Raw genomic sequence first — 287,119 nt, forward strand, 5'->3', positions numbered from 1 at the left:
TTTAATCCAGCGACTCAAATCTGGGGCCTGCAGGTCTCCGGAGAGCCACCAGAGGGAGCAGTGACGCAGTATGTAAACACCACACTATTCGAAGACACAGCACGCACGTATAGCAACATAAAATCTTTAAATGTTTACTGAAATAAAGCATTTTATTATATAACGCAATCTTATCATACAACGTGCTGAGAAACAAATCCAATATAAATTAACATTAGATTTCCAAAAAGTATTTGAAGACTGGCACCGTACTGAATTAGACCTGGGCATTAATTCTTGTGTAATATAGCTATTAGTCTAAAGCTAGATTTCATCAAATGTTTGTTTCATTTACTGTTCACCAAAAATATGGCTGTTTACACCCAGAGTTAATTTCTTTATACATCAAAATATATGGATTTTTTGTACTAGAAATATATTTTCACTCCATCTCTATATTTGGTCACGCAAGAAAGAGTAGGACCGAGTGGAACTTATCAGTTAATGATCATTATAGAGGACACACAGACACACACACACAGACACACAGACACACAGACACAGACACAGACACACACACACACACACACACACTCACCCACACCATGTCACATCATATACTGCATTATGATAGTAGACTTAAAGTTAATACTGTGCCATTACACTTCATAGTTAAACAATACAAAAATGTTTGTATATAATAAATGCACAAATGGTTTAAAACAACCATTTAAGACTCCGCACAGGAAAGTCACATGACCAAAACGACATTCTGCATTGTTGCCTCAGGATATGTGGACATATTGTAAAACTTACCAAGAGAAAAATTAACAGCAACAAATCACAGAACAATATATACTCAACGTCACCATGACAACCGTTATGATGATAGTGTTACTAGTTTAAAGTGCTGTAAAAGCAGACCTCCGTGGAAACTTACACCTGATTTACAACAAGCTAAAATCTATCTTCCTTTAGTTCAGGACTTTTTTAAGGACTCATAGCATTTTTGCTCATTAAAGTGATAAAAGCTTTATTTTTCTATTTTTATGTATCTTTTATTTTTTTCCTAAAGTGCATGAGAAATGAGAGAACTCTGTTTTCAAGTTTTTTGCCAGCCAGGGAACTCAGAGGGGAGTGAATGTCTGCAGAATCTCATTCAGGCTCTTGAGGACATTGGAAGGTTGTGAAGCAGCTTGATTTAGAAGCATCGGGCCCATGTGAGCATGCAGCGCTCGGCACAGGTTGGTGGTGACTCCTCTCATGGTGCCGCTCCTGCCGTGGATCGTTCCGCTTTTACGCGACGTGCCCAGGAGGTGCCAAAGCAGAGGGAGGGCTTTCTGTTCAACCAGCTGTGGCTTGCGGGGGTACAGTTCTCTGACCAGCTCTGAGGAACAGACAAATGAGTGTGCACAAAAATATGCTAGTAGACTTATAGAACATAGACAAGGGGAAAAAAAAACAAATAGCTGAATAAACAAATAAATGTCTGAATAGCTAAACTAAGCTTTTTGGAAAAGATCTCTGAAAGCATTACAGATAACTATAATTAACAGCAATGTTCCGCAAAGTATTTCTTTCCCAGGAAAACATACTGAATAGTGACGTCAGGATAAGAAGATTTCTGTCCGAACGTGACTGTGGTGTTAGTTGGCAAACATCGCAATTGACACAAACCTGGAGAACATACGGATTCTTGTCTTTATGAGACAAGAGATAGTATGAGCACCGTGTACATACCTGCAACCCTATCAACAAGGTCCAATTTAGCCTTCCCGCTGAGAAACTGTGCCTTTGTGCAAAATGGCTGAAGAAGCAGTGCGTTGTCTGAAAAATAAGACCATTCAGTTAATTGATACACACATCAACAATCACGTGAATCATGCACATCAGCCAGACGTAAAAAGCTCCACTATCTCGCTGTGCAAACCGCGACTCATACAGCAAGTCAAAAGAAAGCATTAAATAGAAACAGTAAATTCTTGAATCTAACTGACCTGGAGATGTTGATTACTTTCCCATAGCACCAGCTTTGACATTATTTTTGATCGCTATTAAAATAAATTTTAAAATTGTTCAAGACGTATCGTGTGATGTCATCACAACTGACATTCGGCCGAATTATGAGTAGAGCCAACATATAAAGTCATTACATACAGTGTGTCTCCTTACTGGTAGAATCCTGTGCTTGCAGGTTCACCAGTTCAAGTACATTTAATCCAACAATGAAAAGTTTGTAAATGGTGAAATTTCCCAAAAAGGCGACATCTATTTATCATGTGATAGAGGACGTAGTAGTGTGCATCATCGTTTTATGAAAGGCAATACGTTTCAGGAACAGAGGACTTTGTGTGTTCTGTTTCTCTATACTGCAACAAAGCTGCTTTTTTTTCTTATTCACTTGAAGAGAAAGTAAAACTAGAGGCTGGTTAGGGAACAAATATTTCTGCTGTAAGTTATAACATGATCTATGTTTTCTGGCACATGTTCCTTCACATTAAATGGAACAATAAACTGTTTAAATGATAACATTATGTGGTATTATGTTTATCATGCATTTCTGTAGCCCTCACAGGTAAGGAGAGAAAGGAACCCACCAAGGTTATCGATCAGCGCGTGTATGGCACCTGTCGCAGCCGTGTAGATGCTGTTATTCTTCGAGTTGAGGTGGTTGTCCACAATAGCTGGGACAAGGATATAAACCACTTGGGCCAAGTTGTCCTTAAGTAATATGATTATCTTCTGTAAGGCCTCTAATGCGTGGAGGTTCACTTTGCTGTTTGACTCCTGCAGCCTTTCTTTAAAGGCATCAAACACCTTGATGCAAGACAGAAATAATTTTAAATTTCTACAGTCTTTATGATATAAAAAGCATTAATTAACCAAAAAAAACAAAAAACAAACTTGAGCTGTCACTATCACATAAGTCTTCTGTTTGGAAAATCTAGAGCTTATGAACTATTTTATTATCCCAATTGATTCCCTCTTATATAGATCACTTCTTAACGCACACACAGACACACAAATACAAACACACACACAAAAAAGAAAAGAAAAAAAGATGCCTGAATAAATTACCAGGAACATGCTGCTCGTGACCATATATGGGTTTTCCTCGCAGTCAGACACCAACTGATCTATGCCCTTGATCCGTTCTCGGAAGTCTTTTGAAGCCAGCAGGGCTTTGAGTTGCTTGACATATTCAGTCTTGTCTGCAATGCTGTGGAACTGAGCTTTGCTACCGTATTTGCTGAAATACACACAATACAATTGCAATTACAGCTGTAAACATCGGCAAATAGTCATGCTCTCTCTACCACCGAACTGCATTCATATATACATTGTCATATTCTTCCTTTCCCACCTGTAAAGTAAATTGAACTTTGTCTTTTTTTTTTTTTTTTTTTGTAAATACTATTGGTAGTATATTATGGGAAATATAGGACAAACCTTAAAAACAATCATTATACTGATGGGCCTGAAAAACAAAAAGTCAAAACTAATGAAAACCAAAGATTTTCTAATCCCCAAGATTTAGAAATTTACCTGCTGCAAGACTGAGGTTCACGAGTGAGAGACGAGGCACGCACCATTCCACTGCCAGAAGCTGTACTCCTACCTCGAGCTGAAGGAGTGTCCTGAGGCATTTCACCCAGTCCCTAAACATCACAATTATTAACCAATCTCCCACTGCTGTAATATTAAGCAAGCTTAAATAGCAACCAAATAAATGAGAGCTGTGATCTTAATAGACGGACGGATCTACTGTGGACAAACATGCACTTAAACAGATGCTGCAAATTGACACCTTGGTTTTCAGAGTGGCGACTGTGTCCCTGATGGTTGCCAGGTCTTTGGCAGGGATGTACTTTTCCACCATTTTATCAAAGTCACGGTGAGACGCCAAGCACAGCAGCATTTGCCGGCCAAAGTATCTGAAAGAAATAACATGCCACAAAATCTAGGGCTGTTCTTTAAGATTATAGATTGATCAGTAGTCAGAGGATGAGCTGGGTGACTAACCTGGGTCCTTTTGAAGAGTCTTGCGCAAGCTTGGAAACAGCAGGTAAGATTCGGTCAGTGAGATCTTTAGTTCCAGACAATAAGCGCGCAGCGCTCATCTTCTCAACCAAAGTACTCAAGTGCTGAGCAGTACATTTCCTTACAACTGCGTTTAAGTGACTGTTGGTAGCAGAACCCAAAAAAAAACAACAGAAATTTAACAGATTCACCAGAGAATATGAATCTTTTAATATATAGTGAATATAGATTTATTTAAGGCAAATTTCTTAATTAATGCAGGCGGATTTTTCCATCATTTTGAATTGGGGTGATTATTCATAAATCTTGCAAGAACCTATATCTCATTAACTGTCAGGTGACTTGTTTTCTAGGTAATAAAAAATATTAGAGTATAAATAGTGTTATAAAGTGAATGCATAATTTAATTGTATGGGACACCAGAGTAACACCATGCCTAGATCAGAACAGAACCTCAGAGACAGTTTCCTGAAATATACCAGAGTCCTCCAGTGAGTAGGGCGTTCATGGTGCGTGTAGGTGTGCAGTTCTGCACCATGCTGTCCAGTGCTGCATCCACATCCTGCCTAATGAAAGCATTGGTCTCTCCAGCTTTGTGTAGCAGAACTTTGGCTGTGGCATCCAGCTCTTGGTCCATTCCTTTCTGCAGGCTAGAGTACAACTCTCCTAAGGTCACCACAGCAATGCGGGACACTCCAGAGCGCAGGTTCCGAACCTGCAGACAGGAAGTGTTTAGAAAACCAAATAACAGGACAGAGCCTTTACCGTGGATGGATCATTTGATTAACAGAACTCAAATACCCGTGAACACCTGTAGTACAATGTGGGAAGAAAAGGAGGGGCTTACCTCTTGAATGAGTGCAAGGCAGACATCATGAAGCCTACTATTAAGCACATCAGAGTGATACCGTGCCAGACAGCGCAGGAACGTGAGCCCCTCGATTTTTTTCTCCCTGTAGGAAGAGGTAATTATATTACTACACTGCAAGTTATAGAAACTGAACTCTCTTTAGTTATGAAAGGTGGAGTGAGAAAGAAAAACAATTAACGATCACTAGAGAATAGGTGTACATTTACTGTATATTTGCGGCATTACACAATCGAACAATAGCCTTGCTCGGGGCTCATTGTAACTCACGACTTTCCGATAAGACAACTTACCCACTGAGCTACCAGTTCCCGACAAATATGATGTGGCTTTTTCATTTTAAAGCTCCACCTCATGTACGAATGTCCTGGCATTTCAACACTTTCAACAACTGTCACCCAGTCCATCGGTCAAGTGTTTGCGAGACAGCAGTACAGGGTTTCCTGCAGCACTTTGCAGTTCGGGTGGCCCGACTATGCTGGGAAACCCTACCGCCTTAACTAGGTCGTCCGAAAAAAAATAATTCCGCTGCACAAAAGGCAATCAAGTGCATGTCGGAGAATAGCGCGGACTTGCTTTACACCGCGAGCAAGCACGTGTGCCACACGACCAAAATGAGAGAAAGATGTGGTCACTGTCTGGAGGATAACTAGTCAGTTGATAAAACGCATGTCCGCAAAATTTTGAATGTTGTTTTGCACTTTCTAATTTATTATTATATGTTATTTGAATGTTATATTTAGTGTTAAATAAATAATTGTTAAATGTAGTACAGAGTCTGTGGTCTATCTCACAATAAAGCGCCGCCGCCCCTAGCCCCGCCACCCACCGAAAACTACTGCCTTAACTAACAAATTTTCTGCAGGAAACCCTGGCAGTACAATGCTGAACTGAAGCCTTCCAGACTGGAGTTAAGCAAACCAGATTTTAAGAAAAAGACATTTCCTGAATGAGACGTAAACTAGTTTAACACAGTCCATAGGTTTTGGACTCACCAGTCGTCTGAGCTAAGCAGTGCGAAACTCTGAGTGAGGGCAAGCTCTGGTCTGGAGAATGGCCTCAACTCCACCTGTTTATTGGATTGCTTCTTTGGGGTAATAGGCATGATTTCTTCTAAACAGAGAACACAAATGTAAGATATTCTGATATATGGACTTGTTTCTGTTCATAAAAATACTCTGAATATTTTATAACACTAGATATCATTTTATTACTGTTAGACCTCAAATATTTTTAACCTGTAATTATACATTACAAAAATATTTTAAAACACCAAAGATCTTTTAAATATACTGACACTTTACCAGAGTTGTTGGAGAGAGATGGCTGTGCTCTGGTCAGACTAGGAGCTCTTCTCCGCAGTGGCAGTGTGTGTCTGCTAGGGAGGCCTGTAGGGGGGCTCGGCTGATGGGGACTGTGACATTTTTGGGGGTTCTGGGATCCTTGTGCACTTGTATTGCTGGTAGGTATTTCCCTTGTGAGGGTTTCGGGCTTAGTGGAGTGCAAAATGCTACTGTTTAGCTGCAGCTCTGTAAACAGGCAAGAAGTTATAGTGATTCCAGAACTCAATACAAGCATGATGAGGAGCTTTCAGAGAGTCAAACTCTTACCTTTTAGAGATGCTCCATCATCTGAGGCCACTTTAGCTGTTACACGTCTAAGGCTGTGCCTCATTTGTGATGTAGGCTGGGCTTCTTGCAGTTCTAACCAATGTTGGTGCATCTTATCCCTGGCAAACTTGGACAGCTTCACCCTCTCCTGTAATTGCAAGTATGAAATGCATAGCAGTAGTAATAATTTGCTGATTTGTTAATGTATCTTGTTAGTGCACGTTGTTCACGTGTGAGGAAATACACAATTTGATAAATGATTAAAGGTACGGTCTCCGATTTTTGAAAGCCAACGTCCACATTTGAAATCAACAAAACAAACACGTCCCTAACCCAAATGGGTCCCACCCCTTTATTGATAGCTCCGCCCACATATACATACGTAATCCAGGCAACTAATGGAAAGAAATGTGTCTATCATAGCTGAAGGGAAGAACAAAACGATTGCAGATAAACAAACAAGCATGATACACAAAATGACAAACAAGCATGATCATGCAAAGGACGGCATATATTAGTTGAGTGAAACAAAGCAAAACCAACGCTACTCACCTATCGAGAAGGAAAAAGAAACCTCGGCATCTTAAGTAAAGTCGGCCGCATATTCACAGATTGGAGTTTCCCGAGTCAATAACTCCTGAGCTAAACACTGTTACTACACAAAACGCGGTTGTAGCTGCCTCTCTACATTACTACGATAGAAAAGAGGTGTTATTTGTGTAGTAACAGCGTTTAGCTCAGGAGTTATTGACTCGGGAAACTCCAACCTGTGAATATGTGGCCAACTTCCCGCTCCTTCAGTTCTCTCCAGCGCTGGAAAGCTGATCCTATATTAACACTTCTTGCCTTATCGTAAGACTTTCTTCGCTTTCTTTCTTTGTTTTTATCCTCCATGTCAATGTTAAAACCGCTTTCTGCTAATGTCACACATGCGCACTGAACACTCTCTCCACCTCATATCGAAAAGCCACGCCCCTTTCTGCTCATTGGCTACACGTTTGTTTTGATTTTTGTTCATTATTCGGCCCAACTTTCTGAAGCATTTCTCAAAAATCGGAGACCCTGCCTTTAAATGATAAAAGATAAGCAGGAAACTGTGGGATTCTATGCAGTACCTAATGTTAAATTCAATTAAAGAAGTACTGAGAAAAAAAATGTGTATATAAGACATGTAGTAAATATGTGAACGAAACTTTGTAAATCAAAGTCTAAAAAATTACAGCCGGTACCATAAAGGGCTTTAATCAAGCAAAATTGCATTTTAAGCAAAATTTTCTCATCAGTAAATTAGTAAATGTAGAATTTTTTGTACAATTTGACCAATCTCACCGTTGCCTCATCAGCTTCTGGGCTGTCTTCAGAATCCCTGTGACTTCCAGAGAAAGCATGGCCATATACCCCAGCTGGTAGCTCCCATGAGGCTTTGTTTATCGACTCATCCTGCTCAGGATATGTAGTCACTTCAGGGCGGCTCGGAAGAACCATGGAGCCGAAAACGCCTGAATCAGGGAGATGTCCATTTTGAAGGCCAAAAGCAAATGCATCTTTAGAAAATGTACAATAAATCCTTTACATTTATGGGATTTCTTTTATAATAGCAGAAAAAGTCACTGACCTCTGCCAACTACTCCCTCAGACATGTCGGTAACAGAGGAGGCCTTGCTGCTGTGTACCTGAGATTCTGAAAGACAAAGACGTAGTGAGTCTACCACTGATTACATTTCCACAACTATGATGAACACAGAGTGTAAGAACAACAATAAAGAGAAAGAGACATGGCTGGCTCTAGAGCTCCTTATTGGTGCATCTGAAAAGTGTTTGCCTTATGAACAGATGTATGAATCCTAGTGATGTCACAGCGTTCCTTGGGCAGGAGCCCAGAGATTAAATTTGTTTGAGCTGAGTGGGTGGGAGGAATGGCACTACTCTCTCCTGAGAGAGACTCTAAGCAGTTGAGTGTCTGTTAATGCTGCCATAATGCTGCTCTATGATGTTGCACAAGCAACAGTTTGAAACAGTAGGATTGAAGTGTCTCAGAGGAAGCACATGTTACTCTGTACCCTCCCTGCTCAATAGCTGTTCTTTTAACATGTGAGAGTGGGAATTCTCAAATGACAAAACTGATAGAGAAAACATACATATACGCTATTCCTACAAACACAGTTTTGTAATTTACACAGTGCATCTATAACATCGAGAATAATTCACCTTTGGCAGGCCTTAAAGCTCTGAGCGGCTCACGACCTGCAGGCCTAACATGGGGAGGTGAAGCCGCTTCTCTGTGCTTATCTTCTGCTGCTTCTCCATTAGAGTAAGATAATCTCTGACCAATAACACTGACGCTCACATCTGAAAGAAGCTTTTCCTGCTGTAGGACACCTGAGATACATTTCACACACAGATCTGAAATGGGTACACACTTAACACATTCTACTTGGTGAAAATGTAGAGTGTCTTTGGTGGGCTGTAGTATCTAAATATACCTTGAGAACTTGCTTCCATGGAGGAAGGAGCTTTCTTTTTCCCTGAGGGCACTCTAGTGATCTTGTCTTGATTTGTCTTTGCTGCCGAGTTCCCAGAGCTGCAGTGTGACAATGAGGTGACTTTTTATTTGCTGTACCATTTATGCAGTATTGATGTTGTATGCTGTTTATGACTGCATTTAGATGTAATATCTTTTTGGAAGAAGTATTTGTATATGTCTGGACAAAGTTTCTGCAAAAACTTATCTATAACAAACAAATAAGTAAAATAAAAAATATAATAAATATGAGTACCTGCTCTTGGTGGCATTGATGGTGGGAGTGGTAGGAGAATAGAGGCTGGACAGGCTGCTCTCACTCATTGGGCTTGTCACAGATGGAGAGGTGTGAGAGGACGAGTCCAGGTTTGGCTCAAGTTTAACTGCCGAATCCGGACTGTCTGGATCCGGCTCAGAGCCACTCATGCTTGCCTTCGCCCGCTTCTTGGCAGCACTGTTACGCAAGGAGCGCAGGGAGTTCATCATCTGCAAAAACACACATTGAGCCTAATACATCCAGTCCAAATACACCTATACTATTTGATGTGGTGCATGAGGCATAAGGCAATAATACTTTAAAACTATCAATTTCATAATACTTCTATAAACATAATGTTATAACTGTGTTATCAGCATTTGGAGGTTGATTTCAGAACTGTTTCTTAGAGTGTAGAGGAAATTTGTTGGCCCTTGTAGGAGCTTGGTCCTGCCATAAACATTCCACGTGCTAAAAGGCTGGGAACTTTAGAGGAGTGTGTGTGCATATGCTTGATAAGATAAGGTAAGATGAGGTAATAACTCACAAGGGGTAACTCAAAGGGGTAATTCAACAGTGACCTGGGAGGTCAAAAGCACAGATGCACACACACATACCAGGCTACACACTCACACCTGGGGTACAAAAGAGAGTAGACTTGTGTAGACTTGACACTCTACACTGTATGGAAGATGCCTTTTGCAGCAGCAAAATAAATTTATTTATTTCTTTGCTTTTACCACCACCTCTGGGTCTAAGTGTGTTTTTTTACATGTAGATCAAAACATCCACCACATTTTTGGAGGTTCCACTGAGATTCCATCGTCTGTGTGCCAGTCTCGAGATTGATCCCAGATCCGTCTGGTCCGGACCAACCCGAAGACGGTTACTTCATCGAACCACACAATTGACTACTATTAAGGAGAGATCTGGACAATCACGAGACTGTCCCAGTGATGAAATTTCCGAGCGGTACGATTGTGATACGATTGTATCACAAGTGGTACGATTTCGATTTATTTAGCTTTTCAAGGATAGGCAGAATTTAAGTTTGGATTTAAGCCAAGTTAGTAAAGTTGAGAGAAGAGTTGCGACAGCATGAGGCTGCAAAGAAAGGTTGCATATAATATGTGGGCAACTGAGGCTCAAACCAGAGCAAACACACAAACTAATCTTCCTCGTTTCAGTGTTTTAAATCTCATGTACACCCAGACATAGATGGCTGCCCGCCCTGACTGCCTGCCATCTCATCTAACTCATTTATGCAATGCAAGGAAGAAAAGCTTAAGCTAACTGTTCCATTTGCACCTGTTACTAATTCAATGTCTAGCAAAGAATAGCAAAGAGTTTGCTATGACACTTGTGAATTAAACCTATGCTAAATACAATGAGAGCAGGTTTAAAGAAATGCTTGTGATTACTTGTCGAACAAATACAGACACAGTTTCTGGTTGATTCTGTGATATGATTGTGTGACATTCTCATCAAGGTGCGAAACCGTAACTATACAAAAATAATTTCAATTGTCTTTTTTGATCCCTGAGTATTGCCCAATAAATCTGTTGGATCGAGATTTGATGTGCTGATTAGATTTAAATTTAGTTTGCACATCACTAGGCCTTTAGATAGAATGGGGAGATGACTCCTGCTGGGTAAAACATGATCCCAGACTTCTGCTCTATGTGCAGATGGAAACTGTGTGATTTTTCTTTTACTAATATCACATGCTCTCTTGTGGGAAGAGCAAAAACTCTCACCTCTCCTTCTCACACAGACTACATAAAACCAGAAGCTTTGCATTGCACTGCAAACATACACAGACACAAACCGGATGAGAGCTATGAGAAAGAATGGTACAGAAATAAGATAAGCCAGATGTACTGATATTGAAGTGTTTGATATAGAGTGAGCACAGAACCAGCTTTCAACTCAAGCTGGTTATCCACACCCATTCCAAATGAACCATGCATCTCTCTTTAGCCAAATCTGCTCAAATCTGAGGTTACAGGTCGCTCGGACTCATGATTGAATGCATATAGCACACCCTTAATTTGGATGGCTAGAGAGAAAAGAGATGTGGAGATCCGTCCGGATGATGGATCAGATCCCGACCCAAGGTGTAAACCATGGTGAAGTCCCTGCCTAAATTAGAATCTTCAGACATGCAATTACAAAAGCTGCCCAAAGAGTTATGGGCGGATGGAAAATATGAAATAGGCCTGATTAAAAATTGCCCTCCAGTGACCATTACTACAAAATCCAATTACAGGACAAAAAAATTCTCAAACAGTTAATGTCTTTTTTGGCATGTGTTCATACTGTAGGATGTTCATAACCGATTATGCTGTTTTAGAGGCACTGCTGAGTGCTATTGCTCATAGACAAGGCCTACCAGCACACAGCAAAGCGACATGGACTGAGACTGCAAATGCTGCGTATGAACGATTACAGACGACACCCACACTAGGCATTCCTGTAGGCTACAGGGAATTAACTCAGTTGGTAAAAAAAAAAAACGCAGTGTGTCAACGGCTTTTGGAACAAAAAAAAGGCGGCTGCACAATGGATAAGATACAACACTTTGCTTTTAGAAATGCCGAATGTCACAGTTAAACCATGTACAACTCTTAACCCTGCCACTCTTCTTCCCACAGGGCAGGAAGGGGGGCCACATGATGGTGTGAGTGTGGTTAATGAAGTTTGTAGCCAAAGACCTGATTTGCAGGAGACATCGATGACAAACCCTGATCTAGAACCATTTGTGGACGGATCAGCAACCAGGAACTCAAAAAACACTTCAAACCTGTGTGTTGTTTGCAGTAGTCTCCCTGAACAAAATTTTACTTTCAGGTAAGCTCCCATCTCATTACACAGCACAGGCGGCAGAACTTACCGCCCTTATATAAGCCTGTAAATTAGCAGAGGGTAAGACTGTGACTGTGTATACTGATATACAGGTATGCCTTCGGTGTTAAACATAACTCTGGCACATTGTGGAAACATTGGGGTTTTTGACCTCCTTGGGCCAAACCCATCAGGCACCATGGTCTGATAGCTTACCTCCTGGATGCAATCCTACTTCCAAAAAGCAATTACAGTATGTAAATGTGAAGTACATACGCGTAACAATGATCCTATTTCCATAGGTAACGCCAAAGCTGATGCAGTGGCAAAAGCAGCAGCAAAACAACCTGACCAGAAACAAAGCACAAACATCATGACTAAACTGACTTCTATGCTAGATCTCACTGAATTATGAGGTATGAGTGATCGTGAGGAGAAGCAACACTGGAGAAAGCTGGGATGTGTCCAAAAACAGGGTGTTTGGTATCGTCTCTCAGGGAAAGTGTTTGCCAAAAAAATTGTTTCCTTTTTATGCTAAATTGACACATGGTAAAGACCACTTGCCAAAAGGAGGGATGGTAACAGAAATAAGGAAACATAGGCATGTTATAGGCTTTACTGATTACTCCCAAAAATTTTGTGAACGCCGTGTCATATGTGCAACAAACAACGTTGGGAGAGGCATCCCGGGTACTCAGAGCACACGTCTGCCACCACAAAGGCCATTTGCACACTTACAGATGGACTTTATTGAGCTAACACCTAGCGAAGGTAAGAAGTACAGCCTGGTCATTGTAGATATGTTCCCTAAATAGTTAGAAGCTTTCCCTACATCTAAACAAGATGCCAGTGAAGTAGCAAAAGCACTTCTTACTAAAATTATTCCACAATGGGGAATTCCTGAGAGAATTAGGGAGCATCATTAGAAGGCATGGAATTAGTTTCCATCATTATGCTGAAGATAGCCAGTTATATATCCCATCAAAACCAGATGAAATAGCTAAATTGTCTAAATTAACTGAGTTAAAGAGATAAAAGATTGGATCAGCTGTAATTTTCTGTTGTTAAACTCTGATACGACAGAAATGCTACTTATCGGTCCAAAAACCAGTACACAGAAGCTCTCACACTTCAGCTTCCATTTAGAGAGATGTACTGTTACTAGTAGCTCAACGGTGAAGGACCTGCGTGTTATGATTTTTAAAAGACAAGTTGCTGTCTATCACCAATATTACAAAAACAGCCTTCTTCCACCTTAGAAATATTGCCAAGCTGAGAAACATCCTGTCTGTACCCGATGCTGAGAAGCTAGTTCATGCATTCATGACCTCTAGACTGGACTATTGTAATGCATTACTAGGTGATTGTCCTGCATCTTTAATAAACAGGCTACAGTTAGTCTAAAATGCAGCTGCCAGAGTTCTTTCCAGGACAAGAAAATATGATCATATGACCCCAATTTTATCACCTTTAAACTGGCTACATGTTAACTTTAGAATTTATTACAAACTGCTATTACTTATGTACAAGGCTCAGACACACTTTCTTAGTTTAAATGTAGATTAAAAACATATCTCTTTAGTCAGGTGTACACATAGTACATCCCATAAACTTGTGTTCTAATACATCTGACCAAATGCACATTATCATATAGTGCTCGCTAATATTATGAACAGCAGCTACGTTAATTCCTCTCCACTGATTCTCCTTTTATACCCATCCTGAGGCATCCAGAAATTGTACCAGCTCCGACTGTCTTTTGTGCCATGAAGATTTTGGACCTTCACTGAGATGAGGCTTACCACTTGAGGATCCAGAGGGATCTAGAGATTTACAAGCTCCAGTTGGACTCATGAAATATTGGGATATACTATGAGGAGATGCCCACTACATGTGGTCTTTGAGGACAACAACCTCCTCATCAATACAACATTTGTCAGGGTGTTCTTCCGACCATCCAAGGGAGTTTTTCCTTGCCACAGTCACCCGAGTCACCTCAGACTTGCTCATTGGGGATAAATACAAACAAATTTAAATATATCTGATATTAATCTTGAATTTTTGTATTATATTAATCTTTATATTAACCTTTTGTTTTATGTTTATGTTCTGCAAAGCTGCTTTGAGACAATGTCAATTGTTGAAAGCTCTATACAAATAAATTTTAATTTTAATTTAGAATTGGCAGTGATAATGGCACCCCGTTCATAAATCCAAAAAGCCAGTGAATACTTAGGGTTCTAAAACAACACTGAGCCTACCATCCAGCTAGTGGTGGCTTTGCTTTTACCACCACCTGAGTCCAAGTGTGTTTTTACATGTAGATCAAAACTGCCACCACAAGTGTTCATTCACAAATTTTGCACACCCACCTCTTCCTTATCCACTTGCTCCTCATCTGGTGCCTGCAGACCCATTTCAGTCAGGTCAAGGTGGAGATTCCTGCTACGCTGATCTCTCTGGTTCCCTGCATCCTGTGCAAAGCTAGTCCGAGAAGCGTGCATCGGAGAACACCTGGTGGAGCCAGCCTCACCTGTTTCAGGGATTAAAGGTTCTTCTTTCACAATATACAAGGATGTGTGAATCTACCTCTTATCTCAAAGACATTCTGCTCTACTGAATCACATTCATGAAATGATCAATCATGAGAAAATAAAACATCAGGGAGGAAACCCATTTCCTTACTAAAGTGAACACAGCGATTAACATTTAAAAGACCATCAGTTACTTGTTGTATCCAATCGTCAAATTATAAATAGAGTTTATCAGTCTAAAACCTTAGTGACAACACTGAGTGGCCAGTTCACCATTAGAAAGACATGAAAAAGTATTAAGATAAAATCCATTATAAAGTTAGAAATATGTGTGAATATTGTGGTACCTAAGTGATATTACCTAAAAATCACCCAAAAATCTATTCCATATATTTTTTTAATGGTATTTTAGACATGTTTTGTTTAATGTCTATGTTTGTCCTCACCAGAATTATTCCTCCACAAACAGGGTTCCGTGTGTCGTGGGCTCAGCTCTCGATTGTTGGGCCATGTGTTGGACATGGAGAGAGTGGAGTCAGCATGGCATCTGCGGGACAGTGTGGGAGTTAACTGAACCCCTGGCAGAGAGGCCAGAGGGTAGGAGGGTAGCAGGAAGGAGCCAGGAGGAGTAGAATTGGACGGAAGAGAAAAAGTACGCTCCACATTGGGATTTCCAAACCCTTGCAGCCGACACGTCTTGGGAACACCTGCAATGAAGTGAGCACACAATGGTATGAATCGTGCTATAAATTGTGTCTGAAAAAACATTTTTTCCAGTGGATAATCACTAACATGACTGTATTACAATACTATCTTTGACCGCCATATAATTTTACATTATAGTGTCAAGGAGTCACCTCTCTCAGAATCGCTCATGCCGACTGCTTTGAAAATATCTGGGTTCGAGTCAAGGCTGCCACTTCGGCGAAGTCTGACTGCAATTTCTCTTTTCCGACCTGAAGAGTTGGACTGAAGTGGTTCTCCTGATCCTAAATACCATAAGAGAATCTGTTACCATTACCAACATTCTGTATCTAACTAAAGTCTAAACAATGTGTTGCAATTAAGGATCTGCAGTGTAGGTAAACTTTAGTATCCTACTTAACAAACAAGTTTGTTTTCTCCACTACGCAACAGATTTTCCATTTGGGCTTCTGGTTTATTTAAAGAACTCTGGGATCATTTGATCACTGGGGTCTTACAAACATCTGCATCAGGGTGCATGAGTGGCTTGACTAATGCAATGCTGAGCCACAAAGATCCCTTCATAAAGTTCCCCCACTACCCCGTGGACGAGTGGTGTGTAAAAGATGCCTTATGACTGAAACTATTCATGACAATCAAACCAAATATATTTGCTAACCAAGCAGATGGTTTATTTTTAAATTTGCCTACTTCTTTGTATAATATTAAATTACTCGACCCATGTTTTTTTTTAATTACCTTTAATTTTAATTAAAATTTTAATTTTAAGTTTCTAGGTGTTTGTTAGAAAAAAAACATTTATAAGCATTTAAATAAACTTCTACTCAAGAAAAAAAAAAACGCTTAGTCAAGTTTTAACGAGTCACCATTTTTCTAAAGCACTTTGCATTATTAATTATGAAACATACTACACAAGACATAGACAAAGAAACAGTAGGACCAAAAAGATAAAAAGTAATACAGAGACCTAGTGACATGGACTTACCTGAGTGGGTGATACAAGTTTCCTGATTGAGCCTCATGGAGGTAGTGAGATCTTCACGGCTTGACTAACACAAAAGAAAAAAAATGTAGTTATCCATCTTTTCAAGGCTAGACACAGGAGATATGTTTTTTATGGTACATCTGTGTGCACTACTAATGTGTAAAAGCTTAGGGACACCTGACCATCACACCTATACATGTTCATTCTCTGAACAGTTGACCGATATCGTTGAATGAGACGTCATGACATGGCCCTGTACACATGTAAGGTCAAAAATGTCCAAGGTAAGTGTGGAAGAACTGGAGCATCCTGCACTGATCCCAGTCCTCACCCCACTGAACCCTTTTGGGATGAACTGGAATGGTGACCGAGCCCCATGCCTCCTTAGCCATCAGTACCTGACCTCATTAATGCTCTTGCAGCTGAATGGACACAAATTCCCAAAGCTATGATCCAAAGTTTAGTGAAAAGCCTTCCCAGAAGAGTGGCTGTTACTAACAGCAAAGACAGAATACATCTGGGATGAGTTCCATTTCCAAAACCCAGCCATGACAGACATGGTTGTTAGCTACATTTCTGTGCCAAGCCACTAGAGATAGAGAGGGAGGGAGAGAAGAGAGAGAGAGAGAGAGGAAAGTTTCACCACTCCGCCCAGCAATGAGAATGTAGAGCTGCTATGGCATTGCCAAGAAACTAAAAGTTATATAAACAAATCCTCTATGAAGACAGGAGAAATAAAATAAAACTGGATGCATTTAACTGATAAATTAAAAAGTTCATGGGCCATGCAGCTGTTCCTATTATAGAGAAACTAACAAACAAATCGAGTGTAATTCAAATGTCCACATTTTTATACTTTATACTATAAAATCTCCAACAGCAGGAAAATATTTTTTTTGTATTATACAAATATAAACTCCAGAATTATTGGCACATTTAAGAGAATGGTATGAAATAACGGTTACATTTTCATACTTATTATTTCCCTTTTCTCTTTTTAAGATTTTTCTCTCAAAAACCTGTTGACATTAAATGCAAACAAACTGCCGTGTCTTGACAACATCCAGCTATCATTAATTGCTCTGTCGCTGGGAATTCTTTCTCTGAGATTTGAGGAAAAGCACTTGGTGGAAAGGAAGAAACATTTCCCCAGCGGCTCAGTGGCTTAATTAGACACGACTTCAGTCGCCATCGCAGGGAGCTTGGAGATTCTCAAACAACACGGGTGCCTTGAGAGCAAGAAGAAAAGCTATTCTTCTCTTCAACAACCTGTCACCATTTTGATCGATTCAATTATGAACAATAATACAATTTTGTTGTTAAAGATTTTTTTTAAAAACGTAGTTATAATACAATAGTATGTACGTCTGTATATAATTATGTTGCTGAGTGATTTAGTTATTAAGAAGTGGCAACAATATACACCAGGGCTAATCGAATAGTTTGTCATGGGTACCAGTTCCGGAAAAGTATCCTAAATAAGGGGCCAGAGACATCTGTCTTGCAATATAAGAGATGACACAACAACGGAGCCCATATGTTGTATTTTTGCACCATAAGACACCCACACTTTTTCTTTACATTTATACATGCTCGTTGTATTTTGAAAACGCATTACAACAACATCAGTGCACTTTTTTGTGGGGGTTAAAAAAAACTGATTGAAGAAATGAACAGATGAAAAGTTCTCATCTGTCATCATCATGATCTGTTATCTACTTGAAGGGCCAGAACAAATTCCCACCCGTTGAGTAGCCCGGATTTACACTATAAGAATTAGTCAAATAGCTCAAAATGAGTTCTAGTGAATTAAATGTTGTTATGGATTAATTCAGTTCAATTCACTTGAATTATTCAGCGCATTTAACGATTCATATTGTCTCAAAGTAGCTTTACAGAAGTACAGAAACAGAAAAAAAATCATGTTTAAAATTATAATTAAATAAAAATCTTTTAATAAACTTCCCTCTATAAAGTTCACTGAAAACCTAACAATTTGTTTCAAGAGCAGGCTAAATGAAACGCCATACTGATCGAGAATCAGTATCTAAGATAAATACAATCAGTCATGTTCACTGATTCGCCTGCTTATATACAAAGAACTAAGGATTATATCTGCTTAAGTGAATATGAAGGTGAATTATTTCTTCCCAATAAAATAATCACTTTGAGAATGATCCATGTTGTGGCCCTTGCCAAAGCCCTTAGCGCTTGGCTCAGGTGTCATGAAGCACAGCGAGGTGAACAAAATATGTAGGAGCCATTTAGCGGCATTGTGGGAGACTGTAACCGGATCACTGCACTGTCTCTATTTTCTCTCTCTTTTTCTCTGTGTGACAGATGAGCCTTTCCGAGCAATCTTTTCACGGTCTCAGCAGCTGTTAACAATCTTCTCAACATGGCAACTAGATTCCATGAGTCAGCGCACTGAAGGGTCAAGAGCATTCGGATGGGGTAGGTTGAGAAGGCAGGTATAAAAAGAAAAACACTTAGAAATGGAGAACCATGGGTGGAATTGTATAAACTGCTGAAACCATTGAGTGAACTGAAAGGAACAAGTCACTGGTTAAGAACTGAACTAATAGCACAGGTTTTTAATATTTTACTAGTTTGTAGGGTTTTTGGAACGTAGGCTGGCAATTTTTTTCAGGTTTTGTAGTACATCTAAACGTAACAAAGAACCTGCTCTTTACGTAGTCCTGATCTTTGAGTGAGTTGAAAGTTTATTTTACTGAAATACCAATGAAGGCTTTAACCAATACTATAGATTATTCCAAAATTTACACAATGATATTTTGCTCATTTTAAGATGATTCTTATCTTATCTTAGATTAAAGGAAATGAAAGAAGGCTAAATTCTCAACATCTCCAAATTTGGTAGAAACACCCTGCAGAATCACATGACTCCCACCGTTTGGTTTGTCACCTCCAGCTGATGTAACACACTCACACACACGCGCACACACACACACACCTTTGATTAGGCCACTAGCCGAATTAGAAAATATGCTGAGCATTCACATTGAGTTCAAATTTAAAAATCACCTAATGAGGGTAAAGCCTGTACTACATACTGAACTATGTGCCCATAAAAACAAACTCAGATAGTTATTTGCTAATTTAGACATTCATTTTGATCATTTTACAGATAAACCTCTAGACAGGAGAGACAGGACTAGACATGACTCATGAACTGGCAGACACTGTCCAACCCTGATATTTAATTTGCACACATCCAGATCCTAGATAGAAACTTGTACAGCTGAAATACCACATATCTGCTAACATATGCTCACCTTAAACCCTTGATGAATCAGCATGCAAACTATGCCTTTATATTGCATCAACATATTTCTTGTACAATGAAACAAAAACAGTTTGCCAGAATATTTTTGTTTAAAGAGTATTTCCCGCTTTTCGGTTCTGATTGCATGAGAGAGCAAAATATATGAAACAACATTACATTTTCTGCAACTCACAACTTAATGATCCACCAACTGACAGCTTAAGAGGGGCCACTGTGATCACTGATCAGGTTTCTGTGGACAAATATACAGTTCAAACATTAAAGGCATGAGCTAATACCTTATCAGTCAATCTTCCATTCATTGCACTGCAGGGCTCCTGATTTCCTGCAGATGGAAGGCTTGACCTCTCCCAGGGTAGCTTGTTTTTGCCCTTGCCGGCACTAATTATCCTCTTCTGTAATGGCATATTCTCAGTCACAGAGCCGAGACTGCTGTAGGCATTCGGCCCTTCCGAGTCCACGTCCGTCCGCTGACTCCTCGCACTGTTCGATCTTCCCCCATTAAGGATCCAGTCCAGATCGGCTCCGGAGCCGAACTGAGGCGTGCGTCGCTGGCCAGGTTTGGGGATAACCAAAGCGTATTCCACTGTACCGTCTGCAGATAGCCGAGGAAGGATGTGCCTGGCCCTTCGTGCCTGTACGGCAGCCATAAGGCCCTCGGCATCACCGGTGAGCTCCACCCTGTCTATAGCCTTCATGATCGGCTGCTTCTTGCCCGTATCAAGGCAATAGTCGAAAACAGCAAAGAGCTCCAGGGCTGCATGTCGTACCCTCTTCTTGCTGTCTGCCAGATAAGGAGCAACCAGAAAACACAGATGTGGGATGTTGAAGTCTTTCCTGGGATGAGCGAGCATGGCAGCTGTAATGATGTGGAGGACATCCTCTCTGACTCTTGAGTTTTTGTGCTTCAGGTGCCCAGTTACAAGATCCAGAACTTTCTGTGGCCCCACTATCCTCATGAGCTGCCGAAAAATGTTCATGTATTCATTCCGTGGAAAAGCGTGTGTCCCCCCCAGGGTTTTGAGAGCCACGTGCGCAATCTGTTTGTAATATTGGTCCACATCATAATCCAGCTTTTGAACGAGGAGGTTCAGGACCTGTAAAGTGCCATACAAAACTTTAAAGTTGGGATCGTCCAGAAGTTTGTGCAAAAAGTAGATGAATTCCACAATACTGTCAAAGGAAACAGTTTTCGGATCCAGCTCAGACAGGATGCTTTTCAGCTCTTCTACCCCATTTGTTCGATTTTGGTAGTTCCTGTGATCAAGAAGTTGTTCGTGTAACTCCAGAGGTATTAATCCATAAATCATCATTGCCTGAGCTCTCCAGTCTGTTCAAGGCCAAGCTTACTGAGCGAATGCAGGTGATTTGTAAGAGCCTATAGACTTGCTGAGATTTTATCAAGCTCACCTGACAGTAGGTTGTGTGAGCACAGATTTGTAAAAGTGGTCACCAAGAAAGCAGTCTAATGTGAGAGCGTGTGGAAATTCCACACACGAAAAAAACTCAAATCTAGCTGCTGAAAAAAGACAATTTTTTCAAAAGCAACAACACCGAGTGGTGATAAAAAATAAGTAAACATGTCTAAACAACCTGTAGCTTTGCTGATATGACTGTATGTATCAAGCTAGACCCGAACTGCAGTTAAGGCACTGCGGTATTCTGGTTACCCTTAGAACAAACTCAACCTACTAGTTATTGTAACCAGGCTAGCTAGCTAGCTAGCTAAGCTGTTACATCTTTAGGACGTAAAACTGACAGGAACAGCTTCAACGCTTCTTTACGGCAAGAGTTTGGGCTAGCTAGGTTGCCATGCCTACGATGCTCATCACGACAACGCATTCAAAACGTGAAATAGAACCTCTTTGTACGGAACAAACAGCTAGTTATGTTTAGCGGCATGTTTTCTTCCTAGTCACCAATTCAGCGTGCTGCGAGCTTAACTTGTGCAAACACTCCGCCATACAGTACACAGGCGTCCCATTCCTACGTTGCGATGAATTAGCCTCGTCACAAAAGAACTCGGTCTCAGACTAGAAACAGCTCACGATGAGTTTATCTTCTTTTAACATCAGACTCGTGGTGCTCAAGCCTGTTTGCAGTTTTATTCGCGGAACGGTTGACGTTCGCGTCGCTTCTAGAACGGGAATCAAAATGGCGCAGCATGATGACAAACCGCTTCCATGGTGACGCCGTCTGGGAAGCACGAGCCCGCAACTCCTGCAAAGACCGATGGGATTTGTATGAAGCTGCAAGATTCAGAAATGCACGTGGGCTCGACGTGTCAAAATAACGCTGACGTCTTGCCTTGAAATGTACATTCAAATCATATTTTATATATATATATATATATATATATATATATATATATATATATATATATATATATATATATATATATATAATCATTTCATTACATATGAGATATTTGTAACTGAGTACACAAAACAATGTAGAGTTTCATATACAATGCTTAGAATTCAAAAGCACCTCACAGCTTCAATGGTTACTGCGTAGAGTTCAGTGTTGTATAAAGTACTAGAAAGCAATACTTGAGTAAAAGTACAAGTGTCGTACTAGAAAAAGACTTTGGTAGAAGTGAAAGTCACCTTTTAGAATATTACTCAAGTAAAAGTCTTAAAGTATCTGATATATACTGTACTCCAGTATCAAAAGTCATTTTCTGATATTTAATGTACTTAAGTATTTGAAGTAAAAGTAAAAAGTAAAATTTCAGTGATTTTCGGTAGGCATAAGAGCAGGGGCGGTTCTAGGATCTCATCTTTAGGGGTTTAGCCCTCAGTGAGAATTTAAAACAAGTTTAGTTTTATATTATATATTATATGACTACATAGTAAGCCAAAAGTTATGGTATTATTAAATGGCAAAAGTGGACACCAAAATTTTATGCATGATGTAATGATGCCAGTCTTGAAACAAATCAGTTCATGTATGTGTGCATTCTCTACAAACAGTGTGTCCAATGAATGCAGTCATTAATAAACTAATATTCACAAGACAAAGACCAAATAAATGTTATTTTTATTTAGTATTTATATTGCATTAATATTTCGTTTGTACTATCAACTCTGGTAATAAGAATAGTGACATTTCACTGCTTTTGGTTGCCGCCGTTATAGATAAACGCCCCCAGCTCTGATTGCGCGTGCACGCGGCGCGTGCCTGTGCTTCTCCGTAGGGCGTGCGGACGTGCGTGATGCAATCTAGGAGCAGTGATTCGCCAAACCACCCTTATTGCAGTCACACACATTTCTGATTTTATTTTGTAGTAACGAGCAACGAAGACGCTTATTTGAAATATAACGGAGTAAAAGTATACATTTTATCTCGGAAATGTAGTGGAGTAAAAGTGAAATTTGACCTAAATATAAATAGCAAAGTAAAGTACAGATACGTGACATTTCTACTTAAGTACGGTAACGACGTATTTTTACTTCGTTACATTACAACACTGGTAGAGTTGTACACAGATACACTGGTTACTGCATAGAGTTGTGCTCCTTGTGTTCACAGAGGTTTCCTTTGGGTACACCGGTTTTCTCCCAAAAACATGCAGGTAGTTGGATTATTGGCTTTGCTACGTTAACTCTAGCTGTGTGCATGCTGCCCTGAGTATAGCGCTTTTTTTTATAATCGACAATGTCTCAAAGCAGCTTTACAGAACATAAAACGTAAAACAAAAGGTTAATATAAAGAGTAATATAAAGATTATTAGTATTCACCCCCAATCAGGAAGTCTGAGGTGACTCAGGCGGCAGTGGCATGGAAAAAACTCCCTTGAACGGTAAAGGATGAAACCTTGAAAGGAACCAGACTCAAAGGGGAACCCATCCTCATTTGGGGTACATTGGAATGTGTGATTATAAATAAACAGTCTGATAAATGTTGTATTGATGAGGAGATTGTTGTCCTCAAAGACCACACCTCTTTAGTATAGCAGAGTCCAACTGGAGCTGGTAGATCTCTAGATGCCTCAGGATCCTCACAGTCAGCCTCATCTTGATGGAGGTCCAAAATCCTCATGGTACAAAAGACAGTCGGAACTGGTACAATATCTGGATGCCTCAGGATGGGTAGAAAGAGAGAAGCACTGGAGAGGAATTAACGTAGCTGCTATTCATAATATTAGCGAGCACAAGATGATAATGTGCATTTGGTCAGATGTATTAGAGCACAAGATTATGGGAAGTATTAAGTGTACACCTGACTAAAGAGATATGTTTTTAATCTACATTTAAACTTGGAAAGTGTGTCTGAGCCCTGAACACTATCAGGAAGACTATTCCAAAGTTTGGGAGCTAAATACGAAAACGCTCTACCACCTTTAGTAGACTAATATTTTGAGAACCAACAGAAGTCCTGAGTTTTGTGATCTCAGAGGGCGTCAAGGATTGTAACGTGTCAGAAAACTAGTTAGATACATGGGAGCTAAACCGTTACTAGTCTTGCACATAAGTAGCAGCAGTTTGTAATCAATTCTAAACTTAACAGGTAGCCAGTGTGAAGATGATAGAATTGGGGTTATATGATCATATTTTATTTACCTGGTAAGAACTCTGGCAGCTGCATTTTGGAATAACTGTAACCTATTTATTAAAGATTCAGGACAACCACCTAGTAATGCATTTCAATAGTCCAGTCTAGAGGTCATCTCTCTAAATGGAAGTTGAGGTTTGAGAGCTGTGTACTGGTTTTTTGACTGATCAGTAGTATTTCTGTCTTATCAGCATTTAACAATAGAAAATTACAGGTCATCCAATCTTTTATCTCTTTAACGCACTCAGTTAATTTAGACAATTTAGCTATTTCATCTGGTTTTGATGAGATAAATAACTGGGTATCATCAGCATAAACGTGGAAACTAATCCCATATCTTTTAATGATGTTCCCTAAGGGAAGCATGTATATCAAAAAAAAGCAGAGGTCTTAGAACTGATCCTTGAGGGACAACATAATTAACTGGCAATAAACTGGAGTATTCACCATTTAAATCTACAAAATGGTATGGATCAGACAGGTAAAATCTAAACCAACTTAAAGCCTGTCCCTGAATACCTGTGTAATTTTGTAAGCGATCTAGGAGAATTTTGTGATTTACAGTATAGTGTCGAATACAGCACTAAAGTCAAGTAGAACTAATAGTGACATGCAGTCTTGTTTCAAAGCTAAGTACAAGTCATTTGTAACTTTAACAAGTGCAGTTTCTGTGCTATGATGGGGCCTGAAAGTTGACTGAAACTCTTCAAAGATATTGCTCTCCTGTAAGAAGGAGCACAGTTGAACAGACACAACCTTTTCTAATATTTTAGACATAAACAAAAGGTGTGAAATAGGTCTGTAATTTAATAGTTCATTAGGATCTAAATTAGGTTTCTTAATGAGGGGCCTAATAACTGCCAACTTGAAAGATTTAGGGATGTGACCTATAGATAACGAGGAGTTAATAATATTAAGAGGAGGCTCGCCAGCTGTATGTAACACTTCTTTCAGTAATTTAGTTGGGATGGGATCTAGTAAACAAGTTGTTGATTTATCTGTAGTAATAAGTTTATCTAGCTCTTCCTGTCCTGTACTTGTTAAGCACAGTAGTTGTGAGTGTAGAGTTTGTCACGACGAACTTTACAAATCTAGTTTGTAATGAGTTTAGTAGGTCCATAAATGTGAGTCCCAAAGCATCGTTTGTATCATCAACGTGGATGTTAAAATCTCCTACAATTATACGCAATATAATTAAGCGACGAAAGAGAAAGTAAACATTTTGTCATACATGAGGGAAAAAGTGTGGTAGTACAAAGGTGTGAAGTGACGAAAGTATCAGTGGAAAAGAAAAAGTACACAGATAAACAGTTAGTGACAGTTAGTAATTTACATACAGATAATAATTTATTTTTTTATTTACTTTTACAGTTTGTCTAGCTGTATAGCAAAAAACTTTTTGTGGTCATAGAAGTGCTTTCGTGCCCTGAAAGCCAACAAGGAGAGAAGGGGAGAAGTTTCTTCCCACAGGCCATTCAGTCAGTCAATACGCACTTTTATAAAATCAGGAGGTTCTTGGCTGTTCTCTGCATGTAGACCATTTTGGTGACTTCTTACACAGTTTACATTCAAACTTACATTATCTGAGAAATTGAGGATTAAGGGCCTTGCGTTGGACACTTGGTGGACCTTGGAGTCAAACTCACAACCTTTAGATCAGTAGCCCAACACCTTCACCACTAAACTACCAAATCCCTAAGAACTGAACAACTTCAAAATCACTCCTGACATGTCATACCCTGCATGCCATCTGACCACTGCAACCACTAATCCAGAATATAGTTTACAGTTTGCTTTCAAACTTTATGAATTCTCCACATCAAGTCTACCCAATTCCCTCAACTGGCTTCCTGTGCCTTTCCACATCGATTTAAAACACTGATAATTGGCTAACAAAAACAGACTAGTTCACATGTGCCCACTATCCCAGATACAAGGAAGTCTCGCATCAAGGGTCTTCTCTGTACTGGAACTCAGGTGCTGGAATGAACTGATCCATTTACACTAATGCACAACCGACTGAAATACCACCGTCATGTCAATGTCACTTCTGTGCGGGAAATTGTCCACCAGTCAGATAATATCTGGTAAGCAGTGGTCATATAGTGTTCACTTCACACCAATTGAGAAAAGGGCTGCATTCGGTAACTCTATACTTGGTAGTAAAAATATATCATTTGAAATATTAATAACTTTAGATACTTTAAAACTGATTCATACACCGTGTTCATATACTTGATACTACCCTTGCTCCCCTGTTTTGTGAATTAATGATAGTGTAGTGAAACGGTTGAATGGTGAAATGGTGAAACGGTGTAAGAAATACATGAGTAATTGTGTTATTCATACCATACTACCACCCTAACAGGTTATTAGGTTTGTTTTTAAACAGATAGTGCTTTTAGTAGCTGACATAGTGAACCAGTATCAGGATTTATTTATTGATAGTGATTTCAAATGATTTCTGTGAGTTGCTGTGGATAAAGGTGGCTGTTTAATGCCATGCATGTAGACATTATTATTGTGATTATGATTATGATGATGATTATTATTATTGTTGTTGTTGTGGAGTAGAAAACATCTAGAAATCATTAAAGTGACAATTGAAAGCGTTTAGATTACCTGTGCTGCAAACATTTAAACATTTAATATAAGTAATAAACACATGGTATGATGGGTCTCATGTTTTCGTCAGATGCCTGAGGTTTTTTTTTTTTTTTAAGGTTCCGTAGTCCCGGAAGTGACGCAGAGCGAACCACCTTTTTGTGTTTGTTTTGCAGATAGACGCTGGAGGCTTCTTCCACTGGTGCCGTGTAAGCCCTCCACTATCGCAATACACCTCGCTCACTCACGCGTCCGAGAGCAGCCCTGGATACAGGTACTTATCAGCATATTGTTTCAACTTTTAATATTTAAAACGCCACCGTGGACAAGAACAGTTCTCGACTAGCTTTGTTGCTAAGGCTAGTGGATGTAGCCTAGCAATGTTTATTTTTAGCAACAGTTGTATCCAGCCAACGGTAGTCACTAACAGCTAGCATGTTAGCAAGCTAATTTTAGCCGCCTAGCTAAAGTTAACTTGGTTGTCATACTCCGAATTCAGGCAGGTGATTTGGTGTCCTTCGTAGATAGCGACTGTTAATGTTCTTTTTATTTTGAAGTGAGAATAACTGAACTGTTAGCTAATAAATGGTATATTTTGGAGTCTTGTACCGTTTTGCATCATACTGGTGATTCAAAATGCTATTTTTGACCTAGCTTTACTTACGTTTCCTAAGTTCTTGGTAACGTCAAAACAGTTACCTGTAAATTTACATTTACAGCATTTGGCAGACGTGCTTAAATCTCTAACACTGAATACTTTAATGCTGGTTCACTAGGTTACATACTTAAAATATCATGAGTTTAAAACATTGTTCAAAGTTACAATGAAAAAGTGTCAAAGGTTGTGTTTTTTTTTTGTTTTTTTTATAAATGCAAAAGATAGGGAAAGAAGTGCTAGTTGAAGTGTATTAAGGATGTACAGTACATGCAACTCTAATAAGATGCAATAAACATAATGTTTCTATCCATATAATACAAATAACGAGATAAAACTTATTTAGAATAAATAGTTCAAGCCATTGTCTCAGAACAATTAATGAGTGATTTAGGTTTGAAAACATCATCTTGTTAGGAATCTTTGTATGTATTTGGATTGTCTTCTTGACAGTCATTTCACAGACACGCCCACAACATGAATTCTCATGCTCACCAATCATAAGGAGAAGTTTCATGTTTACTGGGTTGTAAGTTCACTTTCAAGCAGTTGAATGTCAATTTGTGGATTTGCAATTTTTGGTATAGATATGATATGATATGAACAAACCTTCTGGAGTTTTCTGGAGAACAACTTTGTGTCTTATCACAAAGTCTGTTATAGAATCTTGTCAAGATTTTATTTGGATCATTTTGCACAGTGTCTACATTAATAATGATAATAATTACTCTCAGTAATCTTAATCGCCCAGTGTAAAACTTCATCCTTAGTGACATCCAAATTAAAAAAAAAAAGCCTCAGAGGTGTAGCATTTGATTAGTGTTTATCTTTATTATCTTAAAAAAAATGATTCAATATTACTTATGTGAATTTCATTTGTCACCATTTTTGGGTAACAGTTTACTTATCTTTGAATAATTTACTATTTGTTGCAATAGAAAATTTAGGCGTATTACAGCTTTTTAAAAAACTTTCATTTTGTCTATTTTTATATGACCTTTTTTGCAAAGATTTTATTCCTACTGCACTGTATTTGTTGTTGACGCAGGGCTGGGTAAAGGAGGAGGATGCACAAACAATGCTGTCCTTTTATGTCCTCTGCTGTTAGAACCTATTGTGATTACAGAAAAAAAATGATGTAAAACCTAAATTCCGCCTCCTTTCATACAATTACTGTGATGACCCAAGATAAAGGTACAGAGTGTGCTTTATGTTGTGTACATGTGTTCAGGCTAGTTCACGATATAAAATATTCGCCTCGATTTCCCTGTCACCAGCTGTTTCTCATGTAGACTATACAGTTACCAATCTGATTTTTTCAATGCTCCAATATTCTGTTTGCTTCGTGTGAATGAACCCCTCTGAGGTTAGTAGCAAGAACAGCACTGAGAAAAAGCCAATGAAATTCCGAATTCCACTGCTGTAATGCTCAAAAGATCCCTGAACCCAGTTCACCATCATTTGTATATGGAATGACCAGGGCAAAATGTAAACACAATAATATTGGCATTATTTCTATAAGCATTTATTTGCTTTGTGAAATACAAATGGAGTTTGGAACAGCAAAAAATGAAAACAAATGTTGCATGATAGCAACTTTTTTGCACAATACCTCCGGCCATTCTTCTTTCTGCACAAAAAGGGGGGAAATCATAGTCAAACACTTTGACTGTTTTATATAAACTAGGAGGGAGCTTGTAGGAAGGCTCATTTTCTACAAGAATAACAGTGTTGGGTCAGTACTGCAGGCTCTTGGGTCATCTCTTTGGTTATCTCTAGAAACTGGAAAAGGGGAAGATATCAATTAAGTCCACACACTGACATGTGCTCTGTCAGCCTTAGAAACACCTCACGTGCACTAATTGTTCAGCTTTTAATGACGGAAATGATTCGACTTCTGTGGTTGAAGAAGTCACTGAGAAGCTGACATGATAAATTCTGCTGTGCATATGTTTTTCTTAACAGATGGACCAGCAGGCCCAGTCCTATATGCTTGCCAGTCTGACACGGCCTCACTCAGAGCAGCTGCTGCAAGGCCTACAGCTGTTACGGCAAGATCACGAACTGTGTGACATAGTGCTACGTGTTGGTGAAGCCAAGATCCACGCGCACAAAGTGGTGCTGGCCAGCATCAGCCCGTACTTCAAGGCCATGTTTACAGGCAATCTTTCTGAGAAGGAGACCTCAGAGGTTGAGTTTCAGTGCATTGATGAAGCTGCACTACAGGTAACAAACAGGTTCACAGCAATTCATCTAAACAAAGTTTTAAGGTTGACAGAGTATGTGGCACACAACAGCTGGAATAAATGATTTTTTTTTAGAAGCAGCAAAATTTCTTGATTATAAAGTGTGCAGTTTTAAACATTGCTGTTATGATTTTTTTAGGCCATCGTGGAATATGCATACACAGGAACAGTTTTCATCTCACAGGAAACAGTGGAGTCCCTCCTTCCAGCTGCTAATCTCCTACAGGTGAAACTTGTGCTAAACGAGTGCTGCAGCTTCCTGGAGAGCCAGCTGGATGCCGCAAATTGCATCGGCATCTCACGCTTTGCAGAGACTTATGGCTGTCATGACCTCTGTCTGGCAGCCACCAAGTTTATCTGTGAGAACTTTGAGGAGGTCTGCCGGACAGAGGAGTTCTTTGAGCTAACCAGGGAGGAGTTGGACGAGATTGTGTCCAGTGATTGCCTCAAAGTGCTCACAGAGGAGACAGTCTTTTATGCGCTTGAGTCTTGGATCAAGTATGATCTGAGTGAGAGGCAACAGTACCTAGCCCAGTTACTGCACAGCGTGCGGCTGCCTTTGCTCAGTGTTAAGTTTCTGACGCGCCTCTATGAAGCCAATCACCTCGTCCGGGACGACCACACATGCAAACATCTTCTCAACGAGGCGCTTAAGTACCATTTCATGCCAGAGCACAGGCTTTCCTACCAGACGGTGCTGTCCACCAGACCACGCTGTGCACCAAAGGTTCTTGTTGCAGTAGGAGGCAAGGCAGGACTTTTTGCCACTTTGGAAAGGTGAGAAGAGTAAACATACATTTCTAAATGTGTGTATAAAAAATTCAGCTCCAAGTACTGTTGTTATCAGGTTTAAGGTTCAGAATGGATTCTGAAGTTTATCACTCTAATTTCCCTGTATGTTTTATTGCTCAATCTTTGTCAGCATGGAGATGTACTTCCCTCAGACAGACTCGTGGATTGGCCTGGCCCCTTTAAGCATGCCCCGCTGTGAGTTCGGGGTTGCTGTTCTGGACCAGAAGGTGTATGTGGTGGGTGGTATTGCAACACACATGCGCCAGGGCATCAGCTACAGGCGGCATGAGAGCACTGTGGAGAGATGGGATCCGGACAGCAACACCTGGTCTTCAGTGGAGCACATGGCTGAGTGCAGGAGCACGCTAGGGGTTGTGGTGTTAGCAGGGGAGCTTTATGCACTTGGAGGCTATGACGGTCAGTACTACCTCCAGTCAGTGGAAAAATATGTCCCCAAAGTGAAAGAGTGGCAGCCTGTGGCACCCATGACCAAATCACGCAGTTGCTTTGCCACTGCAGTGCTGAATGGTATGATTTATGCTATCGGAGGCTACGGACCTGCTCATATGAACAGGTAATATATGGTTAATAGATCTGATATGATTCATTTTATGTAATGATGGCTAAATATTTATTATTATCAATGTGAAAGGTCAAGTTTTTCCCCCACAACTGTATTTCCTGTTCTGCATTATGTACAGTATTGTTAATATTTGATTGCCATAAAGTAACCATTTAAATAACGAGCATGAATATTGAATATGCACTTTATTTAGGAACTAATCATTCATGCATTATCTAATCAGCCAATCATGTCACAGCAGTGTATTGCATAAATTCATGCAGTTACTGGCCATAAGCTTCAGGTAAATGGTGGGAAAATGTAATCTCAGTGATTTTGAGCATAGTATGATTGTTGGTGCCAATTATGTGCACTTTTGTGCCCAAATCTCAGTGAAATGTTTCTAACATCATGTGGAACCCATGGTTTTAAGAATTGTAGCTGTTTTGAGTGCAAAGGGAGGCCCTGTTGGTATACCAGTGTTAGAAGTTGTGTTCCTTCCCTAAAGTGAAAGAGATTCATTATGATAGTGGAATAATTTCATAATTTAAAAAGTCTTACAATTAGAAACATCATTGGATGTGTAAAATGAGTAGATGTGATTAAAAGGTGGCTGATAAATCATGAAACAAAGAATATAACCAGGTTTTTTTTGCCTGATTTTGCCTGATCGGTAGCCAAAGTGAGTGCTTTCAGTGCTTGTAGGTGTACACAAGAGTTCTCTTGATCATATGAGGGACATTTTTTAAAGATTAATTTAGGAGTGCCTTTCAAGGTGAAAAAAAACATACAGGAAAAACAGGTGCAGCATAATATATAGGATTATGTCAAGGAGATTGTTGCTAAAAAAGCTGTTATTTCCAGAGTTTAGATCACTAAAGACAAATCCACCAGAGGCAAATCCCTTCTTATAAACACGAGAACATGCGAGGTAAGAAGCAGAACACGTTGTATTGTTCTGTTACTGAAATAACTTGAGACTATCCCAGTTAAGAGCTGTGACCCTTACGAGAGATCTTTTGTTGTGCTGTTTCCTTGACCAAGATTTCCCTCATGAGATAGTGTTGAGATGTATGGCACACACTTTCTGCAGGCTGGGACTTGCTTCTATTTACACCTTTTCTATGTTGACGTGTTGTAATGATGGTGTGACTCTGATTCTGAATAGGTTAGATTATAAAATGTTTGTTTTCTTGGACTCTAAATAATCTGGGAGAACAGAAAATGGATCAAGTTTATAGATAAACTCATTTGTTATAACCATTTAATGTTTTTTTTTTTTTTTTTTTTTGTGCAGTGTGGAACGTTATGACCCCAGCAAGGATTCCTGGGAAATGGTAGCACCCATGGCTAACAAGAGAATAAACTTTGGAGTGGGAGTCATGCTAGGGTTTATATTTGTTGTTGGCGGACATAATGGTGTGTCACATTTGTCCAGTATTGAAAGATATGACCCTCACCAGAACCAGTGGACAGCATGTCGACCCATGAATGAACCCCGCACAGGTGAGAAATAGTCTCCTGTCTATATAGCAAAAGGTTTGTGTACACCAGACCATCACACCCGTACGTGTTCCTTCCTCAAACTTTTAACACCATACGTTGTAAGCGATCTCGTTAATTCTCTTGTGGCTGAGTGGGCAAATCTCCAGAGACACACTCAGAAGTCTAGTGGAAAGTCTTCCCAGAAGAACAGAGGTTATTATAACAGCAAAGGCGGGACTAAATCTAGAACAGGATGTTCAAAAGGCGCATGGTTGTGATGTTCAGGTTTCCATAAACTGTTGGTCTTGTATGTTTTAAAGGGAAAGATCTCCACCCAGTGGATTTTACGGTGGAAAGCAACATTGTATTTGTCATTATGATGTCAAAAAAATTATCTAAATCTTTTTAAACTGTACAGCAATCCAGGTTAGCCTACAGAGTATAAGAGGATCGTTAAATGGCATACAGCACACCCTATAAGTAGGGTGTGCACACTAGAACTCTGTGAGATTTAACTTAACCTACACACTATGAAGACTTACAATCAAACACTGCTAGGCCACAAAACAACCACCTCAATACTTCTTACAATGGCATTTATTAAAGATAGACCTGCTATTACCAGTGCACAGAATTATGACTTGTTAGTTCACATGTCGCTTTTCACATATTTATGAACACAAGGCCCATTTTGCACCGAAATATTTGTAAATATTATAAAGGGAATTGTATTTGCCGTGTTGTTTATGTCTGCAAACCGGGGCAAAGTAGAAAAATTCCTATCGTGGAATTAGAAATTTCTTGCCAAATTCTTTGAACTTTTTATATGTACACCAGATGGCAGCATGTTTAGTAAGCAGCCCTTTAATTACATTGTACATCTCTTACACAGGGGTCGGCTCAGCCATCGTGGACAACTGCCTCTATGTGGTGGGGGGTCATTCAGGGTCATCTTACCTGAACACAGTGCAGCGCTATGACCCCATCTCGGACAGCTGGCTGGACTCCAGCGGTATGATGTACTGTCGCTGTAACTTTGGCCTTACTGCTCTTTGACCCCTGGGGTAGTCGTAGGGTACTTTATTTTTCAAGAAAGACAAAAAAATGTTGCATTTCTTTTATTAACTCCCCATTCATCTTTGGAACCACTTTCCTCAGAAGGTCGCTGCAGCTGTGTGGTCCAGGGAAGAAAAGAGAGCACCATTCTTTGCTAGATTCCAGTGTTCAAGGAAGTAGAGGCAATGGATCCGAAATACATGTGAGCAAAAAGACTTCTCCAAAGCTGTATGGGTTCTGCGAGGGACTAGAAGGTTCTGAACAGCAGGAGACATCAGTCACTTTGGTGGTTCTTGGATGGCATTGTGGCATTTGTCTGTTTGTAATGCCATTTATTGAGCACTCTTTTTAACTTAGCCACTGGTGCAGCTTAGCACCTTTAATTTCAGTTTGTCTACAGGTCTGTGCCTGTAGATGATGTGTATGCATGTCATGGAAGGAATTGTGTGTGTGTGTGTGTGTGTGTGTGTGTGTGTGTGTGTGTGTGTGCGCGAGCACGCACGCAGGACAAGCGTTCAGACTCGGGGTTAAATCACCGGCTGGGCTCATAGCATCTGCATCAAAAGTAGTGCTTCACAAAAAAGTGGAAAAAAACTTTATTCACACTTAAAAAGGGCTGCCTTTCTTCACCTTGTATATAGTTTGACTAAAGAATATATATTCTATCCTCCAGTGCATTGCCTGTAAATGTTATCTGCACTGGTGTGTGTGTGTGTGTGTGTGTGTGTGTGTGTGTGTGTGTGTGTGTGTGTGTGTGTGTGTGTGTGTGTGTGTGTGTGTGGACTGAATATATCCATGTTTCACTGCAGTCTCTTATGAATTCTTCCAAGATCTACACACCTCTTCCTAGGTAGCTGTAGAACATTTTTGTTGTTGTTTTTTGTGTTGTAAACACATTCTTTTGCCAGGCCATGTCTTTTATTCTTCATCGTTTCTTTTTCAAGTGTTGAATGTGATTTTTTTTTTTTTTTTTTAAACCATTGCAGAGGTGTGGGAGTTAAAAGAAAAATTCTTCTGGTGCTACTTAATAATTCAGGATTTATTTCTTATTTCTGTCTTTTCACAAATGCGTATTTGATATTAGTATTTTTTTTTATTATTATTATTATTATTTGCACGTGTTCTGTTATTGTTACATGTACAGATGCTCCGTCAAGCCCTGTGCAATAAGATCACTCTGATTAATTATCCGGCATTTTTACTCAGCATCTGGAATTATGGCGAATTGTGGTTATAATGACCAACTTCAGTATCAGTTCTAACATTTCATATCGTGAAAACAAAGAAGTTCATTTCCGTACTGTATGTTTAATTCCGTACAACAAATCTGACCAAAAATCAGATTACATGTAGTTTACACATTTACATAAACGAAAAATAGTGTACATTAGATTCAAGCAAGCTCTATAATTAATCATCATACATTTCATTCTTTACATTTCAGAGCCTTCAGCAAATAATCTATTCCACTGTTGACTTTCTAACATATCTGTGTCTTTATGTGAAGTGATTAAAAGCGTGACCTGACTGAAGCCCATATGATTTTCACACATGGACTTTGCCATGGTCATAAATAAATCACTAGGAAAATCCATCAATAAAACATTTATTTAAAGGTTTAAAGATCAAACTTTTTACTATAGTAGTAGTTTATAATATAGTATTGTTTCAGAACAATGTCTAGCTAAAGAATGCTAGATATCTGCTATCTAAGTTGAGAAGGGTTGTTTAAAGATTTTGCTTGGCCTCCTGTCAGTCATTTAATAGACACATTTCCCCAACAATGATCAACAATATAATCCTCAGATTGGACAATATTAGAACATATTTCCCAGAGCGATCTTTGCACATGGCTGTGCTTACAAACGGAGGTCTGCATTGCACTTATTAAACACTTTAATACTTTGTGTGATATGTATGTAAAACTTTTTAAGTTGAAGGCATTTAAATGATGCAATAAGACCATTTCATATATGTGTGTGTGTGTGTGTGTGTGTGTGTGTGTATGTGTGTGTGTGTGTGTATGTTATAATTTTTTTTTTTTTTTTGGTGGTGGTGGTGGTGAAAGCAAAATGCTGTTAGTGTCTTTTTCCTTTTCTTTTTTTAATTTCTTTTTATTTTTTCTCCTCCACCACATTTCCTATTGAGAATCAGATTTTGCCTTTATTCCTGCTTCTCGGTACTGTCATATGGAGCGTTTAAACCTTTTCCCCACTCAAGTATCCATTTTTATTTCTAAACTGTAATTATAACCACAACATTAGGGTTTGGACTACCAAAGCAAAAAGGCATAAAATTAATTTAAAAGTGGTTCGTTTTGTGAATGGGGGGAAAGGGGGGAAAAAAGAGAAAGGAATAAAAAGCCTTTATAAATTTTTTTTCCTCCTGCAACAGATGCTGCCTGAAGACAGAATTAACATCAACTGCTTCTTATTTATGAGGAAGTCAAGATGAAGGTAAAAAAAAGAAAGTTAAGCATCATGAAGATCGGCACGGTCTTGCATCAGCAATAAATCTATGGATCATTCACGAGTAATACTGACTTCGGTTCCCTGAACAAATCCATCTAACTACCATTTGAAAGGAAAAATTCAGGGTGGATTTTCACGGTTTGCTGATCGATAGACATAAAAGGCAGTTTGAGAGCGTTTAGAGAAACCGGTTGTGTGAAACGAACCACATACTATTTGCTAATAATAAATGTACTATTGATGTCATAATAACGTCATCTCATTATCGTTGTTTGTGCATTAAATGAAAGAAAGAAAAGGGAAAAAAATCACGCTGGCGTGATCTTGCATTTGTCATGTGTTTATGAATCGTCTCGTCTTGTTCTTTGCATGCAGTAATGACTCTAAACCTTTCTAACGATGCTTCATTCTTTACTATGGTTTGTCCGATTTATTGCGGCTTCAGAGCAGGAGCACCGGCGGCCATATATGCATCTCATGTAATCTGAACACGTGAAACTGCAAAATGAAGGGATATTTGTGATGTTTTGTTGTTATCGTTCTGAACTCCTGTCTTGTCACCACTCTCACCAAAGTGCTTGTTTTATGAGGGAGCTGGATAAAATCAGAGGAGTGTGTGTGTGTTTGGATGTGTTTTAGACTTGATTCCAATGTCTAAAGAGCATTGTGTGAAACTGATGTCAATGTTAAACACCTGGATTGTTTTTGTTTTGTTTTTTCCCATAGGTGTGTGGTTGTTGTCTGAAGTGATTTGATTATCTTGATTCTTTTTTTTTTATGTACCTGTGGATTGTTACTGGATAGATAAACCTTAATCAATAGATGCAGTATTTATTTTTCAGTTTAGCAAGCATCGAGAGAGAGCGAGAGAGAGATGGAGCGCATTTCTGCCAGTTTCTTTAGCTGTGTGGTGCAGTTGTACCCAGTAAAATAATAAATGCCAGCCTCACAAGGCTATCTGCTGTGTATTATTATTATTATTATTATTATTATTATTATTATTATTGTAAGCAACACATCACTAAAAAAAGCTCCACAAAGCTTCTTAAAAATCCATAATTAATGAGCAATGTATCAATTTTTAAAGGAAACTCCCAAGCCATTAAGCATGCTGAAATATATTAAAATATTTGTTAGTGACTGATATCACCTAATATACGTTGCTAGCACAGTTACGGTGTTGTTTTACTTCTCAAATATAATCAGTCCCTGTTTTGGTGTTAACTCACTGTGCTAGAGTGACATTTATATTATGTCACACTGAGAAATCCCAGTAAAGTAACTGGTGCAAGTGTTGGTCCAGACATTTACATTTTATGGCATTTGACAGATGCCCTTATCCAGAGAGACTTAACTGAGTTTCTCTTAACTGAGAGAAACTTAATCTAATTTTTTATACAATTGAGCAATTAAGGCTTAAGTGCCTTGCTATGGGGGCCCAGCAGTGGCAGCCTGATGGATCTGGGATTCAAACTTCTTATCAGTAGTCCAACACCTTAACCACTAAGTGACCACATCCCCCAGTGTCAAAGATGGCGATCTCTGTGTTGGAATCTAGAAATCTTAATCTAGAAACACAGAGGGTTTGAAAGCCGGTGGCACACAATCAGTCCGAACACCACTGTAGATAATGTATGAAACTAGACCAACTCTAACATCTATATGACTGAAAGGATGTGGGTGCTCTTGTATCTACCCGTGCCAAAACCAAGGGCTTTAACCCAGATTTATCCCTCATTTGCTTTTAGAAACGTCACACTTCTAGAAAGGCTTTCCACTAGATTGGGCTGTGGCTGTGGGGATTTGTGTTCATTCAGCCACAAGAGCATGAAAAAACTCGGGCACATGGTCAGTGCAGTTCATCATGTTCAGTGGGGTTGAGGTCATGGTTCTGTGCAGGACGCTTGAGTTCTTCAACAACCTGGAACAGATTTGGGTCTCTTAGTTCCAGTGAAGGGAAATTATAACACTACAACATACAAAGACATTAGACAATTGTGTGCTTCCAGTTTGAGGAAGAACCACATAAGGACGTGCTGGTCAGGTCAGGTGTGGGTGCATCACTTACCTGACGAAGACCTTGCACCAGGATGTAGTATGTGAAGAAATTAATGTGCCTCTAATGTTCTATTAAAAAGCCATTTATTGCATACAGGACGAAGAACCATATGATCCCATATCACTCACAGCTTAATGTGATTTCTTGTTTGATTAACCATCCTTAAAACAAACCCAAGGAGCCAAAGGTTTTTTTATGTTTTAATTATATGTAAGTGCAAAATGATTTAGGTAATAATTACAAATATTGTAAACCAAATTGTGTACTTAAAGAGGCCCGTATTCATGAAAATTCTTAGTGCAAAAAGTTGCTCTTTGGTTTCAGCAGTAAGATCAAGAAACCTTACTTCTAAATTAAAAGTTTTAGAAATGTGGGCATTTCCCATCAAAATTAAACAGAAGATCCTTATAAGGATAAAAGTTATTCACAAAGCACCTTGACCCTTAAAAGAGCTCAAAGGTTTTAAGACTAAAATGTTAGGAGTAGCTAGGAGGACTTTTAAGAGGCTTAATAATTTAGCAGAGGAGAAAATGGCCGAACGGTGAAGAGGGGGAAGAAATTTATTGATTTATTGCTTACAATATTTAATAATGATAGAGAGTTAATAAAACACTACAGATTAGATAATGTAGGGATTATTTTTGTGAACAATCATAGAGTTATCATCTCAGACACAGCATGTATGTATGTATATATATTCTGCCACTATGGCAACTCCGAAACAGATGAAATAAATGCTTTACATTTACATTACTTTTATTATATTAGTAGCATACAGATGTTAGCACATCTCTAATATGATCGGTCACGAACGTAATCCCAAGTGAAGGCTTATAATAGACCACAATTTAAACTTAAACTTGTTTTTTAAACTAGACAACCAATCCCAGGTTAGGCCCCGCCTCCTTTCTAAGATAAAAGTTTTTGGATTTTTCTTACTTAGTGTTGCTCTGAGAATGGTCCTGAATCTATGAATCTCTAGAACTATGATCTATGATTCCTAGTTAGAAATTTTTAAGCTAATTTAGGAGCTCTCGAGATCATTTTTAGCATCATTATGAATACGGGCCCTGATCACACGTGTATTATAAATCCTGAGTAATATATGAGAAAGAACGATTTAAAAAAATTATTCAAAGCAAATTTAATCCCATGCCTTAATCAGTGATGCCAACAAATAAACCAAACAAAACAAAGTCAGAGTCACACCAGAATTCAGGGCTAGTATGTGGTGAGAGGAAAGTAAAATTCTTACAGAAATGGAACAAATATACATCTAAACAAGACTGTTATATCATGGTGAGGGGGGGGGGGGGGGAATCGCCTTGCTTGCTTCCTGAGGAGTCCTTCCTGCAGAAATTGGTGTTGCACTTTCTGCAACACCAATTATATAAAACTGTACAAATTAACAGCTCTTTCAGGTGTTGATTAGTCTCTTGCTGTAGTCCATCACACTTCTGCTTTTCCAGAGTAACATCCTTAAATAAATATTGCTGCCATATGCGTGGATCAGGATTCTATCGGGAAGCTTTTAAATCAATCAATTTCAGATTTCAGAAATGTCCTCTGATTTCCTGGATTTTTGTGTTCGCTGCGATTTTTAAAAAAATAATTTGTTGTTACTGATGTATTTATGTTGTATTTATTAAGTACGTTTAATTTCTGCATTAAAGTTATTACAATATCAGAGACGTATACAAGAACTATTACAGTCCATTTACAATTTCTTGGATTCCAAGCACAACCTAAAAAAGTAAAGCTGTTTAACTCGGCTTTGCCGAATTGTAGCATTTGTTACGAAAGTAGAAAGCTTTTTTTTAGAGTTAAAAAGCTACGATTTTAAGTAATCTGTATTATTACAGAAAAGCAAGAATAATTATTCAAATATTGCAAAATTCTATATTTGCAGTTGTTAAGAGAGAATGTTTGTTATAAGAGTGCTGGTGAGTTAACTGACTGATTAATAGACAACAAGGACAACCAAGAGGACATTAAGAAGGTAAATGAGGAGAATTCAAAGACTTTGTGATGATGCTTTTAGCCTTTCTGGTTATCTGTCATCTTCTGTCTTCATCTCTGTGGTACTGCTGTAAGTTTCCATTCCAGAAAAATCAACACTCACTTGAGACAAACCGAATAAACAAAGTGTGTCTTCTATTTGAGCTGGAATGAAATCGCTGAAAAGATACTCCGATTCTGCTCTAAAGAGTGTGTGGGTCATTTTTCATGAGAACGCACATACACCAGCGAGGACAGAAGCAACAGCTCTGGTGGTTTGTTCAATAAGATTAAGTTGTCGCTCCGAAGCCCATCGTAGTGCATCCAGTACCCATCGATCTGGAAGGCTGCAGAGTAGTGATGCTCCTCCCTATTGAAGAGAGTGGCGCCTTCAAGAGAGTACCTGTGGGGGAAAAACAGCACATCGTCATTACAAGTTTTCCAAGACATTTTTTGTTGTCCTTCGGCTGTGCCATATATAGCGTGTGTGTGTGTATATATGTATATATACACACACACACACACACACCGTATCTCACAGAAGTGAATACACCCCTCACATTTTTGTAAATATTTTATATCTTTTCATGTGACAACACTGAAGAAATAACACTGTGCTACAATGTAAAGTAGTGAGTGTACAGCTTGTGTAACAGTGTACATTTGCTGTCCCCTCAAAATAACTCAACACACAGCCATTAATGTCTAAACCGCTGGCCACAAAAGTGAGTACTTAGTTAATTAGTGAAAAGGTCCAAATTAGGACCCAATTAGTTACAAGGTCTCAGGTGTGAAAGTGGAGCAGGTGTGTTATATTTGGTGTTATTGCTCTCACTCTCTCATACTGGTCACTGGAAGTTCAACATGGCACCTCATGGCAAAGAACTCTCTGAGGATCTGTAAAAAGGAATTGTTGGTTAGCTATAAAGATGCATAGGCTATAAGACGATTGCCAAGACCCTGAAACTGAGCTACAGCACAGTGGCCAAAACCATACAGCGGTTTAACAGGACAGGTTCCACTCAGAACAGGCCTGTCCATGGTTGACCAAAGAAGTTGAGTGCACGTGGTCAGCGTCATATCCAGAGGTTGTGTTTGGGAAATAGACGTATGAATGCTGCCAGCATTGTTGCAGAGGTTGAAGGGGTGGGAGATCAGCCTGTCAGTGCTCAGACCACACGTCATACACTGCATCAACTTGGTCTGCATGGCTGTCCTCCCAGAAAGAAGCACCTTCTAAAGATGATGCTCAAGAAAGCCTGCAAACAGTTTGCTGAATACAAGCAGACTAAGGACATGGATTACTGGAACCATGTCCTGTGGTCTGATGAGACCAAGATAAACTTATTTGCTTCAGATGGTGTCAAGGGTGTGTGGCAGCAACCAGGTGAGAAGTATAAAGACAAATGTGTCTTGCCTACAGTCAAGCATGGTCTGTGGAAGTGTCATGGTCTGGGGCTGCATGAGTGCTGCTGTCACTGGGGTGCAACAGTTCATTGAGGGAACCATGAATGCCAACATGTACTGTGGCATACCGAAGCAGAGCATGATCCCCTCCCTTCAGTGACTGGGCAGTATTCCAACATGATAACGACCCCAAACACCTCCAAGATCACCAAGATCACCTCCAAGAAGCTGAGGGTAAAGGTTATGGACTGGCCAAGCATGTCTCCAGACCTAAACCCTATTGAGCATCTGTGGGACATCCTCAAATGGAAGGTGGAGGAGTGCAAGGTCTCTAACATCTACCAGCTCCATGATATCATCAGGGAGGAGTGGAAGAGGACTCCAGTGGCAATCTGTGACGCTCTGGTGAACTACATGCCCAAGAGGGTTAAGGCAGTGCTGTAGAATAATGATGGCCACATAGAATATTGACACTGTGCACCCAATTTGGACATTTTCACTAAGGGGTGTACTCACTTTTGTGGCCAGCAGTTTAGACATTAATGCCTGTGTGTTGAGTTATTTTGAGGGGACAGCAAATGTACACTGTTATACAAGCTGTACACTCACTACCTCACGTAGCAAAGTGTCATTTCTTCAGTGTTGTCACATGAAAAAATATAATAAAATATTTACAAAAAATGTGAGGGGTGTACTCACTTCGGTGAGATGATGTGTATATATACACACATACAAACATATTTCCAGACACTGGGGCCTAGGAATCAACATCACATTGTGTTGCATTCTGGGATTTAATCTGCCACATTCTCTATGCAGCCTTCTGCTTCACATTATCCATATTCAGGACATTACCTACTAATAAACCACACAAGCATACACATTATACCCAGTAATCAAAATGACCCTGTGCAGCTGATAAAGAGCTCATTCAGACTCAATTAATCAAACACGCTTATATACACTATATAGATTTTTTAAAGTACGGTTTCTTGATCTTACTGCTGAAACCAAAGGCATCACCACAGAGAAATGATTGCTGCCTTCTTTTCTTTTGTCCAAATAAATCCAAATGAAATACCTGAAACTAAAATATGGCACATTTTAATATGATTATGTTAATAGCTATTGCACAAAACCCAATTAGGCAGAAAATGAGATTATTTATATCTGTCTCTAGACTGCTAGTTGCATGCTTTCATGCTTCCAAAGTATTATACTTTTATTTTTATTTCTTAGCATTTTAATATTTGATTTTTTACTTATTTTAGGCTGTTGTTCCTTCAAACAATGCTTAATGTTACGGTACATTTTTTGAAATGTAATGAGGATCCTGTAAAACCTAAAAATAATAATAAATAATAAATTATATGGCAGAAATAAAAGGTAGGGAAAATCAGGATGAACACCTGTGATCAGACAAAGCCAAATGGTACGGAACGTACGAAAGGTCCTCTGATTTCCACATCTGCATGTTAAGGATGATGAAGGGAGGAGCTCCGTGGCAGAACTCTCTCTGGGAGAACTCTCTAAGCCCTGTACACCTACAAAACAGTGAACTGAAATCACTATGTAATGTTTGCAGATGAGTATCAGAGGTAAAAGGAAAAAATACATACAAAACATTAAAGGATTCCTTGATTTATGATGATGTTTTCTACTTGGTTGGTGTGTTTTACATAAAAAAACTCAGAGATTTTATGAAGACCACCAGGGGCGGTTCTAGGATTTCATCTTTAGGGGGGCTTAGCCCTCAGAGAGAATTTAAAACAAGAAGAGTTTTATATTATATATTAAATGACTACATAGTAAGCCAAAAGGCACACTCTGCCTCCCACAGTGTCTTTATCACTTTCACCACCTTTCTTTCCTCCCTGTTCTTCAGCATTTACGTTTTTAAAAAAAAAGTTGTATATCCATCTATAAAAACAAGCATGTCTTTGAATGTCATTTGACTGATTTGTGTGTGCTATACTAAATTTGTAAGTGTGAGCACTAGTCAGAATTTTCCAAATGTAAACATTACAATCTTGAGTTAGAAATGTTTCATTTGTGACAGTCGATACTCAATTGCTTCAGGTTGCAAAGAATAAGCAATCTAGCGAATCAAATTATGAACTACTCTATATGATTAACTACAATTAATTTTGGTAGCACTGAATAACACTGAAAGCACTGCTGCAGGGCAGGCTAACAAGGTAAAAACATTTATAAAAGACCTTCTATAACCGTCTTTGCATCTTTCCGCTGATTAACGTTATAGATAAACGCATCCAGCTCTGACTGACTCTGTGCTTCTCCGGTTAAATAAAGCAGACAGCTAATGGCGCACTTTGAAAGATTACAACGCATGTGCGTAAAAGCAAAGTAAAAAAATTCACTCTTGGATCAAACTGATGTTAAATAATGTTCGTTCCCATCGACGACATGTCCTGCATTTTAACGTAATTTTTATTTTTTAAAGTAAAAATTATACTTATAGTTGTAGGGTGGCTGAGATCACAGACAGGGGGGCTGGAGCCACCCTAAAAAAGGTCTAGAACCTCCCCTGAAGACCACTAACAATGCTTCACCTATATTCTTGGCAGAAGACTGTCTTCGGACAGAAAAACTCATCCACTGCAGACTGAATAGGATCTCCATCAGGAAGCTCATTTGGAGGGCTATAGAGAGAGAAAGATAGCATAAAGTTAGTCTATAGACACACTGAAAATCTGATCATATCCCACTTGATCCTGCTGAAGGTAAAAAAAAATGACATATAAGAAATTACATACGTTATCATATACTGGGTTTATAGGAAAGTTTAAGCACTTCCCAAAGCTGCTGACATTTACACTCAGACACCAAATGAAAGGAAGGTAGAGCAACATTACCACTGAACACAGGAAAAGGAGCTAAAGCAGACCATTAGAAGATCTTTTTGTATCAGCACTAGACATCTGAGGCTTATTTTCATCACACAGGATATCAAGGGAAGAAATGAAAACCACAGCAAAGATGAAACACAGACCATTAGAGAAGTAAGGCTGTGTTATTAGTAAAGAGCTTATTTTTGGAAAGAAGCCATGGTAGGTTTCAGTCAAGTCTTGTTCTACTGTAGAACAATGACTTCTTTGAGAACTTTGGAGCCAAGTTCAAGACATTCTGCTAGTGGCTAAGGAAACAGTGTAGTGTACTGTATTTCTGTAGACCAGAGGTCTTAACAGTGCAAATGGTGTTAGGAGGTAGAAATGTGCAAAGAATTGTGCAAAATATCAGGAGGCAGAATAGAGAACACTGTTAACCTGTGTATAACGTTTATAGTTTCAATTAATCTAATCTTAATCTTTAATCTTAATTATATCCAGTGACCCGGCTAATAGCTATAATGTAAATGTGTTTGTTTAGATCTCCAATGTAACTTCAACTACAAAAACTAAGCCTTGCGGTACTCACTATATGCTTGGACTGAAATCTGTTTCACTATTCATTCCCTTTGGATTAAATATTCTGTATTGCCTATAAACAAGTAAGTTTCAACACATTATGGGCATTATGCTGTAAACAAACCAAAAGAATCTACTTAAAAAGTGAAGTAACAATTTGCACTTAATTTGATTGGGTGGATTTTATCCCATGTATTTTTTAATTTATGTCACAGTTATTACTGTTAATGCTAGTATGCTAATGCTACTGTGAGTGGAATTTACCCGTATTACACATTTCTCTTGCTGAATAATATATTTTAAATGATTTGCATGGGTTGTGTTTACCACCCTCCAAAATCTGACTGTCTAAGCTTGAAATAGAAAAAAGAATATATCCATCATACACTGATCAGGGTTTACAATCCCATACTCACTTGATATTTATGGTGTTCTGAAGGAGCTCCTGGAAACGAGACGGACAGCACCAGTTGGTGCAATAACTCTCCTGAATGGTAGACATCAGGTTCTCCAGATTCTTGGTAAAGTTATCATGCTCATTGCCAAAAAGGTCAATCTCAAGAGCGGCCTGGTGGATCTCTGAGTGGTACTGACGCTTAGACATCCTGTCCCAGATCCACAAAATCTTGACCATGGTATAATCGTAGGAGTCCATCAGATAGAGAAAGTGCTCCACAAAACTCTTCCCCAAGAACAAACCCACTTCCCGGCGGATGATCTGATTATCCCGCAGGATGATGTACAAGAGCATGAGAAAGCCATCAATAGTGCAGGTGTTTTTCAGATTGATTTTAACATACAGGGGTATGCAAGAGATGGCATTCTGACCAGCTTGTATTGTGTATACACCACCCCAGGGGAGCACAGGCCTCCAGAAGGAGCAATACTCCTGCTCATTGCTCTTGATCAAAGCACGAATCTCTTCAATCAGCGTTTTGCTCCTGTAGAAATGTAAAATTATAAAAAGCATGAATTAGCATATTTACACCAAAGTAACAAACAATTCTAGGGCTAACAACAAATTTAAGTAATGCTGAAGATAAAAAAGGGAGGTTATTGTGACCAAAGTTAAAGCTTGTAAAGATGATTAAGTTTACAATATAATTACTGAGAGTATTAGATCATGATTAGGCAAAACTTCTCTGACTCATGAATCACTTATCATCAGATGAATCACAAAACAAAACTGAAATATTTCATCTTTCTTTTGTCTGATTAATTCAATGACCCATTGACGATGAAATCACACTCTAAGGGCCTTTTCCAATCAAACTTTGCAAAGTTAATTAAGTATAAGGTCTCATTTCCTCACCAACATTTTATAGGTTATACAAGTTTTGAATGTTTTTTACTCACCGAACCTCCCCCATTTCCATCATGTACACAAAGCTCCGCCTCTAAACCTTTACAATTTAAAGTTCAACTAGATCTACTATGAAGCCTGAAAAGATGTCAATCAAAATATAAACAGTTTTGATTGGAACAATTCAGGACAGGAAGACAAGGTACAAAGCTGTTTTTTTTTCACGTCTACATTATTGGTAATAGTAAGAAATGTAAAATATTGACTATTACTGTACGATTAAGCTGCATATAGAGATCCTTCACCCAATAATATAAACAGGCAAAGCTGATGCAGTGTGGAAGCTGAGTCACTTTAGATTCGTAGAATCAGAATCAGAATCAGGTTTATTGTCCAAGTGTGTTGACACACACAAGGAATTTGGATCCAGCTGATTGTTCACATTAACTGGATCCAGCTGTTCAAAAAGTAGCATGTGAGTGTTAATGCAACCTGTCGATGCTGGTTGTTGTATCTAGTAAATATGTTCGACTTATAAAATGATACGTGTGTGATACGTGTGTTATGTGTGTTAGTTAGCATAGCCACTTAGCTGGAGTCTGAAACGTCACTATGTTTGTGCGTTACCTCTCAATCTGCACACTGCGACCAGAGTCTGACGTTACGTCCTCTGTGTCTTTTAAACAGCACACATCACTCTCCATACTTTTCTGGTTTTCATGTCTTGAAAATGGCCAAAAGCCCCCAAAGTCAGGTTGAACAAAACTAAGCTCAAAACATGGCATCTATGTTTTCACAGTGTCGAGTGGACACGCCCACCAAGCCACAGCGTATTCTAGTGACTAGCTGAGTGGGCGTGGCTTGGTGCGCCAAGCCACAGCGCATTCCAATGACTAGCTGAGTGGGCGTGGCTTGGGGCACGCTACTAATGCTTACACGAAAGAACCGGAAGTTGCTCGAATCTCGAAACGCATTTTGCATTCTGCATCACGGACCTAGGAATAATGTATATACAGTGTATACGTCTTTTAACGTGCACACACCAGGAGTTATAAGAGGTTAAATTGGGTGAAAATGCGTGTGAGACCGAAACTCTCTTCAGGGATTCATGTGACATCATTTGACTCCTTGACTCCATATAAAGAGCCGATTCTTCAAGATTGCAATAGCTTTAAAAATCTTTCAAATGTATACTTAAAAACAAGCATTTACATTTTTAATATGGAATCATTATCAATAATGCTTTGTGGACGTGTCCCTGTGGGTTTCTTGCTGGCAGATAAGTTAGTTATTCTAAATTGTCACAGGATATTTTGCAATATTTTGGATTTTCATTTGTAGTAAACGTGCATAATAAATACATCAATAAATTTAGTTTGGTTTAAAAAACTAACTAAATATATATATATATATATATATATATATATATATATATATATATATATATATATATATATATATATATATATATAAACAGCTCAAACCTGAGTACACGTCTGCGTGTAATAATATAATTTGTACATTTGGGTTTAATGCCTAAGGTTTTATCGCCCTCTATTGGTCGCAGATGTGTACTCAGGTTTGAGCAGTTCCAACGTATTATTATTATACGTTATAGTATTATAATAATAATAATAATAATAATAATAATAATAATAATAATAATAATAATAATAATAATAATAATAATATTTCACATTCAATTTGTCTTGATCTCAAGAGACTTGGGGCACAAGGCAAGGTACAGCCTGGAGAGGATTCCAACTAATCCCAGAGCTGAATCATGCACATACGCGCACCTACAGTATTCTCACACTACAGACAATTTAGAGATGCCATTCAGCTCACAAAACATGTGTTTGGGCTGGGGAAGAAAACCACTGATTTATTTATATAATTATCAACTGCCATAATATTAACACTCACATAATGTATTTTCACCATTTTAGAAAGGAAATTATCAAGCCACCTTAAATATGTGATTTAATATAAATACGCGATGTAATTTAATAATTCACAATAATCTTTGTGTATTCTGCACTCTTCCTACTTTCTAATTCTCTAAATAAATTTAAACTGTATATTTGTATATAGTATGTGTGTTTCTTTTTTTCTTTTTTTTAATATGATGTGGTTAAAACATTTTGTCTGAAGGTAAAATGTCCTTTTGGTGCTGTATGAACAATATTTTATTTGTTGCAGAATTTGGTGCTATTTTAAGTACTTGTATAGATCTCTATTGAAATTACAATACCATGATTTTACTCACGTCAACCTAGGCTATAACGATTTAGAATATCCTATAATCCAAGCAATTGATTTTTCACTGATGATCTCTTTAGTGCTGGAGTTGAAAATGGCTCACAATCATCACAAATAGTCAGAAGAAGAATACCCAAAGCCTCCATGGGTCTTAGAATGTTCTTGCCTTTTACAATATCTGTTTAAGTGCAATGCATCTATTAACAATAGAGCACTTTTCTAAGCAGTAAAATCATGAATTTATTAAAAAAGAAAAGGGATTAGGTAAGTGTTTGGAGATTTAGCTATTTTTATACAACTGGTTCAATCAAATTAAAATGTTGCTTTTTGTCAATTTCATCTATTTTACTCTGCTACTGGTATTTGCAACTAATTGAAAGAAAAGAGGAAGTATGCAGCACAAAAATGAGGCTGACATCAGGTTATGACAACTTTACTTTTGTATGTATAAAGTAGACAGTTTTTGATATAGTAAGTGATATCCAACAGCCAGAGAGCCAGCAAGCTCAACGAAAAACCGCTTCAGAACCATGGAGAGCGATCGGTTACTGAGCGTCCGAACAAAGCCAAGTTCAAGTTCAAGTCTAATTCTTTTTTTTAATATTGTCTTTTAATGTATGGTTACGTGGTTTCATGGCAGTACACTATTAACTTTATTCAATTCATTGTATTATAATAATATAATAATTATTCATTGTCCTTGTATAGAGATTTTCTGAATAGACAGCTTTAAAGAAACCCCTAGTGTAGACTGGAGGGCCAATTAGTGTTAAGTCTGAGATGTGTTGAGATGTGGAAGAAACCTTGAGTTGATCTTCTTTTGATGGCGACATGGGAAACTGAGAATGTAAATCATTACTCTTATAAAAATGTGTACTATGAAGTCAAACAACAGTAAGTGTATTGAAAGAATCTATCTATCTATCTATCTATCTATCTATCTATCTATCTATCTATCTATCTATCTATCTATCTATCTATCTATCTATCTATCTATTTATTTATTTATGATAAATTTATAACAAAAACAACAATGTTTTTCTTGTTGTTGTTGTTGTTGTTGTTGTTGTTGTTGTTCAGCATAAATGTTTTCCTGATTTGCAATCTATACACATGGGTAATTTGCTATGTAGGGCCAGGGTCATTTGCGTACACGTGTATTTTTCCCCCTCTAAATATAACTGATTGCCCTGATTGAGGTTTGTTTAAATGAGCAGACATTCAGGTAACGCTGCGTGGCTGCTGGTGCGCGCGCTCTACGTTCAAGAGTGACGCAGCGGAAGCACCGGCGCGTGCGGCGGACCATAACAGGCGCAAAGGAAGGAAAAAACCGCGCACGCTTTATAGAAATATCAGCAGCACTGAACACTGGATTTATTTTTATTTTTTTTTTATCATACGCAGGACCTCCGTTGATGGGCACATTTGTAACGGTAAGATGGCAGGAAATGCTTATTTCTGTGTTAGTGCTGAGATATTATTCGACGTGTTGACTGTATCACGGTGGCTGCACGCGGAGAGGAGAATTTTCCCATCATTTTCTTCAGAATAGGCCTCGCGACGTGTTTACTGTGTAAACACAAGCATAGCTGGGATAAATGTTTAGCATTTAATCCTGCATTTTCTCTACATTTTGGTGGTCCATGTGTTTATACTGGTTCATTCATATTCTCTCTCTCTCTCTCTCTCTCTCTCTCTCTCTCTCTCTCTCTCTCTCTCTCTCTCTCTCACACACACACACACACACACACACACACACACACACACACACACACACACACACACACACACACCTGGATTAGTATCCTTGTGAGGACCACTGGCATAATTGCTTACCTTATAATGCTGTTCTATTTCACACTCAATCCTTAACCTCCACAACCAAAAGCCTTTCACTATGGGGACCAGCTAAATATCCCTACAGTTTCAAAACTGTCATTTTTTTATGGTTGTTGTGATACTTACCCACACTGCAGTGTACAGTAGAGTGCAACAAATAGCCTAGTAAATACTCATTTTGGTTACTGAGTTTCTACAAGGTGTTTTCAGTACTGCGTATCAGTTCTGCACAGACACTTGTCCAACTCTGAGTTCTTGTTCATATCATGACTTTGTGGTAAAAATAAATGAACCCAAGACAAATAATGTCAGATTTTCTTCCATCTTTAATATGATATAGCAACCAATACAATTCAAGTGAAATACAAATAAATAAAAAGGATTAAGGGGAAAAATACCTATGGTACAATAACCAGGATGTATATGTGTGTACACATCTTATAGCTAATACCTTGTTTAAGCAGCACTCAGCACTCATCTTTTTAGGTAAGCATCTACCAATTTAGCACATCTTGATTTGAAATTTTTAATGTGCTCTTCATTGCAAAAATGCTCCAGAACTATCAGGAAATATTTTGTGCATGATAAGACTTAGATCTAATTGGGCCATTCTTAATCATTGATCTTCTTTTTCATTGTCTTCTTCTTTTGACTTTATTTTGTTGTTTATTTGGATTTGTGCTTTGGGTCATTGTCATGCTGGAATGTGAAAATTTCCTTCCAGGTTGCTATATTATGTTAAAAGTGGGAATTATTTTTTTTCCACATCCTTTGTAACAGGTGTGTGTAGACTTTTCTATATCCATACATTAATATTCTGTATGTGTGTGTTCATTGGTTTAGTGTGAATAAGCATTTAAATTTGTGTTTTTTTTATTCGAGGGTTGTGAAAGTATAACAAATGCTTTCATAAAAGTATTAAAATAATTAATGCATTAAACCCCATTTCATAGCACTAGATAAAGTGCTGTGGATGTAATGTTGTCATTATTCATAGCCATGAAAAAAAATCCTTTATATCTTGAATGTCACTCTATTTAAATTTAGTAGATTTTCAGCAATAACTCAAAACATTTTTTTTATTAATCTTAAATATCTCTATATACCACTTTTGGAGGTTAGTGAAAATTAGCAAAATGATTATACCTTTGCAATTTTATGTCATACAACCAGATGTGCCAGGTGTGAAAACTGAAAGCAGAGGTTTTTATTTTTTATATATTATATATATATTTTTAAAGAATGAATATAAAGCACAAAAGCATTTGTCTTCAGTTTTGTGCTGTCAGTGGGGCAATAGTGCACACTGCAGTAAGATAATAATAGTGATGTGTTTGTATAGCTGCTGATGTTGACAAGGACACACAACACATCAGGGTGTGGCGTTGACATTAATAATCATTAGCTCAGTATAGGCAGATTCATGCAGCCAAATGCGAAGTAATTGGACATTTCTTATTAGTCTAAATAATAAAGAAATGTTAAAAAAGAAATTGTCTAAGCCATTATTTCACAAGTGTATTAAGATGCAGTGCTGCCGCTCTACTCTTTTTTTCCCCCTATCGTGGACTATGGAAGCTTATGTGTTCAGCCTTTTAAGTGAAAGGATGAGAGATTAATTATGCAACTTTTTGATCAGAACCTGCTCAGGGTGAATGCAAAATCTGCAAATGCAACATCTATAAATTATAAGGAGGATCAATTGCCTGTTTATCCTGATTGCCTTGATCCATATGGCCGAAATCAATAGACAGTCTTTACAAGACATGCCATTACAAGGCCTAGACTGGTGAAACATTGATCCGATGCTGAGCATATGAGACTGATGTTAACCTGAACCACTTCGGATATTTAATGTATTGGAGTGAAGAGGAGTTTTAATATGAAAAAACCTCACACATGGTTTAGTATTCACATAATCATTCAGTAAGGAATTATTACGAGGAAATCTGAAGTGCGGTATGGTTTAGTGAGTGAGTTTATACAAGATGAAGTGCGGTATGGTTTAGTGAGTGAGTTTATACAGGATGAAGTGCGGTATGGTTTAGTGAGTGAGTTTATACAGGATGAAGTGCGGTATGGTTTAGTGAGTGAGTTTATACAGGATGAAGTGCGGTATGGTTTAGTGAGTGAGTTTATACAGGATGAAGTGCGGTATGGTTTAGTGAGTGAGTTTATACAGGATGGGATAGCAAACCTGTACATACACTCAAGTCCATAACAGTTTGGTTCCTGATAGAGGTATTGTTATTTTGGTTCTTAGCAGCATTAAATAATGAATATGTATATTTTGCATCCAAATTAAGCAAAGTGTTTAGTGTACGGCACATTTATATGTTGTCCTCCGTTTTTAAGAGACGATAAATAATTGGAAAATGCTCAATTGTTTCATGGACAGGTGTGTATTATTCTCTCATTAATTCACTTATAAGTAAGTAGATAAAAGAGTTGATTTAAAGTGTGAAAGCTAAGTATTTGGAATGTGTAGTGCAAAGAGGCTAAGAAATTGCAGCAGAACTGTCAGAGAGAGAGCAAAAACATAATGTGTGCCATTTCTAAAATGGAACAATGCACTGATGAAAGAATTCTTTACCCTGATCGAAAAAAAACATGTTGTCCAGAGATTGTGATGGGTTTGAATCCTGATGATGACGCATTTACGGCTAGGAGTTTAAGAGGGCAAAATCGGTACACTCTCTCCTATAAAACTACAAATTGGTGGGTGGAAGAAAACAGGAAATAGTATATGTGTCAAAGTCAACAATTAAGAGATAGACAGTTTACAGATCAAGGTATAAACAGATCAAAAGACCAGATTACAGATTGTCTAAAAAATGTTTGTTTCTGTGCATGTGTGTTTCTTTAACAGCCATAAACATGCTAATTACTTTATTTCCATGCTGCTTTTCGATGAACGAATCTCAGGCTGGTTAACCAGGGATACTATATAATAGCAGGAATACAAGGATTATTCATATACTGTTAGTGTTGTTTTTGCATGTGAAGTACAATATTTAATTAGACTCATATGGTATACTTAGCCTTGACTCACAGGTTGTCTCATATAATCTAATTTTGCTTGACCAGGTTAGGAACTTAACAGGATTTTAACTTGTAAATTGTTAAAATCCGGGCACATACACAATCCTGTTCAAATTTCACACACTATTAGAAGTCTATGTTAAAAACATTAGCCTGTATACAATCTGTAATATTAAGTGTATTAGGCTCAAATTTCTCTTATGTTTCATTTAGATGCTGTCAAGCAGTAATAAAAGCAGTGATCCTGTCTTCTTGTCCACTCTCTCTTCATGTCTTTATGTTTTTATGTTTACAGTGGCCAGGACGATGTCTTATATTATTCTGAAGTAAACTATGAAAGACGAAAAGTGACTGGAAAGCTATGAAGCTCTAAAGAATCAAAGCGAGCAGCTGGTTTAGACTACATCTGTAAGTATACTTTGTGTTGATTTGCGTCCATATGAGTGCAAAAGATGTTTTTGGAATCTACATGTGGTCTGGATTATTTCATTAGGTAGGTCACATTTATAATATGCCTAATCTGACTACAGGCTATGATAATCAGCTTAAAACAAGTGCGATGAGATCAGCTTATGGCAGAATTTGCTTCTGAATAACTGTTTATTTGAAAAATTAAATGCATAAAATACCAAAACTGCCTAAAATACAAGGCAATATGATCTCACAGTTTCAACAGTTTTACTTCAGAAATCTTCCACTGCATAGCTCTGGTTGTTTTACTTTCCTATTCTGCATGTGCTGTTACTACATTGTTTTTCTGAAGGTTGCACTGTGTTAACTGGTAACACTTAGCATTACCAATAAAAAGTGTACATTTCTATCAGGGTTGCCAGATCATGTCTCACAAGTGATCTCAGTATAAACTGCATTGTTCCAGTACTGTGTAATGTTTAGTTTACAGTTTCTGGCATTTGGCAAACAGCCTTATCAGGAAAGGCTTACGTGTATCTCTTTTATACAACTGAGTGGTTGAGGTTTGGTGGCCCTGGGATTTAAACCATTTAGCAGTTCAACATCTTAACTACAATTGAGCTACCAAGACAGATTTAGAACAGATTTAATCATCATTGTTACAAAGAAGACTGCATCGCATCCTAATTCATTCTCTGAATGAGACTCAGGTGCAAGTTACCTGCAATCACTTATCACTTTTGAGAAGTGTGTCATGACTGAATAGCACTTGTTTGCAAAATTTAAACTTAGCAACGGTGCATATATATATATATATATATATATATATATATATATATATATATATATATATATATATATATAATTATTAGATATATATTTAAAAAATATTTAGATACATACCGTAGCCTGTGATAATGGAGGGAGGGGTTTATTATATCCAACAGCGGTTCTATTGATGCTGGTAGTATTTTTTTTAAGAAAATACATAGGTGATGACTAATACACAAGTCATGAGGTAAGTCATGATTATTATTCTAATAGTTGTGAAAATGTAAAAAAAAATAAATTGTGATGTATAAATGAAATTGAGATAAATCATGGCTGAACTTTTTCCACCTTTAGTGAGGTATAGCAACCAAATGAAAGTGAAAAACAAATCGAAATAAAAACTAATTATTTTTACTAGAGATTTATACTACAATTGATTATATAGGAAAAAGTAAGGACACCCACACATTTATTTCTACATAAAATAATTAAAATTACCTACACGTATATCACATCAGGCACAAATTATTAGAACACTGTTACAGAGCATTTTGAAGAAGTCTTGTCTTTTTTAAACCTCAGATAGCTCTTCATTGTTGAAGTGAGAGGCATCACCATGGTGAGATCCAAAGAGCTCCCTGAGGTATTCAAAAAAAAGATTGTTGATGCTTATGAGAAAAACATGAACTTTGTGAAAGAACACAGAGACAAAGGCCAATGTGCTTTGTAGATGAGCCTAGCAAGAAATCTCCCAAACATCACACAGCTGACAGAATTGTGCATTGAAGAGTGGGGGAAACTTTTTTCCAGTTGATGTCAGAAACTGGTAGATGGCTACAAGAAACGTCTCATTGTATACAGTGCCATACATAAATACATACATACATACATACATACATACATACATACATACATACATACATACATACATACATACATACAGTACATACAGTTGTATGCAAAAGTTTAGGAACCCCTGACAATTTCCAATTGATTTTCATTTATAAATATTTGGGTGTTTGGATCAGCAATTTCATTTTGATCTATCAAATAAATGTAATGGCAATGGCAATAAAACTAATATCCAGCATGCTAGAGCGAATTGCAAATGTTATGAAGAACATGGTTCAACACTGTAAATACTGGCGGTTTGCATATATTAAATGTTTTTGCCAATAAAAGCCTTTAAAACTTATGAAAGGCTTATCACTGTTGTCCAGTATACCATAGAAACATGTAGAAAAATAATTTTCAAATACCGAATCAGCAAACTTGCAAAACACAAAATTTATATCACTGCCAAAAGTCACTGCATAGATAATACATGACTATTGCATTCCTTTCAATTTTAACTGCTGGCTTTAACTAGGTTCAACACAGCTGCACATGTTTGGCCTGCATGGCTTGTGCAGCCTGGAATGACACACGTTATAGCGATTGCACAACAACAAAACGATGTGCACTTGATTTCAATCATCCTTTACTTGTACAGAGTGGTAGGTTCTGACCCAGTTTTCCTAGCTCCAGTTTAGAACATAACATCATACTGTAGCTACTACTTATAACACAGGAATATGTGATAGGTCTCAGGAGACATATCTAGAGTCTAGGAATAGCTCAATCAATTAAAGGTTAATTTTGGAAAATTGAATTAATGTAATCTCTTTGTATAAATTTTTTTATTAGTTACTACCTTGTCTAATGAACGGCACCGTTTCTCAGATTCAATACAGTGTCTGCTCTTCTGTTCTTCCAGTCATGATGGTCCTGTTTCTGGTGGCAACGCATCTTTTATCAAACAGTTCCTCACATGCAAACTGGACCGCAGGTAGGTTCAGTCCATGCTCTTCAGTTTTACTCAAAGCTGGCTGAGTTGTGTTAATCATGCCTGTGTTAAACATGTGACATGTTAAACATGTTGGTGTTTTTTTTTCTTCTCCTCAGAGCCTCCTGCTCCACAGGCATCCCACATCCTACCCGCTGCTCTCGTCATTTCTCTTCTTCTCATCATCTTCATCCTCTTGACAGTCTACCTGCTCAGGTAAAGCACATGCACACATCCAATGAAACATTTCTTGATTTACTGTATAAAAAGTAATGTTAATGAGTTTCAAACAAAAACATATTGATAATATACATACAAACATTCTGAGAGCACAACATCAACAAAAACTAGATTTGTAAAGTTCGTCGCAACAAACTTTGATGTTGGCTTTGACGAGGCAAGAATTCGCAAAGGCTGGTGCTTTTTGGAGGCAAGTGGACATACGGGTCAGTGTTACTTTTGGAGGCAAATGGACATAAAACTTGTGAAATCTAGTCGAGCGCTAGGGTGCCAAAATATTTGGAGTATAGTGAAGACGAGCATGTAACGTCATCCAAAAACCTGTGACACAATTCCCCTCTTTGGGCTGAGTGTTTTGATATGTCACATGCCCATGTTGTGCAAATGTATTATTTTCATGTGGCATCATGTGACGTCATCAGAATACCCGTGAGGAAGTTCCCCTCATTGTTCTGAGTGTTTTGATATGTCACATGTCCATGTTGTAAAATGTTTTTTGATTTTGCATAAATTGGGGCGGGGCTGCGGCACAGCCGAAAGGCCAGTAGGTACACCAATTTAAAACTTTGTTCAGAGTATCACCCTAAAGGAGCTGGCCGAGTTTGGTGTAGATAGTTCAAAAGCTTTTAAACCTCCAAAGGTTATAATGGGAGTCTATGGGAAAAAAGGCCAGTTTGAGACCCGGTACCGGAAGTACCAGTACTCGGATTGCTTAGAATAGCAACAAACTTCAGATCAGTGTCTACAACATATCCGAATTTGGTTCATGTGGCTCGAAAGCCCTAGGAGGAGTTACTCTTGATACATTTTTGTCTAAGCTTAAATAGGAAAACAGAATGTTGGCTTCTACAAAGCCAACATAATAATGACATTAAGATTTCATTAAGATGAATAATAATGACATTAAGATGTGACAGCTGTCATGAGGACCAGGATGTGCAGCATGGTACCAAATCCAAGACTACCTATAGGAAGTGGTATATGTTTGTTTGGACTGGAACTGTGCAGAGATTCCAGTGAATGTGAACACAACTTGTACTTGGGTCTGTGCTTGTTCAGGAAGTAAAGTAACCTGCTTGTGTTTGAGTCAATGATGGCATCATTAGTTTCCGTAACACATGTTTAGCATTAGTGGTAAGGGGACACAGAAGAGTTAAGATACCTGACTGTACAAAATAGGCCTAAAATAATAATAATAAAAATTCTGGTGAGTCATTGTTTGTGCCTCCATGTGCGTTTGTGACAGATAAAAACAAATGCATTGGGATTCAATAGAATCTGAAACCAGACCTGAAGTAGGGGGAACTGGGATCAATCGCAGTCAGATTTAGACTGCAGCAAATTAAATGTGTAAACCAACTAAAGTTGAGTTTTGATTGATTTAACCAGAACTGAAATCGCAAACCCCAACATTTATACTGCGTTACTTTAACTGGCACTTGAATGAACATTCATCTGTGTAGAGCGTGTGTGTGTGTGGCCTTACTCAGCCAGTCTAACAGCTGCCTGTGCAATAAATGTAAAAGCAGTTGTTCTAGCTGGTCCTAGAGTCTTTAGCCTTCAGCTGCTGTGTTGAATCAGAACTCTGTCTCCCATGAGAAAGAACAGCTTTAAATGGTGTGGTTTTTTAGCCATTGTTTTCAGTTACCCAAATATTTTTTATATGATCTGCATGTGCATGTAATATTCATTTTGGCTTTTTAATGGTTTATTAGGTTCAGACATCAAAGGAAGGATCTTGTCACTTCAGTTGACAAAAAGCTACCCAATGGATTTCTGGAGGACCAAGGTAAGATCAAATCTGAGTTTGTTTTTTTTCTTTGCTGTGTTATTTTTAACAGCAGCGTTATCCATCGAGGCCAGGTGTATGTACATGAGGAGGAGTAGTTTAGAACAAGCAATCGTAATATGTGACATATCAGAAAAAACTGAGTGCCTGGAAGCAAAGGCACAGATTGAGGTTTAATAAATAAAATAAAAAGCCAGTGTAATATGGTGGAATTGGTCAGTAAGTTCTAAGTAAGAGATAAATGTATTAAGTTCTTATCAAATGAAAGCCCCAATGTAAAGTAAATGAAGTGACTGCTTTTTATTTGATCCCATCTCTATCTCTTTGTCTCTCAGAACAAACCATGGTGCTCCTCCCCAGATCTCCCTCTCCATCTAAGCACTACTTTCCTATACCGTTGGACTCCCTGGAGGAAGAGTACCGCCTGCGCATGGCAGATGATGGCAAGCTGTTCAGAGAGGAATTTAATGTACAAACACACTCTTCAGCTTGCCCTCTTTCTTCTTTTACTTTCTCTGACTCTCTTTTATCTTTGCAGTACTTTCATTAATTCATATTTATTCACAGTCTTTGCCTTGCGGGTACGGCCGTGGCACATTCGAGGAAGCGAGCAGAGAAGAAAACCGAGAAAAGAACAGATATCCAAACATTCTTCCCTGTGAGTAATAAGCGCCACACAAAGGAATCCAAGCACGCAACAGCATTCGATTCTATAATAAATAAAAAATCTGTGTATTCTCCTGAACAGACGACCACTCCAGAGTGTTGCTTTCACACACAGACGCCCGTTTGTGTTCAGACTACATTAATGCCTCGTACATAGATGTGAGTAAATAGTTATTTTTTGTTACTACAGATGATTAATTTAAGTAGTTGGACAGACTGAATAATTATTTTTATGCACATGTCTTTGTTTAGGGCTACAAAGAAAAGAACAAATTCATTGCCACTCAAGGTAAGTGAAGCTGTTCTTTATGCTATATTTTTTGTGTGTATGCTAAACCTCTGTATGTACTGTATACAGAAAATTCTGTCAAATTACAGTACTGGAGCAAACTTGCATAGAAGCTAAAAATGGGATCTGTGCCCCTGACATAACCCCCGATTGTAAGAAGCAGGTGATGGTTACAGCAAATTATCCCCAGGTCATAGGAGCAGGAAACCTTTACAGCAAATTAACCCCAGGTCATAAGAAGCAGGTGAATGTAGTATTTTTTTTTTTTTTGAGGATCACCTCATAAACCTGGCTTGTAACTCTCTCTGCTGTTATGTCTGAGATCTTAATATTAATCTGCAGATATTTGGTATTACATCCTCAGTCAAGCTGAACCATGTGGGTAAATGTGATTCGAATTTCATTTAGATTCTATTAATTCCAGTTCCAGGAAGTATTAATGCTTTATAAAATCAACATGAATTAATTACAATCTCGTTCCTCAGGAAAATGAAGAACGGATTGACATGCACAAAGCTGCAACTGCTGCATTAATGTATTAATGATTCGTAGCTGGAATTATGTTTCTGGCAATTATTGAAGAAAGCCTAGTGTGAGAGTGCCCAGAATCTCCAGCTGGCAACCAAACCCTCCTATTATCCACACCCCTCACAGCCAAACACGGAAATACTGTTTTGGCAAACTGACTGGATGTAAAGTGGACAAATGAAGCCAAGATCTCTGATTGTTGAGTCATGTTTGCTTTCATGCTCTCTTTATTATTAAGCCCAATTTGTCTGTACTGATCTGCCAGTATATTGTATAGCATATATATTTACTGTATATATGCCCAGCATGTACAAGTCAAGTGGATTTTTATGTAGCTTAGTAGCATAAATAAAAAAATAATGGAATTGATTAAGGCTTTATTGGATGCATCTGGATTATAACTGGTCTTTAGTATTAAATCTTTGATATTGTTGAAATTCTTGCCAAGTCTTTAGCGAAGTACATCTAGAGAGTACTAACAGACTAACAGAGCTTCTGTTATATATCGTGACAATTCCTTTGAGGTTTCTATGCAGATATGCTTGTAACACCAGCCCTCAACCTGTTTTTAAAGAACGTATTTATTATCTCTGTATCACACAAGGTGATGTTTCTTTTAAGTACCAACTTGACACTGGTTCTCAGACACTCGCTCAGATAAAAGTCTAATATTCATCACTTGTTCACTGAATGGCTCTGCTTTGTTGTCATGCACAGCGCACAAGGTGAATGAAACATATTCCCTTTTAGAACTTGAAAGGATACTTAATAATAAGAAACCTACTGGATCATTCAAAGCACTTGCGATTTTGATATAAAGCCAGTTAACCCAGTTAATGATTTTATTGTAGCAGTTGTATACAGTGCTTTACCATCAAAAATGTTTGAGGTGTGTTGAATGTTTTATCTCTGTAACAGTGTTACTGCGGGTAATTGTGATTTATTTACCCTACAGGGGGATAAACCCCACCCATTTCTTAACACGGAGTCAAAACAGCTAAACACAGAGTCAAAATACTTTACAGCCAAAAGTGTCCTGACTGATTTTCTATAAAATATGTGGCAAGAAAAGAATTAATTTGTTTATATTAATTGGAAATGTTTGATAAGTTCTTAGATAAGAAAAGTGAATTTAGAGTATTTCATGACTTTCTGTTGCAGGTCCGAAACCAGAGACAGTGGCTGATTTCTGGAGAATGGTTTGGGAGCACAAATCTGCCACCATAGTCATGTTGACTAACGTACGGGAGAGAAAAGAGGTAAAACCCAAATATATATAGCATTATATTCTGTTCCTTTTGAGCATCAGTTTGCTGTGGCAATGCTTAGGGATAAAGGGTTGTGCATCATCATGTATTTCTAGGAAAAATGCTTTCAGTATTGGCCAGAGCAGGGCTGCTGGCTGTACGGATGTGCGAGGGTGTCTGTGGAGGATGTAACAGTGCTGGTAGACTACACAATCAGAAAGTTCTGTGTGCAATATGTAAGTCTGAAATAAACAAATGAACAGCTAAAAATGCAGAATAACACAGACAGTATCTCACAGAAGTGAGTACAAACCTCCCATTTTTGTAAATATTTTATTATATCTTTTCATGTGACAACACTGAAGAAATGACACTGTGCTACAATGTAAAGTAGTGAGTGTACAGCTTGTATAACAGTGTACATTTGCTGTCGCCTCAAAACATTGTAGCAAAGTATCATTTCTTCAGTGTTGTCACATGAAAAGATATAATATTTACAAAAATGAGAGGGGTGTATTCACTTCTGTGAGATACTGTATATGTATTTTTTATATAGAAATGATGTGCACATGTTATGATGTATATGAATTCTAGCAATGTCCAGAAGGCTGCAGGTCACCGAGGTTGGTCACTCAGCTCCACTTCACTAGCTGGCCTGATTTTGGTGTGCCACTCTCCCCAATCGGTATGCTCAAGTTTCTTAAGAAAGTCAAGAGTGTTAACCCAGCACATGCCGGACCCATCATAGTTCACTGCAGGTAACTGTGACCATCAATCCGAACATTCTTTATCTGAATGTAAGCATAAATATGCTGTGGCATTTCACACTGACGCTGTGGATCAAATGTACCAAATGTACTATGGACCAAGTCTTCTTGCAGACAAGGCAGCAGCATCACCAGAATTGCCAGCATACAGAGCAGGAAGTTTGCAAGTGGAACTTAACTGCCTTGGAGCATGCTTAGTAACGCTAATAAGAAGCAAGCATTATGGCACGTGTCAAACACAAGGCCTGAAATAATTGTGTGGCTTGAAAACCATACACTTGGCAACACTCACAAACATTCACTCAGAAGCGTCATCTGACATCTGTTAAAATCTAACAATTTGGGCACTAATCCTTCTCACAACGAAACTGTCAGGGATGTGGGGATAAAACAGACCCAAATGCAGGATAGTGTAAAAGAAAACAGGATTTATTAAGTAAAAAACACAGGATGCAACAAGAGACAACATTAGATGACAAAAACAGAGGATTCCGTGCTGCTTAAGGCAAGGCGGCTCGACTAAATACTAATCACAATTAGACTCATGAGGAATAGGTGTGCTGAGGCAGGGAGGACGAGACAAGGGCGGGGCAGACACATGAACACAGAACATCAACAAAAGCATGTGGCCAAAGTCCAGGCTGAGTCCTAGGTTTTGCCTGGTTTTTTATAGGGTGTGCACTCTGCTGGGTATTGATCTGCATGGACAGCTAGTGAGCATGTAAAGTCTTCGACAGGAAGGAATTAGTGTTGGGTCTCTGGTGAACTCTGAATTTGTGGTGACCTATTTATTCATCAGGAGCGCTTGGTTGTTTCGACTCAAACTGTTGTAGAAAGGACATTTTTATTTTGTTTCTCTGCTTCTGTAAAGTTTCTTTTAAACAATATGAATTGTTAAAAGCACAATGAATTGAATAAATAGAATTGAATTGAAAATTGCATTGGATATAAGCTTTACATAATACTGCCATCCTGTAGTGAGATAGAGATCTACAGTATATCAGTGTTTATAAGTTAGGTCTCGTGATTATTTTCAGCTGGAGGTTGTAGAAAGAAACAAGGCCTGTCACTGCAGTACTGCTTCACAGGTTGTAGACATTTCAGAATTAGAACTTCAAGAGGCTTTAATTTTTTTTTACATGTTTTTAAACACTGGAATTTCCCTTCAGGATGAATGTAAATTACAGAATTGACATACAGAATTTGGCTGATTATCTGTGTGCTTTGCTGTTTGAAGAGGAAGAAGGCCATAATCATTCAATTCAATTTAATTTAATTCAATTAATTGTACAGAAGTATAGAAACAGAAAAAAATAAATAATACATGATTTATATAAATAAGTACATAAATAAATATATCAATTTAAAGTTTAAAATTAAGTTACTATATTGCTCCATCTATCCCTAATGAGAAAACTAGAAGCAACAGTGGCAAGGAAAAACTCCATAAGATGTTATGAGGAAGAAACCTTGAGAGGAACCAGACTCAGAAGGGAACCCATACTCATTTGGGTGAAACTGGACAGTAAATAATGTAAATGTAAATAATGTCCTTTCTACAACAGTTTATAATAGTGCAACCGAGAGCTCCTGAGGAACTAATGGGTCAGCGCAAATTCTGATTTCACCAAGGACCCAATACTAATTCCTTTCTGCCAAAGTATTCTAAGATTGCTAATAAAGACCAGACCAAACAGCTGACTGATGCATTAATGGTTCAAAGTAGGCATGACAGATCATCTCTTCTTACAGAACTACTTCATCAATTCTGACGTTCTACTACAACAAGGCGTAGAACGTCAGAATTGATGAAGTAGGTCTGTATCAGGTGATGAGCAATGTGCAAAGTGCAGACAGGACAAGACTAGCTACAGTATGACAGCATAACTAACAGGCTAGAGCCAAAAGGTGACACAGACATGAGAGCTTCCTGGGATATAAAGCGTCTCACCACTCCAGAGTCTGCAAACCTGGGCCACTTTCGAGGGTGGTAAGGAGACAGCATCCAAACATTCCAGTTTACCAAACACTCTATGGTCATGAACCCTCAAGATCTGCTCCTTTACCTACGGCATAAATTAAACTATTCATAAAAAAAGCTAGACTAAACAAAAGTTTTTTCAGCCTGGACTTAAAAACTGAGACTGTGTCTGAACACTAATTGGAAGGTTGTTCCATAACTGTGGGGATCTGTAAGAAAAAGCTCACCCCCTGCTGTAGCCTTTTGTACTTGAGGTACTACAAAATAGCCTGCACCTTTTGATCGAAGTAGGCATGACGGATCATAAAAAAACAAAGATCGCTCAGATACTGTGGCGTGTGACCAATCAGTGCTTTATAGGTTAGCAATTGTGTTTTATAATCAATGCAACATTTGACTGGGAGCCAATGCAATGAGGACAAAATAGATGTGACGTGTTCATATCTTATCTGCTGCTTCTGGACTAACTGGAGCTTTTTTGTGCCCCTACTTTCTTATCTTAGCAATATTTCTGAGATATTTCTGTGATATTATTTATGTGAACATCAAATGAGAGACCAGTGTCAGTAATCTTTTAACAGTCTTTTACTGCTGCACATAATGAAATAGAAAGATCATCCAGTGTTACTCTGCAATCAGAAAGATTACATCTGGCTGCCTGTGGCCCTAGTGAAAGCACTTCTGTCTTGTCAGAGTTAAGTAGAAGGAAGTAAATAAGCATCCATCATCCATCCATCCATCCATCCATCATATTAAGCTGGTGACGCACATCTGACTTAGCTGAAAGATATAGCTGAGTGTGATCGGCATAAAAGTAAAATCTAAGACCATGTTTATGAATAATTGCACTATGGGGCAGCATATATAGGGAGAAAAGAAATGGGCCTCAAACAGAACCTTGCGGAACACAGAGCATTACCTTAGTTTGTTTAGAGTAGTCACCATTTAGATCTATGAACTGATAGTGATCAGTCAAATTAAACCTGAACCAGGAGAGGGCTGTCCCGAAAAAACCAACAACATGTTCTAGAATATCAAGTAAAAGAGCATGGTGAATGGTATTAAAAACTGCATTAAGATCAAGCAACACCAGAAACCCCAATCAGAGGCCAGTAACAGGTCATTTATAACTTTAACCATTGCTGTCTCTATGCTATGATGAGTCCTAAATTTGGACTGATATATATCATGAATATTATTCCTATGTAGGCAACATAACTGCTGTGCTACAACCTTTTTTTATTATCTTAGGGATTAAGGGGAGGTTTGATATTAGCCTATAGTTGGACAGCTTGATTGGGTTGAGGTCAGGTTTTTAATAAAATGTTTGATAACCACTAGCTTAAATGATTTCTGCACATAGCCAGTACTTCTGAAGAAGAAATCAGTGAAATTAACTCTTGAAGTGGAGAAAAACTGATCAAAAACAGAAATATTATCTACGGCATTATTTAGCAAATTATTTGGTATTAAATGAATGGTGCTAGCTGTCTATTCACTATGATCTAATTTTATGCTACTAAGGTTACTAAGACAAATTTTGTCAGTGTTTATAGATTCTTGTTTAGCTCGTACACTCTCTATGTCCGGCACCCTGGTTGGCCATGTTTGCCATAATTAATGATTACGTCCCTTTGACTTAAAGAGATCTGAATATTAAAAAGATCAGAAGATTGTTTTCTCCGGGAGCTGTTTGAAGGCAGGAAACAAAAAAGGGAAAATAAAAAAGAGTATAATTTAAACACTAAGACAGGCACGAAACTTGCAGCAAACGATACAAACACCTACATCATACAGAGGTGGCATCAGAAATAAGACAGTACAGTGTGTCATTTATATGTTATTCTTTTACAAACATTACTGCACACACAGTTTAAAGCTTTGGACCCTGTGTTTTCTGTAATGCCTTATTTTCATTTCATTTCCTTTTTTTTTTTGTGACTGAAGTTTTTATACTGTATCTGTGTACTTACCCCCACTGTTACCCACTGTTTCTTTAATTTTCTCCCAACTCTCTAGTGCTGGGGTTGGAAGAACTGGGACATTCATTGTGATTGACGCCATGATGAACATGATGCATTCCGAAGGCAGAGTGGATGTCTTTAACTTTGTATCCCGAATACGAAACCAGCGCTGCCAGCTTGTACAGACGGACGTAAGCCTCGCTTATTTCTTAAGATTTTAAACAGCCCCCAATCATACATGAGTCTCTGAGAACTCCTTCTCTCATACAGATGCAGTACTCCTTTATATATCAAGCTTTGCTAGAGCATTATCTGTATGGTGACACCGAGTTGGATGTTTCCTCACTGGAGGGACACCTGCACAGACTCCACAGTACTCACATTCACATGGACAGAGTCGGGCTTGAAGAGGAATTCAGAGTAAATAGATAAATCTGTTGTTTTTTCAATGACTTTGATACATCTTTAAAGTGCATTTATCTTTCTTGATGGAAGGCACAGCATGTTATGTTGTCTTATTATTTTTTGCAGAAACTGACCAATGTTCGTATCATGAAGGAAAACATGAGGACTGGTAATCTTTCGGCCAACATGAGGAAGAACAGAGTACTTCAGATTATTCCTTGTAAGGAAATGATTTTACATTACTGCCGCTGTATTAACATCATATACTGTGTTGTTTATCTCAATATGATCTTATCATGTTGTTTCCTCCTGTCAAATTTCTTTGCCTTATATGTATCTTAATATGAGCTCATTTGAAAAATTGAACATTGATTCTGTTAACATTTGATCTGATTTGGAGATTGTTGCATGTTTTCTAGATGATTTCAACAGGGTCATATTATCTGTGAAAAGAGGTCAAGAATTCACAGATTACATCAATGCATCTTTTATAGATGTAAGTATCTTCCTTGATAGATACAACTTGATTGTCATTGCATAGTACAGGTACATAGCAATGCAATGCCATTTAGCATTTACCAGAAGTGCAAATAGTGTGCAAAGGAACAAGTGCAGATAAATATGTAAGTATATGTACAACAATAAATAAAGCTATGGCCGGTAGAAAGTGCATAATAATAGAACGTGCATAGGAATGTTCCAGGTGTTTAGACAGTACAATATGTCTAGAAATATATATAATAGTATATGCTGTGCAAATGTGTGCGTTATGTACATGTACAACATTAACCAAGAAATATACAGTGTATGTACAGATAATATACATGATAATGTGGTGGTGGTTAGATTATGAATCCAGGATTAACCTGAGTTTATTGGGATATATATTATTAAGCCATTTATCATAATATAATTTATTCATTTATTCATTCATTCACCTCATTCTATTTGCTTTATTTTTATTGATGGTGTGTCACTGTATCATAGTGTCATTTACACAATAATGAAAGTGAAGATACTGAAGACTTGTGTATTGTCTGTAGGGTTACAGGCAAAAGGATTACTTCATAGCTACCCAGGGCCCGTTAGGACACACTGTGCAGGACTTCTGGCGCATGGTGTGGGAATGGAAATGTCATTCTATCGTCATGCTTACCGAGCTAAAGGAGAGAGAACAGGTACACAGCATAACATTCTCTCAAACAAATGACAAATCGATTAATTTAACCCATCTTTTTGTGATTGCAGGAGAAATGTGTGCGTTATTGGCCTGCAGACTGCAACATTTCATTCGGGGATTACAACGTGGAGCTGAAAAGGGAAACCCTTTACGAGACGTTTAGCCTCAGAGATTTGCTGCTGACATTTGCACAGGTGAGTCATATGTACCTGGTACTTTTTTGTTACACCCTTCCTTGGATTCTGGGTCATTTTGAAATTATGGGAGAAGCAGGAATACATGCTGCATGTATGTCTTCAAGAACTTTTAAAGAAACTAATACCAGTCCCAAATTAGACTCACTATTTTTAATCCATGAGAAAGCAATTATAAACTGCAGTAATGTGAGATCATTTTCTATCGGGTCAATGTATATCTACAGTACATCGTTCAAAGTTTTATTATATATATACTGCATTACAATGTCACTGGTGGATGACCGGGAAAAACAGGAATTAAAATATATATATATATATATATTCACAACAATATTTTCAGTGTGATTTGGCAAATCTCTGGCTCTGTCCTGCAACATTACATGTCCTACATCATTTTTCCCTGATTTTAGTTTTGATGATGGTGGTAGCGTGTGCTATCCAAAACATCAGAATCCCCAATAGACACTGAGAAGGCCAGCGCATATGATTTACATCATTTTTATACTCATTAAACCATGCCTCATTCCCTTTGGATATGGACATTGTCATGCTGTAAGAGAGCAGGCCCATCAGAATAAAGTGTTTTATTAAAGACATACATATACTGTACAAACACACACACATAACTTACAGGAAATAAAACATGTTTTTAGGAGAAGCAGCCTCGTCTGGTCAGACATTTTCACTTCCATGGCTGGCCAGAGATTGGAATCCCATCAGACGGAAAAGGAATGATCGATTTGATTGCTGCTGTGCAGAAACAACAACAGCAATCTGGCAACCACCCCATAGTGGTGCACTGCAGGTACACATACACGTCCACTCACTCACACAAGCTGCAAACAGATAATGACTAAAGCTCAGAATAAAAGTGAATAATAACCCTTGCTGGCTTGGCATAGGACTGCTTCAGGAAACAATCCCGCTATTTTCAACACCATTATTCTCTCAATGTATAGTCACACTTTCACTCTGTGATCTTGCTGTATATTGCTGTTTTACACATAGCAGTTACAACGTGTATTTTGGTTTAAATCAGTGCTGGTGCAGGACGGACTGGAACATTCATTGCCCTCAGTAACATTTTGGAACGGGTGAAAGCTGAGGGCTTACTGGATGTGTTCCAGACTGTGAAGAGTTTACGCACTCAGAGACCACACATGGTCCAAACTGTGGTAAGAATCATTTATACACATGTACCTGATTTGTGGAGAAATAACAAGCTCCTGTCACTGTTAAATACTTCTTATGAATAAGCAATAATCTATATTATTATGTAAACAATTCTACTTTCTTTCAGGAACAGTACGACTTCTGCTACAAAGTGGTACAAGATTTTGTAGATATCTTCTCAGACTATGCTAATTTCAAATAATGACCTTTCCTTTCATCACTTATGAAAAAAAAAGCATTCATGTTTGTTCTGTTTTTAGTTAGAAGAAACTCTTGCTATTTGTTCTTAATACTCTATGCACTTGATCTTTAACTTTCTCTTGTTAAACACTGAAATAATTGCAGTTATTATGTATTTTTTTGTACATAAGCAAGTCCTCGATTGATTAACCACTATTTAGATTTTGATAACCATTATTTGTTAAATAATGAAATTGTTTGATTTATATATTTTGGGTACAGGGCTGAATGAGGACATTTTTAGATAATCAAGATATATGTTATGTTTGTACATTGCCTGCTACTGTTTTTATATTATTGTTGATATTATTATTATTATTATTATTATTATTATTATTATTATTATTATTATTATTATTATTATTATTTAAAAGGGAGCAGGTGTTGTGTATTTTATAAAAATCTGTTTTACACTGGTATTCAGTAAGATGAAGTCCGTTTAACAATTATTCACTATTCACAACTACTAAGTTAACAGTTCAGTTTTAGCTGAAAGCCTAGAAGACAAGTTACTTTTAGATATTCTTGTTAAATTGCCAATCATCGGTCATCTGTACTTTCTGCTTTCAAATGTGGAGCCATTTCAACCAATCTGACTATACTGTATTTAAATTTGATTTGGGGATATATTTGCTGTGACCAAATGGCCTTGTTAAAGCCATTTGACTGTGATTACTGCAGGTGAAGTGTAGAAATTTAAATAGAAAAGGTTATTAGACTTTTTATAATTACAGCAACACTGTGGTACGAGGGTGGGATGGTTCCTCAAGACCTCAGACCTGCTGTAATGGAAATTTACCTGACAGAGTTAATCTGGGAGCCTTTTAGTTCATTTTGTATAAGAAATACAGAAAGGGAAACAGAAGACTTATAACTCTTTGTAGATACAAAATGCATTTGGGAATTACTTTTATTATACTTTTAGATGCCTGAGGCGAATTCTAAAGAATCGGATCAGCTAATTGTTTAAATATAGATAGAGTTCTAGATGGATTTATTGGTCTGGTTATGGATGTGTTTTGAGAAATCTGAGCAAATGGGTTCATTATTTCACCCACTCAGTATTCTGTTTTAATTTAAATAAGCAGTAATTGCTGGCTGAAGTAAGCAGTAATTGCTGGCTGAAGAGAATTAACTACATTATACATAGCTACTTATTTAATTACTTTAGCATGTGAAAGAATAGAGAAGAAGGTTACAAGAAAATGGCATGGACTTGTGGAAGGCAAATGACAGAAGAATTGAGCAGCAGCCTTTTATAATACACTGTCACCTGAGGGTATTTAAACTGTCAATTTCAAAATCATTTTTCTGTTGTTTTAGACCTGCAAAAACAGTAAATAAAGAACGAAGCAAAAGTAAAGAATGTCACCTTTTATTTCTTTGTGGTTATTGGTCAGACGTGTACTGTTGAAATTTGTCTAACACTTATACACGGATAAATCTAGCTTCATTTGAGGGTCTCCTTTATGCAGTCTGTAGCCCTAAGATGAGATAAGAGAATAAGAGAAAGTGTACATAATTGTCTATGAAAAGAGAACAAATTATTCTAGCTAACAGCTATGGTAAAATTATTCTTTATTCAAAAAGACAGAAAATTAAGGAAAATTAATTGAGGACAGAGAAATGATCAGTGTTAGTGTGAACAGTGTTAAGAGATCTCTAGGATCCTGAAAGTTTAATATATATATATATATATATATATATATATATATATATATATATATATATATATATATATGTGTGTGTGTGTGTGTGTGTGTGTGTGTGTGTGTGTGTGTGTGTGTGTGTGTGTGTGTGTGTGTGTGTGTGTGTGTGACAGTTTCACAAACATAATAACACATAATTGTTGTCACTGGTTTTATTTATTCAAAGTTTGGACTGCGATGTACAATGAAGTCTCCTTCTTAGCCTTACATGCAAACTAATCAATCTGCACAGATTGTAGAGTATTACACAGATAATAAATATTACACAAATTACACAGTAGAGGTGTATCTAAAGGGCAGGCCAGGAAGGGCAGCTCCACTATCAGCTAAATCTGGGAAAATCAATGTCAAACATTTAAAAACACCAAATCATGTGTAAAATATATATATTTGAATAAATATATATTTTTGCTGAAAAATGAGGGAATGTGTAAGAAGGGGAGAGAGAGAGCACATTTAATTAACATGGCTGTAGAGAATACAGCAGAGGATGCGAACAGAAAGAGACTTGCACTGACTTTTATTTACCTCTGACTCAAAAATCATGATCAGTAGACTGTCCCTTTCTCTGATGAGGATACCTCATGTAAAAGGGGTCTTGAACAGCTTGGCACGAAGTAAGGGAGGTTTCAAAGCCTTATCCTATTATTTACATTACTATGATTGTCTCATATTTTTCATTTATACCAAACCCTAGTCACTGTATTCAGCTAGGAGCTTCTTTTAAGAACTGTTGTTAAATTTGAGTTCCGGTTTTGTGTAACAACCAACTTGAAAAAACAGCCTATTGTTAAATAAATAAATTAAGTTAAATAATGAATATTGATAAATACATTTTATAACCCTCCCAGATTCAACCTGAAGAGAACAATTTAAAGTGAACACAATTAATCACTGCAATTAGCAAAAGTTTTGTGATGCCACAATGAATAATCCCTTACCTGTATGCCAGTGAAACAGTCCTCTATGGTGGTATGCTAAGGGAATCCCTGCAAATGACAAATAGCTGAAACTCAAGATCTATTTCACAAAGGATCGTATCTAAAAATCAACAAGGTCAGTTCTCTTCATTAGAGTACTTAGGTCTGCGATTACCATGTGATTGATGGATTGTGTCTTTGTGGTTGTAATCCAGCAGAAACGACTCTCTGGGCCCCTTATCATCCACAAGAGGTATGTCCTGATGTTTACTGACTAGAAATAGAGAAACAAAACCAAACATTAGAACTTGTAAAGAAGAGTGTTTGTGTGTTTGTATCATAGCTGCTACATTGTAGAATTATGGGGTCAGAATTGTTTCGTTATTCTGAATAAATACACTATGATCCACAAATAAATATAAAGAGTTTCACAAATATTTTTACAAATTTCACAAAAAGAAATGAAATTCACAAATAAATAAAATGGGATTTTCAAAAAAATTTTTTTTTATAAATTGTATTTATTTGCGAATTGCTTCCTGCTCATTTGTGAATCGCGTTCTGTGCATTTGTGGATTTGAAACATTTCTAACGTCAAGACGTGCACAAGAATCCACAAATAGGTGGACTCCGCCCACCGTCTACTCCAGCCAATCACGTTCTGATTTACTCGCTCTTCACACCACTGGACCCATTGATGATGCTGAAATCGTCCAAAGAAAGCAGAATTGAACTAGCCCTTAGTGCTGCTACAATCCATACAGGGTTACCAGATTGGGCTTGAATCTGCGACAAATGTTTTTTATTTGTTTTTTTTAATCGTATTTTGCAGTACATATTACACTGTGATAGTGCGAGTAAATCAGAACGTGATTGGTTTGAGGTAGACCGTGCCACGATTGGTCAGCGCCACGAGACCGTTGTCCGATTGGCTGGAGTAGACGGTGGGCGGAGTCCACCTATTTGTGGATTCTTGTGCACGTCTTGACGTTAGAAATGTTTCAAATCCACAAATGCACAGAACGCTATTCACAAATGAGCAGGAAGCAATTCGCAAATAAATACAATTTATAAATATTTTTTTATTTGCAAATCCCATTTTATTTATTTGTGAATTTCATTTCTTTTTGTGAAATTTGTAAAAATATTTGTGAAACTCTTTATATTTATTTGTGGATCATAGTGTATTTATTCAGAATAACGAAACAATTCTGATCCCATAATATGGAGCCAATTTAAATATAAATAAACAATTATACAACAACAAACACGCAGATGACGTCAAAGATGGACAGGCACCTGAAGCTCGCGAGCCCACGTGGTATTGGCTGAGCTGCGGAATTGAGTCACGACGAGGATGATGCTGCTGCTGCTGCTGCTGAATAATAATAATAATAATAATAATAATAATAATAATAATAATAATAATAATAATAATAATAATAATAATAATATGTTTGCATTTGTAAAACATACACTTATATATTAATATATACCTAATATATTAATAATACCCTTACTTAATTAGTTAATATCCTTTATTATCAGTTATTCTATTGGTTTATTTATTTTATTAAAACTTTAAATAAATATATTTTTATAATAATAAAGAACATTTGCTTGCTTTGTTTTTTAGTTATATTGATTAGTTTTTAAAAGCGTATGAAAACGTGAAAAATGTTCTGTAGATACGTTTAGTTTTGTTGAATGGTGAGTTTAAATGATATAAGAATTCATGAAGTTTGAAAGCTGAGGTTATTTAATGCTTTTGCATAATGAAAGGCAACGAAAGGTGCTTCAGTCCACATAGACCGTTGTTGTGCCAACTGTGTTAAGAGGTTTGTAAATGTGAACACAGTACTCATAAATGCAGGTCACTGACTGTTCATTAAATACATACCTGGCCCAAAAAACGTGGTGGCAGATGCTCTAAGTCATCAACCCTTTGTCCCTAACCAGATCAGCGAGAGATTGCTGAGAGAACCTTACAGTTCATTGCTCAAGGAAGCAAAACAGTTCAGGAAAGATATTGTGCAGGAAGCATTTAGGCTGAGTACTGGTCTTCAGGGTGCTAATGACCCCCCTGGTGTAACATCAAGCCAAGGTTTACTTTCCTGTGCTGAGGTGTCTGCGGTGTTAGAGGGTCATAGTGACTGGGAGGCAGGAGTGGAATCCAGGGCAGTCTCATTGATCGCTCAAGACATCCAAAATTTGTCAGCCCCTGGGCAATGCCCTTTATCAGTTTTCTCATTGGATGAACTTTGAGGTGCACAACAAAATGATCCTTGCCTGTCCCAAGTCCTGTTTTACATCAATAGAGGCAAAAGAGCCTCGTGCCGTGAGCGTGCTAGAGAAATGCATAAAGTTCTCAGGCTTTTGAAGCAGTGGGATAAATTAAAGATGGTTGATGGTGTTCTGTATCGTGTAAGGAAAGACAACCTGGCGGGAAAGAAATGGTTACAGTAAGTTATTCCATCATCCTTAGTTGCGCAGGTGATGACGGGCATCCACAATGAAGCAGGGCACCAGGGCCAAAGTAGAACTATGCACCTGCAAGGCAAAGGTTCTTTTGGGTCAGGTTGAAACATGATGTTTGCAGGTACGTCAAATGTTGGGGACGGGGACGGGGGACACGCAAACGAGAACACATTACACCTATATTGGCTTCCCTTCATTGGTTGCCCGTTCATTTTAGAATTGATTTCAAGATTTTACTTTTAGTTTTTAAATCATTAAATAAGATTGGTCCTAAGTATCTTTCAGACTTATTAAAGCCATATGCTCCATCCAGAGCACTTAGGTCTGCTGGGCAACTGCTCTTAGTATCCCCCAACGCTCTTAGTATCCCCCAACGCTCTTAGTATCCCCCAACTGCTCTTAGTATCCCCCAACGCTCTTAGTATCCCCCAACTGCTCTTAGTATCCCCCAACGCTCTTAGTATCCCCCAACTGCTCTTAGTATCCCCCAACGCTCTTAGTATCCCCCAACGCTCTTAGTATCCCCCAACGCTCTTAGTATCCCCCAACTGCTCTTAGTATCCCCCAACTGCTCTTAGTATCCCCCAACGCTCTTAGTATCCCCCAACTGCTCTTAGTATCCCCCAAAGCAAGATTAAAGAGCAGAGGCGACCGTGCCTTTGCAGTAGCGGCCCCCAAACTCTGGAATAATTTGCCTTTGTACATTAGGCGGCTCCTTCACTTGCTGTTTTTAAATCACATTTAAAAACATATTTGTATGGTGCAGCATACAACGCAGTATGAGAGTTACCTGTTAGGAGTTTTTTTTTAGTGTGTGTTACTAATTATTATTGTATTTTTATTACTTTTATTTAGTTTATTTTATTTATTATTATTATTTTATGCTTTTTAGTTCTATTGTTTATTTTATATTGTTTGTACAGCACTTTGGAGAACACCTGCTGTTTTAAAAAGGTGCTCTATAAATAAACTTTGATTTGATCTTTATTTCAATGCAGTATGCATAATTGTAGTGTTTTTGTGAGCATATTGTTTAGTATATAAAAAATGAAATCAGGAAATCTATATGCTGTAACAAATTATTTCTTTATCCTCAACCTCACTGCACGAGGCTAGTGGACACATGCAGTCTGCGGTCCTCCCTATAGACAATTCTGTGTGTGTCAGAGTGGGAGGAGCTGCTAACTAGTGGTGGCCAGTTCGTGAACGAATCGTTCTTTTGAACCGGTTCTTTTTAGTGAACTGGATGAACCTGTTCATCAAATCGGACTGATTCGTTCTAAACAGTTCGCGTCTTGAGTCAGCGCTGATCCACAAGTTACTAAAGTTACTCACTTTCGGTCATGCCTGACAGCCCCTCCGACTCTAAATAAACTAATATCCCGGAGTATATGTAACTCCTGTACACTGAACTGAGATATGTTGTGCTGAGAGAACTGTGAGCTTGTGCTGTTGATACTGCTCATGCGTGAAACACTGAACCGATACAGCGAATCATCAGTACAGAACTGAGAACTGGTTCTTTCGTACACGTCCGAGAACCAATGAGCTGTTGATACAGTGCATGCTTGAATAACTGAACTGATACAGTGAATTATCAGTACACTGAACTGAGAATTGTTTCGTTCGGACGCGTCCGAGAACCAATGAGCTGTTGATACAACGCATGCTTGAAAAACTGAACTGATACAGCGAATCATCAGTACACTGAAATGAGAACTGGTTCTTTCGGACGCGACCGACATGCTGAGAACCGATGAGCTGTCGTTACTGCGCATGCGTAATTCACTGAACTAATACAGCGACAAATGGAAATGGTTATGATTTAATGTCTTTTCAACATATGCGTGTTTAACTTCGTTGCATTAGTTTTTGAAACAACTAATGGATTGAAAGAAACATTTCAAAATTATGCTTTTATTTTGTACGTTTTTGTAAGTTGATGAATATTAGTTTATTAACTTTATATCTTTAAGACACGTAAAACATCCACGTTTGCACATTGATGGCTGTACTGGGTGTTTTAGTTACAAAACTTAAATGTAAGAAACTTATTCAACTAAAGTTATGATTACAAAGAACTTTTCGTATGTGTTAAATTGATTGTATTAATATCTGCCGGCAGCGGCGGGATGAAGGAATTTACGTCATGACGTCATTGTGAATTACATCATTGTCAGGACGTAAAAGAACTGGTGAACTGGATTATTAAACCGGTTCATGAAAACAAACTGTCTGAGAGAAACGGTTCGCGGAAAAGAACCGGACTTCCCATTACTACTGCTAACCCGTTCGATCTGATGATTTCTCTCTATTAACAGATTAAAAGTGCCAAATTTCATCGCTGAGTGGTTGTGTGGGAAGTTCTTGTGGGGGAAGGTGTCCATCCCAGACGTGCACGTGTGGAGTCTATAAACGGCGTGGCCGCGGTACCTGACAGACACACAGCGATTGAGAGGTGAGGCCTTTATTTCATAACAAATTATATGAACATATTTTGTACATAAGTTGTAAATTCATACAATAAACTCATAATAAACTGTTAAACGGATATGAATACTGTTATGAACATAATGACAGTCTAATTACAAAGTTTAACAGCAGTTCTGACAGGATTAGCATCCTTAGAGCTCACTGAGGTACTTCTGAGGTGACTTTAGAAATTATATCAGTGGCATTGAGAGAGCTTAATAAGCCAAAGAAAGATACATCTGCAAAAGGTAAACGATAACATAACTTTGACATTTATCAGTGGCGGTAATTGAACTTGCAATCTCTTGCTGGATGGCCGATATCGTAACCACAGTGCTATCACTCCGAAGACGGAATGACATGTAGCCTATTAGTGAATAACAGATGCTTAGCGGATGTTGCTTTCCTCAGAGGAATTTTTTGCGGCAATGTAGTGCATCCTCACAGCATTAGCGCTCTCGGGTTTCTGATGTATTTTTTACTTCACTTGGTATCAGTGACGTTAAAATATTTAAAACTCCATAGTAAAATAATTCGTTAAGATTTTGCAAATATTAAAAAAGTATGTACATATCAGCTGAACAGAATCTGACAGGATTGAGCTTTTTTTGAGGAACTTTTCTGTACAGCACCGCTTTTCGGTGCCACAGATGAATCCACAGCAAATAATAAAATAAATAAATATATTTGAGTGTTCAGCTGACATTAATGCTACATGGTAGTGGTTTATAGTAGTATTTTTTCTCTGATCACATAGACAGCTCGTCTTAAGTGCGCTCCCCTCGGTGTGTTTACAGCGCAACAGGTGAATCGGATTCTTTAACAATTGACTCAGGAACCGGCTCTTTAATGAATCGCTTAAAAATTTCACGAATCAAGAGTTATGTGTTCAAAAGATTCAAATGAATTGGCAATCTGACCTGGAAACCCCCGCCTTGTGACCCCCTTAGGATAGGATGTGAACCTATTTAGTTCAGAATATGGAAAGTTTTTAATTGTTTTACATATTAGATCAACAAGAAAAAGTATTTTTGTGTTTTATTTCTTACCTTCAGAATGGCCATGCCGCTCCATCAACAGTACACCGCTGTGATGCAAATCTGTGGAAACACGCACCACCCAAAAAGGCTCCACTTTTATTTTCAAAGAAAAGGAAGTGAAAATAGGCACCTACAATACCAACACGCAATGCATGTTGAGCGACGGCAAGCAACTATATATGGTGTCAAAATTTGGCCATGACACCAATTTTATGGCTGATCATTCCTATGTCATTAAAAACTTTGTTTTAAATGCTAGAAATGGGCGACAGAATTTGGACCAAAAACATTGACATTTAGAACAGCTCCCCTGGACCTATCAGAGAAAGCAGAGAGAGCAACGAGGGCGGCCCTTTATCCACCTTCACAACAAGTGACTGTGAAGAAAAGGACCTTTTTTTCAAGACCCGGATTTTTTACTCTCCAGGGCAAAATTAAAACTGTAAGTGAATTTGATGTTAGGATTGATTTTAATCTCTAGCACAATCATTCTAGTACACTGGATGTGTTCTGTTGATTTAAGATGTTTCAGATGAGAACAACGTTACAACAAAACTGGATAATTGATAATTATATAATATCAAATACACACACACACGTAAAAAAAAATGTAACAGGTCTATAATGTTCCAGGTGTGTAGGGTGAGAATGACAAGGTCGCAGGTTCCCACCCGGGATTTATCCATAATACCAACACATTTTAGATGTGTCCTTGTGGAGGGACGAGGCTGTGACAAAATTCAACGAAGGGGATGAGGTGGAGCTTGCCCACCTTCACACCAGCATCCAGGCGAATGGGAGGGGAAAATTTAATTCCTCTGTCAAGGTACAAAATAGAATTCTAAAACACAGTAGTTGCCTCTCTAGACAAGTCTTATGCACCTCCTGATAGTCTCAGTGACAATAGAAAGATATATTTAACTGTTATACTAAAATGTGTCACTGTAAAACATTTGGCTGTACATTCATAGCAAGATACTGGCAGCTGGTTTTCCAGCCACTTACTGTATTTTGAAGGAATATTTTTACATTATATCCTGTAATTATTAAATTCAGTATCCAAATATCAGTATAAGAACTAACTGAATCTTACCATCACATCATTTTACAGTATTCCTGTTTTACATACTGTACTTATAGATTGTGATACTGGCTTAAGTTATTAATAGTATTATTAAGAAGCCATTTATTTTATTATAAAATTTAAAAAGCAACAAAAAGCCTTTTTAAGTAAAAATGTGAAAAAATTAACATTCAAGGGTCAAGCTATTTCTGTTAAACAAAGTAGAAACATGCACGAAAATATTTCACAAACCTGGGACCTGAAGTAATTTCTAAATGAATTAAAAAGTCATTAGAGCCATTTTCTGCCTGGTTTATGAAAATTCATTAAAATACTGTTAAAAATGACCTGTAAATTTAAAGAAGAGTGTTACAATGGAGTGCCACGATGAGTGTGAATAACATTTATTTTATTAAAATACAGGTCACCGAGGGACAAAGAGTGGTGCAAGAGCTGGAGGTTGTTGGGGTACTCGAAAACGACTACGCCTTTTATCCTGCTTGAGCTCGTCTGAAAAGTACATCTTGCCTGTTGAGATTTACTCTGGCAGCCTTGAAAATCTAAGAGGCTGCCGTTAAAAGTATGTGTAGAGAGCATGAACTAAAAAGTTCTCAAATTAAATGTGGTAGAGGCAAGTGGGTAAATAGACCTACATTTATTTAGGATGGTTTGTATGACGGTTTTGTTTTAATAGTTTGTTAATTTGTTCTTTTTAGGGTTTAATTATCATTTAGTTTTGTCAAACTATCCTGTAACGTTATGTGCAATTCTGTTTCTATTTTATAAATGTTCTGCTTAATTCTAGTAACTAAGCCTGATGATTTTTCCCCACACGTACCAAAATAAACACAAACCCTTAAAATAATTTAAGAATTTAAGCAGACCATTCATAAAAACGTTACCTTTTATTTCTTTGTGGTTATTAATCAGATGTGTACTGTTACTGTATCTAACAGACACCTATACAGGGATAAAGCTAGCTTCATTTGAGCAGTCTGTAGCCCTAAGATGAGATAAGAGAAAGTGTACATAATTGTCTATGAAAAAGAACAAGTTATTCAAGCTAACAAGCTATGGTAAAATAAATTCAAGTTCAAGTTTATTTGTGTGCTTTTACCAATTGAAATGGGCTCAAATCAGCATCACAGAACATAAACATAAAACAAAATTTTAATATAAAGACGACTATTACTCAAAAATTCAAGATTAATTTTAGATATATTTGAATGTGTTGTATCCACAATGAGCAGGTCTGAGGTGACTGAAGCGACTGTGGCAAAGGAAAAAAACCCTTGGATGGTAAAGGAAGAAACCTTGAGAGAAAACGCTCTATGCCTTTAGTGGATTTTGATATTCTGATAACTACCAGAAGTCCTGAGTTTTGTGATCTCAGAGACCGTGAAGGATTGTAACCTGTTAAAAGACTAGTTAGATACATGGGAGCTAAACCATTTAGAGCATTGTAAGTAAGTAGCAGCAGTTTGTAATTAATTCTAAACTTAACAAGTAGCCAGTGTAGAGATGATAAAATTGGGGTTATATGATCATACAGTATGATTTTCAAAAGACAAGTTGCTGTCTAATATAACACCCAGGTCTTTCCCTGTCGAGATAGTAGTTACAGTACATCCCTCTAAATGGAAGTTGAATTGTGAGAGCTTCTGTGTACTGGTTTTTAGGCCAATAAGTAGTATTTCTGTCTTACCAGTATTTAACAATAGAAAATTACAGGTCATCCAGTCTTTTATCTCTTTAATGGATTCAGTTGATTTAGACAATTTAATTTGAAAAGATATATAACTGGGTACCATCAGTATATCAATGGAAACTAATCTTATAAAATACTGGTGCATTACTCAAAAGGACAGAAAATTAAGGACATGTATGAATAAAAAAAAAAATGGATTAAAGCAGCCTGCAAGGACAGAGTCATCATTCAAGAGATCTCTAGGATCCTGGAAGTTTAGAAAAACTTTATAACTTAGATTATATTCATAATAATATAATATTTACCTATGAAGATTACAAATATTTTTGCTTTATGATCTGAGTAACAGTTTCACAAACTGTTAACACATAATAACACATAATACGCAAGTGATTGTTGTCTCTGGATGTATTTATTCAGGGTTTGTACTGCAATGTACAATGAAGACTCCTCCTTATTACACAGATAAAGTATTGAGAAATTTCCCCATTGTGGGAGGAATAAAGGTATATCTTATTACTCAAATTACACAATAGAAGTGTATCTAAAGAGCAGGCCAGGAAGATGGGGTGTCAGGAAGTTGGGGTGTCAGGCAACAGGGGCAGCTCCACTATCAACTAAATCTGTGAAAATCAATGTCAAACAATTAAAAACAGGAAATTATCTGTAAAATATATTTTTCTGCTTAAAAACGAGAGAGAGAGAGAGAGAGAGAGAGAGAGAGAGAGAGAGCACATTTAATTACCATGGCTGTAGAGAATACAGCAGAGGATGCGAACAGAGAAAGACTTCCTCTGACACTGACTTGTGTTTACCGCTGACACAAAGATCATGATCAGTAGACTGTGGGGAACAGCTTGACACTAAGAGAGGTGGGTTTCAAAGCCTTATCCTATTATTTACATTACTATGATTGTAATATTTTTTCATTTATATTACACCCTAGGCACTGTATTCTGTATTGTAAGGCTTTCAGCTTTTCAGCTAAGAGCTTGTAAGAACTGCTGTTAAACTTGAGTTCTGGCTTTGTATAACAACCAACTTGATAAAAAACAGCCTATTGTTAATACCCTGTGTTAAATATAGGCTAATACAATATATGCATAAAAATCGTTTACAATTATGCAATTCTTTAAACGTTAAATATTGTTCCACAGTTTGGGGCCATCACACAAATGAACCAAGAATATAAATATCTGAATTTTGTTATTTGTCATTTCTCACATTATAGTAAACCATTTAAAGGTTCTGAATTTGTTTTTAAAAAGGATCTTTAGATGGATTAAACATTTGCTTTGTTTTGTTGTGCTTTTAAAAGGAGAATGATATAGGTAAAAAATGTTTGTGATGAATAAAAAGAATCAGAATTAGACTGTAATAGAAACAAATATAAACATTTATTAAATAACATAAGCACTATATAACTAAGTTTATTTACAAACAATTCTATTAACCTATTTAGTATTTATAGGAATAGGGGAGTGGGATAGGAATAGAGGGATAGATTAATATGGGATGATTATTAAGAGATAATGGATCCTAGGGTTAAGGATGACTGTACACACCTACAGTATAGGAAAGAAAAGTGAGTTTTATAATCTTAATCAAAAATAGAAATAAAATTAATTCATACTTACCCATGGAGAGCTTGAGCAATGTAGGGAAAAGAAGTGAGGAAAAAGAATGAACATAAAATGAATCAGAAGAATTAAAAATAAAGCAATAATAAAAAAAAGACATTGCTCAGAGCTTCTCCAAAATGTCCATCATCTGCTGGACGTGCTTCTTGAGAAGATGCTGAACCATGGTGGCTAAGGCTGCTGGGTCGCTGTAGCGCTCCAGAGGCTGAGAGAACAGTACTTCAGCAAGCTGTGTTAGTTCAAGTTCAGTTCAAATCCTTATTTGTCCCCCAATGGGGCAATTCATTGTGCAACAGATAGTGAACAAATCACACACAATCACACACACAACAACAATACAAAAGATTGTCTATTATGCAGGCATAGTTAAAATTATAAAATAATAAGAACAATAAACAAACAGTAAATAATAAAGTTATCTATAGTTCTTTGCAGAATTGAGAAGCAGAATGGCTGCAGGGACAAAAGAGTGTTTATATCTGTTGGTTCTGGATTTTTGGGAGTTTAAAGCGTAATCCCGATGGCAACATCTGAAATTCAGCCCGTAAGGGATGAGAATTATCTGACAACATAGACTCAACCCTCCTTAACATCTGCTTCTGACAAAGTTACTCCAGACCTTTCTTCCTAGAACCTGTGATGCTGCTGCTCACCTTAATTAACCTCGAAAGGGAGTTTTTTTTGTTTTACAGTGATGGACCCATACCAGCAGATTAAGGAGAAGGTAACAACTGACTCAACAAAAGACCTGTAGAAAAGAGTCAACAGGGTCTTATCCACATTAAACTTTGACAGCTTCCTCAAGCAATGCAAAGCAAACTGGTATTTGAATCAAAACACAGCTTATCATCAATAATGGATCCTAAGTACTTATACTCTGTAACAACCTCTATATCCTGACCATTTATACTAGTTTTCTCGGTGTTAGTGACATTACGCCTAAAATCAATACACATGTCCTTGGTCTTAGAGGCATTCAGTTCAAGAAAATCATACTTACACCATGTAACAAAGTGATTGATGACCAGACCGTGTGAAGTTTCCTCATTGTTCAATAGGCTGACAATAACCTTATCATCAGCAAACTTCACAAAGTATTGGTTATCAATCACAGAGCGACAGTCGTTAGTGTACAGAATATAGAGAAGGGGGAAAGAACACATTCCTGCGTTCAGCCAGTTGATGTAAGGGCCTAGTCAGAGAGATGGCCATTTACCCTCACTCGCTGTGATCTATTTGTGAGGAAATCTAATATCCAACCCACAAGCTTGGCCTCCAGTTTAAACTGATGTAAGAGCTTCTCAACCAGCAAGTGGGGCTGAATGGTGTTAAAAGCTGACGAGAAATCCACAAACAGTAGTCTGGCATGATTTCTATTGCCCTCCAGGTGGTTAAGAATGAGGTTAAGTACTGTTACAGTTGCATCCTGGACCCCTCTATTTACTCTATATGCAAACTGTAGTGGGTCAAGGAGGCAATTTGTCATAGATGATAGTTTTCTTTTGTTCAGCTTTTCAAAACACTTCATCACAACTGACGTAAGGGCTATGGGTATGTAGTCATTTAAAGTCTTAGGGTAGCTACTCTTTGCAACAGGAACTATGATTGACTGTTTCCATACGTCAGGGACATTCTGTTGACACATAGATTGATTAAAAATGTAAGAGAAAATAGGGCCTAGCTGTTCCACACAACAAGAAAGAACATGGCTGCCAATATTATCTGGGCCACCTTATATACTGTAGGCACATTTAATGGAACCATAACACTGAACAAGTATCTTCCCGTTTCTGGTTGGGCAAGACACATATTTATTAAAACATTTTAAGATTTTGTCCAATGAACAATGATTAAAATCGCCTAAAATGAGATTTGGGGCATCGGGGGGCACTGCCTGTAGTTTCTGGACAGTATTATAGATTAGGTATTATAGATTATCGGGTGGATATAAACAACAGTTACGAAGATCTGCGAGAATTCCCTGGGTAGATAGAAGGGGCGCAGTAAGACTGAGAATAGTTTGATATCTTTTGTACACAACTTTTCTCTCACTAACGTTGTTTTGCACCAGCGCTCTTTTATATGCAAGCACACACCCCGCCCCCTCGCGACTTGCCAGTGTTCACTGACACCAGATCCATACGAAAAGGAGCACCAAAAGCATCCAATGTAATGCCAGCGTCTGAGTCCGCTTTTCTCAGCCATGTTTCTGTCAGGGCCAGGATATATGCTTCTTTAAATTCATGATAATATCGGACATGGGCTTGCACTTCATCAGATTTGTTTCGAAGGGACCGCATGTTAGCAAGAATGATAGAGGGCAGAGGAACACGCGACAGAGGCCGCCTTGCTCGATCGTGTAATCCACCTCTCCTACCCCGCATTTGACAAGATGCGTTGTAGAGCTCTCGCACCTACCATACTGCCATTTAATATCGGCGATATCCGGGAAATTGTTAGGTGATCCTGTTGACAAATTATACACACACACATCCAACACAGTGTCACTGAGTTTAAGCTACAATACAAAAAGTTACAAAAAGAAATTAGCATTACATATTAGAGTCCTGTTTACTATATTATACAAATCTACTGTATTTAAACATGTCACTTCACACAGGCAATTATTAGCTTACACAGGAGGAGCTCTCTGCTTCAATCGAATCCTGATAAGGAGGCGTCCTCAGGAATTGAATCAAGGCCTCGGAGGCCAACTTCACCCCAACTACATCCTGTTAAAACAAACAAAACATGTCTGTGACTCACTGGCTATGGTTTTCAATTAGCTCAGTAAGTATTTTCGTCACTAAAATGAATCGCTTTTTCATCATCCTTAAGTCACCTGGATGTTAGCCGCTGCCAGACGCATGACGATCTTCTTTCCAACCAGGAAAAAGAAGTTCTGGTTGTGGATGCTGGTAAGCAGAGTCTGAACATGAGACAGCACACAATATAAATTAAAGCCGAGTGGACTTTACCTGCACAATAACAGCAGCCGAAAAAAGGATTTACTCACAGCGAATGCCTCACGGAGAGCGGGCAGCTTCAGGCCGACATCAGTAACCCCTCTGTCTGAAAGATGGCAGCTAAGAAACAGGACATGTAAATGCTTAGTGTATGTTAAACATACAATACGACATTACACCATTAAACAGTGAAGAGTTTCATGCCAAATAAAGGGCACCTGCATCTCCTCTGGGTTAAGGCTCTCGTCACTCTCCTGCAAGCCAAATCAACGAATCGTTAAAACTTGCACAGTAGATTTTACAGCCTCCCGTTCAGGTGAATAGCACCAAATGTAGATACACATCAGATGTGGAACATGGAATTACCACATATGGAACAGGAACCTCTTCCTTGTCCCAAGTGGAGGTGTCCATTTGCCCATCTTTACCCACAAACAGGTATTGTGCAGTTTTGTGATGCCACAATGAATAATCCCTTACCTGTATGCCAGTGAAACAGTCCTCTATGGTGGTATGATAAGGGAATCCCTGCACATGACAAATAGCTGAAACTCAAGATCTATTTCACAAAGGATCGTATCTAAAAATCAACAAGGTCAGTTCTCTTCATTAGAGTACTTAGGTCTGCGATTACCATGTGATTGATGGATTGTGTCTTTGTGGTTGTATACCAGCAAAAACGACTCTCTGGGCCCCTTATCATCCACAAGAGGTATGTCCTGATGTTTACTGACTAGAAATAGAGAAACAAAACCAAACATTAGAACTTGTAAAGAAGATTGTTTGTGTGTTTGTATCATAGCTGCTACACTGTAGAATACCTTAGACTGGGAGATGGAGGTGTCTGTGAAAAGGAACTGAATGTTTTGGCAAGCGCTGATCAGCTCACCAGCATCGAGTGGCTGTGAAAATTAGAGCAGGAAGATCATAAGTGCTTCTGATCACAGCAGTTTTATACTGATATACTCTTCAGTAAAAAGTTCCTTGTAAAATCCAGTGATCAGGTTTAGTAAATAAACGAAAGCTTTGGTTACCAGAAGAACAGGTGATGGGTCTTCTTGTTTGGGCAGCAAATGAAAATGTGGCTCAAGAACCTTAAAACACACAAACTCAATTTAGTCCCTGCAATTAATAACATTTAATGCCACAATAAACAATCACTTAGCTGAATGCCTGTGAAACTCTCCTCGTATCTGGTATAATATGGGAATCCCTGGGTGTTTGTGTGTTTGTATCTCAGCTGCAGCACTGTAGAATAACCTCAGACTGGGAGGATGAGGAATCTGCAGACACAAAATGAACATCCCAGCAAGCGCTGTTCAGTTCACCAGCATCGAGCGGAGATCATAATAGCTGCTCATCATAACAGATTCATACTGACATTCTTTACAGTAAAAACAACCTCGTAAAATCCAGTGATCGGCTTTAGCAAATAAAGGAAAGATTTGTTTACCAGAATGACGGCTTGTGGTTCGTCTTGAGGTTTGGTGGGCAGCAGCTGCAGAATTGGCTTAACGACCTTAACGCGCGCACACACACACACACACACACACACACACACACACACACACACACACACACACACACACACACACACACACACACACACACTTAGACAAAAGTGGCCTACACATTTCAAACAAAGTGAAAATATTACTATTGACCTGATACATACCTGGAGTACAGAAGGAGTATCAGATGATTCCCTCAGCACGTCCACAGGCACTGCAATGAGTTTTATATGAATCAGAATTACAAATTAACTACACAATGTCAAAGTTTCCTATTTATGCTTAAATGTTAAACTTACTTTACATTGACTTGACATTAAACTGTTTACAAAAAGTCTTATCTAAAAAACTATTTACCTCTTCCACGGTGTACAGGGTTTTATCCGCTTGAGAAGCTCTCACAGACATACAGTAACTTCAGGAACGTCACACAACGCCTCCTCCTGTTGCATCCCTTTATCAACTTCCTTAAGACTTTTGACTGAAGGTATAAGCTTTAAGCATTTATATAATTCTCTTCTAAATCTCTAGTGCTGTGGTTGGGAGGACCGGGACGTTTATTGTAATTGACACCAAAGATGAACATGATGCATCCCGAAAGCAGAATGGATTTCTTCAACTTTGTATACTGAAGACGAAACCAGCACTGCCAGCTTGTACAGACAGACTTAAAACTTGCTTCTTTCTGAAGATTTCCGAGGGCTTGCTGGACGTGTTCCAGACTGTGAGGTGTTTATACACTCAGAGACCACACATGGGCCAAACTGTGGTAAGAATCATTTACTCACAAGCACCTGAGTTGTGGAGAAATAACAAGCTCCTGTCTTTGTTAAATACTTCTTATCAATAAGCAATAATCTATATTATTATGTAAAAAAATATGTTTTTTCTTTCTTTCAGGAACAGTACAACTTCTGCTTCAAAGTGGTACAAGATTTTGTAGATATCTTCTCAGACTATGCTAATTTCAATGACCTTTCCTTTCATCACATGAAAAAAAAGCATTCATGTTTGTTCTGTTTTTAGTTAGAAGAAACTCTTGCTATTTGTTCTTAATACTCTCTTGTTAAACACTGAAATAATTGCAGTTTGAAATAAATGTGTGTTTTTTTTGTACTTAAGCAAGTCCTCGATTGATTATCCACATGAAGAAAATTCGAATAATTTGCGTTTAGACTTTTTGATTTATATATTTTGGGTTCAGGACTGAATGAGGGCATTTTTAGATAGTCAAGATTTTATGTTTGTACATTGCCTGCTTCTGTTTTTATATTATTATTATTATTATTATTATTATTATTATTATTATTATTATTATTATTATTATTATTATTATTATTATTATCATTTAAAAGGGAGCAGATTTTGGGTATTTTGTAAAAATCTGTTTTAAAGTATTCAGTAAGATGATGTCGGTTTACCAAACAAACAAATGGCCAATCATCATTTTCACTTTCTTCTGAAAAGTGAAGCCATTTCCACCAAGCAGACTCCAATGTATTTCAGTTGGATTTGGGGATATATTTGCTGTGACCAACTGCCCTTGTTAAAGTTATGTGACTGATTACTGCAGGTAAAGTGTAGACAATGTAATAGAACATGTTATTGGACTTTTTATAATTACAGCAACACTGTGGTACGAGGGTGGGATGGTTCCTCAAGATCTCAGACCTGCTGTAATGGAAATTTACCTGACAGAGTTAATCTGGGAGCCTTTGAGTTCATTTTGTACAGAAAGGGAAACAGAAGACTTATAACTCTTTGTAGATACAAAATGCATTTAGGAATTACTTTTATTATACTTTTAGATGCTTGAGGCAAATTCTAAAGAATAGAATGGCTACCTGTTTAAATATAGATAGAGTTTTAGATGGAATTATTGGTCTGGTTATAGATGTGATTTAAGAAATCTGAGCAAATGGGTTCATTATTTCACCCACTCAGTATTTTAATTTAATTTGAATAAGCAGTAATTGCTGGCTAAAGAGAATTAACTACATTATACATAGCTACTTATTTAATTACTTGAGCAGCAGCCTTTTATAATACAACGTCCACTGAAGGTATTTTAACTGTCAATTTCAAAATCATTTTTCTGTTGTTTTATCAAGCAGCTTAGACCTGCAAAAACAGTAAATAAAACCTTAAATAACCTTTTAACCTAAAAATAACCTTTTATTTCTTTGTGGTTATTGGTCAGTAACAGACACCTATACAGGGATAAATTTAGCTTCATTTGGGGGTCTCTTTATGCAGTCTGTAGGCTTATGAGATGAGAGAGAGTACATAATTGTCTATGAAAAGAGAACAAGTTATTCAAGCTAACAATCTATGGTAAAATAAAATACTAGTCCATTATTCAAAAGGACAAACAAATAAGTACATGGATTAATTAAAAAATATGGAATAAAGCAGCTTGGAATGACAGAGAAATATTCAATGTTATTACATTCTTGAATAATCATCCAAAGGATCTCTAGGATCATTAAAGTTTTAAAAAACATATTTATATGTTTATATTAGATTATATTCATAATAATATATATCTATGAATAATATCTTTTCCAAGATGTCACAAACATTTTTTTCTTCTCGATCTGAATAACAGTTTCACAAACTGTTAACACATAATAACATAATACGCAAGCGCTTGTTGTCCCTGGTTTTATTTATCCAAAGTTTGGAATTGCAATGTACAATGAAGTCTCCTCCTTAACCTTACATGCAAACTAATCGATCTGCACACATTACAGAGTATTACACAGATAATAAAGTATTACACAAATTACACAGTGGAGGTGTATCTAAAGGGCAGGCCAGGAAGTTGAGAGCGAGAGCGAGAGAGAGAGAGAGAGAGAGAGAGAGAGAGAGAGAGAGAGAGAGAGAGAGAGAGAGAGAGAGAGAGAGAGAGAGAGAATGAATTTAATTTACATGCCTGTAGAGAACACAGCAGAAGATGTGAACAGAAAGAGACTTCCTGACACTGGCTTGTGAAGTGATTTTGGCCCATTCTTCCACAGTCAAATCTTGAAGATTCAGTGAACACTGATCTGTTTTGTTTTCTTTGTACGTATGGATTACTTGGGTTGGTACCGACATCTGGTGAAAATTTTATGAATTTAGAAATATTTACTGAGAAATATGGTGACGTGTTCAGTACTTATTTTGCCCACTGTATGTGTGTATGTATATAGCATCATATGCTAAAAAGAAACGAAAAAAGCAATTAAAACAGAGAAAATGTCTTCAATGTTCAAATATTCAATATATTTTCTTTTAATCGTGTGGATGTTACCCACACAATATACTGTAACTGTCTAAATTGTATCACATTGCCTGCATTGTCTTGTATAGTATGTTATTTATGTCTGTACTTTTAAGAGTCACAAATAGCTGGAACTAAATTCCTTGTTTGTGTCAACACACTTTTACCAATAAACCTGTTCTGATACTGATTCTGATACAATATAACACATGTTGATCAAATATATTGGCCATGAATGAACGTAAATGGGGCCATGTTTTTAGTCAAGCTCAAACCATAGACAGTTCTGGAAAGACAGGCCAGCAGATGTAGTATGGTCAGTAATAATAACCTCACTACCATCCTCAGGGTTTTTCTCCCTAAGGATGGTAGGAGTCTGAAAACTAATATCTGTTTTGCTTTGTTTGGAAGAATCAGCATTATCCTCTTGCTCATTCAGTGGCACTAGGGAGGAACTTAGTTTGCTAGAGCTATTTGGATCTTCAGACAATGCTCCTGTCTCTTTAAGTCTGCACAAACTATCTATGGTGTCTAATGGAGAATTCATTTGGTTTGGTCCATCACTGATGATAATTGACTCCACCTCAGATGTTCCTAATACACAAGTGGATGGGTTGGCAGAACTATTTTGTACATTGTGTAATGTTTCTTCTAAATGTGATGCAGTCTGTTTCATTTGTGATTCCACTTCAGAAACCTTCTCCTGTAAAACAAAATCAATGTAAGCGTATGTCAATGTATATGACAGGGACATCCAATCCTCATTAACAAAAGTCTGGTGTGGCGGCAGGTTTTTATTCCAATCAAATAAGCCTCTACTCTTAATTGGATGAAAAGCTGTAGCCACACCTGTCCTATGTAGGCAAGACTTTACATTCCCAGTATAGGATCAATTGGAAAAAGTTGCATGCTCTAAACATAACTTTCTACCTCATCAATGGAGAAATGCTCATTTCCTTCCTCTTCTTGCACAGGGCTGTTTTCTTGAGGGTGTGCTTCACAACTTGCATCCTTTATGTCCAGTTCTGCTTCATGTACCACTTCATCTGCTTTATCTGCAGTCCCCATCACAACACAATTGTCACTTTCAGGTTGATTCTCCTCAACATGAGCCATATCATAGTCCTTAGCTGGTTGTACGGTTAGAGTTACGGTAAGCTGTTTCTTAGCCTTGTCAAATTTGGCATCTCCTTTATCGGCATCGACAGGGTAGGATAACTGTAGTTCCAGTTTGTAATCTGGCTTTTGAGATTCTAAAGCCAGTTTTCTGTCAGTCACGTTAAGGTCAACATTTGCTGCTGATTTGAGAAGTGGTAAATCTATAGTAATGACAATCTCTTTTGGACGTGTTCTTGGAGCCGAATCTCTGGAGCATCTACAGTCTTGCAGATCCACAAAAGATCTATATTTGATGGTGTAATGTGGTTGTATAGGCACTAAAGGACTATCGGCAAAAGACGACAAATAAGGTTTAGGATTTTTGACTGGCAGAGTGTCTGGGTAAAGTATATTGAAAGCTTTGTCATGAGGAGAAGATTCTTCCTTCTTGAACTGACCAGAGATTTTGTTACGTAGTACAGCTGGCTGAGGCACACCTTTGTATTGAATTTTTTGCAATAATGTATTGGTTTTGTCCAGTGTGACTTGAAAGGCATTCTCCACGCCTTGTATAGCAGTACTGTTTACAAGTTTCATAAACCTTTGGTTCTTGCCTGCCATGTAGAGAGTTTGTGGATGAAAAACAACATCATATATCATGTATTTCTTGCCCTTGCTGTCTCTGTCAGGCCTACCAGGAGTTAGACTGTATGGCAGTGACCAGCATTGCCCAAGCTGGCCATTTTCAGCCCTTCCGGCTTTACATGTGGGCTCGTTGATTAGGTTATTGGAGCAGATATTTATAAAACACTTCTCTTTCCCATTCATACTGCTCTTCAGCACATGGTGGGGATTTGGATGTATAAATTCTACCTTTATGCCCCTCTCTTGCTCCAGCTGTGTGATTTCCTCCTCATACTTCTTCTTGTTTTCTGGGTTTGATAGTTCCTGGGCATATTCGTGGAGCAACTCACGGAACTTCTCGTCCTTCATGGCTTTACTGAAAGTGTTTATTTCATCTGTCGTCATATTAAGTTCTTCTAGTTTGTTGCCAAACTCCATGATAAGTGTCTCGCACAGAAATAGCGAGCTGATAGCAACAAGTGTATACAACACAGCTGAAAGAACGGTTTAAATATAGCCGGTATCCTGTGTTATGAGGAAAATTCGGAGAGTACAGCTCCAACTTTTAACTCGCTTTAAAGTTCATGGGCTAAATTTACGAAATTAAGAAAAGAAATAAATAAATTCCGTGTTCGGGCTTAACTCGGCAACTGAGTGTTTTCGTTGCTATGGAAACTTGCTAAGGAGACGGAAGCTTCGAGAAGCTTCGTGAGCAGCCCGCGTTTGCCTGATAGGAAATAAATCCCCCTTTCTGGGCAATACTTGTATAAACTAATAGTAAAACGTGTGGATTTTAAAGAAGAAAAAAAAAAACCAACCCTCAAAACGTGCACATTTTTTAAAATGTATTTCAAATACGTTCTTAAACGCCCAAATCCCTCAAAACCGTGACAAAATCTTCCACTCTTCCTCAGAGACGGTATTTACAACATTCTGTCTCCTTTACAACTGTGAACTTTAACATTGTGTAAATGTAAAAATGCTCCAAGGAACAATGTTTTATTTGTTGTGTCAGACAGCTGTATGGTTTGGTCTTTATCACCAATCAGGTCTGTGCTGAACTCAGAGTTTATGATGACCCATTAGTTCCTCAGGAGCTCTCAGTTGCACTATTATAGTTGTAGAACTATTGTAGAAAGAACATTATTACATTTACACTATTTACTGTAGAGTGTCACCCAAATGAGGATGGGTTCCCTTCTGAGCCTCTTTCCTCTCAAGGTTTCTTCCTCATGTCCTCTCAGGGAGTTTTTCCTTGCCGCTGTCACGTCCGGCTTGCTCATTAGGGATAGGGATAGATATATAGTATCATAAATTTTAAGTTAATTGTATATATTAATTTATTGAGTTTTATCCTTATTTTTCTTCTTCTTATTATTATTATTATTATATTTACTTATTTTTCTCTATCTTCTGTTTTTATACTTCGGTAAAGTTGCTTTGAGACAATGGGAAATTGTAAAAAGCACTATACAAATAAATTGAATCGAATATTTTGTGAAAAATAAAAAAGGACGAGTTCATTGGTGTGTATTAGGTGAAAGAGAACAGCTGAACCTCTGCTTGTGAACAGAATATACAGGGAAGTATTACTTTAAATAGATTTTAAATGCAAAATGTTTTAGAGTCAATAAGAGGAATACCTCTTTAAGAGTCTTATTTTAACTATCAGTGCTGTTTAGGTAACTTTGTGTAACTGGTTAGTTTTTTTCACATTGTTTTATAGTACAGCCTGGACAAAGGTTTTGAGAACAAAACAAATATTAATTTTCACAAAGTTTGCTGCCACAGCTTTTTTTGATGGCAATTTGCATATACTCCAAAATGTTATGAAGAGTGATCAGATGAATTGCAATTGATTGGAAAGTCACTCTTGCTATGAAAACCAAACAACAACAACAACAACAACAACAAAAACACACACACATCTGCACTGTATTGCCACAAAAGGACCAGCTGACATCATGTCAGTGATTCCATCATTAACACAGGTGAGAGTTTGATGAGGACAAGGCTGGAGATCACTCTGTCATGCTGATTAAGTTAGAATAACTGGCTGAGAGCTTTAAAAGGAGGTCCTTTTTCTGGCGTTTGAAATCATTGTTCTTTCTCTGTTACTCATCATTAGTCATCATTGCTTTGCACAAAAAGGGATTCACAGGAAAGGATATTGCTGCTAGTCAGATTGCACTTAAACCAAGCATTTATCAGATTATTAAGAACTTCGAGACGAGAGGTTCAGTTGTTGTGAAGAAGGCTTCAGGGCCCTCAAGAAAGTCCAGGGAAAGTGCACCTGGGGCACCTGTTTTTTGGATTTGTTATCTGTTTTATGCTCTTGTTTTTGGTTTTGTTGGATTTTGTTTATTTTGTAGTTTAACTTTTTTTTCTTTCCTCATGTTTCCCTGTGTTTGGTCGATCTAGTTTCTTTTAATAAACCCTTGTTACCTGCCATCTATGCATTTGGGTCTGATTTTCCACTCAGTGGAGGCACCTGTTTGACAGTGAACTGTGCTGAAAATGATCACTATGCATAAATATTGCATGACATCACTGTAGTCTTAATTTGTTCTTGAATCATAATGGTGTTTTCAGAATATTTTAAATATACTGATTTGTTTGGCACTGGCCTTTAACCTATAGGTCATATTATACATGATCAGTGTTAATAATGCTAACTGGGTGTGTTTGATTGTTATTTGATGTTTAAGGAGCTGTTTGGTCCTCTGCAAGGGAAAAAGGTTTTGTGGTACCATTGTGGCCCACCATTTACGATGCTCCCCCCATATGTCATGCCAGATAACACTATATAGTTCTCACTATTGTTTCCCACATTCAAACATGCTGCATTTCTAGAAAACATTTAGCCTAGCTATGCAGTGGTTAGCTATGTGTAATTCTCCTTGTGTACTGTTAAGTGCCAAACGTGTTGTAACAATACACATGCTTGTGTTTCTGTTAACAGAGTCAATGTAGTGTTCATGCAATCTTAAATGATGTGCTTGAGTAATGAAATGAAAATAATGGCAAACATTTAGTAAAATACATAAACACATTTGAAGCTCATGTAGATAATATCACTAAGGTAGCCTTTCATTTCAGAAATATTCAAACAGTAAAGGTTGCAGCGGGGGCAGTGCTTTTTTCTTTCGGAGTTCCTTGTCTGATTGCCTACATAGATACTTCATCATTCCTGACAATCTACCCCTGTTTGGAGTTCTTTACTTATGCAAAGCTTATTTGAGACAGCAGGTCTGTGTATAATTCAAAAATATAAGGTTGATATAAAATTTTTTTAGTTAGTTGTAAATGGCATAATTTCTGTAGTAACAGTAAATTTAAAGAGGCTTGCATAGAGATCATCAAAATAAATAGATTAAAAAACATTATTTAAAAAAGAATATCATCATGTTTATACGGTAAAACGTTCTGTAATTAAACTTTTACATACTCCCGTGTAAGAGGCAAAAAGTCTTTTGTTTTGCAGCTTTATAAAAAGATCAGTCAGATGGGCGTTAAAACAAAACATCTGAAAATTATTCAATTAAACTGAATATCAAGAAAACAACAAAAAACCCTTCAATAATAAAAAAAGGTCAATAATGTTGATATTTTTATACTTATGTTTTATATAGGCAAACAATGATTTTTAACTGATAAGTGATGTGCTGTAGACTGCAAAAAATTGCATATTTCATGTCGATGAATTGCGGAACTAAGGATGCGGTCATACAGATCCAGATTGAGGTTGGAAAAGACTATAAAATCTAAACATTACACCAACCTTAATTGGGACCTATCTTGATCCTTTGTATACATAATGTACATAGTATTCTTATAAAAAGTGAGGTTGGTTTTTGTTTTGCATTTGTGTTCTGGCTTCTAGAATAAACCAAGGACCTTTGTCAGATAACGGAATTCCCAGTTTGGCATTAGAGTAACAGACAACTTAATATTCTCACTGTTACCAAAATACAGGGACAGAGAGAATCACAAAGACATTCATGCCCTCAGGGTAAGAAAAACTGATGTAACGTATAACGTATTTCATCATCACAGTGCCGTTGTGCACAGTGTGAGTGCACAGAGCCCTGTACTGAACCCCACCAATTATTTTTTACACATTAATAATTTAAATAACAAGTAAGTAATCAAAACCTTCTTAATTTGCAATATATATATTCTCTAATATCATGTAAATTCACACAAAATAAGAATATATTTTTATTTCAGAAAGTTTATTCCCCTCTCTCCTTGTGAATAATCAACAGAGTGCAATGAAGTAGAGCTCTATATGTTAAACTTCCTCAAAAGAAGTTAACATTATTTACTAGACCTTACCCGAATTTACACATTCTCTACATATTCATCATAGAGATATACATCATAGACATGTTCTATACATCATCTCATCTTTCCAGACAAAATTACTCCAGTGGTTTGACATTCTGTGATTTTTTTGTGGATCTGAAAAAGGCTATCCTCTTCTGCATACTGTACATTAATTTATGTGGTAAACCTGCAAGCTGGGTCTGAAACATTTTGGCATTGCTTGCAATGAAGTCCTCACATAACCTGTAATAATATAACAAAACATAATATTACATGTGTTTAGTTACGTGACACACAACATTTAAAAATAAAGCAACAATTACATTACATTTATTATTCATTAAAGTTCTAAGAATCATTTGAGAGCTCCTAATTTAGCTTAAAATGTCTACATAGGAATCTTAGTTTAATAGTGATTCGGGACCAATTTCACTGCAACTCTGAGCAAGGAAACACAAAAACTTTTGGGATGAGGTGAGGCTGACTCCATTACTAGATGATACATTCTTAAAATGGACATGGTAGCTTAAGATGAGGACCACTGATTGGATGATTGTGAGTTTGAATCCCAGGTTGACCATGTATCTGCTGCTGAACCCTTCAGCAAGGCCCTTGAGCAAAGACCTTAACCACTAGTTATATAAAAATGAGATAAAATGTAATTTTCTCTGTTTAATGGTGTAAATATAAGAGAACTTTTAAATATGTTCTATTATGTGTTCACTTAATTTGACCTATTTAACCCATTCCTAAAAATTCTCTTAGAATTTCATAGCAACTACTTGCACTAAGAATTTATATGACTATGGCCCAGGCCTGGATTTTGCCTTATGCAGTTTTCTAAGACTTCTAAGACTTTTTTTCTACAAATTTTCATTTTGGTTATGCAGCATCAATAAGGCCTTCTATATGTGAATTATGGTAAAAAAATTAAATTAAAGCCTTGCTCATACTTGATAATTAGCTTGTAAATTACTTATAGTATTAAAGCAGTGGGTTAGCAGTGAAAATGTCAGTTTTCTGTCCCTTCAGCATTGGCAGGACACAAATTTATGATTCTTACCGTATTAGTGAGTAAGGCTGGGTTTGGAACACAAGAATGTCATTGCAATGACCCTATAAAGAATGTTCAAAAGCATTACATTTCTTCACTAGTCAAATCTAACAGCAAATATGATGCCGATTTAGCTTTTTAACATTTATGATCATGAATATTAAATAATGCTGAAATAAATGCTATCTCAAGTGATGCAGTGCATTAGACTTACAGAGTCCACTAAAAGGATATAATCATGACTTCCTCCAAAGACAATAACATCTGAGTTCCCTCCCACACAAGCTGTGTGCCATAGCCTGGATACAAAAAAAAAAACAACCAAGAAAAAAAGAGAGAAACAAAAGAATTATTGGAACACAGATAAAACAACAGACATTCTTTTACGGAAAATGTCTGTCCCAGCATTAATAGTGTACCTGTATTTTTAACTATTAAATATCCAGTAACTGCAGCAAAGTGAATAAAAAACATTATGTGGGTTAGATAGTTTGGAGGGTTTTTCCTACCGTGGTTTATCCATGTTTGAGTGCTTAATTTCTGCCCATTGATTTGTCTTCAGATCAAAAATCCAACCATCACCTAAAAAGAAGTGTAACTGGTGTGAAGACAATTATTTTTTGCAAACACAAATAATTCTTGGCTAATTATCCATAACATTTCTCTAAAATTCTGAGCTGTAAACAAATATTACTATTAAATACTTTTACAAATAATACCTAAAATGACATTTGTTAAAAAAAAATTAAATAAGGTAGATATTTGGCTTGGTTTACTATAGATTAGTATGGATTATCTCAGAGGTACTGGCAAAATATAATTATTCTGTATATATTTATGGACCTTTTCTTTAACAAGCAGTGTTTTTACTTATTTTGAGGTACTTTTTAGTTATAAGTTTATTACACTATCTCTGCTAATTGGCTCTAAATGCAATGATCTGCATCCTAAACCCAAGACAGGGGAACAACTATGGGCAATTGTGGAAGGGCTGCACTATTATTCAGACTGTGTGGATATTGTATGTCAAGCTAGGAAGCAGTGGCAGGTTAAAATTAAGAACATTATAATTTTGGGGGGTTGTGGGAGATTTGGGTTCCCCAGTCATAAGAACTACTGTTTCCATGGGTTGCTGTCCATTGCAGGGTACTTTGAGGGTAGGCTGTGATCACTGGGTTTTTATGTTTTCCCATTGCTTTCCTCCTCCATTCTATCAGAAGGCAGGTGAACATAACTGTTCCTCGACTATACAGTAGGTAGTACTGTTAATGAACAAGGTTTCAGGTGGTTTACTGAAACTGACCATAGTTGTACCCCTATTAGGTTTATTACTTGGAACATTAAAGGTTTGGGTAGCCTAGTAAAAAACTATCTAAGGTATTTATTCATCTAAAACATCTCTGTCTAAGGTGTTCATGAGAAGGGGAAGTTTCTCATTCTGATTTTATTTCTAAATCCAGAGGGGTGGCAGTTTTAATTAATAGACAAATGTTTAATTCTCACATTTTGATTACTCCGATTTCATGAATAAATTATTCTAAAGGCTTCCCTTCTTAGGCAGTCATAAGTAAATATTTGGTTTACATTTAAACTGTGTTATCAATATTTATTGATGTTTCAAATCTGTAAACTCTGACATTTATCTGATTCTATTATCCTCATTCTAAGGAATTCTCTTTATTTGCACCCCTTGGTTTAGATATGTTAAACTAGCAGTCCAAGCTATTGTCCATCACCATGGAGATTTCCTATAGTTCTCTTCTGTTATCTGATGACAAATTATTAATTACAGTACGTATTAATAATTTAATCTCAAACACTGATAATAAAAGCATTCCTATTCAGCATTTGTGAGTAAAAGGCATAAAACATGAGTCACCAAGTATTTTAAAGACAACAGATCATCTCCACAAATGTTAGAGCGGCGACAGGATCTACAAACTTTGAGTTCCTTACCACTACTGAAGCTGAAAACCTTCTCTCTGCAAATGTTGTCCCTTGATCAAATTAAATTAGATTTCATTTAATGTAGAAATTTACCTTGTAACTGATTAGAAGAATTAATTAGTAATTAGTAAAAAATAATATTCTACCTAGATTTTTGTCTTTTTGTTTCAGTGCCTTCATTTGTTTCTATCCACAAGTCTTTGTAGGTAATTGAATCAGACAATCTCTCCTTTTTTATGGAACAGAATGATGACTAGCATTGCCAGATTGTTACTTCAAAAACAAATATTAGATAGTGTCCTTTCACTGCAAAATTTTCAGTTATATTATTGGGCTGCTATTATACATAACATACTGCTCTAATCAACCAGAAATTAAATGTGAGAATTGCAGTTTGGTTGCTCAATCTTGTATTCAGTCAAATTTTTATTGCATTACTATCCTCTTCCCTACCTATCAAACCATCTGGCTTTACAGCTACTCCAGTGACACTGCCTTCTATTAGAATGTGGTACCAATTTAGAGATCAGCTTTATTTTTAATCCAATAGATTTACCCATTTTTTCCCCATCGTACATGGATCCTACTTCTAAATATATTGCGGATAGATTTTGAAAAAAAGTGATCACTGGGGCAGTCATATACAAGGATATTTACAACTCATGTACCTAATAAGTGCATTTCATTTATTTTATTATATGTAAGACACTCATGCTCGGAATTTGACAACAATTGCATGATTACATTATTATATTCTGTATTATATTATCTAACATGAACATTACAGTTGAAGGTCAGATATTACTGCATTACCTACTTGCATTAAATGATCATTCTAACTGATTATTGTTAGGTTTCAAAAGGTGCTTTTTGCTCTTGACATATAAAACAATTATGTGTATTGACATAAATCTGACTCAAGTGTGCAAACTGGTAACAACAGTGAAATAGGATAGAACTGAATTAAATAAATATAAATGCAAGTGATGATATATTGGTCCTTAGAGGACCAACTCACTCATGGGTCTGCAATCCACACTAAGTCCACCAAAGAGAAAGAGTGTTGTCTCTGAAACTGCATTTAGTGTATGCCATGATCGGCCCAAAGGAAGTGTGCTGGTTACAACACTAAAACAATGGGAAAAACATAAAGTAGAGTATATGCCCAAAACAAGATGGAACATCACACCTACTGTATACTGTATGTGCTTCCCAAGATGACATTTTTGCATGCTGTAGCACAGTGCACTAAGGGAGGTCCATAAAGGCATAGTTTGCCAAGGTGGCAGGGTACAAAGCCCTGACTTCGATCCAACTAAACACCTTTGGGATAAATTGGAACTCTGATTGCATGCCAGGCCTTTTTATAGTTTAGTTTAATTATCCCAGAAGAGTGGAAGCTTTTATAGTAGAAACGAAATAGCTGGAATGGGACACTCAACAACACATATTGGTGTGATGGTCAGGTTTCCACCTACTTTTAGATATATCTAAATATATATAAAGTGTATATCGTTTGTAATAGCTGGACAAAAAAGGAACATAGATAGGAATCACAGCTACAGTATATAAGTGAGTGAATATATTAAATAAAATCCATATAGATTGTATGGTTTCTTACATTTCATACCACATCCATGTATTTAAATCCAGACAATGAAGGTCACATATTCTTGTCTCCTGTCAAGATTCAATTCATAACAACATCTGTAAAATTAATATGTTTTAATTAAGTGTTAATTAATGTAAGCATTTTTTCATTTTTTGAAACACTCATATTTAGACAGAAAACAGGCCTAATAAATGCAGGAAATAAATACTGAATATAAAATATAGAGGGACAAGTCTCAATTACATTTATGAAAAGAATAATTAAATATTATAAAGAGAAGTTTACTGCAAAATGTGATATAAAATTGTGATAGAATGCAAAATGTGATATATATATATATATATATATATATATATATATATATATATATATATATATATATATATATAAATCATAAAGGCATTCAGCAGCAGAAAGTATTAATAATAAGATTGTATCTAAGGGGACCTACCATTATTCGTCCTCCACAGACATACCCTTTATTACCTATGGTGGCACTGGCATGGGCAGCCCTCGGGGCAGGGACATGCCCCTACAACAAGTAAGAATAATTTTTAAAGTGAAAAATCAAGTTTAAAGTGACTGCCAGTGTATTGATAAGTTAAAGAAAATCACTGATTACTCCCTATTTGATATAATGGTAAATAAAGTAATGAAAGTAATAAAATTAAACAAATGTCTATAAATTGCATAAATTATCAATGTTTAGAAGTATACAAATTTCTTACAAAAGTCTGTGGTTCTGTCCAACATCTTGAATCTGAGTCAAACACATGAACTTCACTGTTCCAGCCCCATAAGATGTCTTCAGCCTTGAAGAAAGAAAATGCAATGCTAACAACAAAATTTTTATTTGCCTTAAATAAATGTGCTGATAAATTACCCAAGAAGTTTCATCCACAACAAAAGTGCCATTGTTGGTGATTTCACTGCGAAGCTTATGACCATATCCACCAAAGTAAATAATCCTGAAACAGACACAACGGATGACACTGATACACTGGAAACAGGGCTTACAGTATGTGGAATATCTAACTAGGCATGTCATATCATTCTATTATGATTTTCATGAAACTTTCCTGTACATATTACGTGTGACATCAGATATAGTAGTTGATATTTTTGTAGTGTGGGCATGGTTGTCGTGCTGTGGATGTAGAGGATGGGGGTTGGTATATAACGCATGAGATTCTCTTGCGACTCATAACCACCAGTGTACTGTGTCTTTGGTCTTTGTGGCAGAATTCTGTGAACTAAGCTCTAAGGTAGATTTTAATGATTCAGCTCTCAAGGATATATTCCGCTATGAAAGATCACAGCTAATGCCATCACATACTCCATACTGGGCATTAGAACTGTAGGTAGAATTTGCGTTGCAGTTGAGTGGGTCTATTTTTACTGTTGGTATTACAGAGGAAGAAAGGGGTGCTAATGTTAAGCCTGCTCACACCATGCCTGCCACGCCAAAGCCTGTCCACGTCATGCCTGCCACGCCAAAGCCTGCTCACGTCATGCCTCTGCCAAGATGGCTGCCACGCCAGAGCCCTGTAACACATGTAACATATGTTTTGTGTATTGTTCTGTTTTTCTATGTTTTTTATTTTAATACCTGTTAATAATAATTTATTTTTAATCATTGTTAATTAGTAATTTTATTAATTACAGTACTATTTAATAATTACTACATAATAATTAGTATATAACTATTAATTTTAATATATGTTAATATCTATTTCTTGCGTTTGGCTTCCCTTGCCCCATGTCCTCCTGCCAGTTTTATGTGTCATGTCATTGGTTGTTCCTAGTCATGTGTTCTTGCAGGGTTTTTCCTACATTTTTTCCCCAGCCACCAAAACAATTTTTTGTCCCATCAAAGCCTCTGGCAGCAACATTCTTGTTATCTTGCATACTTATTATTCTTCCAAACAAAACTTGTGTGCATAACTTGTTCCGCAGCTTTTGTCCTAGACCCATGAATGAGGTGTCAAATCGATAGGCTCATTGAGGAGAGGTGTGCTATGACTTTTATAAGCGATCCAACCAACAATGTTCGCACAGTGGATGAAAAAGTGGCCAAAAAAACAGTCCCATTGAACTGGAAATTCCTGTAATTCCTTTAAGCTCTCACACACGCAGCATGCACAGAGCTCAGGCACGGCTTCTCTTCTGTGTTCTCCTATAGTCACTGTAGATGTAAAGGAGACTCTCAATACATGTAACTATCAACTCCACCCTATCAATTCAATGATTCAAAAAGTATTGGCCCCCACACATCCATCTATCCATCTATCTATCTATCGATCAATCATTCAACATTACAACGTGACGTCACGTGTAGCCCCGCCCCCAAAATAAGCTAAATCAAAAAGTTAGCACAACATGGAAATGTCATATATCAAAACACTCAGCCCGATGAGGGGAACTGCCTCACGTGTATTCTGGTCACGTCACGTGATGTCACATGTAAATAAAAATTTAGCACAACATGGACATGTGACATATCACAACACTCAACACAATGAGGGGAACTGCCTCACGTGTATTCTGCTCATGTCACGTGATGTCACGTGCAGCCCCGCCCCCAAAATTAGCAAAATCAAAAAAATTCCACAACATTGGCATGTCATATATCAAAACACTCAGGACAATCACGGGTATTCGGATCATGTCACATGCTCATGTCTGCTCGCCTCCAAAAGTATTGACACCCTCGCTTGCAATCATGCAGAATGACCCAAAACACCCTAGCAACCGACTGCCGAGATTTGCCACGTGCAAGCACCATTCACATTTTCTAGTAATTACATTCTAGTTTGATCTGTAAATGGGTTTTGTGAGTGAAGCAGGCTACTGATGGAGTGACAGTTCTGTCTTTGCTCTCTCCCTCGCATCAAAATCAACTGATACTAAAGGTCGGAAGACCGAATCCATGTTTCACGTGGTGCATTCGGAGAATATTTTTGCTGAATTACTGCTGGGTGCGAATTGCAGTCAAAAAAAAAAGCGTGAAGTTGGCCCCCCACCCAATGCAAAACGTCAGCAAAATAGTCTCGTTCGTTTGTGCTCCAAAATTTTTTTGTTTGTGCTGCTTTGGTTTTTTTTACCAAAGTTAAAAAAATTAGATATTAAAAGAATAATTATAGTCAATAGTAAATAGTAATAGCAATAGTAAATCTAGGTCACTCAGCCCCCCCCACCTGCTCCAATTTTACCCAAAATAGTCTTGTTCGTTTGTGCCTCGTTTGTGCTGGTTTGTGCTGCTAAAAGTTTCGTTTGTGCTGTTTTTGTTTTTTATAATATTAAACACTGAATTATTGGCCGATGACGTCATCAGCCCCCCGCACATGTTCCAATTTTAGCCAAAATAGTCTCGTTCGTTTGTACCTTGTTTGTGCTGGTTTGTGCCGGTGAAACTTTCGTTTGTGCTGTTTTTGTTTTTATAATATTAAACACTGAATTACTGGTTGATGATGTCATCAGCCCCCCCACATGCTCCAAATTTACCCAAAATAGTTAAATCGAAATCAAACCCGAAACAGCACAAACGAAAGTTTCACCGGCACAAACCAGCACAAATGAAGCACAAACGAACGAGACCGTTTTTGTTGCATTTGGAGCAGGTGGGGGGCTGAGTGACCTTAGAATGACCACCTAATGAAATTAATATTTAATAAACCGAAACAGCACAAACGAAGCACAAATGAAAGAGACTATTTTGGGTAAATTTGGAGCAGGTGGGGAGCATTAAATTCAGTGTTTAATATTATAAAAACAAAACCAGCACAAACGAAACTTTTTGCAGCACAAACCAGCACAAACCAACGAGACTATTTTGCTGACGTTTTGCGTTGGTGGGGGGCCAACTTCACGCTGCTAAAAAAAAGTATCTTCTCTTACAACTTGTGACAAGCATTGCACATGCAGATGACATAACTTTATATAAACGCAAAAAAAAAATCTATCCAGTTATGAAGTGTTTTTTGTGTGTTTTTGTGTGTGTTTTGACAAATCTTTCGCGGTGTCCTAACAGCTAGGATTCCCACACAACACGTACGATAAAGTCCGATTTGCGACCTAATGACTCCTTTGCGCCGATTCATTATTATGAATGGTTAAAGCAATTGGTCTGCCTGTCAGTGTCTGAATCGGTGTATAACAAATCATTACTTCTTAGAAAAACATACTTCTACAACATAATTCTCAGCCACAGTCTGGAAGAAAATGGGCCAAAAAAAAAAAAAAAGGAAAAGAATGAACAACCAAATATTAACAATGAGGAACAAAAGAAACAAACATCAAGGTAGGAGATCATACATAATATGAAATATCATGAAAGGCTTTGATTGTGATATTTGTAAATACATAAATTGTGATACCTTTGACATTTCTAATATACTTTGGTATTGATGATGTTCACATGTAAAATAAGTATAAACGCTTTCTTTTACTATCTAGCCTGACAGTGATCGGTCAGCCACCACCGAAGACCAATTTTGACCCAGGAAAAACCCTGTCTTGTTCTTGTTTGTCATTGGTTCCCCACATGTATTAAACCCTGTTTGTTTGCCATGTTCTTTGTTGTCCGTTCATGGCTTTTGTGTGCGATTGTGTTTCTTGTCTCGTCTCATCTTTATCCTGCATTTGGATCCTCTGCCTCTTTGTTCTACGCATGTGATAGTCATCTTCCACCAAACTATGTATTACATAGCCTGTGCATGATCAGCAATGGGTCTTTAAAGCCTTCATGCAGGAACAGTGGGCACTCCAGAGACTGCTGCGGTCAACCACAACTCCAGCTGTGTCAGCAGGCTCACTAAAACTGGAACACTAAAGAATGTAAAAAAAATAACCTTGTCTAATGAATCTTTCTACTAAGGTACACATAGTAGGGTTATATGGTCATAATTTGGCAAGAACAGCATAGATCCATAAACTCCATGTTCCATGATCCATGTGACTCGCTCATGTCGGTTTCTTCTCTACGACATTAGAAGGATTCGGCCATTTTTGTCCACACAGGCTGCTCAGGTACTTGTTCAGTCTCTTGTCATTTCTAGACTGGATTACTGCAATGCACTGCTGGCAGGTCTACCTATGAACGCAATCAGTCCTCTGCAAATGATCCAAAATGCAGCTGCCAGGCTTGTTTTCAACCTGCCAAAGTTCTCGCATACCACCCCGCTGCTGCGATCCCTCCACTGGCTTCTGGTAGCTGCACGCATCCGATTCAAAACACTGATGCTGGCCTACAAAGCCAAAAATGGCCCAGCTCCCTCTTACCTCAAAGCCCTCATCATTCCTCGCACTGCACCCCGCAACCTCTGATCTACCAGCACTGCTCGACTGGTTCCACCATCTCTCAGGGTAAGAGGCAAGTATACTACAAGACTCTTCTCTGTTCTGGCACCAAGGTGGTGGAATGAACTTCCCCTAGAGGTCCGGACAGCTGAGTCACTGGCTATTTTCAAGTGGCGGTTGAAGACCTACTTATTCAGGAAACACTTCAACTAGCACTTCTTTCCTTATCTTTTGCATTTAAAAAAAAAAAAAAAAAAAAAAAAACACCTTTGACACTTTTTCATTGTAACTTTGAACAAATGTTTTAAACTCATGGTATCTTAAGTATGTAACCTAGTGAACCAGCATTAATGTATTCAGTGTTAGAGATTTAGGCACTTATGTACGTCGCTCTGGATAAGGGCGTCTGCCAAATGCTGTAAATGTAAATGTAACTCAAACTCCATTGTGTCAATGGTCCAGGCTGGTGGTGTATTGATGTGAGGAGTGTTTAACTGACACACTTGGAGCCTGTTAATACTAATTATTCATTATTTACCATTACCATTACTACACTACTAATGGTTACTTCCAGCATAAAACACACTGTCACAATGCAGTTGTCTCAAACTTGTTTCAGGAACATTACAATGAGTTTAATGTTCTTCAGTGGCCTTCACATTAACATGATTAAATTATTCATTAATTAATATCATTATGTTTTTGATGTGGTAGAATGGAAAATTTGCAGCATGAATGTACAACTGCAAAAATCTGCATTACTTGTGTGTGATGCAATCATGTTAATGTGGAACACAATGTTAAAGGGGAATTCTCGTGGAATCGATGTCATGGCGAGTGTATATTTTGACATATAACCTAGTCCTATTAACTATGTGCTCCTACCTTCCTTTGTGAACCCAACAGGAAAGCTTGTCACGGGGTGTCGGCAGTAACCCTGCACAATGTCCCAACTTCTTCCATGCATAATTCCCATTGTGGAGATTGACAGAATAATGCTAGAACAAAAACACACATCATTTAGAAGGCAAGTACACTATTTGGCCAAGGGTTTCTGGACACCCGATCATCACACCCACATGTGCTTTTTAAATATCCCATTCCAAATCCAAGGCCATTAATATGGTTCCCCTTTTGCAGCTTCAACAGCCAGACTTTTTATGCTGGAAGTGGTCTCTTAATTTGAGTGAAGGGATATCAAACTGTATGACAGCTGCATGCCTCCAACACTGTAACAACAGTTTGTGGAAGGTCAATATATGGGTGTGATTGTGAGCTGTCCACATAGTGTATATAGTTTAATCCTAAAGTATGATTGACACTAAGATTACCTCATTGGTCTGACCATCATCACTGCAACCACCAAATATATACATGATTCCATTTAGATTGCAACCACAGGTACCTGACATGGGTGGAGGAACTTCACCACTCATGTCACACCTATTCCTGGAACAAAAAAAAATGCATTCAAATATATTTGCATTAGACCATTTTAATGCATGTTTATCCTATAAATGTTTGGCATCAGTTGTTCTCTGTGCGTATTTTAATAACAGTGATCTTAAAAGTATTATACTCATTACTGCATATAAATACAGTATGCACACATGAAAACCCTCAATGTATAATAGTATAACATAGTATTATAAATAATATTATAAATAATACCATAACCCAGTGTCCAGGTCATACAACCAGATCTCATCGTTTGGGAGGAAAACTTCAAGATCAGCTGCTGACTTAAAAATACAGAAAAATGGGAACAAATTTATGTTACACTTTTCCTCATTCAACAATGATACACAGAATGAGAAAAAAATATATAAATTGTATATGTTTCGACAAATAAAAGTCTTATAGCACATAGCTAGAGTGATGTTATAGTTAATATAGGCCTTTGTCCCAACTTAATTTTTATATTGTTTAATGAGGAAAATACCCAGCACCGTTATAAAGATGTTTATGTCTGTGTTCAGTACCACAATAAATCAATATTTTGTGCTATATCCTTTCAGGTAGAGAACATGAATGAACATGTATATTGTATCTTGAATGCTAGAGAAAGGTTGATTTGTTTCCACAATTTGTAAAATGTCGTTTTTAAATGTAGTGAATTTCCTTAATGAGGCAGCAACAAAGTGTTTGTAATCATGAGTGTTTGTAATCTGGGTATTTATTTGCACTGGACTTCTAGGCAGCTCTGACCACATATATATTATATATTAAAAGCTCTTACCACATAATATATTATATATTAAAAGCTCTTACCACATAATATATTATATATTAAAAGCTCTTACCACATAATATATTATATATTAAAAGCTCTTACCACATAATATATTATATATTAAAAGCTCTTACCACATAACCTCCCCACACAAATAAAGTGTTTTCTGAGACCACGGCCGTGTGTCCACTTCTTTCTCGCGGCACAAGTTCGGCATTTGACGCTGCCATTGTTTTTAGAGAATATTTATATTTATTTAAACAAACAAACAAACAAACAAACTTCTTCTAAATGTTTGGTAATAATTAAAGTGCATCTGACGAAACCAGCAGAAAGGCGTGGAAAGTACAAGATAGCAATAATAATAAGAGATATTTACTCTGTTCTATGGTAAACATAATAATTATTTATTATTTATATCTATAAATAAAATAAAATAAAAATATCTCTACATTGAATATTCTAACGGCAACGTTTTACAGTATTTTAAATAAAACAAACTTGTTTTTGTGCTGTATTTTGGCCTTTATTTTGAAGTATTTTATATAGGATTTTTTTTTATTACAGGAAGTTGACGACCACAGAAGCGGAAGTGGAAATTTAGCGCCAAGCGATGAAAAATGGACGCACGGAGACTAAAAACAAAAGTTACAGCCGCTTTCAAGATGCGAGGCTTAATGTTGCGACCGTATGTTTCCATTTTAATTGATGTACTTTATAAACAAGGTCAAGCTGTTAATAACTTAGGCTAATTTACATGGAGCTAAATGACTGTAAACATTGTACTGATGATCTGATGTTGTTCACAGTGACATTAGTCATTAAATGGATGATCTGATGTTGTTCACAGTGACATTAGTCATTAAATGGATGATCTGATGTTGTTCACAGTGACATTAGTCATTAAATGGATGATCTGATGTTGTTCACAGTGAAGCCAGCAGATATCTGGTGGAGGTGTTGGAGGCTGTTAGTGAAGTGGATCTCGAGGATGTCATTGAGCGGATTCTGGATGGAGTCGAAAAACAACCCTGTAATAAAATAATTCACAAGTAACAACTGCATTTATGAATGAACAAACTAATAATAACCCCGTTCTTTATCCATTTAACAGTGTCCTCGAGCATGATTGAGCTCTCTGTAGCTGAGACTGCTGTGCAGGACTGCAGTCAGTCATGTGATGAAACTATGTAAGAATTAACATGTTACATTTTTACCTCAAACACTGAGTCCATCAACCAAAACAGTTTGTCTTTTGTTTCTAGAGACAACGTTTTTAACATCATTGGAGCTTTTGATGTGCCTAGATTTATATACAGCACAGAAAGGAAGAAATTTGTCCCGTAAGCAACTACTTACAGTATTTTTTCTACTGATTTTCTTTTAAACTATTTATTATTTTGTTATTGTTTAGTAATTACTCAATGTATTATTAATATCTAATAATATATAGAATTAATTAATATAGAATCTGTTTTTACCACAATGAGAAGTTAATTGTGGTAAAGTATGCATCATAGTGGCTGATTTGTTTTTCCTCTCTCTCACAGTATTAACATGACCAGCCATTCAATTCCTAGTGTGTGCAGCCAAGCTAGAGATAAGGCTGAGCTCTTTAGGGAACGCTATACCATCCTGCATCAGGTACGTTTTTTTTCCTCGGGTGAGTGTGTCTGCAACTGCACCTGAAATCGGTGCTTTATTTACACAGATCGCAATAACAAATTAAGCTTTATTATTTTAAATTTTGGGTCAAGTGAGAAAATTACATTTATAAATTTCATTCCATTTCACTCAAAATCAACATTTTCAATTCAAGTTTATTTGTATAGCGATTTTTTAGAATGGGCTTTGTCTCAAAGCAGCTTTACAGAACATAAACATAGAACAGAAGGTAAACATAAAGAGAAATATAGAGAATTAATATAGTAAAGATTCAAGATATACAGTATATAGTTCAGTGTGTATGTATGTATGTATGTATGTATGTATATGTATTTTTCCCCAATGAGCAAGTCTGAGGTGACTCAGGCAGCAGTGGCAAGGAAAAACTCCCTTAAATTGGTAAGGAAGAAACCTTGAGAGGAACCAGACTCAAAGGGGAACCCATCCTCATATGGTTGACACTGGAGGGTGTGATTACAGTCAAACAAATGTTGAATTGGTGTAAAGGTCACATGGAGTTCAGATCTCTTCTTGGTATCATAGAGTCCAACTGGAGCTGGTAGATCTGTAGATGTCTCAGGATTCTCATAGAGTCAGCCTCATCTCAGTGGAGGTCCAAAATCTTCATCGCACGGAAGATGATCGGAGCTGGTACAATGTCTGGATGCCTCGTGATGGGTGTGAAAGAGAAAAGCAGTGTAGAGGGTTAACATATCTGCTGTTCATAAAAATGTGCAAGTCTGATGTAATGGTGCATAATTTTATGGGATGTATTATGTGTACGCCTGACTAAAGAGATGAGTTTTTAATCTGCTTTTTAACTGGGAAAGTGTGTCTGAGCCCCGAACACTATCAGGAAGACTATTCCAAAGTTTGAGAGCTAAATAAGAAAACACTCTACCATCTTTAATAGACTTAGATATTCTGGGAACTGCCAGAAGTCCTGAGTTTTGTGATCTCAGAGAGCGTGAAGGATTGTAACGTGTTAGAACGCTAGTTACTGTAGATACATGGGAGCTAAACCATTAAGAGCCTTGTACGTAAGTAGCAGCAGTTTGTAATCAATTCTAAACTTAACAGGTAGCCAGTGTAAAGATGATAAATTTGGGGTTATATGAGCATATTTTCTTGTCCTAGTGAGAACTCTGGCAGCTGCATTTTGGACTAACTGTATAGTTACTCTATAAAACTCTATTTATTAGAGATGCAGGACAACCACCTAGTAATGCATTACAATAGACCAGTCTAGAAGTCATGAATGCATGAACTAGCTTCTCAGCATCAGATACAGACAGGATGTTTCTCAGCTTGGCAATATTTCTAAGGTGGAAGAAGGCAGTTTTTGTAGTATTGGCGATTGCTGTCTTATATAACACCCAGGTCTTTCACTGTTGAGCTATTAGTAACAGTACATCCCTCTAAATGGAAGTTTTTAAATGGAAATTGTGAGAGTTTCTGTGCACTGGTTTTTGGACCTATAAGTAGTATTTCTGTCTTGTCAGAGTTTAACAACAGAAAGTTGCAGCTCATCCAGTCTTTTATCTTTCTAAGGCATTGAGTTAATTTGGACACTTTGGCTATTTCATCTGGTTTTGATGAGATATATAACTGTGTATCGTCAGCATAACAGTGGAAACTAATCCCATGTCTTGTAATGTTGTTCCCTAATGGAAGCATGTATATCGAGAAAAGCAGAGGTCCTAGAGCTGATCCTAGAACCGTCAAATTTCGAGATAGCTAACGAGGATTTATTGCATTTGTTAAACTAAACCTTATATGATGTAATTTATCACACAGCATCATATTTGTGTGTACAAGGCTTGTGCAGTATAACACTTCACTATAGTCCCTTCACAATATTATTTTGCATATATACATTCGGTGAAATGTGTTGGTGAATATGTTACCAGATCTGCCATCCAGCATGCATGTTACACAGGAGCTTTGCTAAAACCTTGGAGTGTTCTTACATGATTAATCAAAAATTAATCAAAATGCAGCAAAGTAACAGTTTTTCTTCCCAATAAAATTAGAGCTATGAATTTGGAATGAACTGAACAGGTGTTTTAAACTCCTGCGTTCTCATCTCTCACCTGGCACAGAGATGCTCATAGACTGATCCAACGTTCAATATACACTAGAGGGAAATTTAAATATTACAACAGCTCAGAGAGTTCAAATACAGTACAAGTGTCATGTGGTAGTGCAGTGGAGTTCAAACATTGTAGATATAAGAAGCAGACTAGAGGGAAATTAAAGTGACAGTGCAATGCAAACATTGCCAACAGCGAAAATGTCTGCCATGCGTAGGTTATGCAACTGATTTTAAAAGGATTAGCTGATGATTGTATGCCCTCTTGTATGAAAATCGTGATAAAGGAAAAAATCAATATTGCACAAACCTAGTTGGATTTTCAATCAAATTAATTTATTTTTATTATTATTAATTTTTTTAACATTTCTGACCAAGTCCTCTTTTTCTGTTTCTAATGTCTAGCGGATACATAGACATGAACTTTTTACACCACCTGTGATTGGTGTGGCTGCAGATGAAAGGAGAAATAAATTCCAGGTAAAGTAACATCATTGACTGTTTCATATTTGGTAACCTTCACTACAATGAGTTTTCTATTCATATTATGCACTTTTTATTCACTACAATATAAATGGTTTCCTAGTTAAAGACTGTGGAGGCTCTTTTAGGAAGCACTACAAAACTGGGTGAAGTTATTGTCCTGGGTATGATCACACAGCTTAAAGAGGTATGTGTTCTCCTTTATATGATGGTGTCTCTAGAAACAAAAATTGCATGATTTCAAATCTTTAGATCTAAAATACTTAGTAGATTATAGTATGAATAATCATATTGTATACAGCAGAGATTAATTCTGTTCTTTCTTTCAGGGCAAGTTTTTTCTTGAAGATCTAACTGGCTCAGTGCAGTTGGACCTTTCCATGGCAATATCCTTTTACTGCTATTCATGGTTTAGGTCATTAAACTTAATTGGTGTAGCAGTAGTCATAGTGACAGTACTGACCAATTCCATGAAAATATCTGTGTATAGGTTTTACCTATATGATCTGCAAAGTTTTGAAGGAGGAAGGCCATCATTACTGAGCATCTTCTGATAAACATTGATGTTTTCTATGTGATTGGGTATTTCAGAGCTAGCCACCTCCTTGCTTACATGACTAGCTGGTTGACCAGCACCGACATGCTCTCCTTGTCCAAAACTATCTTAAAGTTGTCTTAGCTGCCTCAGCTGTGATCCTGACTCCTTTCTTCCTCTTCTCACCTTTGATGCCACAGGTTTGATGAACGTAACCTTTGCCACCAGCATTGTTTGGAACAGTCAAAGTCACATACTGTTCCTCAAATGAAATTGTCAGTTTCAGGCGATAATTCTTTATCGACTTAAAGACCAGCACTGTTTCAGATAGTAGATTTAAAAAAATAGTACTGATGAAACACATGAGTTGAATCAGGCTCACTCAAATGAAGATGCCTTGCAAATACTAAAAGCAATTGACCAGTTTTGACATTAACTGCAAATACATTTAAGGGGGATCTGGTATCTCAGGGGTTAATGTGTTTGACTACAGATTGAAAGGTTGTGAGTTTGAACCTTAGCTCCACCAATCTGTCACCACTGGGCCTCTGAGAAAGGCCCTTATCGCTCTGGATAATACCATAAATGTGTCTGCAAAATAAAATAAATGTAAATATGTAAACGTAACTGGAACCGAAAACTTCTTAATGTTGTTCATCACCAGTTCCACAGTGGGCTGTACACCGAGTCTTGCTTTGTCTTGGCTGAAGGTAACAACTGTCTTGTAAACACAGACACAGTCAACAAACTGTGATTGAGCCATATTTAGCTAGATCTAGAGTTATACTATAAAACTATTTAGTTTAAAGTTCTCAAGTTTACATGTATCTAAACAATAAGGAAATGTTTGAATGTTAAGGGAATGTTTACTCTTTAAGTCATGTTATGGTTTCTACAGGGTGGTATGAAGACTCAGTCTTCCATGTCAGTGCCTTTGGGTTTCCACCAATTGAGCCTTCCTCCACTACGAGGTGAACAAACAACCATCAGCATATTGTCTTGTACATGCAAACTAGGGCTGCAGTAATTGGTTAGAATAATCCGAAATGTAAGTGGGCAAATAATTGTTTAGGAGAGTATTAAAAAAGCAAAACCTAATCATTGATAGTTATTGTACATGCCAAAAAAGAAATTATACATTTAAGCAAGTTAATATACTTTGTCAATGTATTAAATAAAATATAAATAATTTAAATAAAAATTATTTGTTTTTTCTTTTCTGATCCAAACACTTATACTAACAAAGACTCTATTCCTTAGATAATAGAAACCTTTCTATTTCAGGGCATATTATGGTAATATGAATTTCTTCGGGGGTCCATCTACAATTGCCGTGAAAGCCTCCACCAAGCTGAAGCAGCTTGAAGAGGAAAATGTGGATGCCATGTTTGTTATTATTTCTGACTTGTGGCTAGACAGTGTGGAGGTCCTGGAGAAAATACAGACCATGTTTTCAGGTTTAATGCATTTTTGTAATGTTTCTAAAACTTTTTTTCTGAAAGCGTTTTGTAAATTAATGTTTCTAGATCAGAAGAATCTGTTGTTTTCATTTAATATTAACATAAAGATCTTTTGAGCCTGTTATAGGCTATTCAGCAATGCCTCCCACGTGCTTCATTTTCTGTGGGAACTTCTCCTCTGCCCCATATGGCAAAAGTCAGATCAAGTCCCTTAAAGGTGAGACGTTTTGAGGCATAGGAACTCACCTTTTCTCACTCCGTTCACTAGATTTACTTATTTATATTTGCTTGATGTCATTAATGTAGACTTTTTGTTTCAGAGTCTTTAAAAGCACTGGCTGATTTAATTTGTGAGCATCCCAACATTCACCACAGGTAAGATACACTTTGGTCACTCATCACCTGCCATCTACAGTACCTTCTGAGTCATTTTTTTGTTATTACTCTGTTAGATTTTATGTGCAAGAGGAAATGCACTGAACTGTGGAATAGAGGCAATTAGGAGACTTTACTCTACTCTACTCTAAAGACTCTACACTAAAGACTTACCTACCAGATTTACTATCCTCATTAAAGTATTTACTAGAAAAGATAAATACAAAATGTCTTCTTAAATAAACAAGCATTACTATCTGCTTTTACTGAATTCTGTGGAGCACAAAGCAATACAGAAATCATATTTCACATTCAAAATTGATACTAATACCATTCCCTATAACAACACATTTTTATTCTGGTGTTTTCTTCCATTATCCATGCAATTATTTTCTTCAAATGTGCCAAATTACATTGAGAATATTGGTGGACAGCAGTTTTCAGCTTATGCCACAAATTTTTAAATGGGTTAAAGTCTGAACTTTGGCCATTCGAAAACACAAACCTATATTTAATGCCAATTGTTTCCTTTTTGCCCTGTTACCTTTGTTCACTGTCCTGCTGGAACATATTTTGTTTTGCACTAAATTACCGTCTGACAACATATTTGGCTCCATCCATGTTGCCTTTGTTCGCAACAGGCTTTCCAGTTCCTCAAGCAAACCAAAGCATTATGCTACAAACATTAGCATTGATCACAGTCATGAGCCAAACATTATGCTTTAAATTTAATGTTTGTTCAGGTTCTCTGATTTCAACCATTGAACTCTTTAACCTCTTCACTGTTTTGGTTGGACACTTCACTAACATTTACCCTACTTACCTGAGTATTCAGTATTTTGGTATTGTCTTGGTTGTGGCACGTTTTACTGTATATGCACAGTATCATTATTACTTTACCAGTGTGGCACCCAAATGGTCCCCTGGGGTGAAAAATGAGTATTTTTATGTCTGTGTAATCCATTATCCTCCACTTTGACACTTATGTGCTTATTCTTTAGAAAGCTTTTAGAAACTATATAATTGGGCACATTGTATGTGATGCTTGTTTTTCTGACACTACAGCAGTCGCTTTGTGTTTGTTCCTGGCCCTGAGGACCCTGGACCCAGCACCATTTTGCCCAGGCAAGTGTTTTCACGTTGTTATTAGAAATTCCGTAGGCAACCTCAAGTGTAGCTCCAAAAAAAAAATAAAAAAAAAATTAATGAGCTCGGTGTGTTTGTGTCCTGTATTTTCATTTCAAGGCCTCCCTTAGCTGAACATATCACTGAAGAATTTAGACAGCAAATCCCTTTCTCTGTCTTCACCACAAACCCATGCAGGTATTTTTCATGTTAGGATAGAATGTTTATCATTATGTTCAGGAATGCTAAGTGCTAGGTTCTTTTCCTATTCCAGGATACAGTACTGCAGTCAAGAGATAGTGGTAATCCGAGAAGACCTGGTCAACAAGATGTGTAGGAACTGCTTGCGACTCCCCAGCCAGAACCTCGACATCCCAAACCATGTGAGTCTGTTCTGCTATGTATGTCAGAATCTATATCAACAAAACTTTTACTTCCCCTAGATAAAATGAAATTCATCATAGCACAAAAGCAACTAAAAAAAAAATAAAAATAAATTGTGATTGTTGAATTTCAGTTGTGTGGAGGAATACGTCATAATCCTATTTTTGGAAGGAAGCATACTTTATATATTTTACAAAATGAAATCATTTACTTTTTCAGTTAACCTTTTGTTAGCTAGTATCATTTACGAAAATAAATCAGCCAGGCGAATATACTTCATGACTAATCTACTGACAACTTTAATCTATGTGCTTATATTACATGTAATTACATATATTCGTTTATTGCTGTATATTAAATTTTTACAGTATTTTAAAGCATTTTTACAAGAACAAAACAGAATGAATCAGTACATATATTCTATTCAGATCTGTACTCTTATTGCCCAATTTTCCTGCAGTTTGTGAAGACTATCTTGTCTCAGGGACACCTGACTCCACTTCCTCTGTTTGTCAGTCCAGTGTACTGGGCATATGACTATGCCTTACGTGTCTATCCTGTTCCTGATGTTGTTATCTTTGCTGATAAATATGATCCCTTCAATATCTCCAACTCAGATTGCCTCTGCATCAACCCGGTATTGTCTTTATGATTTTCAGAATTTTTTAAAATCTAATGTAATGTTGTAGCAAGAATTATTCTTAATCATTTCTTAATCATGAATAAAAGTTAAGATAATGATGATAAATATTTACCATCCTCCATTTTTGCAGGGCTCTTTTCCAAAAAGTGAATTTTCATTCAAGGTGTATTATCCATCAAACAGAACAGTGGAGGACAGGTATTTAACTTTAATTATTCTTTAATAATACTTATCATTATTACAATTATTAAATTCTTTGGAACACAAGGCTTAATATATATTTTTTCATATTTCTTTTTCTTATGCAGCAAATTGCAAGGAATTTGAAACTGAACCACATGGTGATTGCTGCCTGTAAGACTGTTTTATATAGAATGTAAAATAAACATAATGTTTTGTTATAGTATATTTGCTTTAAGTGTAACTAGAAAACTAATACATGTACATTTTTAAAATATCTCCCATCTCATTTTTTGATATCTCATATCAAAAAATTAAAAGCTTGAAAGCTTAGTAGATATTGTGTGGTCTGGTTTGAAGCAGAAAGTAACTGGCCAGTGTGAATAGATGTAACATACAATTAAATAAAACATGTTAGCATTCACTGTTAAACCACTGTTATTACAACATAATTGCAAATTATTTTATTATGCCACAAAGTATGCAATAAAATTCACATGCAAACCACTTGGTTGAATAAATGTATTGTCTGTTGTTAAGAGTGTGTGTATGACTTTCTATAGTGCTGTAATCGATCATTTAATAATAAAAATACAATTTCTATTTTCATGAACCTATTACAAAGTATTTATAAAAGTCTGAGCGAACTTTTATTTAAAAATAACATGTATAACTTATTGTATTTATTCCAAATTTTTTGTAATGAAACATTTTACACTACAATGGCACCTGTCAATGGTTGTGTATACGAAGGCAAGACAAAGTATGTTTCATCCGTCTACAAAACCTTTTTGCCATTAGTGTTGTCAAGTGTTAAGGTGGTCATTGACAAACATGAGGCATGCAGAAATGTCATTGACACCATGCATGATTAATGAGTTCTGTATAGACTCATGAACAGAGATTTTAACCAGTTCCACTGATTTATCTGTCACACTAAGATGAATAGCTAAAGCTCATTTCTTGTGAGGCTATTCCTGTGAATAGCAAACTCAAAATGTTTAAGTGCTTTTAGATTAGCTTTTAGGTTATTTTAATTTATAAAAGCACTTAAACATTTTGAGTTAAAACACACACCTTAAAACATGTTTATCAATTAGATGCTATGTTTGCTAATTCCTAATTAGCATTTGATGAAGTCATTTCCCTAAGGTTTGCAACCTATAGTATGGATATTTGAATAATATATTCATTATCTACCAGAAGAATTAAAAATTGTCGATTTCTATAAAATGGATAACAGATACATTCATTCATAAATGCAGGTAATTCCAAAATGTTTACATACTTGTTCCTGAACTGTATGAGGCAGCAAGTGAAAGTTGAAAACAGCAGTAATGTAAGAATCTGAGTGACTAAGGGCCAAACTATGATGGCTAGATGACTGGGTTAGATCAGATTATTTTAAAGAAGAAATTAGTAAAAAAAAATAAGGGGGGGGGGGGGTGTATTCTTATTCTTATATATATCCAGCCCAGGATGACTGCCCTACATCCTCTTCCTCTGCATTGCTTGCTTGCTGGTGTGTTTGGTGTCACTGTGTTGTTGAAACACCCATTTCAAGGGCATTTCCTCTTCGGCATAAAACATGACATCTTTAAGTATTTTGATGTCCTCAAACTGAACAACAATCCCTGGTATACAATAAATAGGTCCAACACCACAGTATGAGAAACATCCTTATATTATGATGCTTACGTCAACATGCTTCACAGTGTAGTGCAGCTTGAATTTGGTGTTTGGAGTCATCTAACAAACTGTGGCCCCTAGACCCAAAAAAAAAACTATTTTACTTTCAGAATTCAAAAAAAGTTGGGCCATATCTCTTTAGGCCAATCAGTGTGTTCTTTGGCAAATTGTTACCTCTTCAGCACGGTTTTTTTTTTTTTCAACAATGGGAGTTTGCGGGGGCTTCTTGCTGATAGCGTAGCTTAGTATACGAAGACACAAACACCCTTCTTTATAAGTTCTAATGTCTATTATGTTTTTCTATTTCTGACTAGTGGACAGCAGAGCATACCTTTTGTGGAAGATAATAGGCCCAGAGAGTCGTTGACCTTGATGATTTTTAGATACGATCCTTTGTGAAATAGATCTTGAGTTTCAGCTATTTGTCATTTGCAGGGATTCCCTTATCATACCACCATAGAGGACTGTTTCACTGGCATACAGGTAAGGGATTATTCCTTGTGGCATCACAAAACTTTTGTTAATCCAGTGATTAATTGTGTTCACTTTAAAAATTGTTCTCTTCAGGTTGAATCTGGGAGGGATACAGAATTTATTTCCTGTAACCGAGTGGAGCCCGACATCATCGTGCCAGGTTTTTATTATGTGGTAAGTTTATTGCACTTTCATAAAATGTGTATTGTTGTTAGCAACTTTTTGAATTTGTCTGTAGTGTCAATATTTTCTTATTTAACAGCAAACCATTAAACAGGTGACCTGCACATAACTTTGTGGGTAAAGATGGGCAAATGGACACCTCCACTTGGGAGAAGGAAGTGGTTCGCATTCCATATGTGGTAATTCCATGCTTCACATCTGATGTGTATCTACATTTGGTGCTATTCACCTGAATGGGAGGCTGTAAAATCTACTGTGCAAGTTTTAACGATTCATGATTTGCCTTGCAGGAGAGTGAGGAGAGCCTTAACCCAGAGGAGATGGAGGTGCCCTTTATTTGGTATGAAACTCTTCACTGTTTAATGGTGTAACGTTGTATTGTGCGTTTACATGTCCTGTTTCTTAGCTGCCTTTGAGGCGCTGATTCTCTGAAGGACGCCTTCTAATCGACCGAAGCAGAGATCTCCTCCTGTGTAAGCTAACAAATGACTGTATGAAATGACAGATGTTTAAATATAAATGATTTTGATAATATAGAAAACAGGACTCTTCTCTGCAGGTCCCCCACTACAACTTCCTGGATGTTTTTTTTGAGCTGCTTCTGTTTCGCCATTTCAGAAGTGGCTCAACACTTGAGACAGTAAGTGACTGATCAGGAGATTTATAAGCGATGTTGAATGTAAATTCATAAGATGAAACCTTTAACCCTTATAGGACATGGCATTAATGAAGCTTGTTGTTTTCCTTTTCTAAATGTTAATGGAGGATTCTTGGAGCGCCTGCTTGAGCTCGTCAGCTTGTGGACGTGTGGGAGCCTGCAGCAGAGCTGTACTTCACAGTGCTTATTGTAAGTGTTTGAATATCTTCAGATGCCACAATACACAAATTCTCAGGATTGTGTCTTAAACTCAGTGACACTGTGGTGTGTGTGTGTGTGTGTGTGTGTGTGTGTGTGTGTGTGTGTGTGTGTGTGTGTGTGCTTGTGTGCTTGTGTGTGCTTGTGTGCTTGTGTGCTTCAGCTCTACAGCGACCCAGCAGCCTTAGCCAGCACGGTTCAGCAACTTCTCAAGAAGCACGTCCAGCAGATGATGGACATTTTGGAGAAGCTTTGAGCAATGTCCTTCATTTACCACTTTATTTTTACCTCTTCTGTTTCATTTCATGGTTGTTCTTTTCCCTCACTTATTTTCCCTACATTGCTCAAGCTCTCCACACTTAAGTATAATTTAATTTTATTTCTGTTTTTGATTAACTTAATATTTAAAGATCTATTTCTTTCCTACAGGTCTTTAACATGAAGGCCAGAATTGGAGATGGGCTTAACCCAGTGTCTTAAGATCCCTCATCCCTTAATAATTATCACTCAGTAATCTATCCCTCTATTTCTATCCCACTTCCCTATTCCCATCAGTTGCCTATTGTCTGTTTTACGCATACTGTGTATATACTATAGTCTGTTTTTTCAGTAATTTGGTTGTTACACAAATCTGGAACTCAAGATTAAACAGCAGTTACAAAGTATATGCTCTCTATAGAAAATAAAATAACACAATTCCAGAAAAAAATGGAGCTCCACACTGAAGTGATAAAACAAGAGAAAGCTCTTCAATACACTTCAATACAGTTACTGGGGCATGGTGTATATATAAAAACTGAGGTAATTATCATTAATTCATAATCATAGTAATGTAAATAATGGGACAAAGCTTTCAACCCTCCCTCTGCTTAGTGCCAAGCTGTTCCCCACCCCTTCCTCATGATTTATCATGCTAAACAGAGAAAGATGAACACAAGCCTTCCACCTAATTCCTCAATGTCAAAACAGAAACATGCATTTTACAAACTATATTTTTAAGAGCATCTCGAGCAGCTGCAACACTTTCTGGTTTGGGAATTGCACCATCTTCGATCGCAAGACCCTTCAGCGGATTGTGAGTACAGCTGAGGAGATCATAGCAGTCTCTCTCCCCTCTATCATGAACATTTACACCACACACTGCATCCACAAGGCCAACAGCATTGTGAATGACCCCACACATTCCTCACACACACTCTTCACCCTCTTGCCATCTGGAAGAAGGTACCGAAGCATTCGGCCACTCATGACCATACTGTCCAAAATTATTTTCCCCCAAGCCATCAGACTGCTCAACAACTAGAACTGAACTGTACTGTACTGTACTGCACACTCACACACACACACACACACACACACACACACACACACACACACACACACACACACACACACACACACACAACTGTGTGAACTGCAAATTTAAAATCAATTTCACTCAATTATTGTTTTGCACACCACATCTAACCACAACAACATTATCTAACTGCAGCTATTATATAAGCAGGGCTTTCAAGTGTCAAGCACTGCGTGTGACAGTCACTCATTTTGGTCTTTTGTCACACTCTCCCACCACACATTGTATTTCTAACACAGAAAAACGTACTATTTATCATATATTTAATATGCTGCAGCACCCAAAACGTATCTGTCCATACCGCTGTCTCTATGGAACTGGGCAGGAATCAAGCGCATCTCCTCTGGAGTTCTTAGTCGAGCCTGACATTTATTATCAAAAAAGAGGCTACACAATAGCCAATCAGAAAATATCACTATTGTATCTAGGTAAGATTTAACGCAACCAATGAAAAAAAAAAAGCAAATCCTGGAATTGTTCAGCATCATACTCATTCACCAACAGAGAAAACCACTGGACCTGCGAGCGTCACTTTGAGCACAGAATAATTCATGAGCTCCTGTTTTAACGTTACAACAAATTGTTTGACACAGTGACATTTTGACTGCTGTTAGAGATGTTTCCCAGATAATCAGCATCAGTTTTTCATGAGTGTCTGTAACTTAGCCAACAGTTTCACTGACAACACCTGCTCAGAACAAGTGGTTCTCAAACTGGGGGCCCTGAGATGGTGACAGGGGGCCCCGGTCCACTGACAACACCTGCTCAGAACAAACAGCCTTGGTTTTAGTCCTTCTAATTTCTAATACTGAAGCCGAAAGGGTATTTTCAATGGTCGATTTGCACAAAACCTCAACACGAAACAGCTTGTCTCTGGACAGGACATTGTCCTCAATCATGACACTAAAAATGGCTGGGCTTGAGCTGAACTGTTTTAAATGGGAGCCAACATTACAAATGATAAAGGAGTCCAAAAAGGCAACAAACACTTACAATAAACGACACCAGTCATAATATCTCTCTCTCTCTCTCTCTCTCTCTCTCTCTCTCTCTCTCTCTCTCTCTCTCTCTCTCTCTCACACACACACACACACACACATTGGAGATGTCACTCTTGCCTGTCTTCAAAACTTGAGAGCCCTGTATAAGTGTGTGTGTGTGTGTGTGTGTGTGTGTGTGTGTGTGTGTGTGTGTGTGTGTGTGTGTGTGTGTGTGTGTGTATTTATATAAATATAAATATGTTATATATATATGTTGGCCTATAGTTGGATAGCTGGCTTGGGTCAAGGTTTGTTTTTTTAATCAGAGGTTGATAACTGCTAGCTTAAAAGATCAAAAGTCAAGAATCAAGAAGCTTTGAAATTAGACAACGTTTCTACAGGACGCAGGTGCTACATAAAAACAAAGACAAAGTGCATCTGTGCAAACTGGTGCAAACAGTGCAAGACAAAAGGACATTAAAAAAGACATTACACAAATGACAATATACAAAAGCAGCGCTGACCAGTGTACATACTGTATGTTCTATATTGCATGTGCAGAAATACTGGAATGAACACATGAATATTATAGTAGCAGTGAATGAAACGTGAAAGACAGCATGTGCAAAGAGCAAAAACAATGTGAAAAAACAGCATGTAAACAGTTTGATATGGGTGGTGCTGTGTACATGGATGTATATCAGAAGAGTGTATATTTGGTGTAGGTCAGTGCCATCCATACAGTTAAAGGGCGAAGAGTGTGTGTGGGTGTGGGTTCATCCACAATGCAGTTGGCTTTGCGGATGCAGCGTGTCATGTAAATATCCATGATAAAGGGAAGAGAGACTTCAATAATTTTCTCAGCTGTCCTCACTAACCACTGCAGGGTCTTGCGATCCGAGATGATGCCGTTTCCAAAACAGACAGTGATGTAGCTGCTCAGGGGATGCTCTCAATGGTAACTCTATAAAACATAGTCTGGATGGGGAGGGAAATGGCTTCGCTGTGGAGAGAGTTTTTTGAACTGTTCTGCACAGAATGTTGTCTGGTTCAACAGCTTTCCATGGGTTAACTCTGCATAAAGACCTCCTCATGTCGGCCGTGGATAGACAGTAATAGACAGTACCTGATCATTGGGGATGGTCAGAGATGGTCGCTACGTTGTTCTGCACCTCAAATCAAGCGTAAATGTCGGATTGTCTGGGCATATGCGTGCTTTGCTTCTCTGATGGCTTGGGACAGTTTGGCCCTTGCTGTTCTCAGGGCCTCCCTGTCCCCTGCTCCTAACTCTAGACTTCAGCAGTGCACACACTTTACCAGTCATCCTCGGCTTCTGATTGGAGCGTGTGGTGATGGTCTTGGAGACAGTCACATCATCAATGCACTTGCTGATGTAGTTGTCCACTGATGCCGTGTACTCCTCCAAGTTGATGGAATCACTAATCCTTGCAGCCACTCTGAAGATGTTCCAGTCAGTGCGCTCAAAGCAGTCCTAAAGAGCAAAGGTGGTTCCTGATGGCCAGGTTTTCACCTGCTTCAGACCTGGTTTAAAGTGTCTGCCGAGTGGTATGTATGCTGGAATTAGCGTGACAGAGATGTGGTCTGAGGTGGGGGAGGGCCCCGAACAGTATGTGCCGGGAATGTTTATGTAAACAAGATCCACTGTGTTTTCCCCTCTCGTTGCAAAGTCCACATACTAATGGAATTTAGCGAGCACCGAATTGAGATTTGCATGATTGAAATCTCCGGTGATGATAAACAGTTTGTCGGGGTGAACATTCTGCAGATCGCTAATAGCTTCATTGAGTTCACATAGAGTCTCTTTAGCTGGGGTGAATGTACACTCCTAGAATGAAAATCGTGTGAAAATTGTTGTGGTAAATAAAAGGGCCTGCATTTAACAGGCACAAACTCCACTAATTGTGAACAGTAGCTAGAAACAAGCACACAGTTCTTGTTTGGTATTAAATAAATTGTCTGAATTTTCTGTTTGATATTATACACATTTCCACTGAAATAATTCATTAAGTCATTACTGCTACAAATAAATACTCTGCGTTGTGGCCGCAGCAACCCGGTTCGCAGCATTGGATTTTCACATACCAGTGCTTCGACTTGAGCAGGGCTGGCCTTTACCACCAACTGGAGTCCCATTAGTTAGACAGACCCGGTATGGGAATGTGGCTCTTTTAGGTCGCTGGCAGAAGTAGCGAGAAGTTCACCACATCCATTAGTTACTAACGATCGGGAGACCCGTGAGCTTAAACGGAATGCGCAAACGTTCACTCGTTGCAGTCAGCAATAGTCTGGGCTTCTTTTTTATTCATTTGTCAAAGCATTATGTAAGGAAATCTAATTTCACAATGCATTCATTGTGAGCTTAAACGGAATGCGCAAACGTTCACTCGTTGCAGTCAGCAATAGTCTGGGCTTCTTTTTTATTCATTTGTCAAAGCATTATGTAAGGAAATCTAATTTCACAATGCATTCATTAATCTAAATCATACTTAAGCATGTTGATTAACTGAGATGAACTCTCTGTGGTTTTTGTTCTCTCTCTGTGTGTTTGTGAATGTCAGTTCCAATGTCACTATGAGCAAACATGCAGTGTGTATGGTTTACAGAATCTTCCTTTTCTAAGCACAGTAGGCCTAGATTGCATGTGAATTTTTTCGTCTCCCAACAGAGCATTAAAAACAGCTACCGCTAATGCAATTTTTTAAGCAAAATGCCAATTCTCTCTATACTCCAAGCCAATAGGGGCCAGTACTTAAAGCCCTAGGTATAATAGCCACCCCCTTCCTAAGGCCAGGGGCGTGGTGTGCCGTGATCGTATAGTGGTTAGTACTCTGCGTTGTGGTCGCAGCAACCCCGGTTCGAATCCGGGTCACGGCATTGCATTTTCACATACCATTGCTTCGACTTGAGCAGGGCTGCTGTCAATTGACCCCTTTTCAGTTGAGAAGCATAAGCAGGATGGAACACGCTTGTTTGAAGCTCCTGTGGGCCAGTGGCGCAATGGACAACGCGTCTGACTACGGATCAGGAGATTCTAGGTTCGACTCCTGGCTGGCTCGGCAGATTTTTAGACAAGTCCAGAGGTGTGCAACAGTCTCTAGCAACATCATTTTAGGCACAGTAACAGCTCTGCTGTGAACGCTGATTCCATTGTGCTCTGCAATGCGAGGAACTTGTTGATACAACATGTCGACAGCGAGGGAGCTCAAACCGCCTACTGGCAGACTAAATTGCCGGCCCCCACCTGCCCTGGAACCGTTCCGGTTTCTTCACCCCCTTCCAGAGGTGGCCTTTACCAGTAACTGGAGTCCCATATGGTCTAGCGGTCAGGATTCCTGGTTTTCACCCAGGCGGCCTGGGTTCGACTCCCGGTATGGGAACGTGGCTCTTTTGGGTCGCTGGCAGATGTAGCGAGAAGTTCACCACATCCATTGATTTGCACTTTTCAACAGTGTTTTTATTTTGCTACAGTATTAAATAAAAAATTAAAAAATAGGAAGGCTTCCCTTCTATGCTAATTGGTGTACTAATATCTAGGGTTAAGCTCCCTGCAGTAGCAGACATCAGTGTATGTTTAAAGCATTGGAAAATTCCAAATATTAAATCTGAGGTGCATTTTAAACAAATTAAACAAAATGAGAATGGTCTGATTCCAAATGAGGCAGTGTGATTATATTTTCTATATTTAATTCATTTAATTTTAAAAAATGTTTATGGAAATATTATACCATGCACACTAAATATCATGCTATAGTTCCTGATGAATCACCTGTAGAATTTGCCGAATCCAAGGAATTTCTGAAGGTCCTGGATGTTGGCTGGGGTGGACCATGCTAGTTATGTAACAGAGGAATGCTATGGTGTATTGGTTGAATTGGATGAACTCATATTTTTCTGCCTTAACATAAAGCTAATGATGCAGTAACCAGGTGAGGACTTGGCGTACGTAGACTATGAGACAGTGGTGCAGTAAGTCTCTGAATACCTCATTCAAAAAGGATTGAAAAATGACAGGTGATGTGGTTACCCCATCTGGCATGACCAGATATTTGCAATGCCCCTGTGTGGTCAGAAATGGTGTCTTACACTTGTTCCTCTCCCGTATGCAAATAAGAATGTAGGTGCTTCGGTTTAGTTCAGTGAAGATACGTGCCTCTCTGATCTGTGCTAGGGCTGTAGCACAGGGCTCCCTGTGTAGATGTAGTTCCCCAATGAGTTGTTTTTGAATGAGTGTTAAGAGAGGACAAACTACATTAGCATAGCCAATCTGTACTGGAACCAAAAAGACTGTAAGAATTGGAAGGTAGGCTCACCTTAAGGTTATTGGTGGCTGGTCTCATCCCACCAGATGGAACCCTCTCCTGAATACCAGGACTTCTCAAGTCAAGTCAAGTCAAGAAGCTTTTATTGTCATTTCAACCATATATAGCTGTTGCCTTACATAGCAAAATGAGACAAATGTTTCTCCAGGATCATGGTGCTACATAAAAACAAAGACAGAGTTAAGGACTTGTAGAATGATAGAATATAAGTTCATAACCTTCAGAACAATGCCTTTAATCACACACGCAACCCAGGCAACTAATGGAAAGAAATGTCTTTATTATAGCTGAAGGGAAGAACAATACGATTGCAGATAAACAAACAAGCAAAAATGACACGCAAGCATAATCATGCAAAGGACAAAGGCATATGTTTGTTCTGTGAAACATTTGTTCTGTGTAACAAAGCAAAACCAACGTTACTCACCTATCGAGAAGGAAAAAAGAAACCTCGGCATCTTAAGTAAAGTTGGCCGCATATTCACAGATTGGAGTTTCCCGAGTCAATAACTCCTGAGATAAACGCTGTTACTACACAAAACGCGGTTGTAGCTGCCTCTCTACATTACTACAATAGAAAAGAGGTGTTATTTGTGTAGTAACAGCGTTTAGCTCAGGTGTTATTTACTCGGGAAACTCCAATCTGTGAATATGTGGCCAACTTCCCGCTCCTTCAGTTCTCTCCAGCGCTGGATTGCTGTTCCTATATTAACACTTCTTGCCTTATCGTAAGCCTTTCTTTGCTTTTTTTCTTTGTTTTTATCCTCCAAGTCAATGTTTCTTGTAATGTCACACATGCGCACTGAACACTCTCTCCGCCGCATATTGACAAGACCCGCCCCTTTCTGCTCATTGGCTACATGTTTGTTTTGTTTTTTTTTCGGGCCGATTAAGTTTTCTGAAGCATTTCTCAAAAATCCGAGACCCTACCTTTTACTCCAGAAGCAGGTTTTCACCAAGGGACCAAAGTGCCAACACCTCATGCTGACTTGTACATATGAACAAAAATTTAGGTTAAAAAAGGTTAACAAATAAGACACACCTTTTAAAATTAGGGCTTCTTCTACTTTATATTACAGTTTTTTTTTCAGTTGCTAACAAGCATTGTTCAATACTGAAACCACATTTTCAAAACTCTTCACACAGTCTGCATTACCAGCATGAATGTGTGCAAAACAGATAATCTCACCTACAAAACTCACTCAGACCAACATACACTGGCAACAATTCTCATTCAGAAAACTTCTCATTTCATTCACAACACCCTGACCTAAAAAACACTAACAACAGGAAGCATTACATAATTGATGAACTTTTCTTTTTTAAAGTTTCAACGATTTTCCACATAAATCAGTTCTTCATATAGAATACTCACTCATTTTCTACCACTTTATCCGAACTACCTCGGGCCGCGGGGAGCCTGTGCCTATCTCAGGCGTCATCGGGCATCAAGGCAGGATACACCCTGGACGCAGTGCCAACCCATCGCAGGGTGCACACACACACTCCGGACAATTTTCCAGAGATGCCAATCAACCTACCATGCATGTCTTTGGACTGGGGGAGGAAACCGGAGTACCTGGAGGAAACCCCTGAGGGACGGGGCGAACATGCAAACTCCACACACACAAGGCGGAGGTGGGAATCGAACCCCGACCCTGGCGGTGTGAGGCGAACGTGCTACCCAAAATTTAATTTTTTTTATGTGAATATAGTACTTGAAAATTATAACCAAAAGGTGAAAAAAGAGGGAAAAAACTACAGGGCTGCAATGATAATAAAAAAAGAATAAATAAAATACCTTCTACACATAACATTGGGGCAAGTTGTGGCCTAATGGTTAGAGAGTCTGACTCGTAATCCTAAGATTGTGTTCGAGTCTCAGGCCGGCCACAACTGAGGTGCCCTTGAGCAAGGCACCGAACCCCTCAACTGCTCCCCGGGCGCAGCATAAATGGCTGCCCACTGCTCCGTGTGTCTGTTCACTGCTGTGCGTGTGCACTTTGGATGGGTCAAATGCAGAGAACAAATTCTGAGTATGGGTCACCTTACTTAGCTGTATGTCACATCACTTTCACTTTACTGTAATGTGTAGAGTAGTTGTTCATTATAGTAAATTACAGTTCTAGTCTGCTCTCTCTCTTGCATTTGGCCACAAGTTCTCATCAACATCATCTTCCATCTCAACGCAGATAAAAACTCCTCTATTAAGAAAGCGGAGTATGGAGGCAGGTTTATACTGACATCCTGGGATGTGCCGCAAACCACTCTGTGACTGCAGCAGAGTGGTTGAATGCCACATTATCCCACACAACACTGCTGTGTGTGTGTGCACTTTGGAATGTATTAAATGCAGTTCATCTGGCTTCCATCTCCATTACCCTCTAAATTGCAGACAGTTTCACAGTAATTGACATTATGCATCAATGTGTATGTACCCTGTTTGGTTACTGAACAGACATCTTACCTGGACATATTGATACCAGAGTTCTTTCACACATTCACTGTTTCTCTCAAAGGGTACAGTGTACAGTTGCTTTATCCTTATTTTATGTTTTTCTAGGACTCTGGCAATTGTTGTTGTGCTAACCGTATTCACATTTTCAAAAGTTTTATTGCATTGTTTTCAAATACCATATCCACAATGGCACAATTTCTTGCGCATCAGAACAGATTCTGCCTCTCCCTCCTCTTGTGGGCAACCTTTGGATCCTACAGTAAATCACAACTATTATTGTATTGTTTTTATTTTAATTGCATTTAGCTTGTAATGATTTTTTTTTTAATTTTTGGCTATAAAATCGAGAATATTTTAAAATAATTACTGCATAAATGCTTGGAATTTGCCATCATTCTGTTTTGAATGTGTTGTTAATCATTTTGAATGCAGTGTGTTAGCATTTAGAAAAATGTGCGGAAAATACATAGTATTTTGCATGTTGTGGAGTACGAATGGGAAAAGAGTTCCTGAATTTTGAAAAGTGTGGTCACTGAATGCATTTTGTCTGAACGCAATGAAAAATGGTTCACAGTTTAGTCTGCATTGATTCTGTTTCGCTGACTGTGTGAAGAGTTTTGAAAATGTGGTTTCAGTATTGAACAATGCTTGTTAGCAACTGAAAAAAACTGTAATATATTTGTGATTTATTTTTTTATTTTTTATTTTTTATTTTTTTTTACATTTTATTTAAAAATTTATTTAAATTGTTTTTATTTTATTTTATTTTTTTATTTTTATTTTTAAAAACTTTTATTTATTTTATTTTTTGAAATGTCCCTATTCTTATTACCAGAGTTGATAGCACAAACGAAATATTAATGCAAACAATCCATTCAATACTAAATAAAAATAACATTTATTGATTTGGTCTTTGTCTTGTGAATATTTTTTTTTATTAATGACTGCATTCATTGGACAAACTGTTCGTAGAGAATAAACACATATATGAACTGATTTGATTCAAGGCTGGCATCATTACATCATGCATACAGTTTTGGTGTCCACTTTTGCCCTTTTAAATAATACCATAACCTTTGGCTTACTATGTTTTAACTTCTCACTGAGGGCTAAGCCCCCCTAAAGATGAAATCCTAGAACCGCCCCTGCTCCAAACCTAAGCAGAAATAAATTAATACGAGACAAATAAGTAGAAATTTATTAACGGACCCAAACATAAATTTGTGAGTGCATGAGAGAAAGTAACCTAAACATCATCAGCAGTTGGCTATAGATTAATATTCAATGAATTAAATTACTTTGGTTTACTCTCTAACTCTATATGCTTCTGTAATATGTGAAAATTATGATCTATTATTATAATATCTGGTATTACAATAGCTTTGGTTTGAAATTAAATACTTTTCATGCGGCTTATTTGTCTGAGTTTAGTATCTTCTTGTGTCTGATGCCAATTCATGGGAGAAACCATCTCCGTGGGGAGGGGGAGGGGGGGGGGGTGTTGCTCTGAGCGACAGCCTTAGCCTGGACCCGGATTAGTGTTAGACATCCGTTCACACTCACGGCTGATACACGGCTGAAACGCACGTTACGCAGAGATATGTGAAGTACCGGCTATTCGCTTCGAAACACAGGAATATTTTGGCGGTTTGTTCAGCTCTCTGGTGGTAAGTTTGCATTGGTATACATTGGTTTGAAACATCTGCAGAACGCAGGCCGTTATAATGTTTTCTCAGTACACTGAAAACTTAACATGCACTTTGTCCTAAAATACGTTTCATTCCGCATTTTGTTTATTTAACACTGCTTGGAACTGGCTTTACTTAAGCGTTAAACAAACAGCAAACTGCCACATAACCTTTTTATTCTGAACAAATGGTCTATGCGCGCTGTAATCTCACTTCATGTGCATTCAGTCCAAATAGCGCTCATAGGAGCCTGTAGATGTGTTATAACAGGCGGTGTGTTGCATATATCCGAATTTACATTCAATGTAAATAATAAGCAGTATAAGTCATTATAGTGTTTATTTATTTTTAAATCATTCAATCTTTTCATTGAAAGACAGCACAAACATAGACACGTTGATCTTTTTAACTGCTTTATAGGATACAGATTAACACAGAAGAGTAACACTTTAACACAGAAGAGTAACACAGTAACACAAGCGTAACACAGAGTAACACAGTAAAACAGAAGAGTAACACAGAGTAGCACAGTAACACACACAGAGTAACACAGTAAACTAGAGTAACACAGGGTAACACAACATAGAGTAACACAGATTACACAGAAACACAGAGTAACACAGTAACACAGAAGAGTAACACAGAGTACAGAGTAACACAGAATAACAGAGTAACACAGAATACACAAAGTAACAGAGTAACACAGAATAACACAGCAACACAGAGTACACAGTGTAACACAGATTAAACAGTGACACAGGGTAAACAGAGTAACACAATAACAGGGTAACACAGAGTAACACAGTAACAAAGGGTAACACAGAGCAGCTGAATTCAGACATTAAATGAGATGTAAACTGTGTAAATATTAAATATATGTTTATTTTAGGGTTTATGGGACACTTTTCTTTGGTTTATTTTCAGGATTTAGTAAATGATCTATGCCTTGGGTAAAATGTGTATTACTTCTATTACTATGGGTTTAAACTTTTTGATTACTAATTTCTATTGCTATTATTGTCTAATTTTCATATTGTATTTTGATGCATATTTGCTGCAACTGATCAGCCATCTTAAGAAAATATTACCAATAATTGTTTAATCATTTTTGACCCCTGACACTCTCAAATGATTAACCTCCATTATTGGCTGGCGATCTTTAAAAATGTAAATAAAAAATCAGACATTTTTTAAAAACTTGTTGAGGGGTTTTTGTAATGTGTCACTATGCGCATAAATTCTGTCATAAAATCACAATTGCAGAACACTACTACAGGTCACATTTTTTTTTAGCATACTGATAAAATCCTGTTGAAGGTGTCTTGCTCATGTTGTGGTGCTACATTGTCTTAGATAGCTGGCCAAGCATTTTAAAACGGTGAGAGTTGATTAATAACAATTCAACCATCACTTCCAACCACAATTACTCTTTGTTTTCTCCCTCTGTTTTTCATACTTTTCATATCCACTTTGTTTCTCAAAATATTTAGAATGCAATAGTATAAATAATATACAGATTTATCCAATTGTATAAATCTAAACATAGGTAAAACGTTCCTGTTTGTTGTTATTTCCGGACATCCTTTTACGCACACCCCCATTTGCTGATAGCACACTTAATCCTCCTAAAACTGCACCACTGATCCCAGTGTGTGTATGTGGGGTGATGTGGGGCGTCTGAATGCAACTTGCCAGCCCTGAAATGTGATCTTTCTGCTAGGGTGCAGAGGCCAAAGGTTAAAGGTGCTGGAAAGAATGATTTAGGGTTATCTTCCTGGCCCTATAAGCCTCTTTATGTGCATTGAGTGGGTGGCTGGACCATGCCAGAGCACATCAAAGCTCTACCCAAACATTGTCATCTGGACCTGACCTTTAACCTATTGCTATGAGCCATGAAAATGAGAAATGGGTGATACCACTGATTTTCTTTTTGATGCAGTAACAATAACATGACTTGTATTGCGATACTGATCATTTGAAAAGTCTTTTGCATATAAATATGTAAAATTAATTATTTTATACTGTTCTCTCTTTGGGTCCTGTGTACAGAAAATGTATTGACTTAAAATCAATCAATCAATCTATCTATCTATCTATCTATCTATCTATCTATCTATCTATCTATCTATCTATCTATCGATCTATCGATCTATCTATCTATCTATCTATCTATCTATCTATCTATCTATCTATCTATCTATCTATCTCTTATGTGTGTGCACTGTGTTGGCAGGAAAGGTAAAACAAATAGGTAAATTCTCATTTTCTAAGTCTCCTATGCAACATTCTGTGGCTCTGTGACCTTTTTGTTGTTACTCTGGAGCAGAGAATTCAGAGACTTAGGCACACCACCCCCTGCAAACAAACACCATTCTTCTGGAGGCAAAAATTCTTTATAATTGACCTCCCCCGCTCAGCTCTTTTGTAACTGGCCAGTGAAAGTAACAGTTTGTGCATGAGCACTAGAAGACAATCAAGGGAGAGGCAATTTCTTTTTAATATCCATGAGGATTAATGCAAAATAACAACATTGTAAGGGAAGCATTTTTTAGGGTTTGGCTGAAATGTTACTATAGCATAAATCTAACAGGTGTGAAATTTAAAATGTAAAGCCTGCTACATTAACATTTGTATGTAGACTGAAAAAGTGTCACATTGTTAATGGACAAATGTGGCTTATTTTTCGGAATTCAGTTCCTATTTCATACTATGGTGAAAAGAATGCATGAGCTGGAGACATGGAGGAGAAAGGATCACAGACTTTGAGACAGGAGGTCATAAATACAGGCACAATGGTGGTGTGCAGTGGCCTGGGAGGAGCAGAGGATAGATGAAAGGGCTTGACACCTCTATGTAAGAAAGCTATGTCATGGGGGTCAGTGCCGGGGGACATCCTCAATCCTATCAACACTTCCTCCTTTATCTACCCACTTGTCAGCAGAGAACCACTCAAATGTAACTCTATTTGCATCTGTTTCTTTCAAAGACACTGTGAAGGCTTGAAAAGTCTGTACAATGTCTGAAACCAGCTACAGTATATGCATAAGGCAAATATTATATAATTCCCTAAGGCAAGTATATAAAAGCTTGCCTTAGGGAAAATAAAGAATTGGTTGGTATAGAGAACATTTTCAATGTATATGCTTTATTTTCTTTTAGTTGTCTTTTAGTTGTCTTTTAGTTAGTCTTTTAGTTGTTGAGATGCCATTGGATGTGAAATTGAATAAGCTAAACTCTAAAATGATAAATGGTTATTTTTGTCCCTCTTTGGGATTTGTTAAAGGTTCTTTGTGGAATTCTACAACAGTGGGGTTTATTTAGGACACCCTGGTTTTGTTCATGATACCAGGGATAACTTCATTTTGCATACTGCTGACTTAAGGTTAAAAACTTTGTTAAAACTGCTCATATAGGTTGATTAACTTTGCGTGTGTGCCCAAGTTTCTGAAAAGTTACATTCTATTTTATCTAGGAATAGTTATGTGTAATTTGAGCCATATATATTCTGGTTTATCAATAATAAATAAGATTATTAATTCAAAGAAATTAAATGTTCATGTAATGACACTGTTATACCTCATCTGGCAACTGTTGTTTACCACAAGACAGATCATGAAGTGCTCTCTCTCTCTCTCTCTCTCTCTCTCTCTCTCTCTCTCTCTCTCTCTCTCTCTCTCTCTCTCTCTCTCTCTCTCTCTCTCTCTCTCTCTCTCTCTCTCTCTCTCTCTTTCTCTCTGTGTGTGTGTGTGTGTGTGTGTGTGTGTGTGTGTGTGTGTGTGTGTGTGTGTGTGTGTGTGTGTGTGTGTGTGTGTGTCTCATTCAGGTCAGAATGACCTGACATTTAGTTAGGATTACTTCATGGGGCTGCGAATTGGACACCATGACAAAATTCACTGCTTCTGTTAACCTCACTAGAGATAGTTGCAGGCTTTTGCCGGCGAAGTCACGAAAAATATGCTTTTCAAATGACCTGGCTAATAACAGAGATGATTCGAACCATTACATGGCCTGTGAGTACTGATCAGAGATGCATTATTTTATTTACTAGGCAGTAGGCAGTGAAAGAAGCAGGCTGACTCATCTTGAACTTATTTGATTATTTGATGCTTATCATCTCACAAAGTTGTGTGGACTACCCAGAAACCTGTATCCTCAAATAAACTTTTCTAAGTAACTGGTGATATTGATTTAACATCTTCAACAGGATTTTTTTCTGATTTACATCCAGAAGTCATATAGACCATGCTTTACAAATAGACTAAGGTTGACCAGAATTCTTTCATTACATAAAAAGTAAAGGAAGTAAAGTAAATGCTTTTTTATGCTGGAAGTTTAGAGGTGAAATAAAAAAAAAAGAAAGAGAAAAAAAATAATAAAATACACAGATTGCAATATGAAAAAATGAACAAAAAGGTGCAGACATGGGTCTGATATTATTTCAATATGTATAATAAATTTGTAATGATATGTATATGTACAGTACCATTAGATAGTAACAATCCCATGCTACATTTTTAGATGAGGTTTTTTATATTGAATGCAATATAAGGCTTCCACCGTATTCACATGGTCTTAAGCAAATTTCAGATGGAAAAAGTGCAGAAAAAAACAGTTTCTTCCTTGCTGCTATGCACACAATTTTTATTCAGTGTTTGACTGATGGTGGACTAATGAACTTAGTAATTTTTACATTACTAATGTAAACATGGCCTGTACATTCTTGAATGTTACCCTGGAGTGCTTGGTGGCTTCCCATAATGTTATTCAGTGTACCACTGGAGTGATTCTTGGGGAGAGTAAGTGGAGCTGAATTTTCTTCATTTGTTTTGATAAAGAGTGTGAATCTGAATTCAGTACCTACTGCTCGGCCTTAAATAAAGTACACACTAATCACTGTGTGTACTATGAATACAATCCATCCCCCACGTTGACATTGCCATGTGACCTTAATCATAAAAACTGCTAAAGCTTTTTTTTTTTCAAAACCACAATATTTTCAACAAATTAACAATTTACTACAATGTTTACTACAATATTTACTACAATAACAAGTACCATTTAACCACAAAGAACAAGATTTAATGCCTAAACATTAGATATAATATAATAAGAGCTATTTTTGATTCTGACAGCTTTCATGCCTGTCCTATTGCCTTTAGGACAGCACTGTATATGAGCATACATATGTGAACTAAAAAGTCTCTATAAAAAATGTAATAATGTACAGCAAATGTGTATAGAACTATAGTAAAAGTATATTGACACCTGACCAATCAAACTCAGCAATCCTCTAGCACAGATTTTCATTAGATTTTATTAGCTTATCAAAACATTCTAGACAAATCATACTGTGACAAAACATTTGGGTGTGAAAGTTTTTATTTATTTTTATGAAAACAAAATTAAGATAAACTAATGATGTTCGGGACCAGTACCAATGAGCAACTGGCAGAAACAGGCTTTGAAGGCATGTGAATTTGTTCATTTAATCATTGCTCCTTTAAGGCTCCTTTCAGGCGGTTCTGGTTTGCATTGCAGATGTAAAATGGATAATTTTGAATCGATACTGTATATTTTGTTTTATAAACATTGTGTGTATTATTACATTTGCATGATTCACTTTCATATTTGAGACCATAGTGTTCTTATGTCCATTCCTATCTCTAAGTAGCACACTTCAGGTTTTGCAGAATTCAAATTTGAGTCTGGCTTACATTGTCACTTAACCCTATTCAGAATAATTGCCAATGTGTAAAAGAGACTTTTGCTGTTAAATTACTAAATATAATAAAAACATAATTCCAGTGTTTATCATATGATGTTACTTTTAAAAAATACCATCTGCTTTAAGTTGAGCTCTTACTTTGTCAGATATTATCAGCCCATAGCTGCCGTCCCTTCTTGCCTTCTTGTTCTGTTGTTATCTTACCTCATTTGCTTTTCCGATTTTTTTCCAAAGGAGATGGGAAACTCATATGCAGGACAGTTGCGTACCACGCGTTTTGAAGAGGTACTGCACTATTCCATTGAGGCATCTCTGCGTTCCAACACTGTAGTGCCGAGACCAGTGTTCTCACAGCTGTATCTAGAACCCGAGCAGAGGCCCCTTTCTCAAGAAGGTAAGGACCGCTTATTGTTTTCTGTGTACTTTGCTCTGTCAGAAAAGAGTCTGATTTGTCTGAATTATTATTTATTGTCACATGGTGATATTGCTCCAAAGCAATTCCTCCTGAAATCCCAAATGAAAGAAATTTCTCTTAACAGAGACATAATCCATTCTCCACAAATTGTTCTTTTAAAATATTTTGAGAGACAGAACCAATTAAATTGCTTAGAAAATATTACAGTGATTTGCAAACAAAAATTAATAATTTCATGAAGACAAAAAAACAACTTGTTGACATAAATGAGACCAATTATGAATTAGAATGATCTAGCTAGGTTGAAAAACTGGCACCAAATAGGGACATATAAAGATATTGGGATTGTGTTAAATTCCTAGTGCCCATAAGGTTTTCGAGTATTAGTGTATGTGATTCTGGACTTGATTTGAATAAAGGTGTAGGGTATAAGAAAAGCTCTCTCTCTCTCTCTCTCTCTCTCTCTCTCTATATATATATATATATATATATATATATATATATATATATATATATATATATATATATACATACATACATACATACACATTTATATATTAGGGCTGCACGATTTAGGGAGAATGTCATATTGAGATTATTGAGGTCAATATTGCGATTGCGATATGCGATTGCGATATAATATAGAAATGGTTTCATGAGTCAACTTGCTTGGTTCTCAAGGAAAATGCACACACAGATTACTGATAATGCTGAAATTTGTATTTCTCAACTCAAACTAGCAACAACAACAAATAAATGCAAAACGTTTTCAAATTAAAATATTCGATACAGCATTACCACTAGGGCTATAAGCTCTCTCTGATGCAGAGCTTGTTGCTTGTATGCACAGATATTTCTGTGCTAGTTTGCATAGCCTAGGGAAGTTTATTTTGTATAACTTCCACCATTTCATTGGGTCTTCTCCATGGTCTACACTTGGCATGTAAATGTAAGCGTTGAGTTCAGCAGCTACTGCTTCTCTAAATTGTACCATGGATCAAATGTGGTTGATGCTGTTGGTGCTGTTGTGCATGTGTTTTCCTTGAAGAAACTGGCCAGAGTTTTCTTCTTGGCTTTAGCAGCAGCTGGATTTTCCACATCCAGTCTATCCTTGTCCATCGCTGCATTGCTTATTTGGGCTAGAGGCTGCTGCTGCTGAATTTCCTGAAACAAATAAAAAAATCTAAGAATGTGGGCATGTTTAGCAGGTCCTGCGTGACTTCATATTTCTCGTTGAGGTAATTTTTGATTTGAGTGATTTAGTCAGGCCAGTGTCCTCTTCCTCTTCAGCCAGCACTAAGGTATTCAAAATATGCAGAGCAGGCTTCACATAAGATATGCTCACATAGCGTTCACCTGACAGGGCATCCGTGAAGTCCTAGAGTGGGCTGAGTGCTTTGTTGACACATTCCAGGACCTCCAGGTCCTGCCATGAGGGCTGTAGGTATTGCACTTTGCGATCTGCAGAGAGAACCTTGGACAAAGCATTTTTCTGAGTAGAACCCCATCGTGTTGAGCAGTCTGTCACCATGGCATGCTCTGGGAGGTTAAGCTCTCTTTGTGCTTCCCTCAAAGCAACTCTCTTCTTCCAGCTATGGGAGAAGTGGCCCACTGATTGCTCTGGTGGTATGTGTCACATTCAGAGTGACCTTTCTGAACTGCCTTACCTTCCCAAGAAGACCAAAACAAAGTGTAAATATCAGTACAAGAAGCCATAATGAAAAATCCTTTAAAGCAAGTTGGAAGTTGGAAATGCTGGCACTAATATTTGCAAAGCTCATCATCAGAAAAGAAACACCTGTGATGTTGAATTAGATTGATGTATATATTTACCGGACTGTTCTGGGCTAATTTTCCCACACACCTTCTGTGCCCCCCCAATGCAAATCAGAACCATGGCATGCATGTTATTGAAGGTTTGCAGTTTAAAAAAGAAATAGATTAGTAAATAGAATAGGGGAGAGAGGGGAGGAGGGGAAAGGGAGAAGAAGGAGGGAAAGAGACGCGAATACGTGAAGGTAAATTAATGGACTGGACGACGGGTTCTGGCTGGGAGGAGCCGGGGTTGGAGGGGGGATTAGAAATGCAGCAGCAGCGGTGCTCGAGAGCGGCTCGCGAGAAGGGAATTTAAAGGGTCGGAAATTACAGAAGTCGTACCAGATGGTGCGCCGGAAACGGCTGATGCAGCTGATGCACTTGGCTACAAGTCCTGCCTGAACTAACCAGATGCTTGATATGTTTCTTCACCAGGCCAAATGGAAAATGAGGAAGATGATGATGAGGAGGGCTCAGAGACTAACAGTCCTCCCATTCCATATCACATAAAGCCTGCTCCAGAGGGCTCCTGCACCAATGATGGTACAAGCATAAGCACTAATCAGTATGATGTACCCCAGGGCCAAGCATTTAAATTTGTAAGCGAGGGCTCACCCAGAGTAACACCCCAAACATCATAGTATTGAACTTGAGATTGCAAAAGCAGGGTATAGTCTTTTATCCTTAATATGATAAACCAACGTTTTAAACCAGTAACGTTTTAATTATAGACTGTGTATAATATGTTTTTGAAATATTACTCACAGGATACAAAAAGAGGGCAGTATCAACTCAGATTCACTGTTCTGCTATCTGTTATTGGGTTTTCTCAGGATTTTGTCAGGCAGGAAAAGATCTGCGACTGACCACGATGTCCACTGAAAATCTAGATGTGCCCCTGGGATTTCTGCTGGTCGGGGCCAAATCTCCAAGTATCCCCGGCCAAATATTGGTGTGTGCTGTGGATCGGCGCTTTCTCCCAGATGAACGTGGACGTAATGCACTTTTAGGTAGAAATTACAACATTTAGCCATTAGTTTCTTTGTTTTGGGGATATAATTGTTAGAAATGTGAAAATTTACATTAAAAAAAATAAATTAAAAAATTACAAATTTTACATTGGTAAAATTAATTTCGGATTGTAAGTCGTATAGACTTACAATCCGAAATGAATTTTACCAATGTAAAATTTATATGGGTAAAATCAATATATTTTATATATCAATATAAAGTCATTATCAAAGTCATTATAAAGTCATTTTCCACTGACTTTCAATGACTCACTGCTCAAGATCAGTTAGATGTCTAATATATTTTGTAGCATAGTTTATCCTTGTATTTCTCACTATTAGAATGTGAGAGATTGCAATATAAATGTTGAAAGATTGCCTGAGATAGACATAGAGAGATAGCATTTTGACACAGGACAGGCAGCTGTGTCAGGGCACCACAGCCAAGTTAACCATAACCTGTGCTAATCACAAATCCATTTTTAGTCATTCAATTTTTATTCATGTACTCTCTACATTGGCTCATTTCTCTTGATCACTGTGGTGACTGAGCTTCATTTACAGCAATGGCTTGAAGCACATCTAAATTTCCACTTTGGTCCCTGGCATGGCAGACCTATGGAGACAGTGACAGGAAATCAGATGGGAAAATTTACTTGTAATAATCTAACAGTTGTATCTGGCTTCCAGGCTTCTCAGGTAACTGTATGGGCTGTGGTGAGAAAGGATTCCGATATTTCACTGAGTTCTCCAATCATATCAACCTGAAGCTCACAACACAGCCTAAGAAGCAGAAGCACTTAAAATACCATCTTCTCCGCAATGTGCAGGGCATGCTGGTCAAGGGCCCACCCATCTGCTGGAAAGGAATGAGTAAGTCATGTATGGGAATAATAAGTAGGATTATTGTCAAGTGAAATAGGCTAAATAAGAAAAAAGAAAGAAAGCCTGCTTCTACCTTAGACTGGTTCTCCAGATATTTTGCAGATACATGACCTAGCTTTTGGAATAAAATGACTGAAATATCCTGAGAAAAATGCTTATAATTATGTTTAGCTCCAAGGTTAGCTCCAGAGCTGAGCTCTTCTCACTAAGAGCACTTTTCCACCTGCTATTCCATACCCCAGTACTGTAATGAATTTTGTTACCCTCTTTACCCAGGTAACAATGTCACCATACTGTAGTGTAGCTCAAAAAATTAAATTCTGGACATTTCAGTGGAAGAATACACACATTGACATCCTAATGTTTATGAGTGAAGTCCTTCTTTGCCAACACAAAAATCTTTAGTTTCTCTGATTACCAATTTAGTGTTTAATGTTTCAGATGTGTTTTTATTATTTATCTTTAGTATGTTTTCCTTCTATGCATATATATGGATATGGAATGAAATGATCAGATAAAATAATTGCAATTAAATGATTATGTTGCAATTGTGATTGACTAAAGTAAATGGTATTTGTGATTGTAGTAATAGGTTTCATATCTGTGTGTAGATAGCCGAGTAAGACAGAACTCTTTAAATGTGACTGGTGGTCTAGAGGAGCAGCGGTCTGGTTCTGTAGCCAGCAACCCACTGCCTAACACAGGACCTGTCGGTTTAAGTACAGCTAACAGAGGTACAATGATGCATTTAGCCAGTAAAATATTTATATATATATACATATATATATATATACATATATATGTATATTTGGTTTAATTTCATGGTTAATCTGTTCCAACAAAGATCTGGACACACATGTCCCTGCATCTGAAATGTCTCCTCAAATGACCAATGGAAGCCACATTCCAGTATCCCAGCAGCCTCTGCCACAGCCAGGCCTAGTAGCCAGTGGCCCAGGAAGATCCACAGGTACTGTTCATCACCTACCAAAAAGTGATTTGGTACTAAGGTAAAAATCCTATTTTGGTATGCTAAAGAAAGGACAGGCAACCATGGTTTTACTGCTTTTCAGGGGCACTAAAACCTTCACACCTTCATGAAAGAGATTCCCCTACCCTAAAATAAATCAGGAAGAACTTTAGCTGCATTGTCTAGTCCTTTCTGACCACATTTGGGGTAATAAAATGTCTTCCCTTTCAATGTAACACCTTCATAATACTGCTGTTTGTTCTTTTTTACTCTATGTTTTGAGCTCTTCACTGCTATAAAATGCAAGGACTCTTTTGTGGCAGGGTGATTTGAGTGCAGCTTAACACATAGTATCTTCACTTTTGTGACCCTAAGGTTTAAGAAGACCCCCCCCCACACACACACACACGTACATGCACACGTACATGCACACGTACATGCACACACAAACATGCTTCCAGTGCAATTGACATATCCAGTGGCCAGCTTATATAATCTTATCTTATCTTACTTTGTATTTAATAATTATTGAATGCTATAAATGAAGTCTTATACAAAGTATGAAAGGACTTGTCTCAGGCATGTTCTGTAGGTTTGATCATTTTCTCTCTTCACTTTAAATATCTATGGCAAACACAGGACCACCCAAAAAGAGACACAAGGGATGGTCCCCAGAATCCATAGGACCCACTGAAGCAAGTATTAGACCTGTATCCTCCAACACAGTCAACGGCACAAAATCAGGTAAAAATGTAATTCCATCCTCTTTTAACACAGCGTGAAAATTGCTCACTTTGAATGCACTCAGAAAAGCTTTTGTTGACGACAGATGTATTTTTAGAGATGTTTGTGTCTTATTAGCCTCAGAATAAAGTGTTCTCAGCAAACACCTAATGAGGCCCCTGAAAGGAAAGCATGTCATACAAACACAGAAACCAAAAGTTTTAAATGTTAAACAAAGTGAATGGTAAACTTTTTTATGCACTTTTAGGAGTTTTGAGTGTTCTGTCATTTCTGTTAGACTGTTTAAGTGTGTGGTCACACAAATTAATTTTTGTTAGCATTATACTATTAAACCTGATGACCTTGTATGTGTGGCAGACAATGGGAATTCAGTGTCTCAAGGGTCTTCACCCTCCATGCCCTCAGCAGAGTCTGTTGCAGTTCCTAATAATCTGCTTCAAACCTGTGGACTGCAGCCAGTTATATTTAAAGGTGAGTTTTTCTCCACAACCTATAAAAAATACACAGAGAAACATGGTTATGTTCTATGAATGCAAATGCTGTATATGCAATATCTAATAAGCTGCTTTATGACAATGTCCATTGTAAAAAGCACAATACAATGAACATTTTAATTGAATTGATTTATTCATTTATGATGGTAGCATTCAAGCTCAAAATGCATTATACTAAAATTGACAAAGTTATGTGCGCTTACATATAATAGCTATAAAAATGTGTGTGCATGTGTATGTAGGACATGGGGATCTGCCACATCTATCTGGGAACACACGTGAGGTGTTGGTGAATGGTTGGCTGCAGGCATGCTACCGAAGCTCCCAGAATCTTCTACGTGTTTATGATCAATATGGAGCTTCCTCCATTCAGCCACTCTCCACTGAGATGCAGGTCCTGTTGACTGTCTACTACCTGGTACAGCTAGGTGAGAGAAACTGACACAGGCTATACTGTAGTCTGTAAATAAAGATCTACCACCATCATCAAAAGACCAGCTAAGGGAATATTATTATCTAAGATTGGCGTTCATCCCCCAGTACAGTTACAGAGGCTTATATACTCTATTCCATGGTGCGTTGATATCTTGTAGTTGTGTAACAGAGGAGAAATAGCTAATGGCTGGCCCAATTGGATGGGGGGGAAATCAGTACATACATGATTCAAAGTGTAATTGTTACACAGGTTTTAACCCTCACTGATTTGCTCCTATAATATTACATATACAGAAACAGTATTTTGTTATGTTTGTTTTTAAAACAGCATTTGTATTCTATTTGTTACAGATTATTCAACTATTATATGGTGCTGGTGTCCTTGTGCATCATATGTGATCATCAAATGTTTTATCTTAGGTACAGACCAAATTCCCTTGATGGAAGACCTGGAGCAGATTCTCATGCACTCTTGGCGTGAGTCTCACCTGACAGAAATCCGTCAGTACCAGCAAAGTCATGCACAGTTTCCTGTCCCTTTGCCTGGCCTGGCACAGCCCCTAACCCCCTCTCAGCTCCCTTGGCTGGCCAAGCTGGCAACAAGTTCCTGTGGTGATGCTGTTCTAGTATTGGACACAGCACCCTCAGTGTCTGAGGCACTTGCAGATACATTCCAGAGGCTAATGGAGGGCAAGCTTAGTCAGACACATTTTGTTGTGATCATTTGCATGGGCAGGAGCCAAGAGACTGAGTCCTGCATAGTGGTTACAGGTAAAAGGTTTACTTGCACTCCTCACATCTCAGTTTGGATCTGTCTGTGTGGATTGAAAAGTCAGATAATACATATATATTTGTTGTGTCAAAAAAAAAATCCTGAAAAATTCCCTTTGTATCTTAAAGAATTTCTCTCTAATTTACAGTTTATTTAGAAAATGAAATATAGTGTTCAGTTATTTGTTTCCTCTTTAAAAATGTTTATTAAAATGTTTATTAATCATGTTAACAGTACTTCAACAATACACAGCATCAGTTTTAAGGAAATCCTGAAATCTTGAAAATTGGAATAAAAGTCACCATAATCACCATATGATTGAAATGAAAATAAAAGTGAGTTGACTTCACATTTGTACAGCATCCAGAAATATCTCTGAGCATTATTAATTTCAATTATGGTTGCAATGAGGTGACTATGAAGGTTTTAACATATGACTCACATTGGACATTGTGGTAATGCTGTAATGCTTGTGGTAAGTTGGGCATTGTGGTCCAGGAAGAGAACTTCTAAAGTGACTTTGGAGTGATTCTCTTTTTTCTATATATATATCTATATCTATGTTTATCTATATATATCTATATCTATGTTTCTCAACAGGGAAGCACCAGGCACGAGCACTTGCAGAGAGTATGCTCTCCCCAAGCGAATGTGTGAGAGAAATCAGTCATGAGCTTTCCTCTGGGATGACTGCTGAATTAGATGCCTATGTTAGCTCCCTAGGTCCAGGTAAGCCTTTGATTATTTTAATGCAGATTAGGGGTCAATTTCCAGTGCAAACATTTCAACATGTATCAGGATAAATGAGCCTAGATGAGCGATGCATTTCAGTTTGTTTTTAACATATTCTCATGTAAAAATGGACTCATTCAGATGGAAATGTGGAAAGTTTGCTGGAGAAATTCAATGCAGAGACTTACAGCCTTTCAGCGCAGACACCTGGAAAGGAATGCTCTGCAGAAGCCATGTGTAAAGGTGAATCTCATGTGACAATTTGCCTTAGTATATTATACCGAACCTTATTTGAAGTGAATTCATTGTCCAATCTCTTTTCACAGAATATCGGATAGAATGGCATGAGATTCGGCCCATTCAGCTAGCTGTGGCACGTAAGCTGTTGTCCCACGTATGTGCAATTGCTGACTCTAGCACACACAACTTGGATCTTGGCTCTTTTGACAAGGTGGAGTTCTTAATCTGTGTGCCTCCTTCAGAGGTGACCTTCCAGCAAGTGGTCCTGCACCTATGGAATTCAGGTAGACGAATAAGCTTGTAAGATTGGATAAGCTAAGATATTTTGTATTGCTCTGATTATGCTTCAGATTGTAATCTAATTTGCAAATAGAGTTTAAACCCTGTTGATTTTAATGGTAACAACAAGTATTTGGTATTATATTTTCTCTGTTGTTATTTATGCAAGGGGTCCTTAAAGAGTTAGGCATGGACCAGGACTGTTTGTCACCAAAGGATGCTGAGCAGTATGTGGTCAAATTAGATCAAGCTGCTGTAGCAAAGATCAATGGTCTCATTCAGAAATCAAAGTTGAACCCATATACTCTTTTTATACTGGTACATGACCATGCACACTGGGACATTAGCAGGTACCAATACTTCTTTCTACTCAAAATACTATCTACTGTTTGTCTAAATCTACTTGTTTAATTGTTATTAAAATTATTTCTTTCTGTCTTTTGCAGTGAACAGTGTGGAAGGGTTGGTGGCTTGTCCAACTCAGGACTAGTGGACAGTCTACTGAACTGCAAGCATATTCAAGAGGCACCCAATGTTCTGATTCTTCACGTCACCTCATTCCCCTTTGCCCTGCAGACTCAATACACACGCATCAGCCCCTACAATGAAATCCACTGGCCATCAGCATTCAACAATGTAAGTATAAATACACTTTATCTCAAAATGTACATGAAAACCTGACCATCACATCCATTTGTGGGTCTTGCCACAAAGTTGAAAGCACACAATTGTTAAGAATGTCTTTGTATGCTGTAGGTTTAAGACTTCCCTTTACTGTAACTAAGGGACCCAAACCTATTCCAGCATGACAGTGCCCCTGTACACCAAAGGGGTTCAGTAAAGACATGTTTTTTTTAAAAACATAGTAATTACTATGCACAGAGCCCTGACTTCAACCCAACTGAACACCTTTAGGATGAGCTGGTTGTGCAACAGAATTTCTTTTGTGGCTCAATGGGGAGAAATACCTAAAGGCCACCTTCCAAATTATAATAGAAAGTGTTCCCAGGAGAGTGGAGTTTTTTACAGGGCAAATGCTTGAATGGGATGTTCAGTAAACATATGAGTGTGGTCAGGTGTCTAAATAATTTTGGCCATCTGGTATTTAAGGAACATCTAAAACACAAGAAAAATAATTAACATTACAGATGCTATAGTTTTTTGATGAGGACAGATGTATTTTTTTTTTATTTTTGACAAGTGCGTGATGTATGTTTTTGCATAGGATGTTGATCTTTACCATGAAAAAACAAGATACTTTGGTGTGTCTGAGCTGCTGGAATCCACAAGATCAGGGAGCGGCTTGCCTCTGCTGCGCTTTGACAGTTCGTTTGAGAGCATGGTCAATGCCCTGGAAGAGAGGTATTTCATAATCTTATTTCATAATCTTATATATATATATATATATATATATATATATATATATATATATATATATATATATATATATATCCTGTTCAAATCTACTTTGCTGTGAATTAGTTTATGTGAAATAAAAGCAAGTCAATTTAATAATGATGTGAATAAATCATTTGGAATAACCTACCTTTAAAATATTGATTCCAAACATAGTAAAGTAACAGTGTATTAATGGAGGGAGATAATAAATGCATTGCATTTAGTGATTTCATTTGTTCACACATTTAAATAAAATTATATGATTATATTTATATTGAAATAAAATATAAAATTACATTTCACATGATAATCTGAAACCAATGTTTTTTCTCTGTGAGAGTCAGTTTTATGTTCCAACAAAATGGCTTCCTTATCATAAGCTATACTAAGCTTACTTTTCATTCTATTTACTACAATCATAATGTGAGACTTTCTTTTTCCCCCATATTTTTTCTGTTTTCTCGTTTGACACTGGATCATGGATACATTCACAAGATGATTACATGCATTCTAAAATGTAGAAATCTAAACCAGGTTTTTATGAAAACAAATTTGTCCACACTGAGAACCTTACCGTTTTTCAGGTTTCCAAAATTGCACAGCTCAGTAATCCGCACCCAAGTGCTTCTCCAGCACTATTCTGTGGCTCTGTTAGCTGCAGTCAGAGGCCAGGTCCAGCTGCAGAAGCACACATCTGTAGAGACGCTGGAAATAGTACAATGTCTGCTGGGCTCAACACAACATTGCCCCAGCCACCATGGGTACATGCTCCTGCTGCGTATACCTTTTCCATGTCTGGCAGCTCTGGCACATCAGCGTCTATGTCACATACGTGATCGCCTGGGCCTCCACAAGCACTTTGAAATTGTGCTGGGAGACCCCTCATCTGGGATCATTGTGGGCAAGCACTTCCTAAGCCAGCTGAGGGTAAATACTCTTACATGTTCTTTCTAATTAGCTAAAGAGTTTTCTGCATTTAGCTGATATTGCATATGCCTGGCTTACATGTGTTTAGGTCTGGCTGAAGATCCAAGACCCAGACTGGACTCCTCGCACATACCTTGATTTAGAGGCTTTGCCCTGCATTCTCATCTTTACTGGATTGGATCCAATGGGAGAGTCTTTGCCAAGGTACATTGCCCTCAACTAACACAAAATCCTCTCAGTCTAAGTTCCTTCTAACATATCTGTTGTTTGTTTTGCCAATTTTTGTTAATTCCTCTAGACATAACTTTTTTTTATCATCTACTTGTAGGTACTTTTCGGTAGTGTATTGGATATTGAATGTTTTCTGGAATCTTATTTTTTCATTATTGGGTCAGATTTTACATTGAAAAACATTTTCATTGGTTGTGACTGACATAGCACAGAGATTGAATGGGAGCACATATCATAAAGCTCGCCATCATGCCTGGTTACATGGTTGTTGGTTGTTTGGCTAGGTTGTTGTCTGGATGCCAATACTGCACTAAAGACAACAAAAATTTCCTTCAATTTATATTTACAGCATTTGGCAAAATGTCAGAAGTGGCCTGAACTCAAGTGCGATGATTTTATCATTTTTAACTAGCACCCCCAATCTAAAAACAGCATTTATTTCAGTTTCGTTGTATTTGTGTAGGTTATTGAACAGCGAACTTTGTCTTGAAGCAACTTTAGATTAGATTTAGATTTGGATAGATTTTAATTTTGGTGTCAGGAGCTAAAGAGCTAACTGTGGAATTCAACACACTTTACACATTATCACAATTTACTTACAATACTATCCAATTTCATTGTCTATTGTTGATCCTGTGCTACTTAGGTCTCTGAAATACTGTGATGAGCGTGTAATAAGCTGCTGCGCTCTGCAACGCACAGCTCTGGAGCAGGAACTTGGTCTGGCTGCATACTTGGTGCGTGTGGAGGAGCAGAGGCAGCATGGGCTACCCATGTCCAGTGACCTATCTGAGAGTGATCCTGATAAACTCAGCAGCACCGACAATGAGGAGGAAGAGTCCATAGTGAATGGTCAGTTGAGTGCCATGCTGCAGTAGCTCTCAGAACAAATGAAAAATATTGTCACTTTCTTTCTGTTGACCTGAGATTCAAATTATAAATAGTTACTATTAAATTAATACTTATTTGTCGGACTGTATATTCATAATCACACCCTCCAGTGTCACCCAAATGATGATGAGGTTCCAATTTGAGTCTGGTTCCTCTCAAGGTTCCTTTCTTTACCATCTAGGGATCTTTTCCTTGCCACGGTCGCCTCAGTCATCTCAGACTTGCTCACTGGGGATAAATACAAACACACATTTAAATATATCTGAACTTAATCTTAAATTTTGTATTATATTAATCTTTATATTAACTTTTTGTTTTATGTTTATGTTCTGTAAAGCTGCTTTGAGACAATGTCAATTGTTAAAAGCACTATACAAATAGATTTGAACTTGAACGTACTGTACTGTACTGTAACTAGCTAAAAGGTTTTTAAATAGAACAGTAAGCTGAGTGACATCTCTGTCCTAGAACCAATGTATGATTACAGTCCTCCATCTGCAAATTTATGAGAACAGCAAGTTTTGATGTGTCAGTAGGGGTCTAGCAGGATAATTCCATGCATTATGTCATTAGGGTCATGCTGGATGTGTCAAATCCATCTCAAAATTTAGAAGATGGTATTAGTTACTTTTCAGAAGCCAAATGTATTCATTTTAAGACGGACAGAGATTATTCATAGAAGAAGGCATGCCCAGTCAATTTAGTGAACCCTGGTGGTCATCAGATTGTTAAATTCAGTTATAATTCAGTTATATAAAAGGTTCAGTAATATTTAATATAAGCATCAATGAGGAAATTTTTACCTAGACAGGTTTTTAGTGCCATTTTTCTTGCATCTAACTTTCATCCTCTCCCTCTCCTTGATGACCAGCAGTGAGTAGTGCTCTCCCTGGCCAGGAACACTCTCAGCAAACTCAGGATGAATTCTCTCCTAACAAACCAAGTCAATCATCAAAATCCACCTCCCCTGGCTCCCTTTCATCTTCGCAGACCTCTCCACAGCGATACTGCTGCTCCTGGGCCCATAACATTAATAGGCCACCTGTGGTCCTTCTCCCCAAAGCTTTGTATGATCTGCTTACCAGTGTAGATGCCAGTGGCTTGCCCAAGCCAATGTCCTTCCTCCCACACCCATATGTAGAGTGGGCCAGCTCTTTCAGGCCCCTTCTTAGCAAGATTATGACATGTACAGAACAGTCTTTGTACTACAGGCAGTGGACTGTACCCAAACCTCAGCACATGGACAGCAGCAATTGGGGACGCACTGACAACTTTCACCCTCGAAGACTGCTCCTCAGTGGGCCACCACAAGTAAGCATCAGCACTTTATGATTATGGACACGTTAATGGATTGATGCTAAAATGGAATATTGCACTTAAAATCTCACTTTGAGTGTATAAAATACAGTATATTAAAACTTCTCATCTAGCTTTATGACCTTGCATGCAGGTTGGAAAGACCGGTGCATATCTGCAGTTTCTAGGAATTCTCTCTAGAATGCTGATCAGGCTTATGGAGGTAGACATCTTTGACGAAGAGGACATCAATCACAGTGAGTATATAACCTCAGATGATTAGTTGAGTTTTTTTTAATTCAGGCCATAATGAAAGCAGATTTACATCATCTGTAACTTCTCTCAAGATTGCCAGTCAGAGGTGGTGAAATATCATCAGGCTAATGCATCATGGCCCAATGCTGACACCTTGAGAGGAATGCCTTTTGACTTTACCATTCATGACCCCAAATATGAGGACATCAGTGCCATCTACTCTCCTGACTTTACTCCAAATTTAGAACGTAAGAATATATATGAAATAGGAAAAAACATACTCTATATTGCCATTTTGATTTGTAATCAAAAGGTCTTATAGTAGTTTTTTGGCATACAGTAGCTTCAGAGATTCAGGAATTCCTTTTTTTTTTTAAGGAAACCCCCGACGTCAGGAAGATGTGTACCTTCGTCGTCGTACAGCCCGGATAAAACTCTCCAAATATGCAGCCTATAATACTTACCATCACTGTGAGCAGTGCCATCAGTATATGGGATTCAACCCTCGATACCAGGTGAGATCGAATGATAAGATGTTGTAATTCTTAAACAAATTCGACATTTGTACATTATTTTCCAATGTTCAGCAATTTTATGTCTCAAAATAATTTAGTTTTGTGTGCGTGTGTGATGTGTTTCAGCTGTGTGAGTCTACCCTGCATGCCTTCACCTTCTCTCATCTGCTACTTGGGGAGGAGATACAGCTCTATTTCATAATCCCTAAATCCAAAGAGCATCACTTCTCCTTTAGCCAACCAGGAGGCCAGCTTGAGAGCATGAGACTGCCCCTTTCCTCTGATTGGGTACGGATTGGGTATAATAGTCATCAGATTTATCTTGAAATATCCACCCATCTTCAAAAAGCACATTTAAGTTTAATTGAACAACAACTTAATTTTATATTAGTTTAGATGATGATAATAAGAAATGTATTTCCTGTTGTAGAATCCTGATTGTATAAAGAGTCCGATATTTACACCCACAACGGGTCGCCATGAGCATGGCCTGTTCAACCTGTATCATGCCATGGATGGAGCCTCCCACCTTCACATCCTGGTGATCAAAGAATATGAGATGGCTGTGTATAAAAAATACTGGCCTAATCACATCATGTTAGTGCTGCCCAACATCTTTAATGGAGCTGGAATAGGTAAAAATATAAAAACTCTTGTAATTCCCAAATTAACTGTTGCATCACAACCATAATATTCATTCATAATTTGTGTTGGGAATAAATCCATGTAGAGTGTTAACTTTCTCACGGTCATTTCTCTCCCTATTACAGGAGCAGCACATTTCCTAATTAAAGAGTTGTCTTATCATAATCTGGAGCTGGAGCGCAGTCGAAGAGTGGAGCATGGCAGTCGTCCTCAGGATGTCTGGCCCTTTATCATCCTGGCAGATGACTCCTGTGTCATGTGGAACAGTGTTGACATTGACCCCAAGAGGTGCTTTCTATCTAGCAATTTTTACATACTTGGGATGAAAGGGTACCTGTTAAGATCACTGCTGCCTGTCCCTTTCTAGTCATTAAATTCAAATTTAAATTTAAAATGTTATTTGTCATTTACACAATCATACACAGTACGACATGTAGTAAAATGCTTTGTACGACTGTCCTAAAAAAGTCAATTGTAGCGAACAATTGTATGTGTGTGCATGCAGTGGTACTGCTGGACCAGAGAGGAATGTGTCACTGAAGCAGTTGCTGCAGCACATGGAGTCATCTCCAGATATCACTCAGTATGCCCTGTGTGGCCTGAGGAAGTGGTCAAGTCGTGGAGCTGGCACTGGACGAAGGAGAGAACCCTTCTCACATGGACACCTACATGATTTTCTGCTCCTCAACGTGGACCTCACTCAGAATGTGCAGTACAATCAAAACCGGTGTGCACCTGCTATTGTACCTGATTGTAAAAACAGAATTAGAATAAATACTTATACTATTTGTTTACTTGCCCTATCTCTTCCTTCTCCAGATTTACCTGTGATGATGTAGACTTCAACCTTCGCGTCCACAGTGCAGGCCTTTTAATTTTCCGCTTTAACAACTTTAGTGTAATGAAGAAGCAGATTGCCATAGGGGGATATCGTACATTTATAATCAAGACCAAGGTTGGCACTGTTTTTTTTTTGTTGTTGTTTTTTTATTTAAGGTTATATTGTTTTGCAAAACAGAAAGCAGAACAAAAGCAGCTCTGTTAAGGGCACTTTACCCAATATATGTCATAATTTAAAACTTAATTCTTAGCACTTTCATTTTAAATTTCTTTATTTTCTTACTAGATTAGGAAGTACATAAAGAAGCTAAACAAGCTACATGAAATTCTAAAGTTTACATTCCAGCCTAAACACATGCTTATGTTTATGCATATACGTTATGCTAACTACTCAACATTTGATTTTATTAATTATCAGCAACATTATGTTTCATTCCTTATGTTTCTTTAACAGAAGTAAAAGTGTTGTTTCTGAAACGGAACTGGAAGCTAATGGTATATCAGTTTTCTCCTAGGTGACTGATGTAATAACCACAGTGCAGCCATCTCAGTATATCTGTGCTCCAGATAGCAAGCACCTGTTCCTGGCAACTCCAGGTCAGCTTCTGTTGGAGAAATACCTCCAACACACAAGTCAGCGGCTTTTCCCCCTGAGCACTGGCAATAATAGCCATCCGGTTCTTTCTGTCGACTGCTACCTCAACCTGGGCCCCGAGGTAGGCCAACATCCCTGATTCTTGAGTAGCAATATATTATATTCAGTTTTTAATTCAATTTATTTGTATAGCACATTTAACAATTCACAATCTCAAATTAGCTTTACAGAAGTATAGAAATATATATATTCTTTATATATAGATTTTTTTTTTTAACCATATATTTGTAAAACATGGGACCAAAGAAGGGCAGGTTAAATCGTACAGTATTGGATTTTTTTGTCAAAAAGAATGATGATGAACAGATACTGATACTTAAAACAATATAATGAATATTATGGACTTGCATGCTCTGATCCCTTCTGTGTCTTTGTGCATTTGGGATTATTTATGTCTGTGTTTGATGTGTTTGTTCCACAGATAACAGTGTGTTTTGTCAGCTCAAGGCCACACTCTGTCAACATCAGCACAGCAGGTTTGTTCTTCAGTGGCCTCCTGCTCTACTTCTGTGACTCTTTCGTTACACCAGGTTTCCTCAAGAAATTCCAGTTTCTGAAAGGTGAAGGGATTTTCTTTAAGTAGTAGACCTAACATATAATAAATGGAATTGTAGGAGGCTGTTGGATTAGAGTGAACATACAGTATAAACATATATTATATTAAAACAAACCTTAAATTTGTCCAATTTCTTCATATTAGTTTATTCAAATACAAACAAATACATTCTAAAATTTTGTTAAAAAAACATGCCCATATCTGTCTTATGATATGTACAGATCTGTAAAATCTGTGAATGTAAGTATACTCAGAAGCAATCACATTTGCAAAAGTAATATTTAAACCAGAGACCTATAATCCTTTAAACCCCCAGGGCCCGATAATTATTTTAGCTCTGTATATTCGTTTCATTATGGTGAATAACTATTTATTTCTGAAAGTTTAAAATACTATTTTGTGTGTTTCTGTAAGATCTCTAAGATAGTAATTTATTCATGTTAATTGCTCATCTGTCACTCACATAGGGGCAACTCTGTGCGTAATCTGCCCAAACCGCAGTGCTCTCCGTCAGACAGTGGTACGGCTAGAGCTGGAGGATGAGTGGCGTTTCCGGTTGAGCGACGAGTTTCAAACGGCCAATGCCAAAGAGGATCAGCCACTCTTCTTTCTCACAGGAACACATATCTGACTCTGCAATTGGTACCTTCATGTACATATATTTCTGTATATTAGATGCTGTACTGTATTTTAGATTAGTACTCTTGCCTAGGTGTTATTATGTTTGTGCTGTGTTTCTCTCCTCTCTGTGTTCTTGCATAAGTCCAAATGAAATGTGATTTATAACAGTACTTGGTTACATATGTATATGAAAAATTATATTTATTACCTGCTTTGTAGCTGTCATTTGAACACACATTCTGTGTTCATTTTTATGCATTTTTTGTATTATTGTCATAATTCATTTATGGAGAATTGTACAATTCATTGAATGTTTCTTTGCATGTTTCAAGGATATTTTGTAGAGAAAGAATATTTTTGTATATATTTATGTAGCCTGTTCTATGCTCTTGATTGTTTTATTAGATATTTGTGAGTACATTGTCATTGTACAGTTTTAGTAAAGTTTCTCTGCATCATCTTGGTTGATTTTGATCAGTTCTGTGCTATTTGTTCAGTACCTGCAGGTCAACAGTAGAGGGCATTATAATGGTAACAATATCTTATTCCTAACAAGTGGTTTTGTGTAAATAAATGGCTTAGTTAAAAAGTCTACAACAATAACCTGTCAGTAGCTCATCCACAATAAAGTTCCAGTTTCTTACTTTGATCTTGATTAATTCATTATTGATATAAATCAAAGTACCTGCAAAATCTCTCAAATACCCTATTTAGGAGAAATATGTTTTCTACACATGGGCCTATTACTCAAAAAATGTGAAGTTTTTCTCATGAAATGAGTAAAGCATATTGAAGAGTAAGTTAATGCCCTCATACAGTCATACAGCATACAGTTACTTGTTTTTTCCACCAGTATACAAAGAGGCATTTGGTAAATGCATGTTTCTTAAGCTGCATGTTGAGTGCTATATTGGGGAATGCTCTTTGACCTATATATTAAATGTTAGCAAATTCTAATAAAGAGATGAATAATAAGTCACAAATACCTGGATCAGCAAACACCCTTTGAGCAAGCCCTTAATCCTCTGATATATTTTAGAATTATATAGAGTTCTATAATATCCAGCTGGCATGCTGCATGTTTTTGTACATAGTGCATAAGTGCATTTAATTGTTCCATTAACAATTATGACTTATTGCTAAATTTTAGAGTGACAGTACATCACAACCTTCTGATCAAAAGGCCCATGTCTTAAATACTGAGTTACCACTGTCACAATGGACACTGTCACAAATTTACAAAGCTTAATATGCTAAATTTATCCCTAAGGAGCAAGTCAGAGATGATGGTGGCAGTGAAAAACTTTCTGAGACTTACAAGGGGAAGAAAACCCATCCTTTTCTTGGTGATACCAGATAGTGCTGTGTATAGTATAGTATAGTATAGTATAGTATAGTATACAGTTAAAAGGTGCTAATTATTTTAACTGGAATGTTATATATATAATGTGATGTTATTAACAATGATGTAACAGTGATGTACAATTTAATACACAGTTCTTCACCATTTTTTTTTTTGTTTGGTTGTTTTTTTTTTTGCAACTATTATATGTTAAAATAGCCATAACATCATTATATTATTCTTCTATATTATATTATTATTCTAAAATAGCCATTAACATCATGAGTCATTATTCTTTGTTCTAGTCTATATAGATTTTAAAAATTAATTTAAAAAAAGTGTTTAGGTGTGGGCAAAAAGAGAAACATATAACAAACTCTTCCTGAAACATAAGAAGGATGACAAAAATGCAGTCTCACTCACCCAAACACAGATGATGATGACTTACAGTGTTAGACAGTAACCTACAGCTTTAGCTTGTGAAAATACACAGCTCTCTAAAATTGAGATGAATAAAGACCATTATAAACATGACAATATAAATATGTACATGTAAATGGGCAATAATCTATTGGTTTTCTGGTTTTATATTATACAGAATTTTTTTTTTTTTTTCATTTTCTCATATTTTTCTCATATTTCAAGCACTGTAGGCATTATAGTTTAATTTAGATTATATACAGATTCACTGTCTTTTGACCCAAAAATGTGCTCTGTACATATAAAATCAACAGATTTGTGGTTGTTTTCAGATTTAGTTTTAAAGGCACATTTTGTAATTATATGTATGTTAAATATATGAGGGATGTATGATATCAGATTTAAAAAAAAAAAGTTTTGTGAGCATATGCTAAAGAACTGTGTGTGAGCATGTGCTAAATGGGCTTCTAGGTTCCTTGCAGTGCAATCCTCTCAAGTTGCTCTGGACTCCATTCCAAGAACATGCTTTGGTAAAATTAGTAAGAAACCTCCTTGAGCCTGGTATATAGACCACTGTTTGGATCATCATGCTGTCACAGTCACACATATTGTTATTAAGAAGATCAGTTTGGACATCAAGCAAGAAAGACTTGGTTTAATTTGGGGAGCTGGTAGCTCCAAACAGACAATGGAATCATGCAATCAGAAGATGAACCAGAAACATACAGTGAGGAACTCAATGCCAGTGACACAAGTTGGATATGGGTAATAATCTATTCTTTTCTGTATGCATGAGTAGTACATTTACTGTATTTAGAACAGCTTTTAACCATGTCATTATCTATTTAATACCTCACCCTACCTGATATTGTGGTAGGATTCACAAAATAGACATGCAGAACAAAATATCAACTGTTATTTTTTCTTTCTTTCTTTTTTGGAGTCTAAAATACAAACTTAAGATCTAACTAAGTTCAATTCAATTCAAATGTATTTGTATAGCACTTTTTACAATTGACATTCTCTCAAAGCAGCTTTACAGAACATAAACATAGAACAAAAGGTTATTATAAAGAATAATATAAAGATTAATATAATACAAAACTAAGTTAAATAAGAATAGAACCCGAATCCAAAAACTAACAATACAGATACAGGTCTAACTAAATTTATAATATGGTGAATATGTAGATAACAGTAAATGGTATAAAATAAATAAATGTGTACTGCATTTTTAATGTGATTGATTCTGCAGTAATAAAAAAAGTCCACTCAGGTAGAAAGACTTCAGGATATTGGTGTTAACCTCCAAGCAAAAGAAAATGTAGTGGGGGAGTGAATATTCTGTATATTTGTACAGTAAAAGCTAAAGCAGAAATACAAACAAAGTTGAAGTACCTGTTTATGTACAAAACTGGAGTACTGATACTTTTTTATGCTTCTGAACATGTGGCACTGGTGTAATGCAAGGACACACTATGGATTACACTATGGACACTTTAACACATCTAGACTTCTAGGATTAACATTTCATGGTATAATCAAAATCAGGCTGAATTCAACTAAGCTGGGTTTCTGTACAATGGTGTTCAATATTGATTATATAACCAGAGAATAACGCATGACCTAAGCAATGATAAGGTTGTGCTGCAGTCAGGCACAGTAATGGTGCCTGGGACATCAGTGAGTGCTATGATATTAACCAGAAACAAGATCTAAAAATATGCTCAGGGTTAAATTCGTGACAGCAAGACAAGTGTGTGAAATTTGCTCCAAGAGACTCTGTAAGAATGTGACCCATAAATCCAGTGGCTAGTTAGCATTAAGCAAATATCATGTAACAGGTGTTCATTATGGTTTTAGTTATTGTAAGCTAATGTTGTAAAACTTAAAATCCATCTATGTGAGGTATTCCTTAAATTTCACTCTATATACATTAGGACAAACCATATGAAACATTCTGCATGATCATGAAGTTTTGTACAGGCCTTGCTGTGGCTTTTTATGGAAAAACATTTTCAGTGGTTGCTGAAGTGTACCAGAGATTGCTAATGCACTAAAGGCATGCCACAGTGTTGTCATGCCACATATTGACATAGCTTAGTTTATTGCTGTTTACTATTCTTTTTTCATTTATTTACTATTGTTTATTTTTTAGCCATTAATATACTTATTTAAGCATGTGAATAAGTTTATAACTCACCCAAAAATTTTAGATAATCTTGACACTTGACTTCAGGTGTCAAAAACTGTTCAATTACAGTATGTACCGATTTCTCACAAGCTTTGTAATATGGCATGTTGCACACAATAAAAAAAGTGAACTATTTTATTGCTTTTGCAGTTTAGAATAACATATATTCAAAACAAGAAAAATCTGTATACATAATCTGTTCATATCATACCAATATATGCAAACTTGGTTGCATAAACGTTTTTTCATTTATTAAAATGAAATATCACATGCACATATGTATTCAGATCCATTACTCAGAACTTAATTTAAGCAGGTTTGGCAGCAATGAGCCAAAAATACAGCTTTGAGTCTTTTTGGGTAAGGTTGGATAGTGACCAGAGATGTTCAATAGGGTTCAAGTCAGGGCTCTGGCTGACTAGAGTGCTAAGACATTCACAGAGTTGTCCCTAAGTCACTCCTGTGTTGTTTGGCTGTGTGCTTAGGGTCATTGTCATGTTGAAAGGTGGACCTTCAGCCCAGTCTGAGGTCCTGAGTGTCGTGGAAAAGGTTTTTATTGAGAATATCTCTGTATATTGCTCCATTCAGCTTTCCCTCAGCCCTGACCAGTCTACCAGTCCCTTCTGCTGAAAAACACCCCCAAAGCATGATGCTGCCAGCACCATGCTTCACTCTTGGGATGTATTGGGCAGGTGATGGGTTGTGTGTTTCCTCCAGACATAAAATTTAGAACTGATGCCAAACAGTTCGATATTGATTTTATCAGACCAGAGAATCTTGTACCTTATAGTTTGAGAGCCATTCTGTTGCTTTTTTGCAAACTCCAAGCAGGCGTTCATGTGTTTTGCACTGAGGAGCATCTTCTGACTAGCCACGCTGCCATACAGCCCAGATCAGTGGAGGGCTGCAGTGATGGTTGTCCTTCTGAAATATTGTCCCATCTCCAGATAGAATCTCTGGAGCGCAGTAAGAATGAACATCAGGTTCTTGGTCACCACTCATACTAAGGCCCTATTCCCTTGATTGCTCAATTTGGCCAGGCAACCACCTCTTTGAAGAGTCCTGGTTGTGCCAAACTTTTTCTATTTGAGAATAATGGAGGCCAGTGTGCTGTTGGAAATCTTCAGTGCAACAGAATTTTTTTTTGTAGCCTTTCTCAGATCTGTGCCTTGCAATATCTCCCAGCTCTGCAGGCAGTGCCTATATATATTCTAATCAATTCTTTTGTACCTCTCTACTGAGATCCTGTATATTTTGTAAGCTGTTTGTGGACATGACTTAAGCAATTGAAAAAAGCAAAAGGATCTTGAAAAAAAACAAAAACAAAAAAAAAAAACAATAAGAGGTGTATGATTCCTGTTAGTCACATTGGGACATTTTGGATGTGACTGTTTTAATTTTAACAGTCATTTGACCAATTATAAAAGTCTGTGCCTTGCAAAAGTATTCGTACCCACTGAACTTTTCCACATTTTGACATGTTACAACAAAAATCTATTTTATTAAGATTGTATGAAATAGACCAAAAGAAAGTGGCATATAATTGTGAAGTAGAATGAAAATTGTAAATGGTGTCCAAATTCTTTTTACAAATAAATATCTGAAAAGTGTTGTGTGCATTTGTATTCAGCCCCCTTTACTCTGATACCCCTAACTAAAATCCAGTGAAACCAACTGCCTTCACAAGTCACCTAATTAGTAAATAGGTGTGTAATCACCTGTGTGTAATTTAATCTCAGTATAAATACAGCTGTTATGTGAAGCCCTCAGAAGTGTGTTAGAGAACATGTGAACAAACAGCATCATGAAGACCAAAGAACACACCAGGCAGGTCAGAGATAAATTTGTGGAGTAGTTTAAAGCAGGGTTAGGTTATAAATTAATATCCCAAGCCTTGAACATGTCACGGAGCGCTGTACAATCCATCATCCGGAAATGGAAAGAGTATGGCACAACTGCCAGCCTACCGAGACACGGCCGTCCACCTAAACTGACAGGCCATGCAAGGAGAGCATTAATCAGAGAAGCAGCCAAGATGCCCATGGTAACTCTGGAGGAGCTGCAGAGATCCACAGCTCTGGTGGGAGAATCTGTCCACAGGACAACTATTAGTCGTGCACTCCACAAATCTGGTCTTTATGGAAGAGTGGCAAGAAGAAAGCCATTGTTGAAAGAAAGCCATAAGAAATCCCGTTTGCAGTTTGCGACAAGCCATGTGGGGGACACAGCAAGCATGTGGAAGAAGGTGCTCTGGTCAGATGAGACCAAAATAGAACTTTTTGGCCAAAATTCAAAACATTATCTGTGGCGAAAACCTAACACTGCACATCACCCTGAACACACAATCCTCACCGTGAAACATGGTGGTGGCAGCATCATGTTGTGGGGATGCTTTTCTTCAGCAGGGACAGGGAAGCTGGTCAGAGTTGATGGGAAGATGGATGGAGCCAAATACAGGGCAATCTTAGATGAAAAAATGTTTGAGTCTGCAAAAGACTTGAGACTGGGGCGGAGGTTCACTTTCCAGCAAGACAATGACCCTAAACACACAGCCACATCTACAATGGAGTGGTTTAGATCAAAGCATATTCATGTGTTAGAATGGTCCAGTCAAAGTTAAGACCTAAATCCAATTGAGAATCTGTGGCGAGACTTAAAAATCGCTGTTCACAGATGCTCGCCATCCAATCTGACTGAGCTTCAGCTATTTTGTAAAGAAGAATGGGCAAACATTTCATTCTCTAGATGTGCAAAGCTGGTAGAGACATACCCCAAATGACTTGCAACGAAAGGTGGTTCTACAAGACTCAGTGGGACTGAAAACAAATGCATGCCACACTTTTCAGATATTTATTTGTAAAAAAAATCTGGACACCATTTACCATTTTCCTTCCACTTCACAAATATGAGCAACTTTGTGTTGGTCTATCACATAAAATCCTAATAAAATACATTTTTAATAAAATACATTTTTGTTTGTGTTTGTAACGTGTCTAAATGTGAAAAGGTTCAGTGGGTATGAATACTTTTGCAAGGCACTGTATGTGGCAGGTTTCTTTCTTTTTTTTAATCAAAAAACCTGCAATTTAAACAAGGGTGTGTAGACTTTCAACATCCATATTATCGCTTTCAACAAAACAAAATGTAATATAATATGAAACAGATGAAGAGATGAAGTATTCATGTTCAACCAGTTCATGGTTTTCTCTGGTCAACTCTTCCTTGCCCACTTCAAAAATTTCCTTATTATTATTATTATTTTTTTACCAGAATGTAACTGGTTGAGAAATATCTGAATTTACTTTGTCAAATCATACCAAAATACAAAATTTTAAGTAGTACAGTGTCTCTGTCTATCATACACATTAAAGTGCATTCTGAAGTGCCAACAGAATCTGAAAGAAAAAGAAATTGTTTGTTCACTGATCCATAGTAAGTGAATGTTGTAGCAGTGCATGTTACTGTTCAAAATCATAAAGAAAACAAATGTCGGATACAAAAGTAAGGAAAGAGTCCTGCACCAATGGAATGTCTCCTACTCAGACACCCCCCACACCCCCCCCCCCCGAGAATGTAGTATGATTAACAGTCGACAAACGACCTTGCTGATTTGCTGTCACATGACCCGCTGCACTCTGATTGGTACAGAGAGCTCAGCCCTAGCAACACCCCCCCCACACACACACTTCTTCCACGAATGCAGACTTGAAGCCCAAGTTTCTAAGAAGTTCCAGGAGTTTCTATTCCCCAATGACAAATGAAATTATGTGTAAAGAGCAATAATGACCACATAGCCTGACAACAGAGCCTGTACTGACCAATGAGCTGAATTTATGGGATTACAGAGTTGTTGTCATGTCAACACATTATTTGTTCATCAGGCCTGAATTACTGCCAGATTATTTAAAAGCTAAATGCTGTCTGTTCACAGCTCTACACCTCAGCAACCATCCTGAATACAGAACAAAGGGCCTTTATAATGGCTTAGTTCCTAGAAATCACTGACAAGCATGCAGGGAACTCCCTCCTGCTGCTAATTCAACAGGACCAACAATGTTGAAATCAAGGGTAGAGCAGGTACAGATATGATCACACACACACACACACACACACACACACACACACACACACACACACACACACACACACACACACACACACACACACACACACAGACAGAGAGAGAGAGAAACACACAGCGACACACACAAGTACATGGGGTGGGCTGGGGGCGGGGTATTGTTTAGGTCATGCCTTCTTGACTGCTTCTTTTCCAGGAAATATTCCAGTACATGAAGTAGCTACACAACATTAAGCAGCATAAACAAGACTTGGGGTTGTTACAGGACACAGTATTGTTTCAAAATAAAAAAAAAATCCCTGACACTTCAGCAAAGTAAAACTAAAAAAATGTGAACTGTAGAATCTCATTACATGACTCCTATCTCTTATAATACACACTATTTATCATATATAGATGCAAGACTCAGACAAATGGCCAGTCATGGTTAAACCATGTATAGAAACTTTGTAAAATCCTGTCGTAAATAAGTTTGGTAAAGAAAAAACATCACAAATCAAAATCTTTTACTTCTATCAGCTATCAGAGACATTAATATATGAATGCAAAAACTCAGTATAATGAAGCTGAACCACATGATATCCATGTCAATTCAGACAGAAATAGCATATCTCTAGGTAAGGACCTAAAAACTGCAAGCATGTGTTCACCATTAATCATAAGCATGTGAAATAGAAAACATACTGTACCTTATCCATTAATTGTAAACCATGCAAACACAGTTTAGTTTACACTTCTGTAAAACAAACAAACAAACAAACAAAAACAATATGATCAGAGGGGTTGTCGATTCATACTGAGGACTTTTTTCCAAGTGGACTTTATATTATAGATATTAGTAGTTCTGTGTTGATCATGCACATCTCTATCACACTTCATTAGGACACATTCTGTAGCAGTAATTTACATGAAGCTGCAGCTACACATCTTTCCTGAAGAATTACATCATTGTCAGCATAAAACACATAGCTGAAAAAATAAAAGACGTCATGTCATTTATTCATGCCATTTATCCTCGTGGTGTATAAAGATGATTCAGAATTCAGTTTCTTTTCTGAATGAATGAATTAATAGCCTATTAAATAAATCTATATTAAATTTTTTGATACCCCCAAATAACCAGAATTGCAGCCTTTCACTGCCTACTGCATGCTGACTAGCTTTTTTAAAAGGTCTTGTTGTTATAAAATGTGCCTTAATGCTGAATAAACAAAGATATCCTGCATAGAGAGGTGACACTGAGCAGTGTATTAAAGGGTTAAGTGTTTACCAAGGCGGGGTTTGTGCCTACGTCTGAAAGAGGACACTACTGTATGGAGCAGTACATCTAATACCTCTGGTTCTGTGGATGTAGTCACACTCGTTAGTGCTGTAGGCTGTGGTTTGGGACGTAGGCAGAAAGACAGAAGGAGGACTGTTTATTTTAGCTTGGTTTAAATAGAGCAGCAGGAAATAAAGCAATATTAGAAAAGAATATTGCATGCAAAATAGTAAATATTTCATCCCTTCACCAGTTTGGACGGTGGACAAATGAGCACAGCATCGTAAAGGGCTTTCTGCACTGTAGGTTCACTGATATTAATATTCTCTCGCTTGTTTACTAGTGTTTACTGTCTAACACACGTATTGTCTTTGTTTTCTTTCTAGATTGTATAACGTGTATATAACGCAATGCTGGGGATCTCAGTGTGCAGCTTTGTGTACAAAAATATCATTGTATTCCAACTGGAAGTATACATATGGATATGTGCAAATCTCGTCTTTACTTGAGGGCTACATTTTATTTCAGGGTTATTTCCAAATGATCATTTATATTTTGCATTAGAGGTTTGTGTAATGAATAACAGTCTGTATTGTGTTGTAACATACAACTTTGTGTTTCAGTTCTCTTATCATCAGTCATTTAGTTGGTTTGTCATTAAAATCATATAATCGCAAGCAGTGCATAAATTCATGTGTGTGTGTGTGTGTGTGTGTGTGTGTGTGTGTGTGTATATATATATATGTGTGTGTGTGTGCATATATATATATATGTATGTGTATATATATATATATGTATATATGCTATGTGTGTGTGTGTGTGTGTGTGTATATATATATTTATACACACACACACACACACACACACACACACACACACACACACACACACACACATATATATATATTATTATTATTATTATTATTATTGTTATTATATATGTATAAAACAATAAAAATGTAGCCCTCAAGTAAAGACAAGATTTGCACATTTCCATATGTATATTTCCAGTTGGAATACAATTTTATATATATATACAAGAGCTTGAGCTAATATTGAAATAAATCTTGAATGGGGAAAAGGTCATTAACTTTAATAGTGACATTGTTGTTTTTTTGGTTCCATACAGCGTAGCTTTAATATTTCAGAAACTGTTGCTCTGGGATTTTGACACAAATCAATGTTTAGTGTTTTCATTGAATGGTGTAAAAAATATCCAAAAAGTGAAATTTCCAATTGTGGAAGCAAATGTGGAAGCTCTTTATTGATTGACAAGAATGGCCAAACAGGTAGCTAGCTGAATGGAAGGCTACATTTTCTTCAGTGATCACTCTTTACAACCTTGATGAACAGAAAAATATTTCGGAACCATTGCCGGGTCTCCCATTCAACAATTTATAATCGTCAAGATGTTCATTCTGGTGGAAATGACCAGACAAGACTGATCTGACAGGAAGTCTAGAGTAACTCAACTAAGCACTTTGACAATTCTGTGTGCTTTTCTGCTCACCATAATTGTATCAAGTGCTTATTTGGGTTACTGTATCCTTCTTTTACCAATCTGGCATTTCCCTTTGACCTCTCTTGCCAAAAAGGCATTTCCACAAACAAAAATGTAGCATAGTCTGTACTTTTTGTTATTCTCAACATTCTGTATAAACTCTAGAGACTGTTCTCTCACTCTCTCACTCATTTTTTACCGCTTATCCGAACTACCTCGGGTCACGGGGAGCTCTAGAGACTGTTGTGTGAGTAAAATCCTAGGAGGTCAGCAGTTAATGAAATACTGGTACCGACCTCTATGCCACAGTGATCACACTTTGTCTTCATTCTGATGTTTTGCATGAAAATTTACTGAAGATGTATCCGCAAGTTTTTTTTTTTTGTATTAGGTTCCTGCCACAAGGAAAGGGAAAGAAGAGTGGATAGTGTCCATACACCAGCAAAGTTTACCATGAAAACTTCCTTTTCTTATTGATTTTCTTGAAATACATTGATTTATAGTCTCATTGGCATTGGCATAAATATGGTAGGATTATTGCTCAACTGTAATAGTTATAAGCTTATTGTCCACAATGATTAACCAGTGATATTACAACATGAATAAAATACAATCCTCTCATTATTCTGTAAATGTTTAAACTGGTAAAATACATAAACTAAAGAACTAAAAAAGGACAACAAAAAAGTAACTTACTGTAAATGTACAGTAACTAAATGTAACTTAATTTAGCTATGAAACAATCAAAACATTTTAAATTGTCAAATATTTAAAATCAATGGAAGCATAGTCACACATCATGTAGCATTGTTACATCAAGTTCACAAGTTTCATCTGAGGTCAGGTTACTTTCTTTGTCATGGATAACATTGAGGGTTATTCCGAGACCAAGGATACAGTAGGTTATGAAATCCCTTTACAGATTTTCATTACTAATCAGTTCTGCAGATTCTGGATATGTTTTAAGAGCTTTTGAGTTATGTTTTAAGAGCTTTTCAGCTAACGACTCTGCCACACTGATGCCACTGTGCCACAATGCTCAGCATATCGAAGAGTGAAGATGACTGATCACATTCTGACTTTTTCTCCAATGTAGAGATAGAGAGCACCAATTGAGTCTGTTTTGTCTTCAGTTTTGTCATAATGAATATACTAACTATTGATATATTGTCTTCAACATTTCAACCTCAAGTGTGTACACTGGATGAGGCACATGTATATTTTTATTATGCAAACTATTATGATTTTTGTATGTTTACTATTTTGCCAAAATAGAACTATAGTATCACTACCTGGTTTAAAAATGAATAGTCCAAATTACTTGCTCTTTACCCTCCCTGCTCCAGGGGTGCTGTATCATAGCTCCCCCTGTGCTCTAACCCCAACTTCCTCAATTGGGGTAGGTGAAGAAAAGAATTCCACTGTGCTCTAATGTACATGTGGTGATAAGTCTTTCATACATAAATTGGTAAAATTTACGTGGTAGCACATTGGCTTTTTTAAGTGTAGCTTATGAAGAACTATATGCAAAACAGTATAAAAAGTGCATTTGTGAAGAATATGTATGTTCAACCTTAAGGAAATTAATATTCTCCCATTATTGTACCCTTATTATCCCTTAGAGTCGAACCATGAATTATGTGGGACAGCTTGCTGGTCAGGTTTTTGTGCAGGTGAAGGAACTCTACCGAGGACTGAACCCAGCCACCCTGTCTGGCTGTATAGATGTTATTGTGGTGCGTCAGCCTGATGGTTCCCTACAGTGTTCACCCTTCCATGTACGCTTTGGCAAGATGGGGGTGCTCCGGTCGAGGGAAAAAGTGGTAAGGTCACCATGTCCAGGCTATATAAAGCTTATTTGTAGCAATATCATGCGATAAATAAGAACATTGTTTATATTAGGGAAAAATATGCTTTCCCTTCAAAATATGCATTGCAGTAATTCACTCATGCAAATGTCACATTTTCTAATGAAATCTTAATGAATTTAATTATACTCTGAGAATAAATTCTTTGCACAGGTTGACATAGAGATTAATGGGGAGCCAGTTAACCTACACATGAAATTGGGGGAGAACGGTGAAGCATTTTTTGTCAAGGAGACGGAGAGTTACATGGTGAGTATGATATACTAGGAAATTGCACCCATCCAGTGTGATCATGCTTCTTATAATATATTGAGCAACACAACACACAGGAATATCTCTTTAAGGAGTGAAATATGACTCTTGTTTATGGAGGCTGTCCTGTGCTGGGGACATTCTGTAACCTGAACGGGTGTACTCTTGGCTTGTGCTTTCTCCTATAACACATTACATTCTTCCAACCCAAAGTGGGAGGGAAAAAACTGACTAAAGTATTAGTAAACTTTTATTAAGGTTAAGGTACTGACACATGAAAGATTTGTGTTAAAGATTATTCTTGCAACAATTTACAGTCTTGTCAATAAACAGTCCTGCCCAAGCAGTCTGGAATAAAGATAATATTAATAACAGTTATGACAGTAAGAAGCTTGGTCTTTTGATAAACTGAAGGATGGCATTCTGAATGGAAAGAATGGGACAAATGTTATTTACAACATTCAAAGTTATAAATGTCAAAGACAAAGAGTACTGAGGGAGAATTTAATGCAGTGTATGCTCTTCTCACCTAGATGAGGTGATTCAGTGAAGCAGGATTTGTAAAGTTTAAGCAGCATCAGCAACATACAGAAATTGCACTGATTCTGTATACAATTCACTTATCACTTTATGCAATTTATTGTTTTTTAGTTCACAATTGTATGCTAATATTGTGTACATTTTAAAAGATGTATACTGTACTACAGTAGCTTTGGCTAGTATGTCTTGGATTTAAAAAGTTTTAATCAAGAGTAATATAGGATTAATTTCTAACCACAGAAAACTGGCCTTATTTCAAACACAGTTTCTTTTCCTCAATAAAAGGTGTGATCCAAAATTGATCACAACAATTTGTAAAGCATACCAGATGAATGCTGTGCTCTCTTTGGCTTTCCACAACATTATTAGATTAAGCATCATTAATCCTGACCTCAAAAAGCATGCCTCTATTAATACCATTGAATTTCTTCTATTAACTAGTGTTGTTATTTGTAAGGAGTGTTTGTACCCTGCAAATTGCCATTTGAGGCTACATTTTATATATTGTATATTTTGAGTAAATTGCAGAGATTGATGCTGATAGTTAGCCATTTGTCTTGCATAGTGGTAGCAGTGTAGTAGCATTTATCCATTGTGGTATCTTGCAGCTTTAAGACCATAATTCATCTATATTAGTCTAATCGTCAAAATGCTCTTTACAGGAGATGGTGCCATCTTATCTTGCCACATCTCCAATAAATACTGATGGCTCATCATTGATGGAATCCCAGATGGGGAAAAGTGTGTCTCGTCTGTCTGAGCCATCTGGGACTTCCATCCAATCTTTGGGTCCCTCAGGAGAGAATGGTATAAAGAAGAGGAGGAAGAGGAGAAAGAAATCCAAATTAGACAGTGTGAAGCGAGAGGACAATGGAAACTCAGAGGATGAGGACATGTTCCCCATTGATATGAGTTCAGATGAAGATACAGCTAGCAGGTGAGTATGCAGATGAACAACCATAGTCATGTTGTGAAGAAATTGTTACGGAGTTAGGAGTACGGAGTATCAGTTATAATCTGACTGATGTACTTGGTTATATCTGACTGATGAATCTATCAAGATTGTATTCAGGAACTGGAAGTTAGCTAAAATGTTATATACATATTATTATGAATTTTCAACAAAAGACTGGTAGGGGGTGCTATTCAGCTAAACTAAATGATTTTAATATAGATGGTCTTTGGTCTTTATTGTCTCATTAGTGGCTAAATGATCAGGTAAAGTTGTGGCCTAACCTGCAATAGCTGGACATATATACATATTTGCATATTTCATAGGAGTTTCAAGCATTTACACTATAGATAATTTAAAGGTGTTCAAGTCTATTAATTCTTATAACTTTGTTGTTTGTTGCCAATGTGATGCTTTACAATAATAACTTTGAGACCATCATATCACCAAAAGCCAATATGCTGCCCAAATAGATGTTATAAACCAATAAACAGACCAACATTAGCTATCTGAACATTAGAGGCAATTCCTTTGTAAAAACGTGACCTAGCTAAGTAGCATGGGTTAGCTAGTTACTTGATAAAATTTTGCTTTAGAGATTTGCTGAAGAAAAAAAAAATCCTCTAAAGCTTTTCCATGAAATTTATGAAATCTTTTCACAAAATCCAGTTTCAATCACAGCACAAGTGCAACCTTTGTAATACTTGGCATTCAATATTTTTCCCTCTTATGCAGTACTAAAGCAGCTTCCAGGAAGAACTTGTACTGCAAACCAGATATTTTTTTAATTCCTCTTAGCATTGGGAATTTAATGATGAAAAGGTATTGGGAAAGATAAACAGTCATTACACTATCACAAGCATAAATAAAGTAGTTTGCAGGAAAAAGAATTTCAGCTCTGTTAATGCAGTTTGAATGAAGTACAGAAGCTTGCTTATTGAAAACTTCATAGTGCTTGCCATTCCTTTGAGGGGAAAGGATGCACTGCAAGCCTAAGACATTTAGCCATTTGTGTACACAATGTTTTTATTTTATCTTCTCTTTATCTGTTTTTTTCTTCATTTTTTTTTTGTCTGTTCCCAGATCTATGTCATATGACCCCTATGATGAAAGGGTGAAAAGTGGTCAATCTAATAGTTCTTCTATGCAGAGCAAAGAATACTTACAATGCAATGAAGATTGGGCAAGTGTACAAAGGTCAGTAAAGGATGTCTCTAAAGAAAGAAAAAATTGAGATGAGAATTTTGGTAATCAAGATTCATACCTTGTTTTTCTTTTTATTTAAGTATGTTCACGATTTAATTTATTGCTTTTCACAAGAACAAGTGAGGATCAGCCCTGTACCCTGTCTGTTCCAACAAACGGAGGTCTGTCCATATCTTGCCCACAACAATCATCAACATTTCCTGCAAGAACCAGGTACCATTCCATGTAGTGTCTATGCCAAAATCATAATGTCTTAAAAAGCAGTTATGTTCACCCTCTCCTCTATTTATGTCACCCGTGCAAGTATGGAACATGGCTTCTTGCCTTCCACACCGAAAAGTGACTCAGAGTTGCTAGTCAGTCAGATGACAAAGGAAAAGGTGCAAAATCCTGAGATGCTCTGGGCCTGGGGAGAGCTTCCTCAGGCTGCAAAGGTACAAGTAAAAACAATTATGATTAATGTACTTATTTTATTTTTTGCTGTGGTGAAAAAGATGATGTGTTGATAAAAAGATAATGTGAGAAATGTTGATAGATTAAATTAATAAATTATATAGCATGTGTAGAGTTTCCTATAAAAATAAACACTCATTAGTGTTAATAGGATGTAAATTAAAGCCAATCATTTTCTGGAAGGGTGCATATGAAATGTCTGATAGCGTTTTTGTTGCTGGTTTTGTGGTGGTGGTTCAACCCCCAATTTACCCCAATGCTCTCCCATCAGCCAGCTTACCCCTTTTGTTTAGCTACACACTGGGGAGGACAACGGCTAACTGCTTCCTCTGATACATGAAGTCAGCTAACCACATTTAACTGCTGATTATGATGCAGCACAGGGATGTGGTAGCCTAGTGGTTGAGGTGTTGATCTACTATTTGGAAGGGTGTGTTTGAATCCATGGTCCACCAAGCTGCCACTGCTGGGCCCCTGAGCAATGCCCTCAGTTGTATAAAATGAGATTAAAATGTAAGTTGCTCTGGATAAGGGCATCTGCCAAATTCTAGAAATAGAAAGTTATATCAACCCTCTTTAGCATGCATGTGCTGACAGAAACCCATGCCACTGTAATTGACAATTAAGATAATATGCACCTCTCCCTAAGAGCATGGCCAGTTTTGCTTTCTTGGTTTCTAACCACAGATGTCTGTGGCATTGTCAGGATTCAGACAATCTCTAGATGACAGGCTGAGTGTGCCACTTATTTGAAAAATATGGATATTCTGGTGTTAAATTTAGAAACGCTATAACTTAAAATACATTAAAAAATGAAAAATATTACAATGCATTATTAGCATTCATTTGTAACACTTTTGTACCTCACCTGCATAGGCTGTGATAGTAATAAATTAGACCTACGTACTCTACTAAGATGTTGCGTTGATCTCAATTCTCAATTGTTTGCAACAAATATTTTTAGTGTTATTCCCCTAAAATAGGCCATTTGTATATAAAAGTCATGAGGCTAGAACCTCTTATTAAGAAAATCCTTATCTTTTTGCGCAGCCCAAGTTCACACAGTATATGACAGAGCCCAAAGTGGTGACTGCAGCATCAATCCCCATGTCAGACAGCACACACTTTCGGGCTATCATGGGAGATAGGGTGGTGGAAAAAGTGGGGGAAAAGCCTCCAGAACTTGGTGCCGAAGAAGCAGCAGCTCCAGCATCTATGGAGGTGGAGGTAATCGGTGCAGCAGCTTGCACTATTGCCAGTCTGGAAGATGAACAATATCCTGCATTCCAGGTTCACAGTAAAACTGACTCTCCATCAAAAAGAAGAGGTTAGTTTCCTAAGGCTTCTCTTCAGTTTTCCAGCCTGAAAGCATCAAAGATTCAACTGACATTTATTCACTTGTAGACAAAAGAAGTCATCATCTTGGATCTGACGGTGTGTATCTGGATGATCTTACAGAGCTGGAGCCTGAGGTAGCAGCACTCTATTTTCCTAAGAGGTTGGTACAGTGCTTGCTTATGGCATATACATAGTAAGCACAATGGTCTAGCTGTGTTTTCTGCATGATAAAATTTGATCCATTCTGATACAAGTATTATTTTTTTCTGTGCAGTGATGGCACAGGGTTAGTTAGGACTAGGACAGAAATGAGGAGTGCCAATCAGTCACCTCAGTCATTGGGAAGCAGTGGCATGGACAGCGGAGTTGACAGCTTTTCTGATCAATCAGGGGAGCTGCCCAATATTGCCATCTCGCTATGTGGAGGGTTGACAGAGGATCGAGACATCACTCGAGGTAAACAGTGGTTTTGTACAGTACAATACAGTAAACTGTTTTTAGTAGATTGCTTTATCTATAGAAGATATTTTGTTGAAGAAAGCCTGTATTTTCTTTCCACAGAGGAGTTTGAGGAAAAATCAGTAACTTATCAGGAGTTTGCTAATCATCCATCGATTATTGATGACCCTAATCTGGTTGTAAAGATTGGAGCCAAGTATACAGACTATTTCAATGTATAACAAATGACCTTTTTTATTTGTAAGTATTTGTCATAATTAATTTTGTCTTGTATCTGTAAGGTATTACAATTGGAGTACAGCCGCTCCTCTTGTGTTGGCTATGCAGGCATTCCAAAAACCATTGCCAAAGGTAAAACTGCATACTTATTATATTAAATATTTAGATATAGATTTTTTAGGGTAGAGGGTCTCAATCTAGCCTTCATAGGCCACCAGCTGTGAAAGCTTTCTGCTATGCTCCAGTTTTTCACTAGGTTATCATGGGCTACAGACATCTCACACACTACGTTTTTGTGTTTTAAGTTCTAGAACCAGTGGCGTAGTTAAGGCCAGGCCATCTGTCAGAAACTGCCTGACATGTGACAAGTATTGATACTTTTAACACTGTAATAATATAGTCACGGTATTATATCTTAACAACCAAAATATGTGACAACAAATATTTTTAGAAGAACTAAAGTGTTCTGAAATGACCCTTATAGAAATCTACTAATAGACGACACTGCATTGAAAGATGGAAAAATGTGCCAGATGAGTGTCAAGGTAACATGACTGGACTTCAAGAAATAGAGGAGCCTTAGCAAGAATTTGGGAATTGGCTAAATCTAAATTAGGACAATTTCAGTTTTCTTTTTTTCTTAACCATAGCATTAATATTTAAACCAGAAATAAACTTTAAATGCATGTTAAGACCTAAAAATTAAATACATTTAAATTTAAATAAAAAAAGACTTACCTTCTTTTTCCCTCTTATTTATTTATTTGTTTGTTTGTTTGCTAATTTAATTTAATTTAATTTAATTTAATTTAATTTAATTTAATTTAATTTCTCTTCCTCAATCCCAACCCATTTGGCACTGTTCTAAGTACTCATGCCTGAGTTATGTGTACTCTGCTTTGGGATTCTTTACTTATTGCTTTCCCAGTGTGTTTTTTTCCAGTCCTGTATGTCCTTCTTTTATGTTTGTGTGTCTCTGTCTGTCTGTCTGTCTGAAACTTAGCTACTGCATGCCTCGCTCTCTTTGTGCATGCTCACAGCCATTCACAGTCATTTATATTTTTTGGTTTTAAGTTTGAGTTTTGAGTATCAGGTACTGTGTGCATTTACTCCAGGCTGCATTGGAGAACATTATGAAGGAGAAAATGCCCAAGAAAGGAGGACGGTGGTGGTTCTCATGGCGGGGAAGAAACAACAGCTCTAAGTCGGTATGCTGCTGTTTCAAATACTGTAATTGCTCTTCATACCAGAGATATTTGATTACTTTTAGAACTGATAGAAAAAAAACATTCATTTCCTTTATGTATTGTTAAGTAAGACCTGTATTTATCTGTTGCAATAATTATGTTCAGTTACTTATCATTTTCTCCATCAGGAATCTGCTGAATTTGAGGAGCAGACAAAAAGCAGTAGGTAAGATTTCTACCCAAGTAACAGTGTTAACTCCAGCAGGGTATAGGGACAAATACAATAAAATAAATGATGGGAAAATAGGAAATAATACACTGAGCAGCTAACCCACCCCATCCAGAGGAACTTGTTGACTCTTTTAGTTGACTGGTCTGTAATTGACAAACGTTTTAAAGGCTTTAAACTACCACAGTGTAAAATTGAAGGTGTGTTTGCTGTTAGTGACTCACAGGATTAAATTAGTCATAATAGATTAATGACTAAACAAATTGCCTTCTTGGTTTTGTAACAGGTTAAAGGATGAATCATCCTCAAGTGATGATGACAGCAGACCTGTTAAGCAGAATTCAACATGTAGTCAGTCAGAGCCTCTTCCTAGCTCTAACAGTATATGCTACAAGAAGACTCTCCGCTTGTCCTCAGAAGAGCTGGTAAGGTTTTTGTGTACATATACTCTCAGATTTGACCACTGAACTTTCCTTTTATATTTAATTGGTTTTCTTTGTTTTGAACACAATTATGCAAATAATACTGAAATGAAACAGTGAACTTATTTATGTTATCTTTGTTTTTATGCATGTTATTATTTCTTAGCAGGTTAATGGCTCATATGAAAGTGAGCATTAAAAATATCCAGTTTCCTTAGTATTTCTTATTTTTACATAGCCTGCTACATTTAAATGGTATAATTTTATTATAGGGCAGAGACTCCAAATTCAGGCTAATTTAATAGCTAAAGATAGTATTGAGTATTGCAAAGATAACAAAATTCTTTCTGGAAATTGTCTAATAAGTTGAGTTCAATTCCGATTTCAAAGTGGAAGGAATGATTGCATATTAGAATATATTTCATTAGTAACTGTTAAAGGTCCATAACTAGGAGTTATCACAGACACATCAGCATCAGCATGTCATTTGTATACTTTAAAGGTAACATTACATAACTGAACCTTAATTCTAATTTCAGGCCAGTCTGCAATTAAAAGAGGGCCCCAATGATGTGTTATTCAGCGTGACTACTCAGTACCAGGGTACCTGTCGTTGTGAGGGCACCATATATCTGTGGAACTGGGACGATAAGATTGTAATTTCAGATATTGATGGCACAATCACCAGGTGAGAATGAGTAGAGTGTTCTAAGCTCTGCATGCTAACCTTCATGTTTTAAAAGCCTTTAGATTTAAAAGCCTGTATAAGTGGGCTGAATACTTTTCAAATACAGTCAAGTTCGATATCTAAAGACATTACTAAAATATTACAACTTGCCTAATCATTTTTTGCCATTGCAGAGGTTTTAATTAAAGTTTGACATCATTGTTTTGACTATATTATGGTTAGGGTATGTTGTGTAGAGTGTTATAACAGTGGCTGTCTTACAGGTCAGATACTCTTGGACATATTCTGCCTACACTTGGCAAAGACTGGACCCATCAAGGTATTGCCCGCCTCTACCACAAAGTTAGCCAGTAAGTGCTGTAATCTGTCTAAACTAATTTCACAGCATATAAATGATATGTATTGAATTGGGATTTCCAGGCATTTACTCCCAAGTAACTGTTGTTGTTTAATAGGAATGGCTATAAGTTCATGTACTGCTCTGCACGAGCAATTGGTATGGCTGATATGACAAGAGGCTATTTGCACTGGGTAAATGAGAGAGGCACCATGTTACCTCAGGGCCCTGTGCTGCTCAGCCCTAGCAGCTTGTTCTCTGCACTACACAGGTGAATATTCAAGAACTTTATTGTCATGTACAAAACTTTTGAAGCCTCCTATTGGTGAGAATACGTATGAAGGTGATTGTCAGAAAAGGGTTCACACAAGCAGGTGCAAGTTAAAAAGATGGACAAGGCAAAATCTAATTCCAAAAACGAATCTAAATCATGAACACAATACACTTGAGGGATTAAATAGACAAAGGGAAAACTCAAAACAGGTGTTAGAGCGACAACCAGTGAAAATACAGAGGTGAAGACATGACATGGATCCAAACAAAACACACATGGAGATGTAAACAAAACAAACACATGAAAATACAAAAACAAAAAAGCAGACACGAGGGTCATGATTTTATTTTTGCTAGCCCTATTGACGCAGTAATATGCTATATGGAAGTCATTTTCTCTTTTTGCATACCAGGGAGGTCATTGAGAAAAAGCCAGAAAAGTTCAAAATTGAGTGTCTGACCGACATCAAGAATCTTTTCTATCCAAACACAGAGCCCTTCTATGCTGCTTTTGGAAACCGAGAAACAGTAAGTGGCAAGAGGAACCTATAATATGAGTAGCATAAGGGTCAAAAACATTTGCACTTACAAAACATTCTCTGTGTAGGATGTGTTTTCTTATAAAGAGGTTGGCGTGTCATTGAACAGGATCTTCACCGTGAACCCTAAAGGAGAGCTCATTCAAGAGCATGCTAAGACCAACATATCATCGTAAGTGTCTTTATCACTGGAAATGTCAACCCAAACTGTTAACTTGGATAAGCATGTGTAAAATATTAGTTAGTTTTGTTAGGTAATATATTTGTGAAATTATCGAAATTTGCAGAGCTGTGCTGATTGTCTCAGCATGTTTTTATTAAACACTTCTTTCATTTGCTGCATTAGATATGGGCGTCTGTGTGAGGTGGTTGACCACATCTTTCCATTGCTGATTAGAGGCAATATTTCCGACTTCCCCTGCTCAGACACCTTTAGCCAGTTCACCTACTGGAGAGAGCAGCTACCAGAGCTAGAGAAGCACGATCACAATGTGGAAAACAGCTGAGTGAATTGACATGCTGAGGTTGTCCTTGACTTCTAATTCAGTCTTCTCATGTCTGTCCTCTCATGCTCAGGTAACAAGCTAGCATGTAACATTTTGTTTATGCTCACTCTTCTATTGGTATTAGCTTCTTTCAGTAGTTTCAGTTGTTTTTTTGGTTCTATTTTTCTGTTATATCAATCTTTAAAGTAATGGTTATATTAATCTTAATCTGTGTTCTGTCAAAGTATATTGCCCATATTTTTGAATGGCTGGTAATAATTACTGTAAGATAAGGATGGCTTCTTCTGTCTCATCAGCAGTAAGACTGTGTTGAACAGAATTCTATACTTGTTACCCATCACATTGGCTCTTTCTGTTTTATATGCAACTTTGTCTCACCTACACTCTCTTATCTTCTACCTATGTCTGCTATTATTAGAATTTATTTTAATTCATATGCAGGAAATGGTCTGTACATCTTGTAAATTTGTAATATTTAAAGTTCTAAAGTAACATTTTGTACAGATATTATTGCCTTGCATATAGAGGATGCTGGAAGTCTATTCTCAGGTCTCAGGTGTAACAAATTTTTTTATTTATTTCAGTATGTACAGTATATTACAAAAATCGCAGAACTTCCAGTACATTTGTGACACTTGTGCCTGATTTAGACCCAAAACAACTATAAATTGTAGTCCATTTTATATTTGTGCATTCATTTTTGTCCTCTTGTTTTATAATATACAATATATAAATTATTTCTTATGTTTCAGAATATGAAATACATAAAACATCAAATTGAAAATAGTATTTGCGAGTAATAATCTGCATTCCTTTGTGTGTCCGTATTTTTCCCAAACCCCTAACTCGATACATCTACAAACCTGCAGTAGGAAGGAACTCAAGGGCTAAAGTTTCCTTAATTTTTTAGTCACATCTGGCAGTATGGTGGCGTAGCAGATACGGTTGCCATCTAATAGTTCCAGGAATCCTGGTTTAATCTTCAGGATACAGTCTGCATGTATTTTCTGTCCATGTACTTTCTCTGTGTTCATGTAGGCTTACTCTGAGTTTCGTCCAACTCAATGTGTGTGATTTGGTGCCTTGCATTAAATAGGTGTCCCATTTTAGGGTGCTCTGAATCCACTCTCATCAGGATAAAAATAATGATGATTAATTAATAAATAAAATAATAAGATTATGATTATGCTGAGCTGCCAAATCTACTCTAGCATTATTTTAGCATTAGCATTAGAGAAATGAGTGCAATTCCAGAGATGTGTGGTTCAAACACATGACTGTTTTAAAAGTGTTAAATTTAAAGTAAAGTATTGTTTATGCTGGATAACTAAAGAAAAATGTTTTTGTGTGGTAAGTACTGTCTCGGAAAGTGTGCTACTCTAATACTTTTTAATCTAGTGTACATGAAATTATGATTTGCTATACATATATATTATGATATGTTACACCTGTTGTGGTTGTTATACCTACTATAAGTTTAAATGAAGAAAAAGAATTTTCCTCCCAAACAAAAAGTCTACAATTAATGTTTGTGCTATTTTGTTTTGTGATGAGAAAAGAACCAAATTGAATCTGTGGTGTTGCACAATGAAGTTGCACAGATTTTGAGTGGCAAATACTTTTAACTTAGTCATAAAATTAAACAGATTCTTTTTATCCTGTTGATAGTAGACCACTATAATTTTTTGACCAGCTACATTTTACTTTCATTTACACAACAAGATTTAGATTACATGCCCTTCAATTATGATTGGACTCTGGCATCTAATATAAAACTGTATTCGATTTATTTCTTCAATTTTATATTCTTTCTGTGAAAGATCACAAAGTTGTTGCTAGTGGGTTTCTGCTTGGATTTATTATAACAAAAAATGATATATCGTGTTAAACATACAACAGTAAATATGGATCTGCATATTAAAATATAATTGTTACACAAATGCAGTGTGGTGTCTTGAAGACTAAAGATCTCTCATGCACCAGATGAGAGATGATCTCATGAGTGCAGTTGTATGGTATTTGCTCTACAAAATGAACACAAACAGTACGGTACCCTTCCTTTTAAATAAAAAACTTAAAAAAAATTTGTTAATACAAAAACATTTAGGATTTCTAAAAATTAGTTTTCCAGCAAAAATGAAACATTACAGAAAAATGTTTGTATGCCAGTAAAGAAAGCAGCACATCACATAAAGCAGTTTTCAGACAGAAACAATTATGGCTCTTCAGAAAAAACTCATATATCCTTATAAAACAGAATGATGTGACTTTTATTTAAGCAAATGGGCATCACACCAAATACTGACAAATATGTATTTATTAATGTTTTTGCACTTTAAAGCACCAATTTGTCTTGGGTAGGAAATATGTATTAGGATAGAGTCCTGCTCATTGGCTCATAGAGGGATTTTGAGCCAGTCATGTTGCGGAACAGTGGCAGGGTGACTACAAGATCCAGATGGTGTTAATACGTTTCTGGCTTCTCCAAAACATACCAGTAATTAATGTGCTTGCTAAAGCACATTCTTATATTTCTATTGTGACTATGCAGGCCAAGAGAGATGTTCAACTTTACCATCGTGTTCATCAAACCACTCTGTCACCAATCTTGCTGAGTGTATTGATGCATTACCATCCTGCTACATGGTATGACTTTCAAAAAAAATACCTCCTATTGGATGTGTCTCATCCTAGTTTGCCATCGTTACCCTGAATGTGACTTGGTCACAGATGCACCAAGAATTTGTCTAATTTGTTATCATTTGAATCTTTATCATTAAACCCCTGTTGGAACAACTTCAGTTTGCTTACAAAGACACACACCTATTGTGCATCATCTTCAAGACCATAAAACTTCCTTGTAGATTCTTATATTATTGAACTTCTTTGGGGTGGAGTGATTCAGGAATTGTTTCCCCCATCAGCATCACCTGGCCACTGTTCTGAAAGAGAAATGGGTCCACCCCCACCCCCCCCCATATATATATATATATATACACATATGTATACATATGTATGTATATATACGTATATATAATTAATTTATTGTAATTCACTGTTTTTATTTTAATAGAACACACAAAAATACATCACAACAGAAGGAAAGAAATCTTTTTAAACTAGAACCCTCCCAAAACCACCCCCCCCCCGTCCCATCGCACCCCAGGACCCATGTAAATACAAAAGTAAACAATATCAGCTAAAATAGTTATATATAAAAATATACTAACAGAATTGGTAGTGATATTAACAACAGAATAACATCTTTAGACTAAATAACCAAAATATTCGAGGTTATGGAAATCCAGTTCTGCCACATAGAGTATATACACACGCGCACACACACACACAAAGTGAACCAAAGCAGACATCGTAAGACAATAGTGACGTATTGGCAGACAATTTGTATTGTACAGCACAAAGTCTGCACATGGGACGCACTTAGATGTTCCAACATGACAATGATCCAAAGCATACAATGGCTACAGCAGAAAAAGGTGAAGGTTCTGGAGGCCATCAGCCTACTGACCTCAATATTAGTAAGACACTTTTGGGAGATCTCAAGCGCGCAGTTTTGATCAAGACAACCAAAACATTTATAAGAACTGGATGTGCATCATTGATGGTAAAGGGGGCAATACACGAGAACTAAAGTTATGCAAACCTTAGAACGGAGATTATTTACTTATTTTCTTTTTTGTTATGTTTTTTTTTATGATTGTGCTATTCTGTTATGCCTTACATATTATCCTGAATCCTATAAGAAATAAAATAAATTTGTTTTGCCTTCTCACATTTTTTAAATATGGTACACATCTCACAAATTGTATTTTGAGCACATCTTACATGCTGTCATACTTCAAACTAAAACCCAAAACTTTTTTAGAGACTTGTGTCTTGACTCAGATTTTAAAAAAGGATTTGTTAACATAACATGATTTTTCTTTTGGTCAACCAAAGAGCAAAAGGTTTATAAATAGCAAAAATGAAGAATCCAAATGTTCAAACCAATCAGTTTCTCAGAAAATATGTGGGTCAGCTGTAGTTCATTGTCCTTATGAGAATTTTTAATATGAATGGACAAATCACAATTTTTGTACATATCAAATAAAAATGTTCAGTTTTTAATATGAGAAGGAACGGTGGAATGGTGATTGGTGGAACCAGCTATTCCAATATGGCACCACTGTGTCGGTGCATTGAAAGATGGGAATTAACACACCAGTAGAAAATGCTTCTGAACCCTAATTGACTTGCATATATGTGCCTATATTCAGAGGTGCCAACATCTATGGTTTAACCAATCAAAAATAGAAAAATTTTGAAGTTACTTGACACATCCTAAAAATAAATTTGAATAAAATAATTAAAAATATATATATATCCACCGTACACCGTACACCTACATGTATCACCCACCAAAAACAACAACAAAAAGTATATTATAGCGACTATAAGGATATGTACTGTATTTATGTATAAGGATATGACGTATTTATTTCTTTGTGTAGGCTATTCTATATATAGTTTTTTTTTATCCAGCCTTTGTTTTGTTTTATTCGAATTTGTGTAAACAAGCTCTATTTTTTCATGACACTGATTCTTAAATGTACAATTGACAGAAAAATGTGTGTGTGTTATTCAGTAGTAAATATTGTCACTATATTTGTAGACATCTTTATTTTAGAACATTATTTGGGACTGCAAACCAAAGTGAACTGCTTGTGAGTCCAAAAACCTTTGCAGATTGCAGTTAAATATAAGTACAACCAATTTTTCTCCAGTTACAGCATTAGCACAGGGGCATCCTGTTTAGGATACTAGGATAGTCTTGTAAAGAATGTTGGCACCTCTGCATATCTAATACTCTGCTTACGTCATGCTTAAGCTACTCTGTGCAAAGCCTGAAAACCAGCAGGTAAAACTGAACCAAAATACAACACAAAGAGGAAATTTAAAACAGGTAAATCTAAATAAGTGGCTAAATTCCAAACATATTTGTGTAACTATATTTAGGAAAATTCAGTATGGAGATTATGTAGAACAAATTTCAAGTATTAAGAGCATCTTGAGCTGCAAAAAGTGTGGATAGTCAGAAATGCATAAATTAAAAATAAATACAACTCACAAAATCAACAGTGATTAGAGCATGTAAGGTCACTATTGAGTAATCACTTCATTTGTACGATTGTAAAATAAAACTCAAAACTGTTCAAAGAAAATAACAGGTTACTTATTATTACTGTAGCAAAATCTTTTTCAAAAAGCATTTCTAGATATGAATAAATGCCTTAATTATTTTACAGTATTAGTTTATGTAGGCTGTTAAAAATTGTAAATGTAATGTTCTCTTCCAGAACTGTCAAGATCAAGTGCTAATCCTGACATTCAAAAAATCTAATACAGCAAAATAGACAGTGTATTCTAGGAAAAATAGAACTCCTGAGAAATCTTTACATCCAGTGATAAAGAACTGAGGCAAAACTGCAGATTACTTACACATAATTCTATATAAAAAAAAGGCATAAACTTGGCATCATTAAACACACTATCCACAAGACTTCAAGAAAAGTCACACATTCAGTAGCAGTAGCCAAGGATGCTTTAAGGCAAGGTGTTTTTTAAGGAGGATCTGGAGACTAAACAGCTGGAAGCTGTTCGGTGTCCATAACAGAACATTACTCTGAACATAATCTTCACTTAGGGGTTTTTCCATCAAATAGTTGAAAATCAAGACGGACCCAGACTTCTCCAGTAGACACTTCATGAAGCAGCAATTTTTTTGTCGCTGCACCCTTGTTCTCTGAGTCTTTTTTGATGGTGGCCACAGGGAGCTCTGTCCGACCTAAGAATTCTGTACAAAAAAGGAACTCATTCTTAAATGGGCTTTTCAGATAAGCATACATTGCTTTGTTAAATTATTCTCATAAGAGTACTAGAATGAAATTACTGACCATCAGGTACAAACTGCTCTTTTCCATAAATGTTGATGCACAGCACATCTTGATACAAATCTTTGATGTGAAACTGACAGTTGAAGTTCCATTTCGGGTTTAGTGCGTCGTTCAGAGTTCGAGAAGTGTAACACTGAGCCCCCATAGTTACTTCACAGTACGGATTGCACCTCCCTAAATTAAATAAATAAAAAAGATCATTCAAAAAGTATTAATTAAATTAATGCAACAATGTTTTTTGGAAAAATATTTAAAAAAAAAAAAAAATCATACCACTAGGTTTAGAGGATTTAAGTTCTGCTGCCTCCTGGACAGTTACAAGCAGACGGCCAATTCCAGTGGCTTTCATGGAGCGACCTTAAAAAAAGACAGATTATTTAGTCATGAACTAAAATATGATTCGCTATATATCAGTAATTCTTTAATTGTAATATTATATACTACAATATTGTAAAACATCTCAAATTAACAAAAAAAAAAAAAAACGAATCATGAGTGCTACTGCTATCTCACCTTGATACGCCTTGTCTCGTTTATTTTTCTCGGTCTCAATAAACTCCTCTGAGGCAGCTTTGACCTTCTGAACCCATGCAGTCCTAGTCACAAATATAATAATTACAAATATAGCATATAATAAAAGTATCTTTTCAGAGAACCAACTTTAATACAAAGAGAAGATATTTTCTTATAAGTTATTTTCACCTCTCATTAATATTATCTGTTTTGAGGGTATAAACTCGGTCAATGTGAGAGATGTGGAAGAGTGGCTCATCACTGGATGGATCAGGCATCTTTACCAGGACTTCATTCAGGAACAAAGGCTGACAACAAATAGTTTACATAATAGACATCATTTATTATCACAACTTTCATACCTTGTTTAACAGAGAAAATCCTAAAGATAAAACAATAAAAATAAAAAGAAATGGAAAAAAAACCCCCCAAAAAAACAAAACACTCGGCCAATGACATCATGCATTTATGTGTATTCAAACTTTTTTGTTTGTTTTTTTGTCAGACACCTTCTTTGAATGAATGGTTTGAATGGTCAAGACTTACTGATTTGTACATCTTGTAGTGTGTATTGGACCTTGGGCTGAAGAGTCTGTCTAAGCCTGAAGAAGTGAACTGCTTGACAGCTTGGGTCAGGAGAAGGAAATCATTGAAAAGGAAAGCATACAGTTCCTTATTGCTCTTGGTCTTAAACAGTTTCCCACTGTGGAGGAGTTTTCGTGGACCCAGGCAGTTGGTCAAAGAGTTGAAAACCAGATTCTATTCAAGCAAAAATCAAATTTATTTGTACATTAGCAGACTGGGTGCACAGACCATAAAAAAATTAGACAGTGGTTGACTGCATAATATTGTTCAGGAGAAACTAAACAGAAAAATTGAGGCAAAAGCAATAAAAAGTAGCAGAAGCTATTAAATTGTGTTGCTCACTTCTGTGATTCCTTCGCATTGGACATGGCTCTGGATCCAATCAAGTCTGTCCGAGTTCTCCTTCTCTCTTACACCCTCATTCACCCGAGAGCAAAGCTCCTCAGCCTTCTCCCGAGCCTCTTGCAACTGAGCATGATCCACATGATTCTCAGGCGTGCACTCAAGAATCTAATGATCACAGGTTTACACAGTCATTTATCCATTTAAAACAAGGCATCTTCACTTCAAAACATGGGAAGAGACAGCAGGACAAGCCCTTTTAGGGTACTTACATTTTTGATGTGGAGAGGGTAACGTGTGATTCTCTGCATAGGTTTCAGTAAAAAGCTGGACAGAGGCATTCCTTTACAACGGTAATCGGTGGCAATTTTCTAAATAATGAACCAGAATCAGTTACGAATCTCCTTAAAATCAACTCTAAAGCAAAAACAATGACAGTCAAATATAGGTGAAAATAGTGCTGGGTCGGTATGATGGTATATTCCGTTTCCGCGGAATAAAATGTCTACCGTTACTGGTTTTTCTATCCCGTGCATACCGCGAAATTTAAATTAGTGGCCGTGGTTAACCTCACGTGTAGCACGCCTGAATCTGACAACGGTTGAGAAGCGGCACATAAGCGTAGATAAGAAGAAAAACATGGAGAAAGACATGCATGCTGATAAAGAAATCCCACAAACCAATCCCGAGCAGGAGGAGGCACTTGTGAAACGAGGCCTTTGCTGTGTAAGAAAATCATGAAGGCAAGATGAAAGTTTGAGAAAGACCACAGAGACAAAGGCCAAGTCTTCTGGAATAATGCCCTTTGGACAGATGAGTTTAAAACTAAATTATGTGGAGGCCATAACAGAGGGCAGGCTTGTGGCAAACCAAATAGAGCATTTCAGCAAAAGAACCTTATACCAACTGAGAAACATGGAGGTGGAAGTGTTATGGTTTAGAGATGCTCTGCTGCAGCAGGACCTGGCCAGATCATCATAATAGAATCCACTATGAATTCTACATGTATCAGAAGGTGCTTGAGGAACATGGGAGACCATCTGTAAACATTTTGAAGCTGAAGTGGAACTGGACCTTGAACCATGACAAAAAATACCAGTAAATCCAGAAAGGACTCAGTGAAAAGTAAAAAACAGAATTCTGGAATGGCCAAGTTAAAGCCCAGATCTAAATTCCAGATCCAAGTTCATCCACTTACAAAACAATGAACAATGACTTTATGGAGAAACCCTTGTTGGCAAGTACACAGTTCATACATGTCTTGTAGTTAGTTACCAGGTTTGTGCACATTTCAGGAGGGATTTTGGTCCACTCCTCTTTACAGATACTCTCCAAATCTTGAAGGTTCGAGGCATTCACCTGACAACTCACAGTGTCGGCTCCTTCAGCTTTACTACAGGATTACAGTTTAGGCTAGGCCACTCCAGGATCTTAAAGTGCTTCTTCTTGAGCCACTCCTTCTTTGCATGCGCTGTATGTTTTGGGTCATTCTCATGCTAGAAGTCCCATCCACAACCAATCTCCAGTGTTCTCGATAAGGCCAGATGATTCTCATGGTACATGGCTCCGATCATCAACCCCTCAATGTGGTGAAGTCTTCCTGTACCCATAGCAGAGAAACAGCCACCAGCAGTAGAAAGTTTGCACCTCCATGTTTGACAGTAGGGATGGTGTTCTTGGAGTCATATTCAGCATTTCTCTGCCTCCAAATTTGACAAGTGGAGTTGATGCCAATGAGCTAAATTTTGGCTGACTTCTCATCTGAGAGATAGAGAGGTTTAAATGGAAGAGATTGATACTTTTATATACATAAGTGAATATTAGAGGTACTTTCCTAAAGGGACAGGACTAATTTGTATCCATCGTGGGCACATAACCAGTCCGTTGGGGTCAGAATTCTTGCTGGTTGGTAGGGGATCAAATACATAAGATTTTGACCATTGACAATTTAAGTGAATAACGCTATCTCTTCATCACAGCACCTGTTAGTCAGTGGGATATATTAGGCATCATGTGTACATATTGTCCTCAAAGCTGATCTGTTAGAAGCAGGAAAACAGGGGCAAGCGTCGGTATTGGTGGGTATCTATCAAAAGTAGTCCAAGAAAAAAGTGGTGAACCTGGACCATTGATGCATGTGGGGAGCAAAGTCTGGCCCGTGTGGTCTGATCTAACAGACAAGCTACTGTAGCTCAAATTGCTGGAGCTGTTAATGATGGTTCTCATGGAAAGATTCAAACTGTGTTGCACGGTGTCATAATACACAGTGCATCACAGTTTGTTGCAAATTTGTTACATAGCCGCAGACCCTTCAGAGTGCCCATGCTGACCCGTCCATGCCTTGATGGGTCATGTCAGGGCTGGTTTTTTGCAGCAAAAGAGGGACCAAACACACACACATATACACATACATATATACACATATATGCTGTTGTAACAAGAATTTCGCTCATGGGATGTCAATAAAGTCTGTCTGTCTGTCCGACTGCTTTCCTATATATTTATATCCCAATATCATGGTGTCCAAGTCAGGAACCATTGTGAGTAAAACTAGATATACTTAATTTAGTACTTATCTACTATTAAGGATAAATAAATTCTTTTACAATTCCAAATAATTTTCCCGAATTGCATAAAAATTAGTTTATCAGATTTTTTTAATGGTATTTCCTACTCTGAAAATATAAATCTTTCAACTTGCTTTTCTTCTCTGACTTTGTAATCTAGATAACATTTTACTTTACTCAGGAGGTGGTGGATACGAATACCAAGAATTGTACCTTGAGGAAGTCTTTGAATTCTGGCTCCTGGTCAGTTTTTTCTTGCAGCAATGCTGCAGAATTTAACTGGCAGCTGCAGAAGAGAATATAGGGCTGCATGTGCGCAAGCTCAGTGGCTAGGATGTCACCTATCATGTGAACTGGCATATTTTCTCCTCCCTGCTTCTTCCTTGCTCGAAGGGCTCTGATCCACACAGAAACAAAGTAAAGTCAACGGTAAGAAAAACTAGCAATTAAAACAGATAATGAAGAATCATTATATAATAATGAGTCATTATAATACATTCAGTGTATCCAACAGCTTAAAGATTAGCGATGAGCACCATGTTATATACATACTTGAGCAGCTTGGTGTTGGACGTGATGAGCTCTTTCCAGTTCACAAAAATCGTGTTCATCTCAGCTTCTGTTAACCGTCCTGATTCGGACATTGGCTTGTGGAACACCTAAAAGAAATTCAAAACACCTCACCTAGTTAATTATATTACCACATGTTAACTTGCTTATATATTATCAAATCAGCACCGTCCCCCCTCTTGTAATTATGGAAGATATCTGCTGTCAAAAAAAAGCAGGATGAATTCTAAAGTGTTCAGTGCTTTAATACCTTCTCAGATTCAGCTAAAAACTTCAGAACTTCACTCTGCAGATGGACCATGATACAAAGTCTATACAGGCCAAACAACATAAGCCTTCTTCTAAGATAAAATAGTGGAATATATTGCAATGGCCTGAATACAGCAAACAGGAGGTAAAGGCAGCTGCAGTAAAGGCCTAAGAGCATGGACAGGGAAGACTCGGAGCTCCTGGTAATGTCTATGGGTTCCAGACTTCCAACCCTTAGAACCCTGGCTTCCAGGGATAGCATAAGATCTATAGAGTCATGTTTTATGATAAATGGGGTCTCATCAACTGTCAGAGAAGATAGTGGGTCTCTCAAAAATGAAGAGATAATGTTCCAATTACTTATGGTCCCTTTGGGGGATGGGGGTGTTGTCCATGTTAAGGTCAATGTCCAAATATTTATGGATTTGACAATGTATCAACAGAACAAATAAGTGGATGTTGACCCTGTACCACTGTAAATATATACCTCCAGAACCAGCTGAAGATCCTCCATGTATCTGTCCTCTGTTGTTATGAGTTCGTGGATGTAGCCTTGACGTTTCTTTTCCTGCAAGCTCATAGACTCTAGGCTTGTCAGGTCAGCACACCCTGCAATGACAGAAACATGGTTATGATGCCTCAATTAACCTCAAAAGGGAGGTGGAAAAAATACTTGGGCTATCCTAGACCCACGCAGCAGGTACCTTCATACCCTCCCAGGACAACAAAGTAAGAGCTCCTGTTCCAAACACACACAAAAGGAAGCAGGGCAATCACAGAGGGAATAAAAGAAAGGCACTCAAATATGCTGACATCAAGACTTACCAAGTGAGGGCCTCAATTCTGATGGTCCTGAAACCACTGTAAGGCTGTCTTTCAGGGTGCCTTCATCATCCACACACCACAGTCTTAAAAAGAGCAGTTTTGTCTGCCATATGAGCAATCAGTAGCTCTGTTCTTCATAAGCTACAGCACTAAACCATTCATAAAAATGAATATCTAACATTTAGCCAAATCAGTTTTGACCAAAATATGTAGATAATTGGAGAAAGACTTGCTTTGTAACCTTAAGACTGCTCTACTAGTACTTACTTTAAAAGTAATATTAATCAATATATTTATTTATTAGTAATATAAAATCTACATAATTAGTAATTAAAATTGATTAAAAAAATCAATTAATATTTAAACAATAAAAAAAATTGTCAACAACTGAAAACAACTATACTTCACAAAAATTGCTTGATAGTCTACTTTAGTGCACATTTTAAAAGAACATTCACAGAATATGATTCATATTTATATTAATACTGACCTGCTTACACTAGTATGTATTTTAAAAAGGATTTACTGTGCAGACAATTTTTAAACTTATATTTGAGTCAGTTAGGACATTATAAACTACTTTTCACTAAAATAAAACATTAAAAAGGGACAACAAACTGAACAGGTAGATTTTTTTTCAGAGAATTTTAATGTCTATATGTCCTTAATCAAATAAATATGTTACATAACATCTCATATGTGCAGCATTCTCTACATACTTCTTCCACACCATAAATGATTGCATAGCTTTACTAAAGGATTGCTAAAAAGTAAAAACTATTTTACTAATCTGATTAAGGCACAAAAATGGCATTAAATGCAATATATGGATAATATAATTCAGAAGGTATAGAGTTTTGAAATAGCAGCATATTAAAAATATTTCATTATACTTGTGCAAAGCAGATAATATACTTTTACTGTGTTTAGTTTCCCATCAAACATGCAACATATGGTGTTATAGTTGACATACAACCAGTACAACCTCAATCCAAAGTGAATTCAACACTGCCAGTATAGTTTAGTGTAGAACTGGATGCTGTCAAAATATGCTGTGCTTAAATTCTTCCAATACAGAATATTAATCTTTGTTCAAAATAAGATTAGAATGCCATAGCTCAAAGTAAAAGGCAATAAAATGGTGCAGAAAGCCACTGAAAGACCCACTCCTCACCCTCTTGCTTATACACCTAAAAGTTTTGATGTATATTATTAAGAGCAATTTGCATTAAAACTTAATTTAGTGCTGGTCATAGCACTGGTGTCAAGATCATGTCAAGTGTAAAAATCTCACACATCTGCTCAAGCTGGTCCATTTCTTCACAGCATATGAAAAGGCTGAATATTGTGCTCTTATAAACACTCTAATAAAAGAAGTCATTTTGGATAAAATTATAAAATTTAAGTTTCATTTTTCAGATTAAAATTCCAGATCAAAAGGGATACAGTTAAGCAGTATCTCTTTTAAGCAGAGGAACTTGAAGCTAAGATTTTTTTCACTTTAATGCACTAACACTTTCACTTTAATGCATTACTTTAATGCCCTGACAATTATATATATATATATATATATATATATATATATATATATATATATATATATATATATATATATATATATGTAAATATATATGTGAATATGTATAAATGTGATGCATCACATCTCTGTTAGGCAGGAATTAATACCAGTCATGCTACGGTGTACAACCACTGCCTTGGGTCAAATAAAAATGTAAAATTAGGTGTTAGGGTAAGATCTGGTGTAGAGTTAGTAAATGGTCATAGTTTAGGATAAATGGGGTGGGTCTCATCCCCTGTGAGGGGAGATAGTGGGTCTCTCAAAGATGAAGAGAAGGGGAGGTGTTACCACCCTACAGAAACAAAAAAGAGAAGCCAAAGTAAAACAGTCTGAGAAACTAGAGAAAAGAAAATGAGAAATGAAAATTAAATGTCAGTTGTTAGATTGTTTCTGTTCATGTCAAATTTTGTTTTGATGTTTGAAAATACACGAAATCCAAAAGACCCTAAAATTGAAATCAAATTGAAGACAATATAATTAAGAAAAAAAGGTTCAATGCAGTAGTATCACAAAGAAATCACGATTCTTGCTCAAAATCCCCAAGTACAGTACACTGCAGTCAACGTACACAACATCCTTCTCATTTGGAATGTCTTGCTATACAATATCCCTCTCACCAAAAACTATTCAATAATAGTTTGAGAAATTAAGGAAACAAATTACAAATCTTAAGGTCAAGATTACTAATGAATTTGTTCAGCATGTAATTTACCAAGTAAAATGACTGCATTGCCAGCTTTAGGAACACTGGTATAAAAAAACAAACAAACAAACAAAAAAAAACTGCTCCAACTACTTACACTGCTGGCTAGGATCAGATTCAGTGGTGGTCAGTTTCACATAGTTGGTGGGGATAAGGCCTGTGACACCATTGATTTCTGCTTTCCACCAATCAGTATCACTCTTATCCAGCACATTGATGATTTGACTCTTGGAGAAGCTGAGCTCATCCTGGTTTGCTGCTGTGTAGTCATATATGGCAATAACCTGAGCAGCTAAGAGCAGGTGGAAGAATTGGTGTGAGACAGGTTATAAATGCGGGTTAAAGAAACACAGAGTATGAGCTGGAAAGAGAAAAGCAACGCTAGGGAAACTGGTAAAGCATCATTTACCTGGTACATTCGCAGGTGTGGACTTGCCACTATTTGAGCCCAGCTGCTTAACATGCGATGCTGGAAACCAGCCCTTCTGTCGCTTTTTACCACGCGCCTAAAACATGTAAGATAAGTAGAAAGACAGAGACAGACAGTAATCATACTTTGATGATCCTTAACAAGTGATAACTACCTTAATTAATAAAAAATCTTAATGCGATTAACATTAAAAAAGAAAATTATTTACAGTAAAGAACATTAAAACAACATACAATATTTGCAATTTAAAAGAATTAATACATATAAAAAGTATATATAAATATAAACTATGCTTGTGCCAGTTTAATATCAATTAATAATATGGATTTAAAAACACATTAAGCTTAATCTATAAAGCAAAAAGTGCAGTTTAAATAAAACAATTTAAAAAAATTTTATCAAGTAAACATGTTGCTGTAATTGCCAATGTTTTTCTTTCAGAACATCGGCCATATTATTATTAAATCAGACTTGAAATTCATCAGTAATCTTGACATATATTGCCAATGTCCTGACCTGCAGTTCCCCCAGCCTCCAGCCAGACTGGTTTTTACTAAGGATTACGACGAGTTGACCAGGAGACAGATTTAGTTGTCCTGTCCCTGAGGCTGTATATGCACTGGTCACCTGAGCTACCTCTGCAACACACAAAGGCAGCTCCTGTATATAGCATATTTCTAATGTTCTATTATTTATAACATTATTACCTATGACAAATAAACACAATAAATCTATATACATTCATACAACCATATATACAAATCTATATATCTTATAAAACTACTGATTTAGTTTATATGAGATGGGATTTACCTGGCTTTTTTCCAAGTGCACCAGGTTTGAGGCCTGAATTCTAAAAAAATAAAAAGCAATATATTTTATAAAAAGGTCAAGAAAACAAGTTGTAATATATCTATAAATTACATAGAGTGAGTTACATCAGTTTCCTTGGGTTTAACATAGTTGGAGGGAAAGTGTCCAGAATGGTCTCCTATGCTGCCTGTCCACCACTCTCCTTCTCTCTGTGACACGAGGATGGTATCTCCCTCAGTGAAGGTCAAATCTAGAGGTTCAGGACTTTTGTAGGTATAGAGAGCCACATATTCTAAAAAATTAGAACATATACAAAACACACATATGAGTGTGCACATACAAAGAAATAGATATAGCGTGTGACCAGACACATTATTTTCAGCCTTTAAAAAGATTAAAATAAAATAAAGATTTGCACCCTCTGGGTGTTTTTTGGTTTGTTTTGTTTGAACCATATCCGAGGATTTCACAGGACACATAGTTCATGCTATAGTTTTATATGATAAGAACAGCAGTTTTCAAAAATGTAAAATTAAAATGTATGTTATTATTCAACACAAACAACAAAAGCTTTTAGAATTTACAATGTCATGAATACAGTATTGTATGGCAGAACTATAAAACCCAAATTCTGCCGAAGCCACATAAGCATTATGTGCGTCTTTGAAGCAAGCCTTTTTTTTAAATGAATTAATTATAACACATTAATAGACTGTGCTATATTTGAAGTTAAAAATGTTATAAATGTTAAAAATCAGAATTAAAGCAATTTTCAGCACTTTGCAAACCTGTTCTCATACGCAAAGTGTCCTGTTTTCCACAAAATTTCAGTCTGGATTAAGTAGCATAGAGTGCCACAGCATACCTCAAAATACATCTAGTCTATACATCTATTTTCAGAATTTTTTTTTTATTAGTTTTTTTTATCAGCCCAATTTTATATATAATTTTTCAATTTCTCACCCTCAAGGGAAGAGGCATCTGCTGCTGCTGATTCAAATACCTCAGTGGAACTGTATGGACAACAGAGAAAAAACAAAGAAAAATTGAAAAGGTAATTAAAATAAAATGACTATTTTATTTACCCATTGCTCAGTTGAATTATTGTTCCTTCATAGTTAAATATCTTTTTAGTGCATCACTTAATCATTAAATATTTGTCTTGTGAATAAACCTCTATGACTCAAAAAAAGAATTTGAATTTACTCTGCAGACAAGTAACTGCTGCTCAGGACTGTGACGCAAGTTTTAGGAAATCAGCCATGGAGAATTTAAGCTTAGAAAAAAAATGCCCTGGTCTTGTTCCAGTCTTCAGCTCTCCAGTTTGTGCCCATGAAAGCCTCAGATTCTTGTTATTGGCTACCAGGTTCTATAGTGCTTTTCTGCTCACCATGGTTATAAAAAGGGTTATCTGAGTTTTTAACCTATAGACCCTCCATAGACAGGATGTTTTCGTTTATCACACCATTCTGTGTAAACTCTAGAGGATGTTACTGCCACGTGATTTGCTGGTCAGATAACTGCATGAATGGGAAAGTGAACCTATTAAAGAGGACTTGAGATTATAAAATCTGTTTTATTTTTCTTCATTTAAAAAAAAATCAGGAATAAACAATTGGAAACAAACAGAAAGTAAATGTTTAACATCTTCAATAATAAATATTTAAGATTTTGCACAAATTTGGATTTATATTTAAATCTAAGCCTAATTTCTTCTATTGCTGTCAATAATATCATTTCAATAAAAATTGTTTCAAAAGAATGCAGAAAAACATTTATAATATTCTAATTACATATTATAATTTACATTTACATATTATAATATTTATAATAATGTTTTCTAATAAGTTCGTGTATTATATATAGTATATAGTAAATATATACACTGTACCGAGAGGTCGACAGCACAGCCGGCGGGTTAAGAGCTGCTTTACTTGGTGTCTCTGACTTGTGCTGTTTTTCTACATAGCTCTCAGGGAACCAACCCATTTTCCCCTGAAAACCTCCATAAAGCCAGCCCTCCTCTCTTTCAATCGTCTCGTCCACCTATTAAACAACACAAGTTTACAGATGTCGTCAAAGTGACAGCTTTAAAGAGCAAGTTACTTGTCCAAAAATGTTGTACTATGCAACATATTTTATAAGATGATGCTAATTCACTTCTCATGGAAACGACACGATACAACAGTAATACCTCAATTATATCACCCATCTCAAAAGAGAGTTCTTCCTCATTCCTGGCTGAGAAAGGGTAGAGGGCTTTAAATTTGGTAAGAGCTGCTGATTTCCTGTGTGAGGTGCCCAGGGGCTGTCTACTACCTGAAAAGAAAGAAAGCAAGAGAATTTTATTTTTTTTGCTCCAGGTTTTTGAAACATACATGAAATGACTGCTGCCAAAAGCATAGAGGTTCATGTTGTATTTGCTGTCTGTTTCGAAATTATTTACCTTTCCTTTCTTCCAGTCCTCTGAGAAGTGCAGCAACAATGCTTGAATTATTTTGCCTTTCGTCTTTCAGCCTTACAGAAGTAGCAGCAGAAACAGTCTGCTCTTCTTGCTGTTTTCTCCTCCGTTCTTCATCTAGTTTCTTTCTTTCCTCCTCTCTTCTCCTACGGTCTTCCTCCCCCTGCCGCTTTCTTTCCTCCTCTTTCCTCTTCCGCTCCTCAGCATCCCTGATGGCTGCTTCCTGTGCTCGCTGACGCCGCCTTTCCTCTTCCTCTCGTTCCTTCCTTCTCTCCTCTTCTTGTCGCACCTCCTCTGCCCTCCTGCGCTCCTCACGTTTCCTCTCTTCTTCCAGTCTCCTCTTCTCCTCTTCCAACTGCTCTGCCTCCTGTCTACGCCTTTCTTCCTCCTGTCTCTTCCTCTCCTCTTCGAGCTTTCTCCTTTCATCCTCTAGTTTTCTCCGTTCTTCCTCGATTTTCTTCATCTCCTCTTCTCGCTTCTTGCGATCCTCCTCCTCACGTCTCCTCCTCTCCTGCTCTCTCCTCTCATCCTCCTCTCTTCTTTTCCTTTCCTCTGCTTCCCTCTTCCTCCTCTCCTCTTCCTTCCATTTTCGCTCCTCTTCCTCTTGTGCCCTGCGCTCTCTTTCAGCTTGTTCTTTGGCAGCATGCAGACGAGCCTGCCTCTCTCTCTCCTCCTCCTCTCGGAGTTTGGCCTCTCGCTCCTCCTGAAGTTTCCTCTGTTTCTCTTCCTCATCACGCCTCAGTTTTTCCTGCCATTGGCGCTCCTTCTCCTGTTTGATGCGCCTGTAATAATTTTAGTCATTAGCCTATGTGAATGCAAACTTGCTTGATACAAACTATGTCTGCACTGCATTAGGTACTCACCGTTGTTCTTCCTCCTCCAGTCTCTTCTTTTCCAGTTCTTCTTCTTTGAATTTCTTGAGCTCTCTTATTTTCTCTTCTTTTACACTACGTAATTTGTCTAGTGCAGACTGGTGATTTCTCTGGGTCTCTCTGAGGTCCTACAACACAAAGCTGAAGATCATTCATGGTCCAAACACAAGGCTTAACAATATATACCACATATAAACATTTAATACATGTAACAAACTCAATTTGTTAATATTTACCTAACATAAAATTACCTAAAATATTTCTCTTAAGACAGATTTTGAGAAAATTACATTTATGTGTTTTTTCTGATGAAAATGTTTTTTTTTTCATTATTAAAATCTCATATACAACTTGCTTTTACTACTGGGGTTTACATCCCATCATTGTTCTAGTCTATGAAATACTATAAATCTGCTTTAGTTGTTCAGCGTATGTTTGTGTGTCTAGTCCACACCATCACAGGTCGTTCTGAAAAACCCATGTTTACATTTCACTTTGTTGTTTTGGATGCTCAAATACACAACATCCCGGAGGGTATCAGTTGGATTCAGGTTATGGCAATGTCTCGGAAGATTTCATCCACAGAACCGAACAGTAAGGATATTGTTGGCTAGCATTTGGAGGTCTGAGTGACCTTCCAAGAATATTCTTCCCAACACGATCACTGGTCAGACAGCATAACTTTCCCCACGGCATCTCCAGACACTTTTAAACCTTTCACATATGATCAGTGTGAAGCTTCTATGGACCTATCCATAAACAGAACGAGGTGGGCCAGCCAATTATGTTTTTTTTTCTTCTGTCAAATGCCATTCAAGTTGCATGGAAGTCTGTCTGCTTCTGACAGTTTGGTCAGAAACATGCTCACCAAAGGAGGTCATTTTGTAGGGCTCTCACAGTGCTCCTTCTGAAACAAAGGAGTAGATATTGAACCTGGTTCTTGCACTTTACACCTAAGTCCAGCTCACAAATTAATGTGCCATCCTGGTGAAGCTGGACTACCTGTGCATACAGTATGATTGTGTTTCAAGGAACTGCCTCATACTACATGCACCCTAACAAGACACACAACTAGAGAGAAATCAGTCAGGAGGAATAAGGAGAGAGCAGCTGTCTGTAAAACCTCTCTCTCTTTGGTAGTTGCATTGCTCTTGTCTCTCCAATGCACCCGTTTGTCACCTTTATTCTCACCAAAGCATGTAAAACCGATTCGCAATCACGTATGCTTCCTAATCAGACATATATATCTCTAAAGTTTATTAGACTCAATGTTAAACCTTGTTAATGATGTGTTCCCTTAGTTTTTTGAGCAGTATACAATTATGCACTGAAAGTGAGCCAGGAAAAATGAGCACTACACCAATCCAGGTAAAATAAAGAGAAAAGGAAAGACAGAGATAGACAACCTTCAGGAGGAAGAAGAGGTTATGTAGACAGCTCAGTAAAGAGAACAGGCCCCTAAGCATACAGTCATCCATTTCTTCAAACTGCAGCAAAAGCCAAGTAGAGACAGACAGGAAGGCAGACAAACACACAGACAGACAAGCTCTACATCTAGTTAGACATGGGGACAAAAGCAAAGCAGGTTATTAGCACTGGGATCTATACTTTCAAAAAATAAGGGAATCACAGAGGAAAATACTGTATATGAATGTGAATTGTAGTTTAAAAATTATTCAAAAGGGGTGTGAATTGTTCTGCAACTTAATTCAGTGCCCTCATTAAAACTACATTACATCTAGCTGGTCTAAATGCTGTTTGAGCTGAAAAACTAATTCAGGAGGAATAAAGGGTTTACCTGTATGTCCTTTTTATACTGATCCATATCACCAAGTTTTGCTGCTGTCTCTTTCTCTAAAGCATCAAGCTGTTCTTTCAGCTTTCTACAGCTGAGGTCTTTATCTGTAACACTCTTCTGTAGAGTGGTCATTGTGGATGCTAGAGAGAAACAAAAATCAGACATCTATTCATACTGTAGGTCACTTCAGGCTTACACATAGGCTTTGAAATAATTCGCAAAAGGTTAAGAATATTTTAACTAAAGCAATGCAAGAAAGAACTCAACAGACAAGGCATAATTAATCTTTAAATGAAATTTAAATTGTCTGTTCTGTTTAATTAAATTAGCATAATACTGGACCATATTGAATGCACATCCACCAACTTAGCTAGGACTATTCAAATATCAGAGCCCATTTCATGAAAATACTTAATGCAAAGAGATACTTATGGTGACGAGTGTGTGTGTGTTTGAAACCGAGACAAAATATAGTCAGAAATCATAGGATTTGGAGTTGACACGAGTTGTCTGCGCTGTCTGAGATGTTCACATTAACAAATTATACATTTGAAACATACAGATGTTAGTACATCTCTTATATGATCAGTCACAACAGTAACAAAGCATCAACTATGGAGACTTTGAATTTCATTTTGATCATTCTTAAGACCCTTTGAGAACAGTAGTTGTATCCATCCTAGATTCAGTAGGGGTTAATAATAGGACTCGCTCATAATAGAGGTCACATTCTTGATCTCATTCTAAAATTCAGATCAAGTACAGAAAATAGTCACATTTCCAGTCAGAAGCTGTCTTAGACCATTATCTCATTTCATTTAAAATTCTATATCATAACATTTAAAAATGCTTCATCCTACTTTGAAATAGTAATTTAATTTTAATTATACTTTAATTTTACTTGTATCTTCTTCAAAATCAATTTGCATATCAGAAGCAACCAAACTCCTTCTAAACATTCTTCCCTTAGTACAGGCTATGCACCTAAATCTTTTAAACTAGTGGTTATAAAATCCATGATTAAAACAACCTCATCCCCAGTCAGCTGTCCAACTACATGAAATTATGAAGCCTTACATTTATATCCAAGAGCCTAGAAAAGGTTGTAGCTAAGAAATTATGCTCATAGTGACATAGGAATACATTAATAAACTTTATCACTCAGTTAGTTAAATACTGAACTGAACTGTTACAGCGTTAGGGTTGTGTCTCCTTGCTCGACCTCAGTGCAGAAAATGTTGATGGAGTTGAGGGAACAACCCTTTCCTGGCTCAGGTCTTATTTGATTGATTGTTAGTCTGTAGATATAAATAGTGACTTGATGCATGTTAAGATTTTGTTCAGAGTTCTAGAAGGTTCTATTATAGGCTAACTACTTTTCTATTTATACATGCTACAAGAATGTGTGAAAGACATTTTGGATGCTTTACACAGTGGATGCTTTCTAACATCCTCCTGCTTAACTCCAAAAAGAGAGAAGTTCTTGTACTTAGACCACATGCAGCCAAAAGTAAGATTTCTGATTACAAAGTAATACTGGAAGGTCTTTCTGTTTCATCAAGTGCAGCAGTAAAAGAGCTTGATGTGATTACTGACACCAGTCTTTCATTTGAAGCTCATATAGATAATATCACTAGTGTAGTCTTATTTCATATCAGAAATATTGCTAAGATAAGAAATATAATGCCACTACATGAAACAGAAATATTAGTTAATGCTTTTGCTACCTCTATGTTGGATTATTCTACTGCCTTACTGTATGTTCTGGTAGGAGCATACACAAGCTCCAGTTAGTCTAGAATGTAGCAGCTAGAGTCCTAACTAGAACCATAAGATATGAACACATGCCTTCTTATTTTATCCACACTGTGTTGGCTCCCAATAAAACTTGGCATTGATTATAAAATATTACTACGGACCTATGAAAAACTGAATGGTCTTGTGCCACAGTACCTAATTGCTTTTTGGTAGTACCTCAAGTAGTAAAGTTTTTCTTACAAAGCCCCACAGTTACTGTATGGAACAGCCTTTCAGTACAGTAAGTGTTCGGGACTCAGTCACAATCTCAATGTCTAAGACCAGGCTGTGCTTAAGACAACCTGGAGACCCATGGGACTGCTATGATTAGAAGCACTTGGAGACTATGGCACCAGCTTTGAACTCTTGTTGTCAATTTTGTGCTTGAGTCTCAATCATGTTTAATTTAATGGCTTGGCCAGAAAGGAATTTATAAAAAATCTATAATGAATTATGAAATCACACTGATGCTCATACAGAATTTTTACACACACACACACACACACACACACACACACACACACACACACACACACACACACACACACAAACACAAACACAAACATATATATATATGTTATTATTATTATATTTTTTCAACATGCCATTTTTCCTCATCTTTGGTTCAAATTGAACCATGACTCATGCTGAGAGCCATAAGCAAAACAAACACACTTTTTACATTATGCAGTTCCCATGATGCACTGCTATAATACAGGTTAGTTTGTTAGCCTGTTTGGGCTGATTGCTTTTTCATCACAAAAGATCTACCCCGGAGTTTGGTTGCAATTAGTCTAAATCGACCTCTTCAGCCTGTCTTAGACCAGTAGTTTTGGTGTGGAGCTACATCTAAACAAACTGAACTAACACACCGGGTTCTAAAACACAAGCTCCAACAAACCAGGTGGGAAAATGCCAATAATGACTCAATGCTTCAGACACTCTCTCCATCATCTTATGTTCATCTATGAATATTCATGCTAAAATGTTCATAGAAAGCATGTATCTTATTAACATACAGTAAAGCAACCCTGTGGATTTTAGTTCATTAAACTTTAGAACCTTTGCAGAAAAATTAGCCCAGTTATTGTAATAAGTTTTGCAAGTAAGAAGAAAAAAAGCACGTTACCTAGAATGTTGTTCTGATTCATATTTCGAAGTAACTCATTCAGCTTCTGCTGCTCTGGAGTCAACTGGGTAAGTTTCCTCTGCAACTCCTAAACAGACCCACAAGCTAGATCACTTTGTGATTATCGATTATTTTGGCTTATGTCAAAAAAAGACGGTATGTCGGTTAAATTAAGTCTGATGATGAGAAAAGTAAGTGTGGAAAATAGTCCATAACAGGTAGATATAGGTACCAGGGCACACCTCAAACTGCTGCTGCAATGTGTTAATTTCTATTATTTGTCCATCTCTCTTCTGGTTGATATGATCCAATTCAATTTTCTGGACTTTCGTCTTGGCCTGGGCATCTCTCAGTTTTTCAGAAATTTCTTTATGCTTGTTCCCCTAAAATAAGAGAATGTAGTTCGTAACATATGTACTTGTACTATAGCTTTACAAGTTAAGTTAAATTTGTTAGATGGATTAACCAAACAACAATGGCCTTAAGGTGCATCTCGCCTCACCACAGCTTCAAGCTCCAACTCCAGACTACTTTTCTTTGACTTCAGGTGAACGATGACCTCTTGCTCATGACTCCTCTGGTTCTGGAGGTCCTGCTTTTTCCTCCTCTCCAACTCAAGCTGGCGCTGCCTCTCCAGTTCCTTCTTAGCTGCCTGTGAGGATATTTAAAGTATTAACTCCTGAAGTAAGAATTAGTATGTTCTGCTATAAATATTTTATTTATTATGTTCTGAAATTGCTGAATATTCTAATGGCTTCTACCAAAAACTTTTAAGGAAGAGTGACACTTTCTACATGCAACCGTTTCCCATAGCCAGTATGAAAGTCTTATCTGTTACATGAAGACACAATTGGTCTTAAGTCCAGAAAAATCAAGTCACCTCTTTCCTCTCTAGCTCTTTGAGTCTCTCCTCCTCCCTCTGCCTTTCCAGCTCTCTCTGGCGCTCAAGTCTCTGCTCCTCCTCTCTCTTCCTCCTGAGCTCCAGCTCACGTGCCTCCCTCTCTTTTTTCTCCTGCTCCTCACGTGCCTTTTGTGCTCTTCTCTCCTCCTCACGTCGCTGTTGCTCCTCCAAAGCCAAGCGCCGTTTCTCCAGCTCTGCATTTCCTTGCTCTTGGTTTTTCTTGAACTTGTCCTCAAATGTCACTGTATAAAGACGTACACAAACATTAACTTTTCATAGGAACACTTCATCAACATCGTAATTAAAGCAGACCCCTAAAGCTATGCATAGACCTTGTCATGTCCTTGAACATTTTTATGAACCTTTTTCATTAGTTTAATAAGTATAGTGCTCTAATATCTCTAATGGTCGTAAATAAAGAAACATTGTGATCATGTACAATGATGTGTTTAGAATACCCTTCATTCACAACGCATTTTGTATGTGAGTATTTAGAAAATGGGAGGAATTTAAAACTGAGTCACTGAGGTGTTTGTACAGAGCAGGTTTTGGGTGTGGTGAGCAGCCTTACAGTTACTCTTGGCTTTCTGTGGTGGATCAACGTCAGTAAACTCCTCAGCCAGTGATGCATAGATGGATGAACTGGTGCAGCCATTCAGTGCATCACCAACATTTCCCCTGAGAGCAAATTTAATAAATAATGGCTCATTAAATTGAACTCTTAAGGGCAAAACACAGTCTTTAAACAATCTGAAGAGAAACTGGGGATTGACATGACCTGCCAAAATATTGCTGTACCTGAGTGATGGGGGCACAAGCTCCACTGGAAGAGCAAGAGGCAAAGCCTGTCCTTCCTTAGCCATATCCACCAGGTGCATGGCCAGAACAAACTCGTCTGCCCTTAATTTACCATCCTTATCAACATCTGCTAGGTTCCTATAACCCCCCCCCCAAAAAATAACAATATAAATTTCACTCTTGTGATCATAAACACAGAATTCTAAATGCAAACATGAATAGAAAAGATACTAACCAAATATTGGCTAGCTGGGATTGACTTAACAATGTTGAAGCCATTGCATTCCTAACTTGGGGGCCTGAAAACATAAAAGTGCAAGGAATTAAAAATCTAAATTAAAACTACACGCTAATTTGATTATGTGCTTATTCTGTCTAGACAGACACTGACCAAAAACAGTTGCGAATATACCTAACAATTTCTAACAATATACTTACACATGAATGCTAATGTTTAAACTTTACCTACGGATTTGAATTTACATTTGTTGCATCAACAAAACTTGTCCAAAACTGAGCCATAATAAACACGTTAGTAAAAGCAATACATATCTTTAAAAAAAAACTCTTACTGTAAGGATTGACATATAAAGTAAAAAAGAAATATAAAGAAAGCAACATCCGCTTAAATTACAAAGAATGGGTATGAGATAAGTCCACAATTCACATGGCACTCTAGACTAACATACACTATATTGCCAAAGGTTTTGGGACGTCTGCCTTTACATGCACATAAAGTTTATTAGCATCCCATTCTTTATCTGTAGGGTTGAATATGGAGTTGCCCCAAACTTAGCAGCTATAACAGCTTCAACTCTTCTGGGAAGGAGTGTGTTTATGGGAATTTGTGACCATTACTCCAGAAGGACATTTGTGAGGACAAGCAGCAATGTTGAGTGAGAAGGCCTGGCTTGCAGTCTTTTATTCCAAAGATGTTCTATCGGGGTGAGGTCAGGAGTCTGTGCAGGCCAGCTCCTCCACACCAAACCTTGCTTTGAGCACTGGTGTGCAGTCATGCTGGAACAGTAAGGTGCCATCCCCAGACTGTTCCTACAAAGTTGGGAGCATAAAACTGTCCAAACTGTGCTGAAGCATTAGGAGTTCTTGGAACTAAGAGGCCATGCTCAACCCCTGAAAAACAACCCCAGACCATAATACCATAATCTCCAAAATTTGAAGGTCTGCAGCTATTAACTTCTGCACACTCTGTGCCTCAACATGCACCCCGCTTTGTGATTTTACATGGCCTACCACTTCAAGGCTGAGTTGCAGTTGTTCCTACTTTGTTATAACCTCACTAACAGTTGTTTCCACTTTGTTATATCATCACTAACAGTTGACCATGGAAAATTTAGTAGTGAGAATATTTCACGAATGGAAATATTGCACAGGTGGTAACCGATCACGGTACCACGCTTAGATTGACTGAGCTCCTGAGAGCGACCCATTTCACAAATGTTTGTAGAAGCAGTCTGCATGCCTAGATGGCTTGATTTTATATACGGCTAGTAACATAGCGCACATGCAATTCACATTAATTCAAGACAAAGGGTTCAAGACAAAATTCACATTATTCGCGACAAAGGGTTATTATCCCAAATAACAAAAAAAGGTTTTTTTTAATTGTTTTTTTGAATGTAGAAATCCATTAAATCTTTGCTTTACAGCATTACTTTACATGTGCCTAAGACTTGCACAGTACTATGGATCTGTTCAGCGTACAAAGGTGGATAAAAAATTAAGTTAAAGGCATTAAGCACTGCAACAAGAAATGACTGTAAATAATGCACTTACTGTAAAGATAAATGACCATCACACTTTTCATGGTAAGTTTTAGCAATGATAAAAAAGAAAATATGGAAATGTGAATATGGATCATTTTCCAAAATGTTCTACAGAGGAGCTACATGTGTCAGGATGGAACTAGCAGCTTTATTGAGAAAAAAGTTTTTTTTTTTAAAAAAAAATGCATTGTGTAGTTTTATAGTTGCCAATAAGAGCAAGCACATACTGTAGGCATTTAAGTATAAGAGGAAGCCTGTTAAAACACATCTGCAGTATGAGACCTTAATATGCTGAAAGCTCAGCACACTTATGTAAAGTAGTTTATCATCATACCTGACAGGTAGCCAAACATCTGCTTATCTATGCTGTTGAACTGCTGTCTGTATTTAAGTCGGGATGCCTGTGGCACAGCCCAATCTGTGGGGCTGCTCTGAGAAATACCACTGGCTAAAGATGATGTGGAAGAAGAGGAGCTGGGGGAGAGAGAAATGTGTCAATCCAATGCACAGCTATTTTTGTTTTTTTTTATTCGAAAAATAACAAACGTACATAGCCAGAACATACACACATGCATGCATATACCAAGTCCATCACAAGTCACTGTGCATACCACACTGTTAGATCTCACCTGCTTGAACCCAGGTCCAGGACCCCTGATGTCTTAGGGGTGGGAGAAAAACCCATTGTAGAGGAAGTGTAGTAACTGTTCAGTGGGAGAGCTATGAATACGAAAAAATGTAAAGACAATTTAGTACCTTAACTGCTTAAATATGCAACCATGTGTTATTAACTGTACTGTGGTGGTTCAGATTCTTACATACCATTCATAAGCGAACCAGGAATGGGCTGCATTATTCCCACAGGTCCATTTGCAAAAGCAGGAGCATTAATGGTGGTCATTATTGGCATGGTCAATCCACTGGGCATCATGGGAGTCATGCCCTGCATAGGACTTACGGATGGCGGCGGCATAGGTGTAAGAACAGGCATAGTGGGCACTATGGGCATGTTATGCATGGATCCCATTCCTTGACAAACAGTACAAAAGTTCATTTCAAAGTCAGTATGAACAAACAATCCTTGAAATCAAATAGACTTACTAAGATTATTTTCTAAGATTAAAAAAAAGAAACAAATTATGAAGTAGAAATATTATTTTAATGTTACCTATTAGTTTTCAATCAGTTACACATATTTGCATGTAGGGTGCAGGTCTTAAAAACACAAGGTTAAGCAAATACTTTAATTAAATACATTCGTACCCACTAAATGAAAGGAAGTCAGTCAGTTTGTTTAACAACAATGTCAATGCTGATGAATAGTAGTCTGTAACAGCTAGTTAAAGAAGGGACAAAAATATGTCGGTTCTATTATCAATGCTCTGTTGAAGCAACCATGCTTTATGCAGCCATAATGCTGTACTGCATAGAAAAATCACATTTGGGAAGGCTGGAAATATGAACTACTTAAAGCATCTCTATTCCTAATAAGCACAAACTTATGATACATTTTAAACACATTTTGTTCAAAATAAAGGCACATTGGAAACTTACTAAGCGGTGTTAGTGGCATGGTAGGAGCAGGTACTGGTGGTTGTTTCATGATGATAGGCAGAGCTGTAGGAATATTCTGGCCCTGCAGCTTCATCTTAATCAGTTTCATGGCAATTGAGAACTCCAGACGGTCCATTTTTCCATCCTTGTTCATGTCAGCCAGAGCCCTGCACCAGGGATATACAATACATCTCCAGAATCTTACCGGAAAGAAGCTCCTGAATGAATCTACAACTTAAAATGTGCTACCTTGTTTAAAAAGAAAATGTATATATTTATTTATATTTATTTATGTATAGGACATTAAATTACAGTACTATTATAAAAGTAATCTAGTTTTCATAATATTTCTAAAAGAATATAAGGAATTTTTCATTCCAAAGGGCTGATTTTACCCCCTCACGCAGCACTTGACACACTTGAGCTGTTTGACTTGCTTTATATGCAGAGAGATTAGCTTCTGTAGATTGGTGGGACTACTCCAAAGCTAGCTGTAAAATGATTAATGCATTGCAAGTGCATACTCATTTTTATCTCCTGAAAAGGAAAAGCTTCAGAGTTGCATGGCATCAGCAAATAAGTCTCAGCTGAGCCATGTCTTCCACTTTTAAGTGGCCATCTGTGTCTAGGTTTAGCTAGTGGCTTGACATGTCTTTGTATGAGTCCTGGGTCAAATTCAATTCTGAATCAAAATCTAAATCTAAGTACATGATATGCTCAATGCCTCAACATCAGTCACTGATCACTGATGACACTGTGTCTGATTTGGACATCCTCCATGCTGACTGCTGGCAGATGCTATCAATAATCAATGACTGATGCTAAGGCACGTGTCAGCAGGTGTCAGTGTAAGGAATAAAGCTGGGGTCTGAACATAAGGGACAGACGCTGGCTGCATCAGCACAATATCTTCTGATTCTTTAAAAGAACTGGTGGCTGGCACTATTTTTTTAACTCCATCTGTACGACCCTGCTTGGCTCATAGGCATCAATCAAATTCAGTATAAATCAAAGTATGAAACTTCTTGTTCTATGCAAAAATGCTTGAAAAACACAGAAACACAACAGAAGAAACTGAAAATCTCCTATAGCAAATCAAGATACTCGTGGCTCTTTCTGCAGTCGTAAACAAAAAAGTGAAAAACTGCCATGTGTACAAATCAAAGGCGGAGAGGTGGCTCATTACATTTCTGTTATAAGCTACAGATCATAATAACATGAAAACTCATCTTCTTTTTTAAAAGATTTTGGTTTAGCATAGCGTACTCACCAGATCTCAGCCAGCACTGAGGAAGGGAGGCCTGACTGCAGGAAGAAACTCCGTGCCTTTTCCCCTATATACGAAAAGATTTCAACATGTCAACAGCAGGAAACAAATCCTGAGAAAACATATCTCTGCATTTCTCTAACACACACAGGAAAGCATACATGGGTCACCTTGTGTATGCAAGAGACCCGATGAGAGCCAGACATTTATAGTAAGATCATCTTAAAAGCAATGACCAATACAATCCTGCAGAATACATACCAGTCACAAAACCCTGCACTGGGGAGAGGGAGTCAAATTTCTGATCATGTTTGTCCCTTTCCTCTGGACTTATAGCCCATATACTGCGGCCACCTGAGTAAATGAATACAAAGTAAAATACAAGTGAGTAAATAAAGTGAGAAGCAATTTTGATTAATCAAAAAGCGTGTAAATACAATGTTGCACAATTAATGCAAATCAAGCTGTTTTTTTTTTATCACAGTACCATATGATAAACAGTATATTTATAGAATTTTATATATTTTATTTTATAGAATTACCTTCATTTCACACCAGTTGTGCCAAATGCATTGAAGCATATTATTACAGATGCATCGATCAGGATTTTTTGGGGGGAAAAGCACCAAAGGCACTTTTATGAGATTCTATATTTTCTTATTGTTCGTTTATACCCATGGGAGTCAGAGCAGCCGACAGAATGCTTTGTATTTTTTGTTTATTACTATAATTTAAATCACAACATAATGAGACCATCCTAGAAAATTGTTTCTTTTTATTTTTAGTATATGGAATGGTTTGTCCATAATGCAAATGAATTTGATAGTGAAACATGTTAGCATTCAAGTGATGAATTGTGACCAACGTTTTCACTTTTTTTATTTTGTAGAAATACAAGAAATCCTCACCATATGGATCTCCAAAATGTGTCACTCTCTACACACTACAGACACTTTGTGTTCCTCATGTCTCTGAACAGCTAGTGAACTTCCTAGCACTAAACTCCCAATAAATTCTCAGGTTTCTCTATGTTTATATTAAACACTTTGCACTATTTTATTACACTTTATTAAGAATTTCTTACATTTGTTAAGTGTACATTGTGACTTTAGACTTATGTTTACATTATAATTATTTGAGTTTTCCTGGTTGATGATTTTCCATCTTAATAACTGAGGGGATTATGATCAGAGGAAGGTAAAGTTTAAAATAAAAATGTTTAAATGTAAATATATTTTTCTCCTGGTCCTTATTTTAAAGGGGTCATAAAAAATATCAATAATTATCGATATCAACCGATATGAAACACTGATATCGTAATACAGTTTTCAGCCATATCGCCCAGCCCTAGCTTCTATTGGCTTTACTATGGTACAGAGGTACACCTTTGGCTTGGTTTACTTCATACCTTTTTGAACATTCTCAATTTGTTCAATTAAATTTTTCGTTTTTCGTTAAAGTTTTCCCCCAACTTTTTCAAACTTAACGGTAATAAGACTGAGGTTCTCCTTATAGGATTATAATCTACCCTGTCCAAGTCCATCAGTCTCACAATTTACATTGATGGATTCTCAGTTTCTCTCTCTGTCCAGATTAGAAACTTGGGGATCATCTTTGATAGTCTTTCCTTCAAGTCACACACTTGCTCCACCACACCACTCAGATCTTATACAGTTCTACTCTCCTTTTCGTACTCACTGCTCTTCCTCATCAAGGCTCCTCATTACCCCCCTGCCCATTTAACCACCATGGGCACTACAGCATTTACTTGTACCAATCCTCGTTTCTGAACTTCTCTCCCGGAAAACATCCGTAACACAGACTCTCACTCCATTAAAAACATGGCTCAAACCCAATTTGTTCGGAAGTGCATTTTTTATTGTTGTTTACTGTTATCTTGTTAGAAATAGAGATATTCCTTGGCCCCTTAATTTTTTCATGTATCTATATTTAGTGATACTCCAAAAAAAAAAAAAAGTGCTTGTGAATGCAGCTCATTTTGAGCATCCTTTTCATTCATTACCTATGTACACAAAGATATACAAATACAAAGTTATACTGTAGTCTTACCATTCATGTTTGCAGGTGGAGGGTTGAGGGAACAGGAAAAATGGTCCTGGTTCTTGCCTCAACTTGTTAGCTCACACATCTTGAGAGAGAGGGGGGGAGAGAGAGATGTTATAAATCTTGACCTATGGGTTCTATACCCCATCCTGCAATCAGACAAAGGAAGAGAAAACAGGAAAAAACATAAAAAGTACAAACAGGCTTTTCTTGGAAATATTTTAACTCTCAATAGCTTGATTGGCCATGTACATCACAGCTGTGTGGTATTCTTCAACTACCAACAACTGTGCCCAAAACCGCACCCCTCAACTACCACCAACAACTGTGCCCAAAACCATTCCCCTCAACTACTAACAACTGACGATCTGTTGATCTGAGCAGGTAAAAAATGCTGCATCAATACAGTGGTGAGAAAAACTGCCAAAATCTAGTTATTCTAGTTGCTCTGCTCCAAAATCAGGCAACTTAAGTTAAAGGCTAATAGGACACAAAACAGTCAAACATGAAACACACATTACGAAACAACACACAATTACAACCTGAATTCCAGAAATGTTGGGACTTTTTTTTTTTTTTAAATCTGAGTAAAATAAAAAACTTTGATCCACTAAATGAGCTCATTTCAAATTTGATGCCTGCTACAGATCTTAAAATAGTTTGCATGGGGGCAATAAAAGGCTGAAAAGGAAATAAATATGAAAAGATCTAGCAACTAATTCAGGTAATTGATATCAGGTCTGTAACATAATTAGCATATATAGTATAGTCACTTTAGTTGGCTTAAGTTACCATACATCATAACCACTTTAAAACAGACAATTAATTCCATCTCCTACAAGTTGTGCATTTGCTAACATGTTGTGTAATGCAGTACAACAGACCAAATGACAGGTGACAGGAATCAGAATGTTACCCAACAGGACAGACATCTACAAGCCTGCTGGGATAAAAAATGATAGCGATCTGTTTCATATGTCTTTAGTTTAGTTACTAGTTTCTCTCCACCTTGGCCTGAGAGTAGTTATAATTATCATCAAGAGGCAGATATTTCAGTATAGATGTTACAGCTTAGATAGAAATGTAGTTTTGGGACCAGTCAAACATATTTGTAAAGTTCTGAATAGATTTTGTAGCCACCAATGATACCATGTTCCAAGTTGTATAACACATCTAGAAGTAAATATCAGGAATATTAAATAGCAATACATTTTATATTGTCTCATATTCTTCTGTTGATCTTAAATCCAACTGTCTTCAAAAACAAAGAATTGGTCTTTGTTGTTCAAATACTTTGGCATTTTACACATACTTTCAGTAATGACTGCAGCATTTCTCTGAACTAGGCCAATAATTTGCATCACGGTTCACAGATACACCTTTACATTGTGCCATAAAGAGACCCCTATTAAATTCACAGATGTTCAAACAAAAACAAAAATTATTTACTACCCACATATGAAGTTGATTATCTCAACAATGGCAAAGCAAATGTTTATAAAAAATATGGTTTCTAAGGTTGATTTTGAAGAACTGAGGCCAGCACACACCCAGTAGGGATGCCTGGTTGGGATAATTACACCAACAGGGGTTTCAGCTCTTTGACGAGTTAAGGTTACTAGGTGAACAAATGTGAATAATGTGGTTCATTACAACCCATATTCATTTAAAATTATTTCTAAACATCAATGTGATATGTATGTGTTGGCATATCACCCAACCCAGCAGTATAGCTAATACGTTAATTGTATTAAATGTGTACAAATGTACACATCAAGAGCAAAGTCAAAGAATGATAACTTGACATTAGACACCCAGGTTCTGCTCAGACGATATTATACAGCAGTTCAAGTCACACAATCTATATTTTGCACTAATTAATGACCACAAACCACACAAGGTAAAACTAAACGCCTGAACCACCCTGCATCTGCCTGACGTGTTTACATTTTATTTGCATATGACCTTTTATAATCCAAGGCCTGATGTTCTACAGTGTACAACCTAAAATTCAAAGATACAAAGAGTGAAACCAAGCAAATTTCACTACACTGCTGCCTTTTTTGTGCCTGCACAAATGCAATTTAAAAAACATATCTGTTCAAGGAATGAAACCAGAACAAAGACAAAGTAAACATTGTGACTGATTTTCTGATTTGAAATACACAATGCCATTGCCAGCTTGTTTGATGAAGGAGCCTAGAACAGTAGAAATAAATGGCGGTGTCATTTATAAACACACTCCCGTTCCAACAAAGCAGAAACAACAAAGGGTGGACTATAACCCAAAAATTGTAAAACTGAAAATTCAATATAAATTACATTATGACACACATTCGTATGCGGCTTAGTGAAAGAGGGGAAAGTCTTAGAAATTAAATTTTATTTTATTGCTGAAAAAAAAAATATTTCCTCTATTTTGCTTTTTTTTTTTTTTTATAAGATTACTGCTTACGTAACTTGATGTTCTCCAGCACGACTCCAACTCATTTCTCCTCAGTAAGAGCACATAAATGATTAATACTTCACCTGTCAGCTAATATCTGATTACACACTGCCATGAATAAGACCAGAATAAAAGAAACACTGCTTGCACAAATTTATAATCTGGCTCTATTGAACCAAAGGTGAACCATTGACATTGAAGTCCACCACACCCTTCTGTTACTTCTGGCTACTTTATCCTACTACAGATTTTCTGGGATTACAGTACATTTAGGTCACTCAACTCTTAGTCCTACATTTGTTTTGTTTTTTCTTGCATTTTGTTTCTCTCTTTTTAGTCTAGTAGACTTGTGTTTTCTAACGGATTTATCATCTCTAAACAATATAATCTGCAACAGAGTGCATTATATCACCTGACCTGACAACCTTTACCATTTTATGCAGCTTATTAATTCAACACAGGAATATGGGTGTAGGGCTGGGCGATGAAATGATAATGATATGTATCGCGATAGACACGTGATCGATATCAATAAAAAATGTGTTAGATAAAACGTTCAATATTTTTTCTTCTTCGTCAGAAGTAAACAGTGGTTGCGAAGCAAGTTTGGTTGCTTTAACAAAGGCACTCGCTCTCTGGTAACTTAGCAACGTAGGGAGTGACACGCTAACAGCCAATCATGTAACAGTATCATGTTTGGTTGCTCCATATTTTTGTCTCGTGCTGGTCTGCTGGATTCCTCTTCAGTAACCGGCAACTGATTAGCAGAAAATGAGTGCAATAAAAAAGGGAATAGTTCAACTTCAAGTATGATTAGAATAAGAATAACTCGAAGAGTTACTTTTTCATATTTCTGCAGGTTTTATATTTCAAACAATGTTACTGTCCTGTATCATGTTTGTTTTTTATATTACAGATGTACCTCAGTCTACCTCAGTTTTATTTATGTTTACAAAACACTGCACATATTTTAAAAAACTTTATTCACCAGAAGTTGAACTAGTGAACTTCCTAGCACTAAACTCTCAATAAATTCTCAGGTTTCTCTATGTTTATATTAAACACTATTCACAATTTTATTACACTTTATTAAGCATTTCTTAAATTTTTTCATTCTGAACCTTAAATGTTAAGAAATAATTGTTAAGTGTTCATTGTGACTTTTGTTTACATTTTAATTATTTGAGTTTTCCATGGTTGTGGACATTTCTGTCTTAATAACTGAGGGGATTATGATCAGAGGAAGGTTAAGTTTAAAATAAAAATTTAAATGCAATACATTTTTCTCCTGGTCCTTATTTTAAATGGGTCATAAAAATATCAATAATTATCGATGTCGACTGATATGAAAAACTGATATCGTGATACAGTTTTCAGCCATATCGCCCAGCCATATATGGGAGTATTAGTTATAATATTATTTAACACAAATTGTGCAATAATAATAATAAATAAGCAATTCAACAGGATATTCTTCAAAAATTGTGAGTATTTTTATGCGTCAATTTGTCATCACAACAGTAAGACTAGCAAGCACTTTTAAATTTCTTCTAAGTCACATACATCCAGTTAAAAGGTTTACTAACAAGACTCCCCCACTGTGTAAAGCTAATTTACAATCCTAATTATAAATTGCATCTTAAACCACCATGATTCCTACCAAGAGTGAACACCAAATACGCTCCAATGGACTTTATATCTGTCCCGCAAGCTAATCTCACAGAAGGCAGTCATAATCTGACAGATCATTCCCATAAACCACATCTTATATGTCAGGTTTCAAAGGATCCAAGCTGTGAATCGGCAGGCTGTAAAACTAAGGTTTAATTTTTGGCCATACTTCATATCCATCCACAATGTATTGTGACAGAGAGAAAGACTAAACAAGCATGAAAACAGAGAGCATGACTTTCTCTTGTGGTATTCATTCAGTTGCATGTGACACTGAATACAGTGTGATGTCACTCATCAGACATTGAGCTTTACTTGTATACTCCCACAAGCAAAGCATATTTGTGCTGGGATTGTTAAATGGTACCAAAGTAACTACTACCTGTAGCACGATTGTAAAATTATTATTTATATATATAATGTTAAACTGTCGACTTTAACACGGTTTGAATTTTAATTATTGTTTTATTAAACAAACCATTACTTTAAATGGTGACTAAAGTTAACATGCTAACTAGAGTGACCATTAGCAAGGAATGTAATAATCATTTAACCCTTTAAAGCCAATTTACTCTATAAACCTGCACCTTTAACTCTATAAACCTGCACCTTTAACTCTATAAACCTGCACCTTTAACTCTATAAACCTGCACCATAACATAAGTAATCATGAGGATGTAAAGGGATGTTGTTGGTGTGTCCATTAAATGTCTGACAAGATGCCAATCCAAATACATACCTTCAGGACCAAAAGGCAGTTTTCTGAACTTGTTCTGAGACTCTGGCTTAAACTATTTCCTTAGTATTTCTTCCTACATTTTCCATATAACTTTAACCGGTAAGAAATAACAAATATTGAATAATTGTACCTTTAACATGATATAATGAGGAAAACAAATACTACATTACAGAATCAACGAGAAACTTGCTAACTGATTACAGATTCATGATTAGCAACCACGCACACACATGCGTGCACACACACACCCCACACACGTCAGACCCGTTTGCAACTTGCCTAGCAGGTTTCTCAAAGCATCCACATAGACCTACTAAATCCCTGTGACGCTCCTTATAGACGTTGTTTTATTCAAAACAAACTTCGCTCATAAGAAGCTGCACTGTTTAAGGCCCCGGTGTCAATTACTTTAATTTACTTTAGCTTTATTAGCTTTACAGCCACACAATCCTGAGGCACTGACACTGCTTGTTTGAAATGAATCTAGTTTGTAATGTTAACAAATGCCCAGAAGACCTATAGTAATGATTTAGTTTAACAATGTGAACAGACAGCATGGACTATAACAATAACAATAAAGCAGCAGTATTAATGATACACATCTCTAAAACTAGCTGTTTGGTCAGTAATAGGGAAGTACCAATCCGATATTTCGGATTGGTATGGACGCCGAGTGATTTTTTGAGTGGATCGGGTATCGGTGGTGTATGACCGATCCAAATCCGATACCAGTGGTCCTGGGCATCGAAACCATATGTGGGTGAGACAGGACACACCCACTTTTTGTTTACTTCCGACCAGCTTCCTGACAGGCAGGAAACAACAGGTGAGACTGGGAGGTGTCACCTCCAGCATTCGGACAATCAGTGCTGGCGCTCCTCAGGGATGTGTCCTCTCCCCACTTCTATTCTCCCTCTACACTAATGACTGCACTTCAAGTTATCCTATTAAATTCCTGAAATTTGCAGATGATACTACGCTCATCGGTCTCATCCAAGATGGCAATGAGTCTGCATATGGGCAGGAGGTGAAGCGGCTGGTGGTATGGGTCAGTCAGAACAGTCTAGAGCTAAACACCCTCAAAACTGTGGAGATGATAGTGGACTTTAGGAAAGACCCCTCAACACTACTCCCCCTCACAATATTCAACAGCCCGGTGTCATCTGTGGAGGCCTTCAAGTTTCTGGGCACTACCATTTCCCAAGACCTGAAATGGGAGTGCAACATAAACTCCATCATCAAAAAGGCCTAGCAGAGGATGTACTTTGTACGCCAATTAAGGAAGTACGGTCTGCCTCAGGAGCAGTTGATGCTGTTCTACACTGCAGTCATTGAATCTGTCCTGTGCACATCCATCACCATCTGGTTTGATGCAGCAACAAAACAGGACAGAAACTGACTGCAACAGCAGAAAAAAATAATTGGTGCCACTCTGCCCACTCCCCAGGACTTCTACAATACAAGAACCTGAACCCGGGCAAGAAAAATCACCACTGACCCTTTGCACCCTGGACACAAACTCTTTCAGCTCCTCCCTTCTGGCGGGTGCTACAGAACTTTGCTTACTAAAACTGCCAGACACAGGAACAGTTTCTTTGCCCAGACAATCACCATGATTAACAACTCACCATAATTATATTCCCTGCTTCATATCTGTAAGTACTGCATTATCAGAACTGTCAGTCATCACATCATCTGTGTATGTTACACACACTAGTGCTGTTGTATATTGTACAAAAAGCACAATACTGCACAATATTGTTATTTGCACTTCCCACACTTTATGTATAAGTGATCAGTCATATGTTCTATATTCATATTTAATACTCATAATGTCTATTGTATCACATCTGCTTTGTCTTGTATAGTCTGTATTATCTTGTATAGTATAGTGTTATTTATGTCTGTACTTTTGAGAGTCACAAACAGCTGGAACCAAATTCCTTGTGTGTGTCAACACACGGCCAATAAACCTGATTCTGATTCTGATCAATGATACACATCTCTAAAACTAGCTGTTTGGTCAATAACAGCAGTATTAATAATGATACACATCTCTAAAACTAGCTGTTTGGTCAATAACAGCAGTATTAATAATGATACACATCTCTAAAACTAGCTGTTTGGTCAGTAACAGCAGTATTAATAATGATACACATCTCTAAAACTAGCTGTTTGGTCAGTAACAGCAGTTGCTACTTACATTCAATCACCAGCGACAAATAAACATTTTTAACTGTGTGGAATCCCACAGAGGTGTAAATATGTTCTTTCGAAGTCCTTTAATATAAAGCGATGAATCAGATTGGTGAAGGTTGCGCTAGATTTTTTCCCTTAAACATTGACAACCTGTTGCGTTAAGCGCTGTCAGAAATACAACATGGCTGACGGCTCTGAGGTTCACGGCCCTGTGCTGCAATCCGGTGTGGAACGCCAGAAGGGTCAAAACGTTTAAACAGTGCTTTGCGTGCTTTTACGGCAATCTGCTGTGGAAAACAATAAGGGCCAAAACTTCTAAACAATTGTGTACGTTGTAAAGGCAAAGGTCTCCATTTCATGCCAGGAACAGCCACCTCATGCCCATAGTTAACATAATCTTCATATAAAAATGATTATTGATTGTCATAAATTGAATTTTTATCTATATACAATATTAAGCTTTTCTTTCGTAAGGGTACCTGTGTTGCTGTAAGAACAGCAGTGTCCATTCTCATCTCTTTCTTGATCTCATTCTAACATTCAGATTAAATATGGCCAATAGAAGTGTTACATATAGCTGGTGAGCCTCTTCTTAATATCATTAACTCCTCGTTATCCTTAGGTTACGTTTAAGTTGGCAGTTATTAGGCCACTCATCAAAAAACCTAACTTAGATCCTAATGAACTATCAAATTACAGACCTATCTCACACCTTCCGTTTATGTCTAAAATACTTGAAAAGGTTGTGTCTGTTCAACTGAGCTCCTTCTTACAGGAGAGCAACATGCTTGAAGAGTTTCAGTCAGGTTTCAGGCCCCATCATAGCACAGAAACTGCGCTTGTTAAAGTTACAAACAACTTGTTCTTAGCTTCGGACCAAGACTGTAGGACACTATTAGTTCTACTTGACCTTAGTGCTGCATTCGACACTATAGACCACAACATTCTTCTAGATCGCTTACAAAATTACACAGGTATTCATGGACAGGCTTTAAGCTGGTTTAGATCCTACCTGTCAGAGCGATACCATTTTGTAGAATTAAATGGTGAATCCTCCAGTTTATTACCAGTTAATTATGGGGTCCCTCAAGGATCAGTTCTCGGACCTCTGCTTTTCTCTATATACATGCTTCCATTAGGGAACATTATTAGAAGACATGGGATTAGTTTCCATTGTTATGCTGATGACACACAGTTATATATCTCATCAAAACCAGATGAAATAGCCACAGTGTCCAAATTAACTCAATGCCTTAGAGAGATAAAAGACTGGATGAGCTGCAACTTTCTATTGTTAAACTCCGATAAGACAGAAATACTCATAGGTCCAAAAACCAGTGCACAGAAACTCTCACAACTTTACTCCCATTTAGAGGGATGTACTGTTACTAGTAGCTCGACAGTGAAAGACCTCGGTGTTATATTAGACAACAACTTGTCTTTTAAAAATCATATCGCCCATACCACAAAAACAGCCTTCTTCCACCTTAGAAATATTGCCAAGCTGAGAAACATCCTGTCTGTATCTGATGCTGAGAAGCTAGTTCATGCATTCATGACCTCTAGACTGGACTATTGTAATGCATTACTAGGTGGTTGTCCTGCATCTTTAATAAATAGGTTACAGTTAGTCCAAAATGCAGCTGCCAGAGTTCTCACTAGGACAAGAAAGTAGAACCATATAACTCCATTTTTATCATCTCTACACTGGCTACCTGTTAAGTTTAGAATTGATTACAAACTGCTGCTACTTACGTACAAGGCTCTTAATGGTTTAGCTCCCATGTATCTAACTAGTCTTCTAACACGTTACAATCCTTCACGCTCTCTGAGATCACAAAACTCAGGACTTTTGGTAGTTCCCAGAATATCTAAGTCTACTAAAAGTGGTAGAGTGTTTTAGTATTTAGCTCCCAAACTTTGGAATAGTCTTCCTGATAGTGTTCAGGGCTCAGACACACTTTCCCAGTTTAAATGTAGATTAAAAACTCATCTCTTTAGTCAGGAGTACACATAATACATCCCATAATATCATGTACCAGTACATAAGACCGGCACATTTTTATGAACAGCAGATATGTTAATCCCTTTCCACTGCTTCTCTCTTTGTACCCATCCAGAGGCATCCAGACATTGTACCAGCTGTCCTCTATGGGACGAAGCCTTTGGACGACCACTGAGCCGAGGCCGACTCTAAGAATCCTGAGACATCTCCAGTTAGACTCTGTGATACTAAGGAGATCCAAAGTCCATGATCCTTACACCAATACAACATTTAAATGACTGTATATTACAATCACACCCCAGTGTCACCCAGATGAGGATGGGTTCCCCCTTGGGTCCGGTTCCTCTCAAGGTTTCTTCGTTTACCAATTTAAGGGAGTTTTTCCTTGCCACTGCTGCCTGAGTCACCTCAGACTTGCTCATAGGGGAATAAATACATACACATTGTGAACTATATACATCTAATAATAACCTAGAATTTTTATTCTGTAAATTCTTATTTCTTTTCAATTCAATTCAATTCAAGTTTATTTGTATAGCGCTTTTTACAATAGACATTGTCTCAAAGCAGCTTTACAGAACATAAACACAGAGCAGAAGGTAAACATAATTAATGATAAAGGAAATAACGAATAATAAAAGAAATAAGAATTAACAGAATAAAAATTCTAGATTATTATTCACTCTTTTATTATTCGTTATTTCCTTTATCATTAATTATGTCTACCTTCTGCTCTATGTTTATGTTCTGTAAAGCTGCTTTGAGACAATATCTATTGTAAAAAGCGCTATACAAATAAATTTGAATTGAATTGAATTGAATTGAATTGAATAGTCACATTTCCACAATTGGAAGCTATCTTAGACCATTATCCTGTCTTGATTAAAATGTGTCTTAGACATGATATTTGCACTTTGCCACTGTGTTAAACATACATTAACATCTGCTATTGCAGAGAGATTCATTAATAGTCTCCCAGATTTCTCACATGATTGGATCACCATTTGTCCCCACAGAACATGATCAAGTGGCTGATTACTTAGACTCACCGTTTCACTACACCCTTGATATTGTAGATTCACAAGGAAGATAATTAGAAAAAACTAGCACCCTGGTACAATGATCACATGTGTCGTTCAGTCAGGTTCCATGAACCCTGGGTGCAGCAGCAGCGGAAGATTAGACCCAGGTGAGGACCTCTCCCCTCCACTGCCACCGCTCGCCAAGATCTCCACCCGGAACTACTTTGCCCCCTTTCGTGAGATGGAACGCTAGAGATTACTAGAGACTCCATCACCAACCACGTCCTTGCTACTGTGTCTAAAGGTAAGGTGGGCACTCGTTATTTGGAGCTTGTGTTCTTGATGTCGCTGCACAGGCACCTGGGACCCTGAGCTAGAACATGGAATGACACCAGCCTGAGACAGTCAGAGATCCTAAAGAGGGACTTCAAGATCCTGGTAGAGACAGCAGGTTCACTGTCTCGAAGCACATCGCTCACGACAAGGATCATTGCGCATCATGTCTGGACCACTTCCCACTGGAAGTGTTCTAGGCTCTTACGTGCTGATGGCCTGCACCCCAACAGAGTTGAAGCAGAAATCCTCTCGGACAATCTACACAGCACACCATCTGACTGGTAAATCACAATTCAAATCATATTTATGATAGCTATTCTTCACCTCATCAAATACATATACAAATGCACAAATAGCTTATCCTATAAAAACTGTGTGCGGTCCCCGAGTATAGTGAAATCAAAGAGTAAATTCACAAAATGTTTTTTTAAATAATCTTACCATAATTAAACCTGAAAAATGGCAAATAAACTGCACTCAGCCTTACTGAAACACGTCAAGAGCCTTACTATCGCGTCAAGATATATCTATGAGCACGAGCCTTATCAGACTGGTCATGAAGGTGGTGTTGCCTCTATCTTTAGTGATTTTCTTACTGTTACTCAGAGAACAGGATCAAAGTTTAACTCATTTGAAGTGCTTGTTCTTAATGTCGCACTCTTAAACATACAGAAGAAAAAAATACCAGATGTCTCTTGCTATAGCCACTGTTTATAGACCCCAAGGGTGCTACACTCTTAGAGAATTAGAGGTGCTACACTCTTAGAAAATACCACTCTTTCAGACCTATTGGTTAATTTTGATAAAACATTAATTGTGGGAGATTTTAACATTCGTGTTGACGATGCAAACAATGCTTCAGGACTCGCATTTATGGACCTACTAAACTTATTTGGGATTAAAAAAAACACCACTAGACCAACTCATCGTCTTAATCACATGCTATAATTATATCCATAATATCACATGGAATAGATGTCACTGATATAGATATCATACCTCAAAGTGATGACATCACAGATCATTACCTCATACTGTACACACTACCTACAGTATAGAACAGACTAACCGTGTCTCACCATGTTATCAACTCTGTAGGACATATTCTGACCACCAAAGACAGATTCACAAATAAGCTGCCGGATCTGCTCAACTTCTTACTATACCCTTAAATGCAAATGAAATGAAATGACTAACAGCATATTCACTCTCTTCACAAGCACATTACACTGTTGCATTCAATTAAAGAAGGTTAGAGACAAAACACCTGCACCATGTTATTATACTCATATTCACACCCTCAAGAGAGCAACCCATGACCTATTGCAAAAGAAACGAAAAACTAAATTAGAAGTTTTTACAATTACATAGAAGGACAGTATGTCTAGCTATAGACAGGCTTTAAAAGCTGCTATAGCTGAGCACCTGAACTCATAGATAATAACCTACTAATTCCAAGTTCCTATTTAGCACAGTGAATAGATGAGCCTCTTCTTAATATTATTAACTCCTCGTTATCTTTAGGTCACGTCCCCAAATCTTTCAAGTTGGCAGTAATTAGACCCTCATTAAGAAATCTAATTTAGATCCTAATGAACTAATTACAGACCCATTTCAAACCTTTTGTTTATGTCTAAAAGAAAATGTTGTGTCTGATCAACTGAGCTCCTTACAAGAGAACAGGTTTCCAGCCCCATCATAGCACAGAAATGCATACGGCATGGGACATATACTGTACATAATACTTCTCATAATCTTGTGCTCTAATACTTAATCTAGAACATGCACATAATCATCTAATGCCAATATTATGAACAGCAGCTATGCTAATTCATCTACACTGGTTCTCTTTTTCTCCCCAGGCATCCTAAGATTGTAGCTCCAGTTGTATTCCGTGTCATGAAGCTTTTGTTGAAACTCTAACATCATTGAGATGAGGCCTACCCTGTGAGGATCCTGAGGGATCTGGAGATGTACCATCTCCAGTTGGATTTTGCCTCATGACGTATTCTAAAAGGAGATGCCAACTCCATGTGGTCTTTGAGGACAACAACCTCCTAATCAATACACAATTGCCAGACTGTATGTTTATAGTCACACCCTCCAGTGTCACCCAAATGAGGATGAGGTTCCCATTTGAGTCTGGTTCCTCTCAAGGTTTCTTCCTTTTCCATCTACGGGTGTTTTTTCTTGCTATAGTCGCCTCAGTCACCTCAGGCTTGCTCATTGGGGATAAATACAAACACATTTAAATATAAGTCTTTTATAAGTCTCAAATATAAGATATTAATCTTTGTATAATAATAAACTTTTTGTATTATGTTTCTTATGTGCTGTAAAACTGCTTTGATAGACTGTCCATTGTTAAAAGTGCTATAAATTTACAAATAAATTTGAATTGAATTGAATTGAATTATTGCTGGGTTCAGCCATGTTTCAGTGAAGTAGAGGAGGCTGCAGTCCTGAATGTCCCTCTGGAAATTTACCCTGGCCCTGAGGTCATCAAGCTTGTTCTCCTGAGACTGGGCATTGGTGAACAGAATGCTAGGCAGGGGAGCAAAGTGTGCACATGCCCACAGCCTGTTCCTGAGACCAATGTTCCGGAGAATTCAGTTTCCCTGCTTCACCTTTAGCAAGCATTTGTGGAAAAACTTCATGATTTGCATTGATTATTGCAGTGCATGCATTATCATGTACTTTGTAATTTTCATCAAAATAAGGTATATTTCATGTTCTTTGTTTGATAGTATTACTTAATCTTTAGTCAAATACTTGATAATTAAAGATTTCTCTTTGCTTTTTTTTGAGTCTGTAACAACTAGAATTAAGGTGTCAAATATAAGTAACTAATATATTCAACATTCTCCTGTTGAGTTATTGGGGGGGGGGCAACATGAAGTTTAGTGCAGCAACAAATAAACTATACTGTATGGCACCAAACAGTTTGTGTCCTTTATAATATTATACAAAACCTCTAAACCGTACATGCTGCTGTCCAGGGAATCCAGAATCTTGGCCCAAAAGTGGGTTAAAACTCAGGTGAGGGTTCCCTCTGCCGGTTTAAAGGGGGCATTGCAAGTCGTGATGTTACAGAGCACTCCACTCTTGATTCTTTACGCTGTCTCAGCTTCTGTCTGAATTCCTCACAACATTCTTCATTTTTTTAACTTCCACCATTTGGTCTTTCTTTCTATCTTTCCTCTCCTCTTCTTTCTGACCATGCGAGCAATCTTAAACATCAGTATCTGATACTGTCTGGCTACACTCTCTCCTTCCACCACCTTGCAGTCACTAATTTCTCTCAGATATTCTCATCTACATAGAATGTAGCTTACCTGCATACTCCTACCTCCACTCTTATATGTAAATCTATGCTCCTCTCTCTTCTCTAAATTAGTGTTAACTACAGCCATTTCCATCCACTTAGCAAAGATCAAACACCATCTGGTAGGTTGGTGTTCTTCTAGGTTCCTTTCTTTTACACCAAACCTACCTCTGTTCCCCTTACCAACATATGCCCGTTGAAGTCTGCTCCAATCACTACTCTCTCCTGTCTGGGAATACTCTCTATCACCTCATCTAACTCTCACCTCTTCAATTTCTAACTTCAAACTGATGACCCTGTCTGACACTCTTTCCACCTGTAAAACATTCCTCACAAACTCATCCTTCAGGATCACTCCCACTTTATTTCTGTTCCTATCCACACCATAATAAAACAGTTTGTATCCCCCTCCAATACTACATACTTTGCTCCCCTTCCACCTGGTCTCCAGCACACACAATATACCCACCTTTCTTCTCTCTATCATGTCCACCAGATCTCTACCTTTCAGTGTTGTATAATGTACTAGAAAGCAATACTTGAGTAAAAGTACAAGTATCGTAGTAGAAAAAGAGTTTGGTAGAAGTGAAAGTCACCTTTTAGAATATTACTAGAGTAAAAGTCTGAAAGTATCTGATATATACTGTACTTAAGTATCAAAAGTAATTTTCTGATATTTAATGTAAAGTATTTGAAGTAAAAGTAAAAAGTAAAATTTCAGTGATCTTCGGTAGGCATAAGAGGCACTTCATCTGGTAGGAAGAATCTTTCATTCCAATGTACAGAAACATCTCTTGCAAATATGTGTGTATAATATATATATATATATATATATATATATATATATATATATATATATATATATATACGAGTGTATAACGTTATTACTTCACCCTGTTCATCACGTTCACCACTATCGTCGGGGTGGTCGTCTACAATAACGGGAGGTCCTAGGTGCTTCCATGGCGGTTTCAGTTGTGCTTCCTCCTCCTTTGGCAACATTATGCTGAAATAGAGTGTGCAGAGCGTAATGCAATCTAGGAGCAGTGATTCGCCAAACATCCCATATTGCAATAGTACACATTTCTTCTGATTGTATTTTGTAGTAACAAGTAACGAAGATGCTGGAAATATAACTGAAATATAACGGAGTAAAAGTATACATTTTGTCTAGGAAATGTAGTGGAGTAAAAGTGAAAGTTGACAAATTTAAATAGCGAAGTAAAGTACAGATACGTGAAATTTCTAACGAAGTATTTGTACTCCGTTACTTTACAACACTGCTACCTTTCCCTGTCAATGTACCAACATTAAGTGCCCCTATTCTCAGACCTATACTCCTGCCTTTCCTCTTCTCTCTGCCTACAAACCCTTCTCCTTCCTCTCCTTCCTCGACCAACAGTAGCCCAATTTCCACCAGCATCCTGTAGGTCGACAGCACCGGTGGCAGTCCTTGTTAACCTGGGCCTTGACCGATTCTGTATGGAATTCACACTGATGACTCACACATTTTATACCGGATGCCCTTCCTGACATATCCTGGGCTTGGGACCGGCACAGAAGTCACTAGCTTGCAACCCCTTTTACATTTACAACTTTAAATTTACAATTTTCATGTGTCATACATGTAATAATTTAGTGACCATTTAATGGCCGCTAATAAGATAACAGATTATCTTATAATTTTATTAGGTACAGTATTAAGCTGACTCATTGTTTCCCATCAGCCAATGTATCTGTAAATTATATTTACTATGTCTAATATTTTACATGTCATCACATTTATTTTTATTTTATATTGTGGTGTCGGTGAGAAAGAAATTGAACAGGAAGAATTGTACTTGCTTTTACTGACAGCAACAGCAGTAGGTTTGCCATACAGCTAAATATATCAGGAATTTAAATTAATGGGAAACTTGCACTGGACAGCACATATCATGTCATGACAACGTCTTAGAACAATTCACATGCATTTAGTGATGCCAATCAGCCAAATTGGACTGGACTGGGGAGAAAGCCAGAGTACCTGGAGGAAGCCCACATACAAACTCCATGCACACAGATTGAAGACAGTAGTTAAGACAGCAACCACTAAGGTGCAATAGTGCTATAGTGAACCCTTAGACCAAATGGCTGCACATTCTTTTCCTAAATCTCACAGAGTTTGTCACATGCTGTCAAGCAAACTCATGCATTCCTATATGCCTTTTTCAGACATGACTTAATTCTCAGGAATTAAGGAATTAATTGCCTCCTTTACTGAAGTTTCAGTGTCCTCATGACAGCATTACTGTTTTTGTTTTGGGAGAGATATTAATACTTTCAATACTTTTTTGCAGTTTTTACTTTAGCTATTATGCAATTTCTTAAGATTTTATTCCTGAGGAAATTATTATAATATTATATATTATATAATAAGATTATAATTATAACTGGGAGGAAAATGTGATGTCCACATGTGAACAGTGCTAGTATAAGGGCCTAGCTAATGGTGCTACATGTAATGGAGCCATCTTTCCTTTTGTGTATATATTTCTAGTTTAACATAGTTGAAAATTGTAATAGCTCCATTTTAAAGCTGTCTCGGTTGTCTCATTGATGAGGTTACTGCTGACTATAATAGCATCTTACGCATCTTAAATGAGCTTATGTCTGAAACATATTAAAAAGGAGCTAACAAATATTGGATAATAAAATTATAGATAGATAAGATTGGACAATCCTGAACAAGGTGCAGATTGTCAAAAATCTAAAGTTACATCATACATTACATGCATTGGCATTACTTATTTATTTTTGTATTTTATCCTCTAACACTGCTCAAATGGTGCCACCATCTCTCAGATTACAAGGAAGGGATGCATCATGACTAGATGGTATAAGCCTCCCCTGAATATCTGAAAAGCTGAATCACTGGCTGTCTTGAAAATGATATGTCTTCATGGAGTAAATAAGATAATGTCAAAATTGTAATAAAAAGGATCAGTAAAGGATTTGACATTGAATAACCATAAAATGAATTTAGACCACAGTGCTGTTGAATTCTTGATTTTGATTGGTCTCTATTGTCAGTGCTTTGCAACAGCAAATAAGTCTTCGTACGAAGACTTGGTGCCTTTAGGTTTCCTAGTAACATGACAAACTGGGATTTTATGAGTGTGTAAAGTGTTTATCACATTAAGAGTGAGGTAAAAAGGAAAAACAGGAACTAATATGTCTTGATGTTTCCACAACATCAAATACAACCATAAACAGATGAAAAGTATCATGTGTCATTTATCCATTCATTTTCTGTACTGTTTTACTAAACAGAGTCACATGGATGCTGGAGCATATCCGAGAGGGCACAAGTTGGGGGACACTCTGGATGGGGTGCCAATCCACCAAAGGATGCAATCATACACACACTCGCACACTCATGCAGCATAAAACAGACAGCATCCGGTTTTGGCACTTTCCCAGTTCACAGATCTTACACTAAAGAAGAATTTAAGAAATTAACGTGGCCATAAACAATGCTATATGGCAGAGAATTTTTTATCCGTATCAACATATCAGTCTTTGTGTTCACATGCCATATATTCTTCTCTTTTTTCCACACATTTTGTCCATTACTGTATTTTACCTTGTACAACCTCACAGTTTATTGTACAATAGACTACATTTATTTCCTTATTAATATTATTCTGTTTTTGTAACTTATTGTATTATATTTTTATCTCAATTTTGTTTTATACAAGTGAAGTTGTAAAAACGTATTCCATGTGCTTTTTATGACAGTGTATGTGACAAATATTTTCTTATTATTTTCTTCCCTGAAGCCATCAGGCTTCTCAACAAACAGAGCTGAATTATACCAAACATGCAAACTCCCACCCACTGTATGAACTACACAGGACTATACAAATCAATCACTCACTCAATTGCTGTTTTGCACACCGCATTTCAATATCTCGTTTAACTGCTGCTACAACATGTTTTTAAATGTTTAAAATTGTTTTTTCTTGTAGGTTTTTGAATTGCCTGTTTGCACTGTCCCTGTCTCGCACTCTTGCACTCAGATGCACATGTTGTGACTTGGAATTAAGTCCTTAGCTATGTGTTGTTTTATGTACCTTTACGTATGTCATTTTATGTAGCACCATGTAGCACCAACGTTGTTTCATTTCACTGTGTACTGAATCAGCTATATATATGGTTAAAATGACAATAAAAGCTTCTTGACTTGAAATAAAAATTTAATTTGAGAATCTAAATGTGACAGTGTGATAGTTTGACACATTGCATGTTTTTACTCATGCTTATTTCAGTAGCTGGTTTACAACTGTGATGCTTATAGTCAATTATTAATATTTCAATATTAGTATTTTAGTAATATTGATTGTAATATTGTAGTATAATTCTAATATTTGTAAGTAACAGATATGTGAGTAACAGATATGTTGTTTAGTTTGCTGCATAGAATGCTCTATATGTTGTTTACTATCAGCAATGGACATGGGTATATTATTGATGAATACTGGCTAATAAAGCATACTAACCCAAAAAGTTGTATGTGTTCTCGTACCTGCACTGGCACCTGATGTAACCAATTACAAAACTAAATTCAAAGATCAACACAGTTAAATGCTTTAAAGGCCTGTTGCTGACATGCCAACCTTGTCAATATTTTGCCCTCTGCTAATCTCAGAGAGGAATTACAGTCATCAAAATTAGATGTAGATTAACTTCCTATTATGTTCCTATTTGCTCTGGAGTTGACATCAACTTAAACACACACAGAAAATCAACTGAATGTTCATGCAGATTATTGGGTGGATAAGAAAAGTTTCAACTTCAGCACTACAATGTAAATTTAAATTCTAATCTAAACACACATGCCATTTGTTGTAAATCTTTTTGGATTATCAAAACACTGCAATCTCACCAGAAGCAAGATGACTGAGGAATCAGGAGAATAAGAGAGTTTATTGAACTCAAAGACATTTTCTTTTTTACACTATAGTCTAAACATAAATTGAAAACAGTCAACTTTTATACTGAGGTGTATGTGCAAAGAAAAACACTCAAAACCATTTAGATAATGTTCAAGACTAAATCAAGAGAGAAAAATATGTGAACAATGAAAAAACATCACAAATGAACAAATGACAGCCATTTACAGTATATCATTATACTCATTAAACTGATCTCAAATGATTAAATCATTTTTAAAATTTTATTCCATACTTTCTATTTATAGGTAACCTGACAATGAGGTAACCTATCTTCAACAATTATATTTTAGATGAGATTAAATAAAAGCAATGGGGTCTCGTTGATGAATATATATATATATATATATATATATATATATATATATATATATATATATATATATATATATAGATATCGTGGGGAAAGCTTCAGAGTTTGGAAACAATGCAGCAAAAGCTCTAGCACCCTGAGCTGGGAGGTTGGAACACGCAATATACCAGCAAAAAAGTAATACATTATATGGGGAAGGGGTGTTATCCTGATTAAAGACATAGGTAAACAAAGTAACAAGTTGAGAAGGGCTTTATATTAAGCAGTTGGATTGTGAAATGAAAGTGACAGTACGGTAACAGCATTTTAGTGTCCGTGCTGGAGCTTATTTTAAATGCGAGAGAGAACATTGCATAAATCAATCTTGGAAAGCCTTGACCAAAACCAAAACCAAAAAGTTCTGCAAAGAGACACTGTTATTTCACTGGTATTACCCAGATTATTATGACCAAACACCTTCAATAAAGTGACACTACAAAGTTCTGCAGAGAAACATTTAATTGACATGTATTTTCTGAATCATTATGATTAAAAACCTTCAATAAACTGTTGACACATGCTAAAAATTGTATATTGTATATTAAATGTAAACATTGCAATGTTAAAAACATGTTTAAAAAATTTAATAAATACTGTGAAATATCCTAAACTAAAAAAGAACCTGAAGAAACACACAAAAAAAATTCTTCTAATGTTTCAATTAAATTTGGGTTTGAAATTTTATTCGTATTTAAGTACACAACACTATTGGTTCTAAAACACAGTTCTTCAGAGACCCCCAGAAAGAACTATTTATTTAAGATCTATTAATTATTCACCATAATAGGTCAGTCTGTACCAGAAATGATTGTGCAGCATAGCAGATAAAGAACAGTCCTCCTCCAAATTAACAGTAATCAGCTGGATCCTTGGTGCATCGGGGGAAACAAAATTGAAAAAATAATCAATCAATCAATCAATCAATCAATAACAAATATTTACTTAAAAGTCATTAAGAAGTTGATACTAACTTGTGATGGGCTTGTCTTTCTGTATTATTAGAATAATCATCATCGCCACATTCACTTTTTAAAGAAATAGATTAAAATTCCAGTGTAGAAGTGACACTCACTTACTGATAGGAAATACTCCAGGATTTTGCTTGAATGCAACATAAAGTGTGTTTCTTAGTCAATATTATTTTGCTTTATTATTTTCCTTTAAATTAGGTTAATAACAGGGAAAATGTTTTCTTACCTGATCTTGCTGATATCTCCGTTCTCTGTTGAGATTCCACAATTTAAATTCTCAAAGGGTATGCAAACTTTTGAGCAGAATGCATGTAAGGATGTGTGTATGTATGTATGTGTGTGTGTGTATATATATATATATATATACCCCATGAAGCTCTTGATACAGTTGAAATCCAAGTGCATGGATCTACAATCAGAAGAAGACTGCACATCTTTAATTATCATGGGAGGTGTGCAAGGAAGAAACGTTTGCTGTGTAAGAAAAACATGAAGGCAAGATGAAAGTTTGAGAAAGACCACAGAGACAAAGGCCAAGTCTTCTGGAATAATATCCTTTGGACAGATGAGTTTAAAACTAAATTATGTGGAGGCCATAACAGAGGGCAGGCTTGTGGCAAACCAAATAGAGCATTTCAGCAAAAGAACCTTATACCAACTTTGAAACATGGAGGTGGAAGTGTTATGGTTTAGAGATGCTCTGCTGCAGCAGGACCTGGCCAGATCATAATAGAATCCACTATGAATTCTACATGTATCAGAAGGTGCTTGAGGAACATGTGAGACCATCTGTGAACATTTTGAAGCTGAAGTGGAAGTGGACTTTGCAACATGACCTGTAAATCCACAAGATCACAGATCACATTTTATGCCAAATTACTGCAGTACCAGTGTACACACACACACACACACACACACACACACACACACACACACACACACACACACACACACACATTCTGTAATGTTCCGTCATGCATCTTACTTTTGTATATTTGTATTTGCCTTGGGGGGCAAGGTGGCTTAGTTGTTAGCACATTTTCCTCACACCTCCAGGGTCGGGGTTCGATTCCCGCATCCGCCTTGTGTGTGCAGAGCTTACATGTTCTCCCCGTGTCTCAGGGGTTTCCTCCGGGTACTCCGGTTTCCTCCCCGGTCCAAAGACATGCATGGTAGGTTGATTGGCATCTCTGGAAAATTATCCGTAGTGTGTGATTGCGTGAGTGAATGAGAGAGTGTGTGTGTGTGTGTGCCCTGTGATGGGTTGGCACTCCGTCCAGGGTGTATCCTGCCTTGATGCCCGATGACGCCTGATAGAAAGGCACAGGCTCCCCATGACCCGGGGTAGTTCGGATAAGTGGTAGAAAATGAGCGAGTGAGTGTATTTGCCTTTCAATTACATTCATTTTTTCCTTTATAACAAATGCAGACATCGTCTCCATACAGACTTCGGAATATATTTGATCTCATAGCATTTATAATACCGTTAATTTTAATACTAAGAAGAATTACATGGTTCAGATAACACATTTCTAATTAGAACACAGAACGTTCTATTGAATATAAAGTTGGAAATAATTCATACTCATATCATGCAGGTCTTTGTCATTATTTGACTTTGTGTTCCTTGGTTCATCTTTCTGATTGTGATAGAATTTCTGCAGTTGATGTTTTGAGGTTTCTTGTTATTCAGCCAGATCACATCAGTCTGACATTTAGTGTTCATTGTTGGTTTCACCACAGAAGCATACCTGTATGTTTTCTTAAAATTAAACAAAGGTGGTTGCTCAACCCTTTTAAGTGCTTCAACATAGCTGATTTTTTCAGCACATTTTATTCTTTGGAATTCTTTTTCTTTATCCAGGCTGGACACTCTTTTGTTGAAGCTGGATAGTTTGCTGAACAATTGCTATATTTTTATGGTTTTGTACATCCTAGTTCTTCTCCACAGTTGCAGTAAATTTTCTTCCTTTTGCAGAAGGCAGAGCCATGGCCAAATTTTGGGCAGTTGTAACATCTTAATGGGCTTGAAATGAAAATATTGACTGGTACTCATATATCTAATCTAAATTTTTTCTGGTTTATTAAAAGTTATAACGCATGAACCTGTCTTAGTTACTTGTTATTCTTTTTTGATAGTTATTCTGTTGACGATCATTACACCTTGTTGAGTTAATTCTGCTGTTATTTCACCCTCCTCTATATCATGTAGCTCTCTAGTACATACGAGTACTAGTCAGTATAACTCCTTTGCTGCTGTTCAGTGATCGATGGTAAAAAGCCTTTATCGGAACACCTGCCAGCATGTTTGCACAAATGATGCTTTTAGCATGGCTTTTCTTGGAGCAGTCTACAAGGATTTGTCCAGACCTTAGTTTCTTGACATCTTTGAAATATTCCTGCTATGCCTAGAATGCCTTTCTGTATTGCAAATGGTGTAGTTAATGTAAGAGGCATGTCTGTTGTGATTCTAACAGTATGCATCTCTGCCAATCTTCACTATGGAGCGTAAATGCGTCCAGAATCCGAGTCATCTTTCATTGATTTCAATTATCCGTCGCTTTGGGTTTCTTTGCTTTGCCATATTTGTGTTTTTATGTTTCATTACTCCTACTCCCCAATCTCCTCTGAGCCCAACAAGGGGATGCACAGAGCCACAGTAATCCTTCAGATATACAACAAGGATACAGGGGTGATATACTTAAGCAGAATGAACATAATGCTCATCTTATATTGTGTTGGATCTAATGCAGCCAACTGATATGAGTGTCACATTAGAAACATTATGGCTGTCTATCTGACAAAGAATATTTTTCAGAAAAATAGACACTGTAAAATCATAAGAGAAACACAGCTTTAGCATTTTTTGGAGGACAAACACAATAAAAACAACAAAAGTAACTCTAGCATGTACAAATGCAAGTAGAGAAAATGGATCCTGAGTGTTGTAACAAATATGAATAACACAGTCATTCTGGGACTTTTTGAAAGTCTCACATTTTGGCACAGACTAGAGCAAACCCAGGTTAGCTTCTGGTCATCAAAATGCATTATAGACACTAAAAACCTTGCATAAAACACAGCATTCCACCAATCAGGATTTTTAATTATTCACATTTACAATGCATCTAAAATCAGTTGGATTTTACTTTGACAAAAAGATAATATTTTACATAGTTCTAGTTCCAGTTAATCAGCATGTAGATATTTCAGCTAATATTGAGAATATTGAATATAAACTGCCTGCAGGAAGACAGTAGGTGAATTGGTCTGGCCAGAGCCAGCAAACAAAAGTATTACATTGTGTGGATGATTTATATTGTCAATATAAATATATAAGCTGATTATGAAATACAGTATAATTCAATAAATCTGTTTCCAGTGTTTTTAACCAGATAATACTTGCCTTCCCTCTACATTTCAGTGATAGCCTTTGCTTTTAACAGATCTAAATATAAACAATCAATATTCTGCTGATGATAATCTAATTAAAGAACATCTACAATAAACTCATGAACTCTATACGGTAAGATGGACAAGTGACAAAAACAGATACACTTTTTTTCTCCACACAGCACTTGAGCTTTGTGACTGAATCCAACTCATCACAGATAAAAAGCATGCATGACAAACAAAACAAGCATGTAATGAAAATGTTTACAAAAGACAGAACTGACATTTTGTTTAAACAAGAGAAAAGACATCACTTTATATTAACTGCAGCAAAATGTAAGCCCAGGCTGATATTATGCTCAGTAGTTGAACCTTATGTTATTACTATAAAATACTGTTTACAATACTGGTCATGTTTCTGAGTTCTGGAAGTGCATGTGAATACTGCAAGACAAATTAACCAACCAACCACACACTGTTATTACTGTTGTTTTGATTGCCATAAGAATAAAAATATGAATCTGTTGGAAGGAGGAGGGCAACGGCTCTTGTTGCAGTTTAATGTTTTGGAAGCCCTGTTTTCAGATGGGATGCAGTCTTACATCCACCAAGAGTCAGAGGTGCATCATAAGAAAGGCTTATAATACAGTTCAAAGCCTCTGTTTTATTAAGTTTACCACTGTATGTTTCAGACAAGTGAATGATCCACATCTGTCCTTCACAAAATTGCAGCCACAAGCCATTCAAATTTTAGCACATGAACGACACCATCATGCCTTTTCCCAACAATTTTTCAACAACTGCCCAATTGGTAAACTATTACAAACTAATGTTTATTGAAAGTGACAACAGAATGACAAAAAGTCACTTGGAAAATTTCAGAGAGAAACAGGCCATTTTGACAAGGAAAAAAGCATCATAAGACAAAACTTGTCAGTGGGAGACAAAAACCAGTTGAAAAGAAACATGATAAATAAAAAAAGGTTTTTGTACTGTAGAAAGTTTCTAGCTGAATAAAATAATACAGAAATTCAAGCACGGTTCATTGGACTGGTCTGTAGAATATAGAATGGCTGATTTTATGATAATAATAGACCCCTTAACTCTTTTTGAAATCATAAGTTTTCAATTATAAATAATTATTTTGTATTATTTATAATTATTTTGTATAGAAGCACTAAGACTCTACTGTGACAACCATATGCTGCTAAAATTTTTACATTGCTCAGAATGTGGGCTGTTATTTTAGAGTCTGGTAAGTCAATAGAACTAAAACAATCATGTAAGAGTTCAAATTGTGAATAAATATAGTTACACAGAATGCCAGCAGAACAGCAGATAATCAATTATCCAGTCACACAAGCCGCCAAACTCCACAAAGCCCATGCACAGCATGGTTATGTTGGGTTTTGTGTGGAAGAGGTATCTCAGCGCAGCCAAGATGATGGAACCCACTGAGGCTCTGTGTCCAGTTTGTTGATGAGGCGCAAAAGTTCCTGATAAGCCTTGTCCTGGTCAGTGTTCACAACTGCGGCATCAAACAAGTGCCCATAGTTCTGCTCCATCTCCCTTGCTTTCTCAATTATGTCCCTCAGCTCTTCAGGCTTCACAGGAAGGAAGAAAAAAGTATTCAAACTTTGCTATTGTGATCTTCTTTTGGCCATATTCAGTAAAGCTCATAAAAATTTACTACAATGGATTATTGAAATGTAATGTAATATCTTATAATGAAATACAACATTTATGTAGGTCACAACATACCCGATAGTATCTCCCTGTCTAATGAAAGAAAAACCCACTGGTTACCTTTGGGTTCTTGTTATCTTTTGCCAAGAGGGCACGCAATCGTTCCTGGGAGGGTGGTGCAATGAAGATAATATAGGGCTTGAGGTCAGAGCTGCGCAGTACCTTCAAAGACTAATGAATAGAACAGTCAACAGTTAATACTGAGATTAGAAGACATTGAAGCCCTGATATCCATCATCCCAAATTGATCTATCTTTCTCACCTGGGTGTGCAGACTTAGCAGGCAAATCTTGCTGCTATTGATAAGCTGCCGTACAGAATCTGTGCTTGTGCCATAGAGGTTCTTCTCAAACTCTCCTGACTCAATGAACTTCCCTGCTGCAGCATCCATCTCAAAGGCCTGCTTTGACACAAAGTGGTAGTCACGGCCATTCACTTCACCGTCTCTCCGGTTTCGTGTAGTGTCTGATAGGAAAACAGTCTCTTGCTTAGAATAATACGGAAGACAAACTGAGACAACACAAAAAAATCCTTAATTAGCCAATAGCCAATACTTACGAGGAACAGCTCCCCCAAATCGGTCAGGATCACTGGACAGCAGTCTCTGTCTCAGCTCATTCTGCCCACAGTTTGGAGGACCAATTAGAGCAATGGGGCGTTTGCGATTAGCTGGTTGGTGGTACAATGCCATCTCCTCATAGGTAAGAATCTCCTCATTGTCATAGTCTAAGAGACAAAATGATCATTAACTATGTAAATGACAGAACTGGTTACACGGACTCTTCTTGTGTGGAAGTCTTATAATAAGACCCCAAGTGCTTTACAAAGAAAATTATTGCTTCTTTCTCCGTTAAGCAAGAATGTAAACAAATTATATTTAGTTCTAATCTGCAAATTTTGAAAAAACATTACGTCTTTGTTTGTTTAATGTAAATGAGCATGAGTGTATGAATAGGTCTATAAGTAATGCCCAGACTGGTAAGTAATGTCCATTCCCTGCACAGATTTAAAATGAACCAATATGCAAATGTAAGTTATGTGAATATACATAAAAGGTCTATACCATGTATAAATAAAATATAAAAGATTGATGCAATTAACTTTCCAACCTACACATTTCTAAAGGTTCACCAATTACAGCCTCACAAAAGCTTGTGGGAAACACAGCTGATGGTATTATTTTGGTATTTTTATTCCTCGTAATTCAAATATTATTTTGTAAAAAGCTATATAAAAGGCATGCATTAAAATGCACATTGTGCTTTTATAATCCTTTAAGGATTCACAGCATGAGAGTAAAAACAAATACTGACTCACCATCAGTCTTGTTTGCATTATACAGCAGTTTCTTCCTCTTCTTCTTGTTCTTCTTTGCACACCACAGCTTCCCTAATCATGATTGATTTAGCAAACAGTTCCATTATTTGGACAATCAAAACAAAACTCTATATTTGAACTTACTATTATCTTTGACAAACCAGTAACTACAGTAACAATGATAAACCTGTGTGTGTGTGTTTGTGTGTGTGTGTGTGTGTGTGCGCGTGTTTGTGCGCATGTACAATAGTGCTTACCTGATTTTTCAGGCTCCTTATCTTCTTCAATTGTTTGCTTCATGGCTTCTCTTTGCTGCTGAAAGGTCTTACCTGTTTAAAGGTATAAACATTCAAATTGGATGTTTTGGGTTTTGGGTTTTGCAATTATAATCTCTTGTCTGTGGACAAATGTCTACAAAACTTTGCATTGCTGGATTTGGGGGTTTTCCTTACATTCTTAATGGCAGGTCCTCTTAAGGTCACTTTGGAAAGACCTGAAAATGGTAGTTCAGGAACACTCTAATCTTACACAAATCTATGGGATTAAAGACTGCTATTTGGCTGGGCCACTTAAGGACATTCAGAGTCTCAGAGGCTTGTCTTAAAGCTGCAGCAGTACTTCAGCACTTTGGAGTTCAGTTCAAAGAATGAAATGTTTATCAGTCTGCCCTGCACAATGTTTTTCTTCATACTCTCAGAGTCTGACATATGCTTTTTTTTTTTTTTTTGGAAATGGTTTGTCTAGCTACCATAAAGACCTGTTTAAAGACCATTGTTGCCACTACCATCCAAATCTACATACGTATTTCTTTAAAATATGTTTTTTGCCAACGTCTATTATTAAAAGTGATATAAAAATAAACAGGACTGAATTTAATTAATGTCAACAGAAACCTGTAAACATGCTGTGCACTGGTCACTAGACAGACACCTAACTTTTGTAATCTTTTGGTCATTAAAATCAATATACAATCAGTATAAGTACTCTTGGTTACCTGGCACCAGCCCGGCTAGTGGCTGGTTTTCTTCATCTCCATCTCTGTAGGCCTGCCACCAATTGGGGTCATCCTGGCTGATGACGTGTAAAATGTCTCCCTTCTGAAAGCAGAGACCTAACTCCCGGCACGGTACATACGGATCATCAGAAGGGTCATAATCAAAATGTGCTTTCACATGCACCTGGAGAGAGAAATAAAGGTAAAAATAAAGTGAAAACAATATACAAAACTTTCGATTCGCACTTATGTAGGTCAAGATCTAGTGTGTTAAACCCACCACAGTCTCTTTAATGGGAGGAGGTTTAATATGCAGGCTGGGAATCAGAATAAAGGTCAACGTGCCATGCATCTCTGCCTGAGGACACAAAATTAAAATGCTTAGAAATCATAGGCAAATTTACTTCTTATATCATCTTTAGATAAATATATATCTTCAATGTGTTTTATAACTCAATTTGTATGTTCTAAATTTAATGCCAGGATCTTTCTCCTCTTACCAGGATATCAAACACTTCATTGACATCTTTGCCTCGGATATCGACTCCATTTATCTCCAATATCTCATCGCCTTCGTGAAGGAGTCCACTACGCTCTGCTGCCCCTCCTTTCACAATCCGACTAATAATCACACTATCCATGTCATTTCTCACTGTGGCTCCCTACAGTCACATGGTATTGTATCAAAACTGAGATCAAGACAAAAAAAATTATTTAAAGTTCTTCAGAATAATGTCCTCACCAGTGGGATGTCCTTGGCCTTCTCTATACGTACAATCTTGACAGTCTCACCTCCCCACTGTGTGAGGGTCTCACATGGGCTTTCAAGAGGGACCACAGGCTCTGGTTGCGTCTCCTGTTCAGCCACTCTGTCATGGGCCAGCATAAGTGCCTACAGAGTAAGAAAAAACTGAACATGCTCACATCTTGTTTCAGAAAGATGATTTCCATGACAATGCAATTGCAAGAATGAGCACTTATGCACGTGTTCAATACAAGGATTTATATCTGAGAGTGCATTTCCCCAGAGGAAGCAGTGGCAAGGCACATGCAGGGTGCAAATGACACATACCAGCATATGAGGGCTTTTGAGCAAAGTAATCAGATCAAGACTCTCTTTATGCGAGCTGTTGTGCAGCGTGGCCTGGACCTAACAATAAAAGCAGAATACAGTATGTGTTAAATACCACAAGTGGTAAACACAACAGATAAACAGAACTTGGTGAGATAAAATGTTCTTATAAAAGTAAATAAAAGTATTCAGAAATGTTTACGTTTGCAGTCTCTGTTTAATATACCTGTATCTTCAAATACCCTTCCCACAGAAGGTATAGCAAAACTGCAATGACACCTCAAGTTTTGCAACTTAATACTTGACAAAACATTCTGCACAGGCACCAATTGAAGTGTTTATCCAGAGCAACTGGATGTTTCTTAATAAAAGAGACATTTACAAATATTTGGGATTTTCCGATCTGACGAGGCTAGCTGAGAAAAAATTTAGCTGAAAAAATGTCTCTGAAAACTCTATAAACTCTTATTTCCTTCATTAATCTGACTTTCCATAATCATTTCATTCATTGGTCATAATTACATGGAAATTACACACAGTGCATCACATCAGGTATACACATGACTAGAACATCATTACTCAGCATCTTGGAGGAGGCTTGCCCTATTTAAACTCAGACATTTAGTTTGGTGTGCTCCTGACTGTTAAAGTAAGAGTGAACATAATGTTGAGATCACAAGAGCTGTCTGAGGCCTTCAATTATAGCAGCTTATGAGTCTCATTAGGGATTTAAAAATATCACAAAAGAATTCAGCCAATCTACTGTCCAGAAAATAGTCTACAAGTGGAGAACATTCAAACAACATGCCCAGGTCTAACAATCCAAGCAAGTTCACCCTGAGAACAGACCACAAAATGCAAAAAGTAGTCACCAAAATCCATAAAATGTCATCACAGGACCTACAGCAGGCTCTTGCTACTGTTGATGTGCAAATGCATGCCTCTACAATCAGAAAAAGACTACAAAAGTTTAACTTTCATGGGAGGTGTGCAAGGAGAAAAAACATTTTTGTTAATATTTTTTGTTAAATAAAATAAAAAAAGAAGGTTCATTTTTGTTGTTTACCTGCAATTAAATCACATTTCCTTTCCACAGAAAAATAAAAAGTTTAGACACTGATATGTGAACATTTCTTAATAAAGAACAGATTTTTTTTTTCACATGACTGTATATAAACTATTTATTTAATGAATGTGTGTTACATCAGGCTTAGATTTGTGGCTGCATGCTGAGCTGAGGTGCAAAACCTAGTGAGCTAGATCTTTAGAAAGTCTTAACCCTGACCCTGACCCCTGAATACGCTCTGGTCCAGTTATAAAAAGTCTGTTTCCAGTACAATCTCGTCTTTGTTCTTGGTTACCCGGAGTGGAACCCAATGTGGTCGTCTTCTGTTGTCCGTCCACCTCAAGGATGATGTTTCATCCATGCTGAGATGCTTTTTTGATCACCACAGTTCTAAAGAATGACTAATGAAGTTACTGTATCCTTCCTGGCTGCTGAAAACCAATCTGGCCTTTTTTTTTTCAAAGAATTTTGCTCACTCAATGTTTTTTGCTTTTCTCTCCATTCTGTAAGCTCTGTAAACGATTGTGTGAAAATCCCAGATCAGCAGCTAATGAAATACTTAAACCAGCCCTACTGCCACCAACATCTGTGCCATTAATAAACTTATAGCGATCACAATTTTTCTTAATTCTGATGTTTGAAGTGAATATTAACTGAAGCTCTTCATAACAGACAATAGAAACAAATAACAGAGTTCATTTTGAATTTCATTAGGTATCACATTGTAATGACAGTATTTTAGTGAAAGTGACGTGACATATGGCTGAGTGACCCATACTCAGAATTCGTTCTCTGCATTTGACCCATCCAAAGTGCACACGCACAGCAGTGAACACACACCCGGAGCAGTGGGCAGCCATTTATGCTGCAGCGCCCGGGGAGCAGTTGGGGGGTTCAGTGCCTTGCTCAAGGGCACCTCAGTCGTGGCCGGCCCGAGACTTGAACCCACTACCTTAGGATTGCGAGTCAGACTCTCTAACCATTAGAACTCTAATTTTTGAACTACTTGTTAAAATGAAAAAATGAATATAATAATAATAGTAAATAATATAATAATATGGTATTCATAAAATAAAATAAAATAAAATAAAATAAATAGAATATGGTAATTAATTGATCTGACCTCATGCACAAGGCTTTGTGCACTTTCTGTGAGGGGAAATGGAGGACTTGGCCGGTTCATGTGTACTGCCACAGCATTGTGGATGTTGAAGGCCTTCTGGAAGTCAGGCTTCTGTACAAGCTGCAGCACCAGTTCCACATCCTCCTGACTCTGAGAATCACCCAGACAGTGCTGTACCTGCTTCAGAGACATCAGCAACTCCTCGAGATCTGTCAAAACACACACACGGGGAAACACAGAGACAAAATGATTTCAAGACTGCTCAGCTGGATGGGAATTCACTTCATTCAATAAATGCTTCTTAGTTTTTCAACCATACATAACTTAGTTGAGACAAGCTTTCTAAATGGCCTACACCGGATAAAAGCATAATCGACAGGCTAAAACAAAAGAACTATTAAAAACATAAGTTAAATTGTTATAGCACCATTTAAAATACTAATCACTATTAAGAATGCCACTTTTAACCTACTTTACCTGCAAATGTGTTTTCTGAATGAAGTCCCTAAGAGCATGTCTAGGGACCTTACACAGGAGGAGGTGAAAGGGGAGTTTATTTGCTCGGTAGGTGGCTAATGCTGTATGATAAAATTTTAGGACCTACTGTAACTTAATAGAGTATTAAAATAGTTTTCATCTACCAGAGTAGTGCAAATCAATATGCAAATTTAAGCAGAGAAAGAGCCAAAGAATGAAGATATAATACAGAAGAAATAGAAACAGAAAGCCTGTGAGAGTTGTTAAACAATGGCACCAGTAAAGGCTGAGGCAGAATGACTCAGAGGAGGTTTTTTTAATTAAGCTCATGCTTACAGGGGCCCTTGCTCCCTTTCTCAGGAATTTGCTATCATTGACACACAAACAGCCCCCAAACCTCCTCCAACAAGATTCATTTATCTTGGTTCCTTTTTTCTTACATTTCATAAACTTTTAATTTTTGCAGTGAGGTGTCGGCACAGTGACTATATCCACTGTGTGTTCCCATATTGTGTAGATTTTTTATTCTTGTATTTGGTCTCATTCCTGCATGGTGTCAGCATGAATTCTACGTTTAATACTTCTATATCAGCCCAGAATTAGTCTCAATCAGAAATGTGCATTTGTTTGCATGTGCATAAAAACACTCCTTGACAGAGTTCAGATGCACAGTTAGCTGTAGATTATTTTATTCCCTTTTATAGTCTCTTCTGTATAGAGGAATAACCTTAATTACAGCTCAAAGAATGTACTATGATCTCATATTCATTATTTAAGTTCAACTCCAATATACTGTGGAAAACTAGCTAAAATAACATGTGCTTTGACATTTTCCAAACATTTATTGTCCTGACTGTACATTCACCATCCACTTTATTAAGAACACCTGGAAATTCACACAGTTATCTAATCAGTTACTCAGATCATGGATCTGCAGCAGCATGATGTATAAAAAAAAATATTTCAGATAATATTCACTGTTCAACCATCAAAATGATGCCTGTGAAGTGTGACTTCTGTAATTTTGATCACACTGATGTTGATACCAGAAGTGATAATTATTGCTCTTGCCTGACAGGAGAGCCTGATGTGGCCCTCGGCTGTTGTAAGCCATCTAAGTCAAAGTTTGATGTGCTGTGTTTGAGATGCTTTAGAGATCACCATAGTTGTAGAGTTCTTATTTAAATTACTAAATACTTCCTGTCAACTGGGACCAATCTGATCATCTCTCTAATTAACAAAGTGTTTCATCCCGCAGATTTCAATGAACATGAATTTTTTCGCCATACCATTCTGTGTAAACTCTGAAAAAGGATGTTCCCAGGACATCAGTAGTTCCTGAAATGCTCAAACCAGCCCATCTGGCACTAACATCTGTGCCAGTTAAGATCACAGATCACATTTTTTCACCCATTAAGATTTATTAACTGAACCTCTTGAGTTGTATCTCTCATTAAAGTTCCCATTAAAGTTGGTGGTGTGTGTATAAATAGCCAAAAACTGAGATGTGTTAAAATTACAGAGGCAGAGGTGGCTTGGCAGATACTTGGCAGAGAACCATGGCATGGCAGAGACTCTGGTTTGAGTAATGCCCAAGAGGAAACTATTTATATTCAAACTTTGCAGGAGACCAGAGACAGCACATGGTCAGACATTGTACAAGATGTCCAAAATATCAGGAATCAATGGGAAAATTCTGGGCAAATATTTCGATCAAATATGTTAAGCAAAATCCATCAAAACATGATAAAATTGCTAAAAAAAAGCATAGGGTATATATAATAATTTCAGAAATAATGATAGTATATTATATTATAGTATATATATAAAATATATAGGAGTATAATATTAATTAGTATATTACCATGCAACGTTCATTACTCACCCAATAGTCGTGGTGCCCCATTGAACCCCTGCAGCTGCCCTAGTGACATCCCAGGACCTTCCAATGGCTCAAAGGTGGGGTTGTCAATGCCCACCTTGGGGTTTTGTGCCAGCTTCTTGAGGCGCATAGAGGAGTTGACCTCAAGCTCTTGACGGTTACGTCCCTCCTCTTCCCTTCTTCTGCGGTCCTCCTGCTGTTGGCGGATGCGTTCCAGCTGGGCACTGCGCCGTACAGCCAGTGTGCGGGCACCGAGTTCACCTGGGCAGTCCACAGCCATCTCCCTGTGCCAGTGACCAGACAAGTCCTGGGCTTCGCTGGTACCTGCTGCCCTGTCTTCTGACTCGCTTACATGGCCATTCATGAGGGAGGTGGTCATCGTGTAGATGTGCGGTTCACGTGGAAAGTTGTGTGTGGAAGATGTGAGGCTTATGAGGGAAAAGTTCTGCATGATTGGAAGCCTGAGGCCATGACAGCTGGTTCAGAGTGGTTGCTCCACCCGTGGAGAGGAAAGTAATATTAATCTTACTGCAAAAAAAAAATACAACAGTAAAAAAAAAAAAGCAACAGTAACACCACCTTACTCTAAAGACAAGAAAAAATTAGAGAAGAGATTTTCATTTTCTCTTTCTTTCACAAACACCAATTGGATTAGTCTTTCAGGGGTATAAATTACTTTTCTGTTGTCTCTTGGAGAAAGCAAGAATACTATCCGCAGGGACAAGATCACTTAATAAATCCTTTATAAATATATATTGGGTATGAAACATGCAATTTTCAACCAAATTTATGTCAACTGCCTCAATAATAATTTTATTTATTTAATTTTTCCTGCCAGGCGATATGATGTAGATCTCACCCTAGTTCACCAATGAACAGTCAGAGTCAGTCAGTCAGATGTGCATACATCTGCCTTGTTGTGAAGTTATGATGAGTGGTTTGCATTAGAGATGTACCGATCCGACATTTTGGATCCGTATCGGCGCCGATCCAAGCATTTTGAGTGGATCGGGTATTGGTGGTGCATGACCGATCCAAATCCGATATCCGTGGGCATGGGCGTTGGAACCATTATAAGTGGGTGGGACAGGACCCACCCACTTTTTAAGACCAATAACATTAAATCCACACACTTTTACTGTCTCTATTCAGCGCATATGTCTTTTTTATTACTATTATTTTGATTATTTAGTTCCACCAGTCGAATCCATTCTGCTTGAGGAATATCCCCTAATAAATTAAACTCCATTGCGTGTTTTACCTACAGCATTGATCACGCTCCTGCTTCCTGAAATCCATGGGTGTCGGAACCATTATATGTGTGTGGGACAGGACAGACCCTCTTTTTTGTTTACTTCCGACGCCCATGCCCGTGGTGGTTGATTAATAAACATCAAACATCATAGACTATTGCATAAACTTATAAGAAAAATACACTTACATATTAAATTGCTTTAATAAAAATAAATAAATTTATGGGAAATATGTTGCACAACCACCTGCGACAGACAGGCAAGTTTAGCAGGCACCTTTTCCATTTACCTCAGCACGTTAAACATGTCGCTCATTTGGGGTCAAGGTTAACTGTTTAATACATTTTGCTTTGTGTTTCAAAAGTTCTTATTTAAGATTCACTTTAAAATATTGGCTTTTCTTCAGAAAATAATTTAATATAATAATTGCAGTATATATGGTTTAGATTGTTATACGACTAACTGTTAAAAGTACTGTTTGCTACTGCATTAATAGTTTAAGGTTTCTTGTGTTTTCATTTTTCATCCAGTAATGGCCATTTTTGTATTTCTTTGCCAGAAACAAATAAATCTTTCTAACTAAGCAAGTTGTATACATTCTTTAGTTTTAAGGGTAGAAAAGAAGATATCGGATCGATATCAGTATCGCGGCGATTCCGATACCGAAAAAGTGGTATTGGTACATCTCTAGTTTGCATCTTGTGGTATGGTCTCTATACATCCAACAACCAGTGTAATAGGAACAACTATACACCAGCTCATTTATGTTTCATGTTTTTTCTCTTGTCTTCTTACTTATTTATACGTTTTAACATCAAATGCAGTTCTTCACAGACAAACCCAGAGCTATTAATTATTTAAAGAAACCATCTAACAGGGCACACCTGTTAATTCTTGTTAACATAGCAATGTTGCAGAGTGTTGAATTCCCAGCCTACCTAGCTAAACGTTAATGATGAGTATTTCTAATTAAAGGCAAAAGAGCGTTTTGAAATGAAATAGAGGAAACACCCTCAAACACCCCTAATGATTTTTAAAGACACCACATTTGAAGCCAAAGCAATGTTCACTCAATGGAACCTGGACATTTCTAAATAATAAAGGCACAACCCCAAGAATAACTCTATGAATGTAGCTTGTAATGAATGCGTGTGCAGATTTGTTCTCACCTCACACACACTGTTCTTGGGATAGATAAAAATCCATTTACAAAAAAAAAAATCATTACTTGAGAAAATAAGCACTGGAAAAATGTCATTGAAGGATGTTCAAATCTATGAAAAAAGTAATCTAGCAAAAACTATAATTTTATGCAAAATAATAAAATCAAGGATGCCAGTTATGACTTAGAAATATGTTTCTAACACAGTCAGTCCTCAGCTACACAGAAAGCACCATTCACACCCTCACCAGTTATTAAACAATACCTACCTGAATGCATATATGCAGAAATATTGGCATGACAAGTTAATATTACTTCTTTGCAGCAGTGTTGGCTATCCTTAGTCTTTGGAAAAACACACTGTGTTTATGACACACATTTATACACAAATTTATATTCATATTTATATATTCATATTTTCATTGGAGTTATATTTTATTCATTACATGAATTACCAGAGTACAAATGTGACAGAATGTTTCATAATTCAAAATGGCAGATTTAAGTTCCACTGTGGAGAGTGTTAATCATCAAAATGGTGACACACTTAAACCTCAGTGCCTGAGATCTTAAACTTCCTCCCTCAGTGCCTGATCGAGGCTTAAAAGGACAGTACTCTAGGCTTAATGTGTCATGGGTTAAATCAAGTAACTGTAGGTGTGTCACTCCCAATCTGTGCTAAAGCCTGCTGTTCCTGTACAGTTTCTGTACATGAACTGCAGGCTTTAGCACAGATTGGGAGTGACATACCTACAGTTACGCCACAAGCAAACCAGCAGAAACCATCCTACAGGAGTGGCCATAGTCATGTGACACCCTGGTGAGAATAATAGATAACCTTTGTCCTTCTTAGTTCCCCTCCTCCTCAACCCAGTGCATTCCTGCTTTTACTAGACACAGGCTTAAAGGGAAGCACTAAGCTACTCCAAAATATGTTATAAACCTGCTACCTTAAAGTTTACTTACTCTTCAACAAACTCAGATGTTCTACATTTATTCTAGCCCCTTTTGGGACCTCAACCAGAACCATCATAATCTCTTGCACAATCCCTTATTCACCCCCTCTTCACAGCCTCGTCTAATGAATCAACTCTCATGCTCTTCTGCCCCTCTCTCCTGGGAAGAGGTTACTGTAGTGTGCTACTGCCCAATGCATCACCATAGCAACAATTTTGCTAGCAAGTGAGGGGTCCTAAAGGCTTGAGAACAAAAGGGGGAAAAACCCCTACAGACAGAGAGCGAAACACAACCTCATCCTACAAAAATGCAAACACCGACACGCACACATATACACACCCCCTACACAAACTACACACAAATGTGCAGTGAAACAGTGACATACAGCGATACAGAGGCACGCACACCAAGGCACAGAGAGGCGTGCACACCGAGGCACAGAGAGGCGCACACCGAGGCACAGAGGTGCACGCACCAAGGCACAGAGAGGCGCGCACCAAGGCACAGAGAGGCGCGCACCAAGGCACAGAGATGCGCGCACCAAGGCACAGAGATATGCAAAGGTATATGGAAACAAGCACAGGAACATGAAGTCATGCACAGAGTCACAAAAAATGGCTCTAAGCAGAACAGTTCTGCTAAACAGTGAAATTAAGCCTAAGATCAAGGTATCTTGAAATCAGTATTATTATCAATGGGGAACACTATGATTACATGCAAGAAACCTTCATTTTATGTGAAAACAACATATAAACACAAACACTACTGAGGTCAGAGTGAAATGCTGATAAAGGTATGAAATCCTCCTCAAAATTTAATAGTAATCAGCCTTGAAACAACAAATAAGCAAAAGGGCACTTGGATAGGGACACTAGAATAAGTTTTGCATGCACGCTGTATTGTGCATGGGTGCATGAGAGAAGGGGTGTGTGTGTGAATTATAGGCTAATTATAGGCTGTAACAAATTATATACCATTATAAAAAATTTAGTATTAGACTCACTGAACTCTTTAAGCTTTGATAAAATACAGCTGTGACTAAGGAAAATCCAATAAATCGTTACTACAAAACTAATGAGGATTTTGGCTTTACTTATCAGCCAAGAGAGACAGCCAAATAAGCTAATAGTTTCCAAACAGGAACTCTTGGTAATGCTCATATTAACATACTAACAGCATTATCATCATTGATAACTGCTCATCTGACAAACACTGACAATTAGATTAAAAAAAACCATAAACAAAAGTACCAACTTTGCACAGTACATTATTTTTTGTTAGAGAAGCAGATGATGGCCAAGACGGTATTATGCTCACTGGTGAATGCTATCTTCCAAACAACAAGCGTAATCATGTCTGGAGGTTTCACTCCCTCTTTAAGGCACGCCACTTAGTGCACGTCTCAAGACAATAACAAACTAGGAGCCACTGACCATCTGCCACTCAAGAGTTTAAATAGGTTTTTCCAAGCCCCCCCAATCCTTTAATCTCCACAAACTCCACTATAAAACAAGAAAGACACTATTATCCAAACCATTTTAACAAATTTCAGTGCAATAATTTAATACTTGCACTAAACTCTATTAAAATGATTCCCCAACTTGGAAGGTTGTAATAAAGCAGGAAGCTACAGCAGTATATGCCTGAGCAGGTAGCTTGTTCAGCAGGTTCATGACTGTGTGCAAGAGTTTTTAAGCCCTAACAGGTGCAGATGGCAAACCGAACAGTCCTGCCAACCAACTAAGTGAATTAATGCTGTCAATACATAAATCAACTAAAGATGCAACGTGAATAGACTTGTTTCTAAATGAAGAAAACAAGTGTACTCACATGTTGTAAATATAATAATATAATCTGCGTGTTACATTTTTGTCATATTGTCCTACAACTTAACATCTCAAAGTGTTGTTAATCCTTGTAATCATTACAAGTAAACAGCAAAGAAATTTTCATTGAGTTCATTTATCTCAATCACAGGGACCCCCTCTTTTCCCATGACTCCTGCTATCTCCTGCAAACTCGAGTACCTCAAGCTAAAGCAAACAATTCAACAATCCCAAAAGAGGAATAATGCAGAGCATTCACACGAGTTACCCATTTCTGTCCTTGGACTAGAGATATTAGCATACAGCTTGCTCTTGCTCACTGACACTGAAAAACATAGAATGACTGCGCCAGAAGAGTGGCGGGGTGAAAAAGCAAACAGAGATCCCACAAATCCTCAGACAATGTTCTAGCATAAACCCTTGCTAAAAGATCTTCCAGAAATTCTTCTCACTATTACAATAAATATTAATATTCTGTCCATCTTTTGTCATATGAAATACATTTTTACAATAAAAGCAAGGGACGCTATGAAAACATATCCACCAAGCTTGCACTTATACGGCTGTTGCTATTTTTGAGGAGAAACAGAGCAGAATTGTTATCTTCTCCAAAGAGGCTACTTAACATTCCAACTCTTCTGGCTCACATACCAAAAATTCCAGATTGTTGGTGTCTTCAGCACTGCAGCATGTACCACTGAGTACCAGGTAGAAGAAAGTCGACAAGTCGGCATTAGACAAGTGGTAAACCCCAGCTGTAACCATGCCTAAACCATGGCCTATTAGCTGTATGCTAATATCACTAGTTTTTAATAGATTTTTTCAGCAGATTAACACAAATAAAATTACATGTTCATTGTACAGAGCAATGACTAATTTCACGCTCCAATTCTGAAATTGTAAATGTATTATTCATCAAAATATAATTAGGACAATTTAACACTCAAAAATATTGATAGTAATACACCTTAAAGAAGAACGGGTAAAATAACAGCAGCAGTATTTAACTGCAGGTTTGAAAAACTTCTTGAGTAGGGGCTAAATGCAGAGCTTTGAAAGGTATTTTTTCACCATATATATTTGAGTTACATGCTACAAATGGTGTGAATATGACAAAACTCCTTGGTGTTTCATGGAAATTTCTCACAGAAATGAGTTGAGTTGACGTTTGGGAGTGTTTGGATGAGCAGGAGCAAGCTGAAAAAGGTGGTAAATAATTGAAAAGACCAAAAGGTGAGTAACCTAACCTGCTTTGCAATGCTTCTTGAGTCTCCAAAACATTAATATTCAAAAGATCATGAATAATGAGCCTTGCCTTAATTACTGTTACCTCCATCTTTATATGGCACAAAAATCTTAAACACCACTTGATCTGATTTGTTGTGCAGTCAATTTTGCTAAGGAAAAAATATTTATGCTAAGCTGGCGTGCTATATCATTTTTCAAATGTAGCTAATTTCCTACTAATTCACTAATATGATCCAAGTCTTATTTTCCACAGTCTTACAAACTACTAGGAGTTTTTTCCAATTTCTCGGTGAACACTAGACACTGTGAGTGATTAGGGTTTCAAAATTCCAGGAATTTTCAAGGCTGGAAACTTTCCATGGGAATTAACGGGAATAAAGGGAAATAAACTGGGAGTTTAAAAAAAATGCAGAGTTTCCTATAACAAGGAACATAAATGTAGTTTGTGCAGCATACTTTTGTTTAAAACAACAAGATTTAATGCAATTTAAGTACCCTGCATTTCTCGGTCACTTGCACCCAGCACACTGCTTACTGGAGGGCCATTGAGGCCAAAACCCTTGCATGTACTTGCATTCTTCCATAAGCTGCACAGTAACACTTTATTTTAGGGTCATTTAACTAGTTGCTTATAGAACAGGGCATAGAAGCCTTTATTATTATCGCCACATATACATTACAGCACAGTGGAATTCTTTTCTTCATATACCCCAACTGAGGAGGTTGGGGTCAGAGTGCAGGTGCAGCTATGATGCAGCGCCCCTGGAGCAGGGAGGTTAGAGGGCCTTGCTCAAGGGCCCAGCAGTGGCAGCTTGGCAGTGCTGGGCCTTGAACCCCAATCCTCCGATCAACAACCCAGAGCCTTAACCAGTTGAGCCACCACTGCCCCTACATTATTAGCAGGAATATTAATAGAATATTTATTAGTACTTATTAAGCACAAATTAATTCTGTATTACCTTATTCTACATTCTTAATTGTACCCAATACCTAAACCTAATAACTACCTTTCTAACTCTTAATAAGCAGTAATTAGCAGGCCTAATGGTCTGACTCGTAACCCTAAGGTCGTGGTTTCGAGTCTTGGGCCGGCCACGACTGAGGTGCACTTGAGCAAGGCACCGAACCCCCCCACTGCTCCGGGTGTGTGTTCACTGCTGTGTGAGAGCACTTTTTAAATGCAGTGAATGAATTCTGAGTATGGGTCACCATACTTAGCCGTATGTCATGTCATATGCACAGATAATTTGATGACCCTCCCCCACACACTCACTCCCCCCTGAAATGAAAACAAAGGATTGAGAGAAAAAATGCCGAAACCAGAGACCTAACAAGCTTGAGAAAAAAATGCTTAATTTTACATTTTGATTGGGACTTTTTTTTAGATCATGTTGTTTAAGAAATATGTTTATTACAAGCCAGGGATGGGCGATATGGCCTAAAATAAAAATCCCCGATTTTTTCACAAAAAATCAGATTTATGATTTAAATCGATTTTCCCTCCCTCCCTCTCTCTCTCTCTGTAATTATATATATATATATATATATATATATATATATATATATAAATATATATATATATATATATTTATATATATATATATATAGCTAGCAATGGCTATATTTACATCCCAAACAACAAAGTACTGTCAGCTAAATTAGTCTAGATGACAACGAGTTCTTCCCTGCTAGCTGCCATGTTGTTTGTGTATCTCTATGGCAAACGCGCATGGGGAGGGCTGAGCCCATTCGGAACTATGGGAGCCCAGAAGGGAACGTCAGCGGATGTTAAAGAGAAATTTTCATTCAAACAAATCGACGTAAACTACACATTCGAGTTAATAAAATCGATAAAATCGATTTATCACCCAGCCCTATTAGAAGCATAATAATGTTAATTATGCTTTTGTGTTACTCAATGAAAGAATCAATTAAAGTTCTACTTACAATTAAATCAGTCAAGACGTAATTTTTAAAATTTGTATTACCTTGCATGCATGTCTGCTTATAACCAAACAAAATGTTTATTTATGTTTGTATATGATATAGTTTAGATACATTTCCCTATATTTCCAAATAATTCCCATAAATTCCTGTAAACTCCCATAAATTCCCGTAAATTTCCCTAAATTCCTGTAAAGTTTCCAATTTGGATTTTTTCCAAAATATCCCAGATTACGTTCAGGTGGAAAGTTTCCGGAAATTTACCGGAAACTTTCCGCCCCTTTGCAACCCTATGAGTGATTAGCACAGGTTGCAAGCTAGCAAAAAAGTAGCAGACGGTCTACTCCTGAGCATAGACACGAGATGAACTTTTATTAGCCATTTCACATGCAGAATGCCATAAAGGTGCAGCAGGTAAAGCTGGCATCTCATAACTCATAGACTACTGAAGTTCTGTGTGAGTTTGCCAGCGTACAACCCCATGTGACAAAAAGGTTTAAATGTACATCTGTGTATGTGATGCCCTGAGTGAATTGGCAACACAGACACCACATTACCTTGTGCCTAGCGTATATGACAGAGTGTGAAAGGATTCATTGGACACTGAAAAAGGTTTCATGAAGCAGTTTCATATGATATACTCCTTAAACCAATCAAGGAAATCACTGTCGCCATCTGATTTGTTGAAAAAGTTTTACACCTGGCAGTTATGGCATTTCTAATTGGCTCCCGTTCAAGACAGAACCAATCTCGCTTGCAAGTGAACGATAGTAGGCACGTGTACATGACAGGTACTAATTACTAACTACAATTTTATCATCGCGAGACAGTTGTCTCTGTACAATGCCATTCCGGAGATTCACCAAAGAAAATATGAAGTAAAAAATATGAGAAGTCTACTATCTGTCTACTATCTAAGGACAGAACATGCAGGCAGGTGAAGTGCCAACTTGAGCTAGGGAGAGCTAGGCAGGATTACAAGCCTCCAACAAGATTAGTTTTCAGCGAACACTAGACATTGAAGGCTCGCAAAGACTAAGGACATAAAACATACAGTATCAAAAGGGAATTTAATAAGGCAAAAAGACTAACTCGCACAATACTGGTACTCAGGTACTCCACCTATTAGGGAATACAGTACCCTCCCTCTCATAAAGAGTACAATACTAAACAATACTGAGAGCAAAAGAGTAATGCAACTCAACTCCAAGCAAGGAACACAGTATTGCACTCATGGCTTGAAGAAAATTATCTAAAATCCCTGTCACAGGTGTAAGAGGAAGCACGCATAAGCTTTAGCAATATACGATCGATCAAATATTGCATACTTTAAGCATAGTAAGTTGTAGGTGTTCCTGAAAAAGCTGTTCCTCAATGATGAGAGATTAAAAAGTAACCCCCTCAACCTGGACCTAACACAGGGAACAAGAAGTTAAATGTCAAAAACTAAAAAATAATATTTATAAAACCATATATTGAGTCATTAAAAAAACAACAACAACAAAACAAAAAAACACAGTAGCAGTGTGAACATGTGAGCACTATTAAGGGGTGTCCAGAGGTGACAGTTCAGTCTTCACAAATAGAGAGCAGTGAGGAGTTTGCAAGCCATAACCAGTAGCAAAGTATGCTATGAAAAAGAGTGCAATTCTTTTTTCCCTACTAATTTATGCATATACATCTCAAATATTGGTAAAATTGTTGGACACCTTTTTTTAATTGAAGTTTAAAAACAACTTGAATATCAACTGTTTGTAAAGACAAATTCCCACATATAATTTGTATAATTTAAAATTTTGTGCCTTGAAAACTTTCAATATTAGTAAGGTTTGAAAAATGACATTTGTAAATAACATAAATTTGGTTAACAATGCAGTATTATGATTGTATTGTGCATCTTATTATGTCATGTTATGGCCCTATGTCACAACTGTCTTTTAACAGTCCACTCCTCACTCAAATATTAAGCAATAATTACACAAACACAAAGTGTACTGTACTGAACTGTATCAAATGTGCTGATATTCAATAAACAACATGACTGTAAGCAGTTTTATAACAAATTACAATATTTATAAAAACTTCATGTTCCCCAGTACTAGTACCAGTGCAGTACTACACAGTACATATTGTGGATATTAGATACAATGGCAACTTAATATCATTCGAATATTGTTAAATCACACGAGCCTAGAGCCATATGTTTCAATAATTTTAATATGAAGAACATGAATGGTCATAAAAACAGTATTAATGTATATTTAACACTGACCTACAATCGCAGTCAATATTACAAATAGACAAGTAATAATCTTTAAATTGTGCCCTGACCCCTGCCAATATATATTTCAGATCTGTGGATGACTCTGGAATAACCTCACAAAACTGTCTTAAATACTGCTTTTAATCATGTCAAATAAACATGAAATTCTGTATGCTCATCAGACTGTCAAGCCAGGCAATAATGAGAACGCTAATACATGGGACCCAAGCTGGCTTTGCTAAACTAAATTAAATTGTTAATTATACTATTATACTAGTTAGCTATAAGCAAATTTACAAAAATTACTCCTTGGGTGAATGTAGAACCTAAACCTGGAACTTTGTTCCCCTTACACTCAGTCCACCTAGTATCTGTGCTCCCTGAAAACTGATGATGGAGCTGAAATCAATGGCTACTTATCTTTCAATAAGTGTGGAAAGGCCACTTAAACCCAACATATAACTGACTGGGAAAAAAACCCCCCAAAGGTTTAATGTCCAGATTCCAGCCATATTCATCATCATAAATTCACAATGTGTCTGCAATCCAAGTCACAAAAGAATTCTCAATTTAAAAGATAATCTCAAAATATTTCCCATGAATGTCTAATTCATACAAATTTTCCCATTTGTGTTTCATCAATATAATTTTAAACAGAGGATTCAGACTTTAACTAAAACTATCTGATTGCACGCCCCTGTGTTAGGGGTGTGTGTGTAACCAGACTAATATCAGAGGGAACTCATAACTCGTAAAAACTCATAAATCATAGTTTTATTTTAAATTCTTACATTTCCTCTATAATACCAAGCCTTACTGCTTCATATGTGATGGTCTAATATGTTTCATGCTGAAATGAATGTCTTTTACGGTTTCTAAAAGGATGTCACTTAAGTATTGTCTGATACAGATATATGTTTACATCTGTAATTACAGGTCCCACTGCATCATCAAGAAGTTTATTATAGTTATAATAATATATAGTTTTAACTTATTTACACATTACGCAGATTAACTAAACCTTAAACTTAAAGCAACATGAATCTTTGCACTTCTGAAATATTTTAATGCACTACGAGGTCTGATGGCGGTATTTAAAATCCCTTCGTACGCGTTACAAATGGACTTCTCACTGCCAGCCAAGTGAACAGTAAGGAGTCAAATACTCCTGACTTCAGTAATTCATGTGTAAGATTCGTTAGACACTGTAATTAGTCCCAAACGTCTATTTACACATTTAGCGAGCTCGCAACTTGTGTTGCATGTAACAGGTTGCTTTACTAGCTGCTAACTAGCAGTGATATGTTAGCACAACGATTAGTTGTATCACAAATTTTTATCAGTATATAAAAAGCAGCACTCATATCTAGAAAAATGAGCAACCTACTGAAATACGAAGGTAAAGCATCGTCAATCCTGCTGTTACCTTTAATAGCCAGTGACGTACAGGTTGTGTTTAGCTAAGTTTCCAACACAGCACTGAGTTACAGCAGGAGCTAACAGGCTAACAGGCGCTAACAGCTCACGTCTCTTCCTCTACTTAGGCGCCGCTCTTAGCAACCTGTTGCCCAAGAGCTGAAAAACCAAACAAACCCTTACAGGTGTATTTAAAATGAAAAAAGAGAGATTGTTCGCGGTTTACCTCTTGATTAAGAATTGGGACTCTTCAGTTTTAGGTACGGAAAATCCCAATGTTACAATTCTTCAATAACAACGTTAGATAATTCGGTGCGACACTGTGGTAAAGTTCTCAGTGAAGTGGCTCTACATCGCCACCTCCGGTTCCGTCCCAAACCACCCTCAGCCCCCGCACTTAGAGACCACTAGGTGGCAAACGAACGAGCTGCTTGAACTAGTAACAGATCAGTGCTTATTGTGTTTATTACAGTTACCGCGTTTCTGGTTCCGTCCCATAAATGCAGTAAAGTAGCTGGTTCTGGTTAGGTGTATACTGGGAGTCAGGGTGCCAGGACCAGCAGGTCATTTTCATTTTTTTTTTAATTGGTCGGTTACTCTGATGTACATAAACATACCGAGTCTCAAGTATACAACAAAAAACAATTAAAAATGGACGATCAGGTGAAAAAGCTAGCACATTCAGGCAAATACTGAAACTTGGATTAAACCAAATGATGAGCCTCGTCAGTCTGATCGTGGAGGTGGTGTTGTCACTATCTTTAGTGATTACCTTGCTGTTACTCAGAGAACACAGTATAGATTTAATTCTTTTGAAGTGCTTGTCCTTAATGTTACACTATCGCACATGCACACGAAGAAATCCCTGATGTCTCTTGCTCTGGCGAATGTGTACAGACCCCCAGGGCCCTATACCGATTTTCTTAGAGAATTCACAGACTTTCTTTCAGACCTATTGGTTAACATTGGTAAAGCATTAATTTTAGGAGACTTTAACATTCATGTTGACGACACAAACAATGCTTTAGGACTCACATTTTTGGACTTACTAAACTCACTTGGGCTTAAACAAAACACCTCTAAAGCAACTCATCGTCGTAATCATACACTAGATTTAATAATATCACACAGAATAGATATCATACCTCAAAGTGATGACATCACAGACCACTTTCTCATAATGTACACACTACCTGTAGAACAAACTAACTGTGTCTCACCACGCTATCGACTCAGTAGAACTAATTATTACGACCACTAAAGACAGATTCACAAATAAACTGGCGGACCTGTCTCAACTTCTTACTATACCCTTAAACACAAACAACCTAGATGTAATGACTAACAGCATAGGCGCTATATTCACTAGCACATTAGACACTGTTACCCCAATCCGATTACAGAAAGTTAGAAAACACTTGCACCGTGGTATAATAGTCATACTCACACCCTCAAGAGAGAAACCCGTAACCTCGAGCGGAGAAAAACTAAATTAGAGGTTTTTAGAATTGCGTATAAGGACAGTATGTCTAGCTAAAGACAGGCTCTAAAAGCTGCCAGGGCTGAGCACCTAAGCAAACTCATAGAAAATAACCAGAACAACCCCAGGGTTTTATTTAACACAGTGGCTAGATTAACAAAAAAACAGAAATTTGAACACACTATTCCATCACAATTTAGTAGTGAGGTTTTTATGATATTCTTTACGAATAAAATCGAAAGTATCAGGAATAAAATATGTGACACTCAACATATGAGAGCAACTAGTGACCCAGTCGGCTTAAGAGTTAGATAAACTTATTACTAAATCAGCTAAATCAACAACTTCACTAGAAGTTGTTCACTAGACCCCATTCCAATAAATTACTGAAAGAAGTGTTACATAAAGCTGGTGAGCCTCTTCTTAATATTATTAACTCCTCGTTATCTTTGGGTTACATCCCTAAGTCTTTCAAGTTGGCAGTCATTAGGCCACTCGTCAAAAAACCTAACTTAGATCCAAATGAACTATAAAATTACAGACCTATTTCACACCTTCCGTTTATGTCTAAAATACTTGAAAAGGTTGTCTCTGTTCAACTGAGCTCCTTCTTACAGGAGAACAATATCCCAAAGAGTTTCAGTCAGGTTTCAGGCCCCATCATAGCACAGAAACTGCACTCGTGAAAGTCACAAATGACTTGTTCTTAGCTTCGGACCAAGACTGTATCACACTATTAGTTCTACTTGACTTTAGTGCTGTATTCGACACTATAGATCACAACATTCTTCTAGATCGCTTACAAAATTACACAGGTATGAACACAGGCTTTAAGTTGGTTTAGATCAGTAATTCTTAAAGTGTCGTCCGCGGACCACTAGTGGTCCACCATCGACCCCTAGATGACCTAATCTCGGCAAGTGTTTATAAAATCGTCACTTATTTAAGTAGATTTTTAATGTACTTGCGAAACAGTTCTTGCCATTCTGTTTTAATAACGTAAAAATGGATCGGTGGCTAAACCAAAGAGGAGTCAAAAGAAAAGATCAAGCGTTCACTGAATGCAGCAAAACTACAGCACCACAAAGGCCCACTGAAGCCGGAACCAAAGATACCGAGTCACGGCCACTGGCCACAACACTCCCGCATACCACGGAGATAGCGCACCGTGGAAAACCAGGTGAGAAAGTTAAGCGAAAATATCACAATGAGTACATGAAGTTTGGATTTTTCTGGACTGGGGATCTTGAGGATCCCAGACCTCACTGTGTTCTGTGTTATGAAATATTGGCTAATGAAGCAATGAAACCATCGAAACTCAAGCGTCACTTTGAGTCTAAGCACAAAGATTGTACAGATAAACCAGTGTCACTTTTTGAGAGAAAACGTGATGAGCTTGAGCGACACATGAGTAAAAACACCTCACAGTTTTTTATGCCCGGTGAAAATGCAAAGGCTACTGAGGCATCATACAGAGTGTCTCTACTCATTGCAAAAACGGGAAAACCCCATTCAATTGGAGAGACTCTAGTTAAGCCTGCTGCAGAAGTTATGGCAAACGTAATGTTAGGGAAGAAAGCTAGTGATGACATGCACAAAGTACCTCTGTCCAATGACACTGTCCAGCGACATAACTTCAATGTCCGAAACTGTCCAAGAGCAGCTGATCACACGATTACACCAGAGACCATTCTTTTCTCTTCAGCTGGACGAGTCCACGGACATTGGTAACGAGGCAAATCTTCTGTGTTTTGTGTGATACATCCATGCACGCTCAGTCCACGAGGATTTTCTCTTCTGTAAAAAATTCTATAATAATCTCTGATCATATCATTGCATTTTTGTTTGAATAATTAGTTTTTGACTTGAAACAGTTGCATATTAAACTTAAATTTAGCTTATCCTTCCTATTTTGTTGGTTTTTGGGGGCGTGTTAGAGTGGGATTCTGTAGGTGGTCCTCAGAAAAAAATTGGAAGATAAAGTGGTCCTTGGGATGAAAAAGTTTGAGAAACACTGGTTTAGATCCTACCTGTCTGACCCATACCATTTTGTTGAATTAAATGGTGAATCGTCCAGTTTATTACCAGTTAATCATGGGGTCCCTCAAGGATCAGTTCTAGGACCTCTGCTTTTCTCGATAAAACAGCCTTCTTCCACCTTAGAAATATTGCCAAGCTGAGAAACATCCTGTCTGTATCTGATGCTGAGAAGCTAGTTCATGCATGCATGACCTCTAGACTGGACTATTGTAATGCATTACTAGGTGGTTGTCCTGCATCTTTAATAAATAGGTTACAGTTAGTCTAACTGTTAGCTGCCAGAGTTCTCATTAGGACAAGAAAGTATAACCATATATCCCCAATTTTATCATCTCTACACTTGTTAAGTTTAGAATTGATTACAAACTGCTGCTACTTGCGTACAAGGCTCTTAATGGTTTAGCTACCATGTATCTACAGTAACTAGTGTTCTAACATGTTACAATCCTTCATGCTCTCTGAGATCACAAAACTCAGGACTTCTGGTAGTTCCCAGAATATCTAAGTCTACTAAAGATGGTAGAGCGTTTTCTTATTTAGCTCCCAAACTTTGGAATAGTCTTCCTGATAGTGTTCGGGGCTCAGACACACTTTCCCAGTTAAAAAGCAGATTAAAAACTCACACATACACATAATACATCCCATAAAATTATGCACCATTACATTAGACTTGCACATTTTTATGAACAGCAGATATGTTAACCCTCTACACTGCTTTTCTCTTTCACACCCATCCCGAGGCATCCAGACATTGTACCAACTCCGATCATCTTCCGTGCGATGGAGATTTTGGACTTCCACTGACATGAGGCTGACTCTATGAGAATCCTGAGACATCTACAGATCTACCAGCTCCAGTTGGACTCTATGATACCAAGAAGAGATCTGATCTCCATGTGATCTTTACACCAATTCAACATACCCTCAAGAGAGAAACCCGTAACCTCGAACGGAAATGGAGAAAAACTAAATTAGAGGTGTTTAGAATTGCGTATAAGGACAGTATGTCCAGCTATAGACAGGCTCTAAAAGCTGCTAGGGCTGAGCACCTGAGCAAACTCATAGAAAATAACCAGAACAATCCCAGGTTTTTATTTAGCACAGTGGCTAGTTTAACAAAAAATCAGAAATCTGAACACACTATTCCATCACATTTCAGTAGTGAGGACTTTATGAGATTCTTCACTGATAAAATCGAAAGTATCAGGAATAAAATAGGTGACGCCCAACATATGAGAGCAACCAGTGACACAATCTCACCTAAGGCTTTACACAGCTTTACAAGTACAGGACAGGAAGAGTTAGATAAACTTATTACTACAGCTAAACCAACAACATGTTCACTAGACCCCATCCCAACTAAACTACTGAAAGAAGTGTTACATAAAGCTGGTGAGCCTCTTCTTAATATCATTAACTCCTCGTTATCTTTAGGTTACGTCCCGAAGTCTTTTAAGTTGGCAGTTATTAGGCCACTCATCAAAAAACCTAACTTAGACCCTAATGAACTATCAAATTACAGACCTATCTCACACCTCCCGTTTATGTCTAAAATACTTGAAAAGGTTGTGTCTGTTCAACTGAGCTCCTTCTTACAGGAGAGCAACATCCTTGAAGAGTTTCAGTCAGGTTTCAGGCCCCATCATAGCACAGAAACTGCACTTGTTAAAGTTACAAACGACTTGTTCTTAGCTTCGGACCAAGACTGTATGTCACTATTAGTTCTACTTGACCTTAGTGCTGCATTCGACACTATAGATCACAACATTCTTCTAGATCGCTTACAATATTACACAGGTATTCATGGTCAGGCTTTAAGCTGGTTTAGATCCTACCTGTCTGACCGATACCATTTTGTAGAATTAAATGGTGAATCCTCCAGTTTACTACCAGTTAATTATGGGGTCCCTCAAGGATCAGTTCTAGGACCTCTGCTTTTCTCTATATACATGCTTCCATTAGGGAACATTATTAGAAGACATGGGATTAGTTTCCATTGTTATGCTGATGACACACAGTTATATATCTCATCAAAACCAGATGAAATAGCCACAGTGTCCAAATTAACTCGGTGCCTTAGAGAGATAAAAGACTGGATGAGCTGCAACTTTCTATTGTTAAACTCCGATAAGACTGAAATACTACTCATAGGTCCAAAAACCAGTGCACATAAACTCTCACAACTTAACTCCCATTTAGAGGGATGTACTGTTACAAGTAGCTCGACAGTGAAAGACCTCGGTGTTATACTAGACAGTAACTTGTCTTTTAAAAATCATATCGCCCATACTACCAAAACAGCCTTCTTCCACCTTAGAAACATTGCCAAGCTGAGAAACATCCTGTCTGTATCTGATGCTGAGAAGCTAGTTCATGCGTTCATGACCTCTAGACTGGACTATTGTAATGCATTACTAGGTGGTTGTCCTGCATCTTTAATAAATAGGTTACAGTTAGTCCAAAATGCAGCTGCCAGAGTTCTCACTAGGACAAGAAAGTATGACCATATAACCCCAATTTTATCATCTCTACACTGGCTACCTGTTAGGTATAGAATTGACTACAAACTGCTGCTACTTACGTACAAGGCTCTTAATGGTTTAGCTCCCATGTATCTAACTAGTCTGCTAACACGTTACAATCCTTCACGCTCTCTGAGATCACAAAACTCAGGACTTCTGGTAGTTCCCAGAATATCTAAGTCTACTAAAGGTGGTAGAGCGTTTTCTTATTTAGCTCCCAAACTTTGGAATAGTCTTCCTGATAGTGTTCGGGGCTCAGACACACTTTCCCAGTTTAAATGTAGATTAAAAACTCATCTCTTCAGTCAGGCGTACACATAATACATCCCATAATATCATGCACCAGTACATCAGACCAGCACATTTTTATGAACAGCAGATATGTTAATCCCTTTCCACTGCTTCTCTCTTTGTACCCATCCCGAGGCATCCAGACACTGTACCAGCTCCCATCGTCCTCTGTGGGACGAAGCCTTTGGACATCCACTGAGCCGAGGCCGACTCTAAGAATCCTGAGACATCTCCAGTTAGACTCTGTGGTACTCAGAAGATCAGAAGTCCTTAAACCTCACACCAATACAACATTTAACTGACTGTATATTACAATCACACCCCCAGTGTCACCCATATGAGGATGGGTTCCCCCTTGAGTCCGGTTCCTCTCAAGGTTTCTTCCTTTACCAATTTAAGGGAGTTTTTCCTTGCCACTGCTGCCTGAGTCACCTCAGACTTGCTCATAGGGGAATAAATACATACACACTGTGAACTATATACATCTAATAATAATCTAGAATTTTTATTCTGTTAATTCTTATTTCTTTTATTATTCGTTATTTCCTTTATCATTAATTATGTTTACCTTCTGCTCTATGTTTATGTTCTGTAAAGCTGCTTTGAGACAATGTCTATTGTAAAAAGCGCTATACAAATAAACTTGAATTGAATTGAATTGAATTTTTTGACTGTAATCACACCCTCCAGGGTCAACCATATGAGGATGGGTTCCCCTTTGAGTCTGGTTCCTCTCAAGGTTTCTTCCTTACCAACTTAAGGGAGTTTTTCCTTGCCACTGCTGCCTGAGTCACCTCAGACTTTCTCATTGGGGAAAATACATATACATACATACCTACATACATACATACATACATACATACATACATACATACATACATACATACATACACACTGTGAACTATATATATTTTGATTTTTTTTACTATATTAATTCTCTATATTTCACCTTATGTTTACTTTTTGTTCTATGTTTATGTTCTGTAAAGCTGCTTTGAGACAAAGCCCATTGTGAAAAGCGCTATACAAATAAAATTGAATTGAATTGAATTGAATTTAAATAACAAAATGTACACTGTAACACAGAGGATCAAGTGAGGTTGTTAATGTGGCACCAGAGAGGTATCCATATCTGCCATAAGTGAGTTTCTCAAGTGGAAGTAATATGGACATTTGAGACAACCACGTTTTAACAGAAGGTACCTGAGGAGAAGGCCACAATAACAATATACATTTCTTTGCCAGGTAAACCTAATTTAAAAACAGTTGCTTGGTGTGGAAGTCAAACACAGTCTCAATTCAACTATACAGCGGATACAATTCCAAAGAGAAACAAAATTTAAACTTAAAGAGCCTTTGTAAAAGAATTATGTACTTTAGTCCAAAAAGAAAAGATCTTGTCACAATACCAGAAGCAGTGAAGGAATGTTCCTTTGTGTTTCTTGCAATTAAAACAGAGATCAGATTAGTCTTTGTAAATCTTTCTTAGACGTGAAGGTGTAAGGTAAACTGTTAAAAAATCTGTAGTTGAGTACATTTAGGGAACAAATTGTTACATATGGCGGACCAGCCCATATTGGTAATTCCGTGGCCTAAGTCTTTTCCCCACACGTTTTTCAAGCTCTCTAAGGCGGAAGTACACGAATCAACCAAGACATTATATATTTTAGATATTAACCCCTTAGAGAGATTGTTTTTTATTCTAACTTGTTTTATGTCAGTAAGATCTCGTCTCAGCTTAGCATTATCAGACAAAGGTTTTATGAAATGACGTAGCTGAAGGTATTTGAAGAAATGGGACTGTGGTACTGTATACTATATTGGAGCGATATTTCTTGGAAGGATTTTAATGCCTCGCCTGAAAAGAGACAAGATAATTGTGAGATCCCTAACTTAGACCAGACTGAAAGGCCGATATTTTGCAGAGATATAGGGAAGTCAGGATTAAAAGCAATAGGTGAGAACAGTGTGAGTTCAGCTGGAATCTTAAGATACAGTTTAATGTCTCTCCATATCCGAAGGGTGTTCGAAATGGTGAAATTTTTTGAGGCACATTTAAGCTTTTTGGTATTTGCAATAAAAGGCAGAAAATTTATTGGGAGAGGAGCACAAGCCCTTGCTTCCAGATTAAGCCATCTAGAGTCTGTACTTTCATTGTACCAACTGACCATGTGCTTCACCTGTGCTGACCAGTAGTAGAGATGAAAGTTCGGTTAGGCGACTCCTCCCTTATCCTTTGGTTTCATTAATTTGTTACAACTAATTCGAGGCATTAGATGAGGCACAGCTATAGAAACGAAACTGTACCCGACTAGTACCGAGCATAGGATAATAATGCCCCATACCCAGTATTGATACAGAGTGGTGGCCATAGGGGGCGCGCGGGCGCTACAGACCAGTTCCCTTCTCCTAAGTTCAACATCCGAGGCTTGAGCATTTAACTAGTGGTGCGTGGCCTCGCCAAAAGCAATTTGCTAAAATAAAAATGCCAGTAAGATAAAGAAATAAAGTCCTGATAATAAAATAACCTATACCGGCCACGTATTCACTTCAAAATAAGTGATCCTTGGGTTATTGAAAGTCAATAAAGTAAGATACTCGAGTTTCAGCTTAATAAACTTATGCCTGTGTTGCAGTGTCAGAGCATTACTTATATTCTAAAGCCTTCAGAAAATCCGTGACCGCTGGAGAGGAAAAAAGATGCATCTGTGTTCCGTGAAGGCAGCGAAGTTTAGCAGGATAAGCCAAGCCTATGAACATATCATGTGCGGACAGCGTTCTCCTGACATCGTAGAACTGCCGGCGTTTCCTCAGCACCACAGCAGATACGTCCTGAATGAAACGCAGAGACCCTTCATGGATGGTGTTGCGTTTTTTCCGCACTGCTTGCAGTAGTATCTTCTTATACGCATAACGTAAGAAGCGGACCAGAACACTTTGTGGAGCGCGGCTTGCTTCTGAGGCAGAGCCGAGAGATCTATGAGCTCTTTCGATCTCAAAGTGTGGATCAGGTGTGAGGTCTAGCCACTTTGGCAACATCCTGGTGAGAAACCGCGCGACAGGTTCATAGCCCTCAGCCTTCTCAGGGATGCCGATGACTCTCAAGTTTTTACGCCTGCCTCGGTTTTCCAGGTCGTCTACTTTAGCTCGGAGTAATGCTAAATCTTTGTCTCGAGATGTGATTTTTCTCTCATGCGTTAGCATGCTCTCTTCAGCGGTGGAGATTCTTGCTTCAGCCTCGGTTAAGCGCGACTCGTTTTTAGCGCCACACTGCCAGATAAGTTAGAAAGGGCTTCCTGTATTGAGGTAACTGAGGTAGAAATATTGTCCAAACGGTTATCGATTGTACTTAATCTACCATGAACATTGCCCAAACTGGTTCCAAGCGAGCAAATTTCGGTCAGCATGGCATTAATTGGGTCTGACGAGGCCTCCTACGGCTCAGCTTGTCTTTTCTTAACGTTTCTGGAAGGCCGGGAGGACGTGAAAAGTGTAAAATCACACGTTTCTTCATTCTTGGACATTAATGTTTGATGTTAGTACAATACACTTCGAGCATAAAATGGATTAACCAAAGATGAATAAAAAAGAAAAGGGAACCAGCACAGAGCTACCGAATTAAGTGGCCATCTACAGCGAGGTCCCACTAGCGCCCCCCCAGCAGGTCATTTTCGGGTCTTAGGCAAGTAAACTGCTTAAATATATACGCCTATGCTAAGAACAACCTGGTAGAGGTGTGTAAATTAGCCAAAGACTGCACAATGCTTTTAATAGTGATGAGAGAAACGAAGCATTTCGAAGCCTTGAATCAAATGAACTAACTGATTCGCGAAATGATTTACTGTTCGAAGCTTTCGAAACCACCTGCTGGTCAAAATAGTGTAAAGGCATTCATACCCAGGCCCAAACATAATAACATCTTTTACACAGCAACTGCAAATATCTTCATGACAGTGTAATGTTTCAGTGTAATTTGCTAATCATTAAATTGTATGAAATAATAGAGTTTTAGTTATATATTTATTTTTGTTTACATTCAATTACTTTCACCAAAGCTGCCTATAAATCAAATGCAAAATGAAGGTGTAATGTTATGACTCAGAGATGGAGAGGAGAACTCCTGGATAATAAGGTGCATCTGTCCTAGGTTTTTGTTTTATAGCAAACTCTGGCAGGATTTCATGTAAGGTGATTACGAATTGAGCACTGATCATAGATCAGCACAAACAAAATTTACACATTTAATTTTTATTAACGTTCATAATAAAACCGACCTGAAATCAGTGAAAACCGTAGTAGACAGTGTTTCATGGGTTTACTTTGAGATCAACACCCCCTCATTGGAGCCATTGGAGTTTAGAAAGGTTTAGAAACAATAATGATGTAAAGAAGACTCTGCCCAAATTGATACATGTTCCAAATCAATGATTTGAAACAAAAGATTTGTAAAAGTTTTGAAGCTTCATGAAGCAGTGTCTCGAAAGCGGCCATCACTAGCTTGTAATGCCCTGCGCCCCATCCCAATGCGATGTGGCGATGTTGCTTATTGTAGATTATGAACAATGTGAAAGAATTATGTGAGCTTAATAGATAATTGGAGCAGTTTTGAGGCCAGGGCTGACCTGTTATGATGGAACAGTGTCCATCCCACTCGCTGCACTCATCTCTTATAGCATAGAACATGGTCTCAGAACAGGCCTATTTAATCTGACAATCTGGAGCCAAGGCTAAACTTACCCTGTATAAAAAAGCTAATTTTTACATTTAAAAGAGTGTAAACTAAATTGTCAAAAGAATGGGGAAACACAGTATACACTGAAGAAACACTACATTTACGGCAGATACCCTTATCCATCCATCCATCATCCATCCATTAGTGATGGGAAGTTCGGTTCTTTTCCGCGAACCGGTTCTTTCGGACAGTTCGATTTAATGAACCAGTTCAAAAATCCAGTTCACCAGTTCTTTTACGTCCTGCCGTAATGACGTCATTCACAATGACGTAGTGACGCAAATTCCATTATCCCGCTGCCGGCAGATATTAATACAATCAATTTAACACAATCGAAAAGTTCTTTGTAATCATAACTTTAGTTGAATACGTTTCTTACATTTAAGTTTTGCAACTAAAACACGCAGTACAGGCATTTATGTGCAAACGTGGATGTTTTACGTGTCTTAAAGATATAAAGTTAATAAACTAATCTTCATCATTTTACAAAAAGCGGCATATAAAAATACAGACTAATCTGCACAATAGTCAATAGTAAAATTAACTGACATATATTGAGTGACATATATTGATTTTTTTTTTTTTATAAAAATGTTTAATAGCTTATGACTAGTTACTATGCATATCCCAATATGTATAATTTGCTCTGAAGGTTTACGCATGCGCAGCATCAACAGTATGTCGGACGCGTCCGAAACAGTTCTCAGTTCAGTGTACTGATGATTCGCTGTACCAGTTCATCGGTTCTCGGACGCGTCCGAAAGAAACAGTTCTCAGTTCAGTGTACTGATGATTCGCTGTATCGGTTCAGTAATTCACGCATGCGCAGTATCAACAGCTCGCGCTCACTGTTCTCTCAACACAACATGTCAGTTCAGTGTACAGGAGTTACATATACTCCGGGATATTAGTTTATTTAGAGTCGGAGGGGCTGTCAGGCATGACCGAAAGTGAGTAACTTTAGTAACTTGTGGATCAGCGCTGACTCAAGTCGCGAACTGTTTAGAACGAATCAGTCCGATTTGGTGAACCGGTTCGTCCAGTTCACTAAAAAGAACTGGTTCAAAAGAACGATTCGTTCACGAACTGGCCATCACTATCGTCCATCCATCCATCCATCCATCCATCCATCTATCTATCTATCTATCTATCTATCTATCTATCTATCTATCTATCTATCTATCTATCTATCTATCTATCTAGTAAAGTATTACTAAATAAAACAAATATTAACTAAATTAATGCAACAGACATTTGCTTGCATACCATGGCAATCAGCTCACCCTCAAGTCCTTCATCAATCTAGACCAGTAATTCTTAAAGTGTGGTCTGCGGACCACTAGTGGTCCGCGAAAAGATGACCTAATCTCGGCAAGTGTTTATAAAATCGTCACTTATTTAAGTAGATTTTTAATGTACTTGCGAAACAGTTCTTGCCATTCTGTTTTAATAACGTAAAAATGGATCGGTGGCTAAACCAAAGAGGAGTCAAAAGAAAAGATCAAGCGTTCACTGAATGCAGCAAAACTACAGCACCCCAAAGGCCCACTGAAGCCGGAACCAAAGATACCGAGTCACGGCCACTGGCCACAACACTCCCGCATACCACGGAGCTAGCGCACCGTGGAAAACCAGGTGAGAAAGTTAAGCGAAAATATCACAATGAGTACATGAAGTTTGGATTTTTCTGGACTGGGGATCTTGAGGATCCCAGACCTCACTGTGTTCTGTGTTATGAAATATTGGCTAATGAAGTAATGAAACCATCGAAACTCAAGCGTCACTTTGAGTCTAAGCACAAAGATTGTACAGATAAACCAGTGTCACTTTTTGAGAGAAAACGTGATGAGCTTGAGCGACACATGAGTAAAAACACCTCACAGTTTTTTATGCCCGGTGAAAATGCAAAGGCTACTGAGGCATCATACAGAGTGTATCTACTCATTGCAAAAACGGGAAAACCCCATTCAATTGGAGAGACTCTAGTTAAGCCTGCTGCAGAAGTTATGGCAAACGTAATGTTAGGGAAGAAAGCTAGTGATGACATGCACAAAGTACCTCTGTCCAATGACACTGTCCAGCGACGCATAACTTCATTGTCCGAAACTGTCCAAGAGCAGCTGATCACACGATTACACCAGAGTCCATTCTTTTCTCTTCAGCTGGACGAGTCCACGGACATTGGTAACGAGGCAAATCTTCTGTGTTTTGTGTGATACATCCATGCACGCTCAGTCCACGAGGATTTTCTCTTCTGTAAAAAATTATATAAGAATTTCTGATCATATCATTGCATTTGTGTTTGAATAATTAGTTTTTGACTTGAAACAGTTGCATATTAAACTTAAATTTAGCATATCCTTCCTATTTTGTTGGTTTTTGGTGGCGTGTTAGAGTGGGATTCTGTAGGTGGTCCTCAGAAAAAAATTGGAAGATAAAGTGGTCCTTGGGCTGAAAAAGTTTGAGAAACACTGATCTAGACAACTACAATGACCACCCGTTTTACAACTGGCCTGATGTTCAGAAGGAGCATCAGAAGTCAGCAGGGGAAAGCACCACCTGCTCTAACCCCAGCAGCACCTCTGCACCTTTGGTGCACCATCTTCCATCCCTAGCACATTGCCTGCAGTCCAAAGCACAGTCAGCCTGCCATAAGGCACTTTTCACTATGAACTTAAGAATAGTTTAGTTTTAGTACCTTAAAAGTTTTTTTTATAAAGTTTTTTATTTTTGTTAATGTTGATTAACACACACAGCTCCAACATTATCGTCAAATTTGCTGACGACACAACGGAGATAGGCATGATCACCGACAACAATGAGACATCCTACAGAGAAGAGGTGAGCACCCTGACTACATGTTGTCAGGAGAACCACCTCTCACTCAACATTGACAAGACCAAGGAGCTGGTGGTGGATTTCAGCAAACCCATCACCAAGACACCTGTGGAGCGGGTGAGCAGCTTTAAGTTTCTCAGCGTTAACATCAGCGAGGATCTCACCTGGGGCACACATTGACGCAGTACTGAATAAGACACATCAACGCCTCTTCTTCCTGAGACGGCTGAGGAAGTTTGTAATGAGCCCCAGCATCCTCAGAACATTCTACACCTGCACTATAGAGAGCATCCTGACGGGCTGCATCACTGCCTGGTTTGGAAACAGCACCGCTGGCAACCGTAAAGCCCTGAAAAGGGCAGTGCGAACTGCCAGCCACATTGTTGGAGGTGAGCTTCCCTCCCTCCAGGATATCTACACAAGGCGGTGTATAAGAAAAGCCCAGAGGATCATCAGTGACTCAAGCCACCCATCTCATAGACTCCTCTCTCTGCTTCCCTCAGGAAGACATCTCCGCAGCATCCGATCCCGCACTAGCCAACTGAGGGACAGCTTTTTCCCTCAGGCTATCAGACTAATTAACAGTCACAACTAAAACACCCTACAGCATACTTTTACAATATGGTATGCCACACACTGCACCTTAACTTCGGACTATCCACACTGGACTATACATACACACTGCATTATACACACTGGACTATACATACACACTGCATTTAATACCATAATCCATCTGTTACCACCAGATACCATCCGTTGCACATCCATGTCACTTCTGTACCTGTACAATCTGTTGCACCTTATAGTATTTTATATATATTTTTACATATATAAGTACATATTGCATATAATGTGTAGTGCTACTGTAAGGATGCCCAATAGTATACTGTGTGTACTGACTATACGTAGGAGCATATTGCACATGTTCACTTGTTGATTTCATTATCTGTTTGTTAATTGTACATATTGTACACACATATTGTACTGACTATATGTATGAGCAAATTGCACATTTCCACATGTCAACTCATTATCTATATCCTTATCTGTATAACTGTTCTGCAATTTCTGGAGTTTGCTCCTTAGAATTTCACTCACCAAGGCACATGTGCTGTGGTGATGTGACAATAAAAGTGACTTGACTTGACTTGAACAAGCTCAAACACTCTGTAACAAACTCATCAAATCATCAGTACATGTGTTAACCACCACGTCTGATCCTGCTGACATAAATAACAGAGGATACCACACCTTTCTTCTGTTTAAATACTCCCTGTTAGTCACAATCTTTGAAGGGTTTTGCTCTTCAAGCACATTTCCTTTATGTTTATTTAGCATTTACTTCACTGATCAGCTCAGAGCTACTGGTCACATCAGGACTCAGATGTCTTCTTCAAGTGAACCCAATAAAAATTCTATCATTTGTTTTTGTTAATTATTTCTAAGACCTTATTACATATGATTATTATTTTTTATGTTTTTTATGATCCGTCACGCCTACTTCGATCAAAAGGTGCAGGCTTTTTGGTAGTACCTCAAGTACAAAAGGCTACAGCAGGGGGCAGAGCTTTTTCTCACAGAGCCACACAGTTATGCAACAGCTTTACAATTAGTGTTCGGGACTCAGACACTGTCTCAGTATTTAAATCCAGGCTAAAAACACTTTTGTTTAGCCTAGCTTTTTATGAATAGCTTTTCTTATTTAAAAGAGTAGATCTGGAGGGTTCATGGGCATAGAGTGTTTGGTGAACTGGGATGTCTGGATGCTGTCGGCTTACCAACCTCTCAAGGCGCTCAGATTTGCAGACTGTGGAGTGGTGAGACGCTTTACTTCCCAGGAAGCTCTTGTGTCTGTCACGCCTTCTGGCTCTAGCCTTTTAGTTATGCTGTCATACTGGATGCTAGTTATGCTAGTCTTGCTGGAGTCTCTGTCTGCACTTTGCACATAATTAACATTGTCCATAACCTGATCACAGTCATACCTAACAATTTCTCTCTCTCTCTCTCTCTCTCTCTCTCTCTCTCTCTCTCTCTCTCTCTCTCTCTCTATATATATATATATATATATATATATATATATATATATATATATATATATATATATATATATATATATATGCCAGTCTGTCATGTCTTCTTTGAACCAATGTTGTGTCAGTCAGCTGTATGGTCTGGTCTTTATCAGCAATCAGGTCGGTGCTGAACTCAGAGTTTACAATGACCCATTATTTTGGGTGCACTATAATAAACTGTTGTAGAAAGGACATTATTTTTTTGTTTACACTATTTACTGTAGAGTGTTACCCAAATGAGGATGGGTTCCCTTCTGAGCCTTGTTGGTTCCTCTCAAGGTTTCTGCCTCATGTCCTCTCAGGGATTTTTTCCTTGCCACCGTCAGCAATGGCTTGCTCATTAGGGAAAGGGATAGATATATAATATTTCACATTTTAAGTTCATCTTTTTCAAATTATTTTAAACTTTCATTGTATACATCAATTTATTTATTTTTAATCCTTATTTCTTCTTCTTCTTCTTCTTCTTCTTCTTCTTCTTCTTCTTAAAAAAAAATTGTTAAAAGCGCTATTCAAATAAATTTAATTGAATTGAATATGAGCCACATGTTAAATCATTCTTTTGCTAACTGGTCTGCATATAATATATATAAAAACATGAATCATTGTTAGTTATCCATTTCATAGCTTTGGCAGGCATCAGTTTAGTTGTTGTGTCCTGATTAAAACAATTATGCCATATAAAATCTTTGGCATGGTCAATGCATTCCTTGCACCTGACAGAGAACTGGAGAATGAGGTACAGTGTTGTGCATTTTCTTTCTAAAGAAAGAACACCAATAGGCTATTAATTTTTAAGGGCCATAGCTGTTTGTAGCTCACCTGACTATTGCCTGTTTATGGTATTCTTTGATGGCCCAAGAGTAACCTAGACATTACATTTTTCAGGGCCGTCCTGTCTGTCTGCCAAATCCACTCTGACATTCACCAAGTTTCACCAAGGAGAAGAGGGCTGGAGATTAAGTGGAAGCAAAATATCCTGCTGAGTCTTATTAGGTGACCTCCCATGCAGAGCTCCGTGTTCCGCCAAAGACATGGCAGATCCTGCTTGTGCCTGAATCAAAACCTAACACAACCTCCCACATCTACCCTAGCCAGAGCACCATTGCACCTCCACCTGACAGTCAGTTTTTCGGTGTATTTGCACTCGTCCAAATGCACCAAAATGTATGCATTTTATTTTATTTAAACAAAATATCTTCATGAAACTTTTTGTTTTATTAATGTCATAAATGAAAAGAAATTTGAAGAGTATACTGGTTGGTTTAATAAGGTCATTATTTATGTTTTTTTTTTCTGTCAGCTCCACCATTACAACGTTCCAGAGGATTTTTATGACCTGATTCTCTTTGGGAACTGCACAAATGGCTCAACACCTCAGAATCAGATTTATTGGCCAAGTGAATTTGGAATTTGGTTCCAGCAGTTTGTGACTCTCAAAAGTACAGACATACACAATACTATACAATGGGATTAGTTTCCATTGATATACTGATGGTACCCAGTTATATATCTTTTCAATTGAAATATCTAAATTGTCTAAATCAACTGAGCCTGTTAAAGAGATAAAAGACTGGATGACCTGTAATTTTCTATTGTTAAATACTGGTAAGACAGAAATACTACTTATTGGCCCAAAAACCAGTACACAGAAGCTCTCACAATTCAACTTCCATTTAGAGGGATGTACTATCTACTACTAACTACTATCTCGACAGGGAAAGACCTGGGTGTTATATTAGACAGCAACTTGTCTTTTGAAAATCATACTGTATGATCATATAACCCCAATTTTATCATCTCTACACTGGCTACTTGTTAAGTTTAGAATTAATTACAAACTGCTGCTACTTACTTACAATGCTCTAAATGGTTTAGCTCCCATGTATCTAACTAGTCTTTTAACAGGTTACAATCCTTCATGGTCTCTGAGATCACAAAACTCAGGACTTCTGGTAGTTCTCAGAATATCAAAATCTACTAAAATGTAGAGCGTTTTCTCTCAAGGTTTCTTCCTTTACCATCCAAGGGTTTTTTTCCTTTGCCACAGTCGCTTCAGTCACCTCAGACCTGCTCATTGTGGATACAACACATTCAAATATATCTAAAATTAATCTTGAATTTTTGAATAATAGTCGTCTTTGTATTAAAATTTTGTTTTATGTTTATGTTCTGTGATGCTGATTTGAGCCCATTTCAATTGTTAAAAGCACTATACAGATAAACTTGAACTTGAATTTATTTTACCATAGATTGTTAGCTTGAACAACTTGTTCTCTTTTCATAGATAATTATGTACACTTTCTCTTATCTCATCTTAGGGCTACAGACTGCATAAAGAAGACCCTCAAAGAAAGCTAGATTTGTGTCTGTTAGATACAGTAACGGTACATGTCTGATTAATAACCTCAAAGAAATAAAAGGTGACATTTTTCACTTTTGCTTCGTTCTTTATTTGCTGTTTTTGCAGGTTTTAAGCTGTTTGATAAAACAACAGCAAAATTATTTTGAAATTAACAGTTCACATACCTTCAGGGGATGTGTATTATAAAAAGCTGCTGCTTGTTTCTGTTGTCATTTTCTTGTAAACTTCTTGTCTATTCTCTCACATGCTAAAGTAATTAAATAAGTATCTCTGTATAATGTAGTTCATTTTATTCAGCAAACCATTGCTCATTCAAATTAAAACAGAATACTGAGAGGGTAGAATAATGAACCCATTTGCTAAGATTTCTTAAATCACAACCAAAACCAGACCAATAATTCTATCTAAAACTCTATAAAGTAGCCATCAGATTCTTTAGAATTTGCCTCAGGCACCCAAATGTAAAATAAACATAATTCCCAAATGCATTTTGTATCTATGAAGACTGTTATAAGTTGTCTGTTTCCCTTTCTGTATTTCTTATACTAAAAGAACTCAAAGGCTCCCAGATTAAAACTGTCAGGAAAATTTCCATTACAGCAGGTCTGAGAACTTGAAGAACCATCCCACCTTCATACCACCACAGTGTTGCTGTAATTATGATAAGACCTTTTATTATTTTTATTTTACATCGTCTACATGTAAAAAGGTGGTGAAATGTGTTTAACAGATCAGACAGATTACTTAATGTCATCCCATCGTTTTGCCAGCAGATGGCGACAAAGGATTCTTGGATTTTTTTTTTTTACAATATCTTTTAGTCAATGACCTGCATTTATGAGTACTGTGTTCACATTTACAAACCTTTTAACACAGTTGGCACAACAACGGTCTATGTGGACTGAAGCGCCTTTCATTGCCTTGCATTTTGCAAAAGCATTAAATAACCTCAGGTTTCAAACTCCATGAATTCTTGAGTTTATCATTCACACTCACCATTCAACAAAATCTACCGAACATTTTTCACGCTTTCATACAGTAAGGATGTATAAGTGTTGGTGACTGTTCCATTTACAATAGGCTACATAAATGCGTCTTGGCGAATCGGATATCAATCCGATTTTTCTACTCCCGCCCAAAATGCAAATATATTTTACCTCATTCACGGGGTAACTGGAACACGCTTTGGTGTATGCGGTTTTCAGAGTGCAATCAAAAAGAAGACAAAACTTATTATGACAGTTATGCAACAACAAACAGCATTTACTGTTTGCTGCACTTTCGCTGGCGGCAGTGGTGCATTTTAAGACCCAACGAGACACCTGGGTGAAAGATCACTTGCGAGTGACATACTTCCGTTTTGGAGGAGTATAGCACTGATGTATGTGGCTTGAACAACCACATGCATTTACACCTGTCCAGTTTCTTCTGAAATGCGTCCCAGACCACCTCCTCAAGTGGATTGAAGGATCGGATTTATATCCGTCTCGAAAACATTTCGGAGGGCATTTAGACCTGGTCTTTTTACGATCACATCCGATCACAGAAAACGCATGAAGTGACCAGGTGTAAAAAGCCCCTTAGATGCAGGACGTTTTATTTACCAAGTCACCACTGTTTTCATTATTGGATTGTACATTCCCCCAGTGCTAACGCTAAGGAGCCACTATATGAACTCTATGGGGCTATTAGCGATCTGCAGAATGCTCACCATGGCAGACTGTTTATTATCGCTGGATATTTCAATTATGCAAATCTCAAATCATTACTCCCTAAATTCTCTCAGAATGTGGACTTTGCGATAAAAGAGGGGCAAAAACGCTGTATCTCGTTTATCCCCATGCAGAGCACCGCACCCCACCTTGGATACTCAGGCCACATCTCTTATGCCAATTCCAGCATCCAGGCTGCTTATGTGGGGGAGCTTCAGAAGGAGTGGACTGGGGCTGGAGTCAGTGCATCGAGAGCCACCACACACAGATGTGTCCAGCAATAGTCTACAAGAGTCGCATTCCTAGTGTTAAGCGACTCCTGAACCAGAGACAGGAAGCATATTACTTGGTTTTAGGAGACTGGTTTTATGTACCCATCCCGAGGCATCCAGACATTGTACATGCTCCCAACGTCCTCTGTGGCCGACTCTAAGAATCCTGAGACATCTCCAGTTAGACTCTGTGATACTAAGGAGATCTTAAGTCCATGATCCTTACACCAATACAACATTTGTTTGACTGTATATTACAATCACACTCCAGTGTCACCCATATGAGGATGGGTCCCCCTTGAGTCTGGTTCCTCTCAAGGTTTCTTTCTTTACCAATTTAAGGGAGTTTTTTCTTGCCACTGCTGCCTGAGTCACCTCAGACTTGCTCATTGGGGGATAAATACATACACATTGTGAACTATATATATCTAATAATCTTGAATTTTTTTATTCTTTTAATTCTTTTTTTTCATTATTCGTTATTTCTTTTATTATTCCTTATGTTTACCTTCTGCTCTATGTTTATGTTCTGTAAAGCTGCTTTGAGACAATGTCTATTGTAAAAAGCGCTATACAAATAAACTTGAATTGAATTGAATCGAAAGCGAAGTACTAGAGGATTACTCACTGTTCCAAAGTTATTCTTACAAATAAAATTCACTTTGGATTCTATTTGGAAATCAAGGTCCCAGAATCTGGACAAAGAGAGCAGAGGCACAGAATCCAAGCAGCTTGAAGTCCAGTGTGGAATGCCGACAGCCAGTCATGATTTGGGGTGCCAAGTAATCTGCTGGTGTTGGTCCACTGCATTTTAATAAGTCCAAATTCAGTGCAGCCTTCTACCAAACATTTTATAGCACTTCATGCTTCTAGCTGCTGACAAGCTTTATAGAGATGCTGATCTCCTTTGCCAGTAGGACTTGGCCCATGCCCACAATACCTCTATTACTTGGAACTTGTTTGCTGACCGTTGTTTTACTATGCTTGACTGACCGGCCAACTCACCTGATCTGAAACCTGTAGAGAATCTAGGGGGTATTGTCAGAAGGAAAATGAGACACCTCAGCAGTGCCACAGGCTGATCGTGCCACACCGCACTGCCATAGAAACTTGTGCAAAAGGAGCCCCAACCAAATATCCACCAATCCATCCATTTTCTACCGCTTATCCGGGGCCGGGATGCCGGGGCAGCAGTCTAAGCAGGGACAACCAGACTTCCCTTTCCCCAGACACTTCCTCCAGCTCTTCCGGGGGAATACCGAGGCCTTCCCAGGCCAGCCGAGAGACATAGTCCCTCCAGCGTGTCCTATGTCTTCAACCGGGGCCTCCTCTGGGTTAGACATGCCCGGAACACCTCCCTCCAACCAAATATTAAGTGCATAATTTAAGTTTGACTTTTCTGTATTATAAATCATTTCTTTGATTATCTTATGAAATATTCTAATATTTAGAGATAATGGATTTTTAGAGCAATAATTATCCAAATTAACAACAGATGCAATTTTTGCTCTGAGAATGTTGATGGAGAAGTATAGGGATGGTCAGAGGGCACTGTGTGTTTGTAGACTTGGAGGAAGTCAGGAGTAGCAGAGAAGTATGTTATAGTGGTGCAGGACATGTATGAGATAAGCAGGACAGTGGTGAGGTGTGCTGTAGGTCAGACAGAGGAGTTCAAAGTGGAGGTGGGACTGCATCAGGGATCGGCTCTGAGCCCTTTCTTGTTTGCTATAGTGATGGACCAGTTGTCAGAGGAGATAACACAGGAGTCTCCTTGGACAATGATGTTTGCAGTGAGAGCAGGGAGCATGTGGAGGAAAACCTGGAGAGGTGGAGGTTTGCGGTGGAGAGAAGAGGATTGAAAGTCAGTCGTAGTAAGACTGAGTACATGTGTGTGAATGAAAGGGAGGGAGGTGGAACAGTAAGGTTACAGGGTGAAGAGGTGAAGAAGGTACAGGAGTTTAAGTACTTGGGGTCAACAGTCCAGAGTAATGGAGAGAGTGGGAAAGAAGTAAAGAAGCGAGTGCAGGCAGGTTGGAGTGGGTGGAGAAAGGTGTCAGGAGTTCTGTGTGATAAGAAAATACCAGCAAGAATCAAGAGGAAGGTGTACAGGACAGTGGTGAGCCCGGCCATGCTGTATGGTTTAGAGACAGTGTCACTGAAGAAGAGACAGAGCTAGAGACAGTGTCACTGAAGAAGAGACAGAGCTAGAGGTAGCCGAACTGAAGATTTTGCAGTTCTCTTTGGGAGTGACAAGATTGGACAGGATTAGGAACGAGTACATCAGAGGGACAGCCCATGTTGGATGTTTGGGAGACAAAGTTAGGGAGGCCAGATTAAGATGGTTTGGACATGTTCAGAGGAGGGAGAGTAAGAATATTGGCAGGAGAATGTTGGACATGGAGCTGCCAGGCAGGAGGCAAAGAGGAAGGCCAAAGAGTATATGGATGTAATTAATGAGGATTTGAAGCTAGTGGGTGCAAGTGTTGAGGATGCAGAAAATAGGGATAGGTGGAGAGAGGTGATTCACTGTGGCAACCCCTGAAGGGAAAAGCTGAAAGAAGAAGAAGAATTATCCAAATTAAACGAGAAAATGCTTAAAATATTTCAGTTCATGTGTAATAAATCTAAAATATATGAAAGCTTGAATTAAATTGTGGGAAAAAGTAAATGTTTTATTAATGTAAAATATATTTAAAAAATACATATATTTTAAAATGCACCTGTATGTTTGTTCAATCTGAAACTTGAATCTCACTGCTAAACTGCAAGTGGGTCTTTAATGATGACCTGTTTAGTAGAAACAGGGCTGACATCTGCCAATCAGCAGGCAACTCAAAACTTGCATGTTTGGTACCCTGTAACAATTGGTACTCTTACTTAACTTGACTCATGGGAGAACAATTTATGATTTGCACTTACACACACACACACACACACACACACACACACACACACACACACACACACACACACACACATTATATATATATACATGTGTGTGTGTGTATGTATGTATGTTTGCACACACCTTTTGCTATATAAAGTGCATTCAGAAAGTATTCAGACCCCTCTTCACTTTTTCTGTGTTGCTCAGAGTGTTTTTCAGAGCTCAGGCCCAGAGCTAGGGAAGATTCCTAAGAGCACAGTGGCCTCCATTATTCTCAAATAGAGGAAGTTTGGCAAAACTAGGACTCTTCCAAGCACGCAGCAGTAACATGCAGCAGATGGTGCTATTTATGTTTTTAACCCAACTCTTCATTACTACATTGACACCTGTTACTTCCCGTATTGTTTTCTCTCTCTTTCCTCCTTTATTCACTGTTCCGCCTTGCAGGTCCTGTGATTGGACGATTTAGCCGCCAGTCATCATTCCATGAACCTCCACCACTTCTGTTAACTGCCATTTCTTAATTACATTCCGAATTAAGGAATTCTTTACCTGAAAAGACTTTACCATCTTCTTATATACTTCTCCTGCTTTGTGCACATCAATCATTTTCATTTTCAGAGTGCTAGGTAGGCAACTGTTTAGGGGAACCTATGGCTGTTGATTATTTACAAGGTTAGAGAAGTATGGGTATATTTAAAACTTTTAAATTTGCATCACCTGGCCTTTTCTATAGATGACCATGAGCAAGCCATTACCCATCCATCCATCCATCCATTTTCTTGTCCATTCGGTCATGACCCAAAGCTCATGACCATAGGTGAGGGTAGGAACGTAGATCGACTGGTAAATAGAGAGCTTCGCCTTGCGGCTCAGCTCTTTCTTCATCACAACAGATCGGTATATCAACCGCATCACTGCAGAAGATACACCGATCCGCCTGTCGATCTCCCGCTCCATCCTTCCCTCACTCGTGAACAGGACCCCAAGATACTTAAACTCCTCCACTTGAGGCAGGAGCTCTCCACCAACCTGAAGGGGGCAAACCACCCTTTTCTGGCTGAGAACCATGGCCTCGGACTTGGAGGTGCTGATTCTCATCCCCGCCACTTCACACTCGGCTGCAAACCGTCCCAGTGCATGCTGAAGGTCCTGATTTGAAGAAGCCAACAGGACATCATCTGCAAAAAGCAGAGACGAAATCCTGTGGTCCCCAAACCGGACTCCCTCCAGGGCCCGACTGCACCTAGAAATCCTGTCCATATAAATAATGAACAGGACCGGTGACAAAGGGCAGCCCTGCCGGAGTCCAACATGCACTGGGAACAAGACTTACTGCCGGCAATGCGAACCAAACTCCTGCTCCGGTCATATAGGGACCGGACAGCCCTTAGCAGAGGGCCCCGGACCCCATACTCCCAGAGCACCCCCCACAGGTCACTACGAGGGACACAGTCAAATGCCTTCTCCAGATCCACAAAACACATGTGGACTGGTTGGCAAACTCCCATGAACCCTCCAGCAACCTGGTGAGGGTATAGAGATGGTCCAGTGTTCCACGACCAGGACGAAACCCGCATTGTTCCTCCTGAATCCAAGGTTCGACTATCGGCCGAATTCTCCTCTCCAGTACCCTGGCATAGACTTTTCCGGGGAGGCTGAGGAGTGTGATCCCCCTGTAGTTGGAACACACCCTCCGGTCCCCCTTCTTAAACAGAGGGACCACCACCCCAGTCTGCCAGTCCAGAGGCACTGTCCCCAACCGCCACGCGATGTTGCAGAGGCATGTCAACCAAGACAGCCCCACAACATCCAGAGACTTAAGGTACTCAGGGTACTCAGCTTGATGGCATCCCTTACTTCTGGGGTCCACCACCGGGTTCGGGGATTGCCGCCACGACCTTACGGGCACAGCTCCGTGCGGCTGCATCGACAATGGAGGTGGAGAACATGGTCCACTCGGACTCAATGTCTCCAACCTCCCTCGGGATCTGGTTGAAGCTCTGCCGGAGGTGAGAGTTGAAGATCTTTCTGACAGGAGACTCTGCCAAACGTTCCCAGCGGACCCTCACAGTACGTTTGGGTCTGCCATGTCTGTCCAGCTTCCTCCCCTGCCATCGGACCCAACTCACCACCAGGTGGTGATCAGTTGACAGCTCCACCCCTCTCTTTACCCGAGTGTCCAAGACATACAGCCGGAGGTCAGATGAAACAACCACAAAGTCGATCATCGACTTCCGACCTAGGGTGTCCTGGTGCCATGTGTACTGATGGACATCCTTATGCTTGAACATGGTGTTCGTTATGGACAAACTGTGACTAGCACAGTTACCCTAACAGGCTAATTAAGGTCTGATACCACGGTCAAAGTTATCTGAATGCTTATGATTCCTGTGTTTCCCATTCTTTTGCAGAGTGTATGTGTTCCCTTTTCACTCTAAAGTTGTAGAAAACAAAAATAATTCACTGATATTGCTTAAAATAGTAAAAAGAGTGGTGTGTGTGGTGAAAAGGCAATCATTTCATCCTCCACTTGCTCAACTGTTCACATAAACAGAGATTTTGACCAGGGATGCCCAAATATTTCACATGCCACTGTAGTAGTTGTAGTAGTAGTAGTAGTAGTAGTAGCCTTTATTGTCACTGGTCACAGGTACCAGTGAAATTAGCCATCAAGCTGTCCATACATACGATACGACAGTGGGGGGACAGGACAGGAAATAACATAACATGAGGGAAGGGAGAAAAAACAACCCCCAGACTATGCTCCGGTGGGGAGTAGTGTGGGAATAGGAAAAACACCTCAGCAACATAAGCACATAAACAGTATGCCATAAACACACGACTTGCAACAGGGGAGGGGAGTGGGGGGTAGAGGTAATCCAGCACAGGCAAGCAGCCATCAGGTCCGGCAGCCTTTTTCTTTGGCACTGGTCACAGACCCGCTTGTCAGACTGGCGGTACAAAGCGGCGAAGGCGTGGGATGGGGGGTGAATGCATATCTTTAAACGTGTGCGTGTGTGTATGTATGCAAGTGTGTAGGCCTGGAGAGTCGTTGCTCACTTGCCCACTGCAAGTCTATCTTCAATGTCCTCCACGGAAAGGGCAGCCAGACATACAACCCGCCACCTCTCCCACCCGTCCATTGTATAGCCAGCTGCGAACATTCCGGCAGGGCAGTCAGGGTCCCCCGAACCCAAGCTTCTCGTCGAGGAGATAGTGTCAATTGCGTTGAGAGACCAGTTCATCAAATCCATATTCAGATTTTTAGTTTGGAGAGCAGTGCAGATAGTCTCTCAAAGTACAAGACAATAGACAAGACAAGAGGAGCAAAGCAGGGAAAGTAAGGGGGAGGGAGAGAGAGAGAAAATGCGACTGCCTTCATTGAGAGCCAGAAGATAACTGTATATATACACTGCTCAGAACTAAAGAAGTACTTATTAATAAGAGTATAGCATCAAGTCAATTAAACTTCTATGATATTATTCTGGTCAATTAAGTAGCATTGGGGATTGTTAATCAGTTTAAGTTGCTGAAATTAACAACAGGTGCACTAGAGGGGCAACAATAAGACAACCCCAAAACAGGAATCTTTTCCACTGAAATTTATTCCCTCCTCATCTTTTGAATGTTTTTTTACAAGTTTTGCATTTGGCTAGGGTCAGTGTTATTAATGATAGCAGGAGGCAATACTTGAACCCTACAGAGTTTGCACAGGCAGTCCAACTCTTCCAGGATGGCACATCAATGCCATTACCAAAAGGGCTGCCGTGTTTCCCAGCACAGTCAAGAGCATGGAGGAGATTCCAGGAGACAGGCACTTACTCTAGGAGAGCTGGACAGGGCCGTACAAGTTCCTTAACCCTTCAGACAGATTAGTATCTTATCCTTTGTGCAAGGAAGAACAGGATGAGCACCTCCAGTGCCCTACAAAATAACCTCCAGCAGGTCACATGTGTGAATGTGTCTGACCAAACAATTAGAAACATACAGGGTGGCATAGGGGCCTGACATCCTCTAGTGGGCCCCGTGCTCCCTGCTCAAGTTTATGGCGCTTGATTACCATTTGCCAGAGAACAACACAAATGGCAGGTCTCCCCCGGTACCTTTTGCTTTTCACAGATAAGAACAGGTTCACCCTGAGCACATGTGACAGAAGTGAAAGGGAGAAGCCATGGAGAATGTTATGCTGCCTGTAACATCATTCAGTATGACCGGTTTGGTGGTGGGTCAGTGCTAGTCTGGAAAGGCATATCCACGGATGTACACACAGACCTCTACAGGCTAGACAACAGCACCCTGACTGCCATTACAGTAGGTATCAGACCCATTGTCAGACCCTACACTGGTGCAGTGGGTCCTGGGTTCATCTTGGTGCACAACAATTCAAGGCAGTTCTTGGAGGATAAAGGAATTAATAACCATTACCTCGCCCCCACGCTCGACTGACCTAAATCCAAAAGAAAACATCTGGGACATTATGTTTTGATTCATTGGACACCGCCAGGTTTCACCTCAGACTGTCCAGGAGCTTGCTGATGTCCTGGGGTATCTAATCCCAGGTCAGGACCAGGGCATCATCCATCATCTCCTGTCAGCCATGCATTGAAGCAGGTGAGAGCCATACAAACTACTGAATTCCATTTTGAGTTGCTGTAATAAAAGTAAATCATTTTATTTTCAGGGGGTCTAAATTCAGCCCTCTGTAGTTTGATAATTTTCATTTCCATCAAATGACGTGGCATCATTTCATTCCTAACACATTACCCACTGCTTATCATGATAGATATCCACCATGTTTTTTTTTCACCATTGAGATCTGGTGTCTTTTCAAAGTGTTCATTTAATTTTTTTTGAGTAGTGTATACACCAATCGGTCATAACATTATAACCACCTTCCCAATATTGTTTTGGTCCACTGACCCGTTGAGGCATGGACTTCAATAGACCCCTGAAGGAGTGATGTGGTATCTGCCACCAACATGTTAGCAGCAAATCCTTTATACTCTCTTAAGTTGCAAGGTGGGTCCCTCCAAGCATCAATCTTGCTTGTTCAGCACATCCCACAGATGCTTGATTGTACTGAAATCTGGGGAATTTTAAGGCAAAATCAACACCTCAAACTCATGCTCCTCAAACCATTCCTTAACAGATTTTGCTTTGAGGCAGTGTGCAGTATCCTGCTAAAAAAGGCCATAACCACCAGCAAATACCATTTCCATGAAAGAGTGTACAAGATCTGCAACATTGCTTAGGGAGCTTGTACATGTCAAACTAACATTCATATGGATGTCAAGACCCAAGGTTTCCCAGCAAAAAATTGCCATTAGCATTAGCAATTTTCATTAGCCCATGACTCTTTACTGCCCATAACCCTGTCAGCTTTTCACCACTGTTCCTTCCTTTGTCCATTTTTGATAGGTACTGACGACTGAGACCGGGAACACCCCACAAGAGCTGCAGTTTTGGACATGCAAATCTGTTGTACTTAATGTGGTAATCTGTTAAAAATAATTAAAAAAAATGTTTACTTCAAAAAATATAGACACACTTCCATCAGCACACACTTCACAGTTTTAGAATTAAGCAAACATCATGAAAATTTAAAAGTATTTCCATCTACAGTTGCTACTATACAAGTTAGGGAGAGCTAGCTAGCTGTGGTGCTGTCCACACACTGTTTGCCTTGTTTGTTGTTGATTCTCACATGGCAGTGTGGCACCTTACATGGTAGAAAGATTTTTTATTCAACAATCTTTACTGTCTTCGCATTTTTTCAATAATGTAGCTGCTGTGTTAACAAAGGAACCCAAAAAACAATTAAGATATAACTAGTGAAATGAACTATTTAATGATCAGATGCCACAATGGAGGCCTAAAAAGGGACATGTACAAATGATTTATACTATAACAATATAAGTGGACATATTTGATAAACAAATGCAGGTAATTCAGCCACCTCTTGATGTTAATATTAAAACTTTATTTATTGATGATTTTAATTATGTTTTAATATCATTACAGAAAACATTTTTATATAGTACATGGGTTTTCACCACATATGCAGTATTTCAGCAGTGCTGGTCACAAATATATACAACATAAGTTCAGCATATATAACTGTACATTTAGTGTATTTAAGATAAAAACACTGTCAGCTCTTAAATAAGCTGTATCATCCTTAAGTTAAAAAAAAAAAATCACAGCCGTACAAACCTCAAAAAGTGGACCAAGCTGTTATGATAGTCTTGTGTTTCTCAACCTGAAGACCCACTGCACACATTTTTAAACTTTTACCCCTTTGCAAAACACCTAACCCTATTAGTCTATACCTTAATAAATTGTTGATAAACTGAACCAGGAGTTGAGAAACCCTCGGATACTTAGTATAGTGTACAATAACATACAGTATATATTAAATGCAGAGGACCTAGCAGAAGACAGTTAACCTTAATCCACCTTGAGGAAATCAGAACACTCCAGCATGTCTGAGAACCAAACCAGTCTGTGCTAACATTTCAAATGTCTTTTTCATCCAATCATTATTTTCCACCCATTTCTCCTCATTTTCAATAAATTATTTCAGATCCTCATAAAAATAACAAGGAGAACAAGAAGACTGAAATCACTGTTTTTCAATTACAATTTATTGTTAAATAAGTAAATAAAAATGCACCACCTACAGTATATCACCCATGTAAAAAAGTAATTCTGTATTAAGTGCCTAAACACAACTGGATGTGTAATCTTGAGAAGCAACAAGAGAAACCAAATGTTCTCACAGTCTCTCACATTGCTGTGGAGGAATTGCTCATGTGATTCATATTCATTATCTTGCTACATGACAATATACTACAACTATCTATTCTCCTTCAGGATTTTATGTTAGAAACCAGTATTCTTTCAAATATGTCAAGTAACCCAGGCCCTGAAGAATCTACAAACCATCACATTGCCACCACCATTGTCTGCTTATATGGTGTTTTTATTCTGGAATCAGTGCAATTTCTGTGCCAAATCTGATATGACCCTTTTTATGGAGATGGACCTTTTTTTGAAGAATGCAAGGTCAATTCCTAAGACATTTGTCTTACTTGTGAAATTCTGGATGAGTCCTCGACGAGTTCTCAGATGTAGGCCTGTATTTCTGAGGAGATTCACCACTGATCCAAGTGTTTAACACTTGAAGATAATGGCTCTTAATGTAGCTGGAGCCCCAGAGCCATAAAAATGGTCATGTAATGCTTTGTAGGATGATCTAATTCAATAACCTTCTCTCTCATCCCTTCTGGTATTTCTTATTATTGCAGCAGAGCTTGCTTGTTTACCTTTTAGACTCTGATACATTGGTGTTATAGTGGTTAGAATCCACAGATCTAGCAGTTATTGTATCAATCCTGATTGTGTGTGGTCTAACTAAACTCATTTATAAATTTGGTTATTGGTTGAATACAAAACTATGGGGGCAGATACTTTTTCACATAGGGACAGTTGCTATTGGATAGCTGCTGTCCTTCAATAAATGATCATTTCGAACTGTGTTTTGTGTTTACTTAGTTTGCATGAAGATTTGGACCAAATAATTGTGTCTACATACAAATATAGAAGAAAAACACTACTGATCAAAATTTTGGGGTCACACTGAAGTACCCTTGATTTTAAAAGAAATGCAACAAAATAACATTTAATTGATCAAAAATACAATCTCTTCTGAAACTCATCTGTTTATTCTATTGGTAGACAGATGTCGGTCAGTAGTCGGTCTACAAATTGCTTGAAACCAAAGAGTGCATGTATCTAACTTGCTTTAAAGTACAGAAAGAGAAGTAGAAAGCTCCAATGCACAACTAAGTACATCATATTCTTAAGCATGAGAAAGAGATCTGTCAAACAAGGTGGAAAGACTTTGATGGTCTGGGGTGCTTTGGTGGCAAATTAAGCAAAAATATATTTAGAAAAGCAGTCAGCTGTTATTCTATCTGTAACCGAGTGGTGTGTCATCAGGTCTATATTCTATAGAGTGGTTAAGCAAGCAGCTTGACCATATCTAACCTAAAAATGCCCATCTGGCCAATTCAAAAAGCATATGGTGAGATTTTCTCAGATAACCTAAAAAAAATGCTTTAAAGGCTCCCATCAGTATTACCCCCATCAGCTCTCGACAACAAAGTAGACGAACTCAGACTCTGATTGAACACCCAAGCTGAAAGAAGGAATTGCTGTGTGCCTATCTTCATGTAAACGTTGTGCAATGCAACTTTCCTGACACAGCTATCCAGCTACATGGGCTAACACCACACCGTGAGGATATGTGCACTGAGACTTCCAGGAAGAGTGACAGACTTTGTTTATATAAAGAACGACTGGTGTATAAATCGTCTGGTGTATAGATAGTCACTACCCAATACTCACCACAGCTACAGTTTTTAGTGGTAAAATGCTGGCCAAGCTACTTACCACGGGAATTCACCGCTGTTATAGTAGTAGCAGTGTACAATCCTCCCATCTAGATCCAAAGGACACGTCTCAGAATGCTTTTCATTGACTTTAGCCCAGCGTTCAATACGATCATCCCCCAACAACTGGTGAGGAAGCACTCTGTACTGGGCCTCAACCCTCCACTCTGTAACTGGACTCTTTAACTCTGTCAGGACATATACTACCTGACAGAGACCGCAGATAGTGCACATAGGCAGCAGAACATCAGGCACCATCACACTGAGCACTGATGCCCCACAAGGCTCTGTGCTCAGAGCTCTGCTGTTCACAAAGTTCAAAGTCAAAATCTAACCTCATCATCAAGATTGCTAAGGACATGACAGTAGTGGAACTTATCAGAAACCTCATCACCTTGCTCCCACCTGCTTAATTGAGCACTATGGACATTTAATGATCATTCAAAGGACACCAACACACTGCACTCAGCCACTTTACTGTGCACTAAAATGCACATTAGTCATATAACACATCAGCTTGTTTTTTTTTTTTTTTTGGACTCATGGATTTTAAAATACATGTTGACCACACTGCCCTCATACCTCAAATCTACCTCATACTCAACACACCATAGCTCTAGGATAATAAATGTTTACTGCTAATTTATATTTATTGTTTACTGTTTAATTCTTACTCTGTTCATTACCTTTGCACATTAGTCCATAGTAATGACATTTCTTTTTTTGTATACTGTGTATGTGGAAGAATGACAATAAAGCTCGAGTTGCATTGAGTTTAGTCGAAGTGCAAGTTAAAACTTTCATGCAAAGCAAAAGCCATACATCAGCACACAGAAATGCTGCCAGCTTCTCTGGGCCAGTGCTCATCTCATATGGACTAATGCAAAGTTTCAAAGTTTGCTGTGGTCTGACAAGTCCACAATTCAAATTAATTTTGGAAATCATGGATGTTGTGTCCTCTGGGCTAAAGAGGAAAAGGACCATGTAGATTTTTATCAGCACAAAGTTTAAAAGCCAGCATCAATGATGGTATGGGGTGTGTTAGTGCCTATGACTTGCACATCTGTGAAGGCACCATTAATGCTAAAAAGTACATACAGTTTTTGGTGCAAAATGTGCTGCCAGCCAAGCAATGACTTTCTTGGATGCAGCATGGCTTCGTAGTAAAATAGTGCGGGTACAAGACCTGTCTCCCATTGTAAATGTGTGGCGCATTATGAAATGCAAAATATGACAATGCAGACCCCAGAGTGTTGAGAAGCTGAAGTCATACAGTACATAAAGGAATAATGGGAAAGAATTCCACCTACAAATCTTCAACATAGTTGAAAGGTGATGTAACAGTGTGAAAAATACCCCTGTTTCAGCTCTTTTGGAAAGTGTTTCAGGCATCAAATTCAAAATTAGTGAATATTTGAAAAAACAAACAAAATAATGTTTATCAGTTTAAGATTTATGTCATGTTTCTTCAGAATAGCCTCAGCTTTATTGCATAAATTCCACAGTGTTGAAAAAATTCCTATATGATTCTTCTCCATGTTAACATGACTGTGTCACATAATTACTGTACATATTTCAACTAAACATTTCTCTCTTAACTTCCTATTTGGTCATCTCTTAAAAGTGGTCTATTCGGATCTAGTGACTGGGGAGGCCACGAAAATACACTGAACTCATGGTCATGTTAATGAAACCAGTTTGACATGACTTGTGCATTGTGACATGTTACATTGTCATGCTGGAATTAGCTATTATCAGATAAACTATGGCCATAACTGGATGCACATGATCAGTAGTCAGACTGGATGTAGCATTTTAATAATCAATGATTCGTACAAATTACAATTTTAACATGGACGACACGTCAACATGAAATATTTCCAAGACTTTGGAATTTATTCCTTGAAGAAATGAGACTGTTGTGCTAGCAAAAGTGGGTCATACCAACCATTAGTATGATGTTTCTCTGTGTGTGTATGAACTTAATAGGGAGGGCTCTGAGGTGAACTGGAACACCAAAGAACTGTTGGGCATACATGCCTCCTCGCCCATCAACAGT

General features: G+C 37.6%; 12 protein-coding genes, 5 long non-coding RNA genes and 3 other non-coding genes across 42 annotated transcripts; 12 read left to right on the forward strand and 8 right to left on the reverse strand.

Annotated features, from left to right (window-relative positions):
- Positions 1-906: 906 nt before the first annotated feature.
- Positions 907-21,830, reverse strand: LOC113651201 (TOG array regulator of axonemal microtubules protein 1). 2 transcript variants are annotated; one of them, XM_027159956.2, is made up of 22 exons: positions 19,929-21,830; positions 16,344-16,407; positions 15,511-15,642; positions 15,100-15,360; positions 14,492-14,652; positions 9,276-9,505; positions 8,982-9,079; positions 8,707-8,877; positions 8,114-8,179; positions 7,828-7,997; positions 6,499-6,646; positions 6,193-6,417; positions 5,884-5,998; positions 4,868-4,973; positions 4,500-4,735; positions 4,003-4,161; positions 3,788-3,914; positions 3,526-3,638; positions 3,058-3,229; positions 2,577-2,796; positions 1,720-1,806; positions 907-1,366 (listed from the first exon to the last, which is right to left on the reverse strand). In XM_027159956.2, the coding sequence occupies exons 1-22, from the start codon at positions 20,961-20,963 to the stop codon at positions 1,107-1,109; spliced, it is 4,356 nt and encodes a 1,451-aa protein (XP_027015757.1). In that variant the 5' UTR covers positions 20,964-21,830; the 3' UTR covers positions 907-1,106. The 2 variants fall into 2 exon arrangements, with proteins under 2 accessions (XP_027015757.1, XP_027015756.1); XM_027159955.2 differs by having other exon boundaries at positions 5,884-6,001.
- A 5,116-nt stretch (positions 21,831-26,946) lies between these two features.
- LOC113651231 (kelch-like protein 28) lies at positions 26,947-37,035 on the forward strand. Of its 6 annotated transcripts, none has more exons than XM_027160008.2 (8): positions 26,947-27,085; positions 29,432-29,692; positions 29,852-30,489; positions 30,635-31,078; positions 32,364-32,572; positions 33,444-33,563; positions 33,710-33,809; positions 36,002-37,035. In XM_027160008.2, the coding sequence occupies exons 2-7, from the start codon at positions 29,432-29,434 to the stop codon at positions 33,763-33,765; spliced, it is 1,728 nt and encodes a 575-aa protein (XP_027015809.1). In that variant the 5' UTR covers positions 26,947-27,085; the 3' UTR covers positions 33,766-33,809; positions 36,002-37,035. The 6 variants fall into 6 exon arrangements, with proteins under 6 accessions (XP_027015809.1, XP_047677328.1, XP_027015808.1 ...); XM_047821372.1 differs by having other exon boundaries at positions 33,713-33,809; XM_027160007.2 differs by having other exon boundaries at positions 33,710-37,035.
- Positions 37,036-39,266: 2,231 nt separating this feature from the next.
- On the reverse strand, positions 39,267-47,137 carry c12h14orf28 (chromosome 12 C14orf28 homolog). Of its 4 annotated transcripts, none has more exons than XM_027159960.2 (5): positions 46,901-47,137; positions 45,387-45,911; positions 44,116-44,205; positions 42,988-43,086; positions 39,267-40,538 (listed from the first exon to the last, which is right to left on the reverse strand). In XM_027159960.2, the coding sequence occupies exons 1-5, from the start codon at positions 47,056-47,058 to the stop codon at positions 40,355-40,357; spliced, it is 1,056 nt and encodes a 351-aa protein (XP_027015761.1). In that variant the 5' UTR covers positions 47,059-47,137; the 3' UTR covers positions 39,267-40,354. The 4 variants fall into 4 exon arrangements, with proteins under 4 accessions (XP_027015761.1, XP_027015760.1, XP_027015762.1 ...); XM_027159959.2 differs by having other exon boundaries at positions 42,952-43,086; positions 46,901-47,136; XM_027159961.2 differs by lacking the exon at positions 46,901-47,137 and adding an exon at positions 46,327-46,815 and having other exon boundaries at positions 42,952-43,086.
- Positions 47,138-49,811: 2,674 nt separating this feature from the next.
- On the forward strand, positions 49,812-70,468 carry ptpreb (protein tyrosine phosphatase receptor type Eb). 2 transcript variants are annotated; one of them, XM_027159958.2, is made up of 21 exons: positions 49,812-49,968; positions 53,712-53,824; positions 56,355-56,426; positions 56,543-56,639; positions 58,379-58,452; positions 58,788-58,921; positions 59,020-59,110; positions 59,201-59,277; positions 59,371-59,407; positions 61,097-61,194; positions 61,299-61,418; positions 61,777-61,940; positions 65,950-66,085; positions 66,165-66,314; positions 66,426-66,519; positions 66,719-66,795; positions 67,343-67,477; positions 67,548-67,673; positions 68,330-68,481; positions 68,716-68,851; positions 68,977-70,468. In XM_027159958.2, exons 3-21 carry the CDS (start codon positions 56,357-56,359, stop codon positions 69,049-69,051), a joined length of 2,043 nt encoding a protein of 680 aa, XP_027015759.1. In that variant the 5' UTR covers positions 49,812-49,968; positions 53,712-53,824; positions 56,355-56,356; the 3' UTR covers positions 69,052-70,468. The 2 variants fall into 2 exon arrangements, with proteins under 2 accessions (XP_027015759.1, XP_047677012.1); XM_047821056.1 differs by lacking the exons at positions 49,812-49,968; positions 53,712-53,824; positions 56,355-56,426; positions 56,543-56,639 and adding an exon at positions 58,221-58,280.
- Positions 70,469-71,225: 757 nt separating this feature from the next.
- On the reverse strand, positions 71,226-73,096 carry LOC113651204. Its single transcript, XR_003442617.2, has 3 exons — positions 73,018-73,096; positions 71,894-71,992; positions 71,226-71,787 (listed from the first exon to the last, which is right to left on the reverse strand). It is a non-coding gene; the product is annotated as an uncharacterized LOC113651204 (long non-coding RNA).
- A 2,690-nt stretch (positions 73,097-75,786) lies between these two features.
- LOC113651081 lies at positions 75,787-79,873 on the forward strand. The gene is made up of 5 exons (XR_007144466.1): positions 75,787-76,013; positions 76,518-76,654; positions 77,724-78,150; positions 78,342-78,534; positions 79,195-79,873. It is a non-coding gene; the product is annotated as an uncharacterized LOC113651081 (long non-coding RNA).
- Positions 79,874-82,517: 2,644 nt separating this feature from the next.
- LOC125146050 lies at positions 82,518-85,251 on the reverse strand. The gene is made up of 2 exons (XR_007144558.1): positions 84,962-85,251; positions 82,518-84,851 (listed from the first exon to the last, which is right to left on the reverse strand). It is a non-coding gene; the product is annotated as an uncharacterized LOC125146050 (long non-coding RNA).
- A 3,916-nt stretch (positions 85,252-89,167) lies between these two features.
- dnaaf2 (dynein axonemal assembly factor 2) lies at positions 89,168-92,278 on the reverse strand. Of its 2 annotated transcripts, none has more exons than XM_047821078.1 (2): positions 90,792-92,278; positions 89,168-90,558 (listed from the first exon to the last, which is right to left on the reverse strand). In XM_047821078.1, exons 1-2 carry the CDS (start codon positions 92,019-92,021, stop codon positions 90,121-90,123), a joined length of 1,668 nt encoding a protein of 555 aa, XP_047677034.1. In that variant the 5' UTR covers positions 92,022-92,278; the 3' UTR covers positions 89,168-90,120. The 2 variants fall into 2 exon arrangements, with proteins under 2 accessions (XP_047677034.1, XP_027015728.1); XM_027159927.2 differs by having other exon boundaries at positions 89,183-90,564; positions 90,792-92,275.
- Positions 92,279-95,219: 2,941 nt separating this feature from the next.
- LOC113651184 (kelch domain-containing protein 1) lies at positions 95,220-108,319 on the reverse strand. The gene is made up of 13 exons (XM_027159931.2): positions 108,191-108,319; positions 107,495-107,565; positions 107,155-107,272; positions 106,709-106,821; positions 101,409-101,493; positions 101,254-101,337; positions 100,977-101,057; positions 100,535-100,593; positions 99,932-100,041; positions 97,476-97,548; positions 97,181-97,265; positions 96,976-97,028; positions 95,220-96,155 (listed from the first exon to the last, which is right to left on the reverse strand). The coding sequence occupies exons 1-13, from the start codon at positions 108,284-108,286 to the stop codon at positions 96,008-96,010; spliced, it is 1,176 nt and encodes a 391-aa protein (XP_027015732.2). The 5' UTR covers positions 108,287-108,319; the 3' UTR covers positions 95,220-96,007.
- Positions 108,306-117,505, forward strand: pole2 (polymerase (DNA directed), epsilon 2). Its single transcript, XM_027159930.2, has 20 exons — positions 108,306-108,446; positions 108,624-108,744; positions 108,989-109,089; positions 109,171-109,246; positions 109,322-109,399; positions 109,607-109,700; positions 112,219-112,293; positions 112,400-112,483; positions 112,626-112,682; positions 113,493-113,541; positions 113,730-113,802; positions 114,116-114,288; positions 114,419-114,508; positions 114,612-114,666; positions 115,732-115,791; positions 115,912-115,989; positions 116,066-116,174; positions 116,636-116,812; positions 116,949-117,016; positions 117,127-117,505. Exons 2-20 carry the CDS (start codon positions 108,677-108,679, stop codon positions 117,143-117,145), a joined length of 1,584 nt encoding a protein of 527 aa, XP_027015731.2. The 5' UTR covers positions 108,306-108,446; positions 108,624-108,676; the 3' UTR covers positions 117,146-117,505.
- A 1,608-nt stretch (positions 117,506-119,113) lies between these two features.
- LOC125146085 lies at positions 119,114-120,753 on the forward strand. Its single transcript, XR_007144599.1, has 8 exons — positions 119,114-119,170; positions 119,255-119,335; positions 119,424-119,523; positions 119,635-119,684; positions 119,751-119,817; positions 119,904-119,984; positions 120,110-120,191; positions 120,364-120,753. It is a non-coding gene; the product is annotated as an uncharacterized LOC125146085 (long non-coding RNA).
- Positions 120,754-125,360: 4,607 nt separating this feature from the next.
- trnah-gug lies at positions 125,361-125,432 on the forward strand. Its single transcript has one exon. It is a non-coding gene; the product is annotated as a tRNA-His (tRNA).
- Positions 125,433-125,541: 109 nt separating this feature from the next.
- On the forward strand, positions 125,542-125,614 carry trnar-acg. The gene has a single exon. It is a non-coding gene; the product is annotated as a tRNA-Arg (tRNA).
- A 249-nt stretch (positions 125,615-125,863) lies between these two features.
- Positions 125,864-125,935, forward strand: trnae-uuc. Its single transcript has one exon. It is a non-coding gene; the product is annotated as a tRNA-Glu (tRNA).
- Positions 125,936-130,845: 4,910 nt separating this feature from the next.
- On the forward strand, positions 130,846-155,013 carry greb1 (growth regulating estrogen receptor binding 1). Of its 6 annotated transcripts, none has more exons than XM_027159609.2 (32): positions 130,846-131,002; positions 136,983-137,142; positions 139,414-139,521; positions 139,812-139,988; positions 140,679-140,861; positions 141,485-141,607; positions 141,718-141,843; positions 142,483-142,587; positions 142,945-143,058; positions 143,324-143,509; positions 143,868-144,287; positions 144,889-145,017; positions 145,162-145,263; positions 145,347-145,544; positions 145,709-145,889; positions 145,986-146,175; positions 146,765-146,901; positions 147,522-147,864; positions 147,953-148,068; positions 148,742-148,947; positions 149,858-150,297; positions 150,437-150,539; positions 150,630-150,785; positions 150,916-151,052; positions 151,179-151,340; positions 151,483-151,687; positions 151,823-151,985; positions 152,203-152,424; positions 152,517-152,652; positions 153,053-153,253; positions 153,614-153,752; positions 154,216-155,013. In XM_027159609.2, the coding sequence occupies exons 2-32, from the start codon at positions 136,986-136,988 to the stop codon at positions 154,377-154,379; spliced, it is 5,529 nt and encodes a 1,842-aa protein (XP_027015410.2). In that variant the 5' UTR covers positions 130,846-131,002; positions 136,983-136,985; the 3' UTR covers positions 154,380-155,013. The 6 variants fall into 6 exon arrangements, with proteins under 6 accessions (XP_027015410.2, XP_027015411.2, XP_047677884.1 ...); XM_027159610.2 differs by having other exon boundaries at positions 149,861-150,297; XM_047821928.1 differs by having other exon boundaries at positions 143,937-144,287.
- A 1,669-nt stretch (positions 155,014-156,682) lies between these two features.
- lpin1a (lipin 1a) lies at positions 156,683-181,003 on the forward strand. Of its 4 annotated transcripts, none has more exons than XR_003442627.2 (22): positions 156,683-156,896; positions 166,791-166,991; positions 167,190-167,285; positions 168,491-168,765; positions 169,864-169,977; positions 170,101-170,199; positions 170,291-170,420; positions 171,490-171,766; positions 171,844-171,937; positions 172,052-172,233; positions 172,339-172,432; positions 172,518-172,587; positions 173,571-173,663; positions 173,831-173,868; positions 174,158-174,296; positions 174,833-174,981; positions 175,245-175,331; positions 175,437-175,589; positions 176,005-176,119; positions 176,199-176,302; positions 176,477-176,706; positions 177,506-181,003. XR_003442627.2 is itself a non-coding variant. In XM_027160057.2 (21 exons), exons 1-21 carry the CDS (start codon positions 156,828-156,830, stop codon positions 176,634-176,636), a joined length of 2,739 nt encoding a protein of 912 aa, XP_027015858.1. In that variant the 5' UTR covers positions 156,683-156,827; the 3' UTR covers positions 176,637-181,003. The 4 variants fall into 4 exon arrangements, 2 of the variants coding, with proteins under 2 accessions (XP_027015858.1, XP_027015859.1); XR_003442628.2 differs by having other exon boundaries at positions 179,188-181,003; XM_027160057.2 differs by having other exon boundaries at positions 176,477-181,003.
- Positions 181,004-181,299: 296 nt separating this feature from the next.
- On the reverse strand, positions 181,300-215,465 carry itsn2b (intersectin 2b). Of its 2 annotated transcripts, none has more exons than XM_027160056.2 (37): positions 215,251-215,465; positions 208,198-208,276; positions 206,389-206,481; positions 206,131-206,194; positions 204,861-205,027; positions 204,129-204,335; positions 203,936-204,026; positions 203,641-203,780; positions 201,758-201,821; positions 201,523-201,660; positions 201,296-201,402; positions 200,704-200,966; positions 200,326-200,475; positions 200,066-200,206; positions 199,824-199,911; positions 196,898-197,037; positions 195,091-195,227; positions 194,213-195,009; positions 193,961-194,085; positions 193,658-193,812; positions 192,730-192,779; positions 191,892-192,058; positions 191,767-191,806; positions 191,470-191,591; positions 190,933-191,029; positions 190,621-190,815; positions 187,904-188,025; positions 187,150-187,256; positions 186,811-186,994; positions 184,303-184,401; positions 184,031-184,198; positions 183,650-183,862; positions 183,293-183,411; positions 183,104-183,186; positions 182,864-182,947; positions 182,591-182,764; positions 181,300-182,490 (listed from the first exon to the last, which is right to left on the reverse strand). In XM_027160056.2, the coding sequence occupies exons 2-37, from the start codon at positions 208,202-208,204 to the stop codon at positions 182,333-182,335; spliced, it is 5,256 nt and encodes a 1,751-aa protein (XP_027015857.1). In that variant the 5' UTR covers positions 208,205-208,276; positions 215,251-215,465; the 3' UTR covers positions 181,300-182,332. The 2 variants fall into 2 exon arrangements, with proteins under 2 accessions (XP_027015857.1, XP_027015855.1); XM_027160054.2 differs by having other exon boundaries at positions 208,198-208,340.
- A 2,076-nt stretch (positions 215,466-217,541) lies between these two features.
- Positions 217,542-221,509, forward strand: LOC125146027. Its single transcript, XR_007144534.1, has 3 exons — positions 217,542-217,602; positions 218,392-218,890; positions 220,472-221,509. It is a non-coding gene; the product is annotated as an uncharacterized LOC125146027 (long non-coding RNA).
- A 9,827-nt stretch (positions 221,510-231,336) lies between these two features.
- On the reverse strand, positions 231,337-253,772 carry pals1a (protein associated with LIN7 1, MAGUK p55 family member a). Of its 3 annotated transcripts, none has more exons than XM_027159869.2 (14): positions 253,617-253,772; positions 241,325-241,849; positions 238,963-239,171; positions 236,774-236,851; positions 236,444-236,593; positions 236,202-236,363; positions 235,982-236,059; positions 235,702-235,885; positions 234,965-235,036; positions 234,708-234,779; positions 233,949-234,116; positions 233,653-233,855; positions 233,451-233,561; positions 231,337-233,248 (listed from the first exon to the last, which is right to left on the reverse strand). In XM_027159869.2, the coding sequence occupies exons 2-14, from the start codon at positions 241,770-241,772 to the stop codon at positions 233,072-233,074; spliced, it is 2,112 nt and encodes a 703-aa protein (XP_027015670.1). In that variant the 5' UTR covers positions 241,773-241,849; positions 253,617-253,772; the 3' UTR covers positions 231,337-233,071. The 3 variants fall into 3 exon arrangements, with proteins under 3 accessions (XP_027015670.1, XP_027015672.1, XP_027015671.1); XM_027159871.2 differs by lacking the exon at positions 253,617-253,772 and adding an exon at positions 253,401-253,546; XM_027159870.2 differs by lacking the exon at positions 253,617-253,772 and adding an exon at positions 253,362-253,511.
- Positions 253,773-255,743: 1,971 nt separating this feature from the next.
- Positions 255,744-256,941, forward strand: LOC113651249 (zinc finger BED domain-containing protein 5-like). The gene has a single exon (XM_027160041.2). It carries the CDS (start codon positions 255,876-255,878, stop codon positions 256,599-256,601), a length of 726 nt encoding a protein of 241 aa, XP_027015842.2. The 5' UTR covers positions 255,744-255,875; the 3' UTR covers positions 256,602-256,941.
- Positions 256,942-287,119: the final 30,178 nt, after the last annotated feature.

This window comes from Tachysurus fulvidraco, chromosome 12 (assembly GCF_022655615.1).
Source record: "Tachysurus fulvidraco isolate hzauxx_2018 chromosome 12, HZAU_PFXX_2.0, whole genome shotgun sequence".
Taxonomy (NCBI): Eukaryota; Metazoa; Chordata; class Actinopteri; order Siluriformes; family Bagridae; genus Tachysurus; species Tachysurus fulvidraco.

What these genes read in the sequence shown, in the direction of transcription:
- LOC113651231 (XM_027160007.2), top strand. Translation starts at nt 29,432, where the DNA reads ATGGACCAGCAGGCCCAGTCCTATATGCTTGCCAGTCTGACACGGCCT. An exon ending in GGACCTGCTCATATGAACAG is followed by an intron (nt 31,079 to 32,363) that starts GTAATATATGGT and finishes TTTTTTGTGCAG; the next exon opens with TGTGGAACGTTATGACCCCA. An exon ending in CATGAATGAACCCCGCACAG is followed by an intron (nt 32,573 to 33,443) that starts GTGAGAAATAGT and finishes TCTCTTACACAG; the next exon opens with GGGTCGGCTCAGCCATCGTG.
- dnaaf2 (XM_027159927.2), bottom strand. Translation starts at nt 92,021, where the DNA reads ATGGAGTTTGGCAACAAACTAGAAGAACTTAATATGACGACAGATGAA. An exon ending in AGCATTTCTCCATTGATGAG is followed by an intron (nt 90,565 to 90,791) that starts GTAGAAAGTTAT and finishes TTTGTTTTACAG; the next exon opens with GAGAAGGTTTCTGAAGTGGA.
- lpin1a (XM_027160057.2), top strand. Translation starts at nt 156,828, where the DNA reads ATGCAATCAGAAGATGAACCAGAAACATACAGTGAGGAACTCAATGCC. An exon ending in ACATTTCCTGCAAGAACCAG is followed by an intron (nt 170,200 to 170,290) that starts GTACCATTCCAT and finishes CACCCGTGCAAG; the next exon opens with TATGGAACATGGCTTCTTGC. An exon ending in GTTGTAAAGATTGGAGCCAA is followed by an intron (nt 172,433 to 172,517) that starts GTATACAGACTA and finishes TGTATCTGTAAG; the next exon opens with GTATTACAATTGGAGTACAG.
- ptpreb (XM_027159958.2), top strand. Translation starts at nt 56,357, where the DNA reads ATGATGGTCCTGTTTCTGGTGGCAACGCATCTTTTATCAAACAGTTCC. An exon ending in ACATGCAAACTGGACCGCAG is followed by an intron (nt 56,427 to 56,542) that starts GTAGGTTCAGTC and finishes TCTTCTCCTCAG; the next exon opens with AGCCTCCTGCTCCACAGGCA. An exon ending in GGCTTGAAGAGGAATTCAGA is followed by an intron (nt 66,315 to 66,425) that starts GTAAATAGATAA and finishes TATTTTTTGCAG; the next exon opens with AAACTGACCAATGTTCGTAT.
- pals1a (XM_027159869.2), bottom strand. Translation starts at nt 241,772, where the DNA reads ATGCAGAACTTTTCCCTCATAAGCCTCACATCTTCCACACACAACTTT. An exon ending in TAATGCAAACAAGACTGATG is followed by an intron (nt 234,117 to 234,707) that starts GTGAGTCAGTAT and finishes TTTGTCTCTTAG; the next exon opens with ACTATGACAATGAGGAGATT. An exon ending in AAGATAACAAGAACCCAAAG is followed by an intron (nt 233,249 to 233,450) that starts GTAACCAGTGGG and finishes CTTCCTGTGAAG; the next exon opens with CCTGAAGAGCTGAGGGACAT.
- greb1 (XM_027159609.2), top strand. Translation starts at nt 136,986, where the DNA reads ATGGGAAACTCATATGCAGGACAGTTGCGTACCACGCGTTTTGAAGAG. An exon ending in GCAGCCAGTTATATTTAAAG is followed by an intron (nt 143,059 to 143,323) that starts GTGAGTTTTTCT and finishes ATGTGTATGTAG; the next exon opens with GACATGGGGATCTGCCACAT. An exon ending in ATGGGAGAGTCTTTGCCAAG is followed by an intron (nt 148,069 to 148,741) that starts GTACATTGCCCT and finishes TGTGCTACTTAG; the next exon opens with GTCTCTGAAATACTGTGATG.
- itsn2b (XM_027160056.2), bottom strand. An exon ending in TCCTGGTTCGCTTATGAATG is followed by an intron (nt 204,027 to 204,128) that starts GTATGTAAGAAT and finishes TCGTATTCATAG; the next exon opens with CTCTCCCACTGAACAGTTAC. An exon ending in ACAGATAATATTAATGAGAG is followed by an intron (nt 183,187 to 183,292) that starts GTGAAAATAACT and finishes ATTTGTGACTAG; the next exon opens with GACTGCATGGGTTCAGAAGG.
- LOC113651201 (XM_027159955.2), bottom strand. Translation starts at nt 20,963, where the DNA reads ATGATGATTTATGGATTAATACCTCTGGAGTTACACGAACAACTTCTT. An exon ending in GACTCTTCAAAAGGACCCAG is followed by an intron (nt 3,915 to 4,002) that starts GTTAGTCACCCA and finishes TATTTCTTTCAG; the next exon opens with ATACTTTGGCCGGCAAATGC. An exon ending in TCACGAGCAGCATGTTCCTG is followed by an intron (nt 2,797 to 3,057) that starts GTAATTTATTCA and finishes TCTTGCATCAAG; the next exon opens with GTGTTTGATGCCTTTAAAGA.
- c12h14orf28 (XM_027159959.2), bottom strand. Translation starts at nt 47,058, where the DNA reads ATGCCATGTTTTGAGCTTAGTTTTGTTCAACCTGACTTTGGGGGCTTT. An exon ending in CAGAACACCATAAATATCAA is followed by an intron (nt 44,206 to 45,386) that starts GTGAGTATGGGA and finishes CTCTCTCTATAG; the next exon opens with CCCTCCAAATGAGCTTCCTG. An exon ending in GTCTTCTGCCAAGAATATAG is followed by an intron (nt 43,087 to 44,115) that starts GTGAAGCATTGT and finishes ACTGTTTTGTAG; the next exon opens with GTGTACAGGGCTTAGAGAGT.
- LOC113651249 (XM_027160041.2), top strand. Translation starts at nt 255,876, where the DNA reads ATGGATCGGTGGCTAAACCAAAGAGGAGTCAAAAGAAAAGATCAAGCG.
- LOC113651184 (XM_027159931.2), bottom strand. Translation starts at nt 108,286, where the DNA reads ATGGCAGCGTCAAATGCCGAACTTGTGCCGCGAGAAAGAAGTGGACAC. An exon ending in TTGTGGATGAAACTTCTTGG is followed by an intron (nt 101,338 to 101,408) that starts GTAATTTATCAG and finishes TCTTTCTTCAAG; the next exon opens with GCTGAAGACATCTTATGGGG. An exon ending in TCAAACATGGATAAACCACG is followed by an intron (nt 97,266 to 97,475) that starts GTAGGAAAAACC and finishes TTTTGTATCCAG; the next exon opens with GCTATGGCACACAGCTTGTG.
- pole2 (XM_027159930.2), top strand. Translation starts at nt 108,677, where the DNA reads ATGGACGCACGGAGACTAAAAACAAAAGTTACAGCCGCTTTCAAGATG. An exon ending in CAGTCATGTGATGAAACTAT is followed by an intron (nt 109,247 to 109,321) that starts GTAAGAATTAAC and finishes TTTTGTTTCTAG; the next exon opens with AGACAACGTTTTTAACATCA. An exon ending in AATACAGACCATGTTTTCAG is followed by an intron (nt 114,289 to 114,418) that starts GTTTAATGCATT and finishes AGCCTGTTATAG; the next exon opens with GCTATTCAGCAATGCCTCCC.